At 43.9% G+C, this 286129-nt stretch overlaps 1 protein-coding gene across 1 annotated transcript; it reads left to right on the forward strand.

The window, feature by feature from the left end:
• The first annotated feature begins 76296 nt into the window (after positions 1 to 76296).
• FES (FES proto-oncogene, tyrosine kinase) lies at positions 76297 to 243341 on the forward strand. The gene is made up of 20 exons (XM_040414112.1): positions 76297 to 76489; positions 105038 to 105307; positions 128666 to 128839; positions 138840 to 138936; positions 154064 to 154247; positions 155960 to 156097; positions 163697 to 163816; positions 165340 to 165456; positions 167893 to 168079; positions 168742 to 168819; positions 183743 to 183952; positions 185487 to 185609; positions 195359 to 195412; positions 197433 to 197551; positions 207515 to 207609; positions 211099 to 211222; positions 230076 to 230233; positions 233322 to 233444; positions 240364 to 240708; positions 243047 to 243341. Exons 2-19 carry the CDS (start codon positions 105083 to 105085, stop codon positions 240504 to 240506), a joined length of 2469 nt encoding a protein of 822 aa, XP_040270046.1. The 5' UTR covers positions 76297 to 76489; positions 105038 to 105082; the 3' UTR covers positions 240507 to 240708; positions 243047 to 243341.
• Positions 243342 to 286129: the final 42788 nt, after the last annotated feature.

The raw sequence follows: 286129 nt of genomic DNA on the forward strand, positions 1-286129 counted from the left end.
CCCAGTGACGCCCCCCTGCAGTGCCCAAGAACGCCTCCTGATCATCAAATAACCTCCCACAGCCCCGGCAAACGGTTCCGCCCCTTCCCCACGTCATAGTCTACCTTATAGAAATGCCCCGTCCTTCTTCCTGTCTGCGGCCAGAAAACTCGCGCAGGCGCAGTACTGCCAGCGGCCTGCGCCTGCACGATCATCAACCTCCTGAGGGCAACAGCCTCAAAAGTCTCACTGGGCATGCGCCGAGCCCAGTGATGTGACATGAGCGCTGTTGCCTTTAGGACGTTGATGATCACGCAGGCGCAGGCCGCTGGCAGTACTGCGCCTGCGCGAGTTTTCTGGCCGCAGACAGGAAGAAGGACGGGGCATTTCTATAAGGTATATAGAAAGGACTATGAAAGTAAAAAGAAGACTGCTGGAAATAAGGTACTTTAGTCAACATAGCGATGGTGCCAGCTTAAAATGGTAAAAGCAGGTGACAGATTCCCTTTAAGGCTGCCCAGCCTGTGTATCCACAGTAACTCCCTGTGTTTCAACAACTTAAGTCTATTACCACCTCGCCTAGGTAGAGATATGTGGTCCAAGATCCAACATTTCAAATCATTCTCCCTATCATTCTCTTTAACCACCTCCGGACCGCTGTACGCACAGACGCGTCCTGGAGGTGGTTGTTTCATTCCGAGTGGACGCGCCGGCGCGTCCTCTCGCGAGACGCGAGATTTCGGTCACAGCCGGCCCGCGCATGCGCATCGCGGGCCGGCAAAAGTTCGAGGAGAATTGCATCAGCAACCTGCCAGCCAATGATCGTCGCTGGCAGGTTGCTGATTTTTAAAAAATCTAATCATAAGCCAGATAACAGATCATATTAGTAAATATGATCTGTTATATGGCTTCTCTGCTCCTGTGCTGGTCCTTTTCGTCGGTTGGATCCAGCACAGGAGCAGACTGAACTGTGAGTACACCAAACACTTCACTGTAGCCCCAGATCACCCCCCTGCACCCCAATTAACCCTTTGATCGCCCCTGTCAATCACTAGTGAAAGGAAAAAAAGTGATCAGTGTAAACTGTCACTTTTTTTTTTTCACTGGTATTGACTGATAGGTTTTAGGGATAGTTTAGGCCCCTTGGTTAGGTAGTTAGCGTCAGTTAGCGCCCACCCCACCGCACCGCAGTCACTTTTATTCGCTGATTAGCGTATCGCTAATCAGCATTTGTACTTTTATAGTATCTGTAAGTGATCAAAACTGATCACGGTCAGATCTATAATAGTATTAGTGTCACCTTAGCTCGCCCTCCACCCAAAACGCAGTGTTTGCCCGATCAGGCCTGATCGGTCGCCCACACGTGCGTTCACCCACACTCGCCCCACCGCAGTGACAAAAAATTATTATTTTTTGATCACTGCACATTCACTTTACACGCACTGCGGCGATAAAAAAATCAGTTTTGATATTTTTTATCAACCGCAGCGGCCTCCGGTACTTCGCTAGCCTCCCCTTTGTAAGACAGGTTTGCTTTTTTTCTTGGGTAGTCTCAGGGAATACCCCTAAATTTAGTAGTCCAAAATGTCAAACAGGGGGTATTCTTCTGAAGAGGCCTACAGGATTCTGACCCAGTCGGATGAGGAGTGGGAACCCTCATCTGACGAATCTAGCGGGTCAGAATATGAACCTGTGGAAAGCAGTGGCTCTCTGACCCAAAGTTCGGACGAGGAGGTGGAGGTCCCTGGCAGCACCAGGCGTACCCGGACCCGTGTCGCTAGACCACAGGTTACGCAGGATCCGCTTCAAGAGCAGCAGAGTGGGGCTGTCGCTGCCGGATCACGTGGTGAGGCATACACCAGCAGCGCAGCCCTTCCTGGACCTAGTACCAGCACTGCCGTACAACCTGGTGAAGTAGCGAACACCAGAAGGGCAGTTGAAGCTGGTACGGTGGCACGTGCAGTAGTTACCCCGTCGCAGCCACCGCACAGACAGGCCCGTAGACCCCCTAGAGTCCCTGAGGTGCTGGCAAACCCTGATTGGCAGTCACCAACTGTAGTTCCCCCTTTCACCGCCCAGTCTGGAGTTCGGGTTGAGACGGCTCAAATCGGTTCGGCCCTGGGATTTTTTGAGCTGTTCTTGACTGCGGAGCTCTTGGACTTAGTCGTGGCAGAGACCAACCAGTATGCCACACAATTTATAACCGCAAACCCGGAAAGCTATTATGCCCAGCCTTTCCGGTGGAAACCAGTCCAAGTTTCCGAACTTAAAATTTTTCTGGGCCTTCTCCTCAACATGGGCCTGCCAAAAAAACATGAATTGCGGTCATATTGGTCCACGAACCCAATTCATCACATGCCCATGTTCTCTGCTGCTATGTCCAGGACACGATTTGAGACCATCCTGCGTTTTCTGCATTTTAGCGACAACACCACCTCCCGTCCCAGAGGCCACCCAGCTTTTGACCGGCTCCACAAAATTCGGCCCCTCATAGACCATTTCAACCAGAAATTTGCAGATTTGTATACCCCTGAGCAAAACATCTGCGTAGACGAGTCCCTAATACATTTTACCGGGCGCCTTGGCTTCAAACAATACATCCCAAGCAAGCGTGCCCGGTATGGGGTCAAATTGTATAAGCTCTGTGAAAGGGCCGCAGGCTATACCCACAAATTTCGGATCTATGAGGGAAAAGATCAGACCCTGGAGCCGGTCGGTTGCCCTGACTACCTGGGGAGCAGTGGGAAGACAGTCTGGGACTTGGTGTCACCCTTATTCGGCAAGGGGTACCATCTTTATGTGGACAATTTTTACACAAGTGTGGCCCTCTTTAGGCATTTGTTTCTAGAACGGATTTGCGCCTGTGGCACCGCGCGAACTAGTCGCGTGGGCTTCCCCCAACGGCTTGTAACCACCCGTCTTGCAAGGGGGGAGAGGGCTGCCTTGTGTAACGAAGAACTGCTTGCGGTGAAATGGAGAGACAAGCGTGACGTTTACATGCTCTCCTCCATTCACGCAGACATGACAATCCAAATTGAAAGGGCAACCCGTGTCATTGAAAAGCCCCTCTCAGTCCACGACTATAATGCGCTCATGGGAGGGGTGGACTTCAATGACCAGATGTTGGCTCCCTATTTAGTTTCCCGCAGAACCAGACGCTGGTATAAGAAGGTGTCTGTATATTTAATTCAATTGGCGCTCTACAATAGTTTTGTTCTCTACAGTAAGGCTGGGAGAACAGGATCCTTCCTCAAATTCCAGGAAGAGATCATCGCGAACCTCCTTTACCCAGGAGGTTCCGTGGCCCCATCCACCAGTGTAGTTAGCCGTCTACACGAGCGACATTTCCCCAGTGTCGTTGCTGGCACCTCAACCCAACCGCCACCCCGAAAAAAATGTCGTGTCTGTAGCAGGAGTGGAATAAGGCGTGACACCCGCTATTTCTGTCCTGACTGCCCTGACCACCCGGCCTTTGCTTAGGTGAGTGTTTCCGGAAGTACCACACACAGGTACACCTAGCATAGGGATTGCATCTCACAGGACAGGCACACAGGGCTATTAGGGCCCTTTTACTCACAGCTGCTGCAAACCTCTCCTTTCACCTGGGATAAAGTGCATAACGTACTTCGCCACATCTTTGGGCGATTTGCGCTTTGCACATTGTCCCATGGGGAAGGAGAGGTTTGTTCTATAAAGGTAAAAAAAACTAAACAAAAAAAAAATTACCGGTAAGTAAAAAAGTTTAAAAAGTTTAAAAAAAGTTAATATGTTCTGTTCTAAAGTTAATAAAGTTATTGCTTTGCGGCCTGGTTTTTTCTTTTTTGTTTTGTTTTTTTTACCTTCCAGGTGGACCAACCGATCGACTAGCTGCAGCACTGATGTGCATTCGGACAGAAGCATTGCGCTGCTGTCAGATTACACGCAAGTCGGTGTATGCGGCGCTGCAAGACGAGATTTCTCCTCTTCAGTAAAAGATACGTTTGCCGAGGCATATGAGCTGAGGAGGTGGCGGTGTTCATATACTTTGGCAAACACTTTGTATATATAAAAAAAAAAATCCCGGCAATGATTTATTCATCCACATTGATTGATGTGAATGGAGAAATCGGGTTTGCCAGGGCATACGAGCTGAAGTGGGTATGGATGTTGGGCGGAGCTCCTATGTCCTGGCAGACGCCTTTCCCCTCCTTTTTCTTTTTTTGGCAGAGATTTTTTCATCCACATTGATCGATGCGAATGAAGAAATCTGTGCCGTTCATTTTTTTCTTTCAGCCCAGAGGCTGAACGGAAAAAAAATCTCATTACCTGTATGCTCAATATAAGGAGAATAGCAGAAACTCCTAATGCTGGGCATACATGTAATGATTGTGGAGACCCTCAAATGCCAGGGCAGTACAAACACCCCACAAATGACCCCATTTTGGAAAGAAGACACCCCAAGGTATTCGCTGAGGGGCATATTGAGTCCATGAAAGATTGAAATTTTTGTCCCAAGTTAGCGGAAAGGGAGACTTTGTGAGAGCAAAATCAAAAAAATCAATTTTCGCTAACTTGTGCCAAAATTTTTTTTTTTCTATGAACTCGCCATGCCCCTCATTGAATACCTTGGGGTGTCTTCTTTCCAAAATGGGGTCACATGTGGGGTATTTATACTGCCCTGGCATTTTAGGGGCCCCAAAGTGTGAGAAGAAGTCTGGTATCCAAATGTCTAAAAATGCCCTCCTAAAAGGAATTTGGGCACCTTTGCCCACCTAGGCTGCAAAAAAGTGTCACACATCTGGTATCTCTGTATTCAGGAGAAGTTGAGGAATGTGTTTTGGGGTGTCTTTTTACATATACCCATGCTGGGTGAGATAAATATCTTGGTCAAATGCCAACTTTGTATAAAAAAATGGGAAAAGTTGTCTTTTGCCAAGATATTTCTCTCACCCAGCATGGGTATATGTAAAATGACACCACAAAACACATTCCCAACCTTCTCCTGAGTACGAAGATACCAGATGTGTGACACTTTTTTGCAGCCTAGGTGGGCAAAGGGGCCCACATTCCAAAGAGCACCTTTCGGATTTCACAGGTCATTTACCTACTTACCACACATTAGGGCCCCTGGAAAATGCCAGGGCAGTATAACTACCCCACAAGTGACCCCATTTTGGAAAGAAGACACCCCAAGGTATTCCGTGAGGGGCATGGCGAGTTCCTAGAATTTTTTATTTTTTGTCACAAGTTAGTGGAAAATGATGATTTTTTTTTTTTTTTCATACAAAGTCTCATATTCCACTAACTTGTGACAAAAAATAAAAACTTCCATGAACTCACTATGCCCATCAGCGAATACCTTGGGGTCTCTTCTTTCCAAAATGGGGTCACTTGTGGGGTAGTTATACTGCCCTGGCATTCTAGGGGCCCAAATGTGTGGTAAGGAGTTTGAAATCAAATTCTGTAAAAAATGACCTGTGAAATCCGAAAGGTGCTCTTTGGAATATGGGCCCCTTTTCCCACCTAGGCTGCAAAAAAGTGTCACACATCTGGTATCTCCGTACTCAGGAGAAGGTGGGGAATGTGTTTTGGGGTGTCATTTTACATATACCCATGCTGGGTGAGAGAAATATCTTGGCAAAAGACAACTTTTCCCATTTTTTTATACAAAGTTGGCATTTGACCAAGATATTTATCTCACCCAGCATGGGTATATGTAAAAAGACACCCCAAAACACATTCCTCAACTTCTTCTGAATACAGAGATACCAGATGTGTGACACTTTTTTGCAGCCTAGGTGGGCAAAGGGGCCCATATTCCAAAGAGCACCTTTCGGATTTCACAGGTCATTTTTTACTGAATTTGATTTCAAACTCCTTACCACACATTTGGGCCCCTAGAATGCCAGGGCAGTATAACTACCCCACAAGTGACCCCATTTTGGAAAGAAGAGACCCCAAGGTATTCGCTGATGGGCATAGTGAGTTTATGGAAGTTTTTATTTTTTGTCACAAGTTAGTGGAATATGAGACTTTGTATGAAAAAAAAAAAAAAATCATCATTTTCCACTAACTTGTGACAAAAAATAAAAAATTCTAGGAACTCGCCATGCCCCTCACGGAATACCTTGGGGTGTCTTCTTTCCAAAATGGGGTCACTTGTGGGGTAGTTATTTTTTAACCATTTTTTTTTTACCCAAACATTTTTTTTTTATCAAAGACATGTAGAACAATAAATTTAGAGCAAAATTTCTATATGGATGTCGTTTTTTTTTGCAAAATTTTACAACTGAAAGTGAAAAATGTCATTTTTTTGCAAAAAAATCGTTAAATTTCGATTAATAACAAAAAAAGTAAAAATGTCAGCAGCAATGAAATACCACCAAATGAAAGCTCTATTAGTGAGAAGAAAAGGAGGTAAAATTCATTTGGGTGGTAAGTTGCATGACCGAGCAATAAACGGTGAAAGTAGTGTAGGTCAGAAGTGTAAAAAGTGGCCTGGTCTTTCAGGGTGTTTAAGCACTGGGGGCTGAGGTGGTTAAGATCACTTGCACAACACGAATGAAACAGGGATGGAGATCAAAGTTGAACCGCTGCTTCACATCCATTGGGAATCCGGCACACTTACTGTAGTGTTTTATTTAGTACATGCTGCCCTGAGTGAGGAGTGCCAAGCCCTATTTGTTTAGTCTATATTGTTTTAGGCATCCTGATTGAGTTGCCCTTTATATACATTGGTTCACCTATATATCCCTCTTGAGTTGAATGGTGCCCGCATTATTTTCATGGTAACCCCCCCCCAGATAGCCACGTGATAGGTGGTGGTCTTCGGGACGTTGCCTGGAAGGGTGGGGTTGCAGCCCTGTGAAGGGGACTGCCCCTACCGCTTTGCGGCACTTGGCTCGATTATAAGGCTGTATTCCGATTTGAACAGCATTGATATGCGAAGGTAGGGCAGTTGACCAGCAACCAAGATGGCGCGTGTGTGCTTGGATCCCACTGGGCATGCGCAAAGTATTCTGTAGAATGGGCAGATGAGCGGAACGGCAGAAGGGGAATGCGCATGCGCAAATATTTGTCTCTGATGCAGGACGCTCTCACCTACCTGATTGGCACTCCCCGGATCAGGCACAGTAGATTGTATACAACACCGGGATGGCGTGTGGATCGTGTGCCTCATCCCCTGGGTATGTTAGCATTTTCGGTCTTTTTGGCTCCTCCCCTTACATTTTACTTTGGTTTTCACAACTGTCATGGTCAACACTGGAGGTGGTGTTTATTATTATGGATCATATATGGATATCAGATTATAATTTAAATCACAATGATTGATTGACCATGTCTTCATCTATGCAATTTTTAGTTTGCAATGTACATTGTATATTTTGATGTATTTTTTCTCATTGTTATGTATGCTAATTTTGTTAACACCCACTGCTTTGATTGGGTTATATGATGATGATGTGTGCTGTTTCACCTATATATACCCACCATATGTATATGTTCTTTGCTTGAAAAAGGCTCTAGCATTGAGCCAAAACATTGCACCGCACGGGTGATTAAAGGAGCTATTTTCATATAACCTATTGCAGTGCCGTTCATTCTTCTGGACTATAATTGGGGTAAGAAGCCTATTCCCTTAAGGACGTGCACCCAGACTTGCTTATTAGCCAGTGCCGCCATTTTTCGTTGAGATATATATATATATATATATATATATATACAGTACAGACCAAAAGTTTGGACACACCTTCTCATTCAAAGAGTTTTCTTTATTTTCATGACTATGAAGGCATCAAAACTATGAATTAACACGTGGAATTATATACATAACAAACAAGTGTGAAACAACTGAAAATATGTCATATTCTAGGTTCTTCAAAGTAGCCACCTTTTGCTTTGATTACTGCTTTGCACACTCTTGGCATTCTCTTGATGAGCTTCAAGAGGTAGTCCCCTGAAATGGTCTTCCAACAGTCTTGAAGGAGTTCCCAGAGATGCTTAGCACTTGTTGGCCCTTTTGCCTTCACTCTGCAGTCCAGCTCACCCCAAACCATCTCGATTGGGTTCAGGTCCGGTGACTGTGGAGGCCAGGTCATCTGGCGCAGCACCCCATCACTCTCCTTCATGGTCAAATAGCCCTTACTTCCAAAGTTTTCCCAATTTTTCGGCTGACTGACTGACCTTCATTTCTTAAAGTAATGATGGCCACTCGTTTTTCTTTACTTAGCTGCTTTTTTTTTTGATGCCATAATACAAATTCTAACAGTCTATTCAGTATCCACCTGACTTCTCCTCAACGCAACTGATGGTCCCAACCCCATTTATAAGGCAAGAAATCCCACTTATTAAACCTGACAGGGCACACCTGTGAAGTGAAAACCATTTCAGGGGACTACCTCTTGAAGCTCATCAAGAGAATGCCAAGAGTGTGCAAAGCAGTAATCAAAGCAAAAGGTGGCTACTTTGGAGAACCTAGAATATGACATATTTTCAGTTGTTTCACACTTGTTTGTTATGTATATAATTCCACATGTGTTAATTCATAGTTTTGATGCCTTCAGTGTGAATCTACAATTTTCATAGTCATGAAAATAAAGAAAACTCTTTGAATGAGGAGGTATGTCCAAACTTTTGGTCTGTACTGTATATATAGTGATAAAAGATTATCATGTCAGTGATGTTCTGTTTTTAATGTACAGTGGGGTTAATCATAGATATTAGTGAGAGAATAATAGTAGGAATTTATCAGAGATTAATTTTAAAGGCCTCATTTAGGCCAAATGGATTCAGTGTATTAAGTTTATATATACAGTACATTTCACGTCTTTTTATGCACTGTGGATTCTTGCGGTAATGAATCTGTATTTGTTCTATAGGGGTGATTTTGAAACCGGAAAAAGATCCCTTATGGAAAGTGGCCATATGTCTAGATACACTATGTCTATTCCTCAGGGTTTGTATTGTGCGTCCCACATATTGTAGCCAACGGGGGCACTCTAGGATATAGATTACATGCGTGGAATTACAATCTAGGGTGCCCTGTATTTGGAAATATTTGCCATCTCTCTTGTTCTTGAAAAGAGTTTCCTGGCAGATGGTATTGCAACATAGGCATCTAGTTTGGCTGCATTTATTACTTCCAGCTTTCTGTGTGGTGATGGTGTATTCGCCTGTAGTGGCGGAATTCTTCAGCTTGCTGGGGGCTAGAATGTTCTTCAAAGCGCGGGCCCATCTGTGCGTCAGGCGAGGAGCTCTTGGAATAATTTGGTTCAGAACTGGATCTTTTCTCAGGAGATACCAATTTTTGGTTAGGATGGATTTGATGCGATTGTGGTTTTGATTGTAGTTGGTAAAAAAATTCATATGATAAGTGGTATTTTCTTCCTTTGGCTTAGATTTTGGTAGTAAGCATTCCGCTTGTGTCAGTTCTGATGCTCGTTTTTTTGCCTTGGTCACAATCTTATTGGGATATCCCTTCTCCCTGAATCTTGCTGAAAGGATTTCGCCCTGATGTTCAAAATCTTCTTCTATGGTACAGTTTCGTCTTATTCTTTGAAATTGATTGAATGGAATGTTGTTCTTCCATTTTTTATAATGGGTACTTTTGAAGTCAAGATAGCTATTGCTAAAAAAGTCTGAGACATTATTTCTTTGTCCTGTATAAATATCTCAAGGTCTAGGTATTCAGTTCTGGTGTTATGGTGATTCCCTGTAAAAGACACTCCCCATTGGTTGTTGTTCAATTGTGCAATGAATTGTTCCATACTAGTACTTTCCCCTTTCTAGATGAAGATGAGGTCATCTATATATCGTTTAAAGAAAATGATGTTGTCAGACCAGTAATTGGTTTGGTAGATGTGGGTTTCCTCGAAAGCCCCCATAAACAGGTTGGCGAAACTCGGCGCAAATCGCGTGCCCATCGCTGTACCCCGTATCTGTTTGTATACCTGATCCTGGAAGTGGAACACATTGTGTGTTAGAAACAAAAATTTATGCCCTCAATGATAAACTTTTTTTGTTGTGTAGGCATGAACTGGTCTTGACTTAAATAATCTGATATGCATTTCACCCCTAATTCATGTGGAATGTTAGAGTAAAGAGATGATACATCCAGAGTGAGCCATTTGTACGAGTCATCCCATTTTATATTTTTTAATTCTTTTATCAAGTATTTGGAATCTTTGATGTGTGATTTCAGGTTCACTACATGTTTCTGTAGAAATAAATCTATGTAATGTGATAAGTTACGGGTCAAAGAACATACTCCTGATATGATGGGCCTTCCTGGCGGATTTTCCAAATTCTTGTGGATCTTCAGGAGATGGTAAAAGGTCGCCAGACTAGGATCTACAACCATTATATATTCCATTTCTTTTTTGTCCAGGAATAGATCCGCTGATTTCATCAGTAGCTGGAACTCCTCTAAGTCTTGTTTGGAGGGGTCGTCTTTCAGAGGAATATAGTAATCTGTATCTGATAGGATTCTTAAAGGGAACCTGTCACCGGGATTTTGTGTATAGAGCTGAGGACATGGGTTGCTAGATGACCGCTAGCACATCCGCAATACCTAGTCCCCATAGCTCTGTGTGCTTTTATTGTGTAAAAAAAAAGATTTGATACATATGCAAATTAACCTGAGATGAGTCCTGTCCCTGACTCATCTCACGTACAGGACTCATCTCAGGTTAATTTGCATATGTATCAAATCAGTTTTTTTACACAATAAAAGCACACAGAGCTATGGGGACTGGGTATTGCGGATGTGCTAGAGGCCATCTAGCAACCCATGTCCTCAGCTCTATAGACAAAATCCCGGTGACAGGTTCCCTTTAACGCCTCTTTTACATAATGTTCTTTATTTTGTATAACAATACCACCCCCCTTGTCTGCATTTCGGATGACTATGTTTTTATTATCTTGGAGATGTTTTAAAGCTAACTTTTTATAAGGTTTTAGATTATGTTTTGTAGTAGATTCAGTGTTTATTTTACGGAATTCATCTGATACGATGGCGTAGAATGCATCAATGAAGTTCCCTTGATGATGTATGGGGTAAAAGTTGGAAGGTGGTTTAAGGCCTGAAGGGAGGCCCATTCTCGGGTGTTGATCCTTGTCCTTCGTCTGTGCTTTATGTTTGTCTTTCTCGGACTGTTCCACGATCTTGGAGTGTCTTTTTTATAGTTAAAGGGGTATTCTCATCTTCTTGATCCTAATTTATTAAATTAAATATCCCCCATTAAACTTTTTTCAAAATATATATCATTAAAAATAACCTACTATTTTCTATAAATTCATATGATTCAAATTCATTGTTGATCTGCGCTGCCCATGGATACGGCCACCACTCGCCGGCCGCATCCATGGGCCGCGCCTGCGCAGATCTTTCCCTGGTGATCTAGTGGCCATCAGTCTCCATTCTATCCTGGAGCTCGCACGTCGCCGGCCGACCGCGCATGCGCTGATCTATTTTCCTTTGAGTCGCGTCAAAAATAGAGCCGCGCATGCGCGGCTCCAACGCAGCACAAAGGAAGATAGTTTAGCGCATGCGCGGCCGCCCAAACAGTTCGTGGGAGGAAGAGACGAGTCCGGACGGCATTGGAGAGCCAGCGGAGGACCGGGACAGTACTTCAGAAGGGGTGAGTATTCTTTTACATGCACCGATTGGGGGCTGATGGAGGCACTTGGGGGGGCTGATGGAGGCACTTGGGGGGGCTCATGGAGGCACTTGGGGGGCAGATGGAGGCATATGGGGGCTATTTGAGTCATATGAGGTCTGATGGAGGCTACTTGAGGAATATGGGGGCTGTTTGAGGCATATGGGGGCTATTTGAGGCTGATGGGGGGCTATTTGAGGCTGATGGGGGCTATTTGAGGCTGATGGGGGGCTATTTGAGGCTGATGGGTGGCTGTTTGAGGCTGATGGGGGGGCTGTTTGAGGCTGATGGTGGGCTGTTTGAGACTGATGGGGGCTATTTGAGGCATATAGGGCTATTTGAGGCATATGGGGGGGCTGATGGATGTAGCAGATCTGAATATGCTGCTGTTCAGCCATAGTTCTAGTGGGGAAGGGAATAGACAGATGTAGCAGAGCTGTATATGTTGCGGGTCAACATCAATGCTGGTGGAAGAGAGAAAATGATATAGCAGAGCTGTATATGTTGCGGGTCAGCATCAATGCTGGTGGAAGAGAGAAACTGATGTAGCAGAGCTGTATATGTTGCGGGTCAGCATCAATGCTGGTGGAAGAGAGAAACTGATGTAGCAGAGCTGTATATGTTGTGGGTCAGCATCAATGCTGGTGGAAGAGAGAAACTGATGTAGTAGAGCTGTATATGTGGCTGTTCTAACACAGTGCTGGTTGAAGAGATAAACAGACAGATGTAGCAGAGCTGTATATGTTGCGGGTCAGCATCAATGCTGGTGGAAGAGAGAAACTGATGTAGCAGAGCTGTATATGTTGCGGGCCAGCTTCAATGCTGGTGGAAGAGAGAAACTGATGTAGCAGAGCTGTATATGTTGCGGGTCAGCATCAATGCTGGTGGAAGAGAGAAACTGATGTAGCAGAGCTGTATATGTTGTGGGTCAGCATCAATGCTAGGGGAAGAGAGAAACTGATGTAGTAGAGCTGTATATGTTGCGGGTCAGCATCAATGCTGGTGGAAGAGAGAAACTGATGTAGCAGAGCTGTATATGTGGCGGGTCAGCATCAATGCTGGTGGAAGAGAGAAACAGATGTAGCAGAGCTGTATATGTGGCTGTTCTGACACAGTGATAGTGGGGGAGTAGAATAAAGATGTAGCAGGGCTGTATAGGAAGCCATTCAGCCAAAGTGATGTTAGGGGACTGGAGAAGACACATGTAGCTGAGCTGTATATGCATCTATAAAGATACATAGTGTGAGGTTTATGCACAACTGGAGTACAGCTATAATGGAAACAAATCTGCATCAGTGCTGGTGGGTGGGGGATGGTCAAGCTTTTGAGCTAATGTATAATATGGAATTATAGTTTTTGATGCACAGAATGGGTTTGTAAAAGATCAGACTGAGATTTTGTGTGTAAAACTGCAGAACAGCCACGTGTTACTGTACACTGAGCTCACTTCACATGGCTCTCTGATTCCCCAGCAGGGGGAGGGGTCTCACAGACACTGCAGGCTGCCAGACTGATGAGTCATACTCTTCACATGAACTAGCATGCAGGACTCAGCTCTCAGTGTGATGTCATAAGAAGGTGTGGCCGGCCTAAGCCCGCCCAGCCTTAGCAGCAGAAAACCAGGAAGTGAACAGCTAGCTGGCAGCAATTGAGGATGAAGTAGCAAGATGGGAATACCCCTTTAACTTTTTTGTGAATTTATTCAGATCCAAGAAAAGATCAAACTCGTTGATTTTAGATGTGGTAAAGAACGATAGGCCTTTTTTAAGAAGAGAAATTTCGTTCCTAGTGAGTTGGTGGGAAGATAGTTTGAAGATACCTGAACTATGAGGTTTATGAGAATCCATCCTGTTTGACTCTATTGTTTTCTTTTTGTTTTTGTTTCGACCGCTTCTACAGCCTCTTCTGTATTTTTCCGTCCTAGTGGTTAGGAGTAGTTTGTGATGGTCATGGTACTGGGACCTTTCATGATTGGATATATTGCAGTGGGGTTTATCAATGGGGGAAGGGCTAAAAAAGAAAGAGATGTAGATACACCTGCGATTGGGTAGAGCTCTGTGTTATTTATGCCCATATTTGAGCCTTCCAAGTTTCGGCTCTCTTTGAGCTTCGGATTCTCCTTATCAAGAAGGCTGGGGAAATTGGTAGGAGAGTTGTGTACAGTGATGAGTGAATCTGCTTCTAAATTTGATGTTTCTGATGGAACCGGGGAGGTAATTGTAGATTCTGATGGTGAAGTTGGATGTATGGAGAATTGTGTAGCTGGTAAATTTAGAGGGGCGCAGTTGGCCATGATATCTTCACTGAACAAGGCAGAGTGAGGATTGACAGAGGTACTTTGCGTTGTGTTGTCCCTGAGTGTGTTGGTACTCCTAGTGGGGGAAAGGAGTGGGGTATGGAATTCAAGATTGGATAGATCGATAGTTTTGTCATCAGCACAGAGAGGGGGGTGTGTAAGTTTTAGGGCCACAACTCTGGAACCTGGTGTCGGTCTCTTAGTGGTATGTACGGACTGATTTTGTCTGTGTTTTTGATGATGATTTCTATATCTTGTTCTTTGAGGTGGTATTTGGTTTTTTAATCTATTGCTGTTAAAGTACATATGGCTGTTTTTCTTGTGCTTATTGGGTCTGTGTGATGTGTTGATAGTAGATATTAGAGTGGCATGTTTTATATGGTTAAGTAATGGAGTGATCACACTTGGCCCTTCGGTATTTTGTGATTGTATATTATTCAATTTTAGTGGTTAACTTTTCAGCCAAAATTTGGAAAAATCCATTCTAGCCCTAGCTAATTTATTACTCTTTTTTTTGCAATACCTCTTTTTCATATGTCAATATTCTAGTAGTTATCATACGGCCAAATTTTGTAAATGTTGCACATGATTTATATTTCAACACTTCATTGTAACCCTACTGTATTTTATTATTAAGACTTGTATACAATGCCCTTCTTTTTTCAATTAATCTCAGCATTAGCCCTCTTGCACAATTCAGTAAATAGAGGTCCCAATCCTTACAAAAGTCAGAATCCTCTTTGAATGAAGTCTCAAACCGCAGTCTGAGACTGAGGGGAACAGTTTTTTCCTGGATATAAATGTCCAGGAATGTTGTATTTTTTTTTATTTTTTTTAACAATAATAAGCTTCTTCTTCTTTATTGAGTTTTTTTCTTTTTTGTCAATAAAATGAAGGGATGAAGGGTGCTCAAGCCCCCTTCATCAGGTTAAAAAGACTCAATGCTTAGTGTTACACTTATTACAGGTATTTATAGTCAAAGATAAACATATTAAAACGCCAAAACGAGCATCTGTGGACAGCCCAGGGGGAGGGGTGCTGCCACAGGTGCTCTCTAATTTGCATATACTTTATTTTAAACAAAGCCATTGTTTGGGCTTATTTGGAGCTATTTTCTCACCAAATTGCAGTGAAAAACGAGCAATCGTATTATCATAAATCTCACAAAACTAATTTATTAGGAGCGGATCACTGGATCACATGAACTGCGGTCACATGGTGTGTTACCATAGTACTCAAACGCTAAGTACAGCCGGCCTGTATCAGGTTCCGCACCACGTGTTCGCAATGGCTTCGATCACCTGGCGCGTATACATGGTGTTTAGACGCTGGTAAGCACACAGAGTGTGGCCGGCCTGTGTGTGCCGAGTTTCCTCAACATATGACCTGTATAGCACGTGACCGATACGTAATGCGGTCACGTGATTACAGATGGCGTGGGTTCACGGCTTAGTTGCCTAGCAATGTACAGTAGAATACAGAAGGGACTCGCTAGAGGCAAACTATAGAAGAATTGATGTTGTGTTTTAGTTTGTATTTTAGAGATATATTGCTACCATTTGAATAAATGCTATGTTACAGTCCCATACTAGAGGTCTAATGCCATTCTATTAGGTGGGGGGTCTGCACAGGGTGATCTTATTTATTATTATACAAATGATGCTTAAATGATATCATAAGAAAAAAGATAAGGGTACATATTAACCACTTCACATCTGGGCCATTTGCCCCCTTTTGCAAATCTGACATATCTCACTTTATGTGGTAATAACTTTGGAACGCTTTTACTTATCCAAGCCATTCAGAGAATGTTTTCTCATAACACATTGTACTTCATGATAGCCATAAATTTGATTCAATATATTTCACCTTTATTTATGAAAATTTGTATTACTGAACATTCCCCATATGTCTACTTTATGTTGGCGTCATTTTTTTTTTTAGGACGTTAGAAGGCTTAGAAGTTTCGAAGCAATTCTTAAAATTTTCTGAAAATCTCCAAAACCCACTTTTTAAGAACCAGTACAGGTCTGAATTCACTTTGTGGGGCTTACATAGTGGATACCCCCCATAAATGACCCCATTGTAGAAACTACACCCTTCAAGTTACTTAAAACTGATTTTACAAACTTTGTTAACCCTGTAGGCGTTCCACAAGAATTAAAGGAAAATGGAGATCAAATTTTTAAATTTAACTTTTTTGGCAGATTTTCCATTTTAATCCAATTTTGCTGTGCTGTACAGCCTCAGTGCAGGGCTCATCGAGGTCTGTAGAAGACCTCACAGCTCCTGTACTCTCCCGGCCAGAACAGGAAGTGCATAGCGCTTCCTGCTCTGTATACACAGCGCTCGGTGAGCACTGTCTATACAGCGATCTAGAAGGCAGGGACATCTGGGAACTGTCCCTGCCTTCTCTAAGGGTTGCCCTGCTGTCACTGACAGCGCGCAACCCGATCAGCAGCTGCACGATTAGCATGCAGCTGCGATCTCTGAATGGACGTTTTAAAACATCCATTCAGAGATAGAGAATCACCTCCCAGACGTTTATAGTCTATGGGCGGACGGGAGGTGGTTAAAAAGTATATATATATATACAGTCCTGATCAAAAGTTTAAGACCACTTGAAAAATGGCAAAAAATCACATTTAGCATGACAAGGTTCCAAGTAGAGCTTCAACATGCAACAAGAAAAAATGGGAGTGAGACAAAACATTTTTTGAGCATTCAATTTAATGAAAACAACGAATGTACTGAAACAGGCTGTTTTTCAGCTGATCAAAAGTTTAGGACCACACCTCCAAAAAAAAAACTAAACCCCCCCCAAAACAGAAATCCAACTTCCAAACATGAACTCAGTAATGAGTAGCTCCGCCGTTATTGTTTATCACTTCAAAAATTTGTTTCGTCATGCTTGATGCAAGCGTTTCCATGAGGTGAGTGGGAACATTTCTCCAAGTGGTGAAGACGGCCGCACGAAGGCCATCTACTGTCTGGAACTGTTGTCCATTTTTGTAAACTTCCCTTGCCATCCATCCCCAAAGGTTCTCAATTGGATTTAGATTAGGAGAACACGCAGGATGGGCCCAAAGAGTGATGTTATTCTCCTGGAAGAAGTCCCTTGTCCTGCGGGCATTGTGTACTGTAGCGTTGTCCTGTTGAAAAACCCAGTCGTTACCACACAGACGAGGGCCCTCAGTCATGAGGAATGCTCTCTGCAACATCTCGACATAGCCAGCGGCCGTTTGACGCCGCTGCACTTCCTGAAGCTCCATTGTTCCACTGAAGGAAAAAGCACCCCAGACCATTATGGCGCCCCCTCCACTGTGGCGCGTAGAAAACATCTCAGGTGGGATCTGCTTGTCATGCCAGTAACGTTGGAAACCATCAGGACCATCAAGTTTACATTTTTTCTCATCAGAGAATAAAACTTTCTTCCACCTTTGAATGTCCCATGTTTGGTGCTCTCTTGCAAAGTCCAAACGAGCAGTTCTGTGGCGTTCAAGGAGAAGAGGTCTTTGAAGATGTTTTTTGTTTTTGAAGCCCTTCAGTCTTAGATGCCGTCTGATGGTTTTGGGGCTGCAGTCACCACCAGTAAGGGCCTTAATTTGGGTCGAGGATCGTCCAGTGTCTTGACAGACAGTCAATTGGATCCTCCGGCTCAGTGCTGATTAAATTTTTTTGGGTCTTCCACTTGACTTTTTTGTTCCATAACCCTCAGGATCATTTAAGAAATTCCAAATGACTGTCTTACTGCGTCCCACCTCACCAGCGATGGCGCGCTGTGAGAGACCCTGCTTATGCAGTTCAACAACCCGACCACGTTCAAAAAGGGAGAGTTTCTTTGCCTTTGCCATCACAACGTGTGACTACCTGACAGAAAATGACAATGAATCCACATCTTTGCACAGATTTGGCCTTTTAAAGGCATGTGGTCCTAAGATTTTGATCAGCTGAAAAACAGCCTGTTTCAGTTTATTCGTTGTTTTCATTAAATTGAATGCTCAAAAAAATGTTTTGTCTCACTCCCATTTCTTCTTGTTGCATGTTGAAGCTCTACTTGGAACCTTGTTAAGATCCAGCCATGCTAAATATGATTTTTTGCCATTTTTCAAGTGGTCTTAAACTTTTGATCAGGACTGTATATATATATATATATATATATATATATATATATACAGTGCTGCCCATAATTCTTCATACCCCTGGCAAATTTTGACTTAAAGTTAATTTTATTCAACCATCAAGTAATTTTTTGAATGGAAATGACATAGGTGTCTCCCAAAAGATAATACGACCATGTACAAGAGGCATTATTGTGGAAAAAAATACATTTCTCAGCTTTTATTTACATTTGAGCAAAAAGTGTCCAGTCCAAAATTATTCATACCCTTCTCAATAATAAATAGAAAAGCCTTTATTGGCTATTACAGCAATCAAACGCTTCCTATAATTGCAGACCAGCTGTCACGGCCTTTGGTTTGCGCTGTGACACTTATGCCACGCTTGCTGTTGCCTGTGGCAACATGTTGCTGTTTCAGCGTGCAGGGGCAGTGTCGCGGCCTTTGTGGTGTTTGCCGTGACATGGTTGCCTTGCATGTTGTTGCCTGTGGCAACTTGTAGCTTTTTATGCTGGTGTGTGCACTTCCCCTTTCAGTTGTTTCCTCCTCTGTCCGGTGCTGAAGGGGTTAACCACCTTGTTGGGCGTGGTCACTAGGTGCTTCATCTTACCTGTGGCTAGAGGCCAGGAGTCAGTGGTACTCCAGCTATGGTGTGTGCTGGAGTTATGCTCCTGGTCTTCATACTTCATCTCCCAGATTGAGGGCCTCCTAGTGCAGGGCTCGACAAATCCCAGGTCGCCATGGCGACCAGGAATTTAGTCCTGGCGCTTGGGTATTTGTCAGCCCGTTTTCAAAGGTGCCCGGGCGATGGGTGCGGAGCTGCCGTTCTGTCCGGAAGCAGCACCGTTTGAAACAGCTCCGTCACAGCACACAATAGCAGAGAAGCTGGCAGCAGGGAGGGGAGGGGCTCGGGAGGAGGAGTGTAATCTGATCCTAGAGTGGAAGCTGCTTCTGCCAGCCCCTCCCCTCCCCGCCCACCAACCAATCAGAGCTGAAGCGAGGCAAGCAATAGCAGCTCTGAGCCCGAGTCACTGACACAAGTACAGGAGGAGTCTAAGTAAGAATCGAATGAGTCACAGGTTAAAAGAATCTAAAGATCTGACTCATTCGATTCTTTGAGTTAAAAGAGCCGTCAGTCAGACTCTAGAACAGTTTACACTGAGGCTGATGCTTTTGCAGCAGTGATAAGATTAAGTGACAGGACACAGTTTAGATTACAGTTTGAATTAACCCTTTAGGATCAAATTGGCTTCTCAAGGAGATCTATGTTAAAGGCATACCTTCTTCTATCTCATTCAGTATCTATAGAACTAAGGCTACTTTCACACTTGCGGCAGGATGGATCTGGCAGGCTGTTCACCCTGTCGAATCCGTCCTTCCGCTGTTTCGCCGGACCACCGCTCCGTCCCCATTGACTATAATGGGGGCAGAGCTCTGGCGCAGCACGGCAGTGCATGGTAGTACTGCATGTCCAACTTTTTAGTCCGGCGGCCTCTCACCGCGAACTGCCGTACTGCGCCGGAGCTCCACCCCCGTCCCCATTATAGTCAATAGGGTCCGGGGACGGAGCGGCGGTATATGTAACATGGTATACAGCATTATTGGGGGGGCTCTATGGAGAAGTGGGGGGGGGCACTATGGGGGCACCTACTAGGGGCTTTATGACGCGGCTCCGCCTGGCTCCTAACTTTTTTAGCTGGCTCCTAGATTCCGAGGAAATTTGTCAAGCCCTGTCCTAGTGGGACATCGAGGTCTCCAGCGATGTCTTCCCTCCCTTACATGTGTTGTGTATTTGCTGTGGGGATATGATTTGGTGTGTTGTAATGTCTAGCTTGGTGTTCCTTGTCTGGTATGTTTGCTGATATCTTCCAGCATGGTTGCTAGACTTCCTAGCCTGTAAGCAGTGCCACCTGGTGCTGCCATGCACCTTGAGGCATGGGGGTCCTGGCGGAGTCTGGTGTGCTGGATACCTGTGTGAATTGCTGGTACGGTGTCCTGTTTGGTGTTAGGGCTCCAGTACGTATTCATGGGTTCCAGTCATGGTGGCAGCAGCAGGTAAGTGTGTTGTCTTGTTTTCTCTTGCTGCATATGGTCTTTTCTCTTCCCTGCTTCTTGGCCTTTTGAGACTCATGTTCTTCCGTGTCCTGGAAGAACAGGGCGCCTCTCCTCAGCTCCTTTGTGAGGGATTCTCAGGGCCTCAGGTATCCAGGGTATGAGCCGTCCTACCTTCCAGGTCCGCTTATACGGTGAGGAGTTAGGGCTAGGTATAGGGATACATTAGGAGGTGACCTGTTCCCTTATCCTTGTGTCCAAGCCTAGTTGCTTTCCGTATCCCCCAGTCATCGTACGGTGGGGTTTTTTCCCCACTCCCCACCGTGACACCAGCTTTTTGCATGTCTCCACAGGTATTTTTGCCTATTCATCTTTAGCAATGAACTCCAAATCTTTCAGGTTGGAGGGTCTTCTTGCCATCACCCTGATCTTTATCTCCCTCCACAGATTCTCAATTGGATTCAAGTCTGGACTCTGGCTGGGCCACTCCAAAACATTAATGTTGTCTTCTAACCATTTCTTTAACCACTTTTGCTGTGTGTTTTGGGTCATTGTCATGCTGAAATGTCCACTGGTGCCCAAGGCCAAGTTTCTCTGCAGACTGCCTGATGTTGTTGTTGAGAATCCTCATGTATTGCTCTTTTTTCATGGTGCCGTTTACTGTGATTAGGTTCCCTGGTCCATTGGCTGAAAAACACTCCCAAAACATTAGGTTCCCACCACCATGTTTGACAGTGGGGAGGGTGTTCTTTGGGTTGAAGGCTTCTCCTTTTTTACACTAAAGGAAGGAAACATCATTGTGACCAAACAATAAAAATTTTGTTTCATCTGGACAAAGAAGAAGACTTCTGGTCTTCTGTGTTATGGTCAGATGAGCTTTTGCAAAGGCCAAGCGAGCTTTTGTGTGCCTTATCTGGAGAAGTGGCGTCCTCCTTGGTCTGCATCCGTGGAACCCAGCAGTGTGCAGTGTCCGTTGGATTGTCTGCCTTGAGACATTGCCACCAGCAGAGCCCAGATTCACCAGGATGGCCTTGGTGGTGATCCTTGGATTCTTTTTCACCTCTCTAACTATCTTCCTGGCCAGCACACGTGTCACTTTTGGCTTCCGACCACGTCCTCTGAGATTTTCCACAGTGCGGAACATCTTGTATTTTTTAATTATACTTTGCACTGTGGCCACTGGAACTTGAAAACATTTAGAAATGGCCTTGTAGCCCTTTCCTGACTTGTGAGCAGCCACAATGCGCAGCCGCAGGTCCTCGCTGAGCTCCTTTGTCTTAGCCATGACTGTCCACAAACCAACTGCTGAGAGCTGCTGTTTCTCACCTGTTGAGTTGATTAAAACAGCTATTCCCAATTAATCAGGGTAATTAGGATGCTTTAGAACAGCTTGGACTATTTGGAATGGTATAGAACTTTTGATTTTCCCACAGAGTGTGACAGTTTGTGAAGGGTATGAATAATTTTGGACTGGACACTTTTTGCTCAAATGTAAATAAAAGCTGAGAAATGTCTTTTTTCCACAATAATGCCTCTTGGACATCGTCTTATTATCTTTTGGGAGACACATATGTAATTTCCCGTCAAAACATTACTTGCTGGTTGAATAGAAGTAACTTTAAGTCAAAATTTGCGAGGGGTATGAATAATTATGGGCAGCACTGTATATATGTATGTACAGTGATACTTAATTTTTTTTTTTTAAAGAGTAATAAGCTTCTTCTTTATTGAGTTTTTTTCTTTTTTGTCAATAAAACAATAAAGCAACAAGTTTCGGGGGTGCTCAAGCCCCCTTCATCAGGTTTAAAAGACTCAATGCTTAGTGTTACACTTATTACAGGTATTTATAGTCAAAGATAAACATAAAAAATGCCAAAACGAGCATCTTTGGACAGCCCAGGGGGAGGGGTGCTGCCACAGGTGCTCTCTAATTTGCCATTGTTTCGGTTCATTTGGAGCTATTTTCTCTGCAAATTGCGTTGAAAAACAAGCATTTGTATTATCATAAATCTCACAAAACTAATTTATTAGGAGCGGATCACGTGACCGCATGAACCGCAGTCACATGGTGTGTTACCATAGTACTCAAACGCTAAGTACAGCCGGCCTGTATTGGGTTCCACACCACATGATCGCAATGGCTTCGATCACGTGGTGCGTATCCATGGTGTTTACACGCTGGTAAGCGCACGGAGTGTGGCCGGCCTCTGTGTGCCGAGTTTCCGTTTTGTTTTTTTAAGAATAATAAGCTTTATTGTTTTATTGACAAAAAAGAAAAAAACTCAATAAAGAAGAAGCTAATTATTCTTCATGTGAATGTCATGGCCGGTGATTTTGCGCCACATCATAATCCTGATATATCTCTACTACATTGGCTTTGGGGAGGAATGAGCAAGTGGACACACGAGTTCTACAAACCTACAATTACCTGGAACATACTACCCTATGGTGCGCTTTCTTTGTACTATTCTAGCCATGATACGCCTATTTGTATAAATCTGGGAATAAATAGATGATGGGAGAGATTCCTGTACTGACCCCTGATATATTTATAAGTAGTTATTAGATCTCCCCTCAGCTGTCTTTTTTTCTAAAGTGAAAAACCCTAATATAGATAATCTTTCTGGGTACTCTAGTCCCCCCATTCCAGTTATTACTTTACTATTAGTATTGCGATACTCGATACCATTTGATACCACGCAAAAAGAAAAAGCGCCAAAAAAAGCTGCGTGCATTCTGCATTTTATGGAATGTCCCGCCCATAATCAAACAGTCCTATCCTATTTTTGGGGGGGACAATGTGACAAAATAAAAATGGCGAATCGCACGGTTTTTATTTTTTATTTTACGGCGTTCACTGCATAGGAGATTTTTTAAATATTTTAATATAGTTTGGACTTTTCGGACGTGGCGATATGTAATATGTTTGTTTATTTATTGTTTATATATAAAATTGGGAAAGGGGATGATTTATACTTAATATTTTGGTGTGTTTTTATTTAAGCTTTTTTTTTTTTTTACTTTTTATTTAATAGCTATTTCCCCCCTTAGGGGCTAGAATCTAGGATCTTTTCATCCCTTGTCCTATTCACCCTGATAGATCTCTATTAGGGTAAACAAGACACACTCTCCCTGTGCATAGTACACACAGCAGCAGGGAGCCGACTATGGCAGCCAGGGCTTCAGTAGCGTCCTGGCTGCCATGGTAACCGATCGGAGCCCCAGGATTACACTGCTGGGGCTCTGATCAGAAGCTGCCACTGCCACCAATGAGTAGGAGGGGAGGGGACTCTGTGGCCACTGCCACCAATGATTTTAATACTGGGGGGTGGGGGGGAGGAAGCGCACTGCGCCACCAATGATTTTAATACTGGAGAAGGGGGAGGGCGCAATGCGCCACCAGTGTTTTTAATACTGGAGGGGGGGGTGCACTGCACCACCAATGATAGTTAACGTTTAATACAAATACAGCCGGCAGCAGAAACACATTGCCGGCACCCGACCTTTGACAGGGCGCTGTGATCAGCGGCACCTGAGGGGTTAATTGCCGCGGATCGCAGCGCCCTATCAGAGGTCGGGTGCCGGCACTGTGTTTCTGCTGCCAGCTGTATTTGTAATGTATTAAACATTAGGTATCATTGGTGGCGCAGTGCTCCCTCTTCTCCTCTTCGCTCCGATTGGTGGCAGCGGCAGCAGCAGCACAGGGGGGAAGGAAAGAGGGACTCCTTCTCCCTGTGCTGCTGAGGGAACATGGCCGCACTGAGCGCAGCGCGATGCATGTTCTCTGATACTGGGCTGTGCAGTAGCACAGCCTAGTATCGATAAAAGGCAAATCCTGGTATCGAGGTCGATACCAGACACAAATATTGATTGGGTATTGAAAATTCGATACCCGAAACAACCCTAGTCTATGGCCACATCTTCCAGAATTCTGCAGCATCAATCCCCACTTAATAGTGCAAATTTTGTAGTGGAATTCATTGCTGAAATGCCACAGGCTTCACCCTTTGCTAGCAGCAGAAATCTGTAACATAAATTGACATCAGGGCCGGAACAACGGGCAGGCAAGGTTAGGCCACCTCGCTATCCATAAGAGGGGGGGCAGTCATGGGCGAATAGGCTTCAAGCCACTAGGCTTGAAGCCTGTGAGGCAGTGGATCAGCGCAAGAGGTTACGATTATGTCACCATGACCACCCTTTGCTGGGTCTTGCATGATCACGTCATAGCGCAAGACATGGCCTAGGAGTGGTGATGTCATGGGGATCACCGGTAATCCGGTTTCCTGGAAGTCTCCATGACAGCACAACCTGAGATATGTATGTAGAGAAAGAAGGCTCCAGCACTTGTGGTAAAAGTTTTCCGGTCCCGGTCTTTATTCCACCAAACTTGTCATGTACAAACACAGTGGCACTCCTTCCCACTCTCCCCCAATTTACACGTTTCGAACACTTCTCTTCTTACTCATAATCAAGCAGATTATGAGTAAGAACAGAAGTGTTCGAAACACGTAAATTGGGGGAGAGTGGGAAGGAGTGCCACTGTGTTTGTACATGACAAGTTTGGTGGAATAAAGACCGGGACCGGAAAACTTTTACCACGAGTGCTGGAGCCTTCTTTCTCTACATACATATGATGTCTGGAGTGGCTTGGGTCTGTTCCGTGCACCGATTTACAGGATTGATACGGGTGAGCTGGATAATCTCCAATTTCTATTTCAAGCACAACCTGAGATTGACTTCCTCTGATAGGACAGGAAAAAACACAGAGAGGTTAAGAACCCCACCCCTTCCCCTCATCACCAGTGTATTTGTAACAGAACCAGGAAAGGAGAAAGGAACTATTAAAGAAATTTGAAACAAATAAAAAAAAAAAAAGGGTGGGATATATGTGTCATCCCGTGAAAAATGTCTGCCCGTGATGGTCTCGCCCAAATGGAGAAGAAAAGTAAAGTGAACAACAGTCACTCCGTCTGCCCTTTACTGCTTCTTTTCAGATGTGTTTTAATATCTTTATTAGAAATGAAGACCACTTTAAATTGATTAGGGCGGTGGAGGTGGGGGAGCAATATGCCTGCTCCACCTAGGGCACCGAAATACCTTTTCCAGGCCCTGATTGTGGAAAATTTAAGCAGTGTGTATGACATTTTTTGCTAGTGTATTCTCTGCACATTTTCTGCAGGAAATCCTTAGCATGTACACCACATGTGGCTGGCTGTACTCAAACTATGCAGATGATTTACTAAACTAAAGAATTGGGGTTCATTATGCACCCAACAATTGGTCTGCATGTCTTGTGCCAGATTTTTCGAATGTGCTTTAGACACTTTTTTAAAACGTGTCTATACAAAAGCATGTTTAGAAAAGGGGGACTTGATGGCGTAGTCCCATTAAGACAACTTACTTATCCCCTCTTTTTGGAAACCCATGCTCCCCAATTTCAATCGAGTGTGGGTTAAACATGAGCACTGCTGTTCTATGGCGCTGCCAGAGATATCCAAGCACTTGTACTCAGCTATCTCTGACAGCTCCATAACATTGAATGGAGCAGCAGACGCTTGTATTTTTCACTCTATTGAAACAGGGAGCACAGACCACCATTCTCGTGATCCGCAGGAGGCTCCAGAAGTCAGACCTCACTAATCAGACACTTATCCCCTATTCTGTGGACAGGGGATAGGTTGACTTAATGGGACAACCCCTTTAATCCAGCGATTTTCAAATTTTTTTGTTTTCATATTTTACTCCCAGACTTCCTGGAGCCATAACCTTTTTATTTTTCTGTTTACATAGCCATATGAGGGCTTGTTTTTTGCATGACAAGTTGTACTTTCTACTGGAACCATTTTATATTGCTCACAGTGTAGTGGGAAGCTGAAAAAACCAAGTGGGGTGAAATTATAAAAAAAAAAAGGCAATTAAGCTATAGTATTATGGTTTTCATTTTTCCGCATTCCCTATGTATACCTCCTAGATGGGACAAACCCAGACACTCAGCATATACAAAAATATAATACAAAAATAATATACAAAAATATATCTTTATTGAAATCGATAAAACAAATAAATAGATGCATAAATTGGCAAAGACAAACACAACCACATGGAGAGTGCACAAAACACATCAGGACATCCAGCATTGCAAGTAGTGGAAAAGGTGGGATAGGGAAACAAGTATAAATGAATACAAAATCGAACCATGTGGCTCCCCCACCTAGATTTAAAAAAACATGATTTACAACATATTCACAATACAGACCCGGCTAGTGGCACCTCCTAGAGACCCCGACAAGTGTTTCGCGTGAGCTTCCACAGGAGGAATAGAGGCATAAGGCAGAGAGGGCCCTATATATATACCCATTACTACCTATTATTCACACAGGATGAAAATCATATAAGCCAAGCCCCACTTCACATCATACATACACTCACACAGGGCGTTGTCACGGCGAGGTGTGGAAGGGAACACCACACCAAATACAAGAGGGGGAGAAAGATATCTGGCCTAGAAGCACCTAATGAATCCTAACCCTAGCCCTGACTGCTAACCGAATGAACGGACCTCTGTGGTAGGACCGTTCATTCACTGGAACCTAAAGCCTGACTTACCCTGTAATGCCCTGAGGTAGTGATAGGGCCCAAAGACGACCCATTCCTTAAGCAGAAGGAACAGGGGTCTTGACTCAGACCAGATACCAGAAGGCAGGGAAACAACACAAAACAAATACAAAGGAATGAGACACTTAGCTCCTGAAGTAGAAGAAAGAGGAGGAACACCAGAGGAGACAACACACACCAGCTTTCAACTTGCAAATGAAGCTATACACCGCAAGGAGTGAAGGGAGTAGCCAGACTTAAATAGTAATGACCACTATGCTGCACCTGACTAGAGGTGTGGTCATTACCATCAACAACAAAGTGAAATTAATAGAGGCTGTGAGATGACATCACGTGCAGACAGCCTCTCCGACCTTCTAACACCTAGCCTGGAAGTGACCGTGACAGAACTTCCCCTTCTACGGGTGGCCCCCGGACACCCAGGACCGACTTTCTCCGGATGAGCTCTGTGATAGGCCCTCACCAGACGATTAGCATTAATGTTGGTCGCTGGGACCCACATCCTCTCCTCAGGTCCGTAACCCCTCCAGTGCACAAGATACTGGAGGGATCTACGGAGAACTCGGGAGTCAATTATCTTGGCGATTTCAAATTCCAAATTACCGTCCACCATGACAGGAGCGGGGGGCAAGGAGGATGGCACAACAGGTTCAACATATCTCTTCAACAACGACCTATGGAACGCGTTATGGATCTTCAAAGCTTGAGGAAGCTCAAGACGAAAGGCTACAGGGTTAATAACGGCAGTGATCTTATATGGACCAATAAACCTTGGACCCAAACTCCAAGAAGGTATTTTCAACTTAATGTTTCTTGTGGACAGCCACACAGAATCACCCACTCTCAGGTCCGGACCACTCATACGTCTCTTGTCAGCCACACGTTTATACTTCTTACTCATCTTTTTCTTCTTTCCTCTTCAGGTACACCAGAAGTCTCAGTACCAGAAAAAGTGCCCCAAAGAACGGTGACTTATCAGTGGACTCCTGTCTACGGTTATATATAGCAAACTTTGCCAAAGCCAAGAACGAAGAGCACTCCTCCTGTTTCTCAGAGACAAAACATCTCAAATAAGTCTCCAGATTCTGATTCGTGCGTTCGGTGTGTCCGTTCGACTGAGGGTGAAAAGCTAAAGAGAAGGAGAATTGTACACCCAGACGAGTACAGAATGCCTTCCAAAATTTGGAAACCAACTGAGTCCCTCTATCAGACACCACATCAGAGGGAATACCATGTAGTTTCACGATGTTGTCGACAAACACCTGTGCAAGAGTTTTAGCATTGGGAAGACCTGGTAATGCTATAAAGTGTGCAATCTTACTAAATCGATCAACAACAACCAGAATAACAGTTTTCCCTGAAGAATTAGGTAAATCTGTGATAAAATCCATGGATAAATGAGTTCATGTTCTGGGTGGGATGGGCAGCGGAAGCAAAGACCCGGAAGGCCGAGTATGTGTCACCTTAGCACGTGCACAAGTACTACAGGCTGACACATAGTCCTCAACACACTTACGCAACCCCGGCCACCAGAATCTACGAGATATAAGATCAACAGTGAATCTGCTCCAAGGGTGTCCTGCGAGAACAGTACAGTGATGTTCCTCGAACACCTTGTGACGTAATTCAGATGGAACAAACAACTTCCCCGGAGGACAAGAATCTGGTGCATCTCCCTGAGCCTCCAAGACCTCTGCCTCCAAGTCAGGATATAGGGCCGATATAACTACCCCTTCGGACAATATCGGACCAGGATCTTCCGAATCACCTCCCCCAGGAAAGCTAAGCGACAAAGCATCAGCCTTGACATTCTTAACCCCAGGGCGATAGGTGACAATGAAATTAAATCTGGTAAAAAACAACGACCATCTGGCCTGTCTTGGGTTCAGTCGTTTAGCCGACTCCAAGTAAGCCAGATTTTTGTGATAAGTAAGCACAGTAATTGGATGGATTGCTCCTTCCAACCAATGACGCCATTCTTCATAAGCCAACTTAATGTCCAGCAATTCCCAATTACCCACGTCATAATTTCTTTCAGCAGTCGAGAGTTTCTTAGAGAAAAATGCACATGGGCGCTATTTACTGGGTGAAGGACCCTGCGACAAGACCGCTCTTTCCCCAACCTTGGATGTGTCAACTTCCACAATGAACGGCTGTGACACATCCGGTTGCACCATAATAGGGGCAGAAGCGAAACACTCCTTCACAGCTGAAAAGGCTTGTAATGCTCCCTCAGACCAAACAGAGAAATCAACCCCCTTCCTAGTCATGTCCGTTAAAGTTTTAACCACAGTCGAATAGTTCAGAATAAATTTACGGTAGTAGTTGGTAAACCCCAAAAACCGCATAAGCGCCTTCAGATTTTCGGGTCGATCCCAGTCCAACACGGCACGGACTTTCTCGGGATCCATACTAAACCTGAGGATGAGAGCAGGTAACCCAGGAATTGCACTTCCTGAACTGCAAATACACACTTTTCCATCTTAGCATATAACTTATTCTCTCTTAGGATCTGTAACACCTGTCGCACATTATCCTGATGAGTCTCCATATTGGGAGAATAAATTAATATGTCATCTAGATATACAACAACAAACCTCCCCACTAGATGATGAAAGATGTCATTGATAAAGTGTTGAAAAACCGCTGGAGCATTGGTTAACCCAAAAGGCATGACCAGATTCTCAAAATGGCCCTCAGGGGTATTAAATGCAGTCTTCCACTCATCCCCCTCCTTGATCCTTACCAGATTATAAGCCCCCTCAGATCCAATTTAGAGAACACCTTGGCACTGACAATCTGATTAAACAAATCCAGGATTAAAGGAAGAGGGTAAGGATCATGGACGGCAATACGGTTGAGCTCACAGAAGTCCAGACATGGCCTCAGGGTACCATCCTTTTTTACGAAGAAAAAGCCAGCAGCTACAGGGGATTTGGATGGTCTGATATGTCCCTTCGCCAAACTTTAGAATATATATTCTCGCATAACCTTTCTTTCGGGTTCCGAAAGATTATACAACTGAGATTTGAGAAGTTTAGCTCCGGGAATAAGATTGACGGAACAATCACATTCCTGATGCGGAGGTAACTCCTGGTTACCACTCTCAGAAAATACATCAGAAAATTTGGAAATGAACGAGGGTACAGCTTTAGGGGTGACCACAGAGAACGATGTATTGACAGTTGTCTATGCAAAATTCACTTCAATCGAGAATCTGTCTCGCTTGCCAATCAATGGTAGGGTTATCTTTGCTTAATCACGGTAGACCTAACACCAACGAAGCAGGCAGACCCTCCAACACATAACAAGAGATAGAATCCTGATAAAAATCACCCACTCTTAAATGTCATTCACCACCTGCGACAGGCATTTTTGGGTAAGAGGTGCTGAATCAATTGCAAAGACAGAAATACTTTTCTCTAGTGCACTAGTAGTCAAACCATGCATACGAACGAACTGTCCATATATCAGTTTAACCCCTGCCTCACTGTCGATAAATACTTTGATTTCCACAGTTTTGGACTCTAGCGTCACCTCGGCAGACAGGAGAAATCTGGTACTACCAGTAAAAGACAAAAGTACGTTTTCTTGCTCCCCACCCACACCACCAATAGTAACTTGGGGATTAAACGTCTTTTTCTTGTTTTTACCTTGACGCTGCAAGAACGAATAACTATTCACAAAATGTCCCTTCTTTCCACAACAAAAACAGACCCCCTTCATATGACCAAAGCTCTTACCAGCAGTAGCTCCCCCTAGCTGCATAGGCTCATCACAAGGCGGGAGAGTCTCTCCACCCGAAGTATCAGAGGGAGCAGCCATCTCATATGATAGTACCTCCTGAGAATAAGGGACTTTAGATTTCTTTCTCAGACGTCTATCTATACGTACAGCAAGTGGCATGGCTGCCTCCAAAGACTCAGGATTCTCATGAAAGGCCAACACGTCTTTCAGCCTCTAAGATAATCCCTGACAGAATTGACTACGCAGAGCAGGTTCATTCCACTCCGTATCCGTAGCCCATCTCCTAAATTCAGAGCAGTAGATCTCCACAGACCGCTTTCCCTGCCGTGGGTTGACAGAGTATCTCAGGGTTCCTGATAATACCCAGGGGGAGCCACATAAACTCCAATATTTTCTATTGAGTTTTAGTAAATATCTCTATTAAGAAATAACAGAGTGTCACACTTACTTCACCGGGGAGGAGGGCATAGGATAAAGCTCAAGACACCTATACCTTCACCTCCCTCGCCGAGATTGCTTTGCAAGTTGTAACAGTGGCTTCCTGGTCCCCAAAAAGATGACACAGGGGCTCCAAAGTAAAGAGGAAGTCTTGTATTGGTCATTTAAAGGGACTCTGTCACCAGTTTCTTACCCCCCCATTTAAAAATATGGTTATGTTCATGGAGCTCTAGCGATTCCTAATGTGGTCTTATAACCGAAATCCGTAGGCTCATTTTGTCTAAAAAACGTTATAACTAACCTGTCATTCATCTCACAAATGTGCCCAAGGGGATGATCATGTCTTCCAGATGCCGCCCGTACCCGCCGCCGCCGTTTGTGCCCAGCTCCTCCCTTGCTGTCATCAGCGCCGCCTCAGAATCGTGTGACGCCTCCGGCTCCCTCACTCCCCCCTCCTTCTTCTCTAACATCCCGCGCGTGCGCACAGGCCTGTGCCTGATGCGCCCGTGCGGACTTCTCCGTTCGGCTTCATGGAGCGAAGTGCGCATGCGCCGGCACTTCGCTCAACCACTTGCCGGCGCATGCGCACTTCGCTCCATGAAGCCGAACTGAGAAGTCCGCACGGGCGCATCAGGCACAGGCCTGTGCGCACGCGCGGGATGTTAGAGAAGAAGGAGGGGGGAGTGAGGGAGCCGGAGGCGTCACACGATTCTGAGGCGGCGCTGATGACAGCAAGGGAGGAGATGGACACAAACGGCGGCGGCGGGTACGGGCGGCATCTGGAAGACATGATCATCCCCTTGGGCACATTTGTGAGATGAATGACAGGTTAGTTATAACGTTTTTTAGACAAAATGAGTCTACGGATTTCGGTTATAAGACCACATTAGGAATCGCTAGAGCTCCATGAACATAACCATATTTTTAAATGGGGGGGTAAGAAACTGGTGACAGAGACCCTTTAAGCAGCGACATGATGATACCCACTCTTTGACTCTCATCGCCAGAAGAGCGAGGACACACCTTAAAACATAATTTACATGACTCCCTAAACAGGGTGAAATTATCACTGCCCCCGGAAAACCTGTCTGGGAGAGCAACCTTAGGTTCGGGGCAGGCCTGATTCCTACAGTCGAAACCAGCTGCCAGAGGTCTCTGGATCTGTGCGACGGTATTGCGGAGGTCAGTTACCTCCAAAGACAACCCCTGTAGTTGTCCGACCAGTACAGGGATTGGATCCATTGCTGCACTGATACAAACAAAATGGCGGTTTTGTCTGTGTATAATGTCACGGCGAGGTGTGGGAGGGAACACCACACCAAACACAAGAGGGGGGGGGAGGTATCTGGCTTAGAAGCTAGGGTGAGGAAAAGGTCACCACCTAATGAATCCTAACCCTAGCCCTGACTGCTAACCGAATGAACTCAGTGGTAGGACCGTTCATTCACTGGAACCTAAAGCCTGACTTACCCCGTAATCCCCTGAGGTAGTGATAGGGCCCAAAGACGACCCATTCCTTAAGCAGAAGGAACAGGGGTCTTGACTCAGACCAGATACCAGAAGGCAGGGGAAACAACACAAAACAAATACAAAGGAATGAGACACTTAACTCCTGAAGTAGAAGAAAGAGCAGGAACACCACACACCAGCTCTTATACTTGTAAATGAAGCTATCCACCGCAAGTAGAGAAGGGAGTAGCCAGACTTAAATAGTAATGACCACTATGCTGCACCTAACTAGAGGTGTGGTCATTACCATCAACAACAAAGTGAAATTAAAAGAGGCTGTCAGATGACATCACGTGCAGACAGTCTCTTCGACCTTCTAACACCTAGCCTGGAAGTGACCGTGACAGGCGTATCCTCCTGCAAGCACATCTATCAGATCGCAATCATGTGATCAGATCGTCATGGGACAAAGATAGAAAAGAAGGGTAGTAGAAGACTGCGCTTAAGGCTACATTCATACGCCAGTATGAATGAGTACACATCCATTCCGCAATTTTGTGGAACGGGTGCAGACTCATTCATTTCTATGGGGCCGCAAAAGATGCGGACAGCACACCGTGTGCTGTCCACATCCGTTGCTCCGTGCCGAAGCGCCGAAAAAAATAGAACATGTCCCATTGTCCGCAATTGCCACACTGTTGCTCCATACCTTCACTTAGACTGGTAATGCAGCCGTTTCCAGAGCAATATAAAACAGGATTGATGAATGAGTGCTGCATGTAACTGGAAATCTGACACAACAGCTGCTGTTGATATGATCCTTCTTTTCCTTAGAAGGTTTCAGTATCAAGCAATGGAAAAGGGGTCTGAGCAGTGGCGACTCTAGGAACAATATATAGGGGGGGCACAAAGATACCACAGTCAAAAATGGGGGGGCAAAAAAAAATAAGTATTTATAAATAATATTACAAAATACGAGAGAATTGCGGTATGCAGGGATACATTTATAATAAAACAATTTACTTACAAAAGAAGCTATTCAGTCGTCTGCTGTGCCGTCCTCTGCTTGCTTCCGCAGGCGCACTGTTATGGTGGATCTGTGGAAGACACACTGTTATGGGGGCATCTGTTGATAACACATTATGCCTCTCATTAGCCCTCATTATGCCTCTCATATCAGCCCTTATGCCTCATTAGCCGACATTATAAGCCCTTATGCCTCATTAGCCCCCATTATTCCTCTTATTAGCCCCCATTATGCCTCTTATCACCCCCATATCAGCCCCCATATAAGCCCTTATGCCTCATTAGCCCCCATTATAAGCCCTTATGCCTCATTAGCCCCCATTATAAGCCCTTATGCCTCATTAAACCCCATTATTCCTCTTATTAGCCCCCATTATAAGCCATTATGCCTCTTATTAGCCCACATAATGCCTCTTATTAGCCCCCATATGCCTAATTAGCGCCCATATGCCTCATTAGCCTCCATATGCCTCTAATAGTCTAATTAGCCCCTATTGTGTCTCTAATTAGCCCCCATTATGCATAATTAGCCCCCATATGCCTCCAATTAGCCCCCATATGCCTCCAATTAGCCTCCAATTAGCCCCCATATGCCTCCAATTAGCCCCCATATGCCTCCAATTAGCCCCCATATGCCTCCAATTAGCCTCCAATTAGCCCCCATATGCCTCCAATTAGCCCCCATATGCCTCCAATTAGCCCCCATATGCCTCCTATTAGCCCCCATATGCCTTCAATTAGGCCCCATATGCCTTCAATTAGCCCCCATATGCCTCCAATTAGCCCCCATATGCCTCCTATTAGCCCCCATATGCCTCCAAATAGCCCCCATATGCCTCCAATTAGCCCCTATAGCCCCCATATGCCTCCAATTAGCCCCCAGATGCCTCCAATTAGCCCCCATATGCCTCCTATTAGCCCCCATATGCCTCCAATTAGCCCCCATATGCCTCCAATTAGCCCCCATATGCCTCCATTTAGCCCCCATATTCCTCCAATTAGCCCCCATATGCCTCCAATTAGCCCCCATATGCCTTCAATTAGGCCCCATATGCCTTCAATTAGCCCCCATATGCCTCCTATTAGCCCCCATATGCCTTCAATTAGCCCCCATATGCCTCCAATTAGCCCCCATATGCCTGCTATTAGCCACATATGCCTCCAATTAGCCCCCATATGCCTCCAATTAGCCCCCATATGCCTCCTATTAGCCCCCATATGCCTCCAATTAGCCCCCATAGCCCCCATATGCCTCCAATTAGCCCCTATATGCCTCCAATTAGCCCCCATATGCCTCCAATTAGCCCCCATATGGCTCCAATTAGCCCCCATTATGCCCCCAGCAGTCACATTTTTTATAAAATAGAAAAAACACTTACCTCTCCTGCTCCTGAATGGACGCCGTCTGCAATTTTCTCCCTCCTCAGCCGACTGTGCTCTAAACTGGCGCGCACAGCGTGAGGTCACAGAGCCCCCCCTCGCCCCCCTCTAGCGACGCCACTAGGTCTGAGCACTCTATAGAGAACCGTCATTCAGGAATTCGGTGGCTTAGCCAATGTGATCTTCTCTGATGTATCTATTACATATCCAAAAACCATTTTGACTTAAAGGGAACCTGTCACCAGTTTTATGGTGTCCTAACTAAGGGCAACATAAATAAGTGACTGATTCTCTTAGCACAATGCTGGGTCCCTTTCTTTAATTGACCCAGTCAATCTGCCAACATCTTGTATTGAAAAGCTCCAGCTGATAATGATGAGTCCTGAATATTCATGAGCTCCTGACTCTCCCCGCCTACCTGCTGCTGATTGACAGTTATTTTCCATATGAATCAGCAGCAGGTGGGCAGGGGAGTGGCTATAGCTCTGAATTAAATATACGCTGGACTCAATGACATCACGCCGGACTCCAATCAGCTCATTAGCATGCGGCATGCGGCATCTTTGTGTGTATATTATGAGATAACCATCTGTCACACCAGTAAGTGAATACATCTAAGGTACTTTTTAGTAGTTAATGATTGTATATAATTAGTTAGATTATAATCAAATATCTACATGACAGGTTCCCTTTAAAGAGGACCTTTCACTACTCCTGACATGCCTATTTTAATTGCTACATGGATTTCCCACGTACTAACAATTCTGGAACATCTATTCTTATGGCTCTATGTTGTGCCATTCCTGTATTATTCCTGCTAGAAGTTATGAATGAATTGCTATTAGCCTTCAGTAAGGGTACAGAGGGGCAGGCACATATGAACATGGGACCAACACAGATGCCATCAGCTGCCAAGTGCACATGTAACAGATCAGCCAGTGTTATAGCTACAAATCTGCTGACAGATGCCCTTTAAACTCTCAGCGCAGTGTGTGCCACACTAAATCCCTACCCTGCTGCACAGTCCCATAGAAGTAAATAGGCTGAGCGCAATACTAGGCACAGCCACTACACAATGTACAGCGCTGTGCTTGCTAAGCATGCAGATGGCCACGGTGCCTTCTCAAACTGCTGATCGGTGGGGGTCCCGGGTGTCAGACCACCAACAATCAGATACTGATGACCTATCCAAGGGATAGGTCATCAGTATAAAGATCACGGAAAACCCTTTTAACCACTTAATTTTATAAAATTGAAATGCTACAGATTTAAAATTTTTATCCCATGTTAAATTGTTGCAGTTCTGCAGCATGGGGATGAGGTTTGTTAAAATCTCAACAACTTTGCTGGTACTATACATTCTGCAGGTTTTACACACAGTTCTGCTGTGAAAAGTCTGCAGCATTTATATTACATGTGGTCATATTGTTAAAAGGGTTGTCTCATCTCGCTAGGATATGCACCCATTGTCCACCGCTGGGACCCGCACCTATATCCTAAACGGAGGCCCACAAAGTAGGGGCTGGAGGACTCCGGTCCGGCCACCACCAAACGCTCTCACCATAGAAGTAAATGGCGCATGATTGACCACTGATCCCATCCACTTCTATGGGCCGGACGGAAATAGCCGAGCCAGTGCCCCCATAGGAATGAATGAAGGGGGGCTGTTCATGTGCAGTATGCCCTCCACCTCTTTCGGGGCTTCGTTCTCGATACATCTGTGAGTCCCAGCGCCTGTTAGATAATGGGGGCATATCCTAGACAACCCCTTTAAAGGGAACCTGTCACCTGGATTTTAGGTATAGAGCTGAGGACATAGGCTGCTAGATCGCCGCTAGCACATCCGCAATATCCATTCCCCATAGCTCTCTGTGCTTTTATTGTGTCAAAAAAATTATTTTATATATATACATATATATACAGTACAGACCAAAAGTTTGGACACACCTTCTCATTCATGACTATAAAAATTGTAGATTCACACTGAAGGCATCAAAACTATGAATTAACACATGTGGAATTATATACATAACAAACAAGTGTGAAACAACTGAAAATATGTCATATTCTAGGTTCTTCAAAGTAGCCACATTTTGCTTTGATTACTGCTTTGCACACTCTTGGCATTCTCTTGATGAGCTTCAAGAGGTAGTCCCCTGAAATGGTTTTCACTTTACAGGTGTGCCCTGTCAGGTTTAATAAGTGGGATTTCTTGCCTTATAAATGGGGTTGGGACCATCAGTTGCGTTGAGGAGAAGTCAGGTGGATACACAGTTGATAGTCCTACTGAATAGACTGTTAGAATTTGTATTATGGCAAGAAAAAAGCAGCTAAGTAAAGAAAAACGAGTGGCCATCATTACTTTAAGAAATGAAGGTCAGTCAGTCAGCCGAAAAATTGGGAAAACTTTGAAAGTAAGGGCTATTTGACCATGAAGGAGAGTGATGGGGTGCTGCGCCAGATGACCTGGCCTCCACAGTCACCGGACCTGAACCCAATCATAGAAACATAGAATGTGTCGGCAGATAAGAACTATTTGGCCCATCTAGTCTGCCCAATATACTGAGTACTATGGATAGCCCCTGGCCCTATCTTATATGAAGGATGGCCTTATGCCTATCCCATGCATGCTTAAACTCCTTCACTGTCTTTGCAGCTACCACTTCTGCTGGAAGGCTATTCCATGCATCCACTACTCTCTCAGTAAAGTAATACTTTCTGATATTACTTTTAAACCTTTGCCCCTCTAATTTAAAACTATGTCCTCTTGTAGCAGTTTTTCTTCTTTTAAATATTCTCTCCTCTTTTACCTTGTTGATTCCCTTTATGTATTTAAAAGTTTCTATCATATCCCCTCTGTCTCGCCTTTCTTCCAAGCTATACATGTTAAGGTCCTTTAATCTTTCCTGGTAAGTTTTATCCTGCAATCCATGTACCAGTTTAGTAGCTCTTCTCTGAACTCTCTCCAAAGTATCAATATCCTTCTGGAGATATGGTCTCCAGTACTGAGCACAATACTCCAAATGAGGTCTCACTAGTGCTCTGTAGAGCGGCATGAGCACCTCCCTCTTTCTACTGGTAATTCCTCTCCCTATACACCCAAGCATTCTGCTAGCATTTCCTGCTGCTCTATGACATTGTCTGCCTACCTTTAAGTCTTCTGAAATAATGACACCTAAATCCCTTTCCTCAGATACTGAGGTTAGGACTGTATCACTGATTTTATATTCTGCTCTTGGGTTTTTACGCCCCAGGTGCATTATTTTGCACTTATCCACATTAAATTTTAGTTGCCAGATTTTTGACCATTCCTCTAGTTTTCCTAAATCCTTTTCCATTTGGTGTATCCCTCCAGGAACATCAACCCTGTTACAAATCTTTGTGTCATCAGCAAAAAGACACACCTTACCATCGAGGCCTTCTGCAATTTCGCTGATAAAGATATTAAACAATATGGGTCCCAGAACAGATCCCTGAGGTACCCCACTGGTAACAAGACCTTGGTCTGAATATACTCCATTGACTACAACCCTCACTGCCTAATCCATTCAACAATATGGGAGTCCAAGCCCAAAGACTGCAATTTATTGATAAGCCTTCTGTGTGGGACAGTATCGAAAGCCTTACTGAAGTCTAGATAAGCGATGTCTACTGCACCTCCGCCATCTATTGTTTTAGTCACCCAATCAAAAAAATCAATAAGATTAGTTTGACATGATCTCCCTGAAGTAAACCCATGCTGTTTTTCATCTTTCAATCCATGGGATTTTAGATGTTCCACAATCCTCTCCTTAAGTATGGTTTCCATTAATTTCCCCACTATTGATGTCAGGCTTACTGGCCTATAGTTCCTCCCTACTACCTTTCTTGTGAATCGGCACAACATTTGCTAATTTCCAATCTTCTGGGACGACTCCTGTTGCCAGTGATTGGTTAAATAAATCTGTTAATGGTTTTGCTAGTTCACCGCTGAGCACTTTTAATAGCTTTGGGTGTATCCCATCAGGCCCCTGTGACTTATTTGTATTGATTTTAGACAGCTGACTTAGGACCTCTTCCTCTGTAAAGACACATGCATCAAAAGATTCATTAGTCTTCTTTCCTAACTGAGGTCCATTTCCTTCATTTTCCTTCGTAAAGACTGAACAGAAGTATTCATTGAGGCAGTCAGCTAGTTCTTTATCTTCTTCCATATACCTTCCTTATTTTGCTTTTAATTTAGTAATTCCTTGTTTTAGTTTCCTTTTTTCATTTATGTATCTGAAGAATGCCTTATCGCCTTTTTTCCCTGACTGAGCTAATTTCTCTTCTGCCTGTGCTTTAGAAGCTCTTATAACTTGTTTGGCCTCTCTCTGCCTAATCTTGTAAATTAGCCTGTTATCCTCGTTTTTTTTTTTTTTATAATTCCTAAATGCTATCTTTTTGTTTTTAATGATTTTGGCCACTTCTGCTGAGTACCACAGTGGTCTTTTCCTTTTTTTGCTTTTACTGACAAGCCTAATGCAATTTTCTGTTGCCTTCAATAGTGCCTCTTTTAAGTAGTCCCATTTCTCCTGGACTCCAATGAAACTGTTCCAATCTGATAGGGACTCGTATACCACTAATCTAATTTTAGAAAAGTCAGTTTTTCTAAAATCTAAAACTTTTGTTTTTGTGTGGTGTGACTCAGTCACTGTGCTTATAGTAAACCACACTGACTGGTGATCACTAGATCCCAAGCTTTCCCCTACAGTAATATCATATACCAAATTCCCATTTGTGAATACTAAATCTAAAATGGCCTCCTTCCGTGTTGGCTCCTCAACTACCTGCTGTAGAGATAATCCCAGTAGGGAATTTAGAATATCTGTACTCCTGGCAGAACTAGCTATTTTGGTTTTCCAGTTTACATCAGGAAGATTGAAGTCTTCCATAATGATAACTTCCCCCTTCAATGTCATTTTAGCTATTTCCTCAACTAGTAGATCATCTAATTCTTCGACTTGGCTAGGTGGTCTATATATCACACCTACACGAGTTACCTTATGATTATCAAGCTGCAAGGTAACCCAAACTGACTCTAAATTGTTCTCGCTAACTTGTATCAAATTAGATTTTATGCTGTCTTTCACATACAGGGCCACCCCTCCCCCTTCTTGCCTTCCCTGTCTTTCCTGTATAGAGAGAACCCTGGTATTGACATATCCCAGTCATTACTCCCCTTGAACCACGTCTCAGTAACAGCCACTACATCTATATTCTCAGATGCCATTATAGCCTCAAGTTCATTGATCTTATTCCCTAAACTGCAAGCATTTGTAGATAAGAATCTGAACTTGTCATTTCTTAACCTTTGTGCTACTGGCATCTTCTGGCGTTGTTCCGGGGGGCAGTCGGACTGCTGGATTATCATTTTTTTGCCCCCCTTTCCTAGTTTAAATGCTCCTTAGCAAATACTTGGAACTGTTCACCGAGGACATTCGTTCCTTTGAGAGAAAGATGCAAACCATCTTTCTTGTACAGTTCTTTTCCATTCCAACAAGAGCTAACATGAGACACAAAGCCAAACCCTTGGTTCCGACACCATTCACCAAGCAATACATTGAATTCCTTAATGCGCATCTTCCTGTCATGCTGAAGGTTATGCACAGGCAAAACTGCAGAGAATGAAACAGTTGATGCAACCTCCCGTATATCCTTTCCAAGTGTGTGAAAAGCTTCTTTCACCTTTGAAACCTCATTGCAAGCCAGATCGTTTGTCCCCAGATGGACAATAACATCCACTTCCCTTTCCTGTTTTTCTTGCCTAACAATATTAAGGATCCGTTGTCTATCCCTGCTAGCGGTAGCACCAGGGAGACATCTTACAACACCATTCTCCTCAAACTTCACACCTCTTATGATGGAATCGCCCACCAACAGCTGCTTACTATCAATCCTCACCTTCTCCTTTTTGTCTTTGGCTGCAGTCTTGCATACTTTAGGCATGGGAGATAATTATTTCTCACCCACTGTGCTTGAGCCATCCGCCATGTTGCTCTTGCACTCTGAAAGTGCTGCAAATGAATTATGGAGAGCCACAGACTGTGGGACATGTCTTCTATCCATAACTCTCCAGTCTACCAGAACCTACAGTAACCCATCTTCCATTTCTAGGGGGCCTCTGTGGCAGTGGCATTGCAATGTTCTCAGTCTGAGTTTGCTTAATGGTTAATTTACAAATCTCATATTTCAAAAAGGTAATTTCCTGTTGCATTATAGAGAGCTGTCTACAGATCAGACAGTATCCAAACCTCTGAAGAGTGGAACCTGAATATCTCCAATGCACTTGCAGTCCCGCACTTGATTAGACCAGCACTAGATTAGCAGCCTTGAAAAAGCAGCAAGCAATCGAGATGGTTTGGGGTGAGCTGGACCGCAGAGTGAAGGCAAAAGGGCCAACAAGTGCTAAGCATCTCTGGGAACTCCTTCAAGACTGTTGGAAGACCATTTCAGGTGACTACCTCTTGAAACTCATCAAGAGAATGCCAAGAGTGTGCAAAGCAGTAATCAAAGCAAAAGGTGGCTGTAACGGGGTTCCGAGGGTGCACTCAGTCCCCCATTGCCCGCAGACCTGTTGCTTAGCTTTGGGAATGAGGATCTGTGTTTGACCTCATTTCCAGGGCGGCTTTACTAGCTGGGTGGCTCCCTGCTCCTAGTCTGCCTTGAGCGCCGAGCTGATCACTCGGTGCTCGACTGGTTGGTCTGTCGGTCATGTGACGCTGGCCACGTCACATGACCCTTACTCCCCACTATAAATACAGGCAGCCTGCTGGCCACAGGTTGCCTGTTAATTTAGGTTCCACCTGCGATTTTGTCTTTCCTGGCGTACTGACCCCCTGCTGAACTCCTGACGATCCTCTGCTGACTCCTTTGGTACTTCACGACTCTCCTGGTATTTATGACCCCGGCTTCTCCTGACTATTCTCTGCTTGCTCCATTTGTACTTTGTAGATTTCCTGGTATTGACTCGGTCCGTTCACGTTCTGTTGTTTGTCTGTCTGTCATCCCTGCACTTAGTCCAAGCTAGGGATTGCCGTCCAGTTGTCCCCTGTCATTAGGACTCGCGAGGCAAGTAGGCAGGGCCAGGGGTGAGGGTGAAGCGCAGTGGTCACTTCCCTCCCCCCTGTGTGTGTGTACGTGACCGTTACAGTGGCTATTTTGAAGAACCTAGAGTATGACATTTTCAGTTGTTTCACACTTGTTTGTTATGTATATAATTCCACATGTGTTAATTCATAGTTTTGATGCCTTCATAGTCATGAAAATAAAGAAAACTCTTTGAATGAGAAGGTGTGTCCAAACTTTTGGTCTGTACTGTATATATATATATATATGTAAATGAGGCTACTACGTCATTCCGCAATTTTGCGGAACGGGTGCAGACTCATTCATTTCTATGGGGCTGCAAAAGATGCGGACAGCACACCGTGTGCTGTCCACATCAGCTGCTCCATGCGGCAGCGCCACCAAAAAAATAGAACATGTCCCATTCTTGTCCGCAATTGCGGACAGGAATAAGCATTTTCTATGACAGCAAATTGCGAAACGCACATGGGCTGGTGTCCGTGTTTTGCGGATCCACAAAACAACACATTCGTGTGAATGTAGTCTAATACTAACATCAAATAATGAATAGTAGCCTAGGCACAAACGCCCATTAAAACACAATGTGGCTACAACAGAAACACATAATATTATTACTGAACACACAAATTCCCTATGCAGTAAAAACTGACCTGTTACCTTTATTCTCTTTAGAGCTTGTTCACACGAACGTAAGGGCTCCATACCCGTGCTGTGGACCGCAAATTGAGGTCCGCAATGCAAGGGCACCAACCGTGGGCCAGCCGCATGTGGATCGAGGACCCATTCACTTGAATGGGGTCCGCGATCCATCCGTTCCTCAATAAAGATAGAGCAAGTTCTATCTTTTTGCGGTGTGGAGGCACGGAACGGAACCCCAGGAAGCACTCCCTAGTGCTTCAGTGGGGTTCCGTTCCGTGCTTCTGTTCCGCACCGCATCTCCGGATTTGCGGACCCATTGAAATAGAAATATAACTAGTTGTAATCTGCTCTCCAATGTCTTTATGTAAGGAAAGGTAAAAATCTCAACTGCAGTCAGCCAAAGGTGTTTTCATGTTGAATTCTTGCTGAGCAACTGCCCCGCCCTGCTCAGTCTGTTCACTTTTATTTACTCACAAAAGGTGTAAAAGGGGCTGGCCCATAACAAGGATGCAGGAAGTGATGACGTACAGGAAGTGATGACATAGGAAGACAAGACACCATCATTTAGAATACCCTAGCCAACAAACACATGTATGCAATAATCTACCATTACCACTGGAGGTAATTTTATCCAGCCTTGCTCAGTGATCAATGCCAGATAAAATTACTATGATCCTCATGCATGTTTATTTACAGGACAACGTCATTATCTCCAGTGGCTGATCAGGCGCACTAGAGACAACAAACGCACGTTCCTTTCATATATTGTTCTCTTAACAAATGCATCCACGCCAAGTTAATAAATCCGCGTCTTGCGCGGGGGCCCTAGCCGGCGTCCATACATCAGCCAACAAAACACTGCTCTGCTGAACACATCAGTCTCCCCCGGCCCACAGCCCAGTGCTTAGCACATGGACCATTCGCCGACGGAGACCTCTGCGCCCAGCAGCTGTGACAGGACATACACGGGAAGATTTCCACTCCAATGGTTTACCCTGACACTGAGAGACATGATGACAATACACAATATATTAAATACACATCCTAATAAAATTTCCAAAACAGTCCCTCCTCTTTGTCATATGCTCCCCAGTGTCCCTCGACGAATCTCGATCTTCTTCTTTGAAAAAAACTGTCTTGTCTACGAAAAGTCCTGAATCCATAAAATAAAACAGATGATGGAAAACAGAAAGTCAATCTTGACACGTAGCTTAAAACAAATCTTGACTCTGAGATTATTTTCTTCGGGAGCTGACTCAGGAGGTGGTGTTTCGCGCTGGTCGCCGGCTGGTTTGGAATCCTCTGCATCTGGTCCATGGTTTGGTCTTCAGGGCATCTTGTCTGTTCGGGCTTCGGTAACTCAGTCGATTAGACATCAGGAACATCTCACTCCGGTGTATAGAAGGAATGGAAACAAAAAACATAAGTACATGTCCTATTTCCTTTCGCCCGGATCCAATGGAAAACCAGTGAGCCCCAAGACCTCCCAAAGCTTTAAAAAGGATTCCAACCCTCACTAGTCATAGCTCCGCCTCTGCCCTGCTCCTGTCAGTATGGGCCTGACCCTTGTCAATGGTGTCTGCTAGCCAGGCATAATCGTCATGTAATTCACAGAAACCCTCCTCTGGACGCTCTACTGATGTTTCTCGGTGATCTCTCTCACTGCCTCAACGGTTTCTTTGAACATCTCATCCACTATGGACGAGAAATTGTTCAATCGTTTCATAAGTCCAACTCCCCATCCCGTCCAGCCACAAAACAAATCCCTTCCAGCTCTCCCTGCCCTTACCTCCTTCCACACCATCAGTTTCTCCCAATCGGCTGCAACGTAAGAGGCAGGAACAAGCTTCACCAGGACACATGAACCTCTGGCATTAGGGGGAATTACCTTATAAGCGGCTAACCCGCATAGGAAATAGTATGGACCCATCAACTCCACACAAAAACTTCTGACGGTCACGGGCTTCCAGTAATAACTGAATAGACTGAGGGATCGCTCCCTGAGTCTGAACGTTACATCCTTCTTTCCAGCAGATATAATCTGGTCTATGGGTGTTATTAAAGAGATCGGGGGTTTCATTAGTAAGGTTGATCTTCCTCACAACTGGAGGATCCCACAAACTTATTCCCTTTACCACATCTACTGGCCGCCTAGCTGCCCAGACACCCATACAGGATTAGCAAGCGAGGAGCAGGAGCCAGAGCTATTATTAAACTATAGCTGATATTACCCTATAGGAATGTAAAACCAATGCTATCAACAAATGTCTCCTTGTGGCCCTTGCTAGTTTTAAACTTTTTTTTAACATTAAACTAAACAAATAAACAAAAGTGATACTCTTCATTCTTTGACGTAGTTGAGCAGCCTCTTGCAGTGACCCGTGTGGATCCAGTTGTCTCGTCCCTCAAACTTCAGAGAGGTTGGCGTCATCAGCAGCACCTGGAATGGCCCAAGATATCTCGGCTCTAGTCCCGTCCTCAGATGTTTCTTTAGCACGACCCAATCACCTGATTGACTAGAAAAAGTTCACCTGTAAAAAGGAAAGAAAAAACAACATAGAAAACTTCAGTTACAGAAAGTCTTGCTATATACATTGAGATTCAGTAAAAAGTTAATTTTAACTTAAAACCCAAAACTCAAATACAAAAACTAAAACCTTAGGAACACATACAATTGTATAGGACTGAATTAACAAATCAATGTCTTGGAGGGTTCACCTGAAACCGTAAACATTGACAGGGGAATTTCTACCCACCCAGTCATTGAAATGTTAATTTGCCCAGCCCCAAACCAAGAAGCAGGATTTAACATTACAAGGTCCCAAAACCGTTTTTTTTTCTAGGGGAAGGGAAAAATCTATTTAAATTAGGTCTTAGATAAAGACCTTAATTTCAAATTTTCACATTCTAACCGTTCATATTGTGATATAAAATCTGCTTCATTGATCAAAGACCTTGGCTGTCCCTGGGTTCTCTGCCTTTGCAAAGAACCATGTCTGGGACCATTAACCCACCTTGCTGAATAAACCACTTTACTTCTAGGTGTGGTTCTGGGGTACTTAACATACCTGTGTCTGTTGCCATTAGCAACGTTACAATATTGTGCAATGTGCCCGTATTCCCTGCATGCAAAACAACGAATAGCTTGCCTCCCTGCACAATACCTTGTCTGGGCACATGGTGATTTGACTTGGCGCACAACATTAACCATCCTAGCATGACTAGATCCCACACTACTATCTGTATTGAGTCCACTTACCACGGACTCATCTGAGGAATCTTCTGGCATTGTGTTAATACTTCCAACTCCAGGGTCAGATACATTGTCCATCTCCATCCCTGAGTCAGATCCACCATGCGACCCACAGTCCTCAGACTTCCCCATGCTTACAGCCCATACATTGCCTCTAATCCCAGACACATTACTCTCCAACGGTTGCTTCAATGACTCCAGCAATTCCCTTACAGCATCCTGTGCATGCGTCAGGCTATCAGATAAACATTCATTTTCCTTGCGCAGCTCAGTATTACACCTCACAGTACATTCATAATTAGCGCTAGCTTCAGCTGCCTGCTGGACAAGAGTTCTCAATTTAACAATTTCCACTTTGAAATCTTCCACTTCTCCTTCCAAACTCAGCTTCAGCCTACAAGACTCCTGATATTTATCCGCTATCCACCTAGCAGCAAAAATCAGAGCATACTGGCCTTTCCTTTTGCGCCATTTTGTGGTACCGATCAGGTTTGCTACACAATTCTGAGCCTGCAGCCATGGATCAGTAGATCCCTGCATAGCCTGAAGAATGGCCGCTGTGTCCTTCAACTTTGCTACTTCTTTAAAAATACTTTCCATTGCACAAGAAAACAAACACCACAATGGTTGCTACAAAAAATACACTGCTATCGATCGCTAGGAGTTGTCCCAATACTTTTGGCACAGAACAAGTACCTCCTTTCTACACTGTAGTACCTGTATTAACTATGTCAAACAATTCTACAATTCAGTGTAACAGCCACAGATATACCAACATTAAGCAGAATCATCAACTATAGGACGATTTCACCGCTAAACTGTCACTAATGTTCACACAATGATTCCTGTATCAGACTGGTCACTGAGCTATAACATAACCGAACACTCCACTGATATCCAGCACAAAACTTACCAAAACAAAATCAAACTGTACATAGAAAGGTTACAAAAAGACAAGATAATTATTCTGGACAAAACTAACATTTCAGGCAAAAACAACCAAATCGCTTTCCATAGCAAACTAACCAAGATGGCCGACAAACCACATGTCTTAAAGATGGCCGACAAACCACATAGTCATCACACAAAGGAAATCAAGATAGTGTCTACAAAATCCAGCAATAGAAACAGTTTCTATATTCCCTGTTCCCCACCCCCGAAACCAGAGCAAAACCTCCACTCTGTGGGTGATTTACAGGTGAACAATATAAAACACTCTCTAATGCTGTCTCTAATGTACAAACACTAAAACCAATTGCTGCCTCTATAAACCTCTATATAATTGCCTCTTACAAAATCACAGTAATATAAAAGTTAAGAAGTTACAAAAAAAACACAATACCCTGTACTGCTCAGCACACACATCACAATCTCTGTACAATCAACTCAGATCCACCAAAAACTACACAACGGAAAAACTCTTACCTTATCCTTACACAAATAGAGCGAAAAATGTTCTTTTAACAAGCAGAAATTTTCTCTGACGCAGCAGACAAAACTACAGTTTACTATTCTCTCCCTTTTACCTGCTGTGCAGAGAAAAAAATCCGTTGACTCCTACCTGGCTCGCCATCTGAAATAGAAATATAACTAATTGTAATGTCTTTATGTAAGGAAAGGTAAAAATCTCAACTGCAGTCAGGCAAAGGTGTTTTCATGGAAAAAGCGTATAACGTACAGCGGCTCACCCTCGCTACGTATGGGTAGGTGCTCACCCTCTGGTCCTACCCTCAGGACTCAAAGGATAAAGAATTATATAGAGAATTGAGGGGGCACTCACAAAAGGGATCACTAGATAGATGTAGTACAGATATTTATTAATAGTATTAAGAACATCCCCTAAAAATCACTAAAACATATATAAAATAAATATGCACTGACAATATTCACTGACAATATTCCTGACACCAAACTCTAAAGATGAATTAGGGATTGCCGACAATGTGATATAATAACACGGTAATTGTCCCAATAAGAGTTCTGTTCCACCCAGGTGCAGGGATAAAGTCAATGGTAATGCAATTGATACCGGCCTGTTGGTGCGGTGATAGTGCTAATGTCCCTTTATCCGTTTAGGACATACAGAGGTAGGTGGCAGATTTGGAGACTGAACTCCAGTACTTACAGTCTCTTTGTCGCTTGCAATGCTCCGGTCTAACCCTTCCTGGCTGGCTCTGTGCAGCGCTGATATCCCAGGCGGCCGTACACTCACCGCGTCCTGCGTTGTGCACTCGGCCAAGACGTGGCGTCCCACGTGACCTGGTTCTCTAGGGTGCCGGCTGGACGCTGCGCTGACGTCACTGGTGTGCGACTTAACCTCCGATACTGTGCTGGAGAGAAATCACATATGCCAATATCTTTAAGGTGAAGAGCTTGCTTGTTCTTTTCCGGAATCCACGCTCACTCTGTCTATGCCAGACGCGTTTCAGGGTCATACACCCCTTCCTCAGTGGCCAGATTTTCATGTTGAATTCTTGCTGAGCAACTGCCCCTCCTCCACAGTCTGTTCACTTTTATTTACTCACAAAAGGTGTAAAAGGGGCTGGCCCATAACAAGGATGCAGGAAGTGATGACATAGGAAGTGTCATGGTCTTACCTTCTTGCTGTTCTCCTTCGTTTGACATGTGCTGGCGGCCATCTTGGTTTCTGGGTTTCTTGTAGCCTTCCACCCTGCGGCTCCTCCTTCCCACTGGGAGGAGCTGGATGCCTAGCTCATATATATAGGAGGTCTGTGGCTTCAGTTCCTTGCTTGGTCCTCTTGTGTTCACATGCTTCTAAGACTGCTGCTGCTTCTGGTTCCTGATCCTGGCTTCGTCTGACTACCCTGCTGGTTCCTGATCCTGGCTTCGTCTGACTACCCTGCTGGTTCCTGATCCTGGCTTCGTCTGACTACCCTTCTGGTTCCTGACTTCTGGCTTCGCAAAGACTCTGCTCGGTTTCACCATCCGTTTGGACTTTTCCTTTACAGCTTTATTTTCAATAAAGCCTTCTTATTTTCACTTATCTCTTGTTGTACGTCTGGTTCATGGTTCCGTGACATTAGGACCAAGCCATGAATTCTGACGGTACAGGGCCATCCTCGCTACCCACGCTGGTTGCCAGACTTGATCAGCAGGATCACCTGTTGGGTCGGTTCGCTGTGGCGTTGCAAACCCTGCTTGAACGCACGGCTCATTTCGCTCCCGTTGCCGATGGGTCGGTTGTCGCTCCTGGGCTCGCTCCTACTGCCGCTCCGGTTGTTGCGCCAGAGTCTACCCCGACACCTGTTGTTGCGCCTGCGGTGTTTCGGGGTATGACCGGTTCTGCCCCTCTTCCACAGCGCTTTGGGGGAGAGCCAACTCAGTGCCGAGGTTTCCTTAACCAGGTGGGCATTTATTTCGAGTTGCTGCCACATGCCTTTCCTACTGAGAGATCAAAGGTGGGCTTCTTGATCTCGCTGCTCTCGGACAAGGCCTTGGCCTGGGCCAGCCCTTTATGGGAGAACAACAATCCGGTGGTTGCCGAGTTTTCCGGTTTTGTTGCTTCTCTTCGGAAGGTATTCGATGTGCCGGCTCGTGCTGCCTCTGCTGCGAAGCTCCTTATGTCCATCAGACAGGGTTCACGATCCGTAGCTGAATACGCCATTGAGTTTCGTACCCTGGCAGCAGAGGTGGGCTGGAATAATGAGGCTCTGGTCGCTGCTTTCTCTCATGGTCTCTCGGATGCCTTGAAGGATGAGGTTGCAGCTAAGGACCTACCAGTTGAGCTCGAGTCTCTTATTTCTTTCCTGATTTTGATTGACACCAGACTCAGGGAGAGACCTTCCTTTAAGGAGAACCTGCGGAGGTCTTCTAACAGATTGGTGCCTACGTTTGCTGTCCCACCCGTGCCTCCCTCTCCTCCCACGCCTCCTGGGGATGACTTGTCTGGGGGTGAACCCATGCAGCTGGGGTTTGCTCGCCTGTCCGAGGGGGAGAGGGCACTCCGGAGACGCGAGGGCCGATGCATGTACTGTGGTCTCGGTGGGCATTTTCGGTTGGCATGTCCGAACCGTCCGGGAAAACGCTCGTACCTGAGATCCTGTCGGGGGCAGATCTTGGGTGGAGTCTCCTCGTCCCCGGTTTCCCGTGTTGACAAACCACTGATCACTGTTGTCCTCTCCTGGGTCGGGGGCTCGGTGACGACCCAGGCGTTGGTGGACTCTGGTGCTGGTGGTTTGTTCATTGATAGTGTGTTCGCTGCCGCCAATTCCATTCCTCTGCAGGCTCGAGGTTCCCCACTGGCTCTTGAGGCGATAGACGGCAGACCCCTTCTGCCGCCACACGTGACTCATGAGACCCTTCCAGTGGGGATAGCCATTGGTGCCGTTCACAGAGAGTCGGTCTGCCTCCAGGTTATTTCGTCTCCACACTACTCGGTGGTCTTGGGGTACCCCTGGCTCCAGAAGCATAATCCGACTTTCGATTGGAGATCGGTCGAGATCCTCTCGTGGTCACCGCAGTGTGGGGCTAGTTGCATCCATGGGTCTGTCAAGTTGCTGTGTACTTCCTCGGACTCTCTGTTGCCTCCTGAATACGAGGAGTACCGGGATGTATTCGATAAGGTGCGCGCGGTTGCCCTACCTCCGCACCGCCCATACGATTGTGCCATAGAGTTACAATCTGGTGCCGTTCCTCCTCGTGGCAAAGTCTATCCACTGTCGGTAGCGGAGAATGAGGCCATGGAGGAGTACGTGAGGGAGGCGCTTTCACGCGGACACATTCGCAAATCTTCGTCCCCGGCAGGGGCTGGATTTTTCTTTGTGAAAAAGAAGGGCGGTGAGTTGAGGCCTTGCATCGATTACAGGGGTCTCAATCGCATCACGATCAAGAACGCTTACCCGATACCCTTGATTTCCGAGCTGTTCGATCGCCTTAAAGGGGCCACGGTCTTTACCAAACTCGACCTGAGGGCGGCATATAACCTGGTAAGGATCAAGGCGGGCGATGAGTGGAAGACCGCATTTAACACCAGGACCGGTCATTACGAATCCTTGGTTATGCCCTTTGGGTTGTGCAATGCGCCCGCAGTCTTTCAGGAATTCATCAATGATGTTTTCCGTGACCTGTTGCAGCAGTGTGTGGTGGTCTATTTGGATGACATCTTGGTATATTCTGAATCCATGGAGGCCCACATTCTGGATGTCAGACGAGTGTTGCAACGGTTACGAGAGAACAAGCTGTTCGGTAAGCTTGAGAAATGCGAATTTCACCGATCCCAGGTAACCTTCTTAGGTTACATCATTTCCGCTGAGGGGTTCTCCATGGATCCTGAGAAGGTTTCGGCTGTCTTACAGTGGCCCCAGCCCAGTGGTCTTCGTTCCCTGCAGCGCTTTTTGGGCTTCGCCAATTATTATCGGAAGTTCATCAGGGACTTTCCCATGCTGGCCAAGCCTCTCACGGATCTGACCAGGAAGGGCAGTAATTCCCAGGTCTGGCCGCTCGAGGCCATCCGAGCTTTTGAGGCCCTAAAGTCCGCCTTTGTGTCGGCTCCGATTCTGTCGCATCCCAACCCTGGGTTTCCCTTTGTCCTCGAGGTGGACGCGTCTGAGACGGGAGTAGGCGCCCTTCTGTCTCAGCGTAGAACACCAGAGGGTCCTCTGCTTCCTTGTGGGTTTTACTCCCGGAAACTGTCTTCCGCGGAGTGCAACTATCAGATTGGTGACAGGGAGTTATTGGCCATCGTGCAGGCCCTTAAAGAATGGAGGCACTTGCTCGAGGGTTCGGTGGTTCCGGTTTTCATCCTGACGGACCACAAGAATCTGACCTACCTTTCTGAGGCCAAGAGATTGACACCACGTCAGGCCAGATGGGCTCTGTTCTTGTCACGTTTTAATTACGTGGTCTCCTACTACCCGGTTCCAAGAACATCAGGGCGGATGCCTTATCACGGCAGTACTCCGAGCTGTCCAGGGAGGAGTCGATTCCGACTTCGGTCATACCTCCGAATCAGATCCTGGCCGCCATTCGCACCAGCCTGACCTCTCCCCTGGGTGAGCAGATTTTGGCGGCTCAATCTGGTGCTCCCTCTGGGAGACCCAACGGCAGATGCTTTGTGCCTGAGGAGTTGCGCACTCGGTTGTTGCGAACCTACCATAACTCCAAGACCGCGGGGCATCCTGGAAAGAATCAGCTGTCCTGGGCTGTTTCACGTCTGTTCTGGTGGCCTTCCCTACGTTCCGACATCGCCGCATATGTAGCGGCATGCTCCGTTTGTGCCCAGAGTAAGTCCCCTCGGCACCTTCCGTTGGGCCTTCTGCAACCCATAGCCACCGGGGAGCGCCCATGGTCACACCTGGGGATGGATTTCATTGTGGACCTCCCTGCATCCCGAGGCCATACGGTCATTCTCATCATTGTGGATCGGTTTTCCAAAATGTGCCACTGTGTTCCTCTCAAGAAGTTACCCTCTGCACAAGAGTTGGCCACGATTTTTGCCAGGGAGGTCTTCCGGTTGCACGGTTTGCCCAAGGAGATTGTGTCGGATCGGGGGAGTCAGTTTGTGTCCAGGTTCTGGCGCGCCTTTTGCTCCCAGTTGGGGATTCATCTCTCCTTCTCCTCGGCCTACCACCCTCAGTCCAATGGGGCCGCAGAACGATCCAATCAGGCCTTGGAGCAATTCCTTCGTTGCTATGTCTCCGATCACCAAGACAATTGGGTTGACCTCCTGCCTTGGGCTGAGTTTGCCAGGAACACGGCGGTGAACTCTTCCTCTGGGACGTCTCCCTTCATGGCCAATTATGGGTTCCAACCTGCCGTGTTACCGGAGGTATTCTCTCCCCAGGATATTCCGGCTGTGGAGGATCACCTTTCCGTCCTACGTGCTTCTTGGGTACAGATCCAGAAGTCCCTTGAGGTCTCTGCGCAGCGCCAGAGACTCCAGGCTGATCGCAGACGAGCGCCTGCTCCTTCCTACCAGGTCGGAGACCGTGTATGGTTGTCCACCCGCAACCTCAACCTTCGAGTGCCCACTCCCAAGCTGGCGCCTCGCTTTGTTGGTCCCTTCCGAGTGCTTCGCAGGGTAAACCCGGTAGCCTATGCCCTTGCGCTTCCTCCTGGCATGCGGATCTCCAACGTGTTTCATGTCTCCCTGTTGAAACCACTGGTGTGTAATCGTTTCACTTCCTCGGTTCCTCGGCCTCGTCCGGTCCAAGTGGGCAATCGTGAGGAATATGAGGTGAGCAATATCCTGGACTCGCGCCTGGTCCGCGGTCGGTTGCAGTTTTTGGTCCATTGGCGTGGTTATGGTCCAGAGGAGCGTTCCTGGGTTCCCTCCGCAGATGTCCATGCTCCTGCCTTGCTCCGAGCCTTCCACGCACGCTTCCCTCAGAAACCGTTTTGTGCTCCGCGGAGGAGGGGCCCTTGAGGGGGAGGTACTGTCATGGTCTTACCTTCTTGCTGTTCTCCTTCGTTTGACATGTGCTGGCGGCCATCTTGGTTTCTGGGTTTCTTGTAGCCTTCCACCCTGCGGCTCCTCCTTCCCACTGGGAGGAGCTGGATGCCTAGCTCATATATATAGGAGGTCTGTGGCTTCAGTTCCTTGCTTGGTCCTCTTGTGTTCACATGCTTCTAAGACTGCTGCTGCTTCTGGTTCCTGATCCTGGCTTCGTCTGACTACCCTGCTGGTTCCTGATCCTGGCTTCGTCTGACTACCCTGCTGGTTCCTGATCCTGGCTTCGTCTGACTACCCTTCTGGTTCCTGACTTCTGGCTTCGCAAAGACTCTGCTCGGTTTCACCATCCGTTTGGACTTTTGCTTTACAGCTTTATTTTCAATAAAGCCTTCTTATTTTCACTTATCTCTTGTTGTACGTCTGGTTCATGGTTCCGTGACAGGAAGACAAGACACCATCATTTAGAATACCCTAGCCAACAAACACATGTATGCAATAATCTACCATTACCACTGGAGGTAATTTTATCCAGCCTTGCTCAGTGATCAATGCCAGATAAAATTACTATGATCCTCATGCATGTTTATTTACAGGACAACGTCATTATCTCCAGTGGCTGATCAGGCGCACTAGAGACAACAAACGCACGTTCCTTTCATATATTGTTCTCTTAACAAATGCATCCACACCAAGCCAATAAATCTGCGTCTTGCGCGGGGGCCCTAGCCGGCGTCCATACATCAGCCAACAAAACACTGCTCTGCTGAACACATCAGTCTCCCCCGGCCCACAGCCCAGTGCTTAGCACATGGACCATTCGCCGACGGAGACCTCTGCGCCCAGCAGCTGTGACAGGACATACACAGGAAGATATCCACTCCAATGGTTTACCCTGACACTGAGAGACAATACACAATATATTAAATACACATCCTAATAAAATTTCCACAACACCATTCAAGTTAATGGGTCCGTATCTGTGATGCGGAATGCACACGGCCGGTACTCCATGTATTGCAGACATGCCGTATGCGGGCCGCAATACTGCAACACATGGGCAATGGCCGTGTGAACAAGCCCTTATACTATAACATTTATATCGTTTTTATGGGGTTTTAATACAAAAAATATATAACTTTAAAAAGAAAAAACATTTTCTATGCATCACCATATTCTGACCTCCATAACCTTTTTATAGTTAAGTCTCCTGAGCTGTGTGATACCATTTTTGGAGTGTATGTGACCTATTGATCACTTTTTATTAAAAAGTTTTTGGGAGATCAAGTGACCAAAAAATGGCGAATTGGCCATTTTCATTTTTTCCTGTTACACCATTCACCATACAGAATAAATACATTTATATTTTAATAGTACAAGCATTTTGGGACATGGCGATACTAATGATTTTTTTTAAGGAGGTGATTTAAATTTTTATATTTTTTAAAAACTTTTTTCACTTATTTTAAGTGGAGCCCTGCCACAGTATTAAAAGTGAGTAAAATAATTGAGTACAATAAATAAATAAAATAAATATGAACTTAACTATGGCAGGCTGCCATTACAGCCCAACGGCTGTCTCGATCTCAGCCCCTGGGAGCAATTTGGTCGCAATTGACCACGGCATCTGAGGGTTAAAGGTCAGTAGTCGGACAGCTATCGCACCTTTTCAGCTCCTGAGCAGACGCCATCTTTAAAGTCCTCACTAGCATAAGTCATTAAGAGGTAAAATACACAGAATTGTGCCAATATTTAATTGCAAAATATTGGTTTAAAATAAGTCAACCAAGAGCATAAGGAAGAAGCATATATAAGGAAGATTTAGCAAAACCGGTTTAAAGGAAACTGGCTTAGTTGCCCATAGCAACCAATCCGATTCCACCTTTCATTCTTCAAAGCTTGTTTGGAAAGTGAAAGGATCAATTTGATTGGTGCATTTATTTTCCTTCAAACCAGTTTTGATAAATCTCCCCCATAATGTGTAAAATTTATAGAAAGATGTCCAAAATCTATTACACAGTGTGAGCTTCTGCCTGCCTGGTCTAGTTTTATTCTGTCTAAATTTAAGACAGTAATAATAAATCTGCCTCTATGTGTTTTCCTAGCAAGAAATATTTTCAACTTAAATTCATGTATAGTTTGACTCCATATTTTTGTGCAGTTTTTTTTTCTTAAAGAGACCATTGCAGTTTGCTGTTCTTCCACCAGGTGGCGATAGGCTGCTGAGCCACCGTTCTTCACCTTGAAAGCTTACAGTTGAGTGGCAGATGAAAGCAACTTATGATATTTTTATCAGCTTAAAACCGAAGCCTCACAAAGAAAAATGGTGCTTCCCATTTTCTGTATAGAGCTGAGGACATGGGCTGCTAGATCACCGCTAGCACATCCACAATACCCAGTCCCATAGCTCTGTGTGCTTTTATTGTGTCAAAAAAACTACTGGTTAACCTGGGGTCTTGCTGCAGGGTCTGGTGAACACTGTTATCTCATGTGTATAGTCTGCTTTAATCTCCTGAAAATGGTTTATTACTATTATGATAAATTAGGACTTTGCCCTTTGTAACACAACTAGTGGATATGTGGGAACTTCCAAGATGAGAAAAGAACACAGAAACGGAATTGCTGATTCTCCTATTCCCATATATGAGCCAGAATAATGTAACACTGCCAATATATTTCAATATATCTAGTAAGTAGAATGACAAAACCCTACATCTTCTCAATTACTGGTTTTATTATTAGTCTTAAATTAAATGATTAATTTGGCAAACTAGCAGAAGAGATAAATTTACTGTAATGCTTGAAAAATCCGCTGTTCTTGCCATTGGCATCTGAGTGCAAGTCATGAAGGGTCAATGCTCCAGCAGAATCAGGTCCATAGACAGTTGTGGTATAATAACACCATGCCATGGGAATAATTAGCTATTAATATTACTGTAACTAGAAAGTTACATATATGACAATTACTAAGATGATTTACAAACCGGATTCCAAAAAAGTTTGGACACTATACAAATCGTGAATAAAAACTGAATGCAATGATGTGGAGGTGCCAACGTCTAATATTTTATTCAGAATAGAACATAAATCACGGAACAAAAGTTTAAACTGAGAAAATGTACCATTTTAAGGGGAAAATATGTTGAATCAGAATTTCATGGTGTCAACAAATCTCCAAAAGGTTGGGACAAGGCCATTTTCACCACTGTGTGGCATCTCCCCTTCTTCTTACAACACTACTCAACAGACGTCTGGGGACCGAGGAGACCAGTTTCTCAAGTTTAGAAATAGGAATGCTCTCCCATTCTTGTCTAATACAGGCCTCTAACTGTTCAATCGTCTTGGGCCTTCTTTGTTGCACCTTCCTCTTTATGATGCGCCAAATGTTCTCTATAGGTGAAAGATCTGGACTGCAGACTGGCCATTTCAGTACCCGGATCCTTCTCCTACGCAGCCATGATGTTGTGATTGATGCAGAATGTGGTCTGGCATTATCTTGTTGAAAAATGCAGGGTCTTCCCTGAAAGAGATGACGTCTGGATGGGAGCATATGTTGTTCTAGAACCTGAATATATTTTTCTGCATTGATGGTGCCTTTCCAGACATGCAAGCTGCCCATGCCACACGCACTCATGCAACCCCATACCATCAGAGATGCAGGCTTCTGAACTGAGCGTTGATAACAACTTGGGTTGTCCTTGTCCTCTTTGGTCCGGATGACATGGCATCCCAGATTTCCAAAAAGAACTTCGAATCGTGACTCGTCTGACCACAGAACAGTCTTCCATTTTGCCACACTCCATTTTAAATGATCCCTGGCACAGTGAAAACGCCTGAGCTTGTGGATCTTGCTTAGAAATGGCTTCTTCTTTGCACTGTAGAGTTTCAGCTGGCAATGGTGGATGGCACGGTGGATTGTGTTCACTGACAATGGTTTCTGGAAGTATTCCTGAGCCCATTCTGTGATTTCCTTTACAGTAGCATTCCTGTTTGTGGTGCAGTGTCGTCTAAGGGCCCGGAGATCACGGGCATCCAGTATGGTTTTACGGCCTTGACCCTTACGCACAGAGATTGTTCCAGATTCTCTGAATCTTCGGATGATGTTATGCACAGTTGATGATGATAGATGCAAAGTCTTTGCAATTTTTCGCTGGGTAACACCTTTCTGATATTGCTCCACTATCTTTCTGCGCAACATTGTGGGAATTGGTGATCCTCTACCCATCTTGGCTTCTGAGAGACACTGCCACTCTGAGAAGCTCTTTTTATACCCAATCATGTTGCCAATTGACCTAATTAGTGTTAATTGGTCTTCCAGCTCTTCGTTATGCTCAAATTTACTTTTTCCAGCCTCTTATTGCTACTTGTCCCAACTTTTTTGGGATTTGTTGACACAGTGAAAATTGTAATTGGAAAAAAATTGGAATTAAACGTTTGATCTGTCATCTACGTTCAATTACAAATAAAATATTGACATTTGCCATCTCCACATCATTGCATGCATCATTTTTATTCACAATTTGTTTAGTGTCCCAACTTTTTTGGAATCCGGTTTGTAACATTTTGGCACAAATGTTTTATGTGAGTGATTTGTGGATTTAAAGGAAACGCGTCACCATGAATTGCAGTGCAATCTGCATTTTGCGTAATACTGCAGCTCACCTCCATTGAAGTGGTTGTAGTTGAACTGCAATACCACACTTTTTTAATAAAGCAGCCATGTTCTTCTAATCCTGTAAAACCTCTTTAAGGCCTCTGTGCCCCCCCGGGTCCGCAATACACGGGGCACCGGCCGTGTGCATTCCGCATTCATTTGAATGGGTCCGCAAATCCTGATATGTGATGCGGAAGGAACTGAACCACGGAACGGAAGCACTACAGAGAGAATGCTATTAATTGCCGATAAGACGGCCCCCAGGGAGATTGCATAGTCCTCTTGGAGACTTCATTGCATTTTGTGGTGACAGGCAGTGATGGTTGGTCCGCAGTGTTCGCAGCGAACATCTGTGTTCGCTGCCAGTTAAGCACATGCAGGCTGCCATCTTTAGTAAGGTAGACTCACCTGTGTGAAGTCGTCCGGCGATGCACAGGTGAGCCCTTACCTGTGCCTGTTCCGGGAGCTAGGCGCGTCATCCCAATAATAGGACATGTTCTATTTTTTGGCGGAACGGCCATGTCGACATACGGATACGGTATGTACATGAAGTCATTAACTTTTTTTGCGGTCCCATTGAATGGACATTGAAAATAAATATGTTTGCGTGCATGAGCCCTACTGAAGTGTTTGCTATTAAGGTGGAAGTGAGAACTAGGCAAATCCAGTGTGACTCTTTTTTGCATTTTTTTTTTCTTCCCTGCCTTCGAAGATCCATAACTTTTTGTTTATATTTCCATTACCACAGCCTTGTGAGGGCTCATTTTTTGCGGAATAATGGCACTATATATTTCATTACATCTTGTAGTGAAAAACTGGAAAGAAAACTTGTTGAATGAAATAAAAAATTAAAAACAACATGATATTCTTTTTATCCAGTTCACTATGCAATAGAAATACCATGATACATTTATTTAGTTGTTCTTGTGTTTTACTACTTACAAAAAAAACTTTTGAAAACATAAGCGGGATAAGCTCTAGTTTGTGATCACTTTTTTTGTTGGGAAAAGTGACCAAAACATTTAGAATCACGCTTTTATGTCCATTACGACATTTACCGTGCAGGATTTTTTTTTTTTAGATTTTAATAGTTTGGATATTTCTAGACACAGTGATATTTTGTTTATTTATTTTTATATGTAAAATTGGGAAAGGGGAGTGATTAGAATTTTTTATATTTTGTATTTTTTTTATTTTTATGTTTTCACTGTTATTTTTAGTTCCCTTAGGGGACTTCAGCATATGATCCTCTGATCACTTGTACCATAGACTGCAACAGAATACTATTGCAATCCATAGGATTTTTACAGGCTGCCTGTCAGGACATGTCTCAGGGCTTTGCTGGCACCTCAGGACAACAGGCCTAGGAACTATCACAAGGCTCCAGGCTGTCTTAGCAACCGATCAAGGTCACCAAATTACATAGCTGACACCCATTGCATAGGGTGGGATCATAGGATCCCCTGATGATTCCACTCCATGCACCTCTCACACCTTGCTGACGTACTATTACATCGCACCTCTCCATGTGTGGTACATGAACAGGTGTAGCACAGTTTCTGTAGGAAAGCTCTATAAAGCTAAAAGCTATCTGTGTATTACATGGGCTCTATACTAAGTGTAAAATAACTCAGTGCCGGATGTACTTTAACAGACCATTCCACCCTATTACAATTGCTAGTGGAGGGACCACATCACTATTCTTGAGTGAACCATTGTAATGATTTATATAGAATATGCAGATTTTTCAAATTGAACACTGTAACAAATATGTAACTCAAAGAAAGAAAAAGTATTACAAATACATTTCATTGTTTACTAATGTTACTTCATCTTGTATCAATCAGTATGAACTTTGCTACAATACGACAGTTGTTCATGTCATCTGATTTTCATGATACCATGTATGCACTTAATGTGCTTGTCACATAAACATCCCCAACAGACCCTGTCATTGTCCTTAGACAGAGTTCCCTTTCTACTGTATGTGCTGTGCCTCAGTGGCTATTTCTACTAAATACAAACCAGAGGAGCAGAGATTAGTGGAAACAATAATCAAGATTTAGCTATAAACTTGAGCTTCACATCATCTAAAAGTAGAAATACCAACAAGTACCTGTTTGTGTATAGTAGATATATTGGACTTAGTGCAGCATTAAAAGTACAACATTGGTTTTGAACCTCTTAAAAGATTAGATTTGGGAAGTGAATTATAAGTAATTCCTACTATAGAATGTTATTCCTGTAATCATGACTATGACTTTTTAGCCATAGCAGCTGTTTACAGTGCACAGAGATTGAGGGCTGGGGGCATTCATGTGCCAGAATGGTGTGTTGCTGTTAACCCCTTAAAGACCGTGCATTTTTTATTTTTCCTCCCCATGTTCTAATAGCCATAACCTTTTTATTTTTCCGTTCACATAGCCATATGAGGTCTTATTTTTAGCGGGACAAGATGGCACCATTTAATTTACCATGTCTTGTATTGGAAAACCGGGAAAAATTATTTGTGGGGTAAAATAAAATAAAAACACAATTCCGCCAAAGTGTTTTGGGTTTTGACATCACGGAATTCACTGTGCGCTAAAATTGACATGACGTCCTTATTCTGCAGCTCAATACAATTACAGCAATACCAAACTTGTATAGTTTTTATTTTGTTTTATTACTTTCAAAAAAATAAAAACTTTTGAAAAAATGTAAATTTTCTTTGCATCACCATTTTCTAACAGCCATAACTTTTTTTTAAATTTCAGTCTACAGAGCTGTATGAGGGCTTGTTTTTTGTTGTACGAACTATAGTTCTTATTGGTTTTGTGGTACGTACGACATTTTGATCACTGTTATTCCATTTTTTGGGGGGCAAGGTGGTTAAAAAATTTGGTTTTCATTTTTTTCTGGTATGGCATTCATCGTGCAGGAATTATTTTTTTTTAAATTTAATAGTTCACACATTTTCAGACTCTTATAGGACCGCCTCCTGGACTTCAAAGACCATAATTAACAGGAATTTAAATGAATAAAATACAAGTAAGGGTCCATTCACACGTCCGTTGTTTCTTTCCTGATCTGTTCCGTTTTTTGCGGAACAGATCTGGACCAGATCTGTACCCATTCATTTTCAATGGGTCCTGAAAACAATCGGACAGCTCAATGTCTGATTTTGAAAATGAATGGGTACAGATCTGGTCCAGATCTGTTCCGCAAAAAACGGAACAGATCAGGAAAGAAACGACGGACGTGTGAATGGACCCTTAAAAACTGAATCTTTTCCCATAAAACTTTATATCATTCTGCTCAGTTCCTCCTTCTCTATAATATGCTGCCCGCAATTCAGATACCATGTTCATTGTAACAGGTTCCCTTTAATAACTATTAGCCCCCTTAGGGGCTAGAACCTGGGATCTTTTGATCCCTTATCCGATTCACCCATTCCCATTCATAGAGATCTATTTGGGTGAATCTGAATTTTGATGCACTCCCTGCTGAGCTGTGCCTCATGCATAGCTTAGCAGGAAGGTTACTATGACAGTTTTGGGAAGCCCCAGGCATGGTAGGCGATTTGACTGCAGGGACTGATCAGAAGGCAGAGAGCCGCATCCTTCAGTCTTACCACACAGATGCTGCAATTGCTGTTGAACGCGGCATCTGAGGGGTTGAATGATGGGGTTCGGAGAGATTGACATTCCCCATCATTGCGGCCGGTTGCTTGCTGTATTGTAAGGCCACCTCACTACAGCATCCCGCTCCATACAATTGTGGGCGCATAGTGCTGTACATGTATGGCATTATGTGTTAAGGAATTAAGAAGCAACAGAGTTAGTGCAAGTTCACACTTTTTTGGTGCTGATTTTAGAGCATTTCCGCCTCAGAATCAGGTTAAAAAAAAACGCAAAACATTTAATTTATGTCATTAGGAAGCAGTGCTTTCTATTTTTTTCCACGTGGAAAAAAATAAAAAAGCATCATGCCCTTTCTTGGGACGGAATCTGCACTGAATTTCCCATTGAAGGGGAAGCATCAAATTAGGCCTTATTCACACGTCCGTTGTTTCTTTCCTGATCTGTTCCGTTTTTTGCTGAACAGATCTGGACCAGATCTGGACCCATTCATTTTCAATGGGTCCTGAAAAAAAACGGACAGCTCAATGTCTGATTTTTTTTCAGGACCCATTGAAAATGAATGGGTCCAGATCTGGTCCAGATCTGTTCAGCAAAAAACGGAACAGATCAGGAAAGAAACAACGGACGTGTGAATGGACCCTAACAGTTCAGTACGCGTCCATGCTGTTTTTGCATGTTTTCTGTGTGGTTTTTTTTGGGCATGGATGTGCTCAAAAAAACACAAGCTGAAAATGCAGTTGTGTCTGAAGTAAACACCCAGATGTTTTTCTTTAATTTTAGTACTTTTTTTGAGTCAGTGTTTTTCCCCCCAAACGCGGCATGCTCTAGTTGTGGCCTAAAAACTGTGTTAAGAAAGCCATAGAAAAGTGACAGTAAAAAGGTCCAACTGTTTCCCATTAATAGACATTATTTGGATGGCATTTAAAATTTTGCTATGGGGCCATATAATTTCTGTATAAGCCGCTGACTGTGAAACTAAATAGCACAATTTTTTTTTCTTTATTGCCTTAAACCAGAATTTTTGCTATGGAGACAAATAATTCCTGTGTAAGTCGCTGACTGTGAAACTAAATAGCACCAGTTTTTTCTTTGCCTTAAACCCGGATTCAGCAACCTTTGGCACACCAGATATTTGGAAACTGCAACTCCCAGAATGCACCATTGACTTCTAATGGAGTTATAAGAACAGTTGAGCAAGTGTGCAAGCTGGGAGTTGTAGTTTCACAACAACTGAAGTGCTGAAGGTTGCTGACCTGAGACCTAAACACTCGCATCATACCAATACCTTCACCATCAGTACATCGTTCTGCTGCTGTTTTACATTATTGGAGTTCAGTTTGCTGTTAATTGGTCACTAAGTTTTCAAGCTTTGTTTGCTAATTGTTTGCCTTCCTTTTTTAAGTACTCTCTGAATCCATCCAGGATGGGATCAGCTCACAGAAGGATCATATTACACATAGCAATACAACTATATGGAGAGGGGATGAGGGAGGAGTAAGCAGTGCCACGGTGAGACAGGACTCCAGATGAGACAACAAATAGACTGCTGCAGCTAAATAGGATACCTATATCTCAGCCCAAGTGCTTTATGCACGCGCAACCATACGGGTCATTACTTCTCTGTAACATTCTCCATGACCTTGGAGCTGCATCTGAGGAAGTAAAGTTAGCAGATTTATCCCTATTTTTTGTGTGCAGTGGATGGCAGCTAGTCTCCACCCACCATCTCTGCAAACTAGACATTCACATGCACAGCGGAAAGCTGCAAAAAATTCCAGATACAAGTGCACTCACTGTACTATTGATTAATGCAAAGTTTGCTCATTGTTTTAGTACGGATTAATAAAGTAGGGCCTTATGAATTCTAGTTATACCCCTGCTTGTAATTTCTTTGTTGGCAAAGCAGACAATATAATTATAAATTTGCCAGATGTTTAAAGTTTAAAGTGAGCCTGTTTTTTTTTTGTTTTTTTTTATTATTATTATTTTTTTGCTTCCCTATCAGGAAATATTATATGGCAGAGGGAAAGATGCTGAGATCTGTTATACATAGGTTTATATGATTTGGAACAGGAATTCTGAGTAAAAAGCAGAGTAAACCCTGACAGGACTCCTAGAAGAAACAGTAATAGTCCAGATCACCCCACCCACACAGGATGATTACCTGTTTGCCATATATCAGTATGTGTACAGCAGGGATCAGCAACCTCCGGCACTCCAGCTGTTGTGAAACTACAATTCCCAGCATGCTCCATTAATTTCTATGAGAGTTCTGAGAAGAGCAGAGCAAGTATGCATGCTGGGAGTTGTAGTTTCACAACACCTGGAGTGCCGGAGCTTGCCTACCCCTGGTGTACAGAGAAGGCTGTCATTCTCTCTATTAGGAATCATGCTCTAAATCATATAAACCTATATATACTGTATGTTACAGAGTTCATCTTCTCTCCCTGCTACCAGGCAGATGCCATCAGTAAAACACAGTCTACAATAGCCTTTGTAAGAGACACCTAGACAAAATACAGCCATCACAATATAGCCCCTATTTGTCAATGCTCTACTGACAGTCTGTTATGATCTGTTTGCTGTGCATTGACTATAAGTCTAAGTAGTTTTACTCCATATTTTGGGTCAATGTTCAGTATGTTTGATTTATGTCGTTAACCCAAAGTTAATCCAAAAATATGAAGTAAAGTACAGGTGCATGCTACCACGGCTGCAATGGGACAGTGTATAATCCTATTGACACCAGCAAGAGCAAGACTAAGGTACCGTATTTTTCGCCCTATAAGACGCACCGGCCCATAAGACGCACCTAGGTTTTTGAGGCGGGAAATAAGAAAAAAATATGTTTTAACCAAAAGGTGTGCTTTTGGTGGGTTTGGAACTAATGGTGGTCTATGCATGACACTACTATGGGGGATCTGTGGATGGCACTGTTATGGGGGGATCTGTGGGTGGCACTGTTATGCGGGGATCTGTGGATGGCACTGTTATGGGGGGTGGATCTGTGGATGGCACTTCTATATATGTGTCACCCACAGATCCCCTACCCCATAACAGTGCCATCCACATATCCCCCACCCCATAATAGTGGCATCCACAGATGCCCTAATATACCGTAGCTAAACCTGTGGAAGGGGGAGGGGCCGGTGTCATGCAAATGCGGCGGGGCGGTGCGGTCACTGTACTCCGGCCCCGCCGCTCACTCACTTCCTTAATGCCTAAACCTTTTATAATAATAACTTTAATTGAAGTTCCGATCCCCAGCCCCATCTGTACTACTTACTAAATGTCCTGTAGCAGGCAGAGCAGGGCGGGCGGCTGGCAGTAACTCACTGACGTCACGTGCCTGCGCCGCCTACTTTATTCATAAAGTAGGCGGCGCAGGCACGTGACGTCAGTAACTTACGGCTGGCCGCCCGCCCTGCTCTGCCTGCTACAGGACATTTAGTAAGTAGTACAGATGGGGTTGGGGATCGGAACTTCAATTAACGTTATTATTATAAAAGGTTTAGGCATTAAGGAAGTGAGTGAGCGGCGGGGCCTGAGTACAGTGACCACACCGACCCGCCGCATTTGCATGACACTGGCCCCTCCTCCCTCCCCCCTCCAGCTGATACATCGCAGTCTGCGATGTAAAATGGCAGCATTCGCCCCATAAGACGCAGGGGCATTTTCCCCCCACTTTTAGGGGGGGAAAAGTGCATCTTATGGGGCGAAAAATACGGCAATCTAGACAGATACCTGTTAAATGCAAGATGTGGCAAACTCTACCAATGCCAAGCTGCAGATGGCTCAAACCCATCTGAACTTGGTGTCCTAATATTTGGTGATGTGGAATGCTACTGTATCTGTTCTTCTTCACAGGTCTGTCTTGGGTTCTAGGTCAGGAGTTGTGTATTCCGCCTCAATGGGATGGAAGGGTGACAACTAGGGATGAGTGAACCCGTACTTCACCGGGTTCAGTGTTCAGGTGGGTTAGGAATTCCGTTGTAGGTTCCATTATAACAGAATATAACGGAATTCATAGATGGAATGCAAAACGGAAGCCTTTAAGAGGCATTCCGTTTTGATCCGTCATAATAGACGTCTATGGCCAAGCATAATGTATCCGTCTGGTTTCCGTTATGCAGGACGTAAAACAAAGTCGTGCATAATAGAACCAGACGGATCTGTTATGCTTGGCCATAGACTTCTATTATGACCGATCAAAACGGAATGCATCTTAAAGGCTTCTGTTTTGCATTCTGTCTAATAATTCTGTTATAACGGAACCTAAAACTGAATTCCTAACCCACCCGAACACTGAACCCAGTAAAGTTCAGGTTCACTCATCCCTAGTGACAACAACGTCCTACTTTTAATCATCAGGTATGAATTTATGATGGAATTCTTCTTATAGTTACATTTAAAGTTGCTTTCCAGGATTACTATGTTATTTAACAGCTATGTCTCACGGCGCCATGTGGGTAGTAAACTCCACACCAAACATGAGAGGGAAGGGAAAAGGTACTAGGCCTGGAAACTAGAGAAAAGGGAAAGGTCACCACCTAGTGAATCCCTAAACCAAACCCTGACTACTATCAGTATGAACAGACCTTGATGGTAGGAATGTTCATACGCAGGAACCTAGAGCCCTATCTGACCCTAAAGGGCCCTGGAAATAGTGTCAGGACAAAGAAGTCCTGTTCCTTCCCAGCTGCAGGAACAGGAGACTCCCTCAGGCCTAATAGCAAAAGATAGTGGAATACAACAATGAGAAATAAGGAAAAGACACTTAACTCCAAAGTACAGAGCAGGAACTCAGAGGAGAACCAACACCAGCACTTCCACAACCAAAAGGAGCTATCAACCGCATAGCATGATGGGTGAGACCAGATTAAATAGAGGACTTGGAATGACCACTTAAGCTACACCTGAGACAAGAGGTGTGGTCATACTCAGCAACAACACAGAAAAAAGTGAAACCAAAGAGTCCGTCAGATCGCATCACCTACAGCCAGTCTCTTAGATCTTCTGACCCCTGTCACGGGAGAGATTGTGACACTGTGTTCATGTAGATGCTTACCTCATGACCTTGCTTTTTTGCCATTTGGGCTCTCCTGACCTGTTTTAACCATGTAAAAAAATCACTCTGGTTGGTTTCTATCCTGTGTTCAGCACTTCCTATTGCTGTATCCAATCAAACCCATGATAACTTCTCCTTTCTCTGATATAGCTCCAGCGCTGCCTCTAACAATCAACAATGCCTCTAACAACACTCCGCTGGTTACATTCACTTCCCTATCACCGCCCCTTACAACACCCAGCTAGTTTACAGCTCCTCCCACGCCGCTAGTTACATAGACACTCCCCTATCACTGTCCCTAACAACACCCAGCTAGTTTATAGCTCCTCCCACCCCGCTAGCTACATAGACACCCCCGTCACTGCCCCTCACAACACCCAGCTAGTTTATAGCTCCTGCCACCCCGCTAGCTACATAGACACCCCCTGTCACTGCCCCTCACAACACCCAGCTAGTTTATAGCTCCTCCCACCCCACTATTTACATAGACACTCCCCTATCACTGTCCCTAACAACAGCCAGCTAGTTTATAGCTCCTCCCACCAGCTAGTTATATAGACACTCCCCTATCACCGCCCCTAACAACACCCAGATAGTTTATAGTTCCTCCCACCCCACTAGTTACATAGTCACTCCCATGTCACTGCTACATCTATGGATATGACATTACAGGAAATAAGTGGTACATGGACACAGCCTAGAATGGAAAATAGAAACAATAAAGGTAAAAGAAATACATTACAATATTACAGCTACCTTCATAAATGATTATTTTAAAGGGTGTTAATGCAAACTGGAAAACCCCTTTAAGTCCTTCAAAGAAACTAGTATGCAGTTTATATGTGGAACATTTACTGCAGAACTCCAGGGGTTCACTTGTCTGCATTAGTTGTTCTTTTCTTATTCCTCTTGGAAATGTGTGAATAAATTGACAACTGGGTGTTACCTTGTTGTCTCCCTACGCAGTCACTGCCCACAATGGCATGTAGGCATGTGTCTTTTGACAAAAGCAATGGCGATGCCCAGTTGTCTATTTATTCCTACATTTCCAGGAGAAAACCGAAAAAAGACACAATGCAGAGTTATAAGACAAGATGCTCCAGAATTGTAATTCAGCATTGTTATTTCATCATGGATTAATGAAAACAAACATGTCAGCTCATATGTAAGTGCAAACAGCTGTGAATATAATAGAAGAACTCAAACACAATGCAGAATAATTACCAAACATTACAGCAGTCAGGATGCATTAAGATGCACAATAGTAATACGGTAAGTGCATGAGAGGGAAGAAAGCAAGTTACTACCGACCAGAGCAGAGCTCCAGCCGCAGCGAATGTTTCACCCACAATCTAGACTATGCTAATAAAATGTAAAATATTCAGCTCCTTTCCCTGAACCACTAAAACAGTGAAAATAAAGCAGAAGCAAGCCGGACCTGACTATCTCCAGGTCTAATACAGCCCTAAAAAAAACTAACTGCGGCCTCAACCGTGGGGGTGAATGTGGTTGAATGCTTTCTCCACATAACCGATTGTTCTTGATTTGATATATCTGTAAATCTGGGCTCAGGCTGAATAACAAAAGGCTGTAGTATTAGTAGTTATTATTAGTAGATCATAGAACAACAGCTCTCATTGTGTCCTATATGGTTGGTGCATCCATTAGGTGCTTTTTTATTTATTTATTTTTATTTTTTCTTCTTCTTCCCAGTGCTGAAATTTCAGTTTGGTACAAGTATGGATTTTAATTGCTGAATTACTAGATGCATAATAAAGCATTATATACATGTATACCCTAACATTAAAAACTGCCTCACAGCCTTTACTAAAATGATTTATAAAATACAAAAAGCTCAGCAAGCACATAACACCAGGGGCGTAGCTAAAGGCTGATGGGCCCTGGTGCGAGAGTTCAAATTGGACCCCCCTTCCCTCAGTGCTTTGTAGCCTTCATGCTGCCTAAGGCAAAAATTGAAACTGCACCCCCCACCAATGCCAAATTATTGACACTCCAGCCAGAGGTGTAAGTTGAAGATTCTGGGCCCCAGTGCAAAATCTATAATAGAGCCCTCCCAGCATGTGCAGTGAGCCAGACCAACAGGGGAATTATACGTGAGGTCACGGTGTGAGCATTAGGTGGGCCGAGGGTAATACAGTTCTGGTTACTCACGGTTATGTCGTCCCTGGGCAGGCCTGCACAAGTGATGAGGAGAATGGCACAGGAATTCTCTGGGGCACACTCTGGTGTAAGGAACACTGGCCAGATGGTGGTTCGAGGTGCCCTTGATGGTCTGTATTAATGTGCCTGTGGCAAGGTCCCTTGTAGTCGTGACGCCAGTACCTTTTGTGTTGGTACAACCATTTACTGTAGTGTTAACTGAGGAATTGGAGACTGAGACAAGGATGGTGCAATCCAGCTTATAACTTTTACTGAGCGTTGCTCCTGATAATGGTTACATCCAAGTATTAAACAGTCTCTAGTACATCCAGATATGAAATACAGTCTCTCATGCATACGGGGGTAGGATATTATAAGTACTCAGATAAAACAGGCTCTTTGTCTTTTATATGTATGAAAGCTACTGCTTCAGACTAGGCTTTTGAAGTATAAAAGTCTTAGGCTTGTATTAACTCTCGCCTTATTCTAACCTGAATTAAAGGTGGTTTTCAGAATCCTTGAACCTCTGTTTCTAGTGCTGTTCTGACAGTTGGCCTAACTGTCCTCAGGATTTAAACTGGAGGTGTGGATGCCGGAAGCTGTGTTCTACACCTAGTTACAAAGGTGCCTGGGAAGCCTTTAGGTATGGCCGTTTGCTATACTTTGAATAAAATATACTAATCCCCTTTAATACTTGCTGTTTGCAGCTTGTCACTGGTCACCCCGGAGGAGAGAGCTATAGAAGTGGATTTCTCACCTCTGGGCTGAATCTTGTAGGCTTTAACCCTGGACTGTGGAGCCAACAGGGAGAGAGCAGAGAGGCAGGAGGCCTCCCTCCAGCAGGCGGCTACTTCATGGCTGCTCACTGACTAAACTTCACTAGACACTGCCTAACTAGGCCTGAGCTAAGCTATATATACACTGTATCACTAGTGTAGTGCGCCTTAACTAGGCCTGTGTAAAGGATCTTACATATAGAATCATAGTGACAGGGGAGAATATGACATGAGATGAAGTACAGCCATAATATATGACAATAAAACACAAAAAAACTAGTTTGCGGTGCCTACGATCACGAGTGGGACACTGCACATGCACTTTCTATAATACTGGTGTCTTCTTATGCGGTACAAGGGTCTTTGGACCCCTCAGCCTCCTAGGCCCAGTATTGACTGCTACCTCGGCACCCCCTATAGCTTCGCCCCTGCATAACACTGCCCCCATTGCTGTCAGTACTTGACCTTGTGTAACTTACAATTAGCTTACATCTAGCCTACATTACATAGACTATATAAGACACCAAATAACTAACTAAGATCCTGTTTACATTTCCATGTCTGTTTGACGGCCATGTCTTCCATATTCCATTGACATTTCTAGGCTGAAAATTAATTTCTAGAGCATCTCCTACCAATGGTCCATGAAAAACCACTGACAGAACTTGGATGTCATCCCTGTTGTGTCAGTGGTTTTTCATGCACCCATAGACTTCAATAGGCATGTTTGGTCTGCATCATGGACCAAAGTGATAAATGTCTCTGAGATTTTTCCACTGAACCACATGTATAGTTATCAGTATTACTGTCTCAGAAAACCGCTTTGACTATTCTGAAATGACTGTAAAGAATGTTGGTGGTAACTGTGTGCTGCAAATTACCGTATTTTTCGCTTTATAAGACGCACCTGATGATAAGACGCACCTAGGTTTTTGAGTAGGAAGATAAGAGAAAAAAAATTTGAACCAAATGGTGTGCTTTTGGTGGTTTTTGAACTAATGGGGGTCTTTGGATGATGCACTGTTATGGGGGGATCTGTGGATGACACTGTTATGGGGATCTGTGGATGACACTGTGTCACAGATGATGTTGCAGATAGCTGGAAGTTATGGATAAACATCCGACTGGCTTGATCTCAAACTAAGGAGCATAAAGGTGACCCCTATAAAACCTAAGAGCTCACCCTGACTGCTAAGCACATACAAGGGTCTCAGAGGTAGACGATTGCATGCCCTCGTACCTAGACTGTGTGACACCTGAAAACACTATAATAGTGAGGGGACAGGACCACCGGCTCCCTGCACTAAATACGGCGGGAGTCAGGGTCACCTAGAATCAAGCCAGCAAGGAAACACAATACATGAAAGGACTTATCTGAACAAGCAGCAACAGAAGTCTCCAGCAGTGAACACTTCAAATCCATCAAGTAGTATAAACCACAAAGTGAGGCAGTATGGGAGGAAATATAAAGGAAAGAGGATTAGTCTAAATAGGTGACACCTGGGAGAAGGAAATGAGATGACAAAGTGAAACCAAAACAAAGAACATCATGCAAGAGGTAGAAAAGGACGTCTGTCAGACCTTCTCACAGAAGTGGTGGTGACACACTGTTATGGGGGATCTGTGGAAGACACTGTTATGGGGGATCTGTGGATGGCACTGTTATGGGGGATCTGTGGATGGCACTGTTATGGGGGATCTGTGGATGACACTGTTATGGGGGATCTGTGGATGACACTGTTATGGGGGATCTGTGGATGAAGCACTGTTATGGGGGATCATTGAACGATGTACTGTTATGGGGGAATCTGTGGATGATGCAGTTATGTGACTATAACCTCCATCAGCCTAAATAATTCACCCATATCCTGCAGTACATTGGTGTATTGTTAAGGATGAGGGGGGATTATAGTCACATTAAATATAAACACTGTCCAGGGACTGTACCATTATTGGCCTGTGTTTATATTGTCACCTAAAGTCCTGGGTGAGTGACAGCTCAGGGGCCGGTCTAAAAATGAAATGTGTGCTAAATATGACTATAACCTCCTGCATCCATAGGAATGCACCCATGTACTGCAGTACATTGGTGCATTCCTATAGATGAGGGGAGTTATAGTTATAGTCATATTTAGCACAAATTTTATTTTTAGACCGCCCCTGAGCTGTCACTCACCCAGGACTTTAGGTGACAGGCCAGGGAATAGCAAAGGGCGACAGAGGGCCAGTAAAACTCAGTTGCTTTTTCTCTCACAGCAGGAGCGGCGGAGCTCTGAATCAGCGGAGCTCATGCTACGGCAATGGAAGGGAGTAAGCTGGTTGGTGGAGGCAGGGAGCAGCAGTAGTTCCCGCCGGCGGACACCACCAATCAGCGTTACATGCATGCGGGCGGCAATGCAGAGGAGAGGAACTGCTCTCCTCTCTTCTCCTCCTCCTCTGGTATGGAACGGACCCGGCCGGCAGATCTGTGGTAAGGACGTGCAGGCTGGCAGCATTCAGCATCACTGAATGCTTAACTGCCGCCGCACGCCCCACACTTAATAAGCACGCTGAGGAGCAGGCTTAGCAACAGCTCCTGCTATCCTGCAATAGGGCCGGCCATCTTGATTGGAGGCACATTTGCTTTATAAGACGCACTGACTTTCCCCCCCCCCCCCCCACTTTGGGGGGGGGGGGAAATGTGTCTTATAAAGCGAAAAATACGGTAATTCTTATCTTACATTACATTTATCTTGCAAAATAAATGAAGCAATGGACACACTTCCCCTTTTATATTTAAGTTGAAGGCTTTGTGCAGCTTTGATAGACCTTGTATGACCCAAAACATTCATGGGGAAAAGTATGTTCAGTTCCATTAGAGAGATTTATCATGAGGAGGATTGCAGGAGTCTGCGTTGCCATAGTTTGCAGTAAATTTATCAAATTTTACATGAAGTTTGATGAATTTGGTCATCCAGTTTAAAGAGGAAACCAGACAACTCAAGGGAATGACCTGTAATAAAGAATAGATGATTACTTACCTGACAGATTTTACGCCGCTCTCCCAGTTCTCCTGGTAGGGCTCTGTATTCCCAGGCTGCAACAGTGACGTCATGTCAACAACCATTGCAACCAATGTTTGGCCTCAGCAGTGCACTGAAAACAAAAGGGAAAGTCACAGCACATCCAGGAATCAAAAGTGAAGCCAAGCGAGAGGTAAGAAGACCAATCACAGGCAACTGTGGCTAGCAGTATACCCTGCTGACAGGAAGCATGTGATGACTGCACAGAGCCTGATTGGCCCGGCGTCTCAATTCCCTGATAGGCCAATCAGCCCTACTGTCAGCAGGTCTGATTATCATTGAGTGACGCAGGCGGCACCGTGGCAGAGGGGCTGGGTTTGTCACAGAAACACAAACAGGTGAGAACGTGACAGCGCCTAATTTATGGCAAGGCCTGTGGTATTTTATATGTTTATTGTAATATATCTTGTTCATTTGCACTGTTATTGCACTATAGTTGCATTAGGCCTCTTGCACACGAATGTATTTTATTTCCGTTCTGCTTTTGCCGTTTCCGTTTACAGTTCGTATGTGGAACCATTCATTGCAATGGTTCCGCAAAAAAACGGAATGTACTCCGTGTGCATTCCGTTTCCGTATTTACGTATATCTGCTAAGAGATAGAACTTGTCCTATTATTCTACGCATAACGGACAAGGATAGTACTGTTCTATTTGGGGCCCAGCTGTTCCGTAAAATACGGAATGCACACGGATGTCATCCGTATTTTGTGCGGATCCATTTTTTGCAGACCGCAAAATACAGCAAATTACATACGGTCGTGTGCAAGAGGCCTTACATGGTGGAAAGGGTTAATGCACAGCTAGCTAGCTGGGACTTTCTGTCTATGCACTGAGAAGTTTGAAATGTTCCACAGTTACAATAAGGGACTATGCAAAGTTTTGGAGGAAAAACAGACACACTAACCTTTTGACTGTCTGGAAAAAATGCTTAGTCATTCCCATAGACTTGTATTGAAACTTAATATAAGTCTATGGCACACTGAAATGGTAACAATGTTTCTGTTTAACCTGTTTCTCCATTCCACCCCTCACTAAAAGGATCTAGTTCAATTAGAAACTGTATATAAGGAAAGCGGTTAGAGCCCCTATTTGTCAGCCAATAGGGACAACTGTTCAGTAAAAGAGACTTTGCCAGACTGCATGAGTGACCAGAAGAAGGTGCTTGACCAGACTGTCACCTAGATGACTGATAGAACATAGGCATTTTCTATGAGAGTGTCGGCGATGTGCGGTCCGCAAAATGCGGAACGCACATTGCCGGTGTCCGTGTTTTGCAGATCCGCAAAACACATACGGACGTGTGAATGGACCCTTAGGCCTCTTTCACACAACCGTTTTTTTTTTTATTTACAGGCTGTTTTTTGCGTTCCGTATTCGGTCCGTATACGGAACCATTCATTTCAATGGTTCCACAAAAAAAATGGAATGTACTCCATATGCATTCCGTTCCATTGAAAGATAGAACATGTCCAATTATTGCCCGCAAATCACGTTCCGTGGCACCATTCAAGTCAATGGGTCTGCAAAAAAAACGGAACACATACGGAAATGCATCCGTATGTCTTCCATATCCGTTCCGTTTTTGCGGAACCATCTATTGAACATTTTATGCCCAGCCCAATTTTTTCTATGTAATTACTGTATACTGTATATGCCATACGGAAAAACGGAAACACAACGGAAACAAAAAACGGAACAACGGATCCGTGAAAAACGGACTGCAAAACACAGAAAAATCCATACGGTTGTGTGAAAGAGGCCTAATACTGAGAGAATTTATGACTTCCTATCTATGTACAGTTTTGGTGAGAAAAAACAGACAAATTGACCTTTTGACTGTCTGCTTTAGGCTACTTTCACACTTGCGTTGTTGTTTTCTGGTATTGAGATCCGGCAGAGGAACAAAAAAGCCCAAAAAGCATTGTGTGTAGTGCGTTGTGTGAAAAAAATAACTATGAAAAATGCTGCAAGAAAAGTGGAATTTTTTCATATAAAGGCCTCTTTCCCACGGGCGTGTGCGCCCCATAAGCCGTGCTGCGGCCCTCAAAACTTGAATGGGTCCGCGATCCGGCCGTTCCGCAAAAAAAGATAGGACACGTTCTATCTTTTTGCGGAACGGAAGTACGGGACGAAACCCCACGTAAGCACTCCGTAGTGCTTCCATAGGGTTCCGTTCTGTGGTTCCGTTCCGCACAATTCCGCATCTCCGGATTTGCGGACCCATTGAAATGAATGGGTCTGCATCCATGATGCGGAATGCCCACAGAACGTCGCCCGTGTATTGCGGATGCGCAAATGCGGTCCGCAATACGGCAATGGGGCGCACATGCCCGTGGGAAAGAGGCCAAAGACTGCTGTTTAATACACTGGTTTATCTCTATGCGCTGCTGGATGATGAGCCTAATTATGATGAAGCTGTCCCTGCGCGTAGAATGAAATCTACGCCAGCTCATAATTGCTGTAGAAATGTAAAAATGGCACTTGCGATTTTATTTTTTTTGCAAATGGCATTTAAAAAGTTGCAAACCAGCAGCTTACAACTTTTTTCACGCCAGGTTTCTAGCACATGCTGACATTGATATTTTCAGAGGAACCCATGGCAGAAAAACAAGGCTGTTGCGGGCTTTCAGTTAACCGTCTGCCGATCTGCCAGCAGATTTAGCACCATTTAATTGGGCTTATTCAAAAGCGGGCACTCATGGTGGTATCTGCTGGAGAATGGACACCTTCAGGGCTTGTTCACACGAACGTAAGGGCTCCGTGCCCGTGCTGTGGACCGCAATGCATGGGCACCGACCGTGGGCCACCCGCATGCGGATCACGGACCCATTCACTTGAATGGGGTCTGCAATCTGTCTGTTCCGCAAAAAGATAGAGCAAGTTCTATCTTTTTGCGGTGCTGAGGCACGGAACGGAACCCCACGGAAGCACTCTGTAGTGCATCCGTGGGGTTCCATTCCGTGCTTCCGTTCCGCACCGCATCTCTGGATTTGCGGACACATTCAAGTGAATGGGTCCGCATCCGTGATGCGGAATTGCACACGGCCGGTGCCCTGTGTATTGCGGACCCGCCGTATGTGGGCCCCAATACGGCAGCAACGGAGGGGCAACGGCCGTGTGCAGGAGCCCTTATTCTGTTTTTTTTTTAATCAATGGGCAGTTAATGTAGAAAACGCACAGAAACCTACAATACTGTGTGTAAACATACATGTCATGGCTGATCAGTGTGACTGTTAATGTTCACGGCTTTCCAACAAGGCTATTAAAATAACGAAACAGAGAATAAACCCAAGGTGTCCCAAGAAAGAGGGGGGGAGGGGGGGAGGCGGAGGGACGGTGTCCACCCAATATACCCCAGATAGGGACACGCATGTCATTTTTTAATCATGCTTCAATAAATTATATATCTTTTTGGTATCATGAGCTCCGTTTTCTTTGTTAGGGCTATTAAAATAGCTGTATTGATAAGATGTCCTGAAAATAAAGAAATAATCCGGCTGCAACCCTGGCTATGAGCCCTCATGGTGCTGGTGACCTGACTGGCTAGTTGTCAGATGGCTGCCACTATTTCTAGTATATCAGGTACTGGGGAACTACCAGATATGCATTCCCCTAATATATATGAGGTCTCTGTGTAAACCATTTGTCTGCAGCTTGTTGCATCTTCGCCCCCCATGGCTGTGGAGCTGCGCTGTATTCCTGTCCAGGACAGGTCCCCCTGGCACTCAGAGGGTTAATGCGGGCTCCGCAACCATGACAGGAGGAGGCAGTGTTACAATGTGGGAAGTGCTGCCCTAACACTGCCATTCGCCACAGTGTGTCAGTGAAGTCACTCAGCAGGAGCAAGGGAAGGAAGAAGAGCGGGGACGAGAGGGTTACACGAACTGCCGCCGGACCTGCGGAGACCCCACAGCCGTCCGACCCCCAGGAAGACCGCAGCTATGGCTTACACAGGGCGCAGGGCTTAGTGCCGGGCTGGGGGTGGGGGTTCACCTACACAGGTAAGTCCTGAGATAAGTGCGCAGTGTGTGCGATAGTGACTGGCATGAACACCGCAGATAGGGGGCAGCAGAGGACTAGGGGGCAGGCTGTCTCCTGTCCTTCGCAGAGTATGGGTATCAGGAGTCCTGGTGCCGGATTATTTTCCATATGACTTGTGATCAAGCACAACCCAGTGAGTCTGGAAGCACATCCACTCCAATACCTCAAGTAGTTACTACTTTCTCTGAGGGGTGAGGTGTGTGAGTGAAGCTTCCTATAAAGGCTTCCTCCAGGGGTTCCATTTTTTCAAGAAGGCATCATGTCTCTTCTCTGTCCAACTAATAAGCTCCTCAAAGTTGCACACTTGATCGACCCTGGCGCACCATTCATCGAAAGATGGAGGTATGGTTGGTAACCAATGTAGCGGGAACAGCACCATAGCTACTGCCAATAAGTGTATGATCAGATTTGTTTTAGAAGGGCGATACAAGTCGCTTGGTTTGGACAGGAAGACCATGTCTGGTAAAATTGTAAAGGGCGCCTGGTATATCTTCTGGATAGCGGATTCAATTTGCTTCCAAAATGCTTTTATGGCGTCACATGTCCACTAGATGTGCAAGTAGGAACCCCCGAAGTTCTGGCATCTCCAGCACCTATCTGTGAAACACTATGTAGGAAGAGAAATTCAGTATTGTACCATCGACATAGGAGCTTATAATGGCTTTCTTGCAATCTTACACATCTAGAGAAACCTTGAGAATGTGTCAGTATGAAACGTGTCTCTGTGTCTGAGAGAACACCGCGGAAATTGGTTTTGTCTGGGGAGGGCCTATAACAAAATGCTGGTAAAGGTATGAAATTTTCCTGGTTTTGGGAAATTTTTTCAACATTAATTGTTCAAAGGCTGTAAGGTCTCTCCCAGGTGTGGCTACCTCCCAAAATTTTGTGCAGATATATTTCAAGTGAGCATAGTAGAAGGATAAGGTCACCCTCGGGATAACTTCAGGGAGAAAACCTTCTAGAGATTCCATAGAGGGCATGGCTCTTCCATTAAATGCTTCCCTTAGAGTCCAAGAACTTAGAGAACGCCATAGACCCTCTTTAGCCACACCTGGTGAAGATACAAGAGTAGGCAATAATGACATTGGTAACAAGGGGGATGGTCGTGGAGCCAAAGTCGAGCCAAACTGACGCCAAACCTCGACCAGACCTTGCAACATTGGATCTAAGCCCCCACTGTTCTGAGTCCCCACTGTGTGAGGAGGAAATTGCAAATGGATCTTCTTCTCCGCTTGGAAACATCATCTGTAACCATCTATTCCATTGTACTGCTTTATAGTAGGCAAACATGTCAGGTAGGCCCAAACCTCCCGACTCTCGTCTCCTGATCATAATTGAATAAGATATACAAGGCTTTTTGTTTTTCCACAAGAATCTAGAAAAAAGGCTCTTGATGGAAGTGAAAAATGCAGGAGACAGGAGAATCTGTACCATCTGCAACACATATAGTACTTTCGGCATGATGTATGTTTTTTAATAGGTTCCGTCTGCCAAGCCAGGTTATCCACAATGAGTGATATGATTTCAACATCTTGGTAAGCTCAGCTAATAGTGAGAGTAATTCAAATGATAGAACTCTGATAAGTCTCCCGAGAGACTTGCTCCTAGGTAGGTAATGGTAGAGGAGGCCCAAGCAAAATCTGTTCTGGACTTCAATCTGGGGAGTAGTGTCTGAGGGATTGACACATTCAGTATCTCTGATTTGGCAGAGTTAACCTTAAAGTTTGATATAACACTAAATTCCTGTAACAGTTGGGAGATCTCAGGTATGCTAACTAGTGGGTTTGCTGTTAGGAAAAGTAGGTCACCTATGTTCAGTCCCTGAATGTTATCATGTTTCAGGACTGCTTGAAGCAATGTTTCCATCACAAGAACAAATAGGGTAGGGGATAGCGGGCACTCCTGCCTCGTGCCGTTTTTTATTTCGAAGGTAGGCGACAAAGTGCCGTTGATGTTGAGTCGTGCATGTGGGGCCTGGTATAGCGAGAAAATTGCATGGATCATAGGTTGTGGGAAAGCAAATTTATGGAGGACTGCTTCCATGTAATTCCACCTGACGTCTATGCCAAGGAGGGCTAGGGGTATTTTGGACATATGGGCTGTATGGATGGCATGAAATAAGCGCGTTGAATTTGTTTTCCCCTCTCTCCCTTGGACGAAACCCACCTGTTCTGGACCTACCAAGGAGGGAATGATAGTTTTGAGTCTGTTGGCCACCAATTTAGCCCATATTTTTAGATCTTGATTTAACAGGGAAATCGGTCTGTAACTGCCGCATTCCGAGGGGTCCTTTCCCTCTTTGGGAATTAGGGTAATAAAAGCTTCTTGAGTTTGTCTGGAGAGGGAACTTCCAGAAAGGAGGGCATTGCAGACCTTAGTCAGTTGGAAGACTATGAGCTCTTTGAAAGTCTTAAAGTATTGAAGAGGGAAACTGGGCTCTTTTGGGGGGAAAAACTACAAAGAACAGCCTGGAGTTCCTCTTCTGAAATCGGACGGACGAGGTCCGAGGCCCTTGAGGCTGTTATGGAGGGTAATTTTAGGGGTTGTAGGAACCTCTGTGTTGTTTCTATGGAAATCAACACAGAGACCTTATCTTCTGGAATCTTCTGCAATCTCATCTGTCGAGGAGACTAATTTGCCAGATTCAGTCTTGATTGTGTGTATAAAGGACTTTGCTCTAGCTTTGTTAAGGAGGGAGGACATTAGACGGCCCCCTTTGTCTCCATGTGCATATATAAGATGTTTAAAGTCTAAGTATTTTTTTGCCAATTGGGTCGAGAGATAGGTTTTGAGCTTGGCCCTCAAGAGCAGTAGGTCCTCCTGGAGAGGGATAGTTTTGGATCTTCTTCTGGATTCTCTCCACAGCTGCAATTTGCTGTAGGATGCTATCTACTTCCTTTTGCTTGGCTTTCTTTAATTTAGAGCCCAGAGATATAAAGATTCCCCTAATATAAGCCTTATATGCTTCCCAGACTATCGGTGCCTCCACCCCCTCTACTGAGTTTAGGGTGAAATATTCTTGTAGGTATTTGCTCACTGTTTTTCGGATATTGTCGTTACTAAGAAGGGACTCGTTTTAATCTCCATGACCACTCCCTCTTAGGTAGCTGTCTTATAGATAGTGTGATATGACAAGGCGCATGCTCTGAGATGGTGATGTTCCCAATGGGTGCTGCACTTGTCTGAAAAAGCACTGATTTAGATGCCAGAATGGGGTCTGATCTCTGAAAAGAGCCATTTGTAGCCGTACTAAAGGTGTAGTCTCTTGTTTGAGGGTGCAGTTGTCTCCACACATCCACCAAACCCAATTCCTGTAATTTGATGTGAAGCTTTCCAATTGCCTTTTGTGTGATATGGGAGCGCTGTGATGAGGAGTCTAATAGTGGGTTTAGTACTAGGTTTAGATTTTCCCCAATAATAATTTGACCTTCAGCAAATAACTTTACGTTCTCTAGGACCTGTAGTAACCAGGGCACTTGTTTTGAGTTTGGGAAATATATATCTGCTAAGGTGTATTTAATGGAGGTAATAGTGCATCGGAATACTGCTGTGTGACCTGGAATGGTATGGATTTATGGATCGCGATTGTCACTCCCTTCGTGTGTGAGGTCAGCTCTGGAATCACTGGTTGAAGTAATGGTTAGGGAGTTTCGGGATTTTATCTTTCCTGAAATGGGTTTCCTGTAGAAAGGCAATACTGTTCTTGAGTTTACATAAAATAAATATAGTGTGGTGTCTCTTGTCAGGTGAGTTTAGGCTTTTTATGTTAAGAGTAGTGGATACCATGTCTGCTATTTCACACTATGTCGTGTTGGCTGCAACATCTAGTGGAAAAAAAAAGAGGTTAAGAACGAAAAACTGTTCACCAGTGCAAATAATACTAAATAGGGGCAAAGTGGGAAATGGAGGGGGGGGGGGGGTGATATGAAGACAGATAGATGTAGGGAAAGACATTAGACAAGACAAACAGGTAAAGAGGTATCAAATAACACCTCTAGCAAAAGTATAAGGAACTTCACTATACTACAATGCATACTGTACTTCAAGATGTGAATATCAGGCTTAAAGCCGGAAAAATTGTGTGTCTTGTCTGCTACGACACACCAAATTAAGTACTGTAACTCCCTCTCCCAATTCTTAAGGGTGGGGGAGAGGTGGGGGCAGTTCGGATACACCTGGACATGTCGTGCAACCCAGCACCACCTATGAAAACTAAGCAATGTTCTGAACAGAACATAAAAAGATCACTATGATAATAAGACAAAGGTAAGTTAACTTTTCAGCTGAATGATTAATTGGCTAACTGCAGCCGTGAGAACGGGTAGAGAAGGCATCTCTTAGCATATTAAAGAAGGTACATTCCTCCCCCTTGTACCACTGTAGATTCCAGTCCCGGATGGATGATCAAATATTTCTGCTTGTGGAAGGGGTGGGGGTGGGGGGGTTGGATGGGGAGAAGGAAATAGATCAAGCAGAACTCCCTAAAATTCCTGAACTGGGATCCCCTGTACCTATAGACTCCTGACCCCAAGAGTCCTTTCAATGAAGTCAAACCTCTAGTGTTTCGAGGAGTTTAAGTGGGTGATGTCGCCATCTTGGGTTGCCTCTTCTTACATCTAGGTGATTGATTTTTCTGCGCCACTTTCCACGGCTCAACTTTACAGAGTTGTGGGAGGTCTTGGTCATCCAGCATCGGCAGCCAAGATGGAATCGGCAATGGTGGAATCTCAAAACACTCCATATTCTTTCCAGATCAACAGGGGTATGTATCACCAGTCTCCGACCGTTGATCCAGATAGCTAGGCCAAACGGGAATAGCCAATTATACTGTATGCGCTTTGTCTGTAAGACTTCCAGGAGTGGTCGCAGTACGCGGCGCTTTGCCAAAGTAGAGGGGGCTATATCTTGATAGAAATGCAGGGTAGAATCCGCATATTGTACCGGCTGTTTTTCTCTTGCCACTGTTAATATCTGGGAGGTGTCCACAAAGGAAAGAGGCTGCAAATAATATCTCGTGGCGGTTCCCCCTGTATTGTTTTGGGGTGCAGCACCCTATGTATGCGCTCTATGACCACCTCCGCGGCCCTGTCTGATCCCAGTAAGTCTCCAAAGATCTCATATGCCACCTTCTGCAGGGCTTCTGGTGCGAACTGCTCAGGTAGTCCTTTGATTCTGATATTCCTCCTCCTGCTACAGTTCTCCTGGTCCTCTATGGGCCTTGTTGATATACTCAGCATGTTCCAAGGATCGCGTCGCTACCGCTTCAGAGAAGGCTACCATGTTTGATTGTGCAGACTCAAGGTTCTCCACCCGCTGGCCTATCTGACGCAGGTCTGCCTTGATATCCGCCAGCTCTTCCATCACTGGTCTCATAGCCTGCAGGATTTTTTTTTTAGGAAAGCTTTGGTGATAGGGGCAGATGCGGACTCACCCCAGTCGCTCTCCGCTACACTGTCTCTGTCAGAGTCTGCAGCCAGGTCACCCGCGCTCTCCGCCGCCATCTTGCATAAGTCTCCCGCGGGCTGCGTGTGTTGTTTCTTCCAGCATTTTTGTAAGTCCATCTGGTTTGCAGACAACTTTGGGGTGTTCGGAGGGTCTCCAGGACGTTCCCTGTTCATCTTCCGCATTTTGTGAGGTTTTCTGCGTGCTGTAAAAGTGGCCCTGGGGTGCTCCCGTGAAGGAGCTGCAGGCTCATGCGTCCATCACGCACAGCAGCCAGACTCCGCACCCTTTTTTCAAAATATTTTTTTTAAATATTTTATTACAGCAATTTTTAGCCATCTTAGGGGACTTGACTATGTAGTTCTTTTGCTCTCTTATGCCGGGGATCAGCAACCTCCAGCGCTCCTGCTTTGGTGAAACTACAACTCCCAGCATGCACACTTGCTTGGCTGTACCTGGAACTCCCAAAAAAGTGACTTGTTGTTTCCCAACAGCTGAAGTGTTGGAGATGTTGACCCCTTCCCTATGTCATAGACTGCAATAGTATACTATTGCAGTCAATGGGATTTTTACAAGCTTTCTGTAGGGACAGCTTAACAGGCAGTTACCTATGGCAGGCCTGGCTGCAGGCTGCCATAGTAACTGATTGGAATTTTGCTGTGGGGAAAGATAAAGGGAGCCTAATCTCTTAGATGCTATTGACCGCACCTTCTGAGGGGTTAAATGACCGGGATACGGAGCGGGCTCAGCTCATAAACCTTCTCCATACATCCTTTAATGCAAAATGACATACAGTTACTCATTTTCCATCAAAGGGTTAAAACCAGTGTTCCCGTCAGCCGCACAGCTTCCTTTTTGCCTCCACTCAGGACCTCTGCAGGCCCGCTCACCGCCGCAGCCTGGACTTCATGTAATGGTGTATGTCTGTTCCGTACTCTGGGGAAGCCCACCCTGGCAATGCACACAATTTTCACTGTGTGCATTGCTGTAGTGGGTGGCCCTAGAACTCGGAACAGTCACCCACCATACTGCCCACAGTTCCCTTAACGTCCTGACGTTATCCAGTGTCAGGAAGTTCCTGTGCGGAGCTCCAAGCTGGCCCTGCTTCCTTCCTCATGCGCTGCTGCTACTGGAAGAGGAGAAAAGAGAAGGGGACAGCATGTTCTTAGACCTAGCCCCCCAGTCAAAGTGTTGAAGTGGCGTCCGAGATGCCCAAAGGCCAAGCCAAGTAAGTTTTCATGTGGAATATGTTTATGTTATACACATATATTATACACTGTGCCACAAAATATACAGTATACCTCTACACTGTGTAGGGGTTATACTGTTTATTGTACAGCATGGCGCAGAGGTTATATTGTCCGGCATGGTGTAACCTCCATACATTTGCTGTACAGTATATAGTATAATCCCTGCACCATGCTATACAATGTACATTATAATCATCACACCATGCCATACAATATACAGTATAACCCCTACACCATGCTATACAATGTACATTATAATGCATACATCATGCCGTAGAAAATACACTATAGTTCATGCACCATGCTGTACAGTATACATTATAATCCATACACCATGCTGTTCAATATACAGTATAGTTCATACACCATGCTGTATAATATACAGTATAGTTCAGACACCATACCGTACAATATACAGTATAGTTCAGACACCATGCCTTACAATATACAGTATAACACCTACACTGTGGGGTTATTGTGTATATTGTACGGCATGGTGCAGGGATTATAATCTATACTGTACAGCATGGTGTATGGATTATACTGTATATTTTACGGTATGGTGTATGGATTATAATGTATATTATACGGCATGATGTATGGATTATACTGTATATTATACAGCATGGTGCAGGGATTATAATGTATACTGTACAGTATGGTGCTTGGATTATAATGTATATTATACGGCATGGTGTATGGATTATAATGTATATTATTACGGCATGGTGCAGGGATTATGCTGTATACTGTAAATCATGGTGTATGAACTATACTGTTTATTGTACGGCATGGTGTATGGATTACAGTGTAAATCGTATTGAATAGTGTAGGGGTTATATTGTATTTTGTACAGCATGGTGTATGAACTATACTGTATATTGTACAGCATGGTGTATGAAGTATATTATACGGCATGGTGTATGAACTATACTGTATATTGTACGGCATGGTGTATGAACTATACTGTATATTGTACGGCATGGGGCAGGAATTATAATGCATTCTGTACTGCATGGTGTAGGGATTATACTGTATATTGTACGGCATGGTGTATTAACTATACTATATATTGTATGGCATGGTGCAGGGATTATAATGTATTCTGTACAGCATGGTGTAGGGATTATACTGTATATTACACAGCATGGTGCAGGGATTATACTGTATTGTACGGGATGGTGCAGGGGTTTCACTGTATGCTCTTTGATGTGACAGTTATCTTAGATTTTCCTATCGCCCACCTTTGATGGCGCTGTGCCCAACTTTGAGCCGACCGCGCTCAGCAGCTGCCAAGGCTTAGAGGGAAGACTGGTTAAGACTGGCATTTCATATGTTAGCCTTATTCCGAGGTATGCTGGATAAAGATGCAACAAATTTCTTAAGAGGTGCACGACCATTAATAAATTTGGTGTCTGTTTGCAGACAAGCAAATAGATGGCTGCTATGAGATGGCAAAAATTTGCACCATAATTTATGCCAATTTCTGGCATACATTGTGGCATAGTAAATTTGTTGGACTGGGGGAGGCCACTTCCCTCCCACTTTTTCCTTATCACAAAAAGTGACAGGGAAAGTGCAAACATCAAAAGTTAAATTTTTTTGCTCAAAATGTGGCAAAAATGAAGCATTACATACAGTACAGACCAAAAGTTTGGACACACCTTCTCATTCAAAGAGTTTTCTTTATTTTCATGACTATGAAGCCATCAAAACTATGAATTAACACATGTGGAATTATATACATAACAAACAAGTGTGAAACAACTGAAAATATGTCATATTCTAGGTTCTTCAAGGTAGCCACCTTTTGCTTTGATTACTGCTTTGCACACTCTTGGCATTCTCTTGATGAGCTTCAAGAGGTAGTCCCCTGAAATGGTCTTCCAACAGTCTTGAAGGAGTTCCCAGAGATGCTTAGCACTTGTTGGCCCTTTTGCCTTCACTCTGCGGTCCAGCTCACCCCAAACCATCTCGATTGGGTTCAGGTCCGGTGACTGTGGAGGCCAGTTCATCTGGCGCAGCACCCCATCACTCTCCTTCATGGTCAAATAGCCCTTACTTTCAAAGTTTTCCCAATTTTTCGGCTGACTGACTGACCTTCATTTCTTAAAGTAATGATAGCCACTCGTTTTTCTTTACTTACCTGCTTTTTTCTTGCCATAATACAAATACTAACAGTCTATTCAGTAGGACTATCAGCTTTGTATCCACCTGACTTCTCCTCAGCGCAACTGATGGTCCCAACCCCATTTATAAGGCAAGAAATCCCACTTATTAAACCTGACAGGGCACACCTGTGAAGTGAAAACCATTTCTGGGGACTACCTCTTGAAGCTCATCAAAAGAATGCCAAGAGTGTGCAAAGCAGTAATCAAAGCAAAAGGTGGCTACTTTGAAGAACCTAGAATATGACATATTTTCAGTTGTTTCACACTTGTTTGTTATGTATATAATTCCACATGTGTTAATTCATAGTTTTGATGCCTTCAGTGTGAATCTATAATTTTCATAGTCATGAAAATAAAGAAAACTTTTTGAATGAGAAGGTGTGTCCAAACTTTTGGTCTGTACTGTATTTCCCATTGAAATCAGCGACCTATCCATGTCATGCTCAGTGGTGTTGGGTTCTCCACAGAGAGACGTTCTTTGTAGCTTCCCTCTGCTCTGGCCAATGAGGGTCCTGAACAACTCTCTCCTCTTCTTTGAGAGGGAACGAGGAGACCATCTGTTCACAAGAGTGCTAGGAGTCCCTGTGGTCAACCCCCAGTGATCCAACAGTTGATAAATACTTGTGGTGGGATCGCACCTTTTTGTTTCTTACACCGTTCTCCATGTGATATTTAGATAGTTTGTACATTTACAGACGCAGCAATGCCATTTTTTCTTTACCTTTTTTTACATGATAACCAGGAAAAGTGGGGGAAGATCCTAAGATTTTTCATGATTCAACCAAGAGTATGGTCCTGAAGAACTTTAAGCAGTATTCCAGCCATGTCCTTATTAAAGTCACAAGGTTGATCTTTTTGCAGAAAGAACTTTAATACCGTTTATGATTTCCTGATCTTTGCTCAACAAATAGCAAATTGCAGGAAAGGGCTGACCAGTGACTCACTGGCCTTAGCAGTGACTCGCCTCAGCCTGTGATTGGCTAAGGGGGCCTTTCCTGGGATTTTATGACAAGTCAAGCCAGGGCGGGAAGTGGAGAGGAGCGAAGACTGGAGCAGCACGGGCAGGGAATCAGTGGAGGTGAGTAATGATTCTTTTTTCTTTTTTTTTAACCCCTTCTGACCCGCTTTCTGTAGGAAACAAACAAAACACTTTCTTCAAAGTACTGGCCATTCCTTCTAAATTAAAAGGGAGTTAAAAGATTAGTTCTTAGGCTACTTTCACAATTGCATTAATATTTTCCGGTATTGAGATTCGTCATAGGGTCTCAATACCAGAAAAAAAACGCTTCAGTTTTTTCCCCATTCTGCAGCCACACTTCTGATCCCAGTCTAATCCCCTTTCTGATGACCATACAGTAATAACGCCACCTTAGGTCCTCCCCACACAATAAGAATGTCCCCTTAGCGCCCCTTGGACAGTATAATATCCCTTTAGTGTCCTCCACAGAGTATGACGACCCTTTAGTGCCAAGGCACTTTTGAATGTATTGTGATTTGGTGTTTTTTTTTATTGGTGTTTTTTTTCTGGAGCAAAGAATGTTGCATTCAGATGTTACAGGAAATTATGAAACCCTCCAAAAACACTGATTTTGTTTTTTGTGTTTTTTCAAAAGTTTTCCCATAGACTTCTCTATAAAAGTTGTGGTATTTGTGGTAAAATTTCATGGAGTTTTTTACAAGCAAAAAAAAGAAAACCTTGAGAAAAAATTTAAGTGGAGAAGCACGATTATCCTAATAAGTAAACATATATAGTTTTTTAGACACATTTTTGAAGTACTTTTGCACACTTTTGGCAAGATATATACCTTCACTTGCTGCAATGGACAATAGTGAAAAAAAGCAGAAGTGCATGCTCAAGTTTGACATGTTAAAAGGGAGACATAGGGAAACATTCTGCTTGTTCTGGGAAGGCGCAACTTACAGTAAGCCTTGTTCACACCTCCATTAAGCAGATCCAGTTGCCTGATCCTGCGCAAATGCGGCTGTCCTCCAGATAAAAAACAGTTGCATGCAATGTTTTTGTCCGACCGAAACCCAGCACTTATGCCAGAAAGCGTCTGGACTTCATTACAGTCAGTGGGGATCCGCCGGTGAAGTAGAGGATCCTGCAGGCTGCTCTGTGCCGGAACAGTCGGCCGGATCTTCTAACTGAGATGTGAACAAGACCTTACGCTATTCACAAGCTGATAGCACTATTTGAGCACCAGTGTGAACTAGGCCTTCCCAGTCCAGTCCTGATAAGGATAAGTTCCTCGTGCACGCACGTGAAATGTTTGTTTTTCCTGGTACAATGAGCGCCTTTGTTCACCCGACTTTATTATCTTTGTCATTGATGCTGACATTGGTCACAGTGGTGTGCCGGGTCTGAGCACGTGTTTATGAAGTAGCACAGAATATTGAGGCAGCAATTCTTTTGTAGAGCCTTCTCCAGCAGGCTGTTACAGTGGGTGAATAGCCTGCCGGATCCATGCTGCCGCTAGTGCACGCGTGCTACCGGAAGTTTGCTCCGGGCCCATTCACTATAATGTCCGGCCACAGCACAGCAAACATGCCGAGAGGCAGCCGGAATAAAAATACGACATGTAGTTATAGTGAATGGGGCCGGAGCGGACTAACGGCGGCACGCATGCACTAGCGGCAGCACGTATTCGGCAGGCTGTTCACCCGCCGGAACAGCCTGCAGGAGAAGGCTGCCACTAATGTGAAAGTTGCCATACTTTAGTAATGCTAGTGGATGTAGCTGCACCCACAAAACAGCTTCACAAAGTCTGGATTGGAATTTCTAGGGTACAGCACCATGTACAGGGCATCCCTTCCCTCTTTGCTGATTTTGAGTATGTTCCCACAAGCAGGGTACACTATAGAAGTGACACTGTGGAAATTTGCAACAGATGTAGCATCATAGTATATGAGTTTTTACAAAATGGAGCCTGCACAGAATTTTACTTCCAGTATGGATTTTAAATCTGAAGCATATCAATTGTATGCCCCAGATTTCCCCTGTGCTTTTAACACTTTGCAATTTATAGTGTGAAATCCACTTAAAAAGTCACATATATGTAAAATGTGCAGATTTTGCCATGGATCAGTGGCAAAACCCACAGGGTATTTTTCCACTTCAATTTAGATTATAGGGGAAAATATGTACGACAGAACCCTGTATATGATCAGGTTTGTAGAAGCAGTTTTCGAAGCTAACTCCAGGTATGGCTTCAAAAATAAGCACAAGGCCTCATGCACACGACCGTGCTGTTTTTTGCGGACCGTAAACCGCGGATCCGCAAAAAACGGAAGCCGTCCGTTTGCCTTACGCAATTTGCGGAACGGAACGGGCGGCCCATTGTAGACATGCCTATTCTTGTCCGCAAAACGGACAAGAATAGGACATGCTATATTTTTTTCGCGGTGCCTCAGAACGGATTAACGGATGCGGACAGCACACGGAGTGCTGTCCGAATCTTTTGCGGCCCCATTGAAGTGAATGGGTCCGCACCCGAGCCGCAGAAACTGCAGCTCGGATGCGGACTCGAACAACGGTCGTGTGCATGAGGCCTAAGGGTGGTTTCACATGAGCGAGTCCATTGCGGGAATCGCTCTCAATGTGTGAACGTGATCCTCCGTTCTGAATTTGCAGGAGCCCACGGCATTATACTGATTTATAATGCTGTGTGCCTCTGTCTGACCATACTTCTACAGGTGAAACTTGAAAAATTAGAATATCATGCAAAAGTCCATCTATTTCAGTAATGCAAATTAAAAGGAATTGCATTAATGCAACTTAAAATTAGAATTTTTGTGAAAAGGTTCAATATTCTAGGCTCAAAGTGTCACACTCTAGTAGGCTAATTAATCCATACCCCCTGAGCAAAGGGTACCTCAAAATTGTGACTTTGGGGTTTCATAAGCTGTAAGCCATAATCATCCAAATTATAACAAATAAATGCTTGAAATATCTCGCTTTGCATGTAATGAGTCTCTCTCATATGTTAGTTTCACCTTTTAAGTTGGATTACTGAAATAAATGAACTTTGCACGATCTTCAAATTTTTTAAGTTTCACCTGTACATAATAATAGTGACATAAAGGTGTCAATATAAGGCCTCTTTCACACTACAGTATGTCCATTTCAGTGTTTTGCGTTCCGTTTTTCACGGATCCGTTGTCCCGTTTTTGGGTTCCGTTGTGTCTCCGTTTCCGTTCAGTATGTCCGCAAAAACCTTTCAGTATGGTTTCCGTATGGTTCCCGTATACGGTCCGTTTTTCACGGATCAAAAACGGAAGCCACCTGTATTTGTGCTCAGCCAAAGTTTGGCAACAAGAAACACATGGCCACAGTGGGCTGGGCCTAGCATTTGTTAATGACGGATCCGCAAAAAACGGATGACATACGGATGGCATACGGATGCCTTCCGTATGCATTCCGTTTTTTTGCGGACCCATTGACTTTAATGGAGCCACGGACCGTGATTTGCGGAGAAACATAGGACATGTTCTATCTTTCCACGGCACGGAAATACTGAAATACTGAAACAGAATGCACACGGAGACACTTCAGTATTTTTTGCTGAACCATTGAAATGAATGGTTCAGTATCTGTTCCGTATACTGAACTCAAAAAACGTCCAGTATACTGAACGCAAAATACTGTAGTGTGAAGGAGGCCTAATCCTGTAGAAGTAAGGTCAGACAGCATTATAAATCAGTATAAGGCCTCATGCACACGACCGTTGTGTGCATCCGTGGCCGTTGTGCCGTTTTCCGTTTTTTTTCGCGGACCCATTGACTTTCAATGGGTCCGTGGAAAAAACGGAGAATGCACCGTTTGGCAGCCGCATCCGTGAGCCGTGTTTCCTGGCCGTGAAAAAAATATGACCTGTCCTATTTTTTTCACGGCCAACGGTTCACGGACCCATTCAAGTCAATGGGTCCGTGAAAGAACACGGATGCACACAAGATTGGCATCCGTGTCCGTGATCCGTGGCCGTAGGTTAGTTTTTATACAGACGGATCCGAAGATCCGTCTGCATAAAAGCTTTTTCAAAGCTGAGTTTTCACTTCGTGAAAACTCAGAACCGACAGTATATTCTAACACAGAAGCGTTCCCATGGTGATGGGGACGCTTCTAGTTAGAATACACTACAAACTGTGTACAAGACTGCCCCCTGCTGCCTGGCAGCACCCGATCTCTTACAGGGGGCCATGATCAGCACAATTAACCCCTTCAGGTGCCGCACCTGAAGGGGTTAATTGTGCTGATCACGGCCCCCTGTAAGAGATCAGGGCTGCCAGGCAGCAGGGGGCAGACCCTCCCCCCCTCCCCAGTTTGAATATCATTGGTGGCCAGTGCGGCCCCCCCCCCCTCCCTCTATTGTAATAATTCGTTGGTGGCACAGTGTGCGCCCCCCCCTCCCTCCCTCTATTGTAATAATTTGTTGGTGGCACAGTGTGCGCCCCCCCCCCTCCCTCCCTCTATTGTAATAATTCGTTGGTGGCACAGTGTGCGCCCCCCATCGGCCCCCCCTCCCTCTATAGCATTAACAACATTGGTGGCCAGTGTGCGGCCTCCCATCTCCCCCCCCCCCATCATTGGTGGCAGCGGAGTTCCGATCGGAGTCCCAGTTTAATCGCTGGGCTCCGATCGGTAACCATGGCAACCGGGACGCTACTACAGTCCTGGTTGCCATGGTTACTTAGCAATAGTACAATAGTAGAAGATTCATACTTATCTGCTGCTGGCTGCTGCTGCGATGTTCGTGTCCGGCCGGGAGCTCCACCTACTGGTAAGTGACAGGGTCTGTGCGGCGCATTGCTAAATGAACTGTCACTTACTAGTAGGAGGAGCTCCCGGCCGGACACGAACATCGCAGCTCCCAGGTAAGTATGAATCTTTTACTATTGTACTATTGCTAGTAACCCGCTGCCACCAATGATCGGGGGGGAAGGGGGGGGGGGGAGATGGGAGGCCGCACACTGGCCACCAATGTTGTTAATGCTATAGAGGGAGGGGGGCCAATGGGGGGCGCACACTGTGCCACCAACGATTTATTACAAAAGAGGGAGGAAGGGGGGGGGCGCACACTGTGCCACCAACGAATTGTTACAATAGAGGGAGGAAGGGGGGGGGGCGCACTGGCCACCAATGATATTCAAACTGGGGAGGGGGGGGGGGTCTGCCCCCTGCTGCCTGGCAGCCCTGATCTCTTACAGGGGGATATGATAGTACAATTAACCCCTTCAGGTGCGGCACCTGAGGGGTTAATTGTGCTGATCACGGCCCCCTGTAAGAGATCGGATGCTGCTAGGCAGCAGGGGGCAGTCATGTACACAGTTTGTAGTATATTCTAACTAGAAGCGTCCCCATCACCATGGGAACGCCTCTGTGTTAGAATATACTGTCGGAAATGAGGTTTCATGACCTAACTCATATCCGACAGTATATTCTAACATAGAGGCGTTCCCATGGTGATGGGGACGCTTCAAGTTAAAATATACCATCGGATTGGAGAAAACTCCGATCTGATGGTATAAAAGGGACTCCAGACTTTACATTGAAAGTCAATGGGGACGGATCCGTTTGAAATTGCACCATATTGTGTCAACGTCAAACGGATCCGTCCCCATTGACTTGCATTTTAATTCAGGACGGATCCGTTTGGCTCCGCACGGCCAGGCGGACACCAAAACGACTTTTTTTTCATGTCCGTGGATCCTCCAAAAATCAAGAAAGACCCACGGACGAAAAAACGGTCACGGATCACGGGAAAACGGAACCCCGTTTTGCGGACCGCAAAAAAATACGGTCGTGTGCATGAGGCCTATTGCGGTGCACTCCTGCAAGTTCAGAACAGAGGATGGCTCTCACACATGGAACGTGATTCCCGCAATGGACTCATTCGTGTGAAACAACCCTAAAAGTGCCAGTACACCGCTAATTGCCGGGCCACGGCATGTATAGGCAGCCTTTGTAGAATCTGTCCGTTTCTGTCACATGCTGTAGATTTTGTTGCAGGAATTTTCTGTGACTGTAAGGCCCCTTTCACACGGGCGAGTTTTCCGCGCGGGTGCAATGCGTGAGGGGAACGCATTGCACCCGCACTGAATCATGACCCATTCATTTCTATGGGGCTGTTCACATGAGCGGTGATTTTCACGCATCACTTGTGCGTTGCGTGAAAATCGCAGCAAGCTCTATTTTGTGCGTTTTTCACGCAACGCAGGCCCCATAGAAGTGAATGGGGCTGCGTGAAAATTGCAAGCATCCGTAAGCAAGTGCGGATGCGGTGCGATTTTCACGCATGGTTGCTAGGTGACGATCGGGATGGAGACCCGATCATTATTATTTTCCCTTATAACATGGTTATAAGGGAAAATAATAGCATTCTGAATACAGAATGCATAGTACAATAGTGCTGGAGGGGTTAAAAAAAAAATTCTAATAATTGAACTCACCTTGATCCACTTGCTCGCGCAGCCGGCATCTCCTTCTGTCTTCATCTTAGCTGTGTGCAGGAAAAGGACCTTTGATGACGTCACTCCGGTCATCACATGATCTTTTACCATGGTGATGGATCATGTGATGACCGGAGTGACGTCACCACAGGTCCTTTTCCTGCAATCAGCAAAGAAGGAGACAGAAGAGATGCCGGGCTGCGCGATCAAGTGGACTAAGGTGAGTTTAATTATTTTTATTTATTTTTTAACCCCTCCAGCGCTATTTTACTATGAATTCTGTATTCAGAATGCTATTATTTTCCCTTATAACCATGTTATAAGGGAAAATAATACAATCTACAGAACACCGATCCCAAGCCCGAACTTCTGTGAAGAAGTTCGGGTTTGGGTACCAAACATGCGCGATTTTTCTCACGCGAGTGCAAAACGCATTACAATGTTTTGCACTCGCGCTGAAAAATCGCGCATGTTCCAGCAATGCACCCGGACCTTTTCCCGCAACGCCCGTGTGAAAGAGGCCATAGAAGTGAATGGGGCTTCAGTGAAAAACGCATTGCATCCGGAAGCAAGTGCAAAGTAAATGCGTTTTTCACTGATGGTTGCTAGGAGATGTTGTTTGTAAACCTTCAGTTCTTTATCACGCACGTGAAAAACGCATTGCACTTGCACGGAAAAAACTGAGCAACTGGACGCAATCGCAGACGAAACTGACTGAACTTGCTTGAAAAATGGTGCGAGTTTCACTGAACGCATCCTAAACGCATTTGGACCTAATCCGTCACGTTCCTGTGAAAGAGGCCTAAGGCCTCTTTCACACGACCGTACGGCGTATGGCTTGTTCAGTATTTTGCGGTCCGCAAAAAGTACGGATGACGTCCGTGTGCATTCCATTTTTGGTGGAACGGAACAACTTGCCCCAGTTATGCTGACAATAATAGGACATGTTCTATCTTTGAACGAAACGGAAAAACACATAACGGACAAGGATAGTACTGTTCTATCAGGTGCCAGCCGTTCCGCAAAAAACGGAATGCACATGGACGTCATCCCTATTTTTTGCGGATCCGTTTTTTGCGGACCGCAAAATACTGAAAAAGCCATATGGTCGTGTGCAAGAGGCCTAAATCAGCTTTGGTGGCAAGGGCAAGATTTATCAAAACTAGTGTAAAGTAAAGCTGGCTTAGTTGCCCATAGCAACCAATCAGATTCCACCTTTCATTTTCAGAGCTCCATTGGATAAATCTCCCCCATGGATTTCTGCAATCCCCATTCAGATGAATGGAACTGATTTCTGCAGCAAAATCTGCTGGGTGTCTTTAGTGTCTCTTCCAGTACGATCCAAACTTGGTTTTATTTTCAAAACTGCATCTAAAAAACTGATCAAAACCTGTGTTTGGGCAGCCTAGGTGTACCTGCACATGGGTGCTGGTGAAGGTGGAATTTCCATGCGGATTTCTGCATCCAAACAGCACCAAAACCAGCAATTTCTGATTGTGTTTTTTTACCCCGTTCTCTCTGTACTCCTTCGGTGGGTTGCTTACCGTAAGGGTCCATTCACACGTCCGCAAAATGGGTCCGCATCCATTCCGCAATTTTGTGGAACAGGTGCGGACCCATTCATTTTCAATGGGGCCGGAATGTTCTGTCCGCATCCGCATTTGCGGATCCGCACTTCCGTTCCCCAAAAAAATAGAACATGTCCTATTCTTGTCCGCAATTGCGGACAAGAAAAGGCATTTTCTAGGAGAGTGCCAGCGATGTGCGATCCGCAAAATGCGGAACGCACATTGCCCATGTCCGTGTTTTGCAGATTCGCAAAACACATACGGATGTGTGAATGGACCCTAATTGGGAGGATTCACAAGCTGCCTCGCCTGCACTGACCTTTCGAAGCAGGTAACAGTACTGCATTACGGTAATCACTGTATATTAGGCGAACACAATATGTACCCCTTTGGGGTCCATTACGTCAAACATACTTACCCTTTCAGCGCCTCTCTCTCTCTCGTTTGCCCGTATATCCTTTCAGTATTTCCTAAGACCCAAGACCTATTTCAAGTTGTCTCCTATAATCATGTGGAACAGATGAGGAGAACCGTTATGTCTAGAACTATTGCTTTTTCTATTTTCTTGCTTCAAAGGCTTGCCCTGCAGCAACCAATTGAATTCCCAACATAAGCAACATAGTTTGGGAAACATTACTGCTTAGTGAGGTTTTGAAATGAAAAAATGACAGGGCGTGCATAGACCTGTGGATGGAGAGCTTGAAGAAAGCTGGTGCCCTTAATTGTGTGAATATAATAATAGTGCTATTCAGAATTCGGGAAATTGCTGTACTGCAGTCTGCTCAGGAGTCGGTGCCGTTCCCGGCTGCTTGCCTGACTTTTTCTGTAACACCCATAGGCATCAATGGAGAATGTGACTTCTTCTCCTTTGAACTCTGTTCAGACTGTTGTGACCGGTCATCAGACCCCTGGATTCCTGTGGGCCTAGAAGTGGGTCCTACACCCTTCATATCTACAAAATGCTTCCAGAAGTTGTGCAGTGTAGAAAGACCCTAATTACCCGGTGAGATGTGCCGTCACATAAAAGACCTGATCTGCTGCTCCTGTAGAACACGTGTAAACCTCTAGACAACAATACTGGTGGATACTCGTGGCTAGTGACTGGACAAAGTCAATAGAAATAATACCATTGCTGCATTCGGCTATGTCCGGCAGTCTCATAGAGATGACCAGAGCGGCAGTGTGCATCCTCGATCTGCCACTGCTTTCATTTTGATCATGAGGGTCACAACAAGAGTTGAGTGAATCCAATCCAAGTGGAATTCGATCCAAATTTCGGGATACATTCAATTCGCCGCAAAGCCTAATTTCCTCGTGCTTTGTGGTAGCGAATCGATTTAACCTGAAATAGTGTAAAAAATAAATTAAATACTTACCTCTTCCATTTGCTCGTGACGGCTGAGTGAATATCTCAGCCGAAAACCCATGCGTGGTGACGTACGACATCACCGTCATCTCGGACCGCGCAAGATTTCGCGCCAGATCTTCAAGCAAGATGGCGGCGGCCAGCCCGTCACGAGCAAATGGAGGAGGTAAGTATGATTAAATTTATTTTTTTCTGTTAATTTTACACTGTTTTTACTCTCAGATGCAGAGATCATGTATGAACGCAGCATCTGAGGGGTACAATGACGAGGGCGGCGCTATCATAGCTCCCTGTCATTGCAAAGTAATTAGTCACAAAGCTAATTATATTGTTAAATTCCGTGAATCAGCCGAATCGAATGTTCCAAAACTTTGCTCATCTCTAGTCACAATGTAGGACCCCCACCAATCTTTTGGATAGACGATAACTTCAGATTACCAGAATGCCCCTTCAATATTTGTATGTGATAATAGTAGGCATGATATCAACTCAAGAGCTTGTGCTACCTCCTGCAGGGCCAGGTTTGGCATTTCTGGTGCCTCCTCACACCTCTAAGGTTCACCCCCATCAACCTGCTAAACCACTCTGGTAACTTAGCAGAGAAGCCTGGGCACTTCTGTTACTGCTCTTCAGCTGGGAAGGGCCCCATGGGCCCTTGTGCAGCTGAACCGGCGTCACAGGATGTATGTCTGTCCCTTTAGTCATTTTTTTCAGCCAACTGCTTATGACCCGCAGGAAACCCCCTGAGCTCTGGGGCTCCAGGCATTTGCTTGTATGATGCCGTCTTCTGCACCTACGACACCATAGTGATCTTATGAGAAAACATGCAGATTGTGTCACTGTTTATCATGTAAAATCACAACTTGAAGACGTTTAAAACAGAAATGTGACAAAAAGATAATTGTGGTTGTTTTCAGAAATTTTGCAGAAAGTGTTAAAAAGTCATCTTTGAGAAACTGACAATGTGCGTGGCAGAATGAAAACTTGTGTTCAGTCATTTACATTTAAAAGAAAGCATATATTTAATATAAAACAGAAGATGCAGGGAATGTCACGGTTGACAGATTGTCACATATTGTGTCATTGGTTTGCATAATAGACTACAACACATTATGAAATGTCTTACTAGTTTCCTTCTGTATTTGGGTGACATTAAAGACTCAGATTCCAGGAAGCCCACTCCTCACTCATTTTCTCGCTTTATATTTCACTTCCCAGAGACACTAGTAGATGACGGTGCATTTGCCTTCCAACAAAAGGGCATTGTTCGCTGGGAGTGCTGAACTTGAGAAGAGGGTAGACGAGGTAGGAGGATGGAATTACTGATTTGATTAGGAGCTTGGAGAAGTTGGTAGATGGAGAATTTGTAGGAGTCCTTTTAGGCCTCATGCACACGACCGTTGTGTGTTTTGCGGTCTGCAAATTGCGGATCCGCAACACAGAGATGGCGTCTGTGTGCCTTCCGCAATTTGCGGAACGGCACAGACAGCCATTGATATAACTGCCTATTCTTGTCCGCAAAACGGATAAGAATTGGACAGGTAATATTTTTTTTTGTGGGGCCACGGAACGGAGCAACGGATGCGGACAGCACACGGAGTGCTGTCCGCATCTTTTGCGGCCCCACTGAAGTAAATTGGTCCGCATCCAAGCAGCAAAAACTGTGGCTCGGATGCGGACCAAAACAACGGTCGTGTGCATGAGGCCGCAGAAGGACCAACAGTCAGCGAGATTATCAAAAATGAAGCAGACGTTCCTGATAATTGCCTCAGAGGAGATGAGGGCTGCATTCACATGCAGCCGTCACCTCCACGGTATTGGGACAGTCGATCTATGGGGACAGAAATCGCTAGTCCCCATAGACAATCATTATTCCTGTAAAGATGGTTGTTCAGTAGGATCTGCTGCACAGGAGCAATGATTTTTGTTGCCGACAGAACAACACAATCACCAGATGATCATGAATTTGCTTGTTTATCGGGTATCATTGGCATCTTTTACACTGACAGATGTTCGGGAGTGAGCTCATCCTCAATAATCCGCCAGATCATCTTTCTGTGTAAGAGGACCATCAGATTGAAGTTTAAATCAATTTGACATAAATGTGTATAACACATAGTTACATGGTTAATATGGTTGAAAAAAGATATAAGTCCATCAAGTTCAACCAAGGGATGGGTGGGGACGTGGATAACTGCAACTAGGGTCATTTATGGAAAATCATGTTTTTGCTGTTGCAAGCAATGTTTTCTTTTATTATTTTTATTACAATGACAGGGAGATTCTGGTGCTGCTACCCCCAAGTTCAGTACCCCAGACTTGGGGGTATCTGCAAATGTTATATTGTGTTTTTTTGCTTTGTTATGTAATGTTATGTATTGCCCGTTTGTTCCAGCAGAAGAGGTCTGGTTGGCAGTGGTTGGTAGGAACACGGCTAACCACCCTGTTCTTCCGCTCTTGGTAGGAGTGGGTTGCTCCTGCTTTCTGCTAGGAGGGGAAGTTTCTGAGTAGAGAGCAAAACTAGAGGAAGCACATGCCAGAGCTCCTACTCCTAGAACCCGTAGGAGTATGTCATGCTCAGTCAGCAATATTGAGAAGCATAATGTTCTAGGCTGTTTTTTACTCACACTTGTGTACCTCTAGTAATACAAACCGGATTCCAAAAAAGTTGGGACGCTATACAAATCGTGAATAAAAACTGAATGTAATGATGTGGAGGTGCCAACTTCTAATATTTTATTCAGAATAGAACATAAATCACGGAACAAAAGTTTAAACTGAGAAAATGTACCATTTTAAGGGAAAAATATGTTGAATCAGAATTTCATGGTGTCAACAAATCCCCAAAAAGTTGGGACAAGGCCATTTTCACCACTGTGTGGCATCTCCCCTTCTTCTTACAACACTCAACAGACGTCTGGGGACCGAGGAGACCAGTTTCTCAAGTTTAGAAATAGGAATGCTCTCCCATTCTTGGCTAATACAGGCCTCTAACTGTTCAATCGTCTTGGGCCTTCTTTGTTGCGCCTTCCTCTTTATGATGCGCCAAATGTTCTCTATAGGTGAAAGATCTGGACTGCAGACTGGCCATTTCAGTAGCCGGATCCTTCTCCTACGCAGCCATGATGTTGTGATTGATGCAGAATGTGGTCTGGCATTATCTTGTTGAAAAATGCAGGGTCTTCCCTGAAAGAGATGACGTCTGGATGGGAGCATATGTTGTTCTAGAACCTGAATATATTTTTCTGCATTGATGGTGCCTTTCCAGACATGCAAGCTGCCCATGCCACACACACTCATGCAACCCCATACCATCAGAGATGCAGGCTTCTGAACTGAGCGTTGATAACAACTTGGGTTGTCCTTGTCCTCTTTGGTCCGGATGACATGGCGTCCCAGATTTCCAAAAAGAACTTCGAATCGTGACTCGTCTGACCACAGAACAGTCTTCCATTTTGCCACACTCCATTTTAAATGATTCCTGGCCCAGTGAAAACGCCTGAGCTTGTGGATCTTGCTTAGAAATGGCTTCTTCTTTGCACTGTAGAGTTTCAGCTGGCAACGGCGGATGGCACGGTGGATTGTGTTCACTGACAATGGTTTCTGGAAGTATTCCTGAGCCCATTCTGTGATTTCCTTTACAGTAGCATTCCTGTTTGTGGTGCAGTGTCGTTTAAGGGCCCGGAGATCACGGGCATCCAGTATGGTTTTACGGCCTTGACCCTTACGCACAGAGATTGTTCCAGATTCTCTGAATCTTCGGATGATGTTATGCACAGTTGATGATGATAGATGCAAAGTCTTTGCAATTTTTCGCTGGGTAACACCTTTCTGATATTGCTCCACTATCTTTCTGCGCAACATTGTGGGAATTGGTGATCCTCTACCCATCTTGGCTTCTGAGAGACACTGCCACTCTGAGAAGCTCTTTTTATACCCAATCATGTTGCCAATTGACCTAATTAGTGTTAATTGGTCTTCCAGCTCTTCGTTATGCTCAAATTGACTTTTTCCAGCCTCTTATTGCTACTTGTCCCAACTTTTTTGGGATTTGTTGACACCGTGAAAATTGGAATCAACGTATTTTTCCTTTAAAATGATACATTTACTCGGATTAAACGTTTGATCTGTCATCTACGTTCTATTACAAATAAAATATTGACATTTGCCATCTCCACATCATTGCATTCAGTTTTTAGTCACAATTTGTTTAGTGTCCCAACTTATTTGGAATCCGGTTTGTATATGAAAACTCCAGATCTCTGAACCCCTGAACTATCTGAGTACATGGCGTCTCCTGAGGCGAGTGGCTCTGCTCACCTCATGAAAGTTGCGCCCTTGCCATTGGTACAGAGAAGCTCTCCAATCGGGAACCCCTCAAAGATGGCTCTATGCTCTAATAAGGCATTTGGACAAGCGTCTTCATGATACAATTACTTTAAGCTGCTGACATATATATACACATACATTACACACATACTGTACATACCATTATACATATATACACAAACATTACACATATTCACATTAACACACATATATACATTACACATATTGAACTGGCTTCCACATATCTGATGGAGGCTTCTTCAGAACCTCGATTGCAGTATCCTGTTAGAAAAAAATTGTGTAGAATGGGGCGTTATTTTTTCCAGTAAAACAACAAACACCAGGATAGGAGCCATTATAGTCAGTGTAGTCAATCAGGCTTTATTAGTGTCTTTGGTGTGAAGGATTTGTCACAGCATTGTGGCTTCTGTTGTAAATGGAAGTCACAATGCAGATGTGAACAGTGCCTTATGCATGTAAATTAGGTGTTTGGTGCAACACGAGCATCACTGTTGCACCCAACCTCCACTCCTTTCTATGGCCAACCCCTCTTTCACTGCTTTGCATTGCCTGTTGCTGCTAATCATAGCAGTGAGAGGGGGGCTGGCGACAGAAAGGAGTGAAGCTTGGGTGCAACAAGAACTATGGTGATGCTCTTGTTGCACCAAACATCTAATTTGCGCATTAGGGAAAAGTGTCGAAACTTGGGAACGGAGCCTCGGATCAACCAAAGAAAAACTTCAGTCAGGTGCTGGCGCTGTTCTCAGCAATGCCGGTCCGCCTGCTGCTTATTTACAGATGTGCCGGCGTACAGCATGTGACCACTGCAGCCAATCACTGTCCTCAGCTCTATCCGTTCATATAGAAGGACACACACCTTCTAATTCTTGTGATTGCATGGAGCCTCAGTGGTGAAATGCCAACTGACCAAGTAACAGGGGATAATTTAAAATCTTGGGACAAACCCTTTAAGTCAGGTCTTTGACTAGATCAGTACTAAACTTAAGAGCTCATTCAGACGACCGTATCCGCTTTTGCGCTGTAAAACACAGACACCAGCCGTGTGTGTTCTGCATTTTGCGGAACAGAATGGCGACCCCTATCACAGAAATGCCAATTTTGTTTGCAGTTGCAGACAAGAATAGGACATGCTCTATCTTTTTTCTGGGGTCACGTAATAGAAGTGCTAATGCGTACAGCACACCGTGTGCTGCCAACATCTTTTGCTGCCCCATTGAAATGAATGAGTCCGCATCCGTTCCACTAAATTGCATAGACTGGGAAAACAGTCTTTCAGGTAAAAAACTGCAGTGTGTGTTTTCTCCCATGTCTGTAATTGACCACAGGAACTGGTGACTTTTCTCTGTCTTACTAAAAATGTCATCGCATTCAGCACATTTTTCTGTTACATTCACACCGCATCATTTCTGCTGCCCTTTTTAGATATGTTGTAGTTATTTAGCCTCTTCGAACACAGCAGCACTGTAGTACATCGCCAGTAGTGAATTCCTCCAAGAATACTTTTATATATGTTAAAGGCTTCTTTCACACGAACGTGTGCGCTCCGTGGCCATATTGCGGACCGCATTAGGGGATCCACAATACACGGTGGCTGTTCCGTGGGCATTCCACATCATGGATGTGGACCCATTCACTTCAATCGGTCTGCAAGTCCGGAGATGCGGAATGGTGCGTAACGGAACCCTACGGAAGCACTACGGAGTGCTTCCATGGGGTTTCATCCTGTACTTCCGTTCCGCAAAAAGATAGAACATGTCCAATCTTTTTGCGGAATGGGCGGATCGCGGACCCATTAAAGTGAATGGGTCCGCGATCCGCTGCGGCTGCCCCATGGCTGTGGGGCAGCCCCATGGCAATTTGCGGGCCGCAGCACGGCCACGGGGTGCACACGTTCGTGTGCAAGAGACCTAAAAAAAAGACTGAGAAACCCCAGAAAGAAAAGGGCCTAAGGAGCGGTTTACTATGAAGTTGTGTGTTCCTGGTTCTCCAGGACAATACTGCATATGACAGACCATTTTGTCCAGTTTTACAGATTAGATGTGGACCCATTCACCTCTATGGGGCCCCAAAAGATGCGGACAGCATTTCATGTGCTGTCTGCATCTTTTCTTCCATTGTACGGCCCCGCAAAATGAATAAAACATGTATACTTGTCAGTGAAAATCAGGAGTCTGTGGGTCCGCAAAAATACGGAATGCAATGTTTTTTTGCGGACATGCTAACAGATGCACACTAAGGCCTTATGCACACGACCGTATCTGTCTTTTGGTCTGCAGAAAATGGATCCTTGGTAAACGGATAGCTTCCAGCTGCATTATGTTTTATCAGACTACCTCCAATAGAAAGTGCTTCTGTTGTCCGCTAAGGCCTTTTGCACACGACCGTATGGTTTTGCGGTCCGTTTTTTTGTTTCAGTAGTGTTTCCGTTCCGTTTGGTTTCCATTTGTGATCCATTATTTGCGGATCGGAAACGGAAGCATACAATAATGTTTAAACAGTAAGTACATAAAAAAATTGGGCTGGGCATAAAATTAGATGGTTTTGCAAAAACGGAATGGATACGGATGCATTCCGTATGCATTCCGTTTTTTTTTTTCTGGACCCATTGACTTGAATGGAGCCACGGAACGTGATTTGCGGGCAATAATAGGACATGTTCTATATTTGAACGGAAATATGGAAACGGAAGGCACACGGAGTACCTTCCATTTTTTTTTTTTGCAGATCCATTGAAATGAATGGTTCCGTATACGGTCCATATATGGAATGCAAAAAACAGAATGTAAATGTAAAAAAAAACTGTTTATGTGCAAGAGGCCTAAACCAGTCATCATAGGATGTGTAGTAAGATTCTCAGATGAAAAAAACAGATATATGAATAACCCGATTGAATTGTATTTTGAAAACGGATAGCAGACTGGAGAAATACCGTATATGGCTGTGTGCATGAGGCAAGATAGTGTAGAAGTACAGTGGGACCGTGCCCAGCATTAATACTTAATGGGTAACCTACGGATTCCTCCCAATGTATTCTTTCAAGGTCTCTGTAAATCATTAACACATTTTCAAAGCTTCTTCTCGAGTTCTTTAGTCTGACCTAAAAGTTGTTTTATCCCATCGAGATGAGTTATTGTAAACGGAATCTTATTCGTGGATGATATGTTTCATGTAGAAATAATATAACATTAATGGGACGCCTGCCATGTAGGTGGAAATCCCCAGTCTGTTATTTGTGACATAGTTTCGCCTATAGCTAAAGATGTACGTAGGCGAGAGGCTATACTTAGCTCATCAGGATCCTTCCAAGCAGGTAATGCAGCATTCCTCCAGTATGAGGTCTATGATTGGTATGTATTTGAAAGCCCCACTAATTCCATGGCGCTTTACATCTACAAGGGGGTATACATACATAATAGAAAACACAGGCCCATTGAGCATGAACCTAGTAACAGACTGGTACAGAGGGGGAGAGGACCCTGCCCCCATGGGCTTACAATCTACCTGCTGATCTCGCTTTGTCTTGTTGTATCTGTACATATTTATCCATGGTATAGAGCAGCGCCGCTAAACTTTGAGTTACCCGCTAACTTATTATTGGTGAATTTTGACAGATATTGCCATATTTAGGATAGCACTGAATCAATAAAAAAGTGCATATTTCATCCCTTTCCCTAAACACACATACAAATCTCACCCACCGACACTGTAGTGGTGGGGACAAATATCCGTCCTTCTCAGTCAGGTGCTACAAAGTAAACCTTGCATCTGCATAGATCATTCTTCGGGGAGTCTGAAGGAAACCAGCATAACTACAATTCTTACCAGTTTTACTGCCATCAACATTATGGCATATCTAAGGGATATTACTTAAATGTTTGATCTGTGTGGTCTAATTGCTGGCAACCCTCTGATACAATATTTATGGCATAACCTATAAATATGCCATACATATTAATGGTGGGACAACTGCTTTAAAGGGGTTGTTCAGGCTTTACTAAATGATTGCCCATCCTCAGGATCGGTCATCACTAACCAGGGGCGGATTGGCCACTGACCTTACAGGGAAGTTTCCCAGTGGGCTAATGCCCAGGGGGCTGCCTGGGCCCTCCTCACTGCCGGCCAGTGGATGTTTTTTCGGGGTGTATTTTGTGATAGACTGTGGTATTTGGCTCTGTTGGGGTGGTATAATGTGCCACAATATGGTATTGCTGGCCCTGCCTTCCATCAATTTGGACCCAACTACAGTCCGTCCCTGTCACTAGCTGATTTACTGTGATCCAACACTCTGTACTCCTGCAGATCAACTGTTCGGTGTACCTCCATCACCGAAAGACCTACACAGCACTGTCAAGACTGTAGTGGAGGGAGCTTGCTAGTACAGCTCTGCTCCCATTGACTTCAATGGGTTATCCAGCCATCACTTACCTAAAGGCTGGACAACCCCTTTAAGTGTTTGAAGGTATATTTCAGTGATTTGTGCGCAGTTATGAAATGATATACTGTAGATATAATACATTCAGATCAATCTTTCTCAATACTTTGTGCATTATTTGATGGGGATTTGCACCATGTCTTTGGGATGTATGCGCAAACTTTGCTTCAGTCTTGGCAAATCATTCTGTCACAGATGGCTTCTGCTGGGCATAATTCTTTCTTCTGTGCAAGTGTGAGGCATACAATAAGGAAAGGGTGTCACACAGGAACAGATGATTGTTTTTTTCATTTTGATAATTTTGTATGGTTGTTGTTTTTGCTTATTATAGGACGCTGTAAAGTATGCTGGTTCTGTATTAATAGAGGAATTCTACAACTGTACTTAGAATTCACCATGAATGATTGTAGACCATAACTTCACCTGGGTATTCTCTAATATCTGTTATTTTTGTGATCATCTTTTTATCTTTATTCACAGTGAACTTGACTGATCGAGAAGAGGCAATCAGTATATTTAATAATTATGGGGTTTGCAGCTGAGTTTAGTTTCCCCGACGGACACAATGCTTTGCTTCGCCTGCAAGACTCTGAACTGAAACTGATGGAATGTATGAGAAAGTGGATGATACAGCGTACAAAGAGTGACAGAGAGTATGCATCACAGCTTCACCAGATGTTCACCCTGATCGAGAAGTTGGATCAGTCACCAATCCCGGGTCTGTCAGACTACTCAAGTCAGCTGAGTCAGGTAACATCTACTACAGTGAATGACCCCGATTGTAACTTTAATCTCTTGCCAAATTGTAATCAGACTTAAAAAGTCTCAGTAGTGGAAAATTGTTCAGTTTTAAAAACTGTGCTTTTAATTTTTACATGAAAGCAGTTTATATACAATATATACAGTATATATATATATATATATATATATGTGTATATATATGATCATGATCTCAGTTAACCGTGGGTTGACATCACCATCACCTGTCATCTAGCACAATTACATCATACTGTGTATAGTATGTATATTATAATGGTGTATTCACAGTAGGCAGAATGATGTGGCATGACTGCATTACGGCAAAGCAGCAGAAAAACATGATCTTTGAAAAAATGCATCTGGGGGTGTTGCAGTAATGGTGTAACTTTGCAACATTAAAGTTATGCTTCTGGGTACAAATAATCTACAATGTAGGTGCATTATATGTCTTAGGGGGAGTGACACAGGAAGAGTCACTTATAGAAAAGAATTTGGGTGAACTTGTAGATCATAGACTAAGGGAGCATTCACACGACCATAAGTTTGTGGTCCGAAAATTGTGGATCTGCAAAACACGGATACCGGCCGTGTGCGTTCCGCATTTTGCAGACCGCACCTGGCCGGCGCTATATAGAGAATGCCTATTCTTGTCCACAACCGCGGACAAGAATAGGACATGCTCTATCTTTTTTGCGGGGCCACGGAACGGAACAACGGATACAGACAGCACACGGACTGCTGTCCGCATCTTTTGTGTCCCCATTGAAATGAATGGGTCCGCACCCGTTCCGCAAATTTGCAGAACGGATGCGGATCCATTTATACGGTCGTGTAAATGCTCCCTAAATAACAGCACAATGTCAATCAACTGCTTCTACGGCTAGCAGAATACGCCATGTAAGGTTGGTTTCACATCTGCGTTGTGAACTCCAGAACTGTAATCCAGTCACTGCATCCGGCGTACATGCCAGCTTTCAGTCGAACAAAAAATGCTACACGCCACATTTTTTTATCCGTCCGAAAGTTGGCTTATATGCTCGAAAGTGGCCCCCGGATCCCATTACAGTAAATGGGGATCTGGCGGTGCATGGTTGTATCCGGTATGCCGGATACAGTGAACAAATGTGAACCCGGATTAGAGAGGCATGCACTTGCTGGACAGGGATCTAATTACCACTTTACAAAGCTTTTGTGCGGCCTCATCTGGAATATGCAGTTCAGTTCTGGGCACCAGTCCATAGAAAGGATGCCCTGGAGCTGGAGAGAGTACAGAGGAGAGCGACTAAACTGATAAGGGGCATGGAGGGTCTTAGTTATGAAGAAAGATTAATATAATTAAATGTATTTAGTCTTGAGAAGAGACGTCTAAGGGGGGACTTGATTAACCTATACAAATATATAAATGGGCTGTACAAAAAATACAGTAAAAAACTGTTCCATGTAAAATGCCCTCAAAATGCAAGGGTGCACTGCCTCCGACTGGAGAAGAAAATGTTCAGTCTCTAAAGGTGTCAAGGCTTCTTTACTGTAAGAACTGTGAATCTGTGTAATAGTCCATTTCAGGACATAGTCAAAAAAGGCTACATGAATTCGTTGCACTAAGTAAGATTAATGCTTATGTAAGTGTGTAGACTCAGGTCTGATTCTCACTCCCCTTCCCTTAATTCACATCCCCACCTGTCCCCTGCTTGAACTTGATGGACTTATAGGGAATGTGTCATCAGAAAATGACCTATTGTTTAAATCACGTTTTTATGTTTTAACATTTTTTAAGAATTTTTGGTGATGTTATTTTTAATTTTCCATTTTAATATCTATATGTAAACAAAAATAAATTCCTGCGGTTTTCACAATGCCCACTAAGCCTAATAATAGTCTGTACAGATCACTTTACTGCAACTACCCGTATATACTCGAGTATAAGCCGACCCGAGTATAAGCCGAGCCCCTAATTTTACCCCCAAAAAATGGGAAAAATTATTGACTCGAGTATAAGACTAGGGTGGGAAATGCAACTATAATGCAGAGTGTATGTGTATATAATGCACACACTCTACATTATATACACACATCTGCAAGAGGGTGACTCCCTGTATTTAATGCAGAGTGTGTGCATTATATACACACACACTCTGCATTAAATACAGGGAGCCATCCACAGATCTCCCCCATAAACAGTGCCATCCACAGATCTCCCCCCTAAACAGTGCCATCCACAGATCCCCCCTAAACAGTGCCATCCACAGATCCCCCCCTCCCCTAAACAGTGCCATGATGGCACTGTTTAGGGGAGGGGGTATCTGTGGATGGCACTGTAGGGGGATCTGTGGATGGCACTGCCATCCACAGATCCCCCTGCAGTGCCATCCACAGATCCCCCTACAGTGCCATCCACAGATCTCCCTACAGTGCCATCCACAGATCCCCCTACAGTGCCATCCACAGATCCCCCTCCCCGACGCTCACAGCAGTATATTTAAACTAATCCGTAACCTTTAACTGTGGATATCTTACTTTGTCTTTGCTCCGGTAATACAGGCAGTGCGGGGAGTGGCGCTCACTCACTGACGTCACGCGCCTTCTCCCACTAGGCGGCGCAGGCGCGTGACGTCAGTGAGTGAGCGCCGCCCCCCGCACTGCCTGTATTACCGGAGCTAAAGACCTAGACTCGAGTATAAGACGAGGAGGCTTTTTGAGCACAAAAATATGTGCCAAAAAACTCGTCTTATACTCGAGTATATACGGTATATATTATTCTAAACCTGCCTGTAATGATATCACCTCTGTGTACAGATAAGACAGGATCCACCACTCACAATAAGTCATTGTCACAGCTTATCTATTCTTTCCTAGTACAATGACCTCTGCACAGGTCACACTGCATGTCCAGAGAACTCTCCCATAGATGTCAATGCGCTCCCCTCCTGACCATTGTGTTTATGGCCCATGGGGCTGCCGTAAAGCAAATTTTTTTTCCTATATAATGCTGTTAAGAACAGCTCAGGCAAGATGGCCGCCCCCATAATCATGTCGAGGAAACAGAATAAATAAATCTGTAATCAGGAAATAAAAACAGATTAGAAAAGGAGCTGTATATTACGGTATATTGTTATAAATAAAGCATAAAAATAAAAGAAGGAGATGTGTTACTATTTATTTATTGATTTATTATACTCACTTATATAGCGCTGACATAGTCCGCAGCACTTTACAGACATTAGAATCACACTGTCCCCAATGGGGCTCACAATCTAAGTTCAGATTTTGCGTTGTATTTGCTGCAGAATTCACCCAATGCTTTCTTTATAGCATACTTAGATGTTATAATACTGTGTCGGAAAGTCTTGTTTTAGGACTGTTTCACACTTGTGTTGGCATTCCAGTATTGAGATCCGGCAGAGGATCTCAAATCCGGGCCAAAACTGTTCTGTTTTGTCCCCATTCATTGTCAATGGGGACAAAACTAATCAGGATGCATTCCGTTCTGTTTTATTGCGTTTTTTGAATGGACACAAAACCCCTGCAAGCTGCGGTTTTGTGTCCGGTCTGCAAAACGGAACAAACCAGATCCGGCAGCAATATCAATGTAAGTCAATGATTCTGGATCTAGAAACTAAAATGCAAGTGTGAAACAGGACTTCAAATATTTTTTTTTCCTCATATACAGGGTGGGCCATTTATATGGATACACCTTAATAAAATGGGAATGGTTGGTGATATTAACTTCCTGTTTGTGGCACATTAATATATGTTAGGGGGGAAACTTTTCAAGATGGGTGGTGACCATGGCGGCCATTTTGAAAGTTGGCCATTTTGAATCCAACTTTAGTTTTTTCAATAGGAAGAGGGTCATGTGACACATCAAACTTATTGGGAATTTCACAAGAAAAACAATGGTGTGCTTGGTTTTAACGTAACTTCATTCTTTCATGAGTTATTTACAAGTTTCTGACCACTTATAAAATGTGTTCAATGTGCTGCCCATTGTGTTGGATTGTCAATGCAACCCTCTTCTCCCACTGTTCACACACTGATAGCAACACCGCAGGAGAAATGCTAGCACAGGCTTCCAGTATCCGTAGTTTCAGGTGCTGCACATCTCGTATCTTCACAGCATAGACGATTGCCTTCAGATGATACGAGATGTGCAGCACCTGAAACTACGGATACTGGAAGCCTGTGCTAGCATTTCTTCTGCGGTGTTGCTATCAGTGTGTGAAGAGTGGGAGAAGAGGGTTGCATTGACAATCCAACACAATGGGCAGCACATTGAACACATTTTGTAAGTGGTCAGAAACTTGTAAATAACTCATGAAAGAATAAAGTTACGTTAAAACCAAGCACACCATGGAAGAATGATGCTTACCACTCTTTCATTACTGGTTTAATCTACATAATGGCAAAAAATCTAGTTTTGGATTTAAACATTATTACATATGTTAATTACATTTTCTATTAAAGGGGTTTTCTGGGATTTTAAGGATTCAGGATAGGTCATTAATATCAGATCGGCAGGGGTCTGACACCGAGCACCACCACTGATCAGCTGTATGAAGAGAAGGCACGCGTCCTGTCAGCGCTGCCTTCCCATCATTGTTTACCTGCTCGCCATCGACATTGCAGCGGTGAGCAGGTGTAATTACAGGAAGCCGTCCTATTCACTTCTATGGGACAGCTCTGTAATATACACTTGAATAGGAAGGAGCCGACCCTTAGAAGTGAATGGGATGGCTTACTTGTAATTACACCTGCTCAATGCTGTGATGTCAATGGCGAGCAGGTAAACCATGAAGGGAAGGCTGTGCTGGCACTTCAAACAACTGATCGTGGGGGTGCTGAGTGTCGGACCCCCGCCGATCTGATTTTGATGACCGATCCAGAGGATAGGTCATCAATATTAATATCCTGGAAAACCTCTAGAAGATTATTTACCACAGATAATATGGTAAGTCTAGAGAATATAGTCTGAATAAACACCGACTTTCATCTCGGGATTTGTGTATTTATTGTTAACGTCTTACGCTTTTTGGGTTTAGCACAATTTCTCCTTTATCCCACAATTCTATGAAATGGATACCCTGTGTTAGTATACCTTAAATGCTTCTTATGCTGACACTGCAGCTGGTACGCTTATGGAATGTCAGCTTATAATAACACTTATTTCAAAACTCTTCTGTTAGATGAGGTTACAGCACAATTCCTCTAAATTTAGAAAAAAATCCACTCAGCAATAAAGTGAGTTCAGCTTAATGGGGCTGTACAAGACTAGCTGACCTCTATACTATGTTACAGATAATTGTTTGAATCTCTGGTTCTTGCTGAACAGGGCAAGAACCATGGCGAAATGTATCCCTAATAAAGATTGATGCAAATAGACACTGTTAGGCCTTTTTCACACGGGCGTCACGTTTTGGCTCAGGATGCGTCCCGGGTGCATTGCGGCAAACCCGCGCGAGTAGGTATGCAATTTCAGTCAGTTTTGACTGCGATTGCGTTCTGTTGTTCAGTTTTTATCGCGCGGGTGCAATGCGTTTTGCACACGCGTAATAAAAATCTGAATGTGGCACCCAGACCCGAACTTCTTCACTGAAGTTCAGGTTTGGGTTCAAGGTTGTGTAGATGTAAATATTTTCCCTTATAGTAATGGATCATGTGATGGACCATGTGATGAGCGCAGTGACGTCACCACAGGTCGTTTTCCTCAAAGAAAAAGAAAGAAGAGAAGCCGGGCTGCGCGAAAAAGTGGATGAAGTGAGTTAAATTATTATATTTCTTTTTAATCCCTTCAGCCCTATTTTACTAAGCATTCTGTATTAAGAATGCTATTATTCTCCCTTATAACCATGTTATAAAGGAAAATAATAATGATCGGCTCCCCATCCCGATCGTCTCCTAGCAACCGTGCGCGAAAATTGCACCGCATCCGCACTTGCTTGCGGATGATTGTGATTTTCCCGCAGCCCCATTCACTTCTATGGGGCCTGCGTTGTGTGAAAAACGCACAAAATAGAGCATGCTGCGATTTTCACGCAACGCACAAGTGATGCGTGAAAATCACCGCTCATGTGCACAGCCCCATAGAAATGAATGGGTCCGGATTCAGTGCGGGTGCAATGCGTTCACCTCACGCATTGCACTAGCGCGGAAATCTCACCCGTGTGAAAGAGGCCTTAAAGAGGTTGTCTCGCTACAGCAATTAGCATTTATCATGTAGAGAAAGTGAATACAAGGCACTTGCTGATGTATTGTGATTGTCCATATTGCTTCCTTGACCGGCTGGATTCATTTTTCCATCACATTATACGTTGCTCATTTCCATGGTTATGACCTCCACTGCTGGATTGCAGGGTGGTCACTCATAACCCTGTGTCTGGCCGATTTACAGCAGAGAATGCTGGGAATTGGCCAGACACAAACCACAGCATTCAGCGGTTTCTGTACGTTAATGGGGCCGGCGGGAATTCCTGTTGCATTCCGGCAATGCCGGATCCAGAGAACTCCGGCAGGCTGTTCTGCCGGAACAACCTGCCAGAATTGCTGTCACAGATGTGAAACTAGCCTTACTGTAACTGGCTTTTTGTTACAGCTTGTTTCCCTAACAATTACCATGATCCTTCATAGTTTACTTCTTCTCTTATCTGATTTGGCTGTTCATCAGACCATTCCCAACAATCTGCCTGTCTAAAGGTGCAGCCGATGACACCCAATGAACAAGCAAAACGCTCAGGTGAAACTGTCATTTGTGTCTGGGCACCAGATTGTGCGATCCAAACAGCCATCTGGTACCCAGAAACAATGCAGCTGTATGAGGAGCAGGGATCGCAATATCCATGTAAATGCAGAGCTTCACCCCCACTGAATGAGCAGCCAGTTGTCGGGAAGGAACGCTCCTCAGCCCATGTAAACCCATCATTAGCGTGAAGGCTCTGGAATAGAGTTTATTATAGTGGTGTCTTCTTATGCAACAGAGAGGCTTTTGGGATGTGACTTTTGCCTCTACGACTTCTATAGCTCTGCCCATAGTCATCCTATGCCAGAAATGGTCCTTCTGCTTTCCCAAAGCAAACAAACATCTTATCTAGTATGGTTATGGAAATATGTGGCCACTTTAGGAATTGCCATGCAGGATTATTACCATCTGATAAAATGATGCCGTATGGTTAGGATATGCTATCACTTTATGATCAGCAGGAACCTGACCTCTGGGACTTCCTCAGCACCTGATTTAGAAAACTTTTGTAGTTTCATGTGATAAAAAATGTAGTATAGAGACTGAGCTATTCAATAAAATGTATCTGTATAGCGCCACCTGCTGTTTGTTCTTTTCCTTATTTCTTGTCCACATCACTGAGGGGGTCGCACAGTTTACGTCTTCTGTTCAGAAGCTTTGGGAGTTACAAGGAAAGCCTGTCAGCCTTAGGGTCCATTCACACGTCCATATGAATGGTTCCGCATCCAGAATATGTCAGCGCTATATAAGTGAATATAATATAATAAATAAAACAATTGGAGCAATGAATGGGAATGTCTCTGGATCTATGTGAGGTCCAGGGCTGGTTCTAGCTTTGTAAGAAAGAGATTGTCATGTACTATATGAGCTGTGGTATTCATTTTTTACATGAGTCGTAGCATAACCCCTTTTCAAAGGGGCTTTCCAGGACTTAGATATTGTCAGCTTAGGACATCAATATCAAATCAGTGAGGTACTGTATCTCAGTTCCCATTCAAGGGAATGATCTGAGCAGCAGTACCCTGGCACTGGAAACTATACCGTCTATGGAACCATCCGTAAACCGGATAGTTTCCGGCACCATGGCTGTCCGAAATTGCTGATTGGTGGGAGTGCCGGGTGGCGGACCCCCACCAATTTGATACTGATGGCCTGAAGGTAGGTCATCAGTATCTGTAGCCTGGACAACCTCTTTAATGAGATGGTTGTGAACTTCAGGAAGCTATGAGCTGTATGAATTACTTTCCATATATCTTTCTACTGGAGGTTATTTGTAATCACCTATTACTCATTCTGTAGCTGTGACATTACTAATGATCTGGCTCGGTCAGTTTTGTAGTGTGACTATGAATCTTGAATTTCACTTAACAAATGTCCTCTAAGCCTCTGTCCAAGTCTTACAATAATCTTTGTTCTCATACATTACTTAGGATATGTTCATATTCATCGTAGATACTGGGGAAAGTTAACAATTATGAGATCAGATGGCATGAAACATAAGCCTACACGTTTTCTTCTTTGTACGCCTCCCCCTTGTGATCCATTAACAATTCCAAGTACTTGACAGTGTCTAAGCAGATCGCTGCCAGTGATCTCTGACTCACAAGCTCTTGGCGCATGTATTCAGTGTGACTTACTGTAGACTCATCCAGAACTTTATTTATGCTACAATTTTCACTTTCAATTATATCTCCACTTTTTGGGAAAAAAAACCTGATAAATGTGCTTCCTGCTGAGTAAATGTTATGAACAGTTCTAGTAAAGAATGAGTGTTTTCATGGCTTTCAGAGATATTTCACTCAACCTTTCAGGACCTATTATGAATGTCTTCTGATCAATAGAACAGAAAGTTCATGTGAAAAGGTAAAACAAGCTGTAATGACTGATCCTAGCAGTTCCTTCAAAGCGATTGCTGACCTCTCCGTGACTTCTTTCACGCGTCTGCATCCATATTTAAGGACGTTTTGAGAAAATGACCTTTTTTAGGCTTGAAGGTTCTAATGACTCTTCAATTTTAATCCATTTTGTGAGCCACAGGATGTCTACAGAATCACCCAAATTATTTTAATTTATGGAACACCACATCTAAATAGAATAGGGGAACCAGGCACAAATGGGGACTTATTGTTTCCCGTTGAAAGCCAACAAAACCATCATGATTTCTTTGTTAGGGTACTGATTTTTACTTGATTGCACAGGCCAATGCATACTGAACGTGGGAGGAACGATTGCTACTGCAGTCATTTCTCCCTCATTCAATTCTATTGATTATCGGCAGAACATCTCTGAAGTGATGGCAATAATCATGCGTCTTTCATCCTGATAAAAGATGCCAATCAGCCGACAAACTAATGTTTACTCTTTTTTTGGCTGATCGGCTGCTCGATTATACGGGCGAATTATCGAGAGCGAGCATTCCAGAACTTACTCTTTGTTCCCAATAATTGTCCCAAAATCGTGCAGTCTAATAAGGCCCTTCGAAAAGCGCCTATTCCTGCACCACATAATCATCCAGCCTGAGCCCCTGCGATAAATCTGGTGCAGGTGTAAACAGCCTGACTGAGTTTATGCTATCTACAGTCTTAGGGCTCATGCACGGGACGTGCCCGCATTGGGGCCCACAAACAGCGGGTCCACAATGGGCAGGCATCTGCCTTGTGCTCACCACATCATGGATGCGGACCCATTCACTTGAATGGGTCCGCAATCCGGAAGGTGCGGTACGGAACGGAGGAGTGCATGTTCTATTTTTTTGCAGTGCGGATAGATTAGTTGAATGGGTCTGCATCCATCTGCGGAATCCGCACAGATGTTGCCTGTGCATTGGAGACCGCAAATTGTAATCCCCAATGCACAGAACGGCCGAGCAACGGCGATGTGCATGAGCGCTTAGTGTTGTGTTATGCCTAGTGTAGGGCATGAGGGGATGGAACATGACAAAGGACTTCATAGAACACAGAAGAGATTGGGGTCAAATTTACTAAGCTAAATGCGCTAATTTATCTGGCTCAATGTATGCAAAAAGAAAATATTACGTACATGCTTTGCACCAGATGTATTATGTGTTTTAGACACTTTTTGCGCCTTGCTAGACAAAGAGGTCCCAGATGAATGTAAAAGAGGGCTTGGCGTACCTGGAAGGGATATAACTTTCATGTGACAAGAAGCATGTGCAGAAAACTGCATTATAATTCTGGTGCAAAATGAGTCAACCAATAGGTGGTATAAATTTAGACAAAAGTGTCTAACATGTCTAGTACCCTACTAGACATGTTAGACACTTTTGTCTAAATTTATATATGCAAGGATTTTTGCCGCCCTAGGCAAAGATCCATTTTGCCGCCCCCTCATGTCACTTACTCACTGACAGACACACACTGACAGACACACACACACACTCACTGAATGACGTACACAAAAACTCACTGACAGACACACATACACTCACTGACAGACAGACAGACACGCACTCAGACACTCACTGAATGACGTACACAGAAACTCAATTACAGACAGATATACACTCACTGACTGACAGACACTCACTGACAGACACTCACTCACTGGCAGACAAACACACACATATACTCACTGACAAACACACAGACACTTACTGACCGACAGATATCCACACTCACTGACATACACACACAGACACTCAATGACAGACACACATACACTCACTGACAGACAGACAGACACGCACTCAGACACTCACTGAATGACGTACACAGAAACTCAATTACAGACAGATATACACTCACTGACTGACAGACACTCACTGACAGACACTCACTCACTGGCAGACAAACACACACAGACACTTACTGACCGACAGATATCCACACTCACTGACATACACACACATACATTTACTGACAGAAAGACAGACATACATACACTCACTGACATAAATACACAGGCAGACACTCACTCAGTCAAACACTTAAACACTCCCCTCCCTGGGGTCCAGTGTGGTGCAGCTCCTCAGTCCTCCAGCGCGCCGTTTAGTATGCCGGGGCCGGAATGATGTCATATTCCAGCATCACAGAGGGCACACGAGGGAGGAGTGGGGAGCTGCTAGAACAGCCTCCCTTGCCGCCCGCCTCCTCTCCTCCGGTAATTTACTGGCAGAGCAGGCACCTGCCATCAGGGTAAGCAGATGCCTGCTCTGCCATATTTAAGAAGGACCTCCACCTCCTGGCCCCCCTGTAACGGCGCTGGGGGCAGCTCAAGAGCCGCTCGCCCAGGGCTGCAGCCCCAGTCAGGGGGAGCCCACTAGGGCGCCCCCAGCAGGCCGGCGCCCTAGGTGAACGCCTAGTTCGCCTATATGGTTGCACCGGCCCTGCGTGCACCAAAATGTATTATAAAGTGTGAGCCTCTATGATACGTTTGGTGCTTCTTTAACTGATATATTGTGCTCTTTTATTTCACTTTTACCCGGAGTGACCTTTTAAGTGTAATTAAACTTGGCAAAGAAGAGGAATGGTCATGAAAATTAACTGGTTAGCTTTAACCAGCGCAGCACTATTGCCTGCACGGGGTCCTACATCATGTGCGCTAATTTAGTGTTCAGATATGCAGAATAGTATTGCTGAATTCACAGTATGGTCCAGTGGTTAGAAGCCTTAGAGAAATTATATCCCTTTTTCTGAGGCTGTAGTGTGCCTAGAGGAGTGATCACTTCCCATCAACAAAGCAGGCTTCAGTTGGCAAGTGCAGTTAGTTGTGCCACATCTAAGCTTGACTTCCAGAGAATTAACTACTGCATCATGGGACATTTTGTGACTTACTCGAGCACACATTTGAGAATTAAATTACTCCCTCTACATGAAGGATAGATTTGGGGAGATCAGGTGCAGGAAAGAGTCAAGTGGGACCGATGGTAGTCTAAAGGACAATATAATATGTAATAAACAATCAGGGCCCTGGCTCAGAGATGGCAACTATTAATCCCTTATGTTATGTCTCAATGACATGTTAGGGTACTTTCACACTTGCGGCAGAGTGATCCGTCAAAACGTATGCCAACTGATGGCATTTGTAAGACGGATCAGGATCCTGATCCGTCTTACAAATTCATTGAAATGCCGGATCCGTCTTTCTGATGTTACCCGGAAAAACGGATCCGGCATTAATTTTTTTCACATGCGCAGACTAGAAGGATGGAGCCGGCATTCTGGCATTTTGAATGCCGATCCGGCACTAATACATTCCTATGGAAAAAATGCTGCAGTATTATCTCCGTCCTGAACAGTCAAAAAGACTGAACTGAAGACCTCCTGATGCATCCTGAACGGATTGCTCTCCATTCAGAATGCATGGGGATAAAACTGATTAGTTATTTTCCGGTATTGAGCCCCTAGGACAGAACTCTAGGAAAAGAAAAACACTAGTGTGAAAATGTGCCCTTAGAAGATTAACCCATTAATTTTGGCCTTCATGGCCAGCATAATGGTGCATTTTGCAATGTATGAGGCCTAGTTTTTCAGGTGTCACTTTCCTATCACAAAGAGGACTGATATATATCCTGATATAACAATGGGGCCGCAAAAAGCGCAGAACGCTGCCAAAAAAACTGTGTGAATTTGCCAGACAACCAGATGATGGAACGAGGTCACCATTGCCGCAGCGAAATGTTCACTCAAGAGCGAGTGCAGCGTCGGATTTATCAGCGCCTACAGTCACCTCTGAGGAGGACCAAGAAGAACTCACGCTCAAACAAGTCTCTGCACAAGTTTTAGAAGCCATAACGGCATGTAAAACCTCTCTCACAGGGAAACTAGATGAAGTTAAAATTGACCTAGGACTGTTACGTCAAGATATGCAAAATCTCCGGGAGAGTTCAACGTGCTGAAGAACGTATTTCACGCATAGAAGATGTTACAGCTACAGTCCCAAGGTCCATATCTGATCTAAATACTAAAGCAGAAACATGGAAGCAGAAAGCAGATGACTTAGAAAACAGGCTTCGTAGAAATAACATTAGAATTATTGGCCTGCCTGAAAGAGCAGAAGGACATAAGCCAGACGAGTTCATAGAAAACTGGATAAAAGAACTTTTCCCAGAGGTAGAATTCTCCTCAGCCTACGCTGTAGAACGGGCGCATAGAGTACCGGCAAAACCTCCACCGCCAGGGGCTCCGCCTCAACCCATACTCGCCAGGTTTCTCAATTGCAAAGATAGAGACAGAATATTAGCCCTGGCCAGAAAAAAACAAGACATTAAATACGACGGTGCAAGGGTTTCCATATTCCCAGACTTCTCTATGGAATTACAAAAACAACGAGCCACATTCATGGATGTAAAGAGGCGCCTGAGAGAAGCAAGCATCCCGTACTCTATGGGCTATTCAGCAAGACTCAGGGTGGCGGACGGAGACAGAGCGATCTTCTTCACCTCCCCTGCAGAAGTTAAGGTATGGCTGGCCCTACGGAGAAGATCCCCGAGACGCTGAGAATCTAGCCACATCTGGAGACTGGTCGTCGGCTAAAGATATCGACTGGGTTTGATTTATTTGATATGTTCCAGACAGTTTAATGACTATATTTAGTTGCACCCTAAGTAAATGATATAGGGCTATAATATTTACACATAAATAGCTAAATGGACATACTATTATAGTAGCCTGCATGCTTCTGCCAAACAGTTATTGTAGGCAAAGGCATCCCGGTATCACTGGCCTATAATCTGAAGTGGGGCTTCAGTTCAGAGCAATACCTATATGTGAGGAAAGTTTAACATTAATCTTTCCGGATTGTGTTCTAATGTTAAATTTACAATGTTTCATTGATTAAATGCAATTATTAATGTTGCTCTGTTGCATATAATTACACCCATTGCACTAAGCTTCGCATATGTCAACACATGCCTGCCTTGGAATCCATGGCTGAGTTAAAAATATTATCTTTGGATGTCAGGGGTTTGGGTACACCGCAGAAACGATCTATGGTCCTTGCCTTTATTAGAAATTCTAGTCCACAAATTCTGTGTCTCCAAGAGACACATTTCACTGGTACTACTTCAAGGATCTTGCTAAAACCCTGGGTCCAGTGGGCTGCACATTCTTACCACACCTCTTCTTCACGAGGAGTGTCCTTATTTATCTATAAGCAATTGCGCTGGGAGGTAAAAGACTTGGCCATTGATTCGGAAGGCAGATATGTCTTTGTCCATGCTCTGATTGACAATGTACAATACACACTATTAGGCATCTATAACCCCCCCCCCCCCCCCCCCCCCCGGTTCTATGCAAGTTCTACATCTAGCAGCCACCAATCCACACTCCATACTAATTTGCATGGGGGATCTAAATATGATTCTGGACTCCTCACTAGATCGATTTTTTTAGACATAGCAGATCCAATAAGTGCAGGGGGTCCGTCTAGACTTAATCGGTTCTTGTCTGAGTTTAGATGGACTGACCATTGGAGGACCAAACATCCTAGAGACAGGGTCTATTCCTGCCATAGCGGGGGTCACAACTCCCTAACTAGAATTGACTATATGTTAGGCAATGAGACAGTGATGTTAAACCTCCGCTCCATAATGTACCTACCTAGGGAAATATCGGACCACTCCCCAATGCTGGGCATTCTATTACGTGGCACGTCTTCAGTAATGTATCAAATGAATATACATCCATTTTGGCTGAATCTGCTGGGCTCAGCAGACGGGATACCTTACCAGTTAAAAGAGTTTCGGGAAATACATGCAAATGAGCCCAATAAGGCTCTGGTTTGGGATACTCTAAAGCGGGTCATTACATTCTAGCATTTCGTACATTAAAAAAGATTTTAAAAAAAGATACCAACCGCCTGGAGATGGAGATGGAATCTCAGTGTAATACACTGGAACAGAAACATATCCATCACCCGACAGACTCTAATAGAAATGCTTGGCTTCAAGCGGGCAGGAAATACTTAACGATACTCAGGGACAAAGCTGACAGAAAAAAGTTTTTTCTAAAACAGACAGACTTTGAGCTGGGGAATCAATCAGCTAAATTGCTGGCTCAATTAATCCATCATAAGTTGCCCTCCCCAACGATATTAGCAATCAGGAACCCTACCGGTCAAGAATCCCGCACCCAAGAAACTATCCTTCAAACATTCACAAATTCTACCAAGAGCTATATACGGTAGATATAGTATAACTCAATCAGAATCAGATATTGCCATGTACCTAGAGAATATATCCATTCCTACACTCAATACATCACAAAGCGCCCAATTAGATCAACCAGTTAGGCTGGAAGAAATAGCACAGGCCATATTAGACCTCAACAATGAGAAGTCGCCTGGCCGGATGGGCTTCCTAAAGAAGTCTATGCCAAATATGCGGAAGAATTAGCCCCACAACTATTATCCACCCCTAATGCAGCCCTGGAAACAGGACGCTTGCCAGAGTCTTTTATGGAAGCCACAATCATACTACTACTAAAACCTGACAAGGACCCCCTAGAATGTGCATTATTAAACGTAGACTACAAAATCCTGACTAGGGTCTTAGCTACATGTTTGAACCGGATGATTCTGTCACTGTTCACCCGGACCAGACAGGATTTATGCCTGGAAAGTCCACTACTGAAAACATCAGAAGGGTTCAAGTGGTCACACAACTGGGGTATTCCCTGAATGTAGATTGGGCCTTGACTTCGTTAGACGCAGCCAAGGCATTTGATTTCAGAAAATGGGCTTATTTGCTTCAAAGCCTGAAGAGGTATGGCTTTGGTCCACTGTTTATCAGATGGATGACTCTTTTATACAGCAATCTGAGAAGCAGGTTATTAATAAACGGGGAATTATCAGAAACCTTCCATCTACATAGAGGAACAAGACAAGGATCCCTCTATCACCACTCCTGTTTGCCCTGGCGATTGAAACATTGGCAATTAGGGTAAGAAGCAGCTATAACATAATTGGAGTGACCATGGGAGACAAAGAAGCCCGCATAGGATTATACGCAGACGACATGATTCTATACCTTTCTTCGCCCCAAAACATCTCTCAGAGGTGCAATAGACTTGATAGAATTTGGGGACTTCTCCGGCCTTAAGATTAATTGGGGGAAATCAGTGTATATGCCACTGGGCAAAGCAAATTGGTCAGGCCCTTCTCATGTAGAGAGATTGAAGGTAGTGGACACTTTCAAATATCTTGGGGTAAATATCACAATTTTCAGGCCTTGTCATTTAATATATATCCCCTGATTGGATATATACGGTATAAACTTCAAAACTGGAAGACACTGGCTATATCGGTGGCAGGATGCATTAACTTATTCAAAATTATTATACTCCCCAAGACCCTCTACGCTCTGCAACATTCAGAGGTACATATACCCAAATCAATATTTAGAGAAATAGACTCTCTGACCAGGGTTTTTATCTGGGGCAGATCCCGAGCTAAGTTAAGTCTTGACACATTAAAACGTCCTAAAACAGAAGGGGGCATGGCACTGCCGGATTATTATACATATTATCTGGCAGGTCGGCTCATTAGCACCTGGTACTCATCTGATGATCTACCCATTACAGAATATTTTTTAAAACATTACCTTAAATGTTGCACACTGTGGTCAGTTTTGGAACTACCCCCGTTTCTGCCACTGCACAAGTTGGCGCAAATGACATGGAGGGACACCAAATCACTAACCTGTTTCACAGAGGTGGTTTCTGACATACCTCTATTGACTAATCAATCGCCGCCGTAGCTGCAGGCGGTCATGGGAGCAGAGAGATGGCAGACATCTGGAGTTAAAAACTTAGGAGATCTATATGACCAGGGAGCATTTATGACGTTTAAAGCACTGTCCCAGAAATACCACATCCCCCGAACTCAATTTTTCTCCTATTTGCAGCTTCGCTCAGCTATACACAGTAAATTTCCAAGTACCAACATCACAATTACTAAATACTCACTTATAGGGGTTGTTAGAACCCAAGGACCCAGAGGACTGGTATCAGCAATTTATTCCCATCTCATGCAGGCAAAGGTCAGTGCCAATCCCCTTATGATAAAAGACAGATACCAACTCTCACAGGAGAATTAATAACAGATTTATTAGAATCGCATTTACAAGTGTCACCAACAGCTAATAACAAAATAATACAACTATACATTATCCATCAAACATATCCCACGCCACCTAGGCTGTACAGAATGGGCAGAGTGTCATCCACGGCATGCCCGAGGTGTGCGGAGTTGGAGGCGGAAATGGCATATGATGTCAAGGTGTGGTCCGATTGCTACGTTTTGGGAAGAGGTGACGTCCTTCCTATCAGGCTTATTGCCGGTTCGGGTGGCATGCAATCCAGAGATCTGCCTACTGGGAATATTCAACGAGGATAGTTGGGACCATTATGCAACAACATTTTTAAGGGAATCCCTATTTATGGCACATAAATGCATTGCTTTGAGATGGTACAATCCCAATACGCCGAACCTGTCTATGTGGAAACAACAAATAAACCAGATTCTTCCGTATATTGTGCTAATGTGCAAACCACAAAAAATTGACAAGGTATGGGGTCTGTGGTGCGGTTCCCCCCACACACAGTACTCGTCCTCGAGACTACGACAAGCTAAGCTCGAGATTCCATGGCTCAGTCGGCATTCATTGGAATTAGGAGACAGTATAAATGCAATGAGCAATTGAATAGACCATAGTTTATAGATAAATGTAAGTTTAACTTTTGTTCTGAGACATGTATTAAGAATGTATATGTCAATGTGCCTCTTTTCCTGTTAATAAACAAGTTTAAAAAACAAACAAACATTTATTATAATAAAAAAAAATCTGTGACAGAATATAACTTTGATATTGATGAATGGTTGCCCAAGCTTCAAACATTTTACTATAATGGGACAGCATTTTTATGGCCAGATATTCAGTGCATAAATATATATGTATGAGTATTAGGCCTCATGCACACGACCGTATGTTCGGTCCGCATCCGATCCGCATTTTTGCGGATTGGTTACAGACCAACTCATTTCAATGGGGCCATATGTCCATTCCGCGGCCCTGCAAAAAAGGTAGAGGTCCTATTCTTGTCCATTTGGCGGGCAAGGATAGGGCATTTCTACAGGATTTAAAAAAGAAATGGCTCCATACACTCAACCAGGATCTGTGTATTGTGGATTTGCAATTAGTGGACCGCAAAACAGATATGGTTGTGTGCACGCAAATGGCAATTATCATGTAGAAAAAGGTAATACAAGGTATTTTGTCCATTTTCCATATTGCTTCCTTTGCTCGCTTGATTCATTTTTCCATCTCATTATACACTGCTCATTTCCATGGTTACGACCACCATGCAATCCAGCAGCGGTGGCTGTGCTTGCGCACAATAGGGAAAAATGCGGTTCTATGCGCACTCCCGCTGTCCCGGCCACCAGGGAAGCCAGAGCTTTTCCCTGTAGTGTGCAAGCACGACCACCACTGTTGGATTGCAGGGTGGTCGTAAACCATGGAAAAATGAATCAAGCCAGCACAGGAGGCAATATGAACAATCACAATACATTAGTAAGTGCCTTGTATTAACTTTCTCTACATGATAAATGCCTAGTGCTGAAGTGAGACAACCCCTTTAATTCTATGTGACTTATGGAAGCTAGAATGTACTTATGTGTGACTAAATAGTTAAAACACCTTTAGTGCACATATAGACAGTGAAGGAGGAAGTTAAAATTTGGTTTGATGTTATTTCTCTTCGCTAGTCTACACAAAGGGAGACCTTGAATTAGAACTTTTGAACTCTTTGTGTATGCAGTCTACATATTGGGAAAAGTGAATTATTGTGACATACGGGGAAGATAAAGCTGCTGTCAGCTGCTTAACAAGGTTATCAAATATTTTATTTCAAGGAGTTGAATAAAAGTGATAGGACAGTTGAAAGCAACTAGCGCAAGCAAGTTTCTCATGTGAAGTAGCAAGACATGAAACTACTTCTCGTGTCATTTTATAAGGGTTTTAGAAGTGTTTGAGGAACACTAAACCCACAGTTGGCATGAAGCCTCTTTCACACCAGCGATACAGAATGAGTCAGATCTGTTCTAGGAAAAACTCATTTTACATCAGTTTTGTCTGCAATTGCGTTGAGTGTTTCAGTTTTGTCCACGCGGATACGTTCGGTCTTTCATGCATTTTTCATGCGAGTAAAGAAAAACTGAAGGATAAGGCCCCTTGCAGACAAGCGTGTCCAGATTAGGTCCGGATGCATTGCGTCTGCGATCAGGGAAAATCGTGTGAGTAGGTACGCAATTGCAGTCAGTTTTGACTGCGATTGCGTTCCGATGTTCAGTTTTTCTCGCGCGGGTGAAATGCGTTTTGCATGCGCGTGATAAAAAACTGACTGTGGTACCCAGACCCGAACCCGGACTTCTTCACTGAAGTTCAGGTTTGGGTTCGGTGTTCTGTATATTTTATTATTTTCCCTTATAACATTTTTAGAAGGGGAAATAATACCATTCTTAATACAGAATGATTACTAAAATGTGGCTTTAGGGGTTAAAAAATAAAAAATAATTACTCCCCTCGTCCTGTTGTTCGCGTAGCCGGCATCTTCTTCTTTCTTCTTCTTTCAGGACCTGCCAAAGGACCTTTGATGACGTAATCGCACTCACCATGTGGTGAGCGCGGTGACGTAAGCGCAGGTCCTGCTGAATGAAGATAGAAATCTTCTATCTTCATTCAGCAGGACTTACGTCACCGAAGGTCCTTTTCCAGCCGGGTCCTGCAAGAAGAAAAAGAAAGAACAGCCCAGCTGCGCGATTTTCATGCATCCCCATTCATTTCTATGGGACCTGCATTGCGTCAAAAACGCAGAATATAGAACATGCTGCGATTTTCACGCAACACACAAGTGATGTGTGAAAATCACCGCTCATCTGAACAGCCCTATTGAAGTGAATGGGTCCGGATTCAGTGCGGGTGCAATGCGTTGCACCCACGCGGAATTCTCGCCCGTGTGAAAGGGGCCTAACACTCATCATCTCCTTGCAACCATCAGTAAAAACCGCATTACATCTTACACACAAGCCCCATTCATTTCACTGGGGCCAGGACTGTGTGAAAAACGCACAATATAGAACGTGCTGCAATTTTTCCTGACGTCAAAGATGATCAGTGATCAACAATGTTCATGTGCGCAGACCCATTAAAATGAGTCAGGATTCAGTCCAGATGCAGTGCGTTCACAACACACATTGCATCCGGACAGAAAACCTGCTCGTGTGAAATAGGCTTTAGACAAAATTATTGTTGTGAAATTAGTTTTTCCATGATAGAAATCTCTGACATATCCATATGATATGCCATAAATATATAGGATGGGAAAGCCAAGCTTATTCACATGCAGCAGATGTGTTGCAGAAATTTCTGCAACTGAAAACCAGTTTGCTACATGTCAGTGGGGTTGATTTGGCATTCAGATGAATAGGACAGTGGCTGCAACAGATCTGCATCTGAATTTACTCTTAGGCCCCTTTCACACGGGCGAGTATTCTGCGCGGGTGCAATGCGTGAGGTGAACGCATTGCACCCGCACTGAATCCTGACCCATGCTCTATATACAGCGTTTTTCACGCAACGCAGGCCCCATAGAAGTTAATGGGGCCGCGTGAAAATCGCAAACATCCGCAAGCAAGTGCGGATGCAGTGCGATTTTCACGCATGTTTGCTAGGTGACGATCGGGCTGGGGACCCAATCTGTATTATTTTCCCTTATAACATGGTTATAAGGGAAAATAATAGCATTCTGAATACAGAATGCAAAGTAAAATAGAGATGGAGGGGTTAAAAATATAAAAAAATTAACTCACCGAGTCCACTTGATCGCGTAGTTGCGGATCTCTGTCTTCTTCTGTAATGTTGAGCTGCCGGCTAAGGACCTGTGGTGACGTCACATCACATAATCCAATCACATGGTCCCTCACCATGGTGATGAACCATGTGATTGGACCATGTGATGAGCACAGTGACGTCATCAAAGGTCCTATTCCTGTGCACAGCAAAGAAGAAGACAGAAGAGATGCCGGCTGCGCGATCAAGTGGATTTAGGTGAGTTAAATTATTATTATTTTATTTTTAACCCCTCCAGCGCTATTGTACTATGCATTCTGTATTAAGAATGCTATTATTCTCCCTTATAACCATGTTATAAGGGAAAATAATACAATCTACACAACACCTAACCCAAAATCGAACTTCTGTGAAGAAGTTCGGGTTTGGGTACCAAACATGCCGATTTTTCTCACGCGCGTGCAAAACGCATTGCAATGTTTTGCACTCGCGCGGAAAAATCGCTCATGTTCCCGTAACGCACCCGCACCTTTTCCCGCAATGCCCGTGTGAAACCAGCCTTAGGGTATGTTCACACGTCTCAGATATGCTGCCGAATTTCCATTGCTGAACTGCATGCGGAAAATCTACAATGTGTTACCAGCAAAGTCGATACAATTTTACACACCCTGAACTAAAAAATTGCAGTGATATTGACCTGCAGAGTAAATTTTAAATTTACATGTCAAACCCTCAGCATAAGGGCTCATTCAGACGGCCGTATGCTGTCCGCAAAAAGGCAGATCCGTTTTTTTGCGGACAGTTCAGCATGTCTGCAAAAAAACGGATTGCATTCCGTATTTTTTTGCTGATCCAAGACTTCAATAGGGCCATGTCCTGATTTTCACTGACAAGTATAGGACATGTTTAATTTTTTTGCTGAGCCATGCAATGGAAGATAAGGTCCCATAGAAGTAAATGGGACAGCATATAATCCGCAAAAAAGCGGATCCATATTTTTGCGGACAGCATACGGCCATCTGAATGAGCCCTAAATTGCATCAAATTCACATGTAGTTCATGCTGTTTTTGCTGCAGAGTTAGTCTACTTTCACACTGGCGTTTTGATTTCCGTTTGTGAGATCCGTTCTGGGATCTCACAAGCGGTCCAAAACAGATCAGTTTTGCGCTTAATGCATTCTGAATGGAATCTGCTCAGAATGCATCAGTTTGGCTCCGTTCCGTCTCCATTCCGCTTTGGAGGCGGACACCAAAACTTTTTATTAGCTTGTAAAACCCCTTTAAGAGTACCTCACCACAGGACACAATTTGAATGGAAAAAGTCCATGATATAAGGCTACTTTCACACTTGCGTTTGGTGCGGATCCGTCATGGATCTGCACAAATGCATCCGTTCACATAATACAACCGCATGCATCCGTTCAGAACGGATCCGTTTGTATTATCTGTAACATAGCCAAGACGGATCCGTCTTGAACACCATTGAAAGCCAATGGAGGACGGATCTGTTTTCTATTGTGCCAGATTGTGTCAGTGAAAACGGATCCGTCCCCATTGACTTACATTGTGTGTCAGGACGGATCCGTTTTCACTGACACAATCTGGCACAATAGAAAACGTTTTGGCTATGTTAAAGATAATACAAACGGATCCATTCCGAACGGATGCATGCGGTTGTATTATCTGAACGGATGCATTTGTGCAGATCCATGACGGATCCGCACCAAACGCGAGTGTGAAAGTATGGACTTTTTCCATTCAAATTGTGTCCTGTGGTGAGGTACTCTTAAAGGGGTTTTACAAGCTAATAAAAAGTACAGAAAAACACATAAAGGGAATTTCTTACCAGATACCTGCAAATGAAGCTAAGACCTCATTCACGCGACCGTATGAGCGCCGACCACATGGGCGCCGACCCTTTCATTTTAATGGGGCCGCACAAGATGTGGACAGCACACATCTGTAGTTCTGTTCCGTGCCCTCGCAAAAAATATAGAGCATGTCCTATTCTTGCGGACAAGAATAGGCATTTTCTACAAAAAAGCGGAACGCACATGGCCGGTATACGTGTTTTGCGGACCGCAATTCGTGAACCAGTGGTACCCGCCTCTAAAACAGCCTAGGGCAGCGTTATACACTGCCCATTTGTGCCTGTGACATCACTGGGCTCACTGCTAGGTGGAAGTCCTGTTATGTTAAGGCCAGACACAGATGAGTGAGTTGAATGCAATAAACTTGCACCATGTGTCAGTGTGAGTTCCTGTTCTGAACTCTGCTCCAGTGACAGCACTGCAGTATAATAATTTATAAGCCTGTGTTTCCCTGTGATACCTGGAATCTGTTGAATTACACTGACAGCATTATGTCTGTGTAATTCAATAGAATCTAGGTCTCGCAGGGTCACACAGCATTATAAATCATTATAATGCTGTGTGATCCTGTCAGAGAAGCAGAGGTCAGAACGGGACCTCACACTGCCACATGCTGCAAGTCTCTCGCATTGACCTCGCTTGTTTGTGTCTGACGTAACGTGTTTTCTTATGCAGTTTTTGAAGCCAAAACCAGGTGGTCGATCATAAAGAGATCATTAAGAGAGGTAAGTGTAACAGGCAAAAAGTTCTACTTCTATTTTGTGAATCCACATCTGGTTTTAGCTAGCTTCTAAGCTGTATCAGAAAACCTGGACCTGTACAGACGGCCTAATATTTATTGGGTCTAAGTAGTCTCGATTCCTTTATATGGATACATTAAACCTGAATTTAGTCACCTGTCTCCATCTTGTCATCTTTTCCAAACTGTTTTTCGTTCACAGGCCTGGTCTACAATGGTGACCCAGACAGAGAACTTGAGTCACATATTACGGAACCACTCGGAGACTCTACATTCAGGGCCTCTGAAGAAGCTCACAGATCTTATTCGGGAAAAACAGCAGCTGAAAAAGTCATATACTGAACAGTGGCAACTGCTCAGCCAGGATTATTTGAAGGTAATCTATTCCATTCACAAGGAATGTCAATGTACAGTATAGTTATTCTTGTTTGATGGTAGAAATGAATTTCCATTAAGTGATTAGAGGGCTGGCATAATGCTGGCACCAGGAAAGCCCTGATTATCTTTCCAGAAGCTGAAATACCAACATTTTAGTTCATAATTCACAAGAAGTCCTGTATACATAACGTTTGCAGTGCTCCTAATATCCTGGATTTTCAGGAAGTGTAAGGTGACAGATTAGCAGTAAGTACAGGCTTGTGGAGTATATAGTAGTGGAAAATGCCTCAAGCATGTGCACCATACTGATGTACCTAGCCTCCATGGTTTTTGCATGTTTTTCTTATGGATAAGATTTTTCAGTGTGGAGTTTACCAGTATAAGGCCTCATGCACACGACCGTTCAGTTTTTTTGCAGTCTACAACGGACGGCCCATTGTAGAAATGCCTATTCTTGTCCACAAAACGGACAAGAATAGGACATGTTCTATTTTTTTTGCGGGGCCACGGAACAGAGCAACGGATGCGGACAGCACACGAAGTGCTGTCCGCATCTTTTGAGGCCCCATTGAAGTGAATGGGTCTGCATCCGAGCTGCCAAAACGGTAGCTCGGATGCGGACCCAAACAACGGCCGTGTGCATGAGGCCTAACTATACAACAATTACAGTCGTGGCCAAAAGTTTTGTGAATTACATAAATATTGGAAATTGGAAAAGTTGCTGCTTAAAGGGAGTCTGTCACCACATTTGAGCATATTAGACTGATCAAATAGCGTTATATGTGCCACCCAGAACTTAAAAACGGTACCTAATGGACAGATTGATCTTCTGCAGAAAGTATGGTGAATGGACTGCTGAGGACTGGGGCAAAAGAAGATCAATCTGTCCCTTTTTTGGAGAGAAGTGGCTTCTTTGCTGCCCTTCTTGACCTCAGGCCATCTTCCAAAAGTCTTCGCCTCACTGTGCGTGCAGATGCGCTCACACCTGCCTGCTGCCATTCCTGAGCAAGCTCTGCACTGGTGGCACTCCGATCCCGCAGCTGAATCCTCTTTAGGAGACGATCCTGGCGCTTGCTGGACTTTCTTGGATGCCCTGAATCCTTCTTAACAAGAATTGAACCTCTTTCCTTGAAGTTCTTGATGATCCTATAAATTGTTGATTGAGGTGCAATCTTAGTAGCCACAATATCCTTGCAATGAAGATAAGGAAATCTACAAGATTAGGCAGAGAGAGGCCAAGCAAGTTATAAGAACTTCTAAAGCGCAGGCAGAAGAAAAACTAGCTCAGTCTATGAAAAAAGGGGATAAGACATTCTTCAGATATATAAATGAAAAAAGGAAATTAAAACAAGGAATAACTAAATTAAAAACAAAGGACGGAAGGTATGTAGAAGAGAATAAAGGGCTAGCCGACTGCCTTAATGAATACTTCTGTTCAGTTTTTACAAAAGAAAAAGGAGAAGGACCTCCACTAGAAAGGATGACTAATAAATCATTTGATGCATGTATCTTTACAGAGGAAGATGTTCTAAGTTTGCTGTCTAAGGTGAAGACAAATAAGTCACAGGGGCCTGATGAGATACACCCAAAATTATTAAAAGAGCTTAGTGGTGAGCTGGCAAAACCGTTAACAGATTTATTTAACCAATCATTAGTAACAGGAGTCATCCCGGAAGATTGGAAATTAGCAAATGTCGTGCCCATTCACAAGAAAGGTAGTAGGGAGGAATCGAGCAACTATAGACCAGTGAGTCTGACATCAATAGTAGGCAAATTAATGGAAACCCTATTAAAGGATAGGATTGTGGAACATCTAAAATCCCATGGATTGCAAGATGAAAAACAACATGGGTTTACTTCAGGGAGATCATGTCAAACAAATCTTATAGATTTTTTTGACTGGGTGACTAAAATAATAGACGGTGGAGGTGCAGTAGACATCGCATATCTAGATTTTAGTAAGGCTTTTGACACTGTCCCACATAGAAGACTTATCAATAAACTGCAGTCATTGAGCATGGACTCCCATATTGTCGAGTGGATTAGGCAGTGGCTGAGTGACAGACAACAGAGGGTTGTAGTCAATGGAGAACATTCAAAACAAGGTCATGTTACCAGTGGGGTTCCACAGGGATCTGTACTGGGACCAATTTTGTTTAATATCTTCATAAGTGATATTGCAAAAGGCCTCGATGGGAAGGTGTGTCTTTTTGCTGATGACACAAAGATATGTAACAGGGTTGATGTTCCTGGAGGGAAACACCAAATGGAAAAGGATTTAGGAAAACTAGAAGAATGGTCAGAACTCTGGCAACTGAAATTTAATGTGGATAAGTGCAAGATAATGCACCTAGGGCGTAAAAACCCAAGGGCAGAATATAGAATATTTGACACAGTCCTGACCTCAGTATCTGAGGAAAGGGATTTAGGAGTAATTATTTCAGAAGACTTAAAGGTGGGAAGACAATGTAATAGGGCAGCACGAAATGCCAGCAGAATGCTTGGATGTATAGGGAGAGGTATAAGCAGTAGAAAGAGTGAAGTGCTTATGCCGCTGTACAGAACACTGGTGAGACCTCACTTGGAGTATTGTGCGCAGTACTGGAGGCCATATCTCCAGAAGGATATAGATACTCTAGAGAGAGTTCAGAGAAGAGCTACTAAACTAGTACATGGATTGCAGAATAAAACTTACCAGGAAAGGTTAAAGGACCTTAACATGTATATCTTGGAAGAAAGAAGAGATAGAGGGGATATGATAGAAACTTTTAAATACATAAAGGGAATCAACTCGGTAAAGGAGGAGAGCATATTTAAAAGAAGAAAAACTACCACAAGAGGACACAGTTTTAAATTAGAGGGGCAAAGGTTTAAAAGTAATATAAGGAAGTATTACTTTACTGAGAGAGTAGTGGATGCATGGAATAGCCTTCCTGCAGAAGTGGTAGCTGCAAATACAGTGAAGGGGTTTAAGCGTGCATGGGATAGGCATATGGCTATCCTTCATATAAGATAGGGCCAGGGGCTATCCATAGTATTCAGATATATTGGGCAGACTAGATGGGCCAAATGGTTCTTATCTGCCGACACATTCTATGTTTCTATGTTTCTAAGTCATATTCTCCGATGAAGCCTCTTTCCGATTGTTTGGGGCATCTGGAGAAGAAAGGGTGAGCGCTACCATCAGTCCTGTGTCATGCCAACAGTAAAGCATCCTGAGACCATTCATGTGTGGGGTTGCTTCTCATCCAAGGGAGTGGGCTCACTCACAATTTTGCCCAAAAACACAGCCATGAATAAAGAATGGTACCAAAACACCCTCCAACAGCAACTTTTTCCAACAATCCAACAACAGTTTGGTGAAGAACAATGCATTTTCCAGCACGATGGAGCACTGTGCCATAAGGCAAAAGTGATAACTAAGTGGCTCGGGGACCAAAACGTTGACATTTTGGGTCCATTTCCTGGAAACTCGCCAGATCTTAATCCCATTGAGAACTTGTGGTCAATCCTCAAGAGGCGGGTGGACAAACAAAAACCCACAAATTCTGACAAACTCCAAGAAGTGATTATGAAAGAATGGGTTGCTATCAGTCAGGAATTGGCCCAGAAGTTGATTGAGAGCATGCCCAGTCGAATTGCAGAGGTCCTGAGAAAGAAGGGCCAACACTGCAAATACTGACTCTTTGCATAAATGTCATGTAATTGTCGATAAAAGCCTTTGAAACGTATGAAGTGCGTGTAATTATATTTCACTACATCACAGAAACAACTGCAACAAAGATCTAAAAGCAGTTTAGCAGCAAACTTTGTGAAAACTAATATTTTTGTCATTCTCAAAACTTTTGGCCACGACTGTATATACTGTAACCTGTGTGCAGCAAGCCAGCCGGATATAGCAGAAGGATTTTCTGAAGAGCCTGCAAATATTTGATTTTCCATAAACGTAAGCCATTGTGTTTGAACCTGTGACATTTCACCCAAGATTCGCTCTATGATGCAGAGCTAAACGCTGTCAGCCGTCAGCGGCTTTAGGCTGGGTTCACACGGGCATTGCGGGAAAATGTGCGGGTGCGTTGCTGTAATGCATTTTGCACGCGCGTGAGAAAAATCGTGCATGTTTGGTACCCAAACCCGAACTTCTTCACAGAAGTTCGGGCTTGGGTTAGGTGTTCTGTAGATTGTATTATTTTCCCTTATAACATGGTTATAAGGGAAAATAATAGCATTCTGAATACAGAATGCAAAGTAAAACAGGGCTGGAGGGGTTAAAAAAATAATAATAATAATTTAACTCCCCTTAGTCCACTTGATCGCGTGGCCCGGCATCTCCTTCTGTCTCCTTTGTTGAATAGGACCTGTGGTGAGCATTAAGTACAGTTACAGGACCTTTGATGACGTCACTCCGGTCATCACATGATCCATCACCATGGTAAAAGATCATGTGATGTACCATGTGATGACCGGAGTGACGTCATCAAAGGTCCTGTAACTGTACTTAATGCTCACCACAGTTCCTATTCAACAAAGAAGACAGAACGAAATGCCGGGCTACGCGATCAAGTGGACTAAGGCCTCTTTCACACTTGCGTTGTCCGGATCCGGCGTGCACTCCACTTGCCGGAATTACACTCCGGATCCGGAAAAACGCAAGTGTACTGAAACCATTTGAAGACGGAACCGTCTTCAAAATGCTTTCAGTGTTACTATGGCACCCAGGACGCTATTAAAGTCCTGGTTGCCATAGTAGGAGCGGGGAGCGGTATACTTACAGTCCGTGCGGCTCCCGGGGCGCTCCAGAATGACGTCAGAGTGCCCCATGCGCATGGATGACGTGATCCATGCGAGCAAGTCATCCATGCGCGTGGGGCGCCCTGACGTCACTCTGGAGCGCCCGGGGAGCCGCACGGACGGTAAGTATACTGCCTCCCCGCTACACTTTACCATGGCTGCCAGGACTTTAGCGTCCCGGCAGCCATGGTAACCATTCAGAAAAAGCTAAATGTCGGCTCCAGCAATGCGCCGAAACGACGTTTAGCTTAAGGCCGGATCCGGATCAATGCCTTTCAATGGGCATTAATTCCGGATCCGGCCTTGCGGCAAGTGTTCCGGATTTTTGGCCGGAGCAAAAAGCGCAGCATGCTGCGGTATTTTCTCCGGCCAAAAAACGTTCCGTTCCAGAACTGAAGACATCCTGATGCATCCTGAACGGATTTCTCTCCATTCAGAATGCATTGGGATAATCCTGATCAGGATTCTTCCGGCATAGAGCCCCGACGACAGAACTCTATGCCGGAAGACAAGAACGCAGGTGTGAAAGAGCCCTAAGGTGAGTTAAATTATTATTATTATTTTTTTAACCCCTCCAGCCCTATTTTACTTTGCATTCTGTATTCAGAATGCTATTTTTTTCCCTTTATAACCATGTTATAAGGGAAAATAATAATGATCGGGTCTCCATCCCGATCGTCTCCTAGCAACCGTGTGCGTGAAAATCGCACCGCATCCGCACTTGCTTGCGGATGCTTGCTATTTTCACGCAACCCCATTCACTTCTATGGGGCCTGCGTTGCGTGAAAAACGCAGAATATAGAGCATGCTGCGATTTTCACGCAACGCATAAGTGATGCGTGAAAATCACCGCTCATGTGAAGAGCCCCATAGAAATGAATGGGTCGGTATTCAGTGCGGGTGCAATGCGTTCACCTCACGCATCGCATCCGCGCGGAATACTCGCCCGTGTGAAAGGGGCCTTAGCTCTGGCTGACTCGAGCCATCCATGAATTGCTGCCTGTGCTGTTACATGTAACTTTCCAATTCAGCTGGAGTTTCTATATGCAAAGGGGTGTCTTCATTAGATAACCCTTTATAAATGATATGACAAGTTTGAGGCAATCAAATTAAACAAGATAAGGCGTGATGTACCCTTCACTGGTTGCTTACAAAGTTATGCCAGCAAAAAAAGGACATCACTTGCAGTATGTAGAAGAGACAGCAAGACATCTTGTTAGCAAGCCATTATGCTCTAATATACATGAATTTAAAAATCTGCTCACATACCGTTCTTAGGCTCCTTTCACACGAGCGAGTTTTCCGTGCGGGTGCAATGGGTGACGTGAACGCATAGCACCCGCACTGAATCCTGACCCATTCATTTCAATGGGTATGTGTACATGAGCGTTTTTTTTCACGCATCAGTTCTGCGTTGCGTGAAAATCGCTGCATGTTCTATATTCTGCGTTTTTCACTCAGCCCTGGCCCCATAGAAGTGAATGGGGCTGCGTGAAAAACTGATGGTTGCTAAGAGATGTTGTTTGTAAACCTTCAGTTTTTTATCACGCGCGTGAAAAAACGCATCAAAACACATTGCACCCGCGCGGAAAAAACTGAACAACTGAACGCAATCGCAGACAAAACTGACTGAACTTGCTTGCAAAATAGTGCGAGTTTCACTGAACGCACCCTGAACGCATCCGGACCTAATCTGTCACGCTCGTGTGAAAGCGGCCTTAGGCTACTTTCACTCTAGCGTTTTTGGTGAATCCGACAGGGCTCAGCAAAAACGCTTCCGTTACTGATAATACAGCCATCTGCATCCGTTATGAACAGATCCGGTTGTATTATCTTTAACATTGCCAAGACGGATCCGTCATGAACTCCATTGAAAGTCAATGGAGGACGGATCCGTTTTCTATTGTGGCAGATTGTGGCAGAGAAAATGGATCCATCCCCATTTGCATTGTGGGTCATGACAGATCCATCTTGCTCCGCATCCCATGACGGAAAGCAAACCGCAGCATGCTGCGGTTTGCTCTCCATTTTGAGAACAGAATACATTTTGGAGCATTCAGTTCTGTTCAGTTACATTTTGTCCCCATTGACAGATCTCAATACCGAAAAATACCAACGTTAGTGTGAAAATAGCCAACTGCTACTTTATTCCAGCCGCCTCTCGACATGTTTACCGTGCTGCAGCCGGACCCCCGGCCCGCCCCCATTATAATCAATGGGGCCGGAGCGGACTACCGGCGGCACAGTGCACTAGTGGCAGCATGGATCCGGCAGGCTGTTCCCCCACCGGAACAGCCTGCCGGAGAAGGATGCCGCTAGTGTGAAACTCAATGCAGGCAAAGGGTCACTGTGTTGACAGAGACAAGAGGTGCACCATAGTGTAAATACGTCCAAAGGAAAAAAAATGTGCTCCAAGAAAATGGAGGCTCACCTTATATGGTTGTGCTGGAATAGACACAACGCCATTGTAGGCTTGTTTAAATACAAATCCTAGTTGTCAGGTATGCTGCCAAGGTGGATTGCCTTGAGGCAGAGGTGCCCAAACTCCCAAAAGGACAAGTACAGCTTCAGATTTGGTCACCTTTTCTGGCACAAGAAACCATAAACAGCCGGCATAGGAAAGGATCTTCTTCTTTTATTTTGTTAGTTAAATAAAATAAAATGCAAATAAAAAACAACGTGTTTTGGGGATCAGCGGGATTAGTAATGCGGGGTATATATAGTGTGTTTAATAAGTGAACAACAAAAAAACCTGCAATTTTACATTATTTTGGGGAATTTATATGCGGCGTTCACTGGCTGGTAAAAATAAAATTATTATGTGGATCAGTACACTGATTATAATCAGTCACATTGCTATATATTTTTTTACTATTTTTCCTTTCCTCCTGCAGGCTGTCAGCTCTGCAACTGCTCACCCTCCTCCTCCAGACTGTTCATATCTCTAGTTTGGTACCAGCTAGAGATGTGGGCTTCCAAGCTTTCAAACAATGCCTGAATGACAGCAATATCTTCAGTACTTAGGAAGATATCACTGTTAGAACTCAGGGTGCAGTGAATACAGCTAAAATTTAAAGTAAGGTTTTACCCATGATTATTCAAATTTCTGCCGCTTGCCTAGGGACCTGGAACATTTCCTCTGTAATGAGAATGCACCCGACATGACACATCTCTGGGGAGATAGCTGCATGTGTGAAAGGCCACTCTGGCAAATCTCCGGACCTGATAATCCAGAAATATTATGGAGTTTAGGTGTGAAAACAGCTTAAGGGTCCATTCACACGTCCGTAAGTGTTTTGCGGATCCGCAAAACACGGACACCTGCAATGTGCGATCCGCAATTTGCGGATCCGCACATCACAGACACTATAATAGAAAATGCCTTTTCTGGTCCGCAATTGCGGACAAGAATAGGACATGTTCTATTTTTTCCAGGAACAAAATTGCGGATCCCGAAAAACGGATCCCGAAAAAACGGATGCGGATCCCGAAAAAACGGATGCGGATCCAGGAAATGTGCATCCGTTCCAGCCCCATTGAAAGTAAATGGGTCCGCAAATTGCGGAACGAATGCAGACCCAAATTACGGATGTGTGAATGGACCCTAAGGCCTCTTTCACACTAACATATGGCTTTTTCTGTGTTTTAGGCCTCATGCACACGACAGTTGTTTTTCGCGTCCGCAAATTGTGCGTCCGCCCAAAAAAACGGATGCGGCATCCATTTTTTTTGGAGGATCCGTTTTTTTACACAGATTCCTTATAATAAATGCCTATCCTTGTCCGCAAATGTGAAAAAAGTAGGACATGCACTATTTTTTTTGCTGAAGGGAAACACGGACAACGGACGCGCAACACAAACGGATGAACTATCAGCATTTTTTTGCTGACCCTTTGAAATGAATGGGTCCCCATCCTATTCGCAAAAAAAAACGGAACGGAGGCCGAGAAAAACAACTGTCGTGTGCATGAGGCCTTACGGTCCTTTTTTTCACGGATCCGTTGTTCTGTTTTTTGTTTCTATTGTGTTTATGTTTTTTGTTCCATTTTTCCGTTCCGTTTTTCCGTATGGCATATACAGTATACAGTAATTACATAGAAAAAATTTTAGCAGGTGGAACTGCATTTTATTGTCCTCTATTATCTTTATTGATACTAAACCAATAAAAAACTATTGAAATAGAAAAAATTGGACTGGGCATGAAGTTTTCAATAGCTGGTTCCACAAAAACGGAACGGATACGGAAGACATACGGATGCATTTCTGTATGTGTTCCGTTTTTTTGCGGACCCATTGACTTAAATGGAGCCACGGAACGTGATTTGCGGGCAATAATAGGACATGTTCTATCTTTCAACGGAACGGAAATGCGGAAACAGAATGCATACGGAGTACATTCCTTTTTTTTGCGGAATCATTGAAATCAATAGTTCTGCATACGGACCGTATACGGAATGCAAAAAACAGCCCGTAAAAGGAAAAAAAAAAAGTCGTGTGAAAGAGGCCTAACAGTGATATCTCCTGTTTAGCTTGGACTAAGGCCTCATGCACACGACCATTGTTTGGGTACGCATCCGAGCCGCCGTTTTGGCGGCTCGGATGCGGACCCATTCACTTCAAAGTGGCCGCAAAAGATGCGGACAGTACTCCATGTGCTGTCTGCATCCGTGACTCCGTTTCGCGGCCCCCGCCCGCAAAAAAAATATAACATGTCCTATTCTTGTCCGCGCTTTGCGGACAAGAATAGACATTTATATTGCCGGTGCCCGTTCCATTCCGCAAATTGCGGCTTCCGTTTTTTGCGGATCCACGGTTTGCAGCCCGCAAAAAACTGCACGGCCGTGTTCATGAGGCCTAATGCTGTCATTTTGGTCTTGTATGAAAGCCTGGAATCCCATTCTTCTAGCCGCTTCCAATCAGGAGATATCAGTAGCTAAAGCAGCCTTCCCCTCTCCACTTTCTACTCGAACTCAGCTCCAGCAGAACAGTTAAGTACTTTTCCCACAGCCAGAGCTGAGCTCCGAGAAAACAGTTAGGTGGTTAATCTGGTTACTGCAACAACTTCTTCACTGTGTGTATTTGATTTCCCATAAAATATGGTTTAATTTATTACAGAATGAAGTGATGAGAGATCTTTATAATACAAGCTTTTCATATTGTATAAATTACTTCTAACTACTGTGTACCTCTGGCTTTTTATCCCATAGACGACCCAACATGAGACTGAAAACCTAAAGAGTCAGTATCGTAGTAAAGTAAAAGATACAATACAAGCCAAGAAAAAGTATCAGGAGGCAAATAAAGGTAATTTCACTGCAAATATCCAAGATTCATTTTGGCTCCCGGTCTGAATAGAGCCAGCAGCAGCAGATTGATTTCCTCTTTGAAGGGATTGTCCGATTTCATGATATTGATGAGCTGTCTTTAGGACAAGTCTGTTGGGGGTCTGACTCCTCGCACTCCCGCTAATCATCTATTTAAAGGGGCCACAGTGAGTTTGCCACGCGGGTGCAATGTGTGACGTGAACGCATAGCATCCGCACTGAATCCTGACCCATTCATTTCAATGGGTCTGTGTACATGAGCGTTTTTTTTCACGCATCAGTTTTGCGTTGCGTGAAAAACGCAGCATGTTCTATATTCTGCGTTTTTCACGCAGCCCTGGCCCCATAGAAGTGAATGGGGCTTCAGTGAAAAACGCATTGCATCTGGAAGCAAGTGCGGGTGCGATGCGTTTTTCACTTAGGCCTCTTTCACACGGGCGTTATGTTTTTGGGCCGGATGCGCTCAGGGTGCGTTCAGTGAAACTCGCACTATTTTGCAAGCAAGTTCAGTCAGTTTTGTCTGCGGTTGCGTTTAGTTGTTCAGTTTTTTCCGCGCGGGTGCAATGCGTTTTGATGCGTTTTTCACGCGCGTGATAAAAAACTGAATGTTTACAAACAACATCTCTTAGCAACCATCAGTGAAAAACGCATCGCACCCGCACTTGCTTGCGGATGCAATGCGTTTTTCACGCAGCCCCATTCACTTCTATGGGGCCAGGGCTGCGTGAAAAACGCAGAATATAGAACATGCTGCGATTTTTACGCAACGCAGAACTGATGCGTGAAAAACAACGCTCATGTACACAGACCCATTGAAATGAATGGGTCAGGATTCAGTGCGAGTGCTATGCGTTCACGTCACGCATTGCACCCGCGCGGAAAACTCGCTCGTGTGAAAGGGGCCTAAGGCCCCTTTCACACGAGCGAGTATTCCGCGCGGATGCGATGCGGGAGGTGAACGCATTGCACCCGCACTGAATACTGACCCATTCATTTCTATGGGGCTGTGCACACGAGCGGTGATTTTCACGCATCACTTTTGCGTTGCGTGAAAATCGCAGCATGCTCCTCTTTGTGCGTTTTTCACGTAACGCAGGCCCCATAGAAATGAATGGGGTTGCGTGAAAATCGCAAGCATCCGCAAGCAAGTGCGGATGCGGTGCGATTTTCACGCACGGTTGCTAGGAGACGATCGGGATGGAGACCCGAACCTTATTATTTTCCCTTATAACATGGTTATAAGGGAAAATAATAGCATTCTGAATACAGAATGCTAAGTAAAACAGGGCTGGAGGGGTTAAAAAAAAATAAAAAGTCATTTAACTCACCTTTATCCACTTGCTCGCGTAGCCGGCATCTCCGTCTGACTCTTTTACTGTCTAGGACCTGTGGTGAGCATTAACTATAGTTTAAGGACCTGGGATGACGTCACTCCGGTCATCACATGGTACGTCACATGATCTTTTACCATGGTGATTCACCATGGTAAAAGATCATGTGACGTACCATGTGATGACCAGAGTGACGTCATCCCAGGTCCTTAAACTATAGTTAATGCTCTCCACAGGTCCTAGACAGTAAAAGAGTCAGACGGAGATGCCGGCTACGCGAGCAAGTGGATAAAGGTGAGTTAAATGATTTTTTATTTTTTTAAACCCCCTCCAGCCCTGTTTTACTTAGCATTCTGTATTCAGAATGCTATTATTTTCCCTTATAACCATGTTATAAGGGAAAATAATACTATTTACAGAACACCGATCCCAAGCCCGAACTTCTGTGAAGAAGTTCGGGTTTGGGTACCAAACACGCGCGATTTTTCTCACGCGAGTGCAAAACGCATTACAAGGTTTTGTACTCGCGCGGAAAAATCGCGGGTGTTCCCGCAACGCACCCGGACATTTTTCCGCAACGCCCGTGTGAAAGAGGCCTAATGGTTGCTGGGAGATGTTGTTTGTAAACCTTCAGTTTTTTATCACGCGCATGAAAAACACATCAAAACGCATTGCACCCGCGTGGAAAAAACTGAACAACTGAACGCAATCGCAGACAAAACTGACTGAACTTGCTTGCAAAATGGTGCGAGTTTCACTGAACACACCCTGAATTTTTATTTTTTAACCCTCAATTGAGCTTCTACTAAGCATACTGTATTAAAGAATGCTATTATTTTTTCCTAAGGCCTCTTTCACACGGGCGTTGCGGGAAAATGTGCGGGTGCGTTGCGGGAACACCCACGATTTTTCCGCGCGAGTGCAAAACATTGTAATGCGTTTTGCACTCGCGTGAGAAAAATCGCGCGTGTTTGGTACCCAAACCCGAACTTCTTCACAGAAGTTCGGGCTTGGGATCGGTGTTCTGTAAATAGTATTATTTTCCCTTATAACATGGTTATAACGGAAAATAATAGCATTCTGAATACAGAATGCATAGCAAAACAGCGCTAGAGGGGTTAAAAAAAAATAAAAAATCATTTAACTCACCTTAATCCACTTGCTCGCGTAGGCGGCATCTCCGTCTGTCTCTTTTACTGTATAGGACCTGTGGTGAGCATTAACTATAGTTCAAGGACCTGGGATGACGTCACTCTGGTCATCACATGGTACGTCACATGATCTTTTACCATGGTGAATCACCATGGTAAAAGATCATGTGACGTACCATGTGATGACCAGAGTGACATCATCACAGGTCCTTGAACTATAGTTAATGCTCACCACAGGTCCTATACAGTAAAAGAGACAGGCGGAGATGCCGGCTACGCGAGCAAGTGGATTAAGGTGAGTTAAATGATTTTTTATTTTTTTTTAACCCCTCTAGCGCTGTTTTACTATGCATTCTGTATTCAGAATGCTATTATTTTCCCTTATAACCATGTTATAAGGGAAAATAATAATGATCGGGTCTCCATCCCGATCGTCTCCTAGCAACCGTGCGTGGAAATCGCACCGCACTTGCTTGCGGATGCTTGCGATTTTCACGCAACCCCATTCATTTCTATGGGGCCTGCGTTACGTGAAAAACGCACAAAGAGGAGCATGCTGCGATGTTCACGCAACGCAAAAGTGATGCGTGAAAATCACCGCTCGTGTGCACAGCCCCATAGAAATGAATGGGTCGGTATTCAGTGCGGGTGCAATGCGTTCACCTCCCGCATCGCATCCGCGCGGAATACTCGCTCGTGTTAAAGGGGCCTTATAACCATGTTGTAAGGGAAAATAATACAGTGAATAGACTGTCATCTTAGCAAACATGCGTGAAAATCGCACCGCATCCACACTTGCTTGCGGATGCTCGTGATTTTCACGCAGCCCCATTCACTTCTATGGGGCCTGCATTGCGTGATAAACGCACAATATAGAGCATGCTGCAATTTTCACGCAACGCACAAGTGATGCGTAAAAATCACCGCTCATGTGCACAGCCCCATAGAAATGAATGGGTCCGGATTCAGTGCGGGTGCAATGCATTCACCTCCCGCATTGCACCCGCACGGAATTCTCGCCCGTGTGAAAGTAGCCTTAGGCCTCTTTCACACGGGCGTCATGTTTTTGGCCCGGATAAGATGGTGCGTTGCGGGAAAATGCGTGATTTTTCAGCGTGAGTACAAAACACTGTAATGCGTTTTGCACGCGCGTGACAAAAATCAACATGTTTGGTACCCAAACCCGAACCCGGACTTCTTCACAGAAGTTCGGGTTTGGGTTAGGTGTTGTGTAGATTTTATTATTTTACCTTATAACATGGTTATAAGGGAAAATAATAGCATTCTTAATACAGAATGCTTAGTACAATAGGGCTGGAGGGGTTAAAATATATTTTTTTAACTCACCTTAATCCACTGGCTCGCGCAGCCCGGCTTCTCTTCTGTCTTCTTCTTTGAGGAATAGGACCTTTGATGACGTCACTGCACTCATCACATGGTCCATCACATGATCCATCACCATGGTGATGGATCATGTGATGACCGCAGTGACGTCACCACAGGTCCTTTTCCTGTGCACAGCAACGAAGAAGACAGAAGAGATGCCGGCTGCGTGAACAAGTAGATTAAGGTTAGTTAAATTATTTATTTATTTATTTTAACCCCTCCAGCCCTATTGTACTATGCATTCTGTATTAAGAATGCTATTATTCTCCCTTATAACCATGTTATAAGAGAAAATAAGAATGATCGGGTCTCCATCCCGATCGTCTCCTAGCAACCGTGCGTGAAAATCGCACCGCATCCGCACTTGCTTGCGGATGCTTGCGATTTTCACGCAGCCCCATTCACTTCTATGGGGCCTGCGTTGCGTGATAAACGCACAATATAGAGCATGCTGCGATTTTTACGCAACGCACAAGTGATGCGTGAAAATCACCGCTCATGTGCACAGCCCCATAGAAATGAATGGGTCCGGATTCAGTGCGGGTGCAATGCGTTCACCTTACGCATTGCACCCGCGCGGAAATCTTGCCCGTGTGAAAGGGGCCTTAGTGTTTACCTGCATGGCGTCTGCTTTGTAGCAGTGGTGCAGTGTAATTACAGCTTCCTCTCCCATTGACTGATGTGTGTGGGGATGCACCCAAGGTCATTTTATTATTTCATGCATCCGGATAGCATCTTAATTATCTAGTTGTGTTTCTTTACTTTTTCACTTTAGTCACCTAAATGTGAATCCGAAACCAAGCATCAGGGCACATATTAATTTCAGTGATTGATAGGATTGTGTGTATAAGTGTGCATACAGAGATAGCTGTCAGTCACTGAAGACTCCTCCTCCCTGTACCGATAGCTGTTCATAGGAGGTGGACTAAGCAAAGATATAAATGTATAAATTACAGGTTTTACTGAAACTTTCCCCACAAAAATATATATCAATCCGCTCAGTTCCTGCTGCTATATAACATGGTGCTTTCAGATTGTATTGCACTTTGTAGTGACACGTTCCCTTTAAAACTTAAAATATACCTATCATTTATGTATTTGTGTCAGCTAAACACGCTGTGGGACCCAAATCCTGTGCAGATTAAGGCCTCATGCACACGGCTGTTGCCCGGCCGCGGCCATATTGCGGCCCACAAACAGCGGGTGCGCAATATGCGGGAACTGGTTGTGTGCTCCCCGCATCATGGATGCGGACCCATTGAATGGGTCCGCAATCTGGAGCTGCGTTGCGGAACGGAGGCACGGAACCCCACAGAAGCACTATGGAGTGCTTCCGTTGTGTTTCTGTCCATGCCTCCGCACCGCAGAAAAATAGAACATTCTATTTTTTCATGGTGCGGACGGATCACGGACCCATTCAAGTTGAATAGGACTCGATCCGTCCCGGCCCCCGCACGGATGTTGCCCGTGCATTGAGGACCGCAATTTTTGCGGTCCCCAATGCACGGAACGGCCGCATAGCAGCCGTGTGCATGAGGCCTAATTAACATATCTTGAAAGGTGATAGAGCTTATTTTTTCTGACACAGAGCTCCAAGTCCCCACGCAACCACATGGAGCCACCACTAAGGGAAGACTCACAGCTTATTGTTAACAGTTTTGCTACTGCGTTCAGTATGAGATATGTAAATCCATCTTCAGAAAGCTTCCCCTAGGGCTAGGCCCTTGGACGTCTCTCTTATTTGTGTACTGTACTGTGTATACTATAATATTTTTAAGGATGGTGTTCCCACTCTATACATGTATGAGAAGATCTGCCATGCATTTTCAGTTTGTGATTGTCTGACTAGTGGAGCCCAAAAAACTGAAAACTGTCCTCTGTTTGCAGGAGAAAGTGGCTGCAGTTTTACTGTCAGTGTCAGTCTCAATGATACTGAATGGGAGATATAAAAACAGCTGAGCGCTCTCACTTATCTCCATATATTATATGCTGCATCAGCAGCTCGTGCCCACCACTGCATTGCTATTTTGGGCACTTCTCCACCCACCCTGTGTCTCTTCGTGGAACCTCACCTTCTTTTGCGGTACTGCAAGGGTTAATACCCTCTTTGGCTCTGTGTGCTGCTAGGCTGTTTCCAATTTTCTAATCAGCTTCTGCTGTATATGCTATTCTGTTTGACTCACCCTGTGCCTGAACAATAGGTTCGCCAGACTGCTAATTACTGTTAAGGTGTGCTGTTCTGATTGTCTGCTAGTGTACCGACTTCTGCCCGATTCCTGGACCTTTACCTGTTTACCATACTGACCCTGACTTTGGATTTTTTCAAGAATATGCAAAAACTCTGCCTGCCCTCTGCCTGCCCTCTGCCTGGGTCTATGAATTTCCCTCGGTGCTTTGCACCTGTGTCTGTGACCCGTGTGGGTCAGCTGTCAACCATAAAAACAGGACTACTCCAGGGTGTAGCGACCTGGTGACTCCCCTAAAGCAAAGTTTAGATCCTTGTATAGGCGTTAAAGAGTGAATTGCAGGGGACTGCCAGGATACTGCCTTTACATTTAACCCAAAGTCAAACCAGTTGGTTGGCACAGTGGCTCCACATCTACTGACCGTTACACTACATACCGTATGTTCCATTGCAGACTGGGGAAATCGAATCATAGGCTATTGTTGACCACAACAGTTCTAGACTTTAAACCTGTTATTTAGCAAAGGGTTTTACCAGGGATCAGCAATCGTAGCACTCCAGCTGTTTTTAAGCTACCACTTTATAAGGCCGGAGGTAGCCAGATGACATTGTAGCCTTAACTGGGTTGTTTCAAAAATGTTAAAAAAAATATCTGGAATAATGCACATCATTATTTTAAAGGGAACCTGTCACCGGGATTTTGTGTATAGAGCTATGGACATGGGTTGCTAGATGGCCGCTAGCACATCCGTAATACCCAGTCCCCATAGCTCTGTGTGCTTTTATTGTGTAAAAAAAACGATTTGATACATATGCAAATTACCCTGAGATCAGTCAGAGCTTGAAAATATGACTCTTCTTTGGTCACACAAGTAAAATATGACTCTTTTATGTTAATTTGCATATGTATCAAATCGGTTTTTTTACACAATAAAAGCACAGAGAGCTATGGGGACTGGGTATTGAGGATGTGCTAGCGGTCATCTAGCAACCCATGTCCTCAGCTCTATACACAAAATCCCGGTGACAGGTTCCCTTTAAGGAACATCTGGCAGCATGATCAACCCTATTAAACTAGGCATACTGCCTGGTAGGGTTGATCATGTTTATTAAAACAATATCTTTGTAGGTTGTACCATTGCAGAGACATCTTTACTTTTATGCAGAGGAGGAAGTGTTCCCCCTTTGTCTCTGAAGCCACGGCGCCTCCCTGCGCCCTGTGAATCTGTGCTGCTTGGCAGGCAGCAGCAGATCTAGGGCACAGGCACAGAGTTCGTGAGCCACAGCACAGGAGACAGAAGACAGGGCAAGATGAAATGTCTTGGGAGGTTGGAGTGTACTGAGTACTGGTGTATTCCTGTAGCGGTGCTCCTAGTACTACAGCCAGCCCCTCACTGCTCCAACTAACTAATTTGCCTAAATATAAAAGTAAAGATCTCTCCGCAGCGGTGCATGCTAAAAACAAAGGAAAGATATTGTTTTAATCAGCATGATCAACCGTGCCAGTTGGTTTAATAGGCTCAGGATAGGTCATCAATATTAGATCGGCAGGGATCCAACACCCGGCACCCCCCCCCCCCCGATCAGCTGTATGAAGGGAAGGCGCGTGCAGTGCACGCGTGTCATCTCCCTTCTTTCTTCCTGCTCGCCATAGACATATCAGCAGCGAGCAGGAAGAGAGAAGGGAGACAGCACATGCTGGAGCTTCTCTTTATAATTCTCATTTGACTCTCACCATTCTCCTGGGGTCATAGTCCAATGTAGCCTGAGCTTTCTCATATTGTGGCAGTATGGTTATAATGGCTTTTCGAGCTCTAAGCTGTGCAGTAAAATCCTTCACTCTCTATCTGGACACTATGGTGGTTCCTTGAATCTCACAACACCATGTTGGATGTCCTGCATCCAGATCTATGGGAATAGGTATAGGAAAAACACAATGAAAAACCTCACAGCATTCAAAATTCGGTGTTTTAAAAATATAACATTTCTCTTCAACTGTAGTATGCTTATCCAGTTTTGCCCTTTCTCCTGGGTCATATCCACAGATTTACACATTCCCACTTAAATATGCACAAACCCTCTCCTTTTCAGGTGAAAGTTGAAGAAGAATCTTAAAAGGTACTTATTACAACTGAAATGAAAGGTATATTAAAAATACATTAAAAAGCAATCACAGTTTTTTTTTATATACATATAACCCACCCAGTTAACACCTATTTACTCCCTAATAAAGCAGTTCAGGACGGGATCTATATTTACATGTCTGGGGGAAATAATTCTCATATCATATAAGGTTTGGAGAAAGTTTACTAAGACCTGCTCTTCATACACCGGTAGTAGTATAAAGTCTGTTGGTGCAAGATGCCAAGAAGACCAAAAATAAGTGGCGTAAGTAAGGGAACCCGTCAGCTGCACTATGCTGCCCTCACTGACCTGCTGAAGCCCATAGTGGTATCATTTCTGCAAGGGAGATGAGTCAGATGAGGCTTGCTGCCTCCGCCCGTCCCTGCTTCCAGACAATGTTTTACAGGTTTCTTTCCTATGCATAACAGAAACCTATCAATCATCGTCCGGAGGCGGGGATGGGTGGTGCAGGGAGCAGAATTGGACTCATCGGTCTTGCAGTGCTGGCACGTGCTGTGGGCTTTGGTAGGTCAGTACTCTAAAAGTCCTGAATGCTATGAAAGCAGTGAGAAACCACTGAAATGAGCTGACAGGGTCCCATTAAATCTGTTGGGCTGCATAGGTCCCAACTCCTCCTGGTCACGCCCGGTCTGCTTTGTATATAAAATTAACTAACATAGTATAAATGTCCATTTTTGTGCTAAAAGGGGTTTGCACCAAAATTTGCAACTTTTATGCACCAGAAAGCTGTCATAGAGACCTTAAAAGGTTTCTCCGCAGGCACTAGTCCAGTCCTTCTCCTACAGTTAGTGGCGTGCACAGATGCGAGCAGGTGTATGGGACGTCGCTGCTGCAGCCAATCGCTGTCCTCAGCATTAGACCGCTGAGGACAGTGATTGGCTGCAGTGGTCACGTTTTCAGTATATTAGTAAGATCCCATTCATACGACCATATTTTTGGTCCACACGCGATCCGCATTTTTTGTAGATCAGATGCGGAGACCCATTCATTTCAAAGGGGCTGCAAAAAATGCGTAGAGCACACCGTACAGTGTCCATATCTGTATGCCCATTCTGTGGCCCTTCAAAAAAAAAAAAAACATGGCCTCTTCTTGTCCATTTGGCCAACAAGAATAGGCATTGTTACAATGGGTCTGCAAAAAAAACGGATGCAACACGAACTTTACACAGACGTCATCCCTATTTTTCAGATCTGTGTCTTGCGGACCGCAAAATACATACAGTTGTGGGAATGCACCCTTAACCAGGTTACGCAATTGATGGCGACTGCTATTTTCAATATCGCTATTGCTACTGTATATGTCTCTTTGAAGTGCACTTTAGTGTAAGGGTACTTTAACACTAGCGTCGCTGGATTCCGGCAGGCAGTTCCTTCGCCGGAACAATCTGTATGCAAACGGATACCATTTGAAGATGGATCCGGATGCGGATCCATCTCACAAATGTATTGCAATACAGAATCCGTCTCTCCAGTTGTCATCTGGAAAAACGGATCTGGTATTTATCTTTTCACATTTTTAAAGATCTGCACAAATAATTTTACTGGCAAGTGTTCCGGAATTTTGGACGGAGACAATACCGTAGCATTCTGCGTTATTTTCTCCATCCAAAAACCGTACAGTGACTGAACTGAAGACATCCTGATGCATACTGAATGGATTGCACTCCATTCAGAATGCATTAGGATAAAACTGATCAGTATTTTTCCGGTATTGGGCCCCTAGGACGGAACTCAATACCGGAAAAGAAAAATGCTAGTGTGAAAGTACCCTAAATTATTCCAGGTGGTGTAAACTTAAACAGGCTGTCTAGACGTGCATCAGATTTATCAGAGGGTCTCATAGTGGAAGAAAAATCTGACCCATGGTTAGACCCCTTTGCCTAACTTTATACCAACTATTGGTTGGCTTTGTTGGAGACACAATCTTGCGCTATATTTGTGGCACATTTTGGCCATACTCCATTCTAACAAAACCAGACCTCTTTTCCTGATAGGCTACACCCTTTTCTGGCTACATGCAGGTACCTTCTCTAAATCTAGATTTAGCAAAATGCAACACATTTTGACTCCATTTACTCCAAAACCTTGGTGCATTCACATTAACAAATGGGTTGCATTGAACTGTTGCTTATGACAAAGTAATGATTCCTTTCCCATCTTCACCAGTTTTTTTGAACCACTAGGCATTGTGCCAATACTTCTCTTTCCACATTATAATAAGCAGGGTGATTTAATGGGGGTGGGGCTGCAGAAGTTTTCTCCTATTGCTTTCCCTGTCATCTGCAAGTAGTCTTTCATCAGGATCCCATTGACTATAATAGGTGTTATACCAGTGGTGTGCTCATTGGTGTCTCTCCTCCCCCAGCAGGCAGTCAGCGCTTGCTTTTGACAGTATAGACGAGGGGGAAAAGCCGTTCTACAATATATATATATATATATACAGTCGTGGCCAAAAGTTTGGAGAATTACATAAATATTGAAAATTGGAAAAGTTGCTGCTTAAGTTTTTATAATAGCAATTTGCATATACTCCAGAATGTTATGACGAGTGATCAGATGAATTGCATAGTCCTTCTTTGCCATGAAAATTAACTTAAGCCCAAAATAACCTTTCCACTGCATTTCATTGCTGTCATTAAAGGACCTGCTGAGATCATTTCAGTAATCGTCTTGTTAACTCAGGTGAGAATGTTGACGAGCACAAGGCTGGAGATCATGTTAAAAGGAGGGTGATGCTTGAAATCATTGTTCTTCCATTGTTAACCATGGTGACCTGCAAAGAAACGCGTGCAGCCATCATTGCGTTGCATAAAAATGGCTTCACAGGCAAGGATATTGTGGCTACTAAGATTGCACCTCAATCAACAATTTATAGGATCATCAAGAACTTCAAGAAAAGAGGTTCAATTCTTGTTAAGAAGGCTTCAGGGCGTCCAAGAAAGGCCAGCAAGCGCCAGGATCGTCTCCTAAAGAGGATTCAGCTGCGGGATCGGAGTGCCACCAGTGCAGAGCTTGCTCAGGAATGGCAGCAGGCAGGTGTGAGCGCATCTGCACGCACAGTGAGGCGAAGACTTTTGGAAGATGGCCTGGTGTCAAGAAGGGCAGCAAAGAAACCACTTCTCTCCAAAAAAGGGACAGATTGATCTTCTGCAGAAAGTATGGTGAATGGACTTCTGAGGACTGGGGCAAAGTCATATTCTACGATGAAGCCTCTTTCCGATTGTTTGGGGCATCTGGAAAAAGGCTTGTCCGGAGAAGAAAAGGTGAGCGCTACCATCAGTCCTGTGTCATGCCAACAGTAAAGCATCCTGAGACCATTCATGTGTGGGGTTGCTTCTCATCCAAGGGAGTGGGCTCACTCACAATTTTGCCCAAAAACACAGCCATGAACAAAGAATGGTACCAAAACACCCTCCAACAGCAACTTCTTCCAACAATCCAACAACAGTTTGGTGAAGAACAATGCATTTTCCAGCACGATGGAGCACCGTGCCATAAGGCAAAAGTGATAACTAAGTGGCTCGGGGACCAAAACGTTGACATTTTGGGTCCATGGCCTGGAAACTCCCCAGATCTTAATCCCATTGAGAACTTGTGGTCAATCCTCAAAAGGCGGGTGGACAAACAAAAACCCACTAATTCTGACAAACTCCAAGAAGTGATTATGAAAGAATGGGTTGCTATCAGTCAGGAATTGGCCCAGAAGTTGATTGAGAGCATGCCCAGTCGAATTGCAGAGGTCCTGAAAAAGAAGGGCCAACACTGCAAATACTGACTCTTTGCATAAATGTCATGTAATTGTCGATAAAAGCCTTTGAAACGTATGAAGTGCGTGTAATTATATTTCACTACATCACAGAAACAACTGAAACAAAGATCTAAAAGCAGTTTAGCAGCAAACTTTGTGAAAACTAATATTTTTGTCATTCTCAAAACTTTTGGCCACGACTGTATATACAGTACAGACCAAAAGTTTGGACACCCCTTCTCATTCAAAGAGTTTTCTTTATTTTCATGACTATGAAAATTGTAGATTCACACTGAAGGCATCAAAACTATGAATTAACACATGTGGAATTATATACATAACAAACAAGTGTGAAACAACTGAAAATATGTCATATTCTAGGTTCTTCAAAGTAGCCACCTTTTGCTTTGATTACTGCTTTGCACACTCTTGGCATTCTCTTGATGAGCTTCAAGAGGTAGACCCCTGAAATGGTTTTCACTTCACAGGTGTGCACTGTCAGGTTTAATAAGTGGGATTTCTTGCCTTATAAATGGGGTTGGGACCATTAGTTGCGTTGAGAAGTGAGGTGGATACACAGCTGATAGTCCTACTGAATAGACTGTTAGAATATGTATTATTGCAAGAAAAAAGCAGCTAAGTAAAGAAAAACTAGTGGCCATCATTACTTTAAGAAATGAAGGTCAGTCAGTCAGCCGAAAAATTGGGAAACCTTGAAAGTAAGGGCTATTTGACCATGAAGGAGAGTGATGGGGTGCTGCACCAGATGACCTGGCCTCCACAGTCACCGGACCTGAACCCAATCGAGATGGTTTGGGGTGAGCTGGACCGCAGAGTGAAGGCAAAAGGGCCAACAAGTGCTAGGCATCTCTGGGAACTCCTTCAAGACTGTTGGAAGACCATTTCAGGGGACTACCTCTTGAAGCTCATCAAGAAAGAATCCCAAGAGTGTGCAAAGCAGTAATCAAAGCAAAAGGTGGCTACTTTGAAGAACCTAGAATATGACATATTTTCAGTTGTTTCACACTTGTTTGCTATGTATATAATTCCACATGTGTTAATTCATAGTTTTGATGCCTTCATAGTCATGAAAATAAAGAAAACTCTTTGAATGAGAAGGTGTGTCCAAACTTTTGGTCTGTACTGTATATACACTGCTCAAAAAAATAAAGGGAACACAAAAATAACACATCCTAGATCTGAATTAATTAAATATTCTTCTGAAATACTTTGTTCTTTACATAGTTGAATGTGCTGACAACAAAATCACACAAAAATAAAAAAATGGAAATCAAATTTTTCAACCCATGGAGGTCTGGATTTGGAGTCACACTCAAAATTAATGTGGAAAAACACACTACAGGCTGATCCAACTTTGATGTAATGTCCTTAAAACAAGTCAAAATGAGGCTCAGTAGTGTGTGTGGCCTCCACGTGCCTGTATGACCTCCCTACAACGCCTGTGCATGCTCCTGATGAGGTGGCGGACGGTCTCCTGAGGGATCTACTCCCAGACCTGGACTACAGCATCTGCCAACTCCTGGACAGTCTGTGGTGCAACGTGACGTTGGTGGATAGAGCGAGACATGATGTCCTTCTCATGCTACCACTAGAGTGAAAGCACCGCCAGCATTCAAAAGTGACCAAAACATCAGCCAGGAAGCATAGGAACTGAGAAGTGGTCTGTTGTCACCACCTGCAGAACCACTCCTTTATTGGGGGTGTCTTGCTAATTGCCTATAATTTCCACCTGTTGTCTATCCCATTTGAACAACAGCATGTGAAATTGATTGTCCCTCAGTGTTGCTTCCTAAGTGGACAGTTTGATTTCATAGAAATGTGATTGACTTGGAGTTACATTGTGTTGTTTAAGTGTTCCCTTTATTTTTTTGAACAGTGTATATATATACACTGTTATATACATACATTATATATAGCAGTCCCTATATACTGTAGAACTGCTTCTCCCTGCCTTCTCTTACTGTCAGCACTGATCGCTGACTGCATCTCCCGGTGGCTTGTTAGTTACTGTACAGAGCGCACATACACTCACAGTGTACAAATGGCAGGGAGACGGGGCAAAAATGAATTTATTGTAATATAAAGGTCAGTTTTATATATTGGATATGCCTGGAGGAGGCTAGTGGCAGGCTGGCTTCGGGAGCATCATCACTGCTCAGTACTGCGCTTTGCTGAACAGTAAAGACTGATTTCCATAGCAATGTTTATGTAGAGAGCACTGCTAAGGGGCAACTTCTGTGCCAGTTTATTAAAGAGGACTTTTTACTGGTCCTGACATTACCATATAAATAGCTGGCAGGGTAGGGCATGTTATATCGCTTATTATTTTTTCTATGCGCTGTTCCATTCCCCCGCTGTGTCCCCCGTTCTGCTTTCCCGCCAGGTATGTAAATCCATACCATCGGTACAGGGAGGAGGAGACCACCGTGTTTCTCAAGGGGTGTCTCCTTCTCCCTGGCTGAGCTGCCCAATTGCAGCGGAGAGCATCACAGCCAGGGAGAAGGTGAGCTGTTTTTTCTCCCTGGCTATGACGCTCTCCACTGCGATTGAGCAGCTCACAGCCAGGGAGAAGGAGACGCCCCTTGAGAAACCTGGTCGTCTCCTCCTACCTGTACCGATGGTACGGATTTACATACCAGGCAGGAAACCAGAATGGGGGGAACAACGGGGGAACAGAGCAGCGCATTAAAATGCCCTACCCTGCCAGCTATTTATATGGTAATGTCAAGACCTCTTTAATACAAAAGTAGAAGTTCACCTAATAAACTTTGTTACAAAAACATTCATTATAATTTACACTACTAGAAAAAAAAAATGAAATGACGGTTACACTTTAAAGAATAGGTCATTTTCTGATGACACATTGCTTTTAAAAAAGTTAGTTCAAGGCTTATCTCCAGTGCAAGAGACTGGATATACGCTTTACAGTTGTAATCATAAGAAGGAATCTCGATAAGCTACACTTTGTCATATCAAATACAAGAAAGAATATCCTATATCAAACGTATACACAATCAGTAACCTTTCATGTTCCTTCAAGGTATGATCGGTAAGAATTCCTCTAAAATAAGACATCTTCACTCATGTTGTGCTTTATCTTGATGGCTATCATAAACTGAGTATTATTATGCCTTTTCCAGACAAAGAGCGAGACAAAACTAAGGAGAAATATGTAAAGAACACTTGGAAACTACACACTCTCCACAACCAGTACATCTTGGCGATCAAAGCTGCTAAGCTGCACCAGGAGCACCACTACAGTCTGAGCCTGCCCACCTTACATGAGTCCATGCAGACCATCCAGGAGAAGATGGTGTCAATCCTGTAATTAAAATTTTGATGATTTACTTGATTTTCTTTGTTAATACTATTTTTGGACTTTCTTGCATATTTGAGCAATAGACCTACAGAAAATATTTAATAGGCACCTTATAGAGAAACATACTCAGGCAGATTTACTGATCCTGTACATGGTAAAGGCTGTCTAGACCCACATTTATCACAGGACCTCATACTAGATAATAAATACGGTGCGGGGATAGACACTTTAGTCTAACTCCATACCAATTATTGCTTATTTTGAGAAGAATTTATGCCAGAGTTGTGGCGCAATTGCATTGTAGGCCATGTTGCATGGTAGGCCAGGTCTCCTTTCCCGAGATGCCACTCAACCTTGCCGCTTAAGCCCCATCTCCTTTTTGACCAGTATATTTCTTTCAAACTTTAGTTTTTAAACTTTATTTATGGTCGCCCCTAGGGAACTTGAATATGGGATTGTTAGATACCATGGACTGCAGTAGTATACTTTTGCCATCTTTGGGAAAATTGCTATGTTCCTGTTCAGTAGCAATTTTACAATGGCTGGCCTAGAAGCCTTCACAAAGCAATAGAAACGAAATGGCTTCCTCAATATCATAGCTGGCATTTGGGTTTTGAAGCCCCCTACCACAAAATGACTGTTCAGATGCCGTGATCACAATTGACCACAACATCTTAGGAGTTAAATAGCCGCAGTCGTAGTTGTGTCTGATTACGGGGGCTGCCTTCAGATGTCTGACCCGACATCCACCATACATGTACAGTGGATGTCGGGAAGGGCCTTCCAGGAGTCTTTGTTGCTGTGATTTGTTTTTTTATCTAACAATTCTGTCTTGAGATGTTACTCCACTTTTTAAACCATCCCTTTACTGGAGTAAAATTGTCACTTTTCAGAAAGTTACACTTGATAAGTCTGGCTTAAATCAGTTTGACAGGCTAACAACGGCACTTTCGCACTTAAATTTTTTTTTTAAAATGTCAATTTTTTTTTAGATGCAAATAAGCCAAAAGAAGTCACAAAGACATACTGTATTTTTTGATATTTTGGAGCCATAATTCTGGAGTGCATGGTTGGCATTTACTGAGCAGGTCTTTAACCTGTTGGTAGACGTGCAAGGTGTTAAGTTTTACACATGGAAGTGGAGGAGAATAATAAGATGGCAACGGCAAACTCATGGGGGTGAGATCTCAGAAAGCTTTATCTGAAATCACTTCCATGTGGCTGTTCCTCAGTAGAATATCATCTTCTTTTTGTTCTCGGTAACCTAAATCATTTAGGAGGGTTTAGAGAAGGGTTCAGGGCATAGACTTCTATACAGGCAGGTCCATAAAATATTGGGACATCGACACAATTGTAAAATTTTTGGCTCTATACACCACCACAATGGATTTGAAATGAAACGAACATGATGTACTTTAACTGCAGACTGTTAGCTTTAATTTGAGGGTATTTACATCCAAATCAGGTGAACGGTGTAGGAACTACAACAGTTTGCATATGTGCCTCCCACTTGTTAAGGACCCACAAATTAAAGCTGACCGTCTGCAGTTAAAGCACATCCTGTTCGTTTCATTTCAAATCCATTGTGGTGGCGTATAGAGCCAAAGAATTTACAATTGAGTCGATGTCCCAATATTTATGGACCTGACTGGACCTGCCTCCATATGTTAACAGCAGAATGTGTCTTTTATTTTGTTCCATTTCTCTTGTTCTTTAGCAAAGACATCATGGAAGAATACCACAAAATCACAAGTCTTGTACAAGAGGAAATAGCAGCTCTTCATCATGAGATAAATGATGCGATACTAAGCATCAATCCATGCCGAGAGTATGACTACTTCATCCAGATGAACAGGTAGATAACCAATTAGAATAATAATATACAGTTAGGGAGCCTGGTATTGCGATCTGTACAATGTACCCACAGTAAAGCCAATGTATTACATTGCTCATTAACAGGATTTTCCAGTTCTGTGTGAGTAAAGCTTAATTACTGTAGAGTGGAACATTTCCCAACCTGTTTCAGTTCCACTTCCTCATAATTTTCAAATCTATGCAAGCTGTTAGTAAATAGAAATATTCTTGTTTTAATTTCAGGTACAGCCACACAGAGTGTATTCACTTTTCGTCACTGCTTTTATGCTCGCTGCAAATTTGCAGTGTTTTACATAACCAGTAAAAATGAATGAGATTTTAAGAGACCTCATTCACACACTTTGAAAATAAAAATGAAATTGTAAACTGACCTGTGGTGCAGATTTAATCCACAGTAGGTCAATTTATGTTGCAGATTTCAGCTTCTTTCACACATCAGTGAATCGCAGATGTGTGATATCCTTGGTCTCCTTGGACCGTTCACGTATCCATTGACTTTAATGTGTCTATTCACACATCAGTGGTTTTCCACGGACATGGTGACACCACAGACGCATGCCCTGTTTTTCTCCATGATTACGCATCCGTCATGCACTTTATAGTCTAAGGGTTTATGAAAACCACAGACACAACACAGATCCCATCCGTGTTTGGTCTGTGGTTTTCATGGATCATTGCTAGGAGATGCTCTGGAAATTCATTTTCATCCTAGCAGTGTCTGTGGAATACGGACAACACACGGGGGGGGGCAAAAAATGGACACACGGACCAAACACAGATTCTTCACAGATGTCTTCACGGATGAACCACTGACCATGGATGTCAACATGAATACTTACATGTGAAACAGACCTTCCACTGGTTAGACCCTTAGAGGGAATGCATAGTGTGCATTCATGTATGTATTATATGAAAATACTCTCTACAATGTTGTTGGTTAGATAAAGTGTTAAAGATGTTTCCTGGAAATATACCTGAATGGCCTATCCATAGCGTAGGCCATGAATGTTTGATCGGTGGGAGTCTGACCCCTGGGACACAAGTGAACAGCATAACAAAGCTTCCTTATGTATGGCCTCCTCAGTGTTTCTCTGGGCCCTACGGCTTCACTGTATTCTGTGCCTGGTTCTGTGGCTCAGTCACAGTAATTTGAATTTAATGGGTTGTCCCACGAAAAATATTCTACAGTTTTTAAACCAGCACCTGGATCTGAATACTTTTCTAATTGCCTGTAATTAAAAATGAACCACAGCTACTGAATTATTTAACCCCTTCAAAGACCAGGTCTATTTTCATTTTTACATTTTAGATTCCCCTTGTACATGGGATCTTTTTATCCCTTCTCCTATTCACCATAATAGAGATCTATTACGGTGAATATAATTTTTAAACACTCCTTTCTGCGCTATGCCTCGTGCATAGCTTAGTATGGAGGCCTGAATCGCTGCAGCAGCATCCTGGCTGCCATGGCAACCGATCGGAGCCCCGCGATTTCACTGCAGGGGCTCCGATCGGAAGGAAGATGGAGCCGCATCAGTTCACAGGGGCGGCGTGATTGCCGCTTCCTGTCAGTGCGGCCAGTTGCTGGCTGTATCATACAGCCAGCAGATCGCGTGTATGGAGCGGGCTCACTGCAGAGGTCGGCGCCATACATCCCCTGGCACGCAATGACGTACCTGTACGTCAAAATGCGTGAAGGGGTTAATAAAATGTATTTGCATAGCACCATCTGCTGTTTTTTTTTTCTTATTTCTTTGTCCTGCTCACTGAGGTCGCACATGCTCAGTTTCATCCTTCAACTGCCTCCTGAGCTGTGATAGGGAGAGCTGAGACACGCCTCCTGAGCTGTGATAGGGAGAGCTGAGACACGCCCCCTTGAGCTGTCAGCTGGATATAAATCTACCACACAAAAACCGCTACAGCAGCAAATTTCAACCAGGGAAGAATACAACACTATTATCATGAACACCTTCCCATAATTCTAAAATATACCTTTTATTAAACAATCATATAAAAATTGGCCCCAGGCCGGACTAAATCCCAAGGATCAAGATAACACATACATATACACAAAATACTAAGTATGTTATTGCACTCAGTACCAAAGATACTCCATGGTTGCTCACGATTAGCTGAAATCACAGTAAGTAGAGTGATTTTCGACCAAGAGGAGGGATACGGATGATGAACAGGAGCTTGTCTAAGGATAGAGATGATGAACAGGACTTTGTAAGTGGTATCAAGGATTGGAAACCCTCAAACAGTGTGTTTGGTTAATCAGGAGATGGTGAAAAACCCTAAAAGTTCCCTGTATATCCCTAACTGAGCTAAGCCCAGGGACACCCCTTGAAGGTAGGGGTTCCCTGTCCTCTTACCTAATCTAGTATCCCCTAGATACCCCTATCCTAGGGAAGGAAGGCTGAGCACATAAACATACAAAACAGGACATAAGGAATGACAAACAACACAAACTTTTCCCAACGTTACGTTTTCCCAGCCGGTATAAATCACGACTGGTTCGTCAGGGGAGGAGGAAGACGATACTTCAACCGAAAAGTCTCACAGTGGAGACTATCATTCAGTGTCCCGCAATCGAGACCCTCTAGGAGAAGAAGCGCCAGGATGTAGGCTCAAGATGACTAGTGTCCCCATGTCAGTTCAAAAACTGGCGCCTTTTATCATGTCCTCCTATAATTAGTCCCTCCCCCTCACATGGCCTCATAATCTATTCCTCCAATGTTTCATCCCAAACCACTTCACACAATGGGCCCACCCGTCAATAATTTATATAATATACAAATAATAGGCCCAGTCTCAGAATCAAGGAGTACCTTTGAAAATACCATAGCCCAGACAGAACGCCGCTTTGGAACGCACATGCGTTTCACCAAACGGAAATGACGCAGTATGCAAGTCTCCTAAAACAGAAATGACGTCATTCGCTACAGCCCTTGGTTCAGGAAACCGCTCTGGAGCGCAAATGCGTTCCACTGGGCGGATGTAAGAACGACGCCGGACTCAGAGACCGGAAATTATACTATCTCTATGCGTTCCACAGTCCGGCGGTGACATTTAATTATTAGTTCTTAATGCGTTCCATCAGGGACTGTCATATACAGTTGCAAGAAAAAGTATGTGAACCCTTTGGAATGATATGGATTTCTGCACAAATTGGTCATAAAATGTGATCTGATCTTCATCTAAGTCACAACAATAGATAATCACAGTCTGCTTAAACTAATAACACACAAACAATTAAATGTTACCATGTTTTTGTTGAACACACCATGTAAACATTCACAGTGCAGGTGGAAAAAGTATGTGAACCCCTAGACTAATGACATCTCCAAGAGCTAATTGGAGTGAGGTGTCAGCCAACTGGAGTCCAATCAATGACATGAGATTGGAGGTGTTGGTTACAGCTGCCCTGCCCTATGAAAAACACACACCAGTTCTGGGTTTGCTTTTCACAAGAACCATTGCCTGATGTGAATGATGCCTCGCACAAAAGAGCTCTCAGAAGACCTGAGATTAAGAATTGTTGACTTGCATAAAGCTGGAAAGGGTTATAAAAGTATCTCCAAAAGCCTTGCTTTTCATCAGTCTACGGTAAGACAAATTGTCTATAAATGGAGAAAGTTCAGCACTGCTGCTACTCTCCCTAGGAGTGGCCGTCCTGTAAAGATGACTGCAAGAGCACAGCGCAGACTGCTCAATGAGATGAAGAAGAATCCTAGAGTGTCAGCTGAAGACTTACAAAAGTCTCTGGCATATGCTAACATCCCTGTTAGCGAATCTACAATACGTAAAACACTAAACAAGAATTGATTTCATGGTAGGATACCACAGAGGAAGCCACTGCTGTCCAAAAAAAACATTGCTGCACGTTTACAGTTTGCACAGGAGCACCTGGATGTTCCAGAGCAGTACTGGCAAAATATTCTGTGGACAGATGAAACTAAAGTCGAGTTGTTTGGAAGAAACACACAACACTATGTGTGGAGAAAAATAGGCACAGCACACCAACATCAAAACCTCATCCCAACTGTGAAGTATGGTGGTGGGGGCATCATGGTTTGGGGCTGCTTTGCTGCGTCAGGGCCTGGACGGATTGCTATCATCGAAGGAAAAATGAATTCCCAAGTTTATCAAGACATTTTGCAGGAGAACTTAAGGCCATCTGTCCACCAGCTGAAGCTCAACAGAAGATGGGTGTTGCAACAGGACATCAACCCAAAGCATAGCAGTAAATCAACAACAGAATGGCTTAAACAGAAGAAAATACGCCTTCTGGAGTGGCCCAGTCAGAGTCCTGTCCTCAACCCGATTGAGATGCTGTGGCATGACCTCAAGAAAAAGATTCACACCAGACATCCCAAGAATATTGCTGAACTGAAACAGTTCTGTAAAGAGGAATGGTCAAGAATTACTCCTGACTGTTGTGCACGTCTGATCTGCAACTACAGGAAACCTTTGGTTGAAGTTATTGCTGCCAAAGGAGGTTCAACCAGTTATTAAATCCAAGGGTTCACATACTTTTTCCACCTGCACTGTGAATGTTTACATGGTGTGTTCAATAAAAACATGGTAACATTTAATTGCTTGTGTGTTATTAGTTTAAGCAGACTGTGATTGTCTATTGTTGTGACTTAGATGAAGATCAGATCACATTTTATGACCAATTTGTGCAGAAATCCATATAATTCCAAAGGGTTCACATACTTTTTCTTGCAACTGTATAGACATATAGAGCGGGAAGATATCATTATGCCCTATACACCCAGAATAGTATTATCTGCATAAGGTTCCCCAAAACATAAGTATCTTTTTGATCCCTTAATTATACAACCATATGAAAAGGCTACAGGCTATCATAGTACCTTTGGATAATTACTTAGATAGAACACGACAAAACAGAGGGGATGTCAGAGACCGACACAAGGAATGTATTAGTGCCAGATCCGGCATTCAAAATACCGGTATGACAAACGGACAGACGGATCCGTTCTTGCAATGCATTTGTAAGACGGATCAGGATCCTGATCAGTCTTAAAATGCCATCAGTTGGCATACGTTTTGCCGGATCCAGCAGGCACTGCTTGCCGGATTACTCTGCCGCAAGTGTGAAAGTACCCTTAGTCATAGGATAACGCCTTTAACCCCTTAGGGACATAGGACGTACCGGTACGCCATGTTTGCCGAGTCCTTAAGGACTCAGGACGTACCGGTACGTCCTAAGTTTAAAAGTAGATTGCGGCGTGGTGGGGGTTAATAGGAACAGGATGCCCGCTGAAATCTTTCAGTGGGCATCCTGTCATAACGCCGGGGGGGGTCATGTGACCCCCCCGTATCAGCGATCGCCACAAACCGCAGGTCAATTCAGACCTGCGGTTTGCGGCTTTTACCTGTGGTATCGCCGCATCCCTATCGACCGGCTCTATAAAAATATCACATGACCTAACCCCTCAGATGAACACCGTAAAAAATTTAAAATAAAAACTGTGCTAAATAAACAATTTTTTGTCACCTTACATCACAAAAAGTGTAATAGCAAGCGATCAAAAAGTCACACGCACCCCAAAATAGTGCCAATAAAACAGTCATCTCATCCCGCAAAAATCATACCCTACCCAAGGTAATCACCCAAAAACTGAAAAAATTATGGCTCTCAGACTATGGAAACACTAAAACATGATTTTTTTTGCTTCAAAAAAGAAATCATTGTGAAAAACTTACATAAATAAAAAAAGGTATACATATTAGGTATCGCCGCATCCGTGACAACCTGGTCTATAAAAATATCACATGATCTAACCTGTCAGATGAATGTTGTAAATAACAAAAAATAAAAACGGTGCAAAAACAGCTATTTCTTGTTATTTTGCCTCACAAAAAGTGTAATATAGAGCAACCAAAAATCATATGTACCCTAAACTAGTACCAACAATACTGCCACCCTATCCCGCAGTTTCTAAAATGGGGCCACTTTTTTGGAGTTTCTACTCTAGGGGTGCATCAGGGGGGCTTCAAATGTGACATGGTATAAAAAAAAACAGTCCAGCAAAATCTGCCTTCCAAAAACCGTATGGCATTCCTTTCCTTCTGCGTCCTGCTGTGTGCCCGTACAGCTGTTTACGACCACATATGGGGTGTTTCTGTAAACTACAGAATCAGGGCCATAAATATTCAGTTTTGTTTGGCTGTTAACCCTTGCTTTGTAAAAGTAAAAAAAAATATTAAAAGGAAAAGCTGCCAAAAAAGTGAAATTTTGAAATTGTATCTCTATTTTCTATTAATTCTTCTGGAACACCTAAAGAGTTAACGACGTTTGTAAAATCTGTTTTGAATACCTTGAGGGGTGTAGTTTCTTAGATGGGGTCACTTTTGCTTTGTAACTGGAAAAAAATTATTAAAATGGAAAATCTGTGGAACACCTAAAGGGTTAACAAAGTTTGTAAAATCAGTTTTGAATACCTTGAGGGGGATAGTTTATAGACTGGGGTCATTTTTGGGTGGTTTCTATTATGTAAGCCTCGCAAAGTGACTTCAGACCTGAACTGGTCCCTAAAAATTGGGTTTTTGAAAATTTCTGAAAAATTTCAAGATTTGCTTCTAAACTTCTAAGCCTTGTAACATCCCCAAAAAATAAAATAATCATTCCCAAAATGATCCAAACATGAAGTAGACATATGGGGAATGTAAAGTAATAACTATTTTTGGAGGTATTACTATGTATTATAGAAGTAGAGAAATTGAAACTTGGAAATTTGCAAAGTGTCATGAGGTACAATATGTGCCGAAAAAACTATCTCAGAATGGCCTGGATAAGTCAAAGCGTTTTAAAGTTATCACCACTTAAAGTGACACTGGTCAGATTTGCAAAAAATGGCCAAGTCCGTAAGGTGAAATAGGGCTGAGTCCTTAAGGGGTTAAGATCAGTCAGATTTTTGTATAGTGCCACTTCTGCTCACTCAGCTTTGCTCTCATGAAACGAAATGAGAAAGAAAAGAAGTGTGTTCCACTAAGGTAGAAGCTCTACTTATCACAGGGAGGTATTACTCACCTTACTTCTCCATATATTCTGCAACTCATTCATTTGTCTGAGCACCATTGTGTTTGCCTGTGTGACCTGTGAGCCTCAAATTGTTTTATTCCTATGTTTGTCTTTGACTCTGTATTATGTGGAATATTCCATATAAAGCACAACACTACTGTAGACATGTTGGAAAAATCATTACCACCAAACTCACTCCGTGCACACATATGGGTCAGCAATCAATATATGTTCTCCAGGGCTGTTGATCCTTATGCACCTTTGCCCTCATGATCAGTGGGTGACCCTGTAGTTAACCCCTACATATCCTTATAATATGCTACCGCTTGTTATGACTGGAATACCTCTTAGTGATAAGCATCATGGTTTATCTACTACAAGAGCAGAGACTGAGAAAAAAGAATTGAAGTGGGCTTTATAGAAAGAACAGATACATTTAGAAATGGATCCTGCTGCAGCTCTTGCTGGCGTGATTCAGGTATTTTGTGGAAGAGGTGTCTTACATTTGCATATGTTGTTAAACAGGTCATCAGAGAACCTACCAGCCATGGTAACCTTTGATACGAGTTTACTAGAGGAGACTGACAACCTGGAAGAAGAGGAACTTCAGCTAAATGATCTGACTTTAGAGAATGTTCAGCATACGTATGTATGGGTTTATGCTGGTTTGTGTGAGGATGTGTATCCATATAATGTTACACCAATGTTTCTTTGTATCAGGGTACAGCCACACGTTCAGGTTTCTTGATGCAGTTTAGGAAGCCAAAATCAGGAGTAGATTATAAAAGGAATTCTGCATTCACTCCTGATCTTGGCTTCCAAAACGGCATCAAGAATTGGCAACCAGAATTAGCAAAGTTTAGCGTTGGATTGCATATAGAATAGCCCCTAAAAACTCTTAGGCTGTGTTCAATGCTATTGAGGTCCATAAAATGCAGCAAATTGCTTGAAACAGTTGTCCATTGTTTTCTATGGGAAATACAAGTCATAGTACACAAAAACGCATATTTTTACACTGCTATTTTCAAAACTGCTACAAAAAAATGGCATGTTACTTCTTTAAAGCACTTTAGAATAAGATTTTTCCCAAATATACTTCACTTGCTATTTGAGTTTTTTATAGGTGTTTACGCAGCTGACCATGCTGCTGAAAAGTTTAATAGACCAAAAACGCATCTGGATTCTCTTAATATAAGCTCCATTTTTTTCAGTTTAACATGTGAATATAGCCTCACAATGATGTCTCAATGATGTTGAGGCTATATATGCAATGCATAATAAATACCCTTTGACTAAATGTAATGCTACTCTGTGACATATAGACATGTTAGCAATACAATAATGTTATTAAAGGGATTGTCCCACTATATTGTTTATAGATAAATCCAGGCAAATTATATATGATATATTATAACCCTTTTGCATCCCTGACATAAAATACTTCAGCTGATCTTGCCCCAGAAGCGGAAGGTGCTATCTGTGTTGTATAGCCAGCACCTGGCTGCAATAACCGGGATCAGTGACAATGCCTAAGATGCTGCGGTCAGTAGTGAGCACAGCATCTGAACGGTTAGGCAGAGAGCAGGGACTCCCTATGTCCTCCGATCAGAGCCTCACTTATTTACATGGGACAACCCCTTTAAGGATGGATGCTGATGTGTCAGCACAGTGACATTTATTTAACCCTTATGACTAGTAGAAACTCTCTTTTCCTATAAATGTACTGCTTGTCTCCTACTACCATATATCACATCAGATTTAGGGCTCATGCACACAGCCGTATGTATTTTGCGGTCCGCAATAAACGGATCCGCAAAAAATACGGATGCCGTCCGTGTTCATTCCATATTTTGCGGGAAGGAACAGCTGGCCCCTAATAGAACAATCCTATCCCTGTCCGTAATGCGGACAATAATAGGACATGTTCTATTTGTTTTGTGGAACGGACATACGGAAACGGAATGCACACAGAGTATCTTCTGTTTTTTTGCGGACCCATTGAAATTAATGGTTCTGTATACGGTCCGCAAAAAAAAAAGAAACGGACACGGAAAGAAAATACGTTTGTTTGCATGAGCCCTTAACCAGTTTTATCCCTTGTGTGTAAAAGAATGACAAGCAGAATATATACTGCATGTACAGATATGTATTTTGCTGTTATTTTTTAGGTTGACATCTATTGAAGAGGAGCTTGCAATGGTCACAGAAACAGTTAATATTAAACAAGAGGCCATAAAACTGCTACAAAATGAAACTGCAAATGAAGAAACAAGTAACGTAGACCAGTAAGAAACATTAGTCAAGCATATAATACTGTAAGGGTACTTTCACACTTGCGTTGTGAAGATCCGGCAGGCAGTTCCGTCGCTGGAACTGCCTGCTGGATCCGGAAATCTGTGTGCAAACGGATAACATTTGTAGATTGATCTGGATGCGGATCCATCTAACAAATGCATTGAAACACCGGATCCGTCTCTCCGGTGTCATCTGGAAAAACGGATCCGATATTTATAAATTTTTTTTGCATTTTTAAAGGTCTGTGCACGCGCAGACCGGAAAACCGGATCCCTTTTGCCGGAACACTTGGTGCCAGATCCGGCATTAATGCATTTCAATGGAAAATGCATTCCGGCAAGTGTTCTGGAATTTTGGACGGAGAAAATACCCCAACATGCTGCGGTATTTTCTTCGGCCAAATACCGTAAGAGTGACTGAACTGAAGACATCCTGATGCATCCTGAACGGATTGCTCTCCATTCAGAATGCATTAGGATAAAACTGATCATTTTTTTTCCGGTATTGAGCCCCTGTGACGGAGCTCAATACCTGAAAAGAATAACGCAAGTGTAAAAGTAGCCTTAGACAGGCAAGCTAAACTATGAAATCATGTCATGCCCACCTTGGCAAAAATTTTTTTATTCTCTTAATGCATTTAAAATGAATAAAGAAGACCAATAGAATAAAGTATCCCTGGAGGATCAAACTCCACAAAATCTGGACACTTTGTCCACCTAGTTGCTGTAAATTTATAATTAAGACACATTGCAAAGTTTCTTTTTCATTTTAAATGTATTGTAACAAAAAAGGTTGTTGGGAAGGTGTACTTAGGGACATCTGTAGTCATGGAAAATGATTATTTTTAGAACTTTTGGCTGTTTTTGTATTTCATTTTGGCAGAATTATGTAATTGACAATTAAATACTAAATATTCTCCCACTATTGCAGTGGTCACAAAAGATAAGGCCTCCAAAGTAGATAGGTAATCCATGGTCAGTTTATTGCTGTGTGAGGGAAAGATGTCATGTGAAGAGTAATCCTTATGATAATAGTAGATGTAGAATTGGGATAATGGTATGACAGCTCTGACCTCTTGAAAGACCTAGATAAAGATTCCTGCTGAACAAGCATTGCAATTATTGTAATACGTGATGCTGTAATCGAGTCACTACAGGGGAACTCTCTCTGGTCACTTTGTGAGAAGCACTGCTCTGGATTAGTACAAACAGTAAAGGAATAATGTACACACTGATGTTACAGCTCAGAAATCATTCCAACAGTGAAGTTGCAGTAGTGTTGTACTGCACATAATGATGTCACAGGATAATGTGGGCAATGATGTTAGAGCACAAGAATAAAGCAAAAGGCTATACCACAGATCATAGATAATGCATCCTAGTGTTTTACATTCAGTTTTCTATGCTGAGCTTTGATCATCACTAACTGCACCCCTGATTTGATATGGGCCCCCTTCCCATGTCCAATAGCAGTGGTTATGCCTGCTACCCTGGTAGTTACACCCATGATGGTAATGGTTGACTCACTGCCCACTCCGCTTGGTTTGACTGAAAAAGTGTAAAGACCATAGCTGAAATATTCCCTTCAAATGTGTGGCAATTACTGTGATTGATAGATAGATAGATAGATAGATAGATAGATAGATATGAGTGCCTCATGCACGCGGCTCGCGATGACCTCCAGCTGCATTTAAGTAGAAGCGTGCAGTGGTGATTTACTCATCTCAAACAATTTATTGAAACAAAAGCACACAACAGTGGTGTGTACACTCCGACAAAAAATGTCAGTGTCTCAATAACTTGTCATGTGGCCTTGAGCATCAATACAGCGTGACAATGACGTCTCATGCTGTCCACAAGTCGACTTATTGCCCGCTGAGACATGGCATCCCACTCTTCTTGAAGAGAGGCCCTCAGGTCATTGAGGTTCTGGGGTACAGAGTTACGAGCCTCTACACGGCCACTCAGCTGATCCCATAGGTTTTCAATGGGATTCAGGTCTGGAGAAAGTGCAGGCCACTCCATTTGAGGTATCCCAGTCTCCAGCAGCCGTTCACTAATGATGTGACCTCGATGAGCTGAAGCATTGTCGTCCATGAAGATGAAATTAGGCCTGTGTTGTTCATGCAGAGACACAATGACTGGATTAATGATGTTATTCAAGTAGTATGGGCTTGTCACTGTACCATTCACCTGCCCACATAGTAACACCACCACCACCAAAGGCTCGTCTGGTGACAACAGTGGCTGATGCACAACGCTCTCCTTGATGTCTCCAACATTGTTGGCGACCATCATTTCTGCTCATCGTGAATTGACTTTCATCTGTGAGCACTGAGGCCCACTGGTCCCTTATCCAGTGTAGATGCTGCCTGGCCCATGCAGTAACAAGAATTATAAGACTGTGTTTATTTTTTACTTTATCAGAATTAGTCTCCTGGCCAAATATCAGTCTCTTCAGGATGCCATTTTGCAATATAACATGTCGCTGTGTAACAAGGTCAAGCTGCAGGGTCAGAGGGACATGCTGAAAAAGAAGATGAATGAGCTTGGAACCAGAGATCCCCCTCCAGCACTTCAGCTACAGGATGATGGACAGTCTATTTGTTCAATTGTGAGTTTTCTGTTTGCTTATTTCATATTATTACATATAATAATTGGTTTTTTTTTTTAAAGCAAACCTGTGCTGTACATTATTGCATTTTATGATGTATGTCGAATCTATGTACATTTTAGTACACGTAGTACAGTATGTACATCTGAATGCACATGGATTGCGGCAAACACTATTCAGCTCTATGGCACAGTGACATATATGCGTCCGCGCACCCAGTTCCTCTCCACCTCCATCACAGATCCCATGAGTTTGTTTCTTATTCCACACCCCACTGTCCTCACAGTTGTTGTCACCCATCACCTCAGGAAGCCTATTGCAAACACTTCATCGTTATTATGTCTCTCAACAGCTGCAGCTTCCTTTACAGACTACTCTAAGATCCCCCACCACCACCTTTGTTTGGTCTCTTCTTTGAGAACTGCTCCATGCCTCTAGCCTAGTTTTTTCTCTCTTCAGCAGATCTTTGCCTGCCATGTGGCTTCAGCTGCATACTGCCTCACCTCTTCCTATCAGCAAATGATATAGGCTCCTTAGATTCTGCAACAACAGTGACATCTAGTGACAGCAGTTAACATTACAATATTAGCTTGTATTGCTCATATGATAATGTAATGCTAAATTGTGGGATGTAAGCTTGAAATTGTTTTATCTTCTTATAGGACAGGGAAAGTGGTATAAATCAAACTCTGGAAAACATAAAGAATCACATATCTGGAATTTTTCGGCCCAAAATTTCTGTAAGTAATATACAGTATTGTTTTTTTCAGTTATAAATGACTAACTTCACAAATGATCTGTCTTCACATCAGTACTCAGATAATATACTGTACAGAGGAGTATGTACAGCGTTGGATTGGCCCACCAGAGTACCAGAGGATCCTGATATGATAGTGGGGCCCAAAGGCCCAGGAAAATCTTTTTTTTTTACGGAACTGCCTTTGGAGCCCCACTAGGGTCTATTTCTTTGAGACAAAATCTAGTAGACTTGATATATGGGATTTAGGCCAGGAGAATAATTTTCTCTGGTAGGCCCAAGGAACCTCATCTTTCTGTGTGTCTATCTCATATTTATCCGTCTTTCTGTCTATCTATCTCATATCTATCTATATCGGTCACGATCATGTACACACACACAACACGACAGAGCATAGATTCTTTTTTTTCACAGGACTGGGTTCTTGGTCACCTCTGATACCAAGGCCCTTCTCTCCCAATTGCTTACTTTGGTTGGCTCTAGGAAGAGTCCTAGTGGTTTCTAAACTTCTTTTATTTAACAATTATGGAGGCCATTGTACTCTTGGGAACGTTCTGTGCAGCAGGTATTTTGTACCCTTCTCCAGATCTGTGCCTCCACACAATCCTGCCTCTGAGTTTTTCCTCATGGTTTTGTTCTGATATGCAGTGTTAGCTGTGAGATCTTATATAGACAGGGCAGTGTCTTCCCAAATCATTTCCTATCTACTCAATATACCACAGGTGGACGCCAATCAAGGTGTAGAAATATCTCAAAGATGATTAAGAGAAATGGAAGGCCCCAGAGCTAAATTCAAGTGTCATAGCAAAGGGTCTGAATACTTATGTCCATACAAAATTTGAGTTTTTCCTTTTTAATAAATATACAAAAATAAATCTAAAACTGATTAGAAAAAAGGATACATGTCACTATCTGGTTTTAACTGGCAGAAAGAAAATTTAGTGGCACATTCATATTAAATTGTAACACTAATAACATAAAATGTTTACAGTGTTTTTCGGCCCATAAGACGCACTCCCCCCCCCAAACTGGGGGGAAAATGTCCCTGCGTCTTATGGAGCGAATACTAATGAGCACTTCCATTATGGAAGAGCTCATTAGTACTGGAGGACCAGGAAGCAGGGAAGGCTCTGTACTCACCGCTTCCTGGTTCTCGGCTGTCGGCTGTGCAGGCTTCGCACAGCGTGAGGGCGCTCTGTGACCTCACGCTGTGCACGCCAGTTCACAGCACAGCCGACAGCAGGATGAAGAGGATCGCACTGGAGGAGAGGAGCGGGGGCGTCCAGGAGCAGGAGAGGTAAGTGGTTTATTTTATTTAGTGAGGCTGGAGGCTGCTAAATAATGGCTGGGGGCTGATTATATGACTGGGGGCTGATTATATGACTGGGGGCTGATTATATATATGACTGGGGGCTGATTATATGATTGGGGGCTGATATCATATGGCTGGGGGCTGATCACATATGGCTGGGGGCTGATATGAGGCATGGAGGACTATGAGCTGAGGTCTAATTAATATTGGGGGTCTGATTGCTGGTCTGACCTGAGGTGTAATGAAAAATATTTTTTTCTTATTGTCCTCCTCTAAAACCTAGGTGCGACTTATGGGGCAAAAACTACGGTAATTTATATTATTATTGTGAGTTTGCATGCATAAGACTATGCATTCTTTAATGGAAAGTTTCAATAGATGATAAATGGTTCCTGATATACATAGACTCATCTGCCATATGAAGCAAAATGGATCCACAGCTGCTGAGCCAATGGCTAAATAATAGGACCAATTTCCCAAACAGGTCAAGAGTTTGAAATGATGTGACTTATTTTATAGCCATCAAAATCTTCCTTATGAACTAAGGGGTTTTCCTAGTTTACATAAATATTGCTCATGTGGAAGACAATGTAAACCATATCACATGTAATAGTATATTGTGAAGTGTCCTTGAAAGAAAGGTGAACTGTGGTGTAACCAAGTAGAGACTGAAACACATTATTCATTCGCTGGCAGGCTGTAGATTTTTTTAACCCCAAAAAGGTATATTAGACACTGTTTTGTTAACAGCATCTAATATACCTGCTACCTGGTCCTCTGGTGGTCCCTTTTGCTTGGATCGACCACCAGAGGACACAGGCAGCTCTGTAATAAGTAGCACCAAACACCACTACACTACACCCCCCCTGTCACTTATTAACCCCTTATTAACCCCTTATCACCCCATATAGACTCCCTGATCACCCCCCTGTCATTGATCACCCCCCTGTAAGGCTCCATTCAGACGTCCGTATGTGATTTGCGGATCCGTGGATCCGCAAAACACATACGGACGTCTGAATGGAGCCTTACAGGGGGGTGATCACCCCATATAGACTCCCTGATCACCCCCCTGTCATTGATCACCTCCCTGTAAGGCTCCATTCAGATGTCCGTATGTGTTTTGCGGATCCACGGATCCGCAAAACACGGACACCGCGGATCCGCAAAACACGGAAACCGGCAATGTGCTTTCCGCATTTTGCGGATCCGCACATTGCCAGAACTATATAGAAAATGCCTTTTCTTGTCCGCAATTGCAGATTGATTTGCAGTGAGGATTTTAAATCTGCAGCATGGCAAATTACGCTGTGGATTTGCTCTGCGGATTACACCCTTTTCAATACAGAGGATGAAATCCACATCAAAATTTGCAACAAATCCAAAGACAACACCTGTAATATAGGTAAGTGTAGCTTTACAGGTTGAGGGCAGCATAGTGCAGCTGACAGGAAGAAGACTTCTAATTGTTTCTAATGGTGGATTAAAGAAATTTCATAGTATGAAGTTTTCAATTTTGAGATTGTGCCTAAATCATAATCAAGCATTTCTGGTGCATCCTTGTGCACGTAGCATATAGCATTCACTTGCTTTTCTATCATAGCTGCATGCAGGATCCCGGATTATTATTTCATAGTATGGGTCTTACCATCCAATGTGTCATACTACTGCATTTGATAGTCATTGTTGTTAAAGGAAATATGAATTATTAATATTTGGGATTAATTTTGATAATTAATATTAATAAATAGGAGTAACCAGCTATTGCTGACGCCACCCATTTCCTAACTCTACCTGTTTCTTTAACTTTTCTGACATGCGTACGTGCCTATATTTGACTGCTACGGCGCAGACTGAAGACTCAATATACAGTATTTTAACAAGCAATTTTGATTAAAACAAGTATACAGTTCACTGTCAATTATTTCTGATGTGATGCTTATGTGCATTGGTACATAATAGGTTAAAAACCAAAAAAAGGTGCAAAGTGCTGTTGATTGTTATTTGCTGGGGCTAAGTAACCAGCCACCTGTGTACAGACTCACTAATATGGTGGAAGCGCGATCCTGTTAGGCAGCAATGGCATCCTTGACGTGTTAGAATTCTTGTTGCGCCTGCTCCGGATTGCATACGTGTCATCCACGTCATGATGACGATACTGGACTTCAGAGTCTGCGCAGACCTCACCATACACCATGGGTGAATACATTTTCTTGTATTTTATTTTATCCTGCATTGGAATGCTGCTCTTTTTTGCATACTATGTATACAGTTGCAAGAAAAAGTATGTGAACCCTTTGGAATGATATGGATTTCTGCAAAAATTGGTCATAAAATGTGATCTGATCTTCAGCTAAGTCACAACAATAGACAATCACAGTCTGCTTAAACTAATAGCACACAAAGAATTAAATGTTACCATGTTTTTATTGAACACACCATGTAAACATTTACAGTGCAGGTGGAAAAAGTATGTGAACCCTTGGATTTAATAACTGGTTGAACCTCCTTTGTCAGCAATAACTTCAACCAAACGTTTCCTGTAGTTGCAGATCAGACGTGCACAACGGTCAGGAGTAATTATTGACCATTCCTCTTTACAGAACTGTTTCAGTTCAGCAATATTCTTGGGATGTCTGGTGTGAATCGTTTTCTTGAGGTCATGCCACAGCATCTCAATCAGGTTGAAGTCAGGACTCTGACTGGGCCACTCCAGAAGGCGTATTTTCTTCTGTTTAAGCCATTCTGTTGTTGATTTACTGCTATGCTTTGGGTCGTTGTACTGTTGCAACACCCATCTTCTGTTGAGCTTCAGCTGGTGGACAGATGGCCTTAAGTTCTCCTGCAAAATGTCTTGATAAACTTGGGAATTCATTTTTCCTTCGATGATAGCAATCCGTCCAGTCCCTGACACAGCAAAGCAGCCCCAAACCATGATGCCCCCACCACCATACTTCACAGTTGGGATGAGGTTTTGATGTTGGTGCGCTGTGCCTCTTTTTCTCCACACATAGTGTTGTGTTTCTTCCAAACAACTCAACTTTGGTTTCATCTGTCCACAGAATATTTTGCCAGTACTGCTGTGGAACATCCAGGTGCTCTTGTGCAAACTGTAAACGTGCAACAATAGATGTTAGCATATGCCAGAGACTTTTGTAAGTCTTTAGCTGACACTTTAGTATTCTTCTTCACCTTATTGAGCAGTCTGCACTGTGCTCTTGCAGTCATCTTTACAGGACGGCCACTCCTAGGGAGAGTAGCAGCAGTGCTGAACTTTCTCCATTTATAGACAATTTGTCTTACCATGGACTGATGAACAGCAAGGCTTTTGCAGATACTTTTATAACCCTTTCCAGCTTTATGCAAGTCAGCAATTGTTAATCGTAGGTCTTCTGAGAGCTCTTTTGTGCGAGGCATCATTCACATCAGGCAATGCTTCTTGTGAAAAGAAAACCCAGAACTGGTGTGTGTTTTTTATAGGGCAGGGCAGCTGTAACAAACACCTCCAATCTCATCTCATTGATTGGACTCCAGTTGGCTGACACCTCACTCCAATTAGCTCTTGGAGATGTCATTAGTCTAGAGGTTCACATACTTTTTCCACCTGCACTGTGAATGTTTACATGGTGTGTTCAATAAAAACATGGTAACATTTAATTCTTTGTGTGTTATTAGTTTAAGCAGACTGTGATTGTCTATTGTTGTGACTTAGATGAAGATCAGATCACATTTTATGACCAATTTGTGCCGAAATCCATATCATTCCAAAGGGTTCACATACTTTTTCTTGCAACTGTATATATATATATATATATATATATTGTAAGCAGGTACAAGGAATCATCGTGGATGATAGGTATGTGTCACCGAGGTTCCTGGCCTCGGTGGAGTAAGAGCCAGTTTTCATGTGTCAGCAGCAGTTTCTGTTTGACACTTTGCTATTTAGTATGGTTGTAAATAGCTGATCCGGGACGGCTCTTACTGGGAGTAGTCAAAGTGCTAGGTGGGTGACTACTCCCCACGTTCCAGGCCGGGTTTTGTCAGGCCTATAAAAAACAGCTAGCAGTGTCAGGTGAGGGAAATTAACTCTCTCTGACATTGGAGCTCTGGCAATCTCTGTACCGGGATCTGAGCCTTGTGCCAGGCTGGAGACCTGAATCCGGGAGCACAGCTCTGTTCTGAGCTATGCCGGTCGGGTGTGGATTTACACCCAGGACAAAAAGGTGAATGTTTTGTTTTTGAAATATCTGGGTGTGAACTAACACCAAGTTTTTGAGTTATAAACTGGTCTTTGCCTCTATACTGCGTCCCATTGTCCTGACTACCAGAGCGAGTCCCCACAATTTATATCAATGGCTATATTAATATATATACATATAAACACACACTACAACACACAATAACAACACTATAATAAACCTAACTGCACTAGACAAAATACACAATCCCCACTATTATTCCACCCCAAAATCTCTAGACACATACACATATAACAGCAGCTCACTCCCAGCCTATCTCTAAGCTGTCCCTGAGGGGGCACAAAGGGTTAACTTAGGGTAAATATGGCGTGGAAAGGGTTACTGGGATATTGCAGGGCTATGGCAGGGAGAGTGGCAGGAAAAGGCTTAATATGGCAGGAAAAGGGTGGTATAGGGAATATGGGTTCAAGGGTTCCAGGGGTACTTAGCCAGCCAATGCTCATATTCTGTTTTTGGAGGGGGTTCTCAGCTCAGCTCATGTCCACTCTTCTAGGTGTGAAGTCCTTCTTCTGCTTGTGGTGATGAGCGCTCCCCCTCTAGTCCTAAATGCTGGACTATTTATCTATCATAAGTAGGGGGAAGGTGTTTGGCCATGGGGCAGAGGTGGGGATATCCCATGCTATAAAAAACAGGTTTAGGACTTCCGGTTCCAGCGCGCATATGTAAGGCAGAAGAGAGACAGCGCTCCGTGCCCATTGGCCCTAACATCGGGGACCCTTCATCACATAGGGGCTCAACACCCTTGTTTGTTTTTTTTTGCAATACCCTCATAAGTGGGGCACCGTATGGATAAATATCTGGTGCGGTGTGGATCCCCGACATTAAACCGACCGTTCCCCAAAGAGGAAAAGCAGGCACGAGGCAAGATGGCAGCTGCTGCTGAAAAGTCTCACAGATAAACAAGATCCTTGTTGCAGCCTACACAGCGCCCGTTAATTTCTGTTAATAATGAGGTGGAGGAAGGGGAGACCTTCCAGTCTCAGAGCCAGGATCTGCAGATCCCATGCTGAACCATGGCGATTGAAGTGGCAAAGCTACTAGCTACTAATATCAAGGCTACTCTCGAAGCCACAGTGTCCTCGACGCTTCAGGAGATACAGAGGGAAGTGGCCCAGCATACGATCCAGATATCTGACCTGGAACAAAGAGTGGGCCTGGTGGAAGACGAGTTGGAAAAAGCACAGATCTAGGTACGTGAGGTGCTCCGAAACAACCAAACCCTGAGAGACGAAGTGGAGGACAGAGCAACTTGAGAATAATTGGTCTGCCGGAATCCATTCCAATGAGCCAATTGGCTCAGATTTGCGTAATCGAAATTCCACAAGCACTGGGACTCCGGCCACATCACGACGTGGGGGTTCATCGCCAAGAGGAGGTCGCGGAACCGGAGTCATGAAATGCAGACCCCAGGGCTCCCATCTTGCTCAAGACGGACAGGAAGACCCTCACGATCCTAGACACACTCGGGACTGAGAATTAGCACAAGACCAATCGGGATACGTGGGAACTCATAATAGACTCCGTTTTTTTTTGTTTTTTTTATCAATATAAGAGCCTGAGTTAGTGGGGACTGAAAATAGTTCAGTCATGTAGTGACTATAGTAACCAATGTATGGGATAGACAAGAACCCATTCCAGCAGGGTGTTGTAAGATGGATAAGAGAGTAGACGGAAAGGGCTTAAGGCAGGGAAGCGTACAGTGGTATAAATAGAAATTGTTAGAGTACTTCAAGATGGGGGGGTGACAACGACCTTACTGTGGAAAAAAAAGAGAAGTCAGTAGAGACTCTTTCGTTGTTGTTGGATTTGCTTTTAACAGTTATGCATTTCAGTTTTGTACCAAATGGAAGGGTGGGGCAAGCGAAAGTTGGGTTCAGCTCCACGTTGATAAAGCCATGATTCAAAAGAGTTGTCGGGGGGCGGACACTGTCTTGTCTGGGTGTGTCACCGGTGGCAGCACATATAAAAGGAATGTAAAGAGTCTAAGATCTCAGCATAAACGAATAATGGTGTTACGGCATCTAAAAAAACTGAAAGCTGACGTGGCGCTGCTGCAGGAGACACACCTAGAGGAACAGGACTTTTGGCGATTACGCCAACTGTGGGTGGGCCGGGTATTCGGTCCTTCTTCAATAGGGAGGAAAGCGGGGGTCATAACATTGCTTCATAAAAGATTGAGTTTGGATATTAGATCTATAGAAGCGGATAACGAAAGGAGAATACTAAAGATTGAAGTGAAAACGGTGGCAGGTCTGATGTCGGTTTATAATGTGTATGCCCCTAACACTTCCCAAAGTTAATTTTATAAAAACTTAGAGTCTAAAGTCCTTAAAGACGGTCGAAAGCAGATATTAGTGGCTGGTGACTTTAACACAGTTCATAATAGCCTGGAAGATAGACAGCACCATAGGGCTAAACCCAAGCAGAGGGATAAACTGTGTCACACACTTACATCATTTCTTGAAACAACAGGGTTAAAAGACACTTGGAGATTTTTTCACCCCACAGATAGGGAATATACACATTACTCCCATGCTCAACTCTCGTGGTCAAGAATAGATTACCAACTAACATCTCCCAACTTACTATCGAGAGTAATGCAGACAGAGATAGCAGATCTACTAATATCAGTGATGATAGCCATAGCAGATTATTCCCCAAAAGGGACCGACTATATCTGGTGCGTTCCAGGGTGTATAGCCACTGAGGAGGAATTTCTCAAGTACCTGAAAGGGTTGTCGTGGGAATTTACACAATTTAACCCAGATCATGAGCAAAATCCCGAGCTGCATTGGGAGACTGTGAAAGCAGTTCTGAGAGGTCGCATAATAGAATATATGACAACACGGAAAAAGGAAATAATAAAAATATGAAGTCAGCTAGGGCTAAAGTACAGGAGGCTTATACAGCCTTTCTAAATGACCCACAGGAATCAAACAAGGTATATTGGGTTTGGGGATTCGCTCTGGTAGACAGGACAAGCAGACGCAGTATAGAGGCAAAGACCAGTTTGTAACTCAAAAACTTTAGTGTTTTATTCACATTTATGGCAGTTTTAGTGTTTGTTCACACCTAGACAGTTCATACAGCAAAAGATTCACCTGTTATCCTAGATGTTAGTTCACACCCGATCGGCATTGCTCAGGACAGAGCAGACCTCCCAAACTCAGGCCTCCAGCCTAGCACACGGCTCAGATACCAATCCAGCGATTGCCAGAGCTCCTCTGTCAGAGAGAGAGGTAATTACCACCAGCTGACACTGCTGGCTGGGTGTTTTATATAGGACAGTCAAGACCTGGCCTGGAACGCGGGGAGTAGTCACCCACCCAGCACTTTGACTACTCCCAGTAAGAGCCGTCCCGGATCAGCTATTACAGCTATACTAAATAGCAAGGTGTCAAACAGCAACTGCTGCAGACACATGAAAACTGGCTCTTACTCCACCAAGGCCATGAACCTCGGTGACACATACCTTCCGTCAACAACTGCCTCTTGCGCCTTCCTACATGGGTTACAGCTAAGCATAATTTTGATTACTATGCCGAATGTCGTAAAAGGATCTATGCGGACCAAAGGTCAGCAGATCTATTTAAAAATGGCAACAAGGTGGGGAAAATTTTAGCCAACTTGGTGCGACCTCGGCACAAACAGATGCAGCCGTACTTCCTAAAAGATGATACAGGAGATTTACATAATGACCCGAGTTGTGGAAATATCCAGGACACATTTTCAATCATTATATGCCCAAGACTCTTATGATGGGGTTAGAGCAAAAGAATTGCTGGATAAAATAAAGATACCGCGTATAGCGGAAGACTCCTTGTCTATACTAAATGCACCGATAACCTTGGAAGAACTAAAAGCCACAATCAAAACCCTCCACAATGGAAAGTAGCCGGGCCCAGACAGGTATTTGACAGAGTTTTCTAAGGGAATGGGGGAGGAAATAGCACCCACATTGACAGCTTTGTTAAATTTCATCATGAAAGGAGAGAGCAGCTTGCCCTCGGGAAAGGTAGCTTACATTAAAGTACTCCGGAAACAAGAAAAGGATCTAACTCACCCTGGTTCATATAGACCAATATCACTTATCAACCAAGATCTAAAGTTACTGTCCAAACTTCTGGCTAACAGGTTAGCCCTTTATTTATCAGATCTTATAGGAGGTCATCAAGTAGGCTTTGTAAAAGGATGCTCCGCAGTAACTAATATAAGGAAAGTTCTGACAGCTTTAGATGGTCAAAAGGGGTAGATAAGAAATATAACCAGCCACTCCTGGCGATAGACGCCAAAAAGACGTTTGACAATGTCAGCTGGAAATGGCTCGGAGCAGTTTTAGATAATATGGGTATAGTGGGATCTTTCCGAACTTATCTGGGAGTTTTATATTTAAAAAAACAAGCAAGAGTTAACTTACCAGGTTTCCTGTCAGGAACAATAGAACTGAGAAAGGAGACAGGGGTGCCTATTATCCCCCCTATTGTTAAATATAGTCCTTGAACCTTTGGCTCAAATGATGCTACAATCTAATGTATATGAGGGGATTGGGGTGGGTAGGAAAGAAATAAAACTCACATGTTTTGCAGATGACCTCCTCATATTTTTGACGATTCCAGACCTACATTTGAAACCGATATTAGATACCTTGATCCATTATGGCTCAGTAACTGGTTATAAAATAAATGTAAGCAAAAGCCAACTGCTATTTCTACAAGGACACAGGCTTCAATCTCCCTTGCACTACCAAGTGGAAGTAGCCCACGATCACATAACATATTTAGGGATTAAAATAGGACGAAGTCCTTCATCTCTGTATAAACTGAACTACCCCCAATAGTCCAGAAAATAGAGCGTGAATTGGAAACATGGATGAGCCTACCATTATCATGGTGTGGAAGAGCTCACCATATAAAGATGGTCAGCTTCTCCAGACTATTATACCCAATGCAGACGAACCCGTTATTACTACGTCATGTGGATAAATAAGGATACAGTCAGCATTCACCTCTTTTTTTTTTTTTATGAAAATAGAAAAGGCCCGTATAGCATATTCGAAACTCAGCATGCTGAAATGAGAAGGGGGTCTTCAACTACCCAATATTAGGAACTATAATTTAGCGGCCCTGTTTAGGCATGCAAGGGACTGGATACGGGGTACATCCTATTTCTCAGCTGAAGCTCTAGAAAGGAAGATGGTTTACCCTTTGGAATTTCCTACAATGTTACACACTAGATTTGGGGACATCCCGGGGAATATCAAAAACTAAATTCTTTTTGGGGACAATTAGGAAACTATACAAACTACCAATTTACTTATCCCCAAAACTGCCATTATGGTCTTTGCCGGCTTTTCCTCAAAGCCAACAGAATAAAATGTACAGGTTTTGGAGAGAAAAAGGGATTAAAACATTACAAGATATACTGACCACATCAGGACACCAAATTTTGTCCTGGGAAGACTTCCAGGATAAATATCATTTGGCACCATCACATTATCACCCATTTCAGCAAATAAAATCATTTTGCAACTCATAGTCGGTAAAGCTGGGAGACCATAATAGACTGATATGGATTGAGGCTCTGTTGGGCACCGATAACAGTATTGCTGCGCTCTCAGAGTTATATAGAAAGATCCAAAACATACATTCCATAAGTCTAGTTAAAGGCGCCTTCGACATATGGGAATGGGAACTGGGGGATAGGGACCTATCACAAAAAATGAGGGATGGCCTGGATCTGATAAGACAAACAGTCACTAGCAAACAATGGCGAGAGACACAACTAAGGATAATGCACAAGGCCTTAATAGGGAAGCGCCAGCATACTATATCAGACAGTGTCCCAAATGTGATTTGCCGAGGACGGGTCTTCTGCATGGGATAAAGAAATAGGGAATATGAAACAGTTATTATATAGAGAGAGATTAAATACAAAGCGCGATAAAGAAAAAGCCACAGACAGATATATAAAAACAAAAATCGAAAGTTTATTGAAATTTCATTGACAGATGTGGAAATTAAGGAATTGATATTCCCCTTTATACAAACACGTGGAGCCCCAAATGAGAGGAACTCTGGGTAAACTAAACCTATAGGAAGATATGACAATAGAGATGTCATAAATTGTCCAAATAAGATATATGGTAGTCAACGTGGAGCTACGTTGTTCGTTTTGCTAGAATTAAGGGGGGAAGAAGTTTGGGGGAGGTTTGGGTGATGGGGGAATGAAAAACTGATCTGGAGACTGAGATGATCATATGGCAATGTTATGGCAGATGTGGTTGTAATGACATTCTGTATTTGTACTGTATTTTCCTCTGGATCATAATAAAAAAATAAAAAAATAAAAACAGGTTTAGCATGTCACCAACAGATTGTTTAGGGTCTGCACAAAAGAGGTCTAGATACTGAACAGCTGTTAACCTTAACAATGCAAGCCATGGCCTACAGGCTATCAACACCAGTGTTTCTGGAAACATGGGCCTGTATCAACCAGTCGGATGAAGAGTTGATAAGAGTTGATAGGGAATTTACTACACTTCCCTCTACAATTGTACAGTTTTATAAAGCTAGGATTGCTAGGCAGTCCATGAGTCATGCTACTGAAGGCAATTTCCTCATTTTTCTATCTCATGTACAGCTATTTATCCTTCCTGTAGGTTGTAGATTAACACATTTCAAAGCAGAAGTGGTTAAATATATTTTTCATTTTAACTTGCTGCTCAAAAGCTCATTGTTACTAAGTACTGATAAAGACTGAATGTCCAGAACAGTTAGAATTTATGTATTAGACTTTTGCCTGTTGAAATATTACTTTTTGATGAAAGTGCAGACGGACATAAACCTGCTGGGATGAACAGGCAACAGCGATTTTGAAATTGTGCACTACTGGTCGGTTGTTGAATTAGTTTTCTTCTAGTAACAAAAAGGGATGAGCTCTTAACAAGCTCTGCCTCTAATGCCACCAGATGTAAGGCAGCTATCCTATAAGTCAGTGTTCAGCTCTTTAAATAAGCCTTGAGACATGACTCGGATATTAAATAAGCCAGCACCTCATCTCCAGACAGCTGTTTCGGGGTGATTGCCCCTCATCAGTGCAGAGCAGAGAGTACTGGCTTATTTGGGTGAGAGGCCTGCCAGGATTTGGGGGGTACTATCTCTCCTTGGGGAGAGAGCTCATGCCGATTTTCTTCTAATACAAACAGACAAATGTATGAGCCACAAATAGTACATGATTTGACAGCAGTTCAACAGAAATAGAGGCGAGCACTGCACCCTAATGGTCATCTAAGCTATTGCGCACTGTCTTGTTTACGTAGAATAAAGGGAAATTCCATTCAAAATGCTAAACTCTGTTCTGAACTCCACAGAAGTCTCCTATATCTTCAAACATTTACCTATTGGCGTATACTAAGTGCCTTGTGACTTCCAACCAGTGGAAAATTACTTGGAAAAGTTTGTTAGCCTAAAATAGTCTCAGACTGAAGACAACTTGCATATTGCTGATTCAGTCTCTTTATTACATGGTAAAAGTGATACTACAAGAAAATTTAGACTAGAACCTTCAGAATCACAGGTGCATATCCTTGAAGCAAACATAATTACAAAAAAACAAGATGGCTGCACACCATTATACATACAAACAATAGAGCTGAGAAATGGGGGTCATTCCAGATAAAAGTGGTACAATACCGACTATAAATGAGTTAATGGAAGCTCTTAGCCTGAATATTGTAGGCTTAAGTAAGTCCAAAGAGAGGCAGTATATTTAGTGTTAGGGACCCATCTGCGGAAGCCACCTTGACGCCTGGTAGATGGGCCCAACACATGTTTGAGCAAATATGTTCACTAAGAGCTTCCATTAACTCATTTATAGTCGGTATTGTACCAACGGAACGGAAAAATTGCTATTTACCAAGGGCAAAATGTGATGGTAAATTGAGGAAGGAGCAAGTTTGTGCCAGAAAAAAAAATTAGAAAAAGAATACTGAAAAAAAAAGTATGAAAAGTTTAAAATCTTGGACTGCCCGACAGTCCCCCTTCATTAGATGTCAGGGATCAAGCAAGATTTATTTCAAGTTCCCCAACTATTTGTCCCACTCCCCACTGTAAGTGTGCATGTTTATGATGAGACTGGGAGAAAGAGTTGTCAGCTGCATGTTCAACCAACAACTATCACTTCTGTATGGTCAACTTCAAGACAGACTTATGCCTGTACAAAAGAGGAAATGCTATTTTTGGGCCCGTCATCCATGTTTTATGTCAAGACGAAATGTACTGTAATTTTCACAGTAATAAAAAAGCTGCAGAAATCTGTAACGTACATGTGCATGAGATTTTTACAAACACAATTCATATGTATAGGACAGGATTCTTCAGCCATAATTTCTGCAACACATTTGTCAGATGTGAACGTATCGGTACTTTTCTTACAATAAGTGGATTTAGATCCTTAAAGGAGTATTCTCATCTTAGGCAATGGGGGCATATCGCTAGGATGCCCCCATTTCATGGGGTCCGTCCACCACCAAGCGCTAATCCCCGCCTCTCCCATAGAAGTGAATGGGAGCGTGCTGCGTATGCGCGGCCCATGCTCACATTCATTTCTATGGGGCAGACACTCGGCGACCCCATTGAAATGAATGTAGGGTGGCTGCGCATGCGCAGTGCGCTTTCCTTCACTTTCGGGGCTCCATTCTCGATGTAGGGAGAGATAGCTGTCAGTCGCACAATCCTGTGCTCAACAGCTATTGAATGTGTATGGCTGCCCTAAGGCTGGCCTGTAATTGTGTTCATTGAGTTAGATTAATGTACTTATATGTAAATATATATATTTTCTGAAAAGGAGCATATCTCAATTCTCAAGTCTAAGATCTCATCAGAAAGATTAAAATGCAGAAGATAGGTTAGAGTAAAAATAAATAAATCTTGTACAACTCTCATCTTTAGATGCGCCCCAGGGAAACAATTATAAAATTAACATATATTTGCCAAAACATACAGTACCTTGCTGACTAATGGGCTATTGATTAGGTTGTTATATGTTTTCTCTTTTGTCTGCTTATACTAAGGCCCATCACATGCACCCCTCTCCCTATTCCTCTTATTCCGGCTCTTGCACTAATTTGTTTGCAAATTCCAAGCAAATGATATTGCTCATAATGTAATATCCCTATACTAGATTTACCTAAAATATTACAAATATTTTCGTGTATTTTAGTGTGTTTTGTGCATTGTAATTTCTTCTGGTGACTTTTTTTGAGGTTATTAGTCATGAAATGATTGAATAATAGGTGGAAGTGATCATAATGCTTTCATGTCATTCATTTTGTGCAGCTACCACCACTTTTACCATTGGTTCCGGAAGTCCAGAAGCCGCTATGTCAACAGAACTGGTACCATGGGGCCATTCCACGATCTGAGGTCCTAGGATTGTTAACAAACAATGGGGATTTCCTTATTCGTGAAAGCCAAGGGAAGCAAGAATATGTGCTGTCTGTACTGTGGGACGGACAGCCGAGACATTTCATCATTCAGTGTATTGATGTAAGTCTCTAGTTTTACGCAACATGTGGTTAAACACGTCATTTCATAATTTCAGTGATTTCACAAGGATTTTTTAGCCTTTTTACTTGAAGTCTACAGTTCATATGTAGAGTTACCAGAGTATCTTGGTCAATGTCTACTTAAAGTGGACTGAAAAAAAATAGCCCTTGGCCAAAGTTATGGTTCTCAAAGCACCAATAACATTGACATATGTGATTGGAAACCTGCCATAAATATCTTTTTAGCTTATTAATCATTCAGTAAATTGCCTACTGTTTGTACAATAAAGTTTAATAGAAAACTGTCACCTCGGATACGCAGTTTAAACTGCCCACAGTACCTTATTCATGTGCTTATGAAGCTCTGGAAGTAGTTTTTGTTGCGGTTTTCTAATCAGTAAATGCACCAAAAATCCACCTTTAAAGAGGACCTTTCACTGGTCCTGACTAGAGATGAGCGAATTTCATATTTTGAAATTTGTTTGCGCTTTGTTTGTTGGTAAAAGTAGAATTGCGTTATGGATTTTGTTACCACGGACCATAACGCAATTCTATGACAGAATTCATAACAGAATGCCTTTAGAAATCTATGGGCTGCAAATCGGATCCTTCCCGTTTCCATTATGCAGGGGAGTCCTCTCCATTTCAGTTATGCAGGGGAGTCCTCTCCTGCATAACGGAAACGGGACAGATCCGTTATGCAGGCCATAGACTTCTATTATGACAGAATGAATAAAGGAATGCCTCTAAAGGCATTCCGTTATGCATTCCATCATAGAATTGCGTTATAGTCCGTGGTAACAGAATCCATAACGCAATTCTGCTTTTACCACCAAACGAAGCGTGCAAGAATTTCATAACATTAAATTCGCTCATCTTTAGTCCTGACGTTATAATATTAGTATATATTTTTTTCAGATCGGCTGCTCTGTTCCCCCTCTTCCCTCTTTTCCCCCATTCACTTTTGCCGCCCAAGTATGCTAATTAGTAGCATCGGTACAGGGTAGTGGAGACGCCCGTGTTTCTCTAGGGGCGTCTCCTTCTCCCTGGCTGTGAGCTGTCCAATCGCAGCGGAGAGCATCACAGCCAGAAAAAAAAGCTCACCTTCTCCCTGGCTATGATGCACTCCGCTGCGACTGGACAGCTCACAGCCAGGGAGAAGGAGACGCCCCTAGAGAAACCCGGCCGTCTCCACCGCCCTGTATTGATGCTACTAATTAGCATACAGGGCGGCAAATGTGAATGGGGGGCACAGCGGGGGAACAGAGCAGCCAATCTGAAAAAAAATCTACTCATCATGCCCTACACTACCAGGTACTAATATTGTAACGTCAGGACAATTCTTTGTTCCCCTACACTTTATTCTTTGTTCCCCTACATGGAAATGAGTCTTTTCAAGTCAAGGAGGCCAATGTTTTCCTCCTTCGAACCAAGGTCAAGGATTAGTATACATTTATTATTATTATTATTATAATATATTATTACATATATATGAAATCAAATATTGGCTTTTCTTTTTTATCTACTCTTAAAAGAACCTGTACAGACTGGAAGGAGAAGCTTTTCCTACTATCCCATTGCTAATAGACTATTTTCTCAAGACTAAGCAAATGATCACCAAGAAGAGTGGTGTTATATTAGGAAGAGCCATTGTAAAGGTAATAAGAAAATATTATTAATAGAGTAAATGCATCTATAAATCTGCAAATGGAAATGTCACCTTTCTTTGGCACGTTGTAAAGTTAGCATGAATGGCAATGTGATGGGCCATACCTCATTCAGTTTGGTAATGTTCTAGTACTTATGTAAATGAAGGTATCTGTAGATAATTTATTAAGAAACATTCGTCTAAGTGATGAGTGATATTTTGTCATGTGTCAGTTGTAAAGTTAGATATTTCAGTATATAAATGGGTCTGCTCAACAAGACAACCTCATTGTAAAATTAAAGGGGTTCTGCAGTTTGTCTAAACTGATGATCTATCTTCTGGATAGATCATCAGCATCTGATGAGCGGGGGTCCTTCAGCTGTTTGAGATGTCAGCGGTGCTCCAGTAGCGCCGCGGCCTTCTCACTGTTTACCGCAGGCCCAGTGACGTCACGACTAGTATCAACTGGCCTGGGCGCGGCTAGGCTCCATTCAAGTGAACAGAGCTTAGCCCCGCCCAAGCCAGTTGATACTAGTCGTGACGTCACTGGGCTTGCAGTAAACAGTGAGAAGGCTGCGGAGCTCCTGGAGCGCCGCTAACTTCTCAAACAGCTGATCGGCGGGGGACCTGGGTGTCGGACCCCTGCCGATCAGATGCTGATGATCTAAACAAACTGCAGAACCCCTTTAAGTCCAACTACTGAACATGCTGGTGATCAGCTGTTATCAGTTTCCATTTTGTTGTAAATTTTAGCCATCCATACACTTATTTATAGTGGCCACCACACGGAAAAGGTGGTATTAAGGGGACACTTCTGTCAGAAAGGGGTATTTTTCAAAGAATGTTGCCTATTTTACTTTTTCATTTCGGCGGTGATATGGACAATGGAAAATTGTTATACAAAATATTGTCCTTCTGTAGGAGTCAGCTCAGAAAGATAAAACTCCTATATAGATAGGGATCCCATTGTTAGGGCTGTGTTACACAGGCCGATTTTTTTTTACCAATAATCGCTAACGAGCGCTCACATGAACGCTCGTTAGAGATCATCTTGCAGTCTAATACTGCCGCCGATTGCCCGATGAACGAGCAAACACAGATGACCAAAGAAGAGCATTGTGCTTATAAATGTGTATATAATATTTGACGCTCTAAGTGACTAAGTGAGGATGTTTGCTGTGCTAGAAGTCCAAACAAAGGAGGAAGCTAAAGAGCCTGGACACGAAATAGAAAACATGTAGTGACCTCAAAATTATATCCTGAAAACTATCCACCCATTATTATTTTTTTGTAACAAACAATAATGTAGAATATTCACATATTGGCTGTTAAAGGGGTTGTGTAGCCAGGACATATTGATGACCTGTCCTGAGGACAGGTCATCAATATCTGATCATTGGGGTCTGACTCCCAGAACCCCCACCAATCAGCTGTTTGAAGAGGAGGTGGAGCTCATATGAGCACTGCTTTGTCTTCAAAATTACAATGCGCATCGTCTCACTTGCAGTGACTGTGCAGTGTAATTACAAGTGCTCGTCCCATTCAAGTGAATGGCGCAAGTACTTGTAATTATACTGCGCCGCTAAGACGTCAGAGACAACACTCCTCTTTAAACAGCTGATCGGTAGGGGTGCTGGGATTCAAATCCCCACTGATCAGATATTGATGACCTATCCTGAGGATAGTGTCCAAATAACAATGTTACCGCACACCTTATGATTTAAAGGTGCTTGCAAAAAGGTCTCTTCAGCCCAATTCCTCAGGATAGGTCATCAAAATGTATTGGCTGCACAACCCCTTTAATATTGTGATTTAAATATTTTGGTAGTGTCCCTTTAAAGGTTATGGGCACTTTTGTATCACTTGATTATTATTATTATCATCATATTGCATGTATTTTGTGTTAAAAAAAAATAATGGGGTTTAATTAAAAAAATATTATTCATTTGGCTTCTACAGCTGCCTGCAGGAAGCACTTCTGGAATGAATTTGTCTTACGGGGCTCAGATGACAGCGCCTTTCTGACTTCTATTTATAGATCTTATAACTTGATTTATGACCCAATCAAAGGTGAAATTTGATTTGGTCATAAATCAGTTTAGTGGGGACAATGACAGATGGCTATATATACAATATAATAACATAAAAAGTGGATGTTAATGTCACAAGGAGTAAATTCCTCCAAAAATTTTTGATTTCCTCGTACAGCTCTCAATTTGTTTATGCTATCCATGACAATTCACTAGCAAGTAATAGCTGTTTTTTCTATTTGAAAATTAGCTATTCTCTACTATAGCTGTTGCTAAATTTTCCAGTAGATCTATTAAAACAGAATCAGGGAAAATACTTTCTAATTTCTCATTGACTTGGTATGCTAGATTCACTTCTTCCATTTTACTGACAGCTGTTAGAGCCTTTAACAAATTGCCATCGAGTGCGGAAATGTCTCATTGTGCTTTAATATGGGTGAGATCACATTCTTCTTACAACTGTGGTTCACATCACTAGGCTGGATATGTCACAAAAATGTATTGGTTGCAAAGGGAAATCTCAAAATGATTTAAAGACATGCAGATGTGATTAAATGCGAACTATATTTTACATGTGGGTGAGACAGATTAACTTGAGTGCAGTGGATTTAGTACAGACATATATTTATTAATGGTTTCTGTTCATTAACAAAAAAAAGCCCTTAAAGCATTAATATCAGCAGAGACATACTATAAATGTTAATTATTGAACCATTTGCAGATATCTACATTTCTTATGTCCCAAGGAAAGTAACTTCCATTAGTTTTTTTTTTGTATGTTGTTTTACCGTTGTCCCTCAAGATACAATGGACTACAATATTTTCAAATTACAGTGGTCTTTCCTGGGCCAATTTAAGTTAGACTCAACATACAATGCCTCAGACACTGCAGATCTGTGGTTCATATGATTGACTGGAAGATTTCACTGGTAGTAGCTCCTCTTTACAATACAGTGCATTACAATGTGTCATGTATCGCCTTCTATTTGTGCCAAGATGAGTTGCTTCTTTGGATGTCAGGTGAGGGAAGCTCTATTTTATTATTTTTTTAATCCCTTAAGGACCCATGACGTACATGTACGTCATATCTGGCCGTGATTTCAGGACCGGTGACGTACATGTACGTCATGCTGATCGAGCGGGTGCAGGAGCTGCGCCCTGCCCGAGCAGCTGCAGGTGTCCGGCAGTCACTGATAGCTGGACCCCTGCTGTATGCGCCGGCATCGGTGAAAAAACCGATGCCGGCGCATTAACCCTCACACTGCCGCGGTCGGCGCTGACCGCGGCACGTGCGGGATCCTGCCGGGTGCGGGGTGGTCATCGGGTCTCCGCGCTGCTGTGATGGGGACCCGATGGCAGGGAAGGCAGCCCGATGCCTTCCTTAGGCATCGTGGCTGCCTTCCATGACAGCCTGTGAGATCCATCCCCCTGGATCTCACAGGCAGGAAGCTGTAAGTGTATTACACCGTGTAATACACTTACAGCCAATGCATTACAATACAGAAGTTGTATTACAAAGTTGAAGTCCCAGAGTGGGATAAAAAAGAAAGTGAAAAAAGAAGTAAAAAAAAAAGTTTTACAAAAATAATTTAAAGTTTCAAGTAAAAAAAAAATGCGTCCTTTTCACAAAATAAAGTAATAATAAAAAAAAAAATAGGGAAAAAAAGAGAAATAGACATATTAAGTATCGCCGCATCCATATCGACTGGCTCTATAAAAATATCACATGACCTAACCCCTCGAATGAACACCGTCAAAAAAATTAAATAAAAACTGTGCTAAAAAAATACTTTTGTCACCTTACATCACTAAAAGTGCAACACCAAGCAATCAAAAAGGCGTATGCCCTCCAAAATAGTACCAATCTAACTGTCACCTCATCTCGCAAAAAATGAGGCCATACCTAAGACAATTGCCCAAAAAATAAAAATAAATATGTCTCAGACTATGGAGACACTAAAACATGATTTTTTTTGTTTTAAAAAATGCTTTTATACCCACCATTTTTCAACAAAAAACTGTGGGCTAACCTTTTAGTCTCAGCGAAGGCGATGATCCCCCTCTATTGGAAGAATACAAACACACCTCCTATCTCGCACTGGATACAAAAGGTCACTCAAATATCCCGCATGGAATAACTTAGTTATATTACCTCACACAATCTCCCAACTTACCACAAAATTTGGGGGAAATGGACAGAGATCTCACATGAGCTAACAATGACTTACATGGTGATTTAACCAAACACACACATAGAATAGGTCGCGATGCCTGTGCAGAGTCCTGGACCCCTGGAGGTAAGACATTTTAGCCTTGCGTTTCCTCTTAGTTTAGAGGACATAGGCGACCTGTTTTATCTCAACATTCCAAAAAGTTGTCTTATGTTTGATCTAATGGCTGTACGTGGACGCAGTGATTTAGGATATATTAAGGTAATACATATATCCTTCAAAGTGTTTGAGAAGCGGTTATCCTAGCCCTTATTTTGTCTAGATTTCTTTGATATTATCCTCAAATTGTGATTAATATAGACATGTTGCTCTGGTCTTCATGTTTCAGACTGCTTTCAAAAATTGTTGTATATGTTCTATGAATATGTCTTTGTTTCTGGCTTATACAATAAACAGAAATTATAAAACAAAAAATGCTTTTATTGTGTTAAATGTAAAAAAAGTTGACATATTAGGTATCACCATGTCTGTAAGAACCTGCTCTATAAAAATACAATCGCCAAAAAAACAAACATTATTATAATTTTTTTTGTTTCAAAAATGATATTACTGTGTAAAACTTAAATAAATAAAAGAAAGTATAAAGGGGATATAAAAAGTCTACACACCCCTGTTAAAATGTCCGGTTTCTGTGATGTAAAATAATGAGACAAAGATAAATCATTTCAGAACTTTTTCCACCTTTAATGTGACCTATAAACTGTAGCACTCAATTGAAAAACAAACTGAAATCTTTTAGGTGGAGGGAAGAAAACAAAAAAAAAAAAAATAATGTGGTTGCACAAATGTGGGATGTAGCTGTGTTCAGAATTAAGCAATCACATTCAAAATCATGTTAAATAGGAGTCAGCATACACCTGCCATCATTTAAAGTGCCTCTGATTAACCCCAAATAAAGTTCAGCTCCTCTATTGGTCTTTCCTGAAATTTTCATAGGCTACTTTCACACTGGCGTTTCTGGGTCCGCTTGTGAGATCCGTTTCAGGGATCTCACAAGCGGCCCAAAACGGATCAGTTTAGCCCTAATGCATTCTGAATGGATAAGGATCCGTTCAGAAGGCATCATTCTTTTATAGTTCACCTAGGGAACTATAGAAAGCAATCATTAGATTGCTTTAGTATTGGAGTTTATGAGAATTACACTATGGGGCACATTTATTAAGACCAGCGTTTTAGACGCTGATCCTAATAAAGCCCTAAGCTGGCGGTGGATCTGCCGAAGTTATGAAGAGGCTCCGGCCAATTCTAAATGTAAGACAGCTTCCGAAAGAGGCGTAGAAAATGGTAAATGAGACGGGCCTGCCGGCACTGGCCACTTTCCCATCCACAAGTTTAGACCTGGAGTGAGTTGGGCGAAGTCACAGACAGCGGTGTAATGCTAATATAGGCGTATTTCAGTATGCCAGAGGCAGGGGCTCCATAGGAACTAATGTGCAGCAGCCTCCTGTCACACAGGAGGACAGGGGCTGCTGCACACACACTCCGGCTCCCCAGATCTCTGCAAGGCATTGGGCCAAACTTGGAGCGGAATCTAAGTGTTCCCCTGGTCTTCACCCTTTATCCTGCTCCAGGATGCGTAAGCTGGTCTTAGCTGCAGGGGAGACACCAGGTCGCTACCGCAAGAATGGTCCTGGCTAAGTGGCAGCTGGCCGAGCAGGCCGGAACGCCCCGGTGCAAGCACTGGGGATACAGGCAGGTGGAGCAAGCTGTCGCTGGATGGAAGAAGCGCAGTCAGATGAAGAAGAGCTGAGATGGTGATTAAGCAGAGCTGGAGCTGTTAGAACAGCACAGCTGAATAGCTCAGGTGCAGCAGGTGTGACAAGCTGAACAGCAGACCGAGGCGTGGTGGACAATCGGAATCATACATTTTAGAGCAGCGAGGTACAGGAGGATCAGGCAGAGACGAGGTCAGGATACAGGCTAAGGTCGGAAGCAGGATAACAACACAGAAACAACAAGCTGGAACCTTCGCTGTAGAAAACTACAATATTGCTCAGGCATCACAGGAAGGGGGAAGCACCCTTATAAAGGTGGTGCCTGGCCGGGATTGGAGAGAAGGCGGAATCAGGGGCGTGCACGAACCCTTAAAGAAATAGGACGCGTGCGGCTCCTACAAGGTGCAACTGAAGCTGTCGCCGCCTGCGAAATCGGGTCCGGAGTCTGCAGCGGAGAGGAGGATCCTTGTGTGCAGTTCGACTGAGGTACATAGCAGGATGCGCTGTACGCTAGCGGCTGCCAACTGTCACATTTGGCCCTGCTCATCAACTCAATGTGGGAACTAAGTGTGGGACCATACCTGGACATTAGCAGTATGGAATATGTCTGAGTGGTGTAGAGTTGGTGTCACTCCCATAAAGTATAAAATACTTCTCTATACAGAGGATAAGCCAGCCAACCGTTGAAGCAGACAACAGCAAATATCTCAGTACGGCAAGAAAATAGCTGATGTATTCAGGAATGAGACACAGACTATTCATGAGTGAATCGATTCGTACACATCGATTTATTTGTATTTTTTTATCCAAACAAATTTTAAATATGTGAGGGAGCATTCCTCTACAGACAACTAACTAATGTGCTGACAGATTAACCCGTTCGCTACCAGCGCCATACGTATACGTATGGCTTAAATGCCAGCGCCGTAGTACTACAGCACGCTGATCGGGCGGGTCATTATAAAATAACCTATCAATCCTGATCCCGTCTGAAAATTATTGGTTTCCCTCTGTGTATTAACTGTACATTCATTATTATTTCTTATTTTATTTTTTATAATTTTGCACCTCTCCCACCTTATATCTGATCCATCTTTAGATGCATTCCCCCGTTCCTCTATGGATGTGTATCCCATTTGGAAACACATCTGCAATAGTATTTCTCCTATGATGGAGCGAAGGTCCTTACATTCCACTGTGGAACCTGGGTAGTTTATACCTACTCACCATAGGATAATCCCTTGCTCCAACCGGGAAGCAATGGTAGTAGGCCGGATGTTGGGCCTCCCTAGTGCGCGTCAGGCTGGAACGCATGGTTTGTGGTGCGCTCCCGGAGGAATGGAGGATATTGCACACCATTTTCCATCTGAGGTGGCCAGTGGATCTCGGCACAGTATTGCCTGTTTAGCCTAGTTAATCTAAGGTCTCTTGAAAAACCAGTATATCCTAGGCACTGGAAAAACCCGTCGGGACTTCTTTCTGAATTGGGGATCCGAGTAACAAGTTGGGCACAATTGACAGGGCTAAAGAGAGGGGCATTGAGGGCTTAGCCACGAGAAGTGGGGTCGGGTGCTTCGCTTGTAGGTAGGCGTAGTAAAGGGACAAACAGGGACAGGAGACCTAACTTCACTATGGACCCCACTCCCAAAAGCCTGAAAGTCCCTGAAGAAAATTGAATCTATGCCTACCATGCATGACAAGTGCCAGATTTAAGGGCTTGTTCACATGACCGTGTGAAGCCCGTGCCCGTATTGCGAACCACATTTGCGGATCCGCAATACACGGGTCCCATTCCATGGCCATTCCGCATCATGGATGCGGACCCATTCATTTCAATGGGTCCGCAAATCGGGAGATGCGGAACGGAACCATGGAACGGAACACTACTGAGGTACCGCAAAAAGATAGAGCTTGCTCTATCTTTTTGCGGAACGGAGGGATTGCGGACCCATTCAAGTGAATGGGGCCGCAATCCATATGCGGCTGCCACACGGCAGGTGCCCGTGCGTAGCGGACCGCAGTTTGCGGTCCCCAGTATGGGCACGGGCTTCACACGGTCATGTGAACAAGCCCTAAGAGTGTAAATATAGTGCTATTGATGTGGTGATTTATGGTTTACTTAAAAAAAAGGTATATTTTAATGAGGGGTAACTTTTGTCTAAAGTTAAAAATCTAACAAAACAGTGAAATTTTTAAATTTCACCTCCATTTTCCTTAAATTCTTGTGGAACACCTCAAGGGTTAACAAAGTTTGTAACATCAATTTTGAATAATTTGAGGGGTGTAGTTTCTAAAATGGGGTCATTTATGGGTGGTTTCTATTACGTAAGCCCCTCAAAATCACTTTACAACTGAATTGGTGCTTAAAAAATGCTTTTGGAAATTTTGGTGAAAATTAAAAAAATTGATTCTAAAATTTGAAGGCTTCTAACATCCTAAAAAAATAAAATGACATATACAAAATTATGCCAACATAAATCAGACATATAGGGAATGTTGATTGATAACTATTTTATGAGGTATCACTAACTGTCTTAAGAGTAGAGAAATTCAAATTTAGAAAATTGTGAATTTTTCAAAATTTTGGGTAAATTTTGGATTATTTTATAAATAAAGGTGAAATATATCGACTCAAATTTACCACTATCATGAAGTAAAATGTGTCACGAGAAAACCTTCTCAGAATGGCTTGGATAAGTAAAAGCGTTCCAAAGTTATTACCACATAAAGTGACGCATGTCAGATTTGCAAAAATCGGCCTGGGATTTAAGATGAAAAGTGGCTCAGTAGTAAAAGGGTTAATATGGCTCCACATCTCGCACAGCCATGATAATCTTGTGCATGCACCATTGATGCAAGCATCGGCACGTGCGCACATGACATGCCTAGTTAAATTAATCAGCGAATGTGCATGCACTTCTAAAATTTGTTTAGCAGCGCATGCTAATTTATTGATGCCAATTCGTTTAAGGCCTCATGCACACGACCGTAGTTATGGTCCGCATCTGAGCCGCAGTTTTTGCGGCTCGGATTCGGACCCATTCACTTCAATGGGCCCGCAAAAGATGCCGACAGCACTCCGTGTGCTGTCCGCATCAGTTGCTCCGTTCCGAGGCCCCGCAAAAACAATATAGCATGTCCTATTCTTGTTCGTTTTGCGGACAAGAATAGGCATGTCTACAATGGGCCACCCGTTCCGTTCCACAAATTGCGGAAGGCACACAGGCGGCTTCCATTTTTTGCGGATCCGCGGTTTGCGGACCGCAAAAAACGGCACGGTCGTGTGCATGCGGCCTAAATATGACATGGTAGCTGCGCATGAGCAAGATTAACCGCACAAGATGTGCGGTCATATTAATCTGCCAGCATAGAGAACGTCCTGAGCTGTGGGGATGCTCCTTAAAAAGTGTAAATTCAATCGATTCTCTCATCCCTAATGCAGACCTTAATTTATGTATCTTATTCATTCTCTCTAGTCCATTATCTCCTAGTTTACTTTAGTGACCCATAAGAAATAAGGCATGATCATCCATTATGGCAAGTCACGATCCGTTGGTTGCTGAAGTGTTTTATTTCTAATTGCATTGTTTTTTCAATCTCTACCTTGTATATAATGTGGCGATGTGAAATTGAAATAATAATTTACAAGAGCCTGCAGAGCACCAGGGAATTAAAAGCAGAGAAGCCAGAGCAGATAGTAGGATCCAGCGATGTACGGGTGCAATGTATCCTCAGCTGCAGTTAGAATAGAATAATATTTACTCTTATTTTCTTCCAAAACAGGATAAATGGGTGCTGGAGCATGAAGAAGTTATCTTGGGAGAAAGGATTGGACGGGTGCGTAACACTAAGCTTTTTAATTTGATTCCTACTCATTAAAATACATCATATCAATGGCGGCTGATAATAACGCTGCGGTGGAAAAAGCAAACAAAAAAAGAATAAGCAAAAGCTTAATTAAAACAACAGAATTCAATTAAATGTGTTATATCAAAAAGTTTATCAAGTGTAAACCTTATTACTGACTCCATTGTAGAATTAATTATCTGAAAGCTCATCTACCCGCTGGTGCCAAGATGTATATTAGTCTTAAAGAAAGATTGGGCACCCATTCTGCATCTTACTTATCCGGCCAATAATGCAATGTCAGTCATGACAACATTTTATGTGTAGTCAATAGCTAGCAGAAAATATGGCCGCCTCACGCAACTAATTTTTCACATGGATTCAGCACAGGGCCACAGTGCTTGTGAAATCTGCTTGAAATCCACACTCATTGCAGCATTTCACTTCTTTCCATGGTTTCTGCGGGGTGTCCCGACTCTCCGCTGATGGCAGAGATTGGTGGAAAGAGGGGTTAAGCACTGCTGCCAGGGGTGCCAGGGGTCCGACAGTGGCTTACTCTCCTCTCCCCATTGAGAATACATGTGCACTAGGCTGAGCATACATATTTATGTTCAGGAAGAGTAAAAATTATGTAGCTCTTACCAGCTTATGTGTGGTTTCTACTCTCTATGGCCATTTCTTGGAGTAGATCACATTATTCATCAGATTGTTGTTGCTTTCTTAGGCCCTCATGCACACGGCCGTTCCCATATTGCTGCCCGCAAACAGCAGGTCTGCAATATACGGGCACCGGCCTTGTGCATACTGTATCACAGATGCAGACCCATTCACTTGAATCCGGAAGGTGCGGTGCAGAATGGCACGGAACCCCATGGAATTACTACGGAGTGCTACCGTGGGGTTTCTCTCCGTGCCTCTGCACAGCAAAAAAAACATCTTCTATTTTTTTGCGGTGCGGACAGATCATGGACCCATTCAAGTTGAATGGGTCTGCATCCATCGGCGGCAACCGCATGGATAGTGCCCGTTCAAATTGCGGTCCCCAATGCACGGAATGGCCGGCACACGTTCGTGTGCATGAGGCCTTATACAAATGATACTCTGCATTTTCATGAACAAAGGCTGCCTGAGGTCAGGAATATAGCAGGTTGGTGGTGGGAATTTCCCTGTGAGCAGCCCCCCACACTGTTTCCCTAGTCAGGGGAGCAAAAACAGCAATTCTACTGGAGTATTTTCCCTCTCATAAGATCCTAAGTGAAGAAATCTGTTAAAATTCGAAGTAATTTACTGATGCATTTCCATCATGTTTCTGCGATTTCATCAGGGGGACCGGAATGTTAAATGGTCAGATGGTCACAGTAGTGGGGTTGACCATTAAAACTTGTATTCCTGATGAAATAATAATTTTGAAATTTTTGTTTTAGAACTGTGCTTTGCACCATTCCTCCGTAATCCCTCCTGGAAGTGTATGCATAAATGGGTTAATTGGGTGTTACAGTATCAGTAGGCTGCATCCCTACACAGTCTGACACTGCTAGATTTTGTAGAGACATGCCCCATTAACAAGTACAATGGTAACACTCGAGTTGTTTATTGATGCATTTACAGGGGGAATAACAGAAGAACAATACAATGCCGATTTACATAGTAACATAAAGTACATAAGGCCGAAAAAAGACAGTTGTCCATCCAGTTCGGCCTGTTCGGCCTGTTATCCTGCAAGTTGATCCAGAGGAAGGCAAAAAAAAACACTGAGGTAGAAGCCAATTTCCCCCACTTTAGGGGAATAAAAAATTCCTTCCCGACTCCAATCAGACAGTCAGAATATCTCCCTGGATCAACGACCCCTCTCTAGTAGCTATAGCCTGTAATATTATTAGTTCTGAGAAAATATACTCTAGAATTGCTATTTTACAGAGGTGACAGGTCCTCTGTAAAATGTTGCAGTATGCCAAATACTCTCACACAGACCCACACACAAGAGGATTTCATTGTCATTTCATTCATATAGGGTAATTTCGGGGAGGTGTTCAGTGGACGTCTTCGTGCTGACAACACACCAGTTGCAGTGAAAACGTGCAGAGAAACTTTGCCGCCAGACTTGAAGGACAAATTTCTGTCAGAAGCCAGGTAAGGACACTGAATTCTAACTGTATAGAATGTAATTGGATTTCCCGGTACAGATACAAAGCAGTGTTACAGGCAAGTAGTTCCCTCTCCGTCCTGCACATCTATTAATTCCATTCAATTGCTGTAGCCTGACTGACACATCCAGACACTGCTCATTGATCTGGCACAGTAACAGCATGTAGAGTCATTAGGTTTAGATTACAATCAGTGGGCACTTCCTTTTGCCCCAGTGCTATGTATGCTCGAAAAGGCTGTCAGGTCTGGGTCTGTACAACAGAACATTGCTGCTTCTGGAAAATGGAGTAAGACTAGCATGGCAAAGGTTTCCACCAGTGTCTGTCATCTAACATCTACTTCTCCTGTTAGCCGGTTTACTGTTTAACCAGATGATGAGAAATACGGAAGTAGAACAAATGGCGTACAGATAGCAAGTCACCCTCACCTACTGTGTCCTTCTCCCATACCATGTAGATTGTAAGCCCTCACGGGCAGGGCCCTCTCTCCTTCTGTACCAGTCTGTAACTCGTCTTGTTTATGCTTGGTGCAATTGTCTGTATTATGTATGTGCACCTCTTATCATATGTACAGCGCTATGGAATGAATGGCGCATTAATAATAATAATAATCTTGGCAGCCTGCTGCTTTATTTAGATAGGACCTAATGCAATATCAGTCATTTATTTTCATATCTTGTAGCACGATCTTCTGCTTATCTTCCTGTCCATATGAAAAAGAATAAATACATGTCAGCGTTTCAAAATGTGACATCTACTGTAAATGGCAAGAATTACACCATAAAACAATATTTGAACTGTAACACAGATTATGCAATGTATTTAATCACCTGCAGGGATGGACTTTCTACAATATGTAGGTTGCCCTAAAACAAATGAAAAGCAGAAGTACGCAAACATTTATCAGATATTCCATATTATGAAACTCGCAATGTATCTGCAGCCAGTTTTCACTTTGCCACTGAGCACAAAGGAGATACAAGAGCGTTTTCTGTTCAGGCACTGGAAAGGGTTACTCTCCCGATTAGAGGAGGAGATCACAAATGAAAACTCCTCAGCCGTGAGGCATATTGGATGTTTAAATTGGGAAGTTGCTTTCCCAAAGGTCTGAACAGAAAACACGATCTGATTTTACAATATTGTTAAAAGAACTATTTTTACACTTTTTCAGTACTATATACATGTTGTCTTTTCTTTTCGATGCATTGGGTGTTGGTTTTTGGTGTCTGATTAGTTCTCCTCCCCTTTTGAGCATGTGATGCCGAAGTCTTGATTACCTGGTGCATCACATGTTTAAAGAGAGGTGAACATTCACTTTTCTGTATGTCATGAGTAAGGACCGAGATTGTGGAGTCCGAAACACGTAGACATCATGGATCTTGTATGTGATTCGTGTTTGGATAACATTTTTTATTATTTTTTGTTATTAATAAAGCTGCAAGTTTTTATGGGAAGCTGGACCACAAGTTTTTTCTTTGGATGAAAAAGATTATGTACCGCTTATACTGTTACTAAAACTGGCCATACAGTCGAGATTTGGGACGGCCAAAAAGGCCTATTTAGACCATTATCTGCTGACCTTCAGTGTGTTTTGTGACATGAATAAGTGTTTAACAGATGCTGGCCAAAGGCAGATATCAGTCTGTTGTAAATTTGATCTGTTTTTTTTCCTGTAGTTTTTGGATGCTGTAGTTGAAACAATGTTAATAGTAAAACAGATCCGGGTCCCTTCAATGGAAGCCTTTTACTTTTTATCTTACTATCCTTCTAAATGGTCTACTCAGACTGAATGTACCTTTGAACGATAATCTGGATCCATTTGGAATTTCATTTTAAAGAGATTAAAGGCTATGTACACCTTCTACTCAATTTGGGCAAAAAATTTTTTTTTTCAATCAGTCTTTATTAAAAAATATTGAGCCAATCTGTCAAAAAGGGTTAACTGTTTTTTTAGCTGTTAGAAAGGTACTTTTTACTTTTCATTTTGTGTCTGTCATCAAATAAACCTTATCTCTAATTTACCAAGAGATCGTAAACACTTAAAGGGGTTCTCTCACTTCAGCAAATGGTATTTGTCATGTAGAGAAAGTTAATACAAGCCACTTACTAATATATTGTTATTATCCATATTGCCTTCGTTGCTGGCTGGATTCATTCTTCCATTACATTATACTCTGCTCGTTTCCATGTAATCCAGCAGTGGTGGCCATACTTGCACACTATAGGAAAAGGTATCTCTGGTGGCTGGGACTGTGGGAGCACACATAGGCTGGTGCACTTTCATGTAGTGTGCAAGCACGGCCGCCACTGCTGGATTGCACGGTGGCAGTAACCATGGAAACTAGTAGTGTATAATGTGATGGAAAAATAAGACCAGCCAGCCAAGGAAGCAATATGGGTAAAAACAATACATTAGTGAGTGCCTTGTATTAACTTTCTCTACATGATAAATGCTATTTGCTGAAGTGAGACAACCCTTTTAAGGCTGTATTACACTAGCCGATATTTTCGGCCGATAATTGCTAACGAGCGTTCGCAGGAACATTCATTAGCGATCATCTTGCAGTGTAATACGGCCATGATTGCCCGATGAATGAGCAAATGCTCGTTTATTGGGCAATTCTGATTATTGAGCCTGCATAAAAATCAACGCTTGCCGGCGGCAGATCATGATGTCTAATAGCGAGTGAGCAAGTGATCACTCCTCCCCATGCTGTGGAAGAAATCGCTGCATGTAATAGCAGCGGTCTCCTCCGCTAACTAGCAAGCGATTGCCGGGAAGGAAAGCTTACCTCCCAAAAATCGCTTGCTGATCTGCCTGTCTAATACAGGCTTTATTTAATCTACATTCTTATCAGTAAGATAAGAACTGAGCTATAATGAGTGTTTATAATGTCAGGGAGAAGAGATAAGGAGCCCGTCAGGTGAGCTGCCTGACGGAAAAGAGAAATTATAGAGAAAAAAAAGAGAATTTAGATCCTGCCACTAGAGGAACACAAAGCTGTACATAATAAAGGGCTCCATGTTTTTAATAAAGACCAATTTAAAAAATTATTTTTAGCTTAAAATGAGTACAATACAAAAATATAAAAAATTCCTCCAAAGGTGCATATAGCCTTCAAATTGTATTAAGATATTATTCAAAGCGAAGCACTAGTTAAGGGGACTTACATAGCTTATTATGTGGCTGTGCTTTCCCTATCTACATAGTCTCCCATGCAGTGGCGTGCCTAGGGTGTTTGGCATCCGGGGTGGGTTCTTTCTCTGGCATCCTCCCCCCCAATACGTTAAAAAAATGGTACCTTAATGACTGCTGTTGAGGAACCATTACGCCCTGTATGTGTAATTGTAGCACTATTTTTTCGAAAAAGTTTCAATAAAAAAACTTTCGTGTAAAAAATAAAATGGTACCCAGTCACACTAGTATTGCGCTCATTGTACAACCTTCACAGTAGTTTTGTACAGATGTGTGCCCCCTCACAGTGGTTATGCCCACATTGTGCCCTCTCACAGTAGTTATGCCCCCCTTGTGCCCCCTTCACAGTAATAATCCCCATTGTGCCCCTTCACAGTAATAATCCCCATTGTGCCCCCTTTATATTAATAATGCCCACTGTGCCCCCTTTAACCGTAATAATGCCCACTGTGCCCCTTCACAGTGATAATGCCCACTGTGCCCCCTTTATTTTAGTAATGCCCTCTGGCTCTGTGCCCCCTCCATAGTACAAATGCCCATTGTTCCCCTTCACATTAGTAATGCCCTCTGTGCCCCCTCCATAGTAGTAATGCCCTCTGTGCCCCCAGGCCCCAGCCGTTTGAAGAGAGAGCAACGCTCATATGAGAGCTGCTTTCTCTGTTCTGTTCACCTGCTCGCCGTAGCATTTGCAGTGATGAGCAGGTAAACAGAGCAGAGAAGGCAGCGCTCATACAAAAAAATAAAGCAGACAACCCCTTTAAAGACATACTTGGAAAACATTACATACAGCGCTACAGAACATTCAGGGTCATACAGCCCCACATATGTACCTCTTACATCCAGTGACTTCTCTTCTCTGATGTTGATATTTTCTTTCCTACTTTTCCATCATCCTCCCACTTTCTGAACACCCCATCCTAACACCTTCCTTTCAGATCAGACCCCCATATAAAACCCTAAATGAGATCCCCCAATCTCAGACCAAACCCCCTTTATACCTCTATGTCAGACCCCATATAAGACCCCAGTTTTAAACCTCAGATCAGACCCCCATTAGACCTCCATGTAAGACCCCGACCCAATATCAGACCTCAGATAAGACCCCCATATAAGACCCCCATTAGAACTCCAAACCCCCTAGTCAGACCTCCAGACCCCCAATCAGACCTCAGACCAGACCCCCATATCAGACCTCCAGACCCCCACTAGACCTCCAGACCCCATTAGACCTCTAGACCCCACAGTCAGACCCCCATTAGACCTCCAGACCCCCAATCAGACCCCCATTAGACCTCCAGGCCCCCAATCAGACCCCCATTAGACCTCCAGACCACCAATCAGACCCCCCAGTCAGACCTCAAGACCCCCCAGTCAGACCTTCAGACCCCCCAGTCAGACCTTCAGACCCCCCAGTCAGACCTCCAGACCCCCATTATACCTCCAGACCCCCATTCAAACACCCATTAGACCGCCAGACCCCCAATCAGATCCCCAATCAGACCCCCCAGTCAGACCTCCAGACCCCCAATCAGACCCCCATTACACCTCCAGACCCCCATTAGACCACTCCAGACCTCCCAGTCAGACCTCCAGACCCCCCAGTCAGACCTCCAGAACCCCCCCAGTCAGACCTTAAGACCCCCATAGACCACTCCAGACCCCCATTAGACCTCAATATCAGACCTCAGATCAGACTTTAAAATAATAAAGTCACTTACCTCTCCTGTCGCCACTCTCCCTGTCCTGGCTGTCTTCTCTTCTCAGGGCCCGCGCTGCAGTCACCTGACCTCCTGCAGCACCAGGTCAGAGTCCGCTCTGTATGTCCTGACACTGCAGGCAGCCAGGACACAGCAGCGCCGGCCCTGAGGAGAGGGAGCAGAAGGACGGGTAAGTACTGTACAGCACTCACAGTGCTTCTCTCCCCCTCCTGCAGACTGCACTGCATCTTATAAAGGGAAAAGCAATGAGCGCTTCCATCTGTATTGATTGAAGCTCTCATTGCTTCTGTTCTGGCACCCCCCTGAGAGCCGGCACCCGGGGCGGACCGCCCCCCTCCTGGGCACGCCGCTGCTCCCATGCAGCAGTTCTTCCACTTTCATGGTCATATCTGTAGCCCCTCCCTAGCAACATATCTACCTCTTTTATGTAAAACGGTGCTGTGGTCCCTTCATTCTCAGGATCTGCAGTGGTCCTAGAGTTCAGACCCCCACAGATCATAAAATGATGGCATATCCTACCAATATGCCACAATTTTATGAGATGGGAATCCTATTTAAAGTGTAACTGTGTTGTTGTCATCCAAAAAAAAATTTTCAGCATATGTTACTGCTGCTACTGCAGCATTATGCATAAAGCAGTCTTTAGTTTCTTCACATACCACTGTTTTCCTTGAGCTTTTCCCTTAGTGACAGCTGTTTTGAACCCTACAGTATGAGGATCTTCTTAAGATGGCTGCTCTGCCAGTTCTCGGAGGCCAAAATTACCTTCCCGCACTTCACATACACACTTGCTTTAGGCTACTTTCACACTCGCGTTTTGGGAGGATCCGTCATGGATCTGCAAAAACGGATCCGTTACAATAATACAACCGCATGCATCCGTTATGAATGGATCTGTTTGTATTATCTGTAACATAGCCAAAACGGATCCGTCGTGAACTCCATTGAAAGTCAATGGGAGACGGATCCGTTTTTCTATTGTGTCAGAGTCGTTTGGCTCAGTTTTGTCAAGCGGACAGCAAAACGCTGCAGGCAGCATTTTGGTGTCCACCTCCAGAGCAGAATGGAGACTGATCGTTGGCAAAACTGATGCATTCTGAGCGGTTCCTTTTCCATTCAGAATGCATTAGGGCAAAACTGATCCGCTTTGGACCGCTTGTGAGAGCCCGTGACGGATCTCACAAACGGAAAGCCAAAACGCGAGTGTGAAAGTAGCCTAAGTCAGCAACTTCCTGCCAGCCAATCAGATCGGCTTACTGAGACACGCCTTCTCAAGAATGCAGTGTGCAGTATCTGTCTTCTGTTAACACTAAAGGGAAGACAGAAAAGCCCTAACAATGTTTTTTTTAAGAGACCAGTGGAAAGGGACAGAGGACATTAATGAAAGCTGTTATTATAAGGTAATTACAGATCTTTTGGCAGTCATTGACAAACTAACTCAGGTATACATGTCTAGATCTAATAAACTAACATATAAAAAATATGACAGTTACACTTTAAGCTTTCCTACAATTATGGTAGTCCCTACCCTATCCTTCCCAAGATTTAAATCCTAAACTGAGAGAAATCACCCAGGAACACCTTTAAAACTAGCCCTTCTGGAGGATTGGTGGCTGGTATGATTACCCAAACTGCTTTCTTCACTATGTTGGGGCCTACCTTATAAAATATAGAAAATGGCACAGAATTTCAACAAAGGCTTTATTAGTAAGTGCCATATACTCACCTTATATATACAGTGGTCAATAGTAACCAGAAAACGGCCAACCCCTTTAAAAAAAGGTTAGTATGTTTTTACACTTAAATCATAAATTTTACTTAATACCTAAGATCACTGACTTTAGTGAGTCAATGTATCGTAGAAATGATGTTCAGATAAACAGGAAATACAGTTTCATCAACTTCCTATATTTCCTGTTTTTCGTGGCTCTAATATTTAGTTTGAATTCATATGGAAAATAGGTTACATGTTAAAATAATATTTAATATTTTATACAGAACTACTGGCTCAATCCTGGTATTCTGTTCTTGTGCTAGGAAAAAGGAAACTTGCAGCACGGAATCTGTATTTCTAGGTGTCATTTTCTTTCATGCCAGAGAATTTTATTTTCCCCCCTTTATTCAGATTTCAATACAACTATCTATTGTATAATTTGTCTGGGTCTAGAGGTGGGGGAGACAGTTTTCTGATCCTGAAGAGGAAATGGTTAAAACAGCATAAGGGTGCATTCACACGTATTTTCGATTCGCGTCCAATCCTTACAGCCAAGCCACAAATTATTAAACATGTCCTATTTTTGTCCATTTTACAGACAAGAGTAGGCATTTTTTAATGAGAAAAATGCGGGATGCACATGGACTGCATCAATACGTAGCAGATCCACAATTTGCGGACCTCAAAATGGATACGGCCGTCTGAATGCACCCTTACATTGGCATTTACTGTATCATATTCAGAGTACAAAAGTTAGAAGAAAAACTGGTAATAGTGGTGCCCAGAGAGTTACACCACATTTGTTTAATGGTCACCACTGTTTTTTTCAGCACTTTGGTTATAGATTTAAAGGGTTTGTTTGGCCAGCATCTGACTGGCCCACCAGATTACCAGAGGATTCTCTGGCGGGCCCAAGCTCTAATAACATGGTGGGCCCTGCGGGGATTCGTTCTGGTAGTTAGGACTAGCGGATGCAGTATAGAGGCAAAGTACACAGTTCTTGAATCAAACAGTGGTGTTTATTCACAAATTGGTGTATAACAATATGCAGATAAGGTGTATCACAAAGCGCAGGTGGCTTGGTGTTTGTTCACACTCAAGGAAAGTCCATAAACAATAAAAGACAGCTTTTCTCCTGGGTGTTAATTCACACCCTGTTAGCAGTTCAGCCTCATCAAGACCATAGGCAGCCTGTTCGCTTTTAGAGGGGCCTGGGTCCTCCAGCCCGGCTCAAACCTCAAATCCCAGCACAGCTCTCAGTTCACAGCATACAGACTCATGAGCTCCACTGTCAGAGGGAGGTAAATCCACCACACCTGGCAGGGCTGGCTGGTTTTTATGCCTGGCAAAACCTGGCCTGGAACATGGGGAGTAGTCACCCACCCAGCACTTTGACTACTCCCAGTAAGAGCCGTCCTGGATCAGCTATGACAGCCATGCTAAATCTCAAGCTGTCAATTAGCAATAGCTGTGGCTGACACATAAAATACCGGCTCTTACTTCACCGAGGCCAGAAACCTCAGTGACACATACCTTCCATCCACAATGATTCCAGGTACCTTCTTACAGACCCCCAAAAAAAACATTTGCCACCTTTGGAGCCAATAACAAGCCACTAGGGTCTATTTTTTTATTCTTTATTGATGATACAGGTTTGGGACCCGAGAATAATTTCATATGGTGGGCCCAAGGAACCCCAGTCCGACTTTGTGTCTGGCTACACAAATTTTTGAAAAATTATAAAATAAAGTAATACTTATCTTTCCGATTTTGTGCTGTTCCCGGCAGGTTACGGTCCCTTGCAGGTCTTTTCTTTCTGCTACCTCTTGACATGTAGGAAATCACAATCCATAGTGGTGACCTGCCTCACCTTTATGTCAAGAGGAAGAAGCAGTACAGAATATTGATTTACTTTATTACTCACCATAGGGAGCATTTTGAAAAATAATATATAGCTAGACTACCCCTTTAGATGGAATGAGGGGTCATGTAATTTGCATGTTCTTTAGTGTAATGTAAAGGTATTTGTGCCTTGAGCACAGCTGGTCCTTTGTCTATACCAGCCTCAAGTATAAAGCATGTGCAATGTGACACCTCCCCCCAGGGCGCTCTCTCGTGTCCTAGGTGTAGTAGGAATGCTGAGTGGTGTAGTGTGGCCTAAATGTCTCTTTATGTGTGTCACAGTGCTCCTACCTGGATACCGCTGGACACCAGGCTTTGGCTCCGAAGCAATAAAAAGGGGGGCATAATTGAGGCATTTGAAAGAATGACTTGAGTCCAGATATTGAGATGAAGTTCAGTGACAGCTTTACTTTAAATAAACGTTTCTGCAAACAGTTTTCAGGCTTTGTCTTGGTTCTAGCAGGCTTTAGCATGAACTGGCAGGCAAACTCAACTCTGATTTTTCTCTTTCTTTCTGCTGTACTGATAGGCTAGCTTAATAACTTTGATTCCTTCTTTATGCTGCACTCCACTCTTTACTCTGACTTAGTTTCAGCCAAGAAACTATTCTCCTGGCTCCTGAGGCTTCCAAGCTTCTGCCTCCAGGGTGCTCTGGCTGGTGTGGGCATGTCAGGCAGTGACGTGTCTCTGCACTCCCTTCCTCTATCTAGGGAAGACTGGAACTCACTGGAAACTTCTGTCCCACCCTTCTAGCAGTAAGCACGACTGGCCACTTTAGCCCAAAGGGGGGAGAATGGAATGGTAAGTTCCATTCTCTCTATATTTAGCTCTGCCATATTTGCTGCCACCTGCTGGTGAACCAGGCATATTACATGCATAACAGTTGCATAACAAGATTAGGAATGCACATTGTGGAGGAACTGGACCAAAATACACAAGATGACATTGTGTTAGCCCATTAAAGACAGTAGCAGGGTGCAGGAGTGGTAACACCACTCTGGGGTGTTACACATGTTTATCTTGTTAGCCATGCGCCACCCAAGCCCAGTAGGCCCTTGCCTTTGGCCTCTCCCCATCTCTCTCAGCCCAATCCTATTAACTTCAATGAATATGAGCTGCAATACCATACATAACCCAGTGACAGGTGTGGCACTGTTTCTGAAAAATTAGCCATGTTTCTACCCCCGTACAACCTATTTAAGAAGCATAGGTATCAGCAGTTTGATATGTAGACTAGTGGAAGCAAGGTGGTTTTACCTAGATGTAGTAGGGACACTGCTACAATGATTTAAGGTGAAACATGTCATATTAGCTAAATATATTGTTATAATAATTTCGAGCACCCCTTCAATGCACTGTGGTGGCTGCAGTCGTTTTCTTTTACTGTAATCAACCTTACACTTTTGTCTTTTTTCACAGAATTCTGAAGCAGTATAGCCATCCTAACATTGTCAAACTAATTGGAGTTTGTACACAGAAACATCCAATTTATATTGTCATGGAGCTAGTACAGGGTGAGTTTAATGATGTTCTTCTTTCACAGTATACGTTCCACATGAACTAAAAGTTACAGTGCCCTCATGTGGCAGCAGGTGATAACACTATGACAATTGGCACATGCGGACATGTGCTGTTCGTGGACTCCACTGACCACTCACGTATCCACTGACTAATGATGGAGACAGTAGTCGTGCGATGCACCCCGTGGCAGTGGCATCAACGGTGTGCATGTATAGGTATATTAAAGGCAAGGAATGCATGGAATGGGGTGTCTTTTTATGTAATGCAGCTGTCATCGTAAAGAGAGCATTAGCATAACTTACACTTGTGTTACATTGACATTGTGGGAACAAGCATTGTACAAAGATTAATTTGCCCGTTCATCGGTCTGCCTAAACACCCCAGCGGTCAGCTGAATAATTGACAAATGCTTGTTTGTAGGCTGACTGGATCTTTTATGTTGACGTAAAAAGAATCGTTTGTCGGGAGCAGATTCCCCTATGTAAACAGGGCATGCACACGGAACGATATAGAAACTATATGGTGGAATGAACGATCATACGAACCATTGTTTGTCCCCCACAGAGTTTGCATTGGCCCGTGTACAAGGCTTTTTAAATGAGCACTGGTTGACATGTCATATTGGCAACTGGATCCCTTGGTCCCTAAGTCTGGCCATACACATTAGGCCTAGTTCAGACTTCAATGATTTGGTCAGTGTTTGATCAGTGATTTCCATCAGTTATTGTGAGCCAGAAGCGGCGCTTATACAGAGATAAGGTATAATAAAATGTATGGTATAATGGATTGCACTTATTCTGTGTTTTTGACACCTGTTTTTAGTTCACAATCATTGATGGAAATCACTGACCAAATCACTGAAGTGTAGACTAGGCCTTAAATAGCTGTCGGCCAATTTCTCATTTGGCCGACAGCTATCCCTCTTTACACCCTTGGGGTGTTCTGAATGGGGAGGGTAGAGTAAGTCGCTGTCAGACACCACTGGCATTGGCTTATCTTCCTTAACAGCAAAACTCCAACTGCCTGATCCTTCTCTCCCCCTACATCTGCCAGAAGGGAGAGTCGGGAGGCCCCTTACACTAGTTAGATGGTCGGTCGGCCTTGCCAAAATCGGCAGGGTGGCTAACCTAATGTGTATAACCAACCTCTTCTAACAGCTGATCTGCGGTGGTCCCATGAGTCGAACCCCCGTCAATCTCATATTCATGATCAATATGATAATCCCAGAAAACCTCCTTGAAGTGTACAATATGCTGTCATAAGGTATGGAGCAGTTTTGTTTTTTTCCCTGTGAGACTTATTTATCCAAGTGAATGGGTCCAGAAAAAAAGTCAATGTACCTGGATGCCATACAGGGAGTGCAGAATTATTAGGCAAGTTGTATTTTTGAGGATTAATTTTATTATTGAACAACAACCATGTTCTCAATGAACCCAAAAAACTCATTAATATCAAAGCTGAATATTTTTGGAAGTAGTTTTTAGTTTGTTTTTAGTTTTAGCTATTTTAGGGGGATATCTGTGTGTGCAGGTGACTATTACTGTGCATAATTATTAGGCAACTTAACAAAAAACAAATATATACCCATTTCAATTATTTATTTTTACCAGTGAAACCAAAATAACATCTCAACATTCACAAATATACATTTCTGACATTCAAAAACAAAACAAAAACAAATCAGTGACCAATATAGCCACCTTTCTTTGCAAGGACACTCAAAAGCCTGCCATCCATGGATTCGGTCAGTTTTTTGATCTGTTCACCATCAACATTGCGTTCAGCAGCAACCACAGCCTCCCAGACACTGTTCAGAGAGGTGTACTGTTTTCCCTCCTTGTAAATCTCACATTTGATGATGGACCACTGGTTCTTAATGGGGTTCAGATCAGGTGAACAAGGAGGCCATGTCATTAGATTTTCTTCTTTTATACCCTTTCTTGCCAGCCACGCTGTGGAGTACTTGGACGCGTGTGATGGAGCATTGTCCTGCATGAAAATCATGTTTTTCTTGAAGGATGCAGACTTCTTCCTGTACCACTGCTTGAAGAAGGTGTCTTCCAGAAACTGGCAGTAGGACTGGGAGTTGAGCTTGACTCCATCCTCAACCCGAAAAGGCCCCACAAGCTCATCTTTGATGATACCAGCCCAAACCAGTACTCCACCTCCACCTTGCTGGCGTCTGAGTCGGACTGGAGCTCTCTGCCCTTTACCAATCCAGCCACGGGCCCATCCATCTGGCCCATCAAGACTTACTCTCATTTCATCAGTCCATAAAACCTTAGAAAAATCAGTCTTGAGATATTTCTTGGCCCAGTCTTGACGTTTCAGCTTGTGTGTCTTGTTCAGTGGTGGTCGTCTTTCAGCCTTTCTTACCTTGGCCATGTCTATGAGTATTGCACACCTTGTGCTTTTGGGCACTCCAGTGATGTTGCAGCTCTGAAATATGGCCAAACTGGTGGCAAGTGGCATCTTGGCAGCTGCACGCTTGACTTTTCTCAGTTCATGGGCAGTTATTTTGCTCCTTGGTTTTTCCACACGCTTCTTGCGACCCTGTTGACTATTTTGAATGAAACGCTTGATTGTTCGATGATCACGCTTCAGAAGCTTTGCAATTTTAAGAGTGCTGCATCCCTCTGCAAGATATCTCATTATTTTTGACTTTTCTGAGCCTGTCAAGTCCTTCTTTTGACCCATTTTGCCAGATAATTATGCACACCTAATATAGGGTGTTGATGTCATTAGACCACACCCCTTCTCATTACAGAGATGCACATCACCTAATATGCTTAATTGGTAGTAGGCTTTCGAGCCTATACAGCTTGGAGTAAGACAACATGCATAAAGAGGATGATGTGTTCAAAATACTCATTTGCCTAATAATTCTGCACGCAGTGTATATATGTTCATATATGTCCAGGTTTTGCAGACAGGAATTGGAATGGCTGCCTGAATCTGAGCTAAAGAAAAGGTAAACTATTCTAATAATGCTACTAAATTCTCTTATTAGACCAATCAAAGGCTAACCATTATTAGGCTACGTCTACACGACGACATTTGTCGCGCGACATTTTGTTGCACTAATGTCGCGCGACAATTTTTATAATGGCAGTCTATGGTGTCGCACTGCAACATACTGCGACGCAACAGTCGCAGAAAAATCCATCTCAAATGGATTTTCTGCGACTGTTGCGTCGCAGTATGTTGCAGTGCGACACCATAGACTGCCATTATAAAAATTGTCGCGCGACATTAGTGCAACAAAATGTCGCGCTACAAATGTTGCAGTGTAGATGTGCCCTATCTAAATGTCGTCGTGTAGACGTAGCCTTATTGCTCTAATTCATTTCTGACTCATTCTCTTGTGATAACATTATATATGAGAGGAGGTAGTACATTTCGAGTTCAGAACTACAATGAGCTAATATGCAGTTTATTCCATAAATGTATCAGACTGCTGCAGTAACTTTGTTTTCCTGTAGGTGGAGACTTCTTGACATTCTTACGGAATGATGGTTCAAAACTGAAAACAAAGGAGCTAATCAGAATGTCAGAGAATGCTGCGGCGGGGATGGAATACCTGGAAAGCAAGCATTGTATTCACAGGTACAGGCCCAGGAGTTATTGCAATGGCAGTATATTAGTAAATGCTGCACAGCTTCTGGGTTCTTTCATTATTTGAATATATACTGTATGTAAATAATCTGCATTAATCCTTCCATAGAAACTCCTCAAAAACTGTTATTTTTACAACGAGCAAATGATAAGCAGGGATAACACTAAACTTCAGTTCATTCTTTACAAATTGCAGAAAAATCTTATAGTAACTCTATGTTATAGGTACATTCTCTGAGTATTTAAAAATTGAACAAGAACACTCATCTGTTAAGGAGTTGTCTCACTTCAGAAAATAGCATTTACAATGTAGAGAAAGTTAATACAAGGCACTTACTAATGTATTGTGAGTGTCCATATTGCCTCTTTTGCTGACTTGATTCATTTTCCATCGCATTATACACTGCTCGTTTCCAATCCTGAGTTACAGGCACCGCTGCAGAAATGCGTGCCTATGTGCGCACCCACAGTCCCGGCTGACGCTTTTTCCTGTAGTACGCAAGCACGACCACTGCTGCTGGATTGCAGGGTGGTCATAACCTCTAGATACGAGCAGTGTATAATGTGATGGAAAAATGAATCAAGCCAGCAAAGGAAGCAATATGGACAATCACAATACATTAGTAACTGCCTTGTATTAACTTTTTCTACATGATAAATGCCATTTGCTGAAGTGAGACGACCCCTTTAATCTGCTAAACTTTATAAAGAGAATCAAACAGTTCTGCAATATCTGGTAGAGAAAATAAGTCTGTAATGTGACTAAGTAGCTGGGCCAGGAGAAATTTGATTGTGTAATAAGGAATGGAGATAGAGACAAGTGATGCGGTGCAAACAACTAAACATTTCTTTCTCTGAAGTAATTACCTTGGTGGGCACAAATAAGTCTCAGGCACTTTACACTTGCAATCAGATGTCTTAATTGTGATCAATGGCTGGTGGTAGTCACTTACCTGCACTACTGGTTTTGTTAGCACAGAGCAGGTCACATTTTCTCAGTCTCACTTCAGTATGCAACTGCCACCCCTATTCACTCTGCTTTTTGGCCTCACCTCTATCGTAGGATTTTACTGAAATAGAAACACAGCTTTCTTGGGTCCCAGGGGTTGATGCACAGCCGAAGGTGGTTTGCACAAATATACTGGTGTCAGCTACTATACGAGAGACCTACTGGCATAACTGTGGCTTACTCTCTCAAAGCTAACTGACTGACTGAATAGTGGGAAACCCATACTTTACATATTCTCTGGATCCTCCCAAATACATCAGGAGCTATGCAGCAGACTCTAAATGTAACTTGAGGACCTGCATAACTTGAACATGGGACCAAAAGGTCCTGTGCAGAATATTATTAAAAATAGCAATAATACAATTGGCCACTAGATGACAGCATAACACTAATAATAAAATGCAGTATTAGGCAGTGCATTATGGATACAAACAATTTTAACATTTAAACATTTATAACCAAGGAGGCCCAGCCTTACAAGCCCTGCAGTAGACTGGCGCATACATAGTCAGACCATACAGCTGCTCTGGGTCCCATGGATAGAGTAGACCTAGCCTTGGTTGGCCCCATCCCATTTGCTACTGGGTGTCAGGAACCTGTGCAGGATTCTCATGTTTTCAAGCCACCATATTGGGTGACGAGATATTGTGACATTTGCTATGAGATCCCTACTTCTTTATATAGGGTATATACTAGCAGATCTAGGACAACATCCGCTTGATGACAGGTTCTCTTTAATCCCTTTATAACTAGTGATCATCAGTATTTGAGTCTAAAACAAACTTCACATCTTGGAATGAGTTTCTGATTTTCTATCAGCTACTTGCTAGCCTTCATTTTTCCTACAGTGATGCTGCAGGAGAAATGAATCATTACATGCAAATAATGCATATCACATATTACATGAAGCCATTAAAGGGATTCTGTCACCGCCCTTTCACACTTTAAACCAGGCATCCTCAAACTGTGACCCTCCAGCTGTTGTAAAACTATAACTCCCACAATGCCCTGCTGTAGGCTGATACCTGTAGGCTGTTCGGGCATGCTGGGAGTTGTAGTTTTGCAACAGCTGGAGGGCCGCAGTTTGAGGATGCCTGCTTTAAACTGTTCCCAGCACCTTGTAGGTAACAAACCCCGAACACAAATCCTGAGCAGGAAGAGTGCTGTGATTCAGGCTCGTAAATGTTGGCAACTGAAGAACCTTTCTCAAGGGTAATGAATTTTAGCATTTCAGGTGGTATTTATTTGCCCTATATTACCTGTTTTGGGATTGTATAATCTATTCTGATTATGATTTGGACTCATTTGAGTTATTGTTTTCTTGGCACTGAATATACTTTTGTCTCAGCCACCTAATCTGTATTACGCTTGTTTTTTAATGTTTTAAATGTGATGGCTTCATGTTATATGTGATATGCATTAATATATGTTTATACAGTGATTATTCAGTGTATATATCATCATCCTTTACTAGGGTTAGTACTATATATGCTGTAAATAGGTGTTATGTATTATTGTTTGGTATATGGTCTCAAGGATCAAAGGGAACCTGTCGGCACCCAAGTGGCCTTTAAACTGCCCACAGTACCTTACAGCTGATGCCATCTGGTTTCTAATAATGTGCGTGTCGTGCATGCACTGTATGATAATGTCCTCTGGCGCGCATGTGAGAGATCTCAAGAAGGAATTGAGCATGAAGGAAACTAAAAAGCCTGTCAATCAAATGCAAAAGGGCAGGAAGGGGGTTAGGCAAGCGAGACTTCAAGCGTGAATGCCACTGCTCCCTTGCCTTAAAGATCCTCACTTGCATACAGCCTACGGCAGAATAAAAATTATTTTGCATCGATCGTGCCCATCAGATGATTTATTATACAATTGGTTCCCTATATTCAGTTTAGCAGAGGAGTAATGTTCCTTCACACAGGCTGAGTATCGGGAACAAACACTCACTCCCAATAAATTGGCCTGCGTAAAGATGATCAACCGAAGAAAGAGCAAACACTCATTCATGCGGTGAAAGCATCATTGATGTAGACTCCAAAATCATTGTTTCTGTGCAGCAGACCGTACTGAATAAACGGGAATTTGCTGTCCAGAAACAATGATTCTCTAGCGGGATGAGCAACTGCAATACCGATTGTGCATCCTCATGCAGATGAGATGACTGCTGCATGTAAATGCAGCTTTTGCCTCCTCTGACTAGCAGTCAATTATCAGAATCCTCTGGCTTCACCATCCTATCTGTAGATGATCAAGCACACAGACACCTGAGATTAAGCTTTTAGTCAATCACAGAGCAGCTTGGCCAATAATAGAGACTCTTGAGGTTATTTATTAAGACCGGCGATTTAGATACTGGTCGCACCTAAGTTTTGTAAAGATGCCGGCCTCTGCATAACGTCAGCGTATTCACTTCCATCTAAATCTACTCCAGCTCCCTTGCTGGCGTAGATTTAGACCATTTTCTGCGCCTACAACAGGCGTAGAAAATTATAATTCAGAAGGGCCTAGCGGCCTGCCCCCTTCCCTGCCCACGCCACACAACCTTTTTTAGACCTGGTGTGAGCGGGGAAAAGTTGCAGATTGCAGCGCAAATAACCTTTGCTTCGCAATCTGCGACAGATATATGCCAAAAATTGGTGTATATCTGATAGTAAATGACCCCCTCTGTGATTACCTGATGATGTCTGTCTAATGCCAGAGAGTCGAGGAGACTGTGAACAGGGAGAGGAGGTAGAGAGAGCACAGTTTTACAGGTACATGGCATTTCTAAACCAATGATAAGGTATGTGCCTACAGCAGTGATATCATTAAATAGGCAGATTACGGTATAATTCTGTACTAGAACATCACCTGAGTTAACCTTCCAGAATATTTTTATCTGTAAGCCTTTAGCAATGGTCTTTTTGAAACATAAATATCTTTTAACTGCTTGTATTTTCTTTACCATTGGTCCACGTACAAGAGAGAGGGCTCCAAATCAAGGTTGCCAAGTATTGCGAGTCTAGACATAGATAGAACATCTTTGAAGCTTGCCTTAAGCAGCATGGTTATATTTAGAAGAATTATGGGTTCCTTGCCATCCCTACTATAAGTTCAGCAGTAGGTGTGACCCCCACACCGGTTACCACTTTGTATGCATACATTTGAGTCGTGTGCAGGAAGCCTAAACCCTGTGCTGTGTCCCCTTACCCTTGAGGGATTAGAGGTACACTCATTATAAACTGGGTCGGGCCACTTGTGTACCCCAGCATAGCTAAGTACTGTGCAGTGGCGGATCCAGAGCCTGGTGTCGGGAGGGGCACTTCCAAATTATATGGTGCTTATAGAACAGACTACACAGTGTAGAGGTATACTGTATATTGTGTGGCACAGTGTAGAGGTATACTGTATATTGTGTGGCACAGTGTAGAGGTATACTGTATATTGTGTGGCACAGTGTAGAGGTATACTGTATATTGTGTGGCACAGTGTAGAGGTATACTGTATATTGTGTGGCACAGTGTAGAGGTATACTGTATATTGTGTGGCACAGTGTAGAGGTATACTGTATATTGTAAATATGTGTTTGTGGATAGCTCACCACCTCTCTCAGTATGGTCAAGGTGCTCTAGTCAAAGACTGATCGCCCAATCAGTCGGAGTGAGGAGAAAATTTGGATGATAGGGACTGGCACTCACTATGTGGATCACAACATCAGCTTTTATTAATATTAAAAATATGACATATGTCTAAATACATAATAAATAATACATAAAATATCCCCCTAAAAAATAAATAAAATCAATTAAGATCCGCTTTCCACTTGTCTATCGATCCTAGATAGATGACATGTGCAACTAGTTTGGTCCCTGTTTCAAGTTGGAATGTCCTTAATAAAATATGTCTATTTGGGACAATGTTCCTTTAAATACAAGCAATCAACATCCGGACGGTACTGACTTCTCTCGAGTCTGTATGTTCAGATCTCGATAACATAAAATCCACCAATTGTGGCGTTCAGTCTTTCCTCACCGTAGTTGGGTTGTGTGCGGTGGTCACAGGCTGTGGAGAGATATTGCTTACCGGTATCTGCAGATGTCCGGCACTCTCGTTCACCTGCCTTCCGCACCGCGCTGCTGTATTTGGTTCCGGCGTCCTCGCACTCTGTTCTAGGTCACGTGTTCCTGCAGAGGTATCGCGGGACTTCATTACTTTGTTCCGGTATCTGATGTGCAAGTGCACAAAGCAAGATGGGAGAAATGGAGCGCTCCAAATTTGAAAAGTCAATCAAACGATCTTTCTCATGTCCGGGTTAACATTTGCAACAGGGATTTTCACGCCAGACGCGTTTCGAGGACTTCACTCCTCTTCCTCAGTGGCTGAATCCCTGTTGTACATCACTTCCTTTTATGTCCCCACAGGTTCATTATAAAATCTGGACTGGAATATATTTTGAACACATTGCGATATCAATGCGTTTTGCATGCGTTTTTTTCGTTATCCATGCGTTTTTTCTTTCCATTGCATCATGATGTTATAATAAGTATAATAAGTATAGACAGTGAAGAAAGCAATCTTCAGTTGATCAGTTTACACGCTTAAATTTATAAAATACATGAAATACATAACTCCTATTAAAATCAACATAAAATATATCCAATGTGTTTGAGGGAAGGTAATTTAGGATCTTGTTCAATATAAAAAGCAGAGTAATAAAACCTTTCTCTTGATTTGCGTTCAGGCTAATTATAGATATTCTAAGTCAATATGTTGTGGGTAGATGTGGGGGAGTGGGCCTGTCACCAAGGGGGGGTCGCAGCGCCGATAGACGGCCAGACATGCGATCCCCCATTGGATGAGAGGCACACCGCCCAAACTCATAAAAAGCCAAAAATCTCCATTTCTGCATTTAAACCCGCTGGCAACATGCTTCCAAAATTAAAAATATGACATATGTCTAAATACATAATAAATAATACATAAAATATCCCCCTAAAAAATAAATAAAATCAATTAAGATCCGCTTTCCACTTGTCTATCGATCCTAGATAGATGACATGTGCAACTAGTTTGGTCCCTGTTTCAAGTTGGAATGTCCTTAATAAAATATGTCTATTTGGGACAATGTTCCTTTAAATACAAGCAATCAACATCCGGACGGTACTGACTTCTCTCGAGTCTGTATGTTCAGATCTCGATAACATAAAATCCACCAATTGTGGCGTTCAGTCTTTCCTCACCGTAGTTGGGTTGTGTGCGGTGGTCACAGGCTGTGGAGAGATATTGCTTACCGGTATCTGCAGATGTCCGGCACTCTCGTTCACCTGCCTTCCGCACCGCGCTGCTGTATTTGGTTCCGGCGTCCTCGCACTCTGTTCTAGGTCACGTGTTCCTGCAGAGGTATCGCGGGACTTCGTTACTTTGTTCCGGTATCTGATGTGCAAGTGCACAAAGCAAGATGGGAGAAATGGAGCAACAGGGATAATCCAGTCTTCTCCCACAGTCAATCCTTCCAGAATTTCAATTATTTGGGTAGTATCTCTCAAGTAGGACATCGTGGAAGAATCTGTCTAATAGGGAAGTCTCAGCAATCAAAGAGTTACAGAAAAATTAGTCTATCACGATTCGCCCTGCCGACAAAGGTGGGGCGATCGTAATTCTTGAGACGTCTAAATATATACAGGAGTGCGCCAGACAATTGTCTGATAGCACTACATACCAAAAACTTGAGGCTGATCCAACCCTAAAATTTTATGGGAGATTAGAAGAATATTGCCAGAGAGGAGCCGGAATAGGAATCCTGTCAAAACAGGAGTTAGAATTTATTATGGGAATGCCCGGAAGACTCCCGGTCTTCTATTGCCTTCCAAAGGTGCATAAAGACATGGAGAGTCCTCCGGGCCGCCCCATAGTTTCAGGCATTGGCTCCTTAACATCAAACCTCTCAAGATATGTAGACACGTGGCTACAACCAATGGTAAAAACCACGATGTCCTACTTGAGAGATACTACCCAAATAATTGAAATTCTGGAAGGATTGACTGTGGGAGAAGACTGGATTATGACCACTCTAGATGTCCAGTCCCTCTACACGGTGATAGACCACGAAGCTGGCCTGAGAGCCACTAAAGCCCAACTAGAAAGGAATAAAGAAATGAAGACATCACAAGCGGATTTCATTTTAGAGGGGATACAACATATTTTAGAACATAATTATTTTTACTTTGAGGGAGGTTTTTATCTGCAGATTAGAGGAACCGCCATGGGCACCAGGTTTGCCCCCAGCTATGCGAACCTGTTTCTTGCACAATGGGAACGGGAGTTCATAGATCCGCATAGAGGGGGCGACCTGGTGCTCTGGCGACGTTATATAGATGACATTATTTTAATCTAGAAAGGGGATCAAGAAAGCCTAAATAAGTTCATATCCGAACTAAATATAAATAATCTCAATTTGGCTTTTATACGAAGCACTGAGAATATAGAAATAGAATTCCTGGATTTGTCAATTTCAAAGGTAGGAGAAAAGTACGTGTGTAAGACCTTTCAGAAACCCTCTTCGAGAAACGCATTCATCTTACATTCAAGTTGCCATTTACCTAATTGGCTCTTGAATGTGCCCTTCGGACAATTTCGTAGATTGAAACGAAATTGTACCGAGGGGGCACAATTTGAAGTGGAAGCAATGCGTTTAAGAGACAAATTCCTGGCAAAACAATACCCTAGTAATATACTAGAGGGCTCACTAGAGAGAGTAAGAAAGCTACCAAGAAGTGCACTGTTAACAGTCAAAGCAGCACAAAATAAAGAAACAGACTCCCAATTTAGAATAATTCTCCCCTACACAATACAAAGGAAGAAAATTGAGGAGATAGTGAAACGTCACTGGCACCTTTTATTGCAGGACAAAATCTTAGGTAGGGTAATACCAACAAAACCACTAATTATATACACCAAAGCACCAAATTTGGGTATTAAGGTGGCCCCTTCCATTAAGACAAAACAAATTGTAAACCCAGACTTGGGAGGATGGATGAATTTAAAAGTTTTTTTTAGATGTGGACAATGCACATGCTGTAAAATAACGAAAATCCCTAGAAACACAAAAAAGGTTCTTTCTAGCCAAAATTCATTTACATGGGAGATAGAACAGTTCCTGACGTGCAATACAGTGAGTGTGATCTACCTCGTCCAGTGCCCATGCGCTAGACAGTACATTGGACGAACCAAAAGAGCCTTGAGAGTGAGAATATCCGAACACATTGCGAATATCAAAAAAGGATATTTAAAACACTCACTCTCAAGGCACTTTAACCACCTCAGCCCCCAGTGCTTAAACACCCTGAAAGACCAGGCCACTTTTTACACTTCTGACCTACACTACTTTCACCGTTTATTGCTCGGTCATGCAACTTACCACCCAAATTAATTTTACCTCCTTTTCTTCTCACTAATAGAGCTTTCATTTGGTGGTATTTCATTGCTGCTGACATTTTTACTTTTTTTGTTATTAATCGAAATTTAACGATTTTTTTGCGAAAAAATGACATTTTTCACTTTCAGTTGTAAAATTTTGCAAAAAAAACGACATCCATATAGAAATTTTGCTCTAAATTTATAGTTCTACATGTCTTTGATAAAAAAAAAATGTTTGGGTAGAAAAAAAATGGTTTGGGTAAAAGTTATAAAACGTTTACAAACTATGGTACAAAAATGTGAATTTCCGCTTTTTGAAGCAGCTCTGACTTTCTGAGCACCTGTCATGTTTCCTGAGGTTCTACAATGCCCAGACAGTACAAACACCCCACAAATGACCCCATTTCTGAAAGTACACACCCTAAGGTATTCGCTGATGGGCATAGTGAGTTCATAGAACTTTTTATTTTTTGTCACAAGTTAGCGGAAAATGATGATTTTTTTTTTTTTTTTTTTTTTTCTTACAAAGTCTCATATTCCACTAACTTGTGACAAAAAATAAAAACTTCCATGAACTCACTATGCCCATCAGCGAATACCTTGGGGTCTCTTCTTTCCAAAATGGGGTCACCTTTCGGATTTCACTCGTCATTTTTTACTGAATTTGATTTCAAACTCCTTACCACACATTTGGGCCCCTAGAATGCCAGGGCAGTATAACTACCCCACAAGTGACCCCATTTTGGAAAGAAGAGACCCCAAGGTATTCGCTGATGGGCATAGTGAGTTCATGGAAGTTTTTATTTTTTGTCACAAGTTAGTGGAATATGAGACTTTGTATGAAAAAAAAAAAAAAAAAAAAAATCATCATTTTCCACTAACTTGTGACAAAAAATAAAAAATTCTAGGAACTCGCCATGCCCCTCACAGAATACCTTGGGGTGTCTTCTTTCCAAAATGGGGTCACTTGTGGGGTAGTTATACTGCCCTGGCATTTTAGGGGCCCAAATGTGTGGTAAGGAGTTTGAAATCAAATTCAGTAAAAAATGACGAGTGAAATCCGAAAGGTGCTCTTTGGAATATGGGCCCCTTTGCCCACCTAGGCTGCAAAAAAGTGTCACACATCTGGTATCTCCGTACTCAGGAGAAGGTGGGGAATGTGTTTTGGGGTGTCATTTTATATATACCCATGCTGGGTGAGAGAAATATCTTGGCAAAAGACAACTTTTCCCATTTTTTTATACAAAGTTGTCATTTGACCAAGATATTTATCTCACCCAGCATGGGTATATGTAAAAAGACACCCCAAAACACATTCCTCAACTTCTCCTGAGTACGGGGATACCAGATGTGTGACACTTTTTTGCAGCCTAGGTGGGCAAAGGGGCCCATATTCCAAAGAGCACCTTTCGGATTTCACAGGTCAATTTTTACTGAATTTGATTTCAAACTCCTTACCACACATTTGGGCCCCTAGAATGCCAGGGCAGTATAACTACCCCACAAGTGACCCCATTTTGGAAAGAAGAGACCCCAAGGTATTCGCTGATGGGCATAGTGAGTTCATGGAAGTTTTTATTTTTTGTCACAAGTTAGTGGAATATGAGACTTTGTAAGAAAAAAAAAAAAAAAAAAAAAAATCATCATTTTCCACTAACTTGTGACAAAAAATAAAAAATTCTAGGAACTTGCCATGCCCCTCACGGAATACCTTGGGGTGTCTTCTTTCCAAAATGGGGTCACTTGTGGGGTAGTTATACTGCCCTGGCATTTTCCAGGGGCCCTAATGTCTGGTAAGTAGGTAAATGACCTGTGAAATCTGAAAGGTGCTCTTTGGAATGTGGGCCCCTTTGCCCACCTAGGCTGCAAAAAAGTGTCACACATCTGGTATCTCCGTACTCAGGAGAAGGTGGGGAATGTGTTTTGGGGTGTCATTTTACATATACCCATGCTGGGTGAGATAAATATCTTGGCAAAAGACAACTTTTCCCATTTTTTTTATACAAAGTTGGCATTTGACCAAGATATTTATCTCACCCAGCATGGGTATATGTAAAATGACACCCCAAAACATATTCCCCAACTTCTGCTGAATACGGAGATACCACATGTGTGACACTTTTTTGCAGCCTAGGTGGGCAAAGGGGCCCAAATTCCTTTTAGGAGGGCATTTTTAGACATTTGGATACCAGACTTCTTCTCACGCTTTGGGGCCCCTAAAATGCCAGGGCAGTATAAATACCCCACATGTGACCCCATTTTGGAAAGAAGACACCCCAAGGTATTCAATGAGGGGCATGGCGAGTTCATAGAAAAAAAATAATTTTGGCACAAGTTAGCGGAAATTGATTTTTTTGATTTTGTTCTCACAAAGTCTCCCTTTCCGCTAACTTGGGACAAAAATTTCAATCTTTCATGGACTCAATATGCCCCTCAGCGAATACCTTGGGGTGTCTTCTTTCCAAAATGGTGTTATTTGTGGGGTGTTTGTGCTGCCCTGGCATTTGAGGGTCTCCACAATCATTACATGTATGCCCAGCATTAGGAGTTTCTGCTATTCTCCTTATATTGAGCATGCGGGTAATGAGATTTTTTTTTTCCGTTCAGCCTCTGGGCTGAAAGAAAAAAATGAACGGCACAGATTTCTTCATTCGCATCGATCAATGTGGATGAAAAAATCTCTGCCAAAAAAAAAAAAAGGAGGGGAAAGGCGTCTGCCAGGACATAGGAGCTCCGCCCAACATCCATACCCACTTCAGCTCGTATGCCCTGGCAAACCAGATTTCTCCATTCACATCAATCGATGTGGATGAATAAATCATTGCCGGGATTTTTTTTTTTTATATATACAAAGTGTTTGCCAAAGTATATGAACACCGCCACCTCCTCAGCTCATATGCCTCGGCAAACATATCTTTTACTGCAGAGGAGAAATCTCGTCTTGCAGCGCCGCATACACCGACTTGCGTGTAATCTGACAGCAGCGCAATGCTTCTGTCAGAATGCACATCAGTGCTGCAGCTAGTCGATCGGTTGGTCCACCTGAAAGGTAAAAAAAACAAAACAAAAAAGAAAAAACCAGGCCGCAACGCAATAAATTTATTAACTGTTGAACAGAACATAGAAACTTTTTTTTAACTTTTTTAACTGAACGTTTAACTTTTTGTTTAGTTTTTTTTACCTTTATAGAACAAACCTCTCCTTCCCCATGGGACAATGTGCAAAGCGCAAATTGCCCAAAGATGTGGCGAAGTACATTATGCACTTTATCCCAGGTGAAAGGAGAGGTTTGCAGCAGCTGTGAGTAAAAGGGCCCTAATAGCCCTGTGTGCCTGTCCTGTGAGATGCAATCCCTATGCTAGGTGTACCTGTGTGTGGTACTTCCGGAAACACTCACCAAAGCATAGGGCAGGGTGGTCAGGACAGTCAGGACAGAAATAGCGGGTGTCACGCCTTATTCCACTCCTGCTACAGACACGACATTTTTTTCGGGGTGGCGGTTGGGTTGAGGTACCAGCAACGACACTGGGGAAATGTCGCTCGTGTAGACGGCTAACTACACTGGTGGATGGGGCCACGGAACCTCCTGGGTAAAGGAGGTTCTCGATGATCTCTTCCTGGAATTTGAGGAAAGATCGTGTTCTCCCAGCCTTACTGTAGAGAACAAAACTATTGTACAGCGCCAATTGAATTAAATATACAGACACCTTCTTATACCAGCGTCTGGTTCTGCGGGAAACTAAATAGGGAGCCAACATCTGGTCATTGAAGTCCACCCCTCCCATGAGCGCATTATAGTCGTGGACTGAGAGGGGCTTTTCAATGACACGGGTTGCCCTTTCAATTTGGATTGTCGTGTCTGCGTGAATGGAGGAGAGCATGTAAACGTCACGCTTGTCTCTCCATTTCACCGCGAGCAGTTCTTCGTTACACAAGGCAGCCCTCTCCCCCCTTGCAAGACGGGTGGTTACAAGCCGTTGGGGGAAGCCCACGCGACTAGTTCGCGCGGTGCCACAGGCGCAAATCCGTTCTAGAAACAAATGCCTAAAGAGGGCCACACTTGTGTAGAAATTGTCCACATAAAGATGGTACCCCTTGCCGAATAAGGGTGACACCAAGTCCCAGACTGTCTTCCCACTGCTCCCCAGGTAGTCAGGGCAACCGACCGGCTCCAGGGTCTGATCTTTTCCCTCATAGATCCGAAATTTGTGGGTATAGCCTGTGGCCCTTTCACAGAGCTTATACAATTTGACCCCATACCGGGCACGCTTGCTTGGGATGTATTGTTTGAAGCCAAGGCGCCCGGTAAAATGTATTAGGGACTCGTCTACGCAGATGTTTTGCTCAGGGGTATACAAATCTGCAAATTTCTGGTTGAAATGGTCTATGAGGGGCCGAATTTTGTGGAGCCGGTCAAAAGCTGGGTGGCCTCTGGGACGGGAGGTGGTGTTGTCGCTAAAATGCAGAAAACGTAGGATGGTCTCAAATCGTGTCCTGGACATAGCAGCAGAGAACATGGGCATGTGATGAATTGGGTTCGTGGACCAATATGACCGCAATTCATGCTTTTTAGTTAGACCCATGTTGAGGAGAAGGCCCAAAAAAATTTTAATTTCGGAAACTTGGACTGGTTTCCACCGGAAAGACTGGGCATAAGAGCTTCCCGGGTTGGCGGATATAAATTGTGTGGCATACCGATTTGTTTCTGCCACGACTAAGTCCAAGAGCTCCGCAGTCAAGAACAGCTCAAAAAATCCCAGGGCCGAACCGATTTGAGCCGTCTCAACCCGAACTCCAGACTGGGCGGTGAAAGGGGGAACTACAGGTGCGGCTGAAGTTGGTGACTGCCAATCAGGGTTTGCCAGCACCTCAGGGATTCTAGGGGCTCTACGGGCCTGTCTGCGCGGTGGCTGCGACGGGGTAACTAGTGCACGTGCCACCGTACCAGCTTCAACTGCCCTTCTGGTGCTCGCCACGTCACCATGTTGTACGGCAGTGCTGGTACTAGGTCCAGGAAGGGCTGCGCTGCTGGTGTATGCCTCACCACGTGATCCGGCAGCGACAGCCCCACTCTGCTGCTCTTGAAACGGATCCTGCGTAACCTGTGGTCTAGCGACACGGGGCCGGGTACGCCTGGTGCTGCCAGGGACCTCCACCTCCTCGTCCGAACTTTGGGTCAGAGAGCCACTGCTTTCCACAGGTTCATATTCTGACCCGCTAGATTCATCAGATGAGGGTTCCCACTCCTCATCCGACTGGGTCAGAATCCTGTAGGCCTCTTCAGAAGAATACCCCCTGTTTGACATTTGGACTACTAAATTTAGGGGTATTCCCTGAGACTACCCAAGAAAAAAAGCAAACCTGTCTTACAAAGGGGAGGCTAGCGAAGTACCGGAGGCTGCTGCGGTTGATAAAAAATATCAAAACTGATTTTTTTATCGCCGCAGTGCTTGTAAAGTGAATGTGCAGTGATCAAAAAACAAAATTTTTTTTGTCACTGCGGTGGGGCGGGCGTGGGTGAACGCACGTGTGGGCGACCGATCAGGCCTGATCGGGCAAACACTGCGTTTTGGGTGGAGGGCGAACTAAAGTGACACTAATACTATTATAGATCTGACCGTGATCAGTTTTGATCACTTACAGATACTATAAAAGTACAAATGCTGATTAGCGATACGCTAATCAGCGAATAAAAGTGACTGCGGTGCGGTGGGCTGGGCGCTAACTGACGCTAACTACCTAACCAAGGGGCCTAAACTATCCCTAAAACCTAACAGCCAATACTAGTGAAAAAAAAAAAGTGACAGTTTACACTGATCACTTTTTTTCCTTTCAATAGTGATTGACAGGGGCGATCAAAGGGGTGATCAAAGGGTTAATTGGGGTGCAGGGGGGTGATCTGGGGCTAAAGTGTGGTGTTGGTGCTACTCACTGTGAAGTCTGCTCCTGTGCTGGATCCAACCGACGAAAAGGACCAGCACAGGAGCAGACAAGCCATATAACAGATCATATTTACTAATATGATCTGTTATCTGGCTTCTGATTCGATTTTTTGAAAATCGCCAGCCTGCCAGCCAATGATCGTTGCTGGCAGGCTGGTGACGAAATACTTCTTTAACTTTTGCCGGCCCGCGATGCGCATGCGCGGGCCGGCAATGCACGAAATCTCGCGTCTCGCGAGAGGACGCACCGGCACGTCCACCCAGAACAACAGGACCGCCGCAAAGACGCAATCCTGCGTACGGCGGTCCTGAGGTGGTTAAAGAGGCCCACAACCAAGACCCCACAGGGTTGGTTTTTGTGGCCCTGGAGAAAATTGAGAAGCACTGGAGAGGTGGAAATCACATCGAACGGATGTCTAGAGCAGAAACAAAACAGATTTATAATTTTGGAAGCATGTTGCCAGCGGGTTTAAATGCAGAAATGGAGATTTTTGGCTTTTTATGAGTTTGGGCGGTGTGCCTCTCATCCAATGGGGGATCGCATGTCTGGCCGTCTATCGGCGCTGCGACCCCCCCTTGGTGACAGGCCCACTCCCCCACATCTACCCACAACATATTGACTTAGAATATCTATAATTAGCCTGAACGCAAATCAAGAGAAAGGTTTTATTACTCTGCTTTTTATATTGAACAAGATCCTAAATTACCTTCCCTCAAACACATTGGATATATTTTATGTTGATTTTAATAGGAGTTATGTATTTCATGTATTTTATAAATTTAAGCGTGTAAACTGATCAACTGAAGATTGCTTTCTTCACTGTCTATACTTATTATACTTATTATAACATCATGATGCAATGGAAAGAAAAAACGCATGGATAACGAAAAAAACGCATGCAAAACGCATTGATATCGCAATGTGTTCAAAATATATTCCAGTCCAGATTTTATAATGAACCTGTGGGGACATAAAAGGAAGTGATGTACAACAGGGATTCAACCACTGAGGAAGAGGAGTGAAGTCCTCGAAACGCATCTGGCGTGAAAATCCCTGTTGCAAATGTTAACCCGGACATGAGAAAGATCGTTTGATTGACTTTTCAAATTTGGAGCGCTCCATTTCTCCCATCTTGCTTTGTGCACTTGCACATCAGATACCGGAACAAAGTAACGAAGTCCCGCGATACCTCTGCAGGAACACGTGACCTAGAACAGAGTGCGAGGACGCCGGAACCAAATACAGCAGCGCGGTGCGGAAGGCAGGTGAACGAGAGTGCCGGACATCTGCAGATACCGGTAAGCAATATCTCTCCACAGCCTGTGACCACCGCACACAACCCAACTACGGTGAGGAAAGACTGAACGCCACAATTGGTGGATTTTATGTTATCGAGATCTGAACATACAGACTCGAGAGAAGTCAGTACCGTCCGGATGTTGATTGCTTGTATTTAAAGGAACATTGTCCCAAATAGACATATTTTATTAAGGACATTCCAACTTGAAACAGGGACCAAACTAGTTGCACATGTCATCTATCTAGGATCGATAGACAAGTGGAAAGCGGATCTTAATTGATTTTATTTATTTTTTAGGGGGATATTTTATGTATTATTTATTATGTATTTAGACATATGTCATATTTTTAATATTAATAAAAGCTGATGTTGTGATCCACATAGTGAGTGCCAGTCCCTATCATCCAAATACTGTATATTGTGTGGCACAGTGTATGCTATATGTGTATAGCATAAACATATTTCACATGAAAACTTACAATTACTTGGCTTGGCCCTTGGGGATCTCGGACACCACTTCAACACTTTGGCTGGGGGGCTCAGTGGAGCTGATGTTGTGTTTTATCCTAATGAGAAAGATTTTATAATAAGGATTTGGAGAAGGGACAGAGGAATAGCAGAGCAGGGAGAGGCTGGTGCTGATACTAGGGGGTCATACCATGGGGGAGTAATAAAGCCCACCATAATCCCCCACCCCCCAGTAGAAATAATTCTCCTTATAATGTGACAGTGCAAAAAATACCCCCTTGTAATGCCTCCAGTTGAGCTAATGTCCCCGCTATTGTAATGCCCCCAGTTGAGCTAATGTCCCCGCTATTGTAAATAATCCATAGCGTTATGTCTCAACATCTGTAATGGGTCAGCTTTGATAATCCAATGTCCCCATAGTGCCCCCATAATGTGCCAGTATAGAATACCCCTATATAGTGCCCCCAGTAAATGCCCCCATAGTGCTCCTTCCCTCTTCCTCCTAGTGCCCCTCATAATGTGCCAGTATAAAATGCCCCATATATAGTGCCCCAGTAGATGCCCTCAGTGTCCCCCATAATTTGCAAGTATAAAATACCCCTTCTTAGTGCCCCCCGTAGATGACCCCATAGTACTCCTCTCCCCCCTTCCCTATAGTACCCACCAAAATGTATCCCAGTATAAAATGCTACTGTACAGAGCCCCCCATATAAAATGTCCCTTCTTTGTGGCCTCAGTAGATGCCCCTATAGTGCCTACCAATAATGTGCCAGTAATAAGTGCCCCCGATATTGTGACAGTAATAAGTGCCCCCAATAATGTCCCAGTAAAATGTGCCCCCAATCATGTGCCAGTAAAATGTGCCCCCATAGATGCCCCCCAATCATGTGCCAGTAATAAGAGCCCCTCATCATGTGCCAGTAACAAGAGCCCCCCCATCATGTGCCAGTAATAAGACCCCCCCATCATGTGCCAGTAACAAGAGCCCCCCCCCCCAATGTGCCAGTAAAAGTATTTTTACATATATAAAAAAAACACTTATACTTACCTCCATGTCAGCTATGCGATGCAGGTCTCTTCTGGCCTGTGTCGCGTGCTGTACGGCTCAGGCGGCGTGATGATGTCATTGTGACGCCTGTGCCGGCCTCTGATAGGCTGCTGGCCTAGTGCCGGCAGCCTATCAGAGGAACAGGGAAGGGACACGCCTCTCCCTTCCCTGCCCCGCCGCAGCACAGCCATCTGTATCGCTATCCTGAGGACGGCGATACAGATGACTATGGAGATGAGAGCTTCCACAATGGAAGCGCTCATCTCCCTATGCCCTGCCGCCGCCGCCCCCCACTTGTGTGCCCCGTTGTCTTCCTCCCTGGATCCGCCAGTGGTACTGTGGGGTTTTGCTCTTGTAGACAGACAGGCTAGCAGACGCAGTATAGAGGCAATCACAAAGTCTTTAACTTAAACAGTTCGGTATTTATTCACACATAAGGAAAAACAAAATGACCGTTCACAGTCTTGGTGTTTGATCACACCATGCAATGTCCATAGAACAAAATCTTCACCTGGTTAGCAGTTTTCCACCCGTAGTCCACAGCAGGCTTTAGGGGCCTATTTCCCGACATGCGGCTCTCAGCCCTTTAGCACTGGATAAATTCACAGGTCCCAAAACACAGAGACTCCCCAGCTTCTCTGTCAGATGGTGGAAAAACCACACCCAGCTGAGACTGCTGGCTGGGTTTTATATAGGCCAATAAAGAACCGGCCTGGAGCGTGGGGATAAGCCACCCACCCAGCACTTTGGCTACTCCCAGTAAGAGCCGGCGCGGCTCGGCTTTACAGCCATACTAACAACAAAACAGTGTCAGTTAGTACTAGCTGCCGCTGACACTTAAAACTACCAGCTCTTACCTCACCGAGGCCAGGAATCTCGGTGACACATACCTTCCATCAATCACGGCCCCTTGCGCCTTCCTACAGTACTAATAGCAACTATATTTTCCTATTAGCACCTGATGTATTTCATGTGCACTTTCAGTCCTATGACAGATGCACAACACGTAGTCACTTGCCAAGTGGGTTATATGGTACCGCTCATTTTCAGGTCAGATAAAGTGAAGTCATCATAGTGATAGTAGTTATTATTCTCAGAAATAACTTTTCAATACAGTTCAATCGCATGTACACAGTAATATTTCAGATTTCAATATTTCTACTAGTTTCTACTAATATTTCGACTAGTTATGAAGTACCCAAGGCAGGGGGCGGATTGGGAACTAAAAGTGACCCTGGAAAAAAACATAAAAGTGCCCCATGTTGCAGGTGGGTCCAAATTGACAGAAGGCAAGGTAACATGATTAGGCAGGGCCAACATATGTAGGCACGGCCAGCAATACTATAGTGCAGAGTAATATACCGCCCCAGCTGAACCAAATACCACAGTGCAGCACAAAATACTGCTACCTGCTCCACAGTATTGAACTATATGGCTGTCCAGAAGATGTCAATACAGTTGAAATTAGGAGGGCACCTGCAGCTGCTGGCCAGGTGCATAGAAGAGAATCAGATCATTATGTACCCAGCTGGCGGCCGTGAGTAGGGCTTGAGTGGCCCTCCTAGGCATCGGCCCACCGGGAAATTTTGCTGTAAGGTTTATGGCCAATCCGCCCCTGACCCAATGACTAAAAGGCCTTTTTGTCCATTTCACACAATGTCTTTCTTTTTTAATATAGGGATCTTGCAGCACGCAATTGTCTTGTGACTGAAAAAAATGCCTTAAAGATTAGTGACTTTGGTATGTCAAGAGAAGAGGCAGATGGAGTATATTCATCCACTGGAGGAATGAAACAGGTTCCTGTTAAATGGACGGCACCAGAAGCGCTTAACTATGGTATTTTTTACATTAGTGTTATGTTTGTTTTTCCAGGGCATTAGGCATATTGTGATTGTCCATATTGCCTTTGTTGCTGGCTTTATTCATTTTTCCATCACATTACACACTGCTCATTTCCATAGTTACGACCACCCTGCAATCCAGCAGCAGTGGTCATGCTTGCACACTATAGGAAAAGGCACCGTGGTGGCTGGGACCGTAGGAGCACACATAGGCTGGTACTTTTTCCAATAGTGTACCGGTACGGCCTCAACTGCTGGATTCAGGGAGGTCATAACCATGGATACGAGCAATGTACTGTATAATGTGATGGAAAAATGAATCAAGCCATCAACATTAGTAAGTGCCTTCTATTAAATGATAAATGACATTTGCTAAAGTCAGGCAACTCCTTTAATGCTACCCATTATTTAAACATCCAGTTGTGAGCCAGAGTTATTTCATATACCAATACATTTAAGAGAAGGAGAAGAAAAATATGTTAAAGGAAGACCAAATCTAAAAAAAATACCCGAATCCTCTTCTCTCCGTTGATCCTATTCCTATTTTATATTTTATAATGGATTCCTCTATTCCCAATCTAATCTCTTCTTCTCACAAACCTCTTACCAAATTGTCCATGGCTATAAGGCAGCAGGAGCCCCCCCCCCTTTGCCCTCTCTGCAACAGGAAACTAGGCACAACTTAAAGGGGTTGTCTCACCTTGCTGTTTTCAAGCTCTGTCACGGCTCTCAGGGTCTCTATTCCCTGCTTGCTGGGGATGGAGCTGATCACTGACGAGGTGGCCGGGGCTGGGAGTGACTGCGCATACACAAGAATATGTGCGTCCTCGCTCCTGTGAAACCTGGCCACCAGAGCAGCCAGCCGAGATACCAATAGTGTTTCTGTGTGCCTGCGCGGCCACTGCTGAGGACATTACAGCAGTGGCGTATTTTTTACATTAGTGTTATGTTTGTTTTTCCAGGGCATTAGGCATATATGAGCTGAATTTTACAAAGTAAGTTATTCTTGTAACCATACACCTAGATTGCAGGCAGAGCCATAGCTAGGCCTTCACCCAGGGTAAAAGGTTTGCTGCCGTAACCCTGTATCAAAATAGACTGGCGAAGGCAAAGGTTCTTGTTGACGTCCCTCCGAAGACAACCCTGATGATGGGTTTTCTGTAAGTATGTAGAAATCTTGCAGAGAATTCAGTTGTTGTTCTCTTCCTAGTCCCTTACATTTTCATTTGGGACTTTGTTAAAGGGGTAGTCTCACCTCAGTAATCAACATGTAATCACTTCCTTGTAGTCCTAGGACCCTTTCTTCCATGTAGTTCATTTTTCAATTATACCTCTGTCACCTTGTCTTCTCCTTCAAACATCCCCAAATTTCATGCCTGTTTCTAGAGGTTACAGCCACTGCTGTAATGTCCTCAGCAGTGGCCGCGCAGGCACACAGAAACACTATCGGTATCTCGGCTGGCTGCTCTGGTGGCCAGGTTTCACAGGAGCGAGGACGCACATATTCTTGTGTATGCGCAGTCACTCCCAGCCCTGGCCACCTCGTCAGTGATCAGCTCCATCTCCAGCAAGCAGGGAATAGAGACCCTGAGAGCCGTGACAGAGCTTGAAAACAGCAAGGTGAGACAACCCCTTTAAGTTGTGCCTAGTTTCCTGTTGCAGAGAGGGCAAAGGGGGGGGGGGGGAGCTCCTGCTGCCTTATAGCCATGGACAATTTGGTAAGAGGTTTGTGAGAAGAAGAGATTAGATTGGGAATAGAGGAATCCATTATAAAATATAAAATAGGAATAGGATCAACGGAGAGAAGAGGATTCGGGTATTTTTTTTAGATTTGGTGTTCCTTTAACATATTTTTCTTCTCCTTCTCTTAAATGTATTGGTATATGAAATAACTCTGGCTCACAACTGGATGTTTAAATAATGGGTAGCATTAAAGGAGTTGCCTGACTTTAGCAAATGTCATTTATCATTTAATAGAAGGCACTTACTAATGTTAATGGCTTGATTCATTTTTCCATCACATTATACAGTACATTGCTCGTATCCATGGTTATGACCTCCCTGAATCCAGCAGTTGAGGCCGTACCGGTACACTATTGGAAAAAGTACCAGCCTATGTGTGCTCCTACGGTCCCAGCCACCACGGTGCCTTTTCCTATAGTGCGCAAGCATGACCACTGCTGCTGGATTGCAGGGTGGTCGTAACTATGAAAATGAGCAGTGTGTAATGTGATGGAAAAATGAATAAAGCCAGTAACAAAGGCAATATGGACAATCGCAATACATTAGTAACTGCCTTGTATTAACTTTACATGATAATGCCAGTTACTGAAGTGAGCCAACCCTTTTAAAGGGGTTCTCCAAGAGTATAAAATGTCCCCTCATGTAACGGGCACCCCACATGGAATATGCGTACTCCGATCCCGGAGCCGCTCCTGGTCCCCGCACCGCCGTTGCTGCTTCTCCCTGCACACGGATGAAAACATCTGATGTTGGGGGGGAGCAGCCAATGGCAGACGGGGACGAGCCTCCCTAGCATCACCCGCTATGCTAGGTAGGCTCGTCCCCGTCCCCGCCTGCCATTGGCTGCTCCCCCAGACACCAGATGTTTTCATCCGTGTGCAGGGAGAAGCAGCAGCAGCGGTGCGGGGACCAGGAGCGGGGCTGGGATCAGGGACCGGGGTAAGTATATTCCATGTGGGGTGCCCGGCACATGAGGGGACATGTTATACTCTTGGAGAACCCCATGTTATACTCTTGGAGAACCCCTTTAAGTCAGCTCTCAATTATAAGTCTGTGCAGCTCTCAATTCAAGTCTATGCAGTCAGTTTAATAATCAATACACAGGAATGGTTTCATCAGAAATCATTGCTGCCAGCAGGATTGCTGTTTATGTCAGTACATTATTGGCTTCACATACTCGTGCTATGAACGGATGAGCTAGACGGCTGTTCAGCGTGTACCTCTCGTTTGGCCATTTCAGATCTATACATAATCTCGTACTCTATAACTTCATAAGTCTTTATTCTGAACATGAAGCTCTGGTCACCCCAGGCTTTATATACACTGTGTATTTATTCCAGGTCGATACAGTTCAGTAAGCGATGTCTGGAGTTTTGGAATTTTACTTTGGGAAGCATTCTCTCTTGGTGCAGTGCCATATACAAATATGAACAACCAGCAAACTAGAGAATCTGTAGAACAAGGTAAGTGTGTGTGTGTAATAAAGATAAGAAAGATAGAAAACAATAGATCTAAAATGAAGAGGTGCTTCATGCAAATATAAATAACACAGGTCCACCGTGACCTGTGATCTTTTCACGGTACTTCCATCTTTTCTGTCTACTTATATGATCACCACTGTTCCGTTTAAACATACTGTAAGTTCGTAGTTATATGATGACATCTTACTAGCCCACCAAAGCAGAATTCAGAATCCTGCTAGGTTTGTCTAAGCTCTGAGCTCACATCACCCAGCAGCCCCTCCTGAATCAGATCCTTTTTAGTGACCTGTAACTAGGTAGGTAGGTATATAATCGTTAATTTCTAACGATAATTTGTTTTCCCTTAGCCCTAACAGCAGCACAGACGGGGTTAACTGCCCCCTGTGGACTAGTAGGACCGGCGGAATTTTTAATGAGCCCAAGAACCAATAATAAAGTTCCCACTCCCTCAAAAGGAGGGAACTACCCCCAAACCACCGTGTTTTCAGCAAGCATACGTACTTAGGGTGGGAAATTTGTGTGCTGCTGTTAGGACTAAGGGAAAACAAATTATCGTTAGAAATTAACGATTCCCTTACGTCCTACCAGCAGCACAGACTGGGAGATAACAAGAAGAAACCCCTAGGGAGGGCCTTCCTGCCTGGCAGAATTAAGGATAGTCTGCCCAAAGGCCGAAAACTCCGCAAACTTAGCACCAACTCTGTAGTGCGATATAAAGGTCGATTCAGAGCTCCAGGAAGCCGATTTACAGATTAACTCTAAGGGAAGATGATTTCTTTCCGCCACAGAGGTTGAAACGGCCCTAGTAGAATGGGCCCTAATAAACTCCGGAGGGTCCAGAGATTGAGACAGAAAGGACTCTCTAATGCCTTCTCTGATCCAGCGACTAATGGAAACTTTAGACACTTTGCGGCCTTTAGATTTACCAGTAAACAGGATGAAGAGATTCTCATCAATCCTGAACTCCTTGGACCTATCCACATAGGTCTGGAGGCATCTCGAAATGTCCAGAGGATGTCTGACAGGAACATCGGAGGAGGCGGACGAAAATAAAACTGGTAAGGAAATTACATGGTTAACATTCTGAAAGGATAAAACCTTAGGTCTGAAATAGGGTAAGAACCTTATAAGGACCCGATCCTGCAAAAAGGTGATATATGGATGCAGAGCCGAGAAGGCTTGTAACTCCGAAACCCTCTTAGCTGAGGTCACAGCTAGCAATAAAACGGTCTTTAAGGTGACAAACTTAAAACCGACCTCCTCCAATGGCTCAAAGGGAGGAGATGCTAACCCATTGAGCACTACTGAAAGATCCCACTGAGGAATGGGTCTCAGTATTGTAGGCTTCAATCTCTCGGCTCCTTTAAGGAAGCGTTTGATGAGCGGATCCCGAGAATATGGCTTGTTTAGACAGGCCAAGATGGCAAAAACCTGAACCTTCAAAGTGGCCGGAGCAAGGCCCTTGTCTAGTCCATCCTGAAGGAATTGTAGTATGGCGGAAAGGGGCGGATCTGCAGACGCCACCTGGTTGGAATCACACCAAGAGGTGAAGATTCTCATCACTCTGGAGTAGGCTTTCTTAGTGGACTCCGCTCTTGAATGTGATAGCGTTCTCAGGACCGCCTGAGAGAGCCCTTCTACTCTGGGAAGGGACTGATCAACCTCCAGGCTGTCAGGTTGAATCTGTGCAGATCTGGGCAGAGATGTGTGTCCCACGACACCAGGGTCTGCTGCTCCGGGGGGAGTCTCCAGCATTGTCCCCGACTCATCTGAATGAGCTGGGTAAACCAGGATCTCTTGGGCCAGAACGGAATGATGGCTATTACCGAGGCCCGATCCTGACAGATCTTCATCAATACCCTCGGTATCATGGAAAAGGGAGGGAAGATGTAAGCCAGCCCGAACCTCCACGGTATCGACAGAGCATCTATCGCCAGGGGGTTGTCCTCCCTGTATAGAGAGCAGAACCTCTGTACCTTGGCGTTGAACCTGGTTGCCATGAGATCCACCTCCGGTAATCCCCATCTGAGGACTATCTGCTTGAAGATCTCCGGATGCAGAGACCACTCCATGGTCGGTAATCCGCGACTTAGATGATCTGCAATCATGTTGAGGGACCCTCGAATGTGGGTGGCAGATAGATGGGATAGGTTCAACTCTGCCCACCGTAAAATTACCCCGATCTCTGAAAGAAGGGGTAGGGATCTCGTACCCCCCTGTTTGTTTATGTAAAGAACTGCAGTCATATTGTCTGACTGTACTTTCACCGCTTTGCCCCGGATCTGAGGGGCGAAGTGAAGGAGGGCTAGCCGGATAGCTCGCATCTCGCGGAGATTGGAGGAGAGATGCCGCTCCATGGGAGACCAAGTTCCCCGAACTGTGGAACCGTCTAGATGAGCGCCCCAGCCTACTAGGGACGCATCTGTAGTCAATATGAGCCAAGATGGTTGGGTCATAGACTTCCCTGCAGGGAGATGGAACCACCATCTCAGGGAATTCCGAGTTTGGGAGGATAGAGAGTATAGGGAATCTAGCCCCGTAGGGCTTCCGTCCCACCTGTTCAAAACTTCTGTTTGAAGAGGGCTGAGGTGCCATAACGCCCAAGGGACTGCGTCCGCAGCCGCTGACATGAGCCCCAACATCTTCATGAGAGACCGAATAGATACTCGTCGTGGTACAGATAAGAACCTTGCTAGGTCTTGTACCCGGGACTTCCTCTCTGGTGTCAACTGAAGGGACATCTCCACAGAGTCGACTATGAAACCTAGGTATTGTATTGAAGTCGAAGGGCTCACATTCGATTTCTGCCAGTTGATGATCCACCCTAGGCGGAGCAGAAAGGAAATTGCCAGATGAAGATGGTGGGTCAGAACTGGTACGGTGGCCGCCAAAAGGAGCCAGTCGTCCAGGTAAGGGACAATGGTCAGTCCTTGAAGTCTCAGTGCTGCCACCACTGCTACCACCACCTTGGTGAAGATAAGGGGGGCGGATGAGATTCCAAAGGGAAGGGCGGCAAACTGAAAATGCCTGAGAACCCCGGAAATCTGGACCGCGATCCTGAGATATTTCCGAGAATCGGGATGGATCGGAATATGGAGGTAAGCATCCCTGAGATCCAGAGTGGCCATCACATCTCCAAATTTGAGGATGTGGCTGACTGACCTTATGGTTTCCATACGAAACCTTGGCCTTCTTATAAATCGATTGAGGTATCTCAAATTGATTATCATCCGGAGATCGCCTGTTTTCTTGGGAACCAGAAATACTGGAGAATAAATCCCTAGGCCCTGCTCCCCTTCCGCAACTTCCTCCAGAGCCCCCTTTGAAATATAGTCCTGGATGTAGGATTCTAAAATCCTCTGTTTGGCAGGCTGAAAGCCTCGATTGATAACAAATCTTTCTTGGGGGAGAGAGACGAGATCTATGAGGTACCCGGAGGAAACGATGCTTAGAACCCAGGGATCTGCAATCTCCTGGGTCCAAACCTCCTTGAAATGGGAAAGACGCCCCCCCACGGGGATCTGGGGAGAGGGTACGGGGAAAGCCAGAGGCGTAACGGCAGAGACAGCAGGGGGAAACCAAGAGCCTCTGGGAGGCCCGCAGTCAGGAGGGATTGGCCTCCTTAGTGGGTCTGCGGGGGCGCCTCGAAGATCTTCGCTGCCCCCCCAGTTTCTACGGAAAGTAGTCTGCTGGCCCTGTCTGCCCCCCCCCCCCCCCCGATGCTGACTGGAGCGTTCTCGAAAGGGCTGTTATGGAAGACTCTTGCCCTTTTTATCGGAGAGGCCCTCCATAATTTTGTCTAGCTCGGACCCGAAAAGCCGATCGGGCTCAAACGAAAGCCCACACAAATTATATTTTGAGGCATTATCTGCCTTCCATGGTTTCAGCCATAACGGTCTACGGGTTGCAGAGACTAAGCCCACGGTCTTGGCTGCGAGCTTTAGCTGTACTTGCGTAGTGTCACATAGGAAGTCCATAGCCAAATTCACTGTTTTAAAGGCAGCCAGGATGTCATCACGGGATACACTCTGATCCACGTCAGTCTGGATCTGATTCAACCTATTCCTCAAGAAGGACGACACTTCGGTTGCTGCTATGGCAGCAGATGCTGAAGCTGCAGCGGCTGAATAGCTTCTTCTTAGTGTGCACTCCGCCCTTCTATCAAGAGGGTCTTGCAGACTCGACCCATCATCTGCAGGCACCAGAGTGCGTCTAGACAACTTGGCTATGGCCATGTCAACCCTGGGAATGGAACCCCATGATTCCATCAAGGGTTTCACCATTGGAAGCATCATCTTGAATTTGCTAGTCAGGACTGGTCCTTTCTCCAGTTTCTTCCATTCAGTACGCATGACTGAACGGAGGGTCTCATCCGCCTTAAAGACACGCTGTGCCCGACCGGCGGGATCGGAGGACTCCCCAACGTCAACATCCTGGTCCCCCGACCTGATGGACTTCAAAAGCTTTTGAGTTTTTTCTGGAGGGAAAAAACATGAGGTTAATTCCTCCTCGTCAGAGGATGATGAGCCCACAGAAAAAACTGCGGGTCTCTCGCTTGGTGCGGTGACCTCCATAGGAGTTTGGGAGGGTCCCGGCAACCTCTCATTCAAAAGCTTGACTACCCCCTTGATTGAATCATCCACTTCAGTAGTGGTACGGGAACGGCAGCTGTCACATCTTGAATACGGGCAGTTGTCGTCTAGGGAAGTATTACAGTCGAAACAGGCCAAGTGCTTGCGTTTGGCGGTGGATTTCCGCTGGTCAGAGTCTCGCGGAGAAGACATGACTGCGAAAAAGAAAGAGGAGGATTAAAATCTTATTCAGCAATAAGAAGACAAAACATCACCTTAAAGATAAGCCCACCAGACAGCGAACGAAGCTCCGAGGTCTCAATATCACAAGGAAAGCTAGAGAAAATTCTCTCTCAGCGCAATAGGGCTCTGGAGGCTTGCTTAGAAAGCTGCACAACCAGAGACTGAGTAAAGACAACTGAGGGCTTATAAGGAGCCGTAAGGGTCAGCCCTAGGGCGGAACTATTGCAGGCAAATGAATCACAGTTGATGCAGCCTGCCCCCCTTTATCTCCTATTTTCCTTCCTTCCTCTTCTTTTTTTTTTCTTTAGGGATGTCATTCCCCATTGAAAACAGGGGACTTAAAGGGTTTCTACCACCAGAAATACTGTTATGTAGCTGACTGACATTAGCGATGCGCTAATGTCAGCACTACATAACAGTATGTTTCTAACGTTAGTCCCTGCAGCCGTTTTTGTTAAAATAGCACTTTTATTATATGCTAATGAGCCTCTAGGTGCTATGTGGGCGTAAAATCAGCACCTAGAGGCTCCGTCCACTCACCCATTATGCCGCCCAGGTCCAGTGTTGTGCCCGCCCAGCTCCTCTTGATTAATGACACGTTCCGCCGCATCGCTGCCGAAATCCCGCGCCTGCGCCGTTCACTTCTGTCTTCGGCGCAGTGAGTGAATGATGCGATCCTGGTGCCGGATTCCTCACTGCGCCTGCGCCGACTACGTCACAGTGAGGAAGCCGGCATCAGGAGAGCGGCCTTCACTCACTGCGCCTGCGCCGAAGACAGAAGTGAACGGCGCAGGTGCGGGATTTCGGCAGCGATGCGACGGACCGTGCCATCAATCAAGAGGAGCTGGGCGGGCACAACACTGGACCTGGGCGGCATAATTGGTGAGTGGACGGAGCCTCTAGGTGCTGATTTTACGGCCACATAGCACCTAGAAGCTCATTAGCATATAATAAAAGTGCTTTTTTAACAAAAACGGCTGCAGGGACTAACGTTAGAAACATACTGTTATGTAGTGCTGACATTAGCGCATCGCTAATGTCAGTCAGCTACATAACAGTATTTCTGGTGGTAGAAACCCTTTAATAATCTCCCTGCCTAACAGAAAATCTAACCCAAAAGGTCATTCAATCCCTCCCCCCTACCTCCCCTGGTATGGAGTCAGCGCCGGCAGCGCATAGCTGCCGGCGAGAAGGAGCCACAAGAAGTGACGTCGCTGGTGACGTCATCCATGGGAGGCACGCGGCGCCGCCGGAGTCCCTCAGCCGGCGCCTGCAATAGGGAGCGCCGGAGCTCCCCTGAAAGCGCAAAGATAAAACAGGTTAGAGAGGGGAGGAGGGGCCAGAAGAAAAGGGCAATCGCAAAGCCCTAAGAAGTAAATACAAGGGGAAAAATCTATGTCATATCCCCAAAATCTATGCTCCCCCCAACTAAAAAGAAAAAAGGAGGGGGAGCTACACGCCAGTCCACCTGTCCAAAAAACACGGTGGCTGGGGGGTAGTTCCCTCCTTTTGAGGGAGTGGGAACTTTATTATTGGTTCTTGGGCTCATTAAAAATTCCGCCGGTCCTACCAGTCCACAGGGGGCAGTTAACCCCGTCTGTGCTGCTGGTAGGACGTAAGGGAATGACATCTTTTTAGCTCTCCTTCATCCAGGGCAGAATACAGAATCCTTTTTATTAACTCTTGGCTCACATCTCCCAGCAGCCCCTCCTGAAGCATATCCTTCTTGGTGATCTGTGTGCTGGAAAGTGTATCCTGCCAAAAATGCAAAAAAATGTAAGAAAACTGTCTTAAAACACCACTACAAAAACTGTGTTTTAGAGCCACAGCGTTTTTTGCTAAAAATAAAAAGCCATAAAGCACAAAAAAATATAGAATAGGAAACCATCTGTACACCAAATTCTGTACAGTGATCTGACACAGAAAAAAATCAGTATTGAAGTCTAGTAGAAAAGGGAAATGTTAGGGGCTTGTGCATGAGAAAGTTCTTCAGGGAAATGTTTCTGTTTGTTAATTTTTTACTTGAGGAGACGTTGGTGAAAATCATCAATATTCTATCTTTACAAAAAAAATGTTTTATATCTCAGGAATCCGCCTCCCTGCCCCAGAGTTGTGTCCAGATGACATTTATAAGCTGATGCTGCGGTGCTGGGAATATGATCCGAGGAAACGTCCAAACTTTGGCACTGTGCACCAGGAACTTATCAGTATCCGCAAGAAACAACGATAATGTCTTTACTTATTGACTATAAAAGGAAAGGATGCAGTTATCTTACTGGTGTGACTTACTGTATGGACCTACAAGAAGTAATGAACAGGGGCATTAATACTGCTTTGTACAGATATGTTATTCTCCTCACTCTTCTCATGGGCAAATATGTCACTAGACATCTCCTTGTTATCCTAGCAGCGTCTGAAAAGCTTTTCTTTAGGCCTCATGCACACGACCGTTTTTTTTTGCGGTCCGCAAAACGGATTTCCGTTGTTCCGTGATCCGTGACCGTTTTTTCTTCCGTGGGTCTTCCTTGATTTTTGGAGGATCCACGGACATGAAGGAAAAAGTCATTTTGGTGTCCGCCTGGCCGTGCGGAGCCAAACGGATCCGTCCTGACTTACAATGCAAGTCAATGGGGACTGATCCATTTGACGTTGACACAATATGGTGCAATTGCAAACGGATCCGTCCCCCATTGACTTTCAATGTAAAGTCAGGAGTCCCTATTATACCATCGGATCAAAGTTTTCTCAAATCCGATGGTATATTTTAACTTGAAGCGTCCCCATCACCATGGGAACGCCTCTATGTTAGAATATACCATCGGATTTGAGTTAGATCGTGAAACTCAGATCCGACAGTATATTCTAACACAGAGGCGTTCCCATAGTGATGGGGACGCTTCAAGTTAGAATATACTGAGAACTGTGTAATAACTGCCCCCTGCTCCCTGGCAGCACCCGATCTCTTACAGGGGGCTGTGATCCGCACAATTAACCCCTCAGGTGCCGCACCTGAGGGGTTAATTGTGCGTATCATAGCCCCCTGTAAGAGATCAGATGCTGCCAGGCAGGAGGGGGCAGACCCCCTCCCTCCCCAGTTTTAAATTCATTGGTGGCCAGTGCGGCCCCTCCCTCCTCTGTATTTAACTCATTGGTGGCCAGTGCGGCCCCCCCTCCCTCCCTCCCCTGTATTTAACTCATTGGTGGCCAGTGCGGCCCCCCTCCCTTCCTCCCCAGTATTATATTCATTGGTGGCCAGTGCGACCTCCCCTCTCCCCCCCCCAATTAAAATCACCTTCCCCCATCATTGGTGGCCAGTGCGGCCTCCCCTCTCCCCCCCTAATTAAAATCACCTTCCCCCATCATTGGTAGCCAGTGCGGCCTCCCCTCTCCCCCCCCCCTAATTAAAATCACCCCCCCATCATTGGTGGCCAGTGTGGCCTCCCCTATCCCCCCCCCCTAATTATAATCACCTTCCCCCATCATTGGTGGCAGCGGAGAGTTCCGATCGGAGTCCCAGTTTAATCGCTGGGGCTCCGATCGGTTACCATGGCAGCCAAGACGCTACTGCAGTCCTGGCTACCATTGTTACTTAGCAATAGAAGCATTATACTTACCTGCGATGTCTGTGACCGGCCGGGCGCTCCTCCTACTGGTAAGGTACAGTTCTGTGCGGCGCATTCCTTATAGCACAGACCTGTCACTTACCAGTAGGAGGAGCGCCCGGCCGGTCACAGACTTTGCAGGTAAGTATAATGCTTCTATTGCTAAGTAACCATGGCAGCCAGGACTGCAGTAGCTTCTTGGCTGCCATGGTAACCGATCGGAGCCCCAGCGATTAAACTGGGGCTCCGATCGGAACTCTCCGCTGCCACCAATGATGAGGGAAGGGGATTTTAATTAGGGGGGGGAGAGGGGAGGCCGCACTGGCCACCAATGATGGGGGAAGGTGATTTTAATTAGGGGGGGAGAGGGGAGGCCGCACTGGCCACCAATGATGGGGGAAGGTGATTTTAATTAGGGGGGGAGAGGGGAGGCCGACTGGCCACCAATGAATATAATACTGGGGAGGAAGGGAGGGGGGCCGCACTGGCCATCAATGAGTTAAATACAGGGGAGGGAGGGAGGGGGGGCCGCACTGGCCACCAATGAATTTAAAACTCGGGAGGGAGGGGGTCTGCCCCCTCCTGCCTGGCAGCACCTGATCTCTTACAGGGGGCTATGATACGCACAATTAACCCCTCAGGTGCGGCACCTAAGGGGTTAATTGTGCGGATCACAGCCCCCTGTAAGAGATCGGGTGCTGCCAGGCAGCAGGGGGCAGTCATGTACACAGTTCGTAGTATATTCTAACTTGAAGCGTCCCCATCACTATGGGAACGCCTCTGTGTTAGAATATACTGTCGGATCTGAGTTTTCACGAAGTGAAAACTCAGATCTAAAAAGCTTTTATGCAGACGGATCAGCGGATCTGTCTGTGTGAAAGTAGCCTACGGACACGGATGACGGACGCAGATGACAATCTTGTGTGCATCCGTGTTTTTTCACAGACCCATTGACTTGAATGGGTCCGTGAACCGTTGTCCGTCAAAAAAATAGGACAGGTCATATTTTTTTGACGGACAGGAAACACGGATCACGGACGCGGATGTACAATGGTGCATTTTCCGAGTTTTCAACGGACCCATTAAAAGTCAATGGGTCCGCAGAAAATCACGGAAAACGGAACAACGGACATGGATGCACATAACGGTCGTGTGCATGAGGCCTTAGTGGTTCAATGCATCCTGCATCAGGATTACTTTAAGAGGTACACATAAAAGCGTATCAGAGCTGAGTTTGTCATTGAGCACAATTCAGACTGTCCCAATGTGCTATTTGTGGTTTTACAAAGAACTACAGGTAATCTTGCTTATTATGAAGCACACACAGTACTTACAGTGCAGCTCCAAAGAGTGAAATAATAGGAATAAAAGAAAATATTTTAATTATCTATATGCATATTGAAGGAAGACATTTATTTAAAGTGATCAATCTGTCCAATTGACTGTGTTTCAATAAATATTGGTTGCTGATATTTTTTAGGACTGTGTTGTTTTCAATGGAAATAACCATTTTATTTTATAAGCTACCTGTTATATCTCACCTGGTTAGTTGGATCCACTAAGCCACTGGTCTAGATGAGCAGGACAAGTGGTGCTAATGCAGCAGAGCAGAAGTTCTGATGCATCAGAGGTAGAGTGGTGGTAGTGATGCCGGGCTGTGGATGTGTAGCAATGAAGCAGTGATGCTGAACAGATGCAAATCTGTCGACATGCAGTGATGAATTAGAGTAGTAGTACACTTGTGTAGTAGAGTTGTAGTAGTGCTGGACAGATGCAGAGCTGTGGATGTGCAGTGAAGTTGATGTAGTGGTAGTGTAAGCCGTGTACCGGGTTGGGCTCCCCAGGATACAGCGAAGTCACGAACGAGGAAAGCAACTCCAACACCACCTTTTGCCAAAACAGAATTTTACTTACACGTGATAATAAACACAACCACAAATGTTGAGAACATAAAAATAATTTTACATACACGCAGCCCAAAGGTTGAGACCCCTGTGTTGCACAGCACGGCATCCCCTGATGGATGCCAGAGGAAATTTTGCGGTATTTTACCTACTGGCGGGCCCAAATAAAACTGCCTCGCCGTACCCATTATTACCCTAAAACAAACACGAACAATTGGTTGGGTGCTTAGTATGGGCTGGCCTGCGGTGCAACACAACAGTTCACAATCTTAACGTGCTCTATATTATTCCCCCTCCCATTGTTATGGAATATTGAGACAAAATGGATACTTGCTTGTTGAGAACTATACTTTAGCTAAAATGGCGGCCAGGCACCCAGCCAACGCCTAGAACAAGAATCTTACTTTCCGCTTTATTATGTGCCTCAAAACAGTTTCTGTTCAACTCAAGCAAGCAGCTTCAAGCATACATACAAACAAAACAAAGAATAACGGCTTTACCCATCTGTACGGGTGAGGGGGGAACTTCCTCTTGCACACAGATGTGGTAGAAAATACAGAGTTTATAGCCAATAGAAAAGATATACACCACCTCACACCCCCCCCCCACCCCCCTATATTTGCTGTCCTATATACTGTCTGCTGTTCCGCAATAAACCAGAGATCTTGCTTTGACCCCAGCTGTGTGTGTCTTAGTTTGATCTTTCCATGCACGTACTCATTTAACATTGATTTGGAGCAGTACATCAACCGAACTGGCAGTTTGACCAGATCCAAAACAGTTGGCAGCTCAATGTGGGGCTTGAGGATAGGATCCCCTAATCCAGCACCCCCGATGACCAGACAAGCAGGACCTCTCTAATGGACACCGGGACTGCAGGCCCGTGATAAGAGGTAAGAAAACTGTCTTATCTTACCTCCATGTGTCCTTTGGTGCAGTCCGTCCATGCCTGTTTGAGGGAGGGGTGCCGTGTCAGCTTGGAGCGTCCTCGAGGGCATTAAAGTAAGAGCCCCATGTGTTTTAAAGTCTTGATGTACTGTGTTTAAAAACTGTGAAGACTCTGTTGACAAGTATCACTGACTGAGAGACAGAGAGTTCTCCTATTTGCCTGTATCGGAGTGCAGTCCGGTTGTCTGACTCGATCACAGAAGGGGGGAGAGCAGTCCGCAGCAGCCCAGAGTGTGCTTGTCTGGGACTCAAAGCTTCATCAGGTCCAGTGATTACTCTATACAGAGCTCTCTAGACATCTCCAGTAGGTGCGAGAGACAATGGGACATAACGCAAGGGTTCTTCCTTGATGTATTGTGGTTTATTGTTTTTAATGTGCGACCCTTTGTAATGGAAACACAGACTGATAGAAACCCAAAGGAAGGTCTTCTAAAGTGCCTGTGTCAATCGGTCACCCGATGTTGTGACCGAGAGAAGACAGAAGGGAGGAGACCGGCCAGTGTCTACCCAGAGTGTGTGGGACATTAGGCTCAACGTGTTACATCAGGTTTCTGTGTTGTCCAGAACAAAGTGAAGGATCCAGGACGTGATTGGAAGATGGAAAATGAGGAAAGTGTTACTAAGGGTTACTGCTCACCTGAGCAGTACGTGGCGGACAAGAGAGGACAACGATTTGTGAAAAGTCTGAGCAGTTAGAGAATATATATATATATATATATATATATATATGTAAAGGTGGTACTTTGTGTTGTACAACATGGCAAACTTTGCTGACAGAAAAGAAAGGTAGATTAGAAGATGAGAAGTTAATGGATATAGTCCGAGTGTGGCTGGACTGTAGCAGGGAATTTGAACAGACTGGAGGAGAGTAAAATCTTGATGAAGCTAGTGGCAGATGTTATTGTAAATCTTGTAATCTTGTTGGGCTGGGCCAGCCACCGCCCTATAATGGCGCTGAGAAGTAAAGGAAGTGGGTGGGTTTGTAATGTATGTTGTCAGCAAAATTCCACCTCCCGAGAGACGTGTTTTGCCTGTGGTGCTCCATGCCCACATAGTCAAACCACTGTAAGCCCCAAGCATGTCCTCCCAGTCCCTGCTACAGCGCCATCATATTCCCAGCCAATGCCCATGGCTGGACCATTAATCTTCTTCAGCCCTAATCCTCCAGTCCCCCCTGTAGTCTCACCAGTGGCTCTGTTATATCCCATGATAAATCCAGACGGCACGTTTATGGCCCCTAACAATCCACTTCCTGCCTCGATCATGATAGGGGGACAGTCAGAAGCACCTGAACAAGAGAATCCGGACAGTCTTGTTGGTCCTGTAGACTCAGACACAGAGACCCCTAAGCGACCACCCCCAATAGACTATAGTGGCTCCGACACCCAAGCCTTGAGCCTGCCCAGACCAACTCTGCTCCAGGAACAGATTAATGAATTACAAAGGAATATGCAAGCTTTAGAAAGGGGCAATTTCGAAGTTGTAAAGGAAGCCCTAGCTCTTACCTGACTACAAGGACCTCCAAACTGCTTTACCCCGCAGCAGTTATTCACAATAGTGAACCTGCTGCTAGATCCTGAAACCCATCCCATGCCCTTTTTCAAAAAACTGTCACAGGTACATCAAATGTATGGATGTACAGGGTCAGACCTACAGAGTATTGTGGAAAACAAGACAGGGGAGTATTCTTCACTAATAATGGACCATATCCCCACAGCTATCCTAAGGGGTCTGACCTTCAACCCTCGAGGTGGCAGGAAAGGAACTCTCATTCCTTATAGACACTGGTGCAGCCCGCAGTGTTTTATGTTAGACTGCCGTACCTCCTTCCTGGCTCACTGACATTCAATTACCCTGTTCTGGACTAGAAGGGGTCATGCAGCATAACCCTGTTTCAAATTCACTCTTAGTCACTTCCCCTGGATTCTCCCGGACTAAAACCCCACCTACCAGCAGGAGTAATGTCGCAATTTGTTGCGACATGAGCTGCAAACCTCATCAGCTGCAAACCTTTCTGGGACTCATCTACTACTGCAGACCCTGGATCCCTGATGCTTCAGTCCTAATGCAGTCCCTATATGACTGCATTCCCCGCAATGCTACTACTCCTTTCCAGATGACAATGGAGGCAGGAGAAGCCTTTCAGACATTGAAGGCCGCCATTGCATCTGCCCCTGCTCTTGGCATCCCCAACTACAACCTTCCTTTCCAACTGTATATCATGGAACGTCAGGGCGACGCGACTGGAGTCCTTACTTAAACTCATGGTGGTTGCAACAGACCCCTGGGTTATTATTTTAAGTGCCTTGACCCTGAAGCCAGAGCCGCCCCTTCCTGTGTCAGAGCCGTCCATGCTGCCAACTCTCTTCTGGATGTCACATCTGAAGTTGTACTTGGTCACCCCCTCACTATTCTGGCTCCCCATGACATTTCTGCCATCCTTCAACAGACTCAACCTAAACACCTCACTGCACAACGCCACCTCCGACTCCAGTGTAGTCTGCTCCTGCCAGATAATGTCACCATTCGGAGATGGCACATCCTCAACCCTGCTGCACTCCTTACTCTTCCAAGGGGGGAGTATACAGGAGATTCTGAAGATTTTATTGATCTACATGCTGAAGAGGATCTTCAGGAAGAAGAACTATGGACCTCAACCGATTCTCTTTACAAGGAACAAGATCATGATTGCATCACAATGATGGAAACTGAAGTAGGGACACCACCACCAGTCCAAGACACTCCTCTGACAAACCCACATTGGACTCTATTTGTGGACGGCTCAAGGTATGCCGATGACAAAGGGAAGTTCCATACAGGCATGGCGGTCACTAGTGAGCATGAGGTGCTGTGTACAGGACAATTGCGCCCAGACCAGTCAGCACAGGAGGCTGAACTCATTGCCCTCACTGAAGCCTGCCTCATGGCAAAAGACTCTACCGCCAATATCTACACAGACCCTAGATATGCCTTTGGAGTGGTTTATGACTTTGGAGTAATATGGAAAGCCTGGGATTACATCACAGCTGCAGGAACCCCAATCAAGAATGCTTTAGCAGTAGCGGTTCTAATGTCAGCAGTACTCCTGCCCACCCAATTGGCAGTGTTTAAGGTAAAGGCCCATACACGAGTTGACACCTCTGAGGCCAGAGGAAACGCCCTAGCTGACCAAGAAGTCAAGAAAGCAGCAGTGAAAGAGGAAAGAATCCAGTCAGACCAGATTATGGTAGCACAGGAAGACCTGGAACAAAAATAAGTCACATAGGACCTACTGAAACAAATGCAGAAACAGGCCACTCCCATGGAAAAGGAAACCTGGCTGAAAGAGTCATCCCTCAAAGAAGAATCTGGACTCTGGACACAAGGAAAGAGAGTGTGCCTACCCAGAGCCCTCTATCCCTTAATAGCCTCAGTGGCCCATGGGCCCACCCACCAATCCAAAACCATCATGAAAGAACTAATCAACAAAATATGGATGGCCCCAGGAATCACCCCGGTCCTGGTAAGACATACCCAGTCTTGCCTCATTTGTGCCGAATGCAACCCAGGCAGGACTAAACCCACGTCCACCAAGTGCCTTTCCTGAGCTCTGTACCCATTCCAAAGGATCCAAATCGACCACATCCAGACTCCAATGTGCCAAGGGTTTCAATATGTGCTAGTAGTGATAGACTTGTTCTCTGGGTGGCCAGAAGCCTACCGCGTCCGAAACCAGACAGCAACCACCTCTGCTAAGACACTAATGCAGGAAACTGTTTGCAGGTACGGGGTACCTGAGGTCATTGAGAGTGATCAGGGCCAAGCATTCACTGCTAGTCTAACCCAAGAGGTCTGGAAGATGGTAGGGTCACACCTAGCGTTTCACACCCCTTACTACCCTATACGAGATCCTATTTGGGACAGGGTCAAGAATGGGACAGTATTTTCCGCAGCAGCTACAAATGCATTATGAATCTGTTGCAAAATATGTGATAGCATTGAGCAAACTATTGTCTAACATATATGCACAAGTTCTCTCTTCCATTCCAGATCCTGACTCCCTAGAAGGAAGCCACACTCAGAAACCTGGAGAGTGGGTGGTAGTCAAGCAACATATCAGAAGCACCCTCGAACCACAATACGAGGGACCCTACCAAGTGCTGTTGACTACCCCAACTTCCGTGAAACTTGAAGGGAGACCCACCTGGATCCACACCTCACATTGTAAAAGAGTAAAGGCCGTGACGACCCCGGAACAATAAGCCATGAGGATCCACCTATTTATCATGACTTTGACCCATATACCAAGTTAAATCCAGTAAAGACAAGGACAGGGAAGTGTTCTTGCCTGTCGCAGGGTGGGCAGATGCCCCATGGCTCATGATAAACAGATCAGACCCTCGATAGATCATAGCTCTACTCACTGGCAAGAGGGATACTGGGATAATGTCATATGTTTTCCTAGCTGGACACACTGTTGTCTCAAAGTACAAACCAAAGGCATGACATTTAGTCCACACATACATTCAGGTTGCAATGATTCAAAAACAGACAGCCATGTGCAGTGTAGTGGTGTAGATGCCGTGAACGGAAAAGACCTACCCTGTAACAACCGTACTGTACAGGATCTCCTGACATATTAGCTAACAACACCGAAGGTCAGTTAAAAGGATATGAGCTGGCAAAAGGGATTAAATTAAATTAGCCAAATTAATTACCCAATTATTCAATAGCACAGCAGCAGGGTCGGCGCTACCATAAGGCAGACCAAGCGGCTGCCTTAGGGCGCACCATGGGGTAGGGCGGAAAAATGAACCTTCTTTTTATTTTTTTTAAATCACTTACTTGTGAGTTGCACCTCAGCGCCGCTGGCCACACGCTCCAGCCTGCATGCGCCGTGATGCCCGGGCCCTCACTCACAGAGCGGCACGGGCCCGGCAACACGGTCACGGGGTCAGGCCAGGGGGGTGTGACTGACGAGTCTGACTCACACACAGCCAGATTGGCGTAGCAGCAGGACAGGTGGGTAGGTGAACACTGATGAGCGCACTAGCGCCAGAGTGCACGGCATAAATGTGTTTTAAAAAAATGATTACACAAACAACAATAATAAATGGAGGGGGGGGATGTGACCGTGACATGATGGGAGAGGGGACAATGTCTGTAGTCTGTGACATGGGGATGGGGCCAGGGCCGGGAAGATGATGTGCCAATGGGGGGGAGAAATGTGACACAATAGGGGGTAATGATGTGATCATGATGTGACACGAAGGGGGTGATGTGACATGGTTTGGAGGGGGAGAAATGTGACATGGATGGAGGGGGAGAAATGTGACATGGAGGGGGAGAAATGTGACATGGAGGGCTGATGTGACATAGGTGATTTGACATAGAGGGGGGAAAATGTGACATTGAGGCCTTGAGGGGGAGAAATGTGACATTGAGGGGGTGAAATGTGACATGGAGGGGGAGAAATGTGACATGGGGGTGAAATGTGACATGGTGGGGGAGAAATGTGACATGGGGGGAGAAATGTGACATGGGGGTGATGTGACAGGGGATTATGTAAAAAGGAGGGGGAAAAATGTGACATGGAGGGGGAGAAATGTGACATCGGCGGCTGATGGCTGAGATGGACGCATGATGGCTTACATGGGGGCATGATGGCTTACATGGGGAGGCTGATGTATGGGGGCTGATGGCTGACATGGGGGTCTAATGGCTGACATGGGTGTCTAATGGCTGACATGGGGGCATGATGGCGGACATGGGGGGCTGATCTGAGGCATTGGGGGTCTGATCTGAGGTCTGATTAACATTGGGGGTCTGATTGCTGGTCTGACCTGAGGTGTAATGGAAAATATTTTTTTCTTATTATCCTCCTCTAAAACCTAGGTGTGTCTTAGAGGGCGAAAAATACGGTCCTCAAACCAGCGATTGTCTGAAGCAGAGAGAAGATACCAGGACCACACAGAGGAGAAGCCAGCTGCTGCAGACGGGACCAGGGTCAGGTGAGCTGCGAGGGGGGGATTCTTCTGCGTGCGTTCTGTATTTTTCTCACACCCATCAATTGCAAGGGCTGTTATCGTCCTAAAGTATGAACAAGAATAGGACTTGCTCTGTAATTTTCAGAACAGTTGCAAAAATTCAGCCCCATAGAAATGAATAGGTCAGAAATTGGCGGTTGTGTGCATGTGCTATTTGCCTTCTTATGGTTCTTTACATAAATTTTGGTTTGTTTGTTTTTTAATTGTGCCTTTTATCTTGCTTATTTTAAGCCATATTTACATAAAACATGAAAACCTCTCTGCTTTCACATGGCCAAACTATTGGAGCATTTTAGCGTCTGTATTACGGCTGCAACAAACGGACAACAATGGGTCAACTGAACCATAGAGTTCAACTTCTGTGGCTGCGCCAAAATGTAGCTGCGCTTGTGTTGGCAAAAATCCTTGCATCGGCCCTGCACAACAGTGGCAGTTCCAGAGGACATATACTTAGTTTGTGGATACAAAGCGTACAAATGGTTATCCCAGAATGTCACAGGACTGTGCACCGTTGCCAGGCTTTCTCCTGCCACCTTTATAGTACCACACTCTGAAATTGACATAAATGCTATTCCTAAACATACCTTGTACCGTAGGGCCAAAGATAATATACCCAGACCAAACGGTAAGCCGCATGTTCTAGAAATGAACATTCCCAATAAAGTTCTTAGTACCCTTTTCATATATCCCATGATGGTGCAGATGTGGGATCATTTGGTGGTAGCAACTGATTATCTAGATGATCAAATATGGAAAGTGATGAGACTTATGAATACCTCGAACATCGTGCAGAACCAGTTGATCGTTGTCACCAATCAACACACATTAGTTCTAGACTATGTTACAGCTAAAGATGGAGGTATGTGGCAGGTTGTGGGACCCGCTTGTTGCCATTACATAGACCTGCAGGGTAATTTGCAAATTAAGGTGGGTCAATTGGTCAGGCGGATAGAATTGCACTAATAAAAATGGCTTTACTTCCCCAGATTTTGTATATTTTGGCGGCCTATCCAGTTTGGATAGAGGACCGGTTCTTCAATCATTTGGAACGACTGCTGAATGACTTCATCTGGGGAAGAAAAAGGGTAAAACTCAAACAAAAATATCTCTGGTTAGCGGAAGAGGATGGAGGATTATCGGTCCCTTTTTTTCAGGGATACTACTTAGCCTCCCAAGTTCAGTGGATAAAGTCAAGGGGAAATAATATAAAAGAATATCTGGAACGGGGCTTCAGCGGTCCAAAATATAGTATATTTAGCATATTGGAGACGGGATTCATTATAAAAAAAAGGGAAAAAATATGTCGAAAGATATACTTGGGGAAAGATAAAAAAAAATACTAGGAATCGCCTTAGAATTTAAATTAATCACTGATTATAAATACTGGGAAATTTATGGTATTATCTATGTATCACAGTTAGTAAAGAACGGGACAATAAGAGCACTAAAAGAATTATGCCCTGGTATAAATATAGATTTAATAAGTCAATACCGGTATCATCAATTAAAACATGCATTTGAAGCCACACAAAATAGGGAATACTTTATCACAACAAAGCACGAATTTATAGATTTTTGGTCACCAACACATGATAACAAGGGTGACCATCTCTCAAGTGTATAGGATAATAAGGAAGGGAATGGGGAAAACACTAAAGTTTAACAGTGAGGAAAAATGGGCAAAGGATATAGGAGTAAACACAATAGAATGGGGGAATATATATAAAAATATAAAAAGGACAACAATCTCTAGTAATTTTAGGATTATTTATTTAAACATTATTCATAGAATATACTTGACTCCAATATTGCTGAGTAAGATCTATAAACAACGAGAATCAAAATGCTGGAGATGTAGTGAAGAGTCTCCTAACTACATTCATATGATATGGACCTGTTCAAGTATGCAATCTTACTGGCGAGAGGTCTTTAGATTTATAAGTGCAGAGTCCTTAATATCCCTCCCATATAAACCGGAAGTGGCCGTCCTAGGCTGCTTTCCATCACCAATTAGGGAAAAAGAGAAAAAAATTGTCTGCATAAGAGGCCTAATGGCGGCAAAAGTTATTATTGCAAGAGAGTGGGGATCAAAAAGAGCACCTAACATTAGGGAATGGAAAAACCTTTTGGTAAGGATTGAGAGATTTGAGGAATATGGGGTACGTCCTGAATGAGTGCCATCGTTGTCCCGGGGAGGGGTGAGAGTGGGGGGAGAGATTGGGGCGGCCACCAGCAACGCCCACCGAGATGATCATCATGGGGGGGAGGGAGATGGGTGATAAGTTATGATAGACAGTGGGAGATCTGAGTCAAATGTAATGTGAATCGAACAGGGAGCTTGTAAACCCCCTCAACATAGCTCAGACTATGTATTAGTTCTGTATTTCACTGTCTGTTCAATGTGATATAAGTTTTTATATTTGTTATGTTGGCAGATTGTGTATTGATGTACTCGGATTTAGTACTGTCAAATTTTGTTTTAACTTTGTACCATAAGGGAAAAACGTAATTAATAAATAAAATAAAATAAAAAAGCTGGGTCTATAGAAAATGGCGGATCTAAGGGATAAATGGCTGGATGCACATAAAGCTGATAAAGATACATGGTGGTCTGATACCTTCTCCTTCCTTAACCCCGCCAACTGGTTTAAAGATATTGGGGGTTGACTCATGGGAATTGTCCAAGGAATATTACAGGTAGCCCTAATACTATTGTTGATATATACAGTACAGACCAAAAGTTTGGACACACCTTTTCATTCAAAGAGTTTTCTTTATTTTCATGACTATGAAGGCATCAAAACTATGAATTAACACATGTGGAATTATATACATAACAAACAAGTGGGAAACAACTGAAAATATGTCATATTCTAGGTTCTTCAAAGTAGCCATATTTTGCTTTGATTACTGCTTTGCACACTCTTGGCATTCTCTTGATGAGCTTCAAGAGGTAGTCCCCTGAAATGGTCTTCCAACACTCTTGAAGGAGTTCCCAGAGATGCTTAGCACTTGTTGGCCCTTTTGCCTTCACTCTGCAGTCCAGCTCACCCCAAACCATCTCGATTGGGTTCAGGTCCGGTGACTGTGGAGGCCAGGTCATCTGCCGCAGCACCCCATCACTCTCCTTCATGGTCAAATAGACTTACTTTCAAAGTTTTCCCAATTTTTCGGCTGACTGACTGACCTTCATTTCTTAAAGTAATGATGGCCACTCGTTTTTCTTTACTTAGCTGCTTTTTTCTTGCTTAATACAAATTCTAACAGTCTATTCAGTAGGACTATAAGCTGTGTATCCACCTGACTTCTCCTCAACGCCACTGGTGGTCCCAACCCCATTTATAAGGCAAGAAATCCCACTTATTAACCCTGACAGGGCACACCTGTGAAGTGAAAACCATTTCAGGGGACTACCTCTTGAAGCTCATCAAGAGAATGCCAAGAGTATGCAAAGCAGTAATCAAAGCAAAAGGTGGCTACTTTGAAGAACCTAGAATATGACATATTTTCAGTTGTTTCACACTTGTTTGTTATGTATATAATTCCACATGTGTTATTCATAGTTTTGATGCCTTCAGTGTGAATCTACAATTTTCATAGTCATGAAAATAAAGAAAACTCTTTGAATGAGAAAGTGTGTCCAAACTTTTGGTCTGTACTGTATAGTAATTAAGCTTGTTCTTACTTATGTGACCCGCCTTTCAAAAAGAATGAAGAAAACTGACGAGCAACCTACCATGCTTCTCTACGATGAAGAAGAACAAAAGGAAACGCCATTAAACACGGTTCCCCCTCCTCGCTATGATGCCTTGCTGGGATAGGGTGAGATGAAGAGAGCAGGAGATTATGAATAACCATGACTCTTCTCAAGTAGATTTGACTCTTTTCAAGGCCTGGGCTGCAATGATTATGATGCTGGTTCTCAGCAACCACTTACTTTTAGCTCATGAGTGACACACCACTGAAATCAGCATTTCTGTCACTATTTTATGCTGCCCTCAGTGGGGTTAGCATAAAGTTGATGACAGGTTCCCTTTAAGTGATGTATATATCATATTATTTGTTCTATGACACACCTTACCATAAGACGCACAATTGTTTTAGATGAGGAAAATAAGGAAAAAAATATAAATATCAGACCTCAAATCAGTCCTACTATCCTCATCAGACTTCAGATCAGACCCCCAATCCTCATCAGACCTCAGATCAAACCCCCAGTCCTCATCAGACCTCAGATCAGACCCCCCAATCGTCATCAGATCTCAGATCAAACATAAAATAAAAAAAGGAACTTACATCTCCTTCTCTGGATGGTGCTACCACTTCAGAGATCCATCAGGCTCTTCCTGCAGCGCCGCACTGTGACCTGATGTCACACAGGATCATTTCATAGTGCGCACTTACATACACTAACCCCCGGCGTTGTACGCAGTCAGTACACAGCAGAGCGTGGCGCCAGCAGAAGACCAGGGAGCAGTGGGTAAAGCCAGCATCAGGAGTGCTATATTCATCGCTTCCCGGACCTCCTGTGCTAATGAGCACTTCTATAATAGAAGCACTTATTAATATTCATGTCATAAGATGCACTGCCATTTTCCCCCCACTTTTGGGGGGGGGGGGAGTGCATCTTATGGAGCGAAAAATACGTGTGAGTGATTTGCTGTAAATGCTTTAATAATATTGCTTCCATCCTGGCAGTATAAATTCTGGGATGCAAGAATAAAAAAAAAGTGCAATTTCTCATTACAAATTCCATCTACTGCAAACTGGTTCCTTACAAACATGCATTTAATAGAATGACATTGCTGACAGAAGACTATTGCCCTATGCAGTTTGTTAATATTTAATCCCCAATGTGTAAAGCCTGCTGCTATTATTGTGAATTTAGTGTTACCTGATCCACCAGCCATCAACCTGAAATCCTGTGCTAAAAATCTCACTAGTATTAAGGGATTATTCTGTAATAAAAGCTATATTTAAGCTTGCTGGGTTTTTGGTAGAACAGACAGGGTGTTACATGTACTGGGCTCTTTGCTGCATAAAACTAATATGAGTGATCAGAAAAGGACTTGCCACAGGAGGACCGTTTTTATTACATTTAAAGAACATTGTGTTCTGCTCGAGTGAGCAGGATGAGTGACTATTTTCTATAATAAGATGTATTACCATAGTACTGAAAGAGAAAGTGGGACTGTGCTACGCAGGCATAGTCCAGGGAGTAAAACTGTTCTGGAATTTACAAAAACCAGGACAAAATTACAAAGCCAAGTTCTGGAATGTATAGGCTAAAGAAAGGTAATAGAAATATAAATTTATCTATGCAATAGGCACGTTAGTGGTCATGTCAATATACCGTATGTAGAAATAACAAGTATAGAAAATCAAGGAAAAATTATACATTGTGGATGTGGATCATTTAGGCAAGTTGGTATGCATCCAGTGTACACCATAGTCTTATGCATCATATAGTCTCCACATATCCATGTAGAAAAATGCCAGTAATGTTTCCAGGAACCAATTGTGCCTCTGTAGCAGTTATACCATATATTTGCATCTGTATCTGCAGTGACCAGCTTTGAGGTGGCCCCAACATTGCGCTGAATTTATTAATGGCGAATCGCGTAAAAAAAATGGCTATTTCCTGGCTGCAGAGAGCCTTTATAGTGGTGTAGAACACTGTGCCTTGCAATAACACGCATAGGGAGTCTGCTGTGGTAGTGAAACAATACTGTGAGTCAATATGACATGCAGACGACAGGCGTCACTCTTAGAATCATTGCACACTTCACTTATTTGGGCAGTTACGGGGCCAAAACTGACCAAATAACTCAAGTGTGAACTCAGCCTTATAGGTCAATGTTAGCATCAAGAAGAAGCACACTCCTTTTACACCGTCAGCAGCTGATTCCACATAGAAGTCTACACAACCTGTTCTATTAAACGCTTATACAAGTACAGCCCCCTGATAGAGTGGAGAGGGTGTCAGCAGTAAGTTTGTGTTGACGTCGCTGATTATTTTGCCCTTCCTCTGATCCGTCAGAACAATAACCCCCAAAAAACAGATCCTGTCTGTGGAGAATCTGCCTTCACTCGGTCAGCATTTGGTCAGTAATCCATCAGTATTGCTAAAGCCCAAAAAACAGGAGTGGATCCAAAACAGAGATCACACATGAATGGAATATTTGCATGTCTTCTGTGTTTTGTACCCACTCCTGCTTTTGGCTACCAAATCATAAGACAATTCTGATGCAAAATAGGGACCATGTCATGCAGGCCTTACAGCTGTTACATAGACAGGATCCGTTGTGCGTCTCATTTTTCCTTCCTTCTCACAGATCAGAAGAAGGGTCAAATAAATGATGATATCAGCCAGGCCGAAAGGCAAAAGAGCGGCTTAGTCATGAAGTGGGGAAAGTGGGAACAGCATGAGAAGTCCACAGAGTGGCCCTATGACATAGTGGTGAAGTAGAAGCAGCATGAGGAGACCACAGAGTGGCCCAATGACAGAGTCTGGAGGTGGCAGCAGCATCAGGAGGAGGCCACAGAGTTGCACAATGACAGTGTGGAGGTGGCGGCAGTATTAGGAGGCCACAGAGTGGTACAATGACAGAGTGTGGATGTGGCGGCAGCAGCAGGAGGAGGCACATTTTGGGTAGACAGGCGAGTTCTTCTTGGGGTAACAATGGCCCCCGCCGCACTAAACACCCGCTCTGATGCCACACTCTTAGCCGGGCAGGACAGCTTTTCCAGGGCAAACTCTGCCAGTAGCAGCCACAAATCCAGTTTGGCTGCCCAGTAGTCCAGTGGATCTTCAATGTGGGGTGGCAGGGTGCTGTCCAAGTATGCCACCACCTGCTGGTTCAGGTCCTGCTCCAGGTCTAGCTGCTGCTGGTGAGTAGTTTCTTCACTAGGCGGGTGAAGAAAGCTGCTCATCAGCAACTCTAGACTCAAGTTGCTGCTGATGGAGCTGGAACTGCTCCTACCCCGCCAACCTGCCACAGCAGCCATGGCATAGGAACGCGAGCGAAGAAGGCCCCCCCGGTCAGACCTGCAAGAGGATGGACGATGGTGCAGATAGGCAGCCGCCAACTGACTACATAGGATATCTCTATAATAGTTCAGCTTGTCCTGCCTCTCTGCAGGTGTAAAAAAGGCCCCCATTTTGGACCGGTAGCAAGGGTCCAACAATGTGAACAGCCAGAATTCCCCCAGCTCCTGCTGCTAGAATCATTATTCACCAGAGACAGGAGCTGAAGAGACATTCATTCCACTGAGAGTTTAGTTTTATGGGAACAAGAGGCCAAAATAGGTATTTGAAACAGTTATATAATGTTCAAATTGTTAGTATTGTCTTTAGAACTGTATACTGAACTAAATATATATGTGTTTACTTACAGTTCCACCAATTGCAACCATACAATTGCAAATCAAATTGCAAATACAAATTGCAAGCATTCAGATTCCATATTGCAATCCAAACTGCATACAACCATACCAGATCATATTCAACCAATCTGCAAATAGTCACTGCTAACTGCATACTGTAATTAGACCTCAGATATACCTCTCAGAGAGATCATAAAGTGCTTAAATAACTTAAAGTGAGAGTACAGATACTCAAGAGAGAAATATATCAACCATTTTATGTTGAATGACAAGATTGAACAGTTGAACCACCATCTTATGCATACCGCCATTTTGTGATATCTTTTCAACCTGTGTTATGTACATGGACTATCTGCTGCGGAGGCGCCAGTGTTATATACAGTTGCAAGAAAAAGTATGTGAACCCTTTGGAATGATATGGATTTCTGCACAAATTGGTCATAAAATGTGATCTGATCTTCATGTAAGTCACAACAATAGACAATCACAGTCTGCTTAAACTAATAACACACAAAGAATTAAATGTTACCATGTTTTTATTGAACACACCATGTAAACATTCACAGTGCAGGTGGAAAAAGTATGTGAACCCTTGGATTTAATAACTGGTTGAACCTCCTTTGGCAGAAATAACTTCAACCAAACGTTTCCTGTAGTTGCAGATCAGACGCGCACAATGGTCAGGAGTAATTCTTGATCATTCCTCTTTACAGAACTGTTTCAGTTCAGCAATATTCTTGGGATGTCTGGTGTGAATCGCTTTCTTGAGGTCATGCCACAGCATCTCAATCGGGTTGAGGTCAGGACTCTGACTGGGCCACTCCAGAAGGCATATTTTCTTCTGTTTAAGCCAGTCTGTTGTTGATTTACTTCTATGCTTTGGGTCGTTGTCCTGTTGCAACACGCATCTTCTGTTGAGCTTCAGCTGGTGGACAGATGGCCTTAAGTTCTCCTGCAAAATGTCTTAATAAACTTGGGAATTCATTTTTCCTTCGATTATAGCAATCCGTCCAGGCCCTGACGCAGCAAAGCAGACCCAAACCATGATGCCTCCACCACCATACTTCACATTTGGGATGAGGTTTTGATGTTGGTGTGCTGTGCCTCTTTTTCTCCACACATAGTGTTGTGTGTTTCTTCCAAACAACTCAACTTTGGTTTCATCTGTCCACAGAATATTTTGCCAGTACTGCTGTGGAACATCCAGGTGCTCTTGTGCAAACTGTAAACGTGCAGCAATGTTTTTTTTGGACAGCAGTGGCTTCCTCTCTGGTATCCTCCCATGAAATCCATTTTTGTTTAGTGTTTTACGTATCGTAGATTTGCTAACAGGGATGTTGGCATATGCCAGAGACATTTGTAAGTCTTTAGTTGACACTCTAGGATTCTTCTTCACCTCATTGAGCAGTCTGCGCTGTGCTCTTGCAGTCATCTTTACAGGACGGCCACTCCTAGGCCGAGTAGCAGCAGTGCTGAACTTTCTTCATTTATAGACAATTTGTCTTACCGTGGACTGATGAACAGCAAGGCTTTTGGAGATACTTTTATAACCCTTTCCAGCTTTATGCAAGTCAACAATTCTTAATCGTAGGTCTTCTGAGAGCTCTTTTGTGAGAGGCATCATTCACAGCAGGCAATGCTTCTTGTGAAAAGCAAACCCAGAACTGGTGTGTGTTTTTTATAGGGCAGGGCAGCTGTAACCAACACCTCTAATCTCATCTCATTGATTGGACTCCAGTTGGCTGATACCTCGCTCCAATTAGCTCTTGGAGATGTCATTAGTCTAGGGATTCACATAATTTTTCCACCTGCACTGTGAATGTTTACATGGTGTGTTCAATAAAAACATGGTAACATTTAATTCTTTGTGTGCTATTAGTTTAGGCAGACTGTGATTGTCTATTGTTGTGACTTAGATGAAGATCAGATCACATTTTATGACCAATTTGTGCAGAAATCCATATAATTCCAAAGGGTTCACATACTTTTTCTTACAACTGTATGAAGTTAATAAAGACGTTATTTGAAGCATTTTGTGTGCTCTTTAAACCTACTGTTTCCATAGAACGGCGCTAGAGGAATTACAGAGTAATAGACAGTCTGGTTAGACTAAAAGTCAGAGATATCAAAATTCTTCTAATGCCACAGCGCAAAAGGTACTTCATAGTGCTGCGCCTGCCACACAAACGGCAGGTGTCACGCATGATCTGCCACTGGCTGACATCGAAGTTACACAGGGGAGTACTCCTGTCCGCTTGGATCATCAAGAAATCGTTTATGGCCTTTCTCTGTTTGTATAGTCAGTCCAACATATGGAGGGTGGAATTCCAATGGGTGGAAACGTTGCATATCAGCCTATGTTGGGGGATGTGCTTTGTGGTGTACAAGTGGCTGAAGTGCATGCAAAGTTTCCTGGCCATTTTTAGGATGTCTTGCAGATGGGTGGAAGACTTCAGGAACCTTATGACAATGCGCCAACACCATGTTCTTCCTGTTGTCGGTCACCATGGTTCCGATTTTGAGTTGTCACAGAGAATGTCAGGATTCGATTTCTTGATGAAGGACACGGAGCAGTTCCTCCACTGTGTGATTCCGTTCACCCAGGCAAAAGAGGTGCAGAACAGCGTGACACCGCCGTGCCCTGCACATGTGGTATGCTGGAGGGGCACTGTGAATTGTCCCTGCAGTGGAGGCTGAGGACATGGTGGAGGATGAGGAGTCAGAGGCGGACATTGTCGCAGGACCAACGGCTTGAGAACGTGGAGGCGGAAGCGGCATCACCTGGCCAAGTTGCTGGTGTGGCTGTGCAGGAACCACATTCACCCAGTGGGCTGTAAAGGACATATATTATCCCTGACCGTAGTTACAGTTCCACACGTCGGCGCTGCCATGCACTCTGGCAGATACCGACAGGCTCAAGGACTGGCCCACCTTCTTTTCTAAATACGTGTGCAGGGCTGGTGCTGCCTTTTTGGCAAAGAAATAACGGTTTGGGACTCTCCACCTCGGCTTGGCACAAGCCATCAGTTCTCTGAAAGGTGCAGAGTCCACCACTTGGAAAGGGAGGGACTGCAGCACCAGCAACTTGGCCAACAGCACATTCAGCTTCTGCGCCGTTGGATGAGTGCACGCATACTGCTGTCTCTTGGCAATCGCTTTAGTGATCGATTGCTAACGGAATGACTGACGAGAAGTAGGAGGGGAGCAGGAGCATCAGCACGAGTAGATGATGGGAAGGACAGACAGCCCCCTTCGTCTGAGGTGGTGGAGCCTTGACTGCCTGAATTCAGGTGCGTGCCACTGGGTGATGCAGCAGTTGCTGCGGCAGGCTACTCCACCACATCGGAGCCATGGTTCTCCCAGGCCACTTTATGGTGACGTTTCATATGTTGATGCAGGGCCGTGGTGCCAACATTGGCACCCTGGCCACACTTCACCTTCTGCCCACAGATACTACAAATGGCCATGTTCACCTCCTCCGGCGGCTTAACAAAAAACTTCCACATCGCCGATTAGGTGATTTTACCCCCAACAATCCGCACTGACTGACTGCTACTGCTGCTGCTTCTGTGAACCCCTGCACCACTACTTTCCGGGCAGGTAGGCTCCTGCGAAGTGGGTGGTCTACCCCGGGCATGTTTGGCTCCTGACCTCCCACTGCTGCAACCCTGCTGACTCCCGACCACGCTAGCGACTTGCTGGCTACGCTGCTGCCTCCCTCTTCTCCCGATGATGATGAAGCCCCTAATTCACCCAGCTCCCAAGTGTGAGCAGCTACATCATCACCATCGAGTACTGTCTGCACATCACTGATGTCCTCCTCAACGGTCTCTGGGTCTCTGACCGCACTCAACACCAGCTCCCACGCCACTCTCCTCATCACTACTTGCCAACCTACCGGAGGAAGCAGCAGATCCACATCTTGGTTGGCCAGTAACTGCTGACTATCCTCTAGTAGCTCCTCCTCACTGTATAGTAGAGCTGAGCCCACAGCATATAATATTTCTCTGGCTGAGGGAACAGAAAAGGACAAAGGCAGGTTGAGGACAGGTGAGGACACAGGGCCTGCTCCTGGGCCATACCAACTAAGGGTTGTGTCTGACGAACTCACCAACTCTTGGATGACCGAGTCAACCATTTAAGAACCACTGAGTTGCTGGTCAAGACACGACCCCTAGATGACACCGGGAGCTCAGGCCTCTCACTGCGACTCCTGCAGCCATGCCCCCTTACTCTGCTGAGACCTGTGCCTGCGCCAGAAACATTTAGGCCTCTGCCAGTCCCCTGTGCAGGGCCTGGCACTTTTCTGTCTGACATACTGTTAGATCAAGTAAATAAATAAAAATGAAATTAAAACACGCCAAACAACGGCTAATAAGCCCTTTTTTTTCCACTAATACACGCCAAAAAGAGCTTTAGAACATATAACTGCACCGCTGAACGGCAAATAGGCCCTTATTTTTTTCCACTTACAGTATACATGCCACAAAAGGCTTTAAAACATATAACTGCACCGCTGAACGGCAAATATATATATTTTTTTGCCACTAATACATGCAAAAAAGTGCTTTAGAACATATAACTGCACCGCTGAACGGAAAATACAGGGGTGTGGAAATTTTTTATAAAACTACTTGTCGAAGGACTAAAGCGGGGGCTCGATCTACTTGCCCCTCATGACAATCTACTTGTCCTGATACAAAAAATAATTTTAAATCAAAACCATATTTCAATGCACTGCCATGCTTCCTTATGCAGGGAGGTGGATGGCTTGCGTTCCAGTCTTTGTGGTGTGAAATGACTCTAAGTTTAGTCCTCGTTCACACCAGATGATTCTGTCCAGAATGCACTATATCGCAGCCGGCTCACTATGTTGTGGGGCAGGAGGGGCGTGACGATCCATTGAAGTGAATGGCACCGTAGCCACAGCCGCAGGCGATCGGATGCACGGGATCGCAAGGCACAATTATGCCTGAGGTCCGGTCAAAATGCTGCTTGCAGCATTTTGTTTGGACTGGACTGCAGGCATAATGTGCCTTGCGATCCTGTGCAGCCGATTGCATTGCAGCCGTTAGGCATGGTTATGGTGCCAATTACTTCAACAGACCACTACGCCCCCTGCTGCCCCACAATATAGTTAGCCAGCCGCAATGCGGTGCAGTGCATTCTGGACAGAATCAGGCCGGAACGCACTGCTTGGTGTGAACGAGGCCTTAATGTGATCACAGCAATTAGTTCAGTGCACACTCTTGCTCTTAGCACATTACTACCCGTACCTCTAGGTGGTTTAGGCAAATAAGCTGCTGATGTGGCATGAACCTTCCCAGTTTGACAACACCTGCAGAAAGGGGGTCCTCTGAGGGATGTTGGCAGAGTTAAGAGTTCTATCAATGCCCCTGGCTCTGTAACGGCTCTGTCACTGCTCCTCCCTCCGAGCCAGAGACGTGACAGAACCTTTCATTGTTCCACCCCTCCAGCTCTGTCATTTCTTCTTCCCCACGCTGTCACTACATCACGCCCCCCCCTGCTCTGTCACCGCGGCTGCGTCACTGCTCTACGCCCACTGCTCGGTCACCGCTAGTGTTGAGCGAACCCGGTGAGGTTTGGGTTCGCCGGGTTCGGCCGAACTTCAGGTCAAAGTTCGAGTTTGTGACCTGAACTTGACCCCGAACCCGGCCCTTATTAAAGTCAATGGGTACCCGAACTTCACTTTATTATTTTCCGTTGTAACATGGTTACTCTGATCCGATGGTATATTCTAAACCTGAGGCGTTCCCATAGTGATGGGGAGGCACCTCTGACTGTGCACTGCCATCCGTGACACCTGAGGGGTTAATTGCGCGGACCGCAGTTCCCTGTCAGATGTCGGGTGTCGGGAATGTTTCTACAATGTTTGCATTGGTGGGCAGTGCGCCCCCCCCCCCCCTCCTTGGTATTAAAATCATTGGTGGGCAGTGCGCCCTCCCCCCCTTCCCAGTATTAAAATCATTGGTGGGCAGTGCGCAGTAAACCAGTGTGCTTTTTTTATTGGAGGAACTCGAGTGCAAAACAATACAGGCAAGGCACTGAGCTGGCTTCTCCAGTCTTCTCGCTGGCAGAAGAAGCTTCCATGCTGAAGAAAGGCCTGAGCTAGCTGTCCCTCTGTCTCTCAGAATACTGGTACCCTGGCCAAAGGCTGGTGGCCCAGGGTCTACGTCTCAGTCGTCGGACAGGGTATCCCCATCTCAGCGTCTTCTTCTGGTCATTCGTGTAGTCTGGCAGAGTCTGTGTTACGTCAAGCGATTGGACTTATATATTGTCATATTGACAATATACGACAGTCCTCTATACACTGCACATTGCACTTTATAGTGCCTCTGATTGAGTATTGGCACTTATTGTTATTTACCATTTACTTATATATTTATGTACAGTACAGACCAAAAGTTTGGACACACCTTCTCATTCAAAGAGTTTTCTTTATTTTCATGACTATGAAGGCATCAAAACTATGAATTAACACATGTGGAGTTATATACATAACAAACAAGTGTGAAACAACTGAAAATATGTCATATTCTAGGTTCTTCAAAGTAGCCACCTTTTGCTTTGATTACTGCTTTGCACACTCTTGTCATTCTCTTGATGAGCTTCAAGAGGTAGTCCCCTGAAATGGTTCATCAAGAGAATGCCAAGAGTGTGCAAAGCAGTAATCAAAGCAAAAGGTGGCTACTTTGAAGAACCTAGAATATGACATATTTTCAGTTGTTTCACACTTGTTTGTTATGTATATAATTCCACATGTGTTAATTCATAGTTTTGATGCCTTCAGTGTGAATCTACAATTTTCATAGTCGTGAAAATAAAGAAAACTCTTTAAACTTTTGGTCTGTACTGTATGCATTGCCCTTATAGTCACATTGCTATAGAATAATACTTTATATGCTAATATTGTAATTTTGTATTGTTATTTGCCTGTCTTTATGTACTAGTCCTTTGTGAGAAAATCGTGATTCTGATCCTCAGCTATTATGTTTCCTATTTATTCGATCGGATGTACCTTATTGTACCCATTATGTGCAAAACATTTGGAAGTAGACCAGGTCCGCTTGTCTGTGTGACTGTGCCATAATTAACCCGCCTCCAACGCCTCTCTGCATACCTGTAGGCTGCCTGGCATAGGTGGGGGCGGTGGCTGTTGTGTCATGTGTCTCATCACATGACCGACGCGTCACACCCGTCCCGCCTCTGGTGAGGCGTGGCAGTTTCGGGTTTGTGACGGTGCGGTCATGGGGTCCGTCACGTGGCACTCCTGCCACTTCGTCTCCTCCCCCGGCATGTCTCTGCGGGCTGCAGAGCGGCATCGTTCTTTAATGTGCGCATTTTCTATGTTGCTCTGACGCTGCGGTCATGTGCTGTGTTACGTGACCGCCGCGTCAGCGTTGTTCCGCCCCCATCCAGGGCATTTGACATTGCCTATTGGTCCACAAGAATTAAAGCTCCATGATCAATGGTAAAGGTGTTAGCAAAGTTTTTAATTAATCCCTTCACACACCTGTGTGGGCATTACAATAGGGGAGGGTTTGTCCATTGTCTCACATCCCCGGAAGAAGCCAGATCACTGGCGAAACGGCGTTGGGTCAGGAGGCGGCTGAGCGATCGACACACCACTCAGGGTATGCTTATCATTTTTCCTTTTTAATCACCAAGTTTTTTCATCCTCACATTTGCCTCCATCCCTTGTTGTTCGGGGCTTATTGTCTTGAGGTATCTTGGTGATCAGTAATTTATTATTACTTTTCCCTGTTTCTTGGTGTGCCGACCTCTCGGCCCCTCCTTGGGTCCTATTTCTCTCCTTTGGTGTTCCACCTTGTGCTGCCTTTTTACCATCATGTATGTATTTTTACATTGCTAATAAAGTGTATTTATGTTTACTATGCGAAGATTTTTGTCCTAATTTTTTGATGATAGTTAAGGCTCCTTGTGGGTCGGCAATTTTCGCGATTATGTCTGTCCGGTAACAATTTGGTAGCTATTATATGCTCTTTGTTTTCTCAGAGTGCATTGTTTTTCCTCAAGTCTCATCTTGAGATGGAATTCCGGACGCGTACAGCCTTATGGCATACACATGCAGAAGATCTGTTCAACAACAGTGGGAACACTGGTGAGGAGGTGGATGGTCGGCAGACAAGGGATTTCAAGAATGAACTCAAAAAGAACCATCTAAAACAAGTCAAGACCTGGTGGAATAAGGTATCACTTGAAAATTATTTGAAATTTTATTATATCCCAAGAGGATTAAGGATTCAAATATTTTCTACATACAACAGTCAGGACACAGATTTTCTGATTAAATGGGAGGAGTCATGCAATGCCTGCTCTAGGTCCCTGATACAGGCAATCATTGAATTAAACAAAAAAACACTGTGTGAACTGGAACCAATTATTAAACACACCACCGAACAACTGGTGGCACGCTTGTCCGCCAATGAACAAGAAAGGTGGGAAAAAGAGATTCAAGACTCCTATGATGTGTGGGAAAAACAAATTAAGGAGGACAAAAGCAAAAAGTTCCAACGAGATAAATCAGACTTTGAGAATAATTTTGTTTATAAATGGCGTAAGTTCCCGGCTGAAAACAGATCTAGATCCAGTTCTGTGTCTTCTAGCACATCTGTGGGCAGTGAGTCCAATCAATCAGGGCGGATACCCACACGATATCCCAGCCGTAGAATGAAAAGGAAAGCGTCCCCCACACACCATAAGAAAAATTATCCCAAACGTAATGCTGATAACCCAACACCTGATACCTAATCTAAGGTAATTAATCTATCGGACAAAGTATTGTCCAAATCACAATTAGACGTATTAAGTCTTGGTTTATCATTTGCTCCATCTGATTATTTTGATTGCTTTACAGCAATAAAAGATCTCAATCTTTTCGCTCGAAAGCTGATTTTTAAAAAGATGTTTTCTACTAAAGAAGTGTCACAAGGACTTTTTACCACACAAGAGAAGGAAGCAGTTACAATTTTGGAAGAACTGATGGAGGAGCAGGAACCAAAGACAGTTGGACCTTGTGGTAAGTTTCCACCTTCTCTTTTACCCAAGTCAACGAGGTTTCCCGCACTTAATTTATATCCTAACATTCAGGCCTTTGTACAGCTTGTCACCCGAGATCTCCACAAAATTGCGGCCATGTATCCAACTAGATTGAACAATTTGACTTTTACACAGAGAAAAGCTGTAAAAGAACTACAAAAAATGAAGGAATTGGTGTTCAAACCCGCCGATAAAGGCAGTAATGTGGTAGTGTGGCCTAGAGATGCTTATGAAAAGGAGGCATACAGGCAACTCAGGGATTCCACCTGTTACAAACGACTGACATTTAACCCGAGTGAACAATATAAACGGGAATTAGGTGCTCTTGTGGAACGTGCTGGGGTTAATGGTATTATCACTCAAAAACAAGCCTAAAGCTTGGTTCCTGAATACCCGAAAGTGGCGTGTTTATATTTACTCCCCAAAATCCACAAAAATGGGACATGTCCGCCTGGAGTCCGGAAAAGGCAATCTATGTGAACCAGCTTGCAAATTCATTGATTTTATATTGCAGCCTCTTGTGGAACAACTTCCATCATTTGTAAAGGACACGACTGACTTTCTACGCCGTCTTAATGATTTTCACCTTGAATCGGATATGTGGATTGCGTCGTGCGATGTCGAATCGCTATACACCAGTATTCGCCACAAGGATGGTCTGGAGGCGGTCCGGTTCTTCTTTTCGATGACCAATATAGAAGATGATCTGGGTGAGTTTATTTTGGAACTCTTGGAGTTTGTTTTAACTCACAATTTCTTCCTCTTCGGGGACGCCTTTTACCTACAGCTCCAGGGAACAGCCATGGGGGCGGCCTTGCGCCGTCCTATGCTAACCTGTTCCTGGGGCACTGGGAGAGGGAGCTGTTCCTCGCGGAGGTATATGGTGATATCGGTGGTGTCCAGATGTGGGCCCGCTACATTGACGATATATTCGTCGTGTGGCAGGGCCCACAGTCTGGATTCGCCGATTTGGTGGAATTACTTAATCACAACAACCAGAACATCACGCTGACGTCCAGGATCGATAAGACCCACCTTGATTTTCTTGATGTACATATCTCGGTGGAGGAGTCTGGGAAGATATCCACTGACTTGTTCCGCAAGGCGACATCTACCAACTCGATTTTACATGCGCACTCTTGTCATCCACACAGCCTCATCCAAAGTATCCCATATGGCCAATTCCTGAGAGCCAGGAGGATCTGTTCAACGGATGAAGCGCTCAATAGACAGTCCCGGGACCTGCACCAACGGTTTCTGGAACGTGGCTACTCAGAAGCGAATATCACACAATGCCACCAAAAAGCCAAACAAGCACAAAGAGACCCACTGTTGGTATATAGGCGAAAACGGCACAACCAAGCCGATAAGGTACAGTTCATTACTTCCTATAACCCACAGTGGAAATCAATTCGGAACACACTAGCAAAACACTGGGAGATATCACAACTGGACTCCACTTTGGCAAAAATATTACCTACCCGTCCGTCTATCACGTATAGACGTACAAAAAATCTAAAAGATCTTTTGGTGAACAGCTACCATCCAGGCCATCAGACAAAATTGAATCCTGACTAAAAAGGTCCCAAGTGGGGATGTTCCCCATGTGGGAAGTGTGTGGCATGCTCCAATATCGACAGAGTTTTCACCTTTGGTAATCCACTTATGAATAGCAAACAGTACACCATTACACATACCATCATGTGTAATACACCTGGTGTGATATATTTGGGGATGTGTCCATGTCAACGTATTTATGTTGGGTTGACCTCCAGAGAACTTAAGAGGAGGATGCGTGAACACATCCTAGGTATTGAGGCTGCCAAAGACGAAAATGATATTACTCTGTTAAAAACCATTCCAAAACATTTTAACTTGTTTTACAACTGCGATAGCACCCTATTTAGAATTCATGGTATCGATAGGGTGTACATTACACCACATGGCGGTAACTGGAAAAAGATCCTGGCACAAAAAGAAGTACGTTGGATCCATGAGTTAGATTGTATGACACCGAGGGGACTGAACGAGGACATGTCCTTTGCCCCTTTTCTCTAATAGATATGTTCATATATATACTAAAATTGAGTCTCCTTGAGGTACCTCTGCGCATCCTGGGTCCATTGTTTTTAACTGGTCATTATTCCCCTTCATTCCCCTGTTCTTAACCTGTCGTGTTTTCTTTATTTTACAGTGGGATGCGAAAGTTTGGGAAACCTTGTTAATCGTCATGATGTTCCTGTATAAATCGTTGGTTGTTACGATAAAAAATGTCAGTAAAATATATCATATAGGAGACACACACAGTGATATTTGAGAAGTGAAATGAAGTTTATTGGATTTACAGAAAGTGTGCTATAATTGTTTAAACAAAATTAGGCAGGTGCATAAATTTGGGCACCACAAAAAAGAAATTAAATCAATATTTAGTAGATCCTCCTTTTGCAGAAATTACAGCCTATAAATGCTTCCTGTAGGTTCCAATGAGGGTCTGGATTCTGGTTGAAGATATTTTGGACCATTCCTCTTTACAAAACATCTTTAGTTCATTCAGGTTTGATGGCTTCCAAGCATGGACAGCTCTCTTTAAGTCACACCACAGATTTTCAATTATATTCAGGTCTGGGGACTGAGATGGCCATTCCAGAACGTTGTACTTGTTCCTCTGCATAAATGCCTTAGTGGATTTTGTGCAGTGTTTAGGGTCATTGTCTTGTTGAAAGATCCAGCCCCGGCGCAGCTTCAGCTTTGTCACTGATTCCTGGACATTGGTCTCCAGAATCTGCTGATACTGAGTGGAATCCATGCGTCCCTCAACTTTGACAAGATTCCCAGTCCCTGCACTGGCCACACAGCCCCACAGCGTGATGGAACCACCACCATATTTTACTGTAGGTAGCAGGTGTTTTTCTTGGAATGCTGTGTTCTTTTTCCTCCATGCATAACGCCCCTTGTTATGGCCAAATAACTCAATTTTAGTTTCATTAGTCCACAGCACCTTATTCCAAAATGAAGCTGGCTTGTCCAAAAGTGCTTTAGGCCACCTCAAGCGGCACTTTTTGTGCTGTGGGCGGAGAAAAGGCTTCCTCTGCATCACTCTCGCATACAGCATCTCCTTGTGTAAAGTCCGCCGAATGGTTGAACGATGCACAGTGACTCCATCTGCAGCAAGATGATGTTGTAGGTCTTTGGTGCTGGTCTGTGGGTTGACTCTGACTGTTCTCACCATTCCTCGCTTCTGTCTATCCAAGATTTTTCTTGGTCTGCCACTTCGAGCCTTAACTTGAACTGAGCCTGTGGTCTTCCATTTCCTCAATATGTTCCTAACTGTGGAAACAGACAGCTGAAATTTCTGAGACAGCTTTCTGTATCCTTCCCCTAAACCATGATGGTGAACAATCTTTGTCTTCAGGTCATTTGAGAGTTGTTTTGAGACCCCCATGTTGCTACTCTTCAGAGAAAATTAAAAGAGGAGGGAAACTTACAATTGACCCCCTTAAATACTCTTTCTCATAATTGGATTCACCTGTGTGTGTAGGTCAGGGGTCACTGAGCTTACCAAGCCAATTTGAGTTCCAATATTTTGGAATCAATAAAATGACAACAGTGCCCAAATTTATGCACCTGCCTAATTTTGTTTAAACAATTATAGCACACTTTCTGTAAATCCAATAAACTTCATTTCACTTCTCAAATATCACTGTGTGTGTCTCCTATATGATATATTTAACTGACATTTTTTATCGTAACAACCAACGATTTATACAGGAAAATCATGACGATTAACAAGGTTGCCCAAACTTTCGCATCCCACTGTATATTTAGTATCGCCTATGACATCTCTCGGAGCTGTGGACCATATCAGTGGAAGTGTCACTGCATTTAACCTCCTCTGGAAACATCTCTTACCCCTCTTTTATTTCATTTTATTTTTCTTTCTATTTTTCTTATTATTTTTCACTTTGGATCAAGCAAATGCCACAATCCCACTGGACTATGTGATTATAAAACAATCTTGGCAGCCTATAAACCTTTTTTGTGTAATATATTTCCCTCATATAGGACTGATCACTTGATACTTTCAGCCCTCTGTATTTTGTTCACTGCACATGCACTCTTTCACTCCCCTTCCTGTGTTCTTCCCTTGCTCTTCATATGTGTTACTCTATATGTTATGTAATTTTATACTTAGTACACGTATCATCTGCAGATGTTTTGTACATACTACGTCAAGCGCTTGGACTTATATATTGTCATATTGACAATATACAACAGTCCTCTATACACTGCACATTGCACTTTATAGTGCCTCTGATTGAGTATTGGCACTTATTGTTATTTACCATTTACTTATACACTTATACATAAAGAATTATTAGGAACACCTGTTCTATTTCTCATTAATGCAATTATCTAGTCAACCAATTACATGGCAATTGCTTCAATGCATTTAGGGGTGTGGTCCTGGTCAAGACAATCTCCTGAACTCCAAATTGAATGTCAGAATGGGAAAGAAAGGTGATTTAAAGGGAGTTTTTTTTATGAATCCATGTGTAATAAAGTACCTTATTTCCATATGTCTTGTTCTTTTTATTCTGAGTTTTGTCATTTCTTCAAAAAAACGCTTTTTATGATATTCAAATGAAGCTGTAAGGAGCCCAGAGGGGCATTATTCTTTGTCCACGGTGCCCAGGAACGCCCCTCTGAAGTGCCGTGCCCGCCTAAATTTGAAAACTAAGAACTCCTCCAAGATCGCCTAAATCGCCTCCCAGAGGCGAGGCTAAGTGCTCCCCCCCCCCCCAGCGCCGTGCTCTGCGGCAAACACCCCCGATCCTCCTCTCGCCTGCATCCGAAATCCCGCGCAGGCCCAGTGCCGGCGATTGCCTGCGCCTGCGCGATGATAAGACGACTGAGGGCAACAGCTTCAACAGCGTCACTGGGCATGCGCCGATCCCAGTGATGTGTTCGCTTTTTTTCTCAGCCAGCTGGAAGCTGAAGGGGCTGTCCCCTGTCCCGACGTCAACCAGAGGATTTGAGTCTGTATAGGTAGAGATGGAAAAAATGTTTTTAATAACTACCACTATACACCAATGTATATTTATTGTCCTACACTAGTTACATATCAATATAATATATGGCCATATGATCCTATACACCCCCCCCCCCCACACACACACACTCAAATAAAACCCTCAAACATATATAATATAAATTGCTCCCACATCTTTTTATATTATATATGGTTGAGGGTTGAAATAATGTGCTAAAACATGTGAAACACCCCCCCCCCCCCCCCCACATAAATCGCCGGCACTGCGCCTGCGCGGGATTTCGGATGCAGGCGAGAGGAGAATCGGGGGTGTTTGCCGCTGGGGGGGGAGCACTTAGCCTCGCCTCTGGGAGGCGATTTAGGCGATCTTGGAGGAGTTCTTAGTTTTCAAATTTAGGCAGGCACGGCACTTCAGAGGGGCGTTCCTGGGCACCGTGGACAAAGAATAACGCCCCTCTGGGCTCCTTACAGCTTCATTTGAATATCATAAAAAGTGTTTTTTTGAAGAAATGACAAGACACAGAATAAAAAGAACAAGACATATGGAAATAAGGTACTTTTTTATGGATTCATAAAAAAAAAAGTTTGCTAATATGCTAGTGACAGATTCCCTTTAAGCAATTTTGAGCGTGGCATGGTTGTTGGTGCCAGACGGGCCGGTCTGAGTATTTCACAAATTCGCACAACCATTTCTAGGGTTTACAAAGAATGGTGTGAAAAGGGAAAAACATCCAGTATGCGGCAGTCCTGTGGGCAAAAATGCCTTGTGGATGCTAGAGGTCAGAGGAGAATGGGCCGACTGATTCAAGCTGATAGAAGAGCAACGTTGACTGAAATAACCACTCGTTACAACCGAGGTATGCAGAAAAGCATTTGTGAAGCCACAACACGCATAACCTTGAGGCGGATGGGCTACAACAGCAGAAGACCCCACCGGGTACCACTCATCTCCACTACAAATAGGAAAAAGAGGCTACAATTTGCACGAGCTCACCAAAATTGGACTGTTGAAGACTGGAAAAATGTTGCCTGGTCTGATGAGTCTCGATTTCTGTTGAGACATTCAAACGATAGAGTCCGAATTTGGCGTAAACAGAATGAGAACATGTATCCATCCTCTGAAGGCTACTTCCAGCAGGATAATGCACCATGTCACAAAGCTCAAATTATTTCAAATTGGTTTCTTGAACATGACAATGAGTTCACTATACTAAAATGGCCCCCACAGTCACCAGATCTCAACCCAATAGAGCATCTTTGGGATGTGGTGGAACGGGAGCTTCATGCCCTGGATGTGCATCCCTCAAATCTCCATCAACTGCAAGATGCTATCCTATCAATATGGGCCAACATTTCTAAAGAATGCTATCAGCACCTTGTGGAATCAATGCCACGTAGAATTAAGCCAGTTCTGAAGGCAAAAGGGGGTCCAACACCGTATTAGTATGGTGTTCCTAATAATTCTTTAGGTGAGTGTATATTTATGTATGCATTGCCCTTATAGTCACATTGCTATAGAATAATACTTTATATGCTAATATTGTAATTTTGTATTGTTATTTGCCTGTCTTTATGTACTAGTCCTTTGTGAGAAAATTGTGATTCTGATCCTCACCTATTATGTTTCCTATTTATTCGATCGGATGTACCTTATTGTACCCATTATGTGCAAAACATTTGGAAGTAGACCAGGTCCGCTTGTCTGTGTGACTGTGCCATAATTAACCCGCCTCCAACGCCTCTCTGCATACCCGTAGGCTGCCTGGCATAGGTGGGGGCGGTGGCTGTTGTGTCATGTGTCTCATCACATGACCGCCGCGTCACACCCGTCCCGCCTCTGGTGAGGCATGGCAGTTTCGGGTTTGTGACGGTGCGGTCATGGGGTCCGTCACGTGGCACTCCTGCCACTTCATCTCCTCCCCCGGCATGTCTCTGCGGGCTGCAGAGCGGCCATCGTTCTTCAATGTGCGCATTTTCTATGTTGCTCTGACGCTGCGGTGATGTGCTGTGTTACGTGACCGCCGCGTCAGCGTTGTTCCGCCCCCATCCAGGGCATTTGACATCGCCTATTGGTCCACAAGAATTAAAGCTCCATGATCATTGGTAAAGGTGTTACCAAAGTTTTTAATTAATCCCTTCACACACCTGTGTGGGCAGTACAATAGGGGAGGGTTTGTCCATTGTCTCACATCCCTGGAAGAAGCCAGATCACTGGCGAAACGGCGTTGGGTCAGGAGGCGGCTGAGCGATCAACACACCACTCAGGGTATGCTTATCATTTTTCCTTTTTAATCACCAAGTTTTTTCATCCTCACATTTGCCTCCATCCCTTGTTGTTCGGGGCTTATTGTCTTGAGGTATCTTGGTGATCAGTAATTTATTATTACTTTTCCCTGTTTCTTGGTGTGCCGACCTCTTGGCCCCTCCTTGGGTCCTATTCCTCTCCTTTGGTGTTCCACCCTTGTGCTGCCTTTTTACCATCATGTATGTATTTTTACATTGCTAATAAAGTGTGTTTACTATGCAAAGATTTTTGTCCTAATTTTTTGGTGATAGAGTCTGTCTTACTAAACACTGGTCCCTATCTGCAGCCCACTAGGATCTCTGACTGCTCTATTTTTATACATTTATACATTTTTATACATTTATACATTTTCTAACTGTTCTAGAACCTTCTAGTGGGTGGAGTGAAGCTGGAGAATCACAGCCTAACAGAAACAATGTTGCATTTCATAGCTGTCGTAGATTTTTGTAATGCCTCAATACAAATCAATGGGAATGACTAAGTAGTTTCCAGACTTAAAGAGGACCTTTCACCGGATTAAGTACCTGTACATGCAGGGTACCCCCCGCTGATGCTGCAACCCTGCCCCCCAGTATTTTCCCCTCTCAGGAGCAACGGGGAGGAGACGCAGTCTTTCTCTGTGGGCGTCTCCTTCTTCCCTGGCTGTAGCTCTGTCCAATTGCAGCGCAGAGCGTCACAGCCAGAGAGAAAAAAACTCCCTGGCTGTGAAGCTCTCCGATGCGATTGGACAGCGAAGGAGACGCCCACAGAGAAAGACTGCGTATCCTCCCCATTGCTCCGATGCTCAGTATTTGTATACTGCAGGGCATAGGAGCGCTATTTTAACAAAACAGGCAAGGTGACAGCATCAGCGGGGGGTACCCCACAAGTACAGGTACTTATCTCAATTAATAAAATCCAGTGAAAGATCCTCTTTAAGGCTAGGTCTACACGACGGCATGTGTCGCGCGACAGATAGGGCACAACTACACTGCGACATTTTGTCGCACCAATATCGCGCTATTTTTACTATTTTTATAATGATAGTCTATGCTGTCGCACTGCGACATGCGACATTCTGCGACTGCGAGTCGACGGTCGCAGAAAAATCCATTTCAGAAAGATTTTTTGTGACTGTCGCAATCGTAGCATGTCGCAGTGCGACACCATAGACTATCAATATAAAAATTGTTGCACAAGATTGGTGCAACAAAATGTCGCGCGACAAATGTTGTCGTGTAGACCTAGCCTAACTGTCTGACAGAGCTAAACCAGACAGTCAAAATTTCATGGTGTATGTTTTTTTCCTGCAAAAGGTAGCTCTGCATAGTCCCTTATGAAAGTAGTGGAAAAGTCCCAGAGTATCTCAGTATTAGGCCTCTTGTACACGAACGTGTGCGCCCCGTGGCCCGCAAATTGCGGGCCGCAATGCACAAACACACACCGTAGGGCAGCCGCAGTGGATCGTGGACCCATTCACTTTAATGGGTCTGCGATCCGGCCGTTCCGCAAAAAGATAGGACATGTTCTATCTTTTTGCGGAACGGAAGTACGGGACGAAACCCCACGGAAGCACTCCGTAGTGCTTCCATAGGGTTCCGTTCCATGCTTCCGCTCCGCACCATTCAGTATCTCCGGATTTGAAGTGAAAGGGTCCGCATCCGTGATGCGGAATGCACACGGAATGGTGCCCATGTATTGCGGATCTGTAAATGCGGTCCGCAATACGGCCACGGAGCGCATACGTTCGTATGCAATAAGCCTTAGGTTGTGGATTAACCCTTTTCACAGTGCTGATACAGTGCAATAACGGTGCGAATGAACAGGATATATTACAATAAACATATAAATGTAGTTCAAAAAAATAAAATAGTTTAAGTGTAAACAACAGGATAAATGATACTACAAGTTAACACTTCAAAGTGCCCTAAAGTAGTGAGTTGATGGCTTTGCATAGTAGCAATAGGGGCAAATGTCCACAGATGTCCAGGCTCCAGGGCATATCCTCATAGCCAGCTTCCTGTTGTGAAGAGATTCAAGTGTCGTATAGAAGGTACAACTTTTGGTGACTAGTTTTATTTGACCATACAGTCCCCCTAATGGGGACTGTTGGTATTGCTATGTTCACTTTTTTTTTCATTGTGCATAGTGGCACATCAATCTTTTGTGTATTATATACTTTAATGTTTTCCTACATCAGTAGAATATAAGTTCCACTAATTAAAGGGTTTGTCCAGCACCCTATTTATTATTATTTAGAAACCTTAGAATTCTATAAAATAAATTATTCAGCATTAAGGAGAAGTATAAGGATAAATCTGCACTATTTATTGCATTTTTGGTGCGTTCTATGTGCAGCAAAAAAAATTGCAGAACGTCAGTGGGATCCATTACACTTCCATTTTAATCTGTTGCAACCAGATCTGTCACTGATCCATCAGAAAAGAATACACAGACTGTATCAAGATTTTTGTAACTTTCTGAAATGTTAGCATAACATATAAGGAAATCACATTACAATTAAATTAGATTTCTTTCAGCAGCAGCAAGAGAGTTCAGAAACCAGGCCTGTAACGTGTGGAAATTAATTGGGCTGTCCGAGTTATCCTAAAATCTGCTCAATGCCACTAAACGCCTTATTCTCGCCCACCGTTCACTGCGCCACAGCTCCAGTTCTTCTTATACAATGCAGTAGAGGTGACATGCGGGGACACAGCACGTGACCACTCCAATCATCCATTATCCTCAGTGGTATACAGCACGAGACAGTGGGAAGTAGCAAGAAGAAGCGTTATGACGTAATCTCTGTCCCCACAGCAGCAGATAGGCCTACGTTGTCAGGATCCTCACTGGTACCGCACTGGAATGGATAATGGTTGATGAGGTAAAATACTGAAATCAATGGAGGCAAATGACCCCTTTCAGACTTAATAACTGAACCATAGTAATTAATAAAATAATGACATGACACCTTGTGTTGGAATGAACCATAGTATTTAATAAAATAATGACATGACACCTTGTGTTGGAATAAAAATGGCCGCAATGGTTTATTAACCACCTCAGCCCCCCTAGCTTAAACACCCTTAATGACCAGACCACTTTTTACAATTCTGCACTACACTACTTTCACCGTTTATTGCTCGGTCATACAACTTACCACCCAAATGAATTTTACCTCCTTTTCTTCTCACTAATAGAGCTTTCATTTGGTGGTATTTCATTGCTGCTGACATTTTTACTTTTTTTATTATTAATCGAAATTTAACAAAATTTTTGCAGAAAAATGACATTTTTCACTTTCAGTTGTAATTTTTTTTTAAAAAAACGACATCTATATATAAATTTTTCTATAAATTTATTGTTCGACATGTCTTTGATAAAAAAAAAAGTTTGGGTAAAAAAAAAATGGTTTGGGTAAAAGTTATAGCGTTTACAAACTATGGTACAAAAATGTGAATTTCCGCTTTTTGAAGCAGCTCTGACTTTCTGAGCACCTGTCATGTTTCCTGAGGTTCTACAGAGGCCCCGACAGTAGAAAAACTGCACAAATTACCCCATTTCGGAAAGTAGACACCCTAAGGTATTCGCTGATGGGCATAGTGAGTTCATAGAACTTTTTATTTTTTGTCACAAGTTAGCGGAAAATGATGATTTTTTTATTTATTTTTTTTCCTTACAAAGTCTCATATTCCACTAACTTGTGACAAAAAATAAAAACTTCAATGAACTCACTATGCCCATCACGAAATACCTTGGGGTGTCTTCTTTCCAAAATGGGGTCACTTGTGGGGTAGTTATACTGCCCTGGCATTTTAAGGGCCGTAATGCGTGAGAAGTAGTTTGAAATCAAAATGTGTAAAAAATGCCCTGTGAAATCCTAAAGGTGCTCTTTGGAATGTGGGCCCCTTTGCCCACCTAGGCTGCAAAAAAGTGTCACACATGTGGTATCGCCGTACTCAGGAGAAGTTGGTAGATGTGTTTTGGGGTGTCTTTTTACATATACCCATGCTGGGTGAGAGAAATATCTTGGCAAAAGACAACTTTTCCCATTTTTTTATACAAAGTTGGCATTTGACTGAGATATTTATCTCACCCAGCATGGGTATATGTAAAATGACACCCCAAAACACATTGCCCAACTTCTCCTGAGTACGGCGATACCACATGTGTGACACTTTTTTGCAGCCTAGGTGGGCAAAGGGGTCCACATTCCAAAAAGCACCTTTAGGATTTCACAGGGCATTTTTTACACATTTTGATTTCAAACTACTTCTCACGCATTAGGGCCCCTAAAATGCCAGGGCAGTATAACTACCCCACAAGTTACCCCATTTTGGAAAGAAGACACCCCAAGGTATTTCGTGATGGGCATAGTGAGTTCATGGAAGTTTTTATTTTTTGTCACAAGTTAGTGGAATATGAGACTTTGTAAGAAAAAAATAAATAAATAAAATCATCATTTTCCGCTAACTTGTGACAAAAAATAAAAAATTCTAGGAACTCGCCATGCTCCTCACGGAATACCTTGGGGTGTCTTCTTTCCAAAATGGGGTCACTTGTGGGGTAGTTATACTGCCCTGGCATTTTAGGGGCCCTAATGCGTGAGAAGTAGCTTGAAATCAAAATGTGTAAAAAATGCCCTGTGAAATCCTAAAGGTGCTCTTTGGAATGTGGGCCCTTTTGCCCACCTAGGCTGCAAAAAAGTGTCACACATGTGGTATCGCCGTACTCAGGAGAAGTTGGGCAATGTGTTTTGGGGTGTCATTTTACATATACCCATGCTGGGTGAGATAAATATCTCAGTCAAATGCCAACTTTGTATAAAAAAATGGGAAAAGTTGTCTTTTGCCAAGATATTTCTCTCACCCAGCATGGGTATATGTAAAAAGACACCCCAAAACACATCTACCAACTTCTCCTGAGTACGGCGATACCACATGTGTGACACTTTTTTGCAGCCTAGGTGGGCAAAGGGGTCCACATTCCAAAAAGCACCTTTAGGATTTCACAGGGCATTTTTTACACATTTTGATTTCAAACTACTTCTCACGCATTAGGGCCCCTAAAATGCCAGGGCAGTATAACTACCCCACAAGTTACCCCATTTTGGAAAGAAGACACCCCAAGGTATTTCGTGATGGGCATAGTGAGTTCATGGAAGTTTTTATTTTTTGTCACAAGTTAGTGGAATATGAGACTTTGTAAGAAAAAAATAAATAAATAAAATCATCATTTTCCGCTAACTTGTGACAAAAAATAAAAAATTCTAGGAACTCGCCATGCTCCTCACGGAATACCTTGGGGTGTCTTCTTTCCAAAATGGGGTCACTTGTGGGGTAGTTATACTGCCCTGGCATTTTAGGGGCCCTAATGCGTGAGAAGTAGCTTGAAATCAAAATGTGTAAAAAATGCCCTGTGAAATCCTAAAGGTGCTCTTTGGAATGTGGGCCCTTTTGCCCACCTAGGCTGCAAAAAAGTGTCACACATGTGGTATCGCCGTACTCAGGAGAAGTTGGGCAATGTGTTTTGGGGTGTCATTTTACATATACCCATGCTGGGTGAGATAAATATCTCAGTCAAATGCCAACTTTGTATAAAAAAATGGGAAAAGTTGTCTTTTGCCAAGATATTTCTCTCACCCAGCATGGGTATATGTAAAAAGACACCCCAAAACACATCTACCAACTTCTCCTGAGTACGGCGATACCACATGTGTGACACTTTTTTGCAGCCTAGGTGGGCAAAGGGGCCCACATTCCAAAGAGCACCTTTAGGATTTCACAGGGCATTTTTTACACATTTTGATTTCAAACTACTTCTCACGCATTAGGGCCCTTAAAATGCCAGGGCAGTATAACTACCCCACAAGTGACCCCATTTTGGAAAGAAGACACCCCAAGGTATTTCGTGATGGGCATAGTGAGTTCATGGAAGTTTTTATTTTTTGTCACAAGTTAGTGGAATATGAGACTTTGTAAGAAAAAAAAAAAAAAAAAAATCATCATTTTCCGCTAACTTGTGACAAAAAATAAAAAATTCGAGGAACTCGCCATGCCCCTCACGGAATACCTTGGGGTGTCTTCTTTCCAAAATGGGGTCACTTGTGGGGTAGTTATACTGCCCTGGCATTTTAGGGGCCCTAATGCGTGAGAAGTAGCTTGAAATCAAAATGTGTAAAAAATGCCCTGTGAAATCCTAAAGGTGCTCTTTGGAATGTGGGCCCTTTTGCCCACCTAGGCTGCAAAAAAGTGTCACACATGTGGTATCGCCGTACTCAGGAGAAGTTGGGCAATGTGTTTTAGGGTGTCTTTTTACATATACTCAAGCTGGGTGAGAGAAATATCTCGGCAAAAGACAACTTTTGCCTTTTTTTTTATACAATGTTGGCATTTGACCGAGATATTTATCTCACCCAGCATGGGTATATGTAAAATGACACCCCAAAACACATTGCCCAACTTCTCCTGAGTACGGCGATACCACATGTGTGACACTTTTTTGCAGCCTAGACGCACAAAGGGGCCCAAATTCCTTTTAGGAGGGCATTTTTAGACATTTGGATCCCAGACTTCTTCTCACGCTTTAGGGCCCCTAAAATGCCAGGGCAGTATAAATACCCCACATGTGACCCCATTTTGGAAAGAAGACACCCCAAAGTATTCCATGAGGGGCATGGAATTGCCAGGATTTAAATTTTTTTTTTATATACAAAGTGTTTGCCAAAGTATATGAACACCACCTCCCCCTCAGCTCATAAGCCTCGGCAAACGTATCTTTTACTGCAGAGGAGAAATCTCGTCTTGCAGCGCCGCATACACCGACTTTTGTGTAATCTGACAGCAGCGCAATGCTTCTGTCAGAATGCACATCAGTGCTGCAGCTAGTTGATTGGTTGGTCCACCTAGAAGGTAAAAAAAAATAAAAATGAAAAAACCAGGCCGCAACGCAATAAATTTATTAACTAATAGCCCTGTGTGCCTGTCCTGTGAGATGCAATCCCTATGCTAGGTGTACCTGTGTGTGGTACTTCCGGAAACACTCCCCAAAGCATAGGGCAGGGTGGTCAGGGCAGTCAGATCAGAAATAGCGGGTGTCACGCCTTATTCCACTCCTGCTACAGACACAACATTTTTTTCGGGGTGGCGGTCAGTTTGAGGTACCAGCAACGACACTGGGGAAATGTCGCTCGTGTAGACGGCTCACTACACTGGTGGATGGTGCCACGGAACCTCCTGGATACAGGAGGTTCTCGATGATCTCTTCCTGAAATTTGAGGAAGGATCCTGTTCTCCCAGCCTTACTGTAGAGAACAAAACTATTATATGCAGCCAATTGAATCAAATATACAGACACCTTCTTATACCAGAGTCTGGTCCTGCGGGAAAGTAGATAAGGAGCCAACATCTGGTCATTGAAGTCCACCCCTCCCATGAGCAAATTATAGTCGTGGACACAGAGGGGCTTTTCAATGACACTGGTTGCTCGTTCAATTTGGATTGTCGTGTCTGCGTGAATGGAGGAGAGCATGTAAACGTCACGCTTGCCTCTCAATTTCACCGCAAGCAGTTCTTGGTTACACAAGGCAGCCCTCTCCCCCCTTGCAAGACGGGTGGTAACGAGCCGTTGGGGGAAGCCCCGGCGACTAGGTCGCGCGGTGCCACAGCAGCCAATCTGTTCTAGGAACAAATGCCTGAAGAGGGGCACACTTGTGTAGAAATTGTCCACATAAAGATAGTACCCCTTGCCAAATAAGGGTGACACCAAGTCCCAGACTGTCTTCCCACTGCTCCCCAGGTAGTTAGGGCAACCGACCGGCTCCAGGGTCTGATCTTTACCCTCATAGATCCGAAATTTGTGGGTATAGCCTGTGGCCCTTTCACAGAGCTTATACAATTTGACCCCATACCGGGCGCGCTTGCTTGGGATGTATTGTTTGAAGCCAAGGCGCCCGGTAAAATGTATAAGGGACTCGTCTACGCAGATGTTTTGCTCAGGGGTATACAAATCTGCAAATTTGTTGTTGAAGTGGTCTATGAGGGGCCGAATTTTGTGGAGCCGATCAAAAGCTGGGTGGCCTCTGGGACGAGAGGTGCTGTTGTCGCTAAAGTGCAGGAAATGCAGGATGGTCTCAAATCGTGTCCTGGACATGGCAGCAGAGAACATAGATATGTGAAGAATTGGGTTCATGGACCAATATGACCGCAATTCATGCTTTTTGGTTAAGCCCATGTTGAGGAGAAGGCCCAGAAAAATTTTAAATTCGGAAACTTGGACGGGTTTCCACCGGAAAGACTGGGCATAAAAGCTTCCCGGGTTGGCGGCTATAAATTCAGTGGCATATCGGTTTGTTTCTGCCACAACTAAGTCCAAGAGCTCCGCAGTCAAGAACAGCTCAAAAAACCTCAGTGCCGAACCGATCTGAGCTGTCTCAACCCGAACTCCAGACTGGGCTGTGAAAGGGACAGCACCTCAGAGACTCTAGGGGCTCTACGGGCCTGTCTGTGTGGTGGCTGCGACGGGGGAACTAATGCACGTGCCACGGTACCAGCTTTAACTGCCCTTCTGGTGCTCGCCACTTCACCATGTTGTACGGCAGTGCTGGTACTAGATCCAGGATGGGCTGCGCTGCTGGTATATGCCTCACCACGTAATCCGACAGCGCCAGCCCCACTCTGCTGCCCTTGAAGCGGATCCTGCGCAACCTGTGGTCTACCAACACGGGGCCGGGTACGCCTGGTAGTATCAGGGACCTCAACCTCCTCGTCCGAACTTTGGGTCAGACTGCCACTGCTTTCTACAGGTTCATATTCTGACCCGCTGGATTCGTCAGATGAGGGTTCCCATTCCTCATCCGACTGGGTCAGAAGCCTGTAGGCCTCTTCAGAAGAATACCCCTTGTTTGTCATTTGGTCAACTAAATTTAGGGGGTATTCCCTGAGACTACCCAAGAAAAAAAGCAAGCCTGTCTTACAAATGGGAGGCTAGCGAAGTACCGGAGGCCGCTGCGATTGATAAAAAATATCAAAACTGATTTTTTTATCGCCGCAGCGCTTGTAAAGTGATTGTGCAGTGATCAAAAAATAATAATTTTTTGTCACTGTGGCGGGGCGGGCGTGGGTGAACGCCCGTGTGGGCGACCGATCAGGCCTGATCGGGCAAACACTGCGTTTTGGGTGGAGGGCGAACTAAGGTGACACTAATACTATTATAGATCTGACTGTGATCAGTTCTGATCACTTACAGATACTATAAAAGTACAAATGCTGATTAGCGATACGCTAATCAGCGAATCAGTGACTGCGGTGCGGTGGGCTGGGCGCTAAACGATCGCTAACTACCTAACCAAGGGGCCTAAACTATCCTAAAACTATCAGTCAATACCAGTGGGGGAAAAAAGTGACTATTTACACTGATCACTTTTTTCCCTTTCATTAGGTGATTGACAGGGGCGATCAAGGGGTAATTGGGGTGATGAAGGGTGATCTGGGGGCTAAGGTGTAGTGTTGGGTGTACTCACTGTGATGTCTGCTCCTCTGCTGGAACCAACCGACGAAAAGGACCAGCAGAGGAGCACAGAAGCCATTTAACACATTATATTTATAAATATAATGTGTTAGATGGCTTCTGATTCGATTTTTTTAAAATCATCAGCCTGCCAGCGACGATCATTGGCTGGCAGGCTGATGACGAAATTGTCCTTTAACTTTGGCCGACCCGCGATGCGCATGTGCGGGCCGGCTTTGCCCGAAATCTCGCGTCTCGCGAGAGGACGCACCGGCACGTCCAGGAGGAATAACAGGGCCGCCGCAAAGACGCAATCCTGCGTACAGCGGTCCTGTAGTGGTTAAGGGTAAATAAATGAATAAATAATTAAAACTTCAAATTCATTAAATAAATAACCATTAAAAATTCCAATAATTACCGAAATCCACTCAGCAATAGCTGAGTGATACAGCCCCTCTAATAAAGCAAAGCAACATAAAGCATAAGAATAGGGAGGGCGGGCGGGGCGACAATCCGGTCTTGATAAAACTGGTCCAGAAGCGCTGCCAAAACCCTCTTTTTAAGGACCATACTTTTCCCGCCGCTGGCATCCACACCAATCAGCTGTCCGGAAATCTCCCTCAGCAACCAGCTGCACCAATCAGACGATCCTTGCTTGTCATCCAAGGCTCAGGTGAGACCGGCTAAAACCAGCTGATTCTGACAGAACTTAACCATTTCATGTAAACCTGAAATAAAAGAGCGGGAAAGCAAGAAAAAGGAGGGGGGGTGGGGGAGGAGAGAAAAAAGAGCAAAACCATACCAAAATACAAAAATTAATGGTGTCATTGCCCCATGTGTCCCCCAAGCGAAACGCTCTGGGGGGCCTGAACATTACATCCTCTTTGACAGACAAGCTATACAACATTTTTTGACCATTTGCACAGATAACCACTGTTCTTCGGAGTGACCCTTTATTAATAATAAACTAGGGAATTGCTGTATACGACAAGTACCGAACATTTTGGCTACTTGTCCTTGTTTGCTGTGTCAAGATAGGCTCTGAAAGAGTTAAACCCAAACTGGATCTATCAGCGACATCATTTTTCATCTGCCAATTAGCCCAATTCCCTGTAGGCCCTCTCCCGTCTGTTTCAGAATTGATTACATCTTCTGAAAATAACACAAATTAGATTTTATTTGTTCTAGTCCAGTTATTTGCTATGATGAACAAATATTGTCCCTCTGTTCATTATCAGAGCTAGTGCCGAGAGAGAATGTGCTAATCGAAACAATAATGACTACATTTTTTATTGTTCTGTGAAATGTGCGGCCTCCTAGCGCTGCCGCCTGAGGGGGTCACCTAGTTTGACTCATTATGGAGTGGTTCCTGCTGTTTGCCTCCTCTATGCAGCCTTTCCTCTCTGATCTTTTATTAGGGACTCATTTTTCACGGCGTACACAGACTCTCGTCACACTCCGTTATATTTAGTGCTTAAACTGCTTCAGCACCAGGAGCTGTATAAAAGGGGCACATGGAACCAGAAAACACTGAGGAATAGCTACTGAAGGCTGCTGTTTTTGGGTTATACAGTATCAGCACTTTTTGGCATCATAGAGAAGATAGTTTGTCTTCACATTTCCCAGGCAGCAAAAAGAGATGAGATCATGAGTTTTATTAAACCCTTAGTGACCAGCCTGTTCTGGGCCTTATAGGGGTTGTCTCACTTCAGTAAATAGCATTTATTATGTAGAAGAAGTCTATACAAGGTACTTACTAATGTATTGTTATTATCCATTATACAACCCTCGTTCCCATGGTTAGGACCAATCTAGCAGTTCTGGTCGCGCTCGTACACTATAGGAAAAAGCATTAGCTTATGTGCACTCCCATGGTCCCAGCCATCAGAGAGGCCAGCGCTTTTTCCTATAGTGTACAAGCACGACCACCACTGATGGTTTGCAGGGTGGTCGTAACCATGGAAGCAGTGTATAATGTGATGTAAAAACGAATGAGGCCAGCAAAGGAAGCAATATGGATAATAACAATACATTAGTAAGTGTCTGGTATTATTTCTCTCTACAT

Source organism: Bufo bufo, chromosome 1, assembly GCF_905171765.1.
Source record: "Bufo bufo chromosome 1, aBufBuf1.1, whole genome shotgun sequence".
NCBI classification, from domain to species: domain Eukaryota; kingdom Metazoa; phylum Chordata; class Amphibia; order Anura; family Bufonidae; genus Bufo; species Bufo bufo.

What these genes read in the sequence shown, in the direction of transcription:
- FES (XM_040414112.1), top strand. Translation starts at nt 105,083, where the DNA reads ATGGGGTTTGCAGCTGAGTTTAGTTTCCCCGACGGACACAATGCTTTG. An exon ending in TGGGAGAAAGGATTGGACGG is followed by an intron (nt 195,413 to 197,432) that starts GTGCGTAACACT and finishes TCATTCATATAG; the next exon opens with GGTAATTTCGGGGAGGTGTT. An exon ending in AAATTTCTGTCAGAAGCCAG is followed by an intron (nt 197,552 to 207,514) that starts GTAAGGACACTG and finishes CTTTTTTCACAG; the next exon opens with AATTCTGAAGCAGTATAGCC.